This window comes from Equus przewalskii, chromosome 3, assembly GCF_037783145.1.
Source record: "Equus przewalskii isolate Varuska chromosome 3, EquPr2, whole genome shotgun sequence".
NCBI classification, from domain to species: Eukaryota; Metazoa; Chordata; class Mammalia; order Perissodactyla; family Equidae; genus Equus; species Equus przewalskii.
This window is the reverse complement of record NC_091833.1, coordinates 80,588,851-80,877,208: the sequence shown is the minus strand read 5'-3', so window position 1 is coordinate 80,877,208 and position 288,358 is coordinate 80,588,851. Positions and strand designations below refer to the sequence as shown.

At 39.8% G+C, this 288,358-nt stretch overlaps 4 protein-coding genes and 1 long non-coding RNA gene across 10 annotated transcripts; 1 reads left to right on the top strand and 4 right to left on the bottom strand.

The window, feature by feature from the left end:
- Window positions 1–4,823: 4,823 nt before the first annotated feature.
- On the bottom strand, window positions 4,824–36,817 carry CNGA1 (cyclic nucleotide gated channel subunit alpha 1). The gene is made up of 9 exons (XM_008535837.2): window positions 36,592–36,817; window positions 19,154–19,274; window positions 18,295–18,411; window positions 17,302–17,364; window positions 11,266–11,307; window positions 11,065–11,175; window positions 9,707–9,814; window positions 7,642–7,748; window positions 4,824–6,348 (listed from the first exon to the last, which is right to left on the bottom strand). The coding sequence occupies exons 2-9, from the start codon at window positions 19,258–19,260 to the stop codon at window positions 4,943–4,945; spliced, it is 2,061 nt and encodes a 686-aa protein (XP_008534059.2). The 5' UTR covers window positions 19,261–19,274; window positions 36,592–36,817; the 3' UTR covers window positions 4,824–4,942.
- Window positions 36,818–45,316: 8,499 nt separating this feature from the next.
- On the bottom strand, window positions 45,317–50,368 carry LOC139082591 (uncharacterized). The gene is made up of 2 exons (XR_011538759.1): window positions 49,936–50,368; window positions 45,317–49,789 (listed from the first exon to the last, which is right to left on the bottom strand). It is a non-coding gene; the product is annotated as an uncharacterized lncRNA (long non-coding RNA).
- NIPAL1 (NIPA like domain containing 1) lies at window positions 49,562–71,505 on the top strand. Its single transcript, XM_008535839.2, has 6 exons — window positions 49,562–49,718; window positions 57,944–58,210; window positions 61,881–61,937; window positions 64,936–65,026; window positions 67,104–67,264; window positions 67,795–71,505. Exons 1-6 carry the CDS (start codon window positions 49,673–49,675, stop codon window positions 68,400–68,402), a joined length of 1,230 nt encoding a protein of 409 aa, XP_008534061.2. The 5' UTR covers window positions 49,562–49,672; the 3' UTR covers window positions 68,403–71,505.
- A 14,998-nt stretch (window positions 71,506–86,503) lies between these two features.
- Window positions 86,504–153,235, bottom strand: TXK (TXK tyrosine kinase). 3 transcript variants are annotated; one of them, XM_070615015.1, is made up of 15 exons: window positions 153,040–153,235; window positions 137,064–137,118; window positions 135,918–136,020; window positions 134,782–134,987; window positions 132,231–132,296; window positions 127,230–127,284; window positions 118,908–118,987; window positions 117,835–117,962; window positions 112,649–112,723; window positions 109,981–110,152; window positions 98,141–98,357; window positions 95,463–95,527; window positions 93,428–93,546; window positions 90,303–90,460; window positions 86,504–87,869 (listed from the first exon to the last, which is right to left on the bottom strand). In XM_070615015.1, exons 1-15 carry the CDS (start codon window positions 153,125–153,127, stop codon window positions 87,801–87,803), a joined length of 1,656 nt encoding a protein of 551 aa, XP_070471116.1. In that variant the 5' UTR covers window positions 153,128–153,235; the 3' UTR covers window positions 86,504–87,800. The 3 variants fall into 3 exon arrangements, with proteins under 3 accessions (XP_070471116.1, XP_070471117.1, XP_070471119.1); XM_070615016.1 differs by lacking the exon at window positions 153,040–153,235 and adding an exon at window positions 147,771–147,962; XM_070615018.1 differs by lacking the exon at window positions 153,040–153,235 and having other exon boundaries at window positions 137,064–137,271.
- A 2,179-nt stretch (window positions 153,236–155,414) lies between these two features.
- TEC (tec protein tyrosine kinase) lies at window positions 155,415–278,725 on the bottom strand. Of its 4 annotated transcripts, XM_070615014.1 has the most exons (19): window positions 278,218–278,294; window positions 238,786–238,971; window positions 208,845–208,970; window positions 190,037–190,141; window positions 184,725–184,806; window positions 183,921–184,049; window positions 182,119–182,159; window positions 181,014–181,189; window positions 177,241–177,306; window positions 171,500–171,554; window positions 168,718–168,797; window positions 167,266–167,399; window positions 164,504–164,578; window positions 163,595–163,766; window positions 163,257–163,473; window positions 160,265–160,329; window positions 157,514–157,632; window positions 157,273–157,430; window positions 155,415–156,082 (listed from the first exon to the last, which is right to left on the bottom strand). In XM_070615014.1, exons 3-19 carry the CDS (start codon window positions 208,863–208,865, stop codon window positions 155,999–156,001), a joined length of 1,779 nt encoding a protein of 592 aa, XP_070471115.1. In that variant the 5' UTR covers window positions 208,866–208,970; window positions 238,786–238,971; window positions 278,218–278,294; the 3' UTR covers window positions 155,415–155,998. The 4 variants fall into 4 exon arrangements, with proteins under 4 accessions (XP_070471115.1, XP_008519833.1, XP_070471113.1 ...); XM_008521611.2 differs by lacking the exons at window positions 208,845–208,970; window positions 278,218–278,294 and adding an exon at window positions 278,479–278,725; XM_070615012.1 differs by lacking the exon at window positions 208,845–208,970 and having other exon boundaries at window positions 278,218–278,321.
- Window positions 278,726–288,358: the final 9,633 nt, after the last annotated feature.

Sequence of the window (288,358 nt, the reverse complement as noted above, 5' to 3'; positions counted from 1 at the left end):
TAATCAAAGCAAATGTCATGTTACCTTACTGATATGCTTCTTTGGGAGTTTTATATCTTTTGTGCTCTTTGAGCATTTTGAAATTATATCTGAAGGGAGCAATGGAAATACTTGTAATGTAGATTTATTAATTATCAGTATTTTTTTCAAACTAAGGAACTAAGAAGAGTGACTTATTACATTCAAAAATGAATGGAAAAAAATTACATTCCCATCCTAGAGGCCTCCTGATACTGGTAGGCAAGTGTTCATCCCTTGAGTGCCCCGGTGGCTCATCGGTTACTCTTTCTGCCGAGAGTAAGCAATGAGACCAACTGGGGGATATCAAGGAACACCATGGACTTTGGTGCCACCAGGATACCTATGCCCCTCAGCATCATGAATCTCTGTGACAACCCCAGGAAACAGGCTCCCTGCTCTCTGAAGAACTAATTCAAGTAGCTTCTTGGACCAAGTCCAACTGGCCAAAGCTCAGCCCAGATAACACAGAAATGAACCTAACCAAAAAGGAGAAACTGGCAATCTGACAAGAAATCCAATATCAACTCTTTTTAAAGGCCAACATTGTCAGCCCGATGAGTAATTTTGTGGTAAATTGCTATTTTCAGAATCCCAGAGGAATGCATTGGTGAAAAATGCATTCTTTCACCTCTAATTCATCAGGAAACCAAGAGCCAGACATGAGATGTAATTCTAGAAGGTATTGTCTCAAATTTACTCAATATGCGCTCTGACTGGCTTAAAGTGGAAACATACAGATAACAGGCATGTTCTCACCAAGGAGAACCCCATAAAGCACTCGACTTGGTCTGTGCAGATAGCAGTCAAGTACAACCTCATAGTGAAACAAACACTGAACCAGGGGTCAAAAGTTCAGGCTTTGCCACTAAACTAGCTGTGTGAATTCAGACTTAATTCCTCTACTCCTCTTTGTTTTTCTTCTTTGGAAATAGTTCAAATATACCAAAAATTATAGAAAGAAGGTATATACATAATTGTATATAAGTTTGTCAAATCTTAACATTTGGACTTATTTGCTTCAGATTGTTTTAAAAGATAGAAAACAGCACAGATAGTTGAAGTCCTATGAATTTCTCACCCTCTTTGCCATCCTATCCTCACCATCCCCCACAGAAGTAACCTCTGTTCTGGTTTCTGCTATGTGTCATTCCCATGCCTGTTATTAAACTGTTACATCACAGGTGCAGAGCCATCAACACTATCTAGTATTGGGTTGTATGTTTGTAAATTTTGTATGGATGATATTATAGGTACATAGGACAGTCAGCACAAATGGAAGGGTTAGGAGCAGGCACCTCTGGACCACATTGTCTGGGTTCAAATAGCGGTCGTTCCACTTCCTTCCTGTGGGCTTTGGGCAAATTACTTATACTCTCTGTGCCTCTCTTTCCTCATCTGTTAAACAGAGGACATGATGGAACCTTATAGGTTGTCATGAGGATTAAATGTATTGACATCTAGAAAGTACTTGGGGCAGTGCCTGGCATAAACCAAGCATTAGGTGTTGTCTGTTACTATTTAAACATTTTATAGAATTCCATTGTATGAATATATTCCAATTTATATATCTAGTCTCCTTTTGATGAACGTTTAGGCTGTTTCCAGTTTTTTACCATTATAAGCATTCTTCAACATGTCTCCTTGTGCATATGTGGCCGATTTTCTCTAGTGACTAATATCTAAGAATGAAATTGCTGGGTTTTAGGTCAGCCCAATGTTGGGCTCTAGCAGATATTAGCATATTGTTCTCAGATGTATGGTAAAATTCCCCAGTTTCACTCCAAGTCCCTGATACTCGACATCCTCAACAACTCATCATTTCTGTATTTGTAAAATGAGGAGGGTGAGCTAGGTGCTCTCCAGAGTGTTCTTGCATTTTCTATATTCTATGATTCTCTTTCCTTGAATTTCCTGCTTTCTCTCTTCCTCTAGAGGTAAACTAGTCCAGGGAATAGCAAACTATTTCTTCTTCTTGTAAGCCTGTTGTTCAGTATTTTATATTCTGAAAAGTCTAAAAACTAGGACATCCAATAGTACAATTTCAGTAATCATAAGGAAGAATATTACCTAAATCGACAGTGTCCTAGCCAGGCATGCTTTCAACACTGTTAAAACAGATCAGTAGTTTTCAAACTTTTTAAAGCAATGGATTTTTCTTTAATAAAAATATAAACTGAATTTCAATATAAATGCTGTTTTCTCCTTTTTTTCCCTTTTGCTTACCTCTACTATATATCTTACAAGTTAGCAAAAAGCTTCCTGTAATATAATTATCATTATCGCTTTGGTGAAATTAAGAAATATTGAAATGCTTCAATTTATCTTGTTACTTTATCCATTAAACTTGCATTTTAAATTTTATTTGACCATGTTTTCATCTTAGATTGGTTTACATTTGGCTATACTAAAATATTCTGGAAATATCCATGTTAGAAAAAAATTACCCGTTATTGCCAAAGAGCTCTGATTTTACTACCTATAATTTCTGTGGAGAAAAACAGCTTCAGACTTTGAAGTTATAATTGTAGACCAACATTGCCACCTAATGGTAAGAAGCTTAATCACATCATATTTCTAGTTGGAAAAACTGGTTTTAAAGAGAATATATACAAAATTTTGCAGTGATTTCTTCCGATGGGAACTTTACGTTATAATTGAGGTGGGAGGCAGGGTAAACACTTGTCAGATACGCCAGCAAGAGTGGGTGATGAGGTTTCTGCTTCCTCCCTGATCTGCCATCCATGAGTCCCAGACTTCTCTCTCCAATCTCCTCTCAGATGCAATTATTAAACATCTTTAAACTTCAGTCAGCCTTCCCTCGTCCTATGCCAAGCCTGTTCTAGCCTTGATGTGTTAAGATGCTAGTTCCAGAGAGCCACCTGGAGTCTGGAATGAGCCTGGAATACGGCTGGTGTCTGGACTGCTAAAAGGTGAGCTCATGCTTTGGCATCCACAAGTACCCAGGTCAGCACTCTTACCATGGATCACCCTCAAGCCACAGGTTTCCTGTCTTTTTAAAAAATCCCCTGATGAAGCTGGAAGCCAGCTGTAAACCTCTGCATTGCACCCCAGGTATCTAAACTGGAGCCCTCACTGCCACCTGTCCGAGTGTCTACCTGCAGGAGTCATGAGAAAGGAATTGGCTAAACCCTTCTTACCCCTGGCCTTTGAACCAAGAATCTGCCACCGTCCAATGTAAGCATCAGCAAGACTTGTAGAGCTTTGGGCCAGAGATCGTCAAATCAGAACCCTTGGATATGTCTCTAGCCCAGATCAGACTCAAAGTACCCACCCCCCTGGGTGCTGTGATGGGGGCTGCTTCTCCTCGGGAGCCAGCCCTGAGCCAGGTGTGTAACCCTCACTCCCTCCTATCTTACCAAATCTGCCTAATAGGAGTAGCCAGCAAGCCTCTTTACAGTGTCTTAGACATTTTTATAACAGGCAAGAAAGAGCACAAAGACAAAGAATAAAATGCAGGTGAAGGAGAAGGAATAAGAAGAATAAGAAAAAAAGAGAGGAAAAAGAGCATTTGTCTCAGGCAGAAACCGTGTTACATATAACTCACTGCCCACCCACTCCAGGACTAGCCACTTCCTCTGTAGTGAGGAAATACTTGCCTGCTGATATTAAAGAGATAGGCAAAATACAGAAAGGCAACATAGGATTGCAAAGACAATGTATAGTTCAATAGATATTCTATTCGAGGAGTAGAATAAATTGGCATACACTGATTGAGGTCTGTACAAATACCTGAAATGTCAAATTAATAAGAAGCCATATTAAGTCACGTTATTATAGGCAGGAATAGAAATCTTGTGTCAATTCTAGAAAGCCGTGTTGAGAAGAATTTTTGAACCATATCTGGGTTCAGCAGTAGAGAGTTGTATGATTGATGAGTCATGTCTTCCACAACCACGCTCCTGTCATATAGTTCCCTTTTCTAGAACCATCCTCCCATTATTTCCTTCCTGGTTCTCTAGATAGGTGCTTCTCAAGCTTTACTGTGGGTATGAATCACCTAGGGGTCTTGCTAAAATGCAGATTCAGAAACAGTAGGTAGGGCCTGAGACTCTGAATTTCTCAGAAGCTCCCAAGTGATACCCATGCAGGTCCACAGAACCCTCAGGTCTCCTTTTTTAACATTACACCAATTTCCTGTGTTAATCACTCATCAATATTATTACCTTTCTCTCTTTTTTTATTGCTGGCCAGTCAGAAAAGTAAATAGTAGCCACTGATGTCAGGTTTCAATAATCAGAGAATTTTAAAAATTTATTATAAAAGATTCCTACAACATATTTTCAATGTTATATATTTTATATATAACATATATGCATATACTTGTATAGTAAAGTCTGATTTGTCGCGCTTTTATCAATAAGAAGTTTCTCTCAAGCACCCTTCATAAGTCTTAGAGTACAAGGGTTAACGTCCTTAAAAAGACCCTGAAGCTCTCCAACTTCCTAAATCCCTACTAAATTATCAAATAAATAATATTCGCTATAGTTTTAGAATTTATTTTACTTTATTGCATTCTAATTCCTTTTAAATAGTACCCTGACCATGATGTACATGGTAATTCCCAGTCAGTGATGTAAATGATCTGAAAGTGAGGGATCCTTGTTCACTTTTATAAACATTATTCCATGAAGCGAGCATAGGTGAAAAAATCAGAGGATATAGATACTGACAAGTTAATCAGTTTATATCTTTGCACATTATCCATCATGGAAAGTCCTAACACACAATGATTCTTTAATCATAGTGCCCCACGAGTAAGTGTGTGGGCCTTATGCCCTGCACCAAAGCACATTTCCCTTATGGAAAAATTCCCCAGCAGAAGCTTCCTCTTCTTCCAACTTACAGTTGCCCTAATCACATCACCAAAAGGATCATGAGGCATGTCTTTATAGCCAGCTTTTCAGTCCTGCGTAGAGTCTGTGGGCCCACTTTCAGCTTCAATAGCTGAAAACTCTGTGTCAATAAGTGGTTTCAGAAATGTCTCAACCTTAGTTAGTCTTTGCTTCAGTTTTTGCTGCATTGACTCATACTCAGCCAGGATTCGAGCAAACCTTGTTTGCAGGAGGTCCACTGACCCCTCCATTCGCGTGACCTTCTCTTCAAGATCTTTAGGATCACTTCCAGCATTTGCAATATTTATATCAAGTAGACCATCTTTCATCAAGATTTGCTTCCCTTTCTCTTCTAGCATACCTTTGGCATCTGGGTACTCAGTTAGAGCCTCCATGAGGTCGTCTTTTGACAGACAGAACAGATCTGAGTAGCCAATGCTTTTAATATTGGCCGTTCTTCGATTGCCAGCTTTGCTGCCTTTAATGTTAAGGATGCTGATCTCACCAAAGTAGCTGCCATCACTCAATACCACAAACTGAGTGATTCCATCATCTGCCACCACAGCCAGTTTGCCTTCCTTAATGATATACATCTCTCGTCCAATATCCCCTTTCTTGCAAATGTAATCTCCAGGACTGTAGACTTGGGGTTGTAATTTCAAGACCAACTCCACCAACAGACCAGCTTCACAGTCAGCAAAAATGCGCACCTTTTTTAACGTGTCTAAGTGAACACTGATGGCAATCTCTGCTCTTAGTTTATCAGGTAGATACTTTAAGACTTCTCTCTCATCAACTGTTTTTTTGTTGGTCCACAGATAGTCGAACCATTTAATAACTCTCTTTTCCATATCTTTGCTTACATTTCGGAAATGCATATATTGCTTGATGGCATCAATTCTTGCTTGAAATTCTGCTCTGGCTGCATTCATGTTGGAAATCATGGAACCTATGTTACCAACAATGGTAGCAAAAATTAATACTCCAATTAAGAAATCAACCACCACAAAGACATACTCAGAATCCCTCACTGGAGGTGGTGTTTCACCAATGGTGGTCAAAGTCAGTGTAGACCAGTAAAGGCTGTATACATATTTTCTAGCCAAACGGCCAAATTCAGGATCATTAACGTCAGGATAGACCCATGTATCATTTCCAAATCCAATAGCTTTGGAAATAGAATAGTACACACATGCATTCCAGTGGATAATGATGATGATGTACATAACGAGGTTAGAAATCCTGAAGATGTTTGGGTAGTTTGTCCTTGTTTCTGTTCTCTGGAAGAACTCAAACATACGAGAGATCCTTAACAGTCTGTTTAACCTAATTTCTGGATAGTTCCACCCCAGCTTAAAATACAGCACATCAGTTGGTACCATTGATAGAACATCAAGTTTAAATTGCAAGTTTGATTTATATTTCTCTATGAGTTTAAGCTCTTCCTTCACCAGCAGTCCTTGTTCTAAATAACCTAAAATAGAAAAAGAAAAGTCAATTTAATGTTTTTCCTTTTTATGCCGTTGTGAATTTTTCTGAAGTAACTCTCAATGAACTTTGTTGAGTTGAAAACAAGAATTCACTTTCAATAAATATTCTTTTAGCAATGTAGTAAGATATGAGTACCAATCAACATATGGCTGTGGAAAATATTCTTTTGCAGGAATAAAAATCTTTATAGGTGCAAAAGTGAGAAATTATATGCAATGTATGTATACAAATCTCTCTAGAACCAGAATCCCTATCCAGGCAAAACCATTCCTTTTATGAACAGTGTTCTTGGAAAGTTTCCTGAACACCCTAGCACTGGGCCTAATGCCTCACACCACCCTCTTGTCAGAATCCCAGCCCCACCCTTGAAGCTTGGGTGCCTGCCTTGCTGTCTAACTATTATGCATATTCTTGCCTTGCCCCTTCAATGTGAAGCATAAGTGTTCATTGAGCCTGCATTTTCATCTCTCCTTCTTGACCCTTGGCTTCCTTAGACATCTGGGATCTTCTCTTCTCTTACACTGCTACCATAGGCCTTGTGCATTAAACCCAGAATTTCAGCACTCTGATACATTACACTAGGGAATTTGTTCCTCCTTCTATACTGGCTACCAGAGCTGCAAATAGGACAGAACAACTGGAGCATTTCTCCAGCGCACTGATATTTAGAGAATGTCCCTATTTTACATAATGATTCTTAAAAGCTATACTCCATGTACAATGGTTACATTTGCATGTGGAGGGCAGAGTAGAAACAATGAGCTTATTATACCTACTTAATAAGCATACTTCAAGTAGAAGCTATAAGATCCTGCTCCCTGGTCAATAATGCCTCACCATGGACCACAAAGTTCAGTTAAGGGTATGTTTCCTGTTTCTTATAAATGTTCTAGTACAGCTCTGCTGGGTACAATGACATTTTTCCCCATGCCTCTTCAAAGTATCTCTCTGTTAGGAAGCAATTACCCTTTCCCCACAGAGCTGGCAGACTATTTCTGCTCTCTCTATTCTTTTCACCTGGCATAAACTCAATGAACAGGATAAAGGAGAAAAGCTACCAATCCACATTCAAAAGGTTGCCTAGTAACGTCCTTCTGCATCAGGTGCAGTGGCCTAAGCCTGTGGGTGGGTATATGGTACTCTTGCTTTCAACTGTGCCTTTTCTTCTAAAACAGGATTTTGTGAGTTCATTTTGAAGAATACTTGAATTAGAAATTTTCAAATTATAGAGATAAAAGCCTGAAATTGCAAAATATCCAAAATTGAACATATTTACCTGTCCTTGTTCGTACAAACATATCGAGAAGATAAATAACATCTGATAAGTAATCAAAAATGAGCCAATATTCTAGGTAATCAGACTGAAGTTCATCAAAACATGCTCTGTAAAAGAAAAATTTGTTTAAATTAAATAAAGTGGGGGCCAATTTAGGTAAAAGTCCTCTTTCTATAATGTTTTTATTGACGTATGATTGACATATAATAGCCTATTAGTTTTAGGTATACAACACAGTAATTCAACATTTATATACATTATGAAATGGTCATCATGATAAGTCTAGTTACCATCTGTCATCATACAAAGTTATTATAATATGACTGACTATATTGCCTATGCTGTTCATTACATCCCTGTGACATTTATTTTATATCTAGAAGTTTGTACCCTCAATCTCCTTCACCTATTTCACCCAGCCCTCCAATACCTCCCCCTTTGGTATCCATGAGTTTGTTTCCTTTGTCTATGAATCTGTTTCTGTTTATTTTTGTATGTTCATTGATTTGTTTTTTAGATTCCACATATAAATGAAATCATACAGCATTTGTCTTTCTCTGTCTGACTTATTTCACTGAGCATTATACCTTCTAGGTCCATACATGTTGTTGCAAACAACAAGATTTCATTCTTTTTTATGAGTGAGTGATATTCCAGTATATGTGTGTGTGTGTGTACCACATTTTCTTTATACATTCATCTACCAGTGGACACTTAGGTTGCTTCCATATCTTGGCTATTGTAAATAATGTTACAATGAACATAGGTGTGCATACCTCTCTTGGTATTACTATTCTTAGCAATATTTTTTAGACCAGTTTCCTCAGGCAAGGACAACAAATGCAAAAATAAACAAAGGGAACTACATCAAACTAAAAAGCTCTTGCACAGTGAAAGAAACCATCAATAAAACGAAAAGGCAACCAACTGAATGGGAGAAGATACTGGAAATCATGCATCTGATAAGGAGTTAATATCCAAAATAAAAAGAACTTACACAACTTAATATCAAAAAAACCCAAACAACCCAATTAAAAAGGAGCAGAGGACTTGAATAGACATTTTTCCAAAGAAGACATTCAGATGGCCAATAGGCAAGTGAAAAGATGCTCAACATCACTAATTGCCAGGGAAATGCAAATCAAAACCACAATGAGATACCACTTCACACCTGTCAGAATGGCTATTATCAGAGAGACAGAAAATAAAAAATGTTGGCGAGAGTGGAGAAAAGGGAACTCTCGTACAGTGTTGCTGGGAATGTAAATTGGTGCAGCCGCTATGGAAAATAATATAAAGTTTCCTCAAGAAATTAAAAAGAGAACTTCCACATGATTCAGCAATTCTACTTCCGGGTATTTACCCAAAGAAAACAAAAACTCTTTGTTATCATGATGAGAAGTATAACATGCTAAGGTCCTTAGAGTCCATTTGATCAACCACGGCTTTCCCGAATCTTTCCAAGTGGTTCAATTTAGTTTTCTCACACTTCTGAATTCCAACATTATTTCCTTTATATTAGATGGCTTTCTTAAGAATAAATGGTCTCAAGCTAAGGTCAAAATATGTTGGATGTAACACATTAATAAACAGTTTCATATTGACTATCTGTAGCCAAAATGCCTCAGGAAATTGCATGTGGTCCTGGATGGCTGAGATGTTTACTGTCGAAAAGACAGGGAACTACAGTTCTATAGAAATCACTTGGGAAACACATCTTGCTCTCGAACCACCTAGATCCTTGATATTTTTCCACTCTTGGCAATATTTTTTTCTTGTAGGTCAAAGGAAATATAAAGGTTCTCCCAAAGTTCTAGTTAAATGATTGAGCAACCAAAAGTTTAAAAGTTTCCCTCCATCCCCCATCCCAGTACTAGATTCCCAAGTATACTGGGAACCAAGCACCTGCTCCTGATCTTAGGAAACCCACTGGAAATAATGTAGCCTCTCTTTACAACCTGTGGTGGAGAAAGGAGGGATGTCCTGAAGAGCTCTAGGTCAAACTATTTAGTCAGTTAACTTAGAAACTAGAAGTGGGCCAATATACACAAACATATATAAACACCTTGCAATAACCATAGTCCAGTTGTACATCACTGGTAAGGTGATGCAAAACAGCCAGTTATAATATGTGTTTCCCGCCGGATCAATAACCATGACTTCTTTCTTCTCCCTAACAGCAATTAGAAATAAAGAGAAAGGTTATCAAGAAACAAGAGCATTTTTATTTTACATAGCAAATATGGGTATGCCCATCACCCACAATTAACAAAATAGAAGTAAGCTGAAGAAGCCCACTCTACAGCGGGAAAAGCAGCTTGGCATAAGTGCACTCGTCATAAGTAACTAGTGAGGAATAGATGGATAGTTAAATTGCTTAGTCTTACACTAAACCATGTATTCAACTTTTATTAAAGCCTTTGTTTTACTGTGATGCTGGCGACACTTCTACCACTCCAGCTATAAAGAGAGAATCATGGCTTAGATCATGCCAAACCCTGGGTATCCCACAGCCCACTTAGGTAGGTTCTGGGTGGTGGGAGAATGGTGGCTTTGCCACTCCCCCACCAGGTAACAAAACAACTAGGAGGGGAGGGGAAATTCACGGATTCTTTCTCATCTGTGTGGAAAGAATATACCACAATCTAATAAAAAGTGCTTGTTCCTAAGCATGTATGAAGCATTAAGAGAGGCAACAGAAGGCAAGAGGGAGGGAGGAAGAAAATATATGGTCAAATGGAAATTTAAAAAAATTTTCGGGTGTTGAGACTATATTTCTAAAGACTTTTCCCTTGACACAAACTTCAACAACTTTCTAACAGGCACAAATAATTAAACCACTGTGTGGTAAAGAGTTTTCTTTAAGTAAGTTTAGAAAACAATTTTCCCTTTAATAAAATGTAAAAAGGTAGCTTTGCAAATATCACTCAGCCTTACCCTCGTGAAAGTCTAACTCTCAAATGTTTGTTTTAAAAAGGATATTTCAAATGACCGATGTCTGGAAAGCATTTGCACTGCTTTCAAAATTAGGCGTGGCTTTGGCAATGGGACTTGTTTACTTTGTAGTACTTATACAGTATTTATGACTCAAAAATGTTAATCACATTATTAAATTTCTATTTCAGTTAAAAAAATTGACGCTAAGATCTTAAGAACCCAATTCTCCTTGGAACCTAAATATCTGCCAGTGGTAAGTTTATCTTGACCAGTGCTTGGTGAGAGTGAAAATTCTTGATGGGAAAACTAAGAATAAGGCTACTGTTGCTCATTTTAAGAAAATTAGAAAAAAGTTTTAATTTACATTTGATAATTTATTTAGGCTTTACATAGGGCCTTTTTACTATAAAGTTTCAGGAAATTAACCCTGCATCCAAAACCTATCACAAATTCATTTCTCATTTTAATGCTAATAAAAATACTTACTCTTCTTTCTTTTCCTGGCCTTTCTCCTCTTTCTTTTTCTTCTCTTTGTCCTTTTCTTTCTTCTTTTTCTTCTCTGGGTCCTTTTTATTTTCATTCTTATCATCTAACTTGCTGAAAAAGTGAGAGATGTAGTTAGTAGCAAAATACAAAAATGTTGTGAGCAGGAAAATGTGGGATCATTCATACCAAAGTCTAACTTACCTCTTTTTTTCTTTTTTCTTTTTCTTTTTTTCTTTTGGTTCTCTAAAGAAGAAACAATATCTCTGTCACATAACCAAATTACATTCTGACTTCCATTCATATTTATTTTCCTCCCCATTGAGCAAGAATTCTCAAAGACCGCCCCTATGCTCAGAAACCAGAAATCCAGTCTCCTAATGGAGAGTTCTACAAAAAATGGACATGTGGGCCAGCCCAGTGGTGTAGCAGTTAAGTTTGCATGCTCCACTTAGCGGCCCGGGGTTCACTGGTTCAGATCCAGGGTGCAGACCTACACACCACTTATCAAGCCATGCTGTGGCAGGCATCCTGCATATAAAGTAGAGGAAGATGGGCATGGATGTTAGCTCAGGGCCAATCTTCCTCAGCAAAAGAGGAGGATTGGTGGCAGATGTTAGCTCGGGCCTAATCTTCCTCAAAAAAAAAAGAAAAATGTACGTGCACTCAGATAATAAAACAAACAAAAATTCCTGGATTAGTGCATGTGGAAAACTGAAGAAAATGGAGGTGGATAAAGGCATGAACCCAAGGAGAGAAATGTAAGAAACAAAAGCTCCTAAAAGAGTGCATTTTCAAACTCTCAACATATGCAAAAAAATAGTTTCTATAATATGTTTCCTGATGTTATTTATATCTATCCTTGAATAACAGCTTTGAGAATTTCAAGAAAATGTCATCAATTTTCTTTTTTTAATGGTCTTGCGTGGTTTTTTTTTTGGTGAAGAAGATTGGCTCTGAGCTAACATCTGTTGGTAATCCTCCTCTTTTTGCTTGACAACAATTGTCCCTGAGCTAACATCCGAGCCAATCTTCCTCTATTTTGTATGTGGGAGGGTGCCACAGCATGGCTTGATTGAGTGGTGTATAGGTCCGTGCCCAGGATCTGACCCCATGAACCCCAGGCCGCCGAAGCAGAGCATGTGAACTTAGCCACTATGACACTGGGCTGGCCCCCCCATCAGTTTTCTTTAGAGGAGTAATCTTGACTGAAGCAGTATTTTATGAGTAGTCAAAAAGCTCTGTGATGACACAGTGAAATCCTTACTCTTAGAATCATTCACTGGATTTGAGATCACCTTTTTCTCTATATAAATTTCTTCTTGAATGGAGATTATGTGATTAGAGGCTTCTTTCTATGACTGGCTTTCTCATCAGCAGAGAAATGGAGTCTGCAGTCAGACAGATCTAAGGTCATAGCAGACTGCCACTGTTGGCTCGGATGTCTTGGGAAAATTTACTATTCAGACTTGAAAGAACAGGCATCACTCTATCACTAGGATCGTCAGAGAAGGCTGTTAAAGGGAGACAGGTCTAAACTTAGGCCTCAAAGTATGGGTAAGAGTTGGAGTTGGAGAGGCAGAAAAGAAGAGAGAGGGTGTTAAAGGGAGAGAAATTTTTAGGTGCAAATGTACAAACGAATGACCCAGCAGAAGTGGAAAGCTGTTATTGAGGAGAAGCGGGAGATAGAATTGACAAGTGAGATAAGGTTGGGCATCTAAAGTTGTCATGTACAAATGGGAACAGAACACAGAGTTGGATAAGGGAGAATTTATTGCTATCAGAGCACATTCCTGTGATAGAGGATTTCACACCCTAGCATAGATCCTGGGAGATGGCGCTGACACACTGCTTGGATGGCTCTTGGACGTTCAGAAAAGATGACGGCCCACACTGAGTGAAATAGAAATTACAAAATGCCATGACAGATGGGAGAGGAAGGCATCAAAAAGACTCAGAGAAGTGGTATGCAAAAGTGGATATACTACACAAGGAAGATAGCTCTCCAACTGATTATGTTCCCCAAGAAGACTCAGGAGATGCAAAAGTGGTAAGGAATGTGCTGGTGAGAGGGGCAACAGCATAACTGGAAGTAGTGCTATCCTTGGTAGGCCAGGGCCAATGATGAGAAATACTGGTACAGAACTGGGTTCCCCAAGAGCAATAGGGATGACAGGATCTAGAATAACAGAGACGAGTGGCATGCTTACCCATCAGAAGAGAAATGGGTCCCATAATTGTAATTTGAAGTAAGGTAAGCATAGTAGTAGGGGTAGCGGGCTTAACCCATAGAAAGCTATGGAAGAGGTTAATAGAACATTGTATTTCTTCATAGATGGGTATCCAGGTGCCTTGTTAGTGTATTGTTTAACATATACAATCAAAACAAATCAGGACTGGATGATCTTACCCAATAAAAAGTCACAACCCCTTGAACAGTTTCTAAACCTGAGCAAGTTCTCAGAAATGAAACCATTGACTGGAAGAGAAGCCAAGCTCCCATAAAGAAGGACTCTGCAACACCATAATAAGCATATTCTGTAATAATTTCCCAGTCTTTCCCCACAACAAAACCTATGGTCATTTACTTGGGTAACTGTACCCTGAGGCAAAAAGAATACCCAGATACATTAAAGACTTTTTGGTACAGGACCCTAGCTGATATTTAGACTCTGGGATTGAAGCATCATCACACCCCCCTATTAAAGTGGGGGGCATATGATAGCCTGGAAATAATAGCCTGTATGATACATGACTTTTGGGACATCCACTGGGTCTACAGGCCCACCTTGATGTCATTTCCCCAGTTCCTCAAAGTAAAAGTGGAATGTATATATTTAGTCATTAGAAGAACCCTCATCCTCACCAGTTGCTTGGCTTGTGGAGCAAGAGTTATCATAGTAGGGAGAACCAAGCGAAAAGCCTAAAACTGCCTCTTACTTGCTGGCCAAAAACAATATTGGTCCTGGCCAGAAAAGAAAATGCAATCCTTAAAGACCTAACGCATGCAGGGGTGATGGTCCCCATCAATACCCCCATTTAACTCAATGTCTGGCCCCTATAAAAACTAGATGGATTTTGATGGCAGTAGATTACCGCAAAATCAGCCATGTAGCAGCCCCAATTGCAGCTGCTGTGCCAGATGTGGAAAACGATGCACTCACCGGATCTATACCATATACCTAAGGCTCTGGGTCAGTCATGGTGAATGTGTTATTTTTCCTCACTGTCAGGGAAGAGGATCAGAAACCATTTGTATTCACACTGGATGGAAAACAGTACACATTTACAGTCTTTTCAGGGCTAAGTTAATTCTCCTGCCCACTGTCATGACATAGTCTAGAGGAACCTGGACCATGTAGACATTCCTCAGAACATCACGTTGGTCCACCACATCTGTATCAATGACAGTACATTAATCAGGCCCTGAAAGAGGATTATCTAACCATGGGACAGAAAATGACTGCCTACTGTGAGCTGGATTCTGTCAGAACTACCAAGTCATAAGGTTAGACAGCAATCTATCATATGACGTAGTGTTGTATCTGGGCTTGAGCATGAACCAGAGGGCATTAGTAAGCTGCCTAAACAGGTGGCTCAGCACTCTCTCTCCATGTCATCTACCACTGCTGCATCAGCACCTATCCCTTAATTCCCACCTATGGCCATATGTGGGGTCTTTTAGGAACAACTGTTGGAGCATGGTCTACAGATGGGTCAGCTTGGCATCTGGATGCAAGCCAAAATGGGCTATGTTTACACCATAGCCATACTTAGAAGTGGCCTTCAAAGACAGGGGTGAGGTTAATCTTCCCAACGTCACAGCTTCAAGCAGTTCACGTCATCTACTTTATGTGGAAAAAGAAATGGCCGAAATTAAGAATATATAAGGACTTGTAGGTAGTCCCAAAACCCTGGCTGGTTTGTCAGGGACCTGGAGGAAAGAGACTGAAAGATCAGGAAAAATAGATCTGGAGAACAAGCAGACTGAGTGGACTTATGGGCATGAGCACAAAATTTGAAAATATTTGTATTCCATGTTAATGCTCATCCAATAGCATGCACCATGGAGAAGGCACAAAACAACCAAGTAGACAGAATGACTCAACCAGCTGACAGAGCCAGTTTCTGTCATCAGCATCCCTAATGCTTGCACAATGTAGGTATTAATGGAGCAACCATGGTGGCAGAGATGGAGGCTATAAATGCACCTAAGACATGGGTTCCCATTCACCAAGGTGATCTAGCTGCTGTTGCTGAATGTCGAGCCTACCAATTATAGAGACCAATGCTATGACTTCAATATAGCATCATTACTTGAGGAAAGCAGTCAGTCACTTGATGGCAAGTTAATTACATTGGATCCCTTCCACCATGGAAGAAGCATCAAATATCTTGATTTGAATCAATATATATTGTGGGTACTAATTTGCTATTTTTGCCACAGGGCTTTGACCAGTGCTACTATCCAGGAGCTTATATAGTGTGATGCACTAACACAGAAAACTGCACAACTTCGCTTTGGACCAAGGGACTCACTTTGCAGCCAAAGAGATGTGGCATTGGATACTGACTGCAGGATCCAATGGCCTTATCATATGCTGTACCACTCAGAAGCTGCTGACCTGATAGAGTTATGGAGTGACCTTTTGAAGGCACAGCTGAGGTGCTGTCTTGGATTTGATACCCAAGGAAGACGAGGTGCCATCCTCCAGGATACTGTATATATGCTAAATCAATGACCCTTTATGCTCTAGACCTATATAGAATGCATAGGCCTGGGAACCAAGGAGTCTAAGTAGGAGTGACCCACAGAGAGAATGTATGCGTCCCACGCCTGCAGCTTTAAGCTTTAAGCTTCCCATCTAGAGATCCTGGTTTCCAGAGGGGTCACACTTCTGCCAGGGAACATAGAGCCCAATTAAACATTAAGCTATGACCACTCCCCAGCCACTTTGAGCCCCTCATGCCACAAAACCAATCAGCAAGGAAGGCAGTCATCATAATGGCAAAAGTAATGGATGTAGATCATCAGAAGTAGATAGTGCCGCTGTTACACAATGCGGGGAAGGAAAATATATTTGGCACCCAGGTGACCCACTGTGGTGTCTTTTGGTATTCCCTAGCCCAGTTTTAGTAGTAAATAGTAAGTACAATAGCTATGATTCGAGAAGGGCATGGTAACCAGGGCCTCATATCCTTCAGGGATGAGGGTCTGTATCACTCATTCTACCAGGGAAGTCATCTAGACCAGCAGAAGTGCCAGCCAAGGGTGAGAGGACTCTAGAATGAGTAGGAAAGGAGGGGGTGAGGAATTTCAGTTGAAGCCTCAAGACTAGCTGCAGCTGTCAGGGACTTTAATTGATCCCGTTAACCTTCCTCTTATAAGCTTCCCCAGGAAAAAAGAACAAGCGTCCTGGAGGAGGGATTCCCAAATGGCGTGAATTTTCTATAGGAAGAAAGTGGATCTTAGCAGTGCAAGAGCTATGCTATATGGATGCAGTTGTGCACACGACTCAGGCACTCATTCCCCACCCGCCAAGAGTGTTGGTTGCTGACAGCTCACAGTTTCCATCTCCCTTGGCTGGCCTTGGCTGGAGGAAGCTACCGTGCTCAAAGTTATACTCCCCTTCCTAGGTGCAGCCCTCATCCAATGATGTGCATGGGCGCAGGCCCAGTCCTGTTGCCTAACTGTGGGACAACTCTGAAGGACCAACTCTGCTCCAGAGCTCCCCATGGCATCACATGGCATCCCAACCCTCTCTAGTCTCTGAAGTTCAACTTTTCCCTCTGCCCATTCCTGCTCCCCAACTCCCTTCTAGGTACTGTTCCTGAGAGCACTCCCAATAAACCTCTGCACACAAACCTCCATCTCAGGGACTGTCTCCTGGGAAACTTGACCTTAGACACATTGGTTCTGAATGGAAAGGATTAACAATGTTTCATTTATTTTTGTCAGCCACCCTATCCACAAGGAGGGGCAATTGCATGTACACCATAGACATGGATTTTCTACATGTATTCAAATATATGAATAAATAAATACTACTTTTAATATGGGTAGCTACATTTTTCAGAAATAAATAACCAAACAAAAAAATAATACAATATCATTGCCATTTTATTAGATAGAATTTATCTAATAAATATCTGCCCTATAACAGATTCAAATATGTTCCTACCTTTTCACTGGTTTTCTTTAAAAACAAAGCTATGGTTTTCTATTGTAAATATACTTACTGGTCCTTATTGCTGCTGTTGTTAACATTGAAAAGTGCAATGGCACCAGGCAGGTACTGCTCCCTGGGAAATGAAAAAGTACAGTGAAATCATAATAGTCACCATCTGTATAATGTCCATGGTAAGCAAATAGTCTTAAAGAACAAACTCTTTCCAGTTTCTACTCATTACTAATGATTGCCTAGACAACTTTTGAAAATATACAGCCTTCCTGAAACATGAGTTGCTGATTATCAGTGCCATGAACCAAAGGGATTAGTAAACCCCTATTGACCAACGTCCACACCAAGAATTCACATCCTTCTTGGCGCTGAGTGATCCAACTTGGATGCTACTAACTCTCAGCAAGAAACCTAAGATTTAGATTGTCAGGGAAGACAGGAAGGGAGAAAAAGACTAATAAAAACAATGGACAAGCTGGCGGTCAGTGAGAAGAGAAATAGGAGGAGAAAAAGTAAATTTTTCCATAGGATGGGAATCACTGATCCACACCAACACCACACAACTTCCACACCCTTAGAGTCCCATGTCTGAAGTTTCCGTGACTCTTTATTTCCTGCTAAGGATGTTTAGCTTTCCTCTTCTAGCTACTCACTCCAGTGCTCTACTTCCCTGAAAGTAGGGTCAGGTGGCATGGAGCATTTTAGAGAATGACAGCCCACTCCTCTCACATACAATTGCTTCAGGACCCTGGAAGAAGGATCAGAAAGGAGGAAAGCAGAGAGGACTGGGGCATGAGTTTCTTAAGGGACAGACAAGGGTCTCAGGGAAAATGTTCAGCAAGAGTGTTCATGACTTGGAGCCCCATGGCCATGAAGGAGCATCAGGCAGTGGCAATTTCCAACAGGTGTAGCAAGTTACTCCCAAGACCCTGCATAGTGGCCAGGTAGCAGGAGCAATTGCCAAGCCCACTAAATAGAGGAATAGAATACCTTTCTCTCATCTAAATAATAGTTTAAAAACAGATATGGAGGGATAGATCATACTGCTCACCTCTGTGATGGTTGTCCCCTACTGTGTGAATTCTTTCTAAAGGAATCCCCTGCAGGGGGGTTTTTGTTCTCTGATTCTTCAAACATAGAGGCACTGTCATCATCATCGGAAAAGGAGCTGTGGTCCAATAGGAGGGAGAGATGAATTAGATCAATGTTTGAAACTGTTGCAGAGGAACATTTCTCCTTAGGAGGACTGTTGCCTCATCTCTTCTGCTTCCCCCTCAAACTAACGCATGTAACAATTTTTAATTAGAGTGAAATGAGAACTGTACAGAATACACAGTATTAGATAGAGTATATGCATAATTCAGTAAAATGCATGTAATTAAGGAACTACTTTCTAGGTCTTCCATATTTCATTTGTTTGATACATTAGTTAATGTTAATATTTATCAAGCGGAAAGTATGCTATCTGTGCTTTAGGTCATATCGTACATTTGTATGAACTAACTTGTAATAACATAAAATAAGTTCAACCACATTTATACACATTCTATTCATTTATAGGGTAACCACTTTATACTTTTAAAACATGTCAACGTTTCACACTCTATTTTTTTTCCACATTTATCGACGGCAATGTTATCCCTTTAAGATTTGAAATGTCCCATGAGGAAAGGTCTTGCCAGCGACTAAGGAAGTGTTTGGCATAGGTGCTTCTAAATAATACCCACAATAATATTTATGTTCATTTTGTTAGATAAGTTATGCTGTTCCAAAGTATAAACAAATTCACTAAATTAAATAAATTACAAAGTTCAAAGCTACAAATTAAAAGTTAAACTGAAATTAAATCTAGTTAAATTTAAGAACTGTGGCTGGTATTAAAAAACAGATGAAAAAATCCATGGATTTACCTGCATGCTCCATTTTCCATCCTTCTTATTTCCTTTTCAATATCTGGTACAATCACATTGGGAATATTTACAAAAGAATGCTGTGTATTGATAATATTTTTCTTCATGGTTAGTTTAATATCTGGGCAAAAAGAAGTCTTATTAGTAGGAAGACTTTTTATATATTTACCTATATAACCAAAAGTTTTGCTCAACATTTATTCTAAGTTTTATTTCCAGTTATATGTAGGAATTATTCTTTAATACAATACAGACTTGATCTGAGCCCCTAATTACCACTAGTCAGTATTTTCCATACTTTTTTAAATTCAAGAATATACTAGAGGTGTAGAACTTTTTTTTTAATTTTGGATTTACCTCAGCTTTGAAATATTCAGGCAATGTAAGTGTAGAACAAAACTAGAGGGACCTCACACACACATCAAACAAGTAACAACAAAAACTGGTAAAATAAAATACTAAAATGGGTGTAATCGGCTGTGAATTTCTACAGGCATTTAGAAAAGAAAGGTCTTGAGTGGCAGTCAAACTTTGGAGTGAATAAGGATGCGACTGGTCCACATTTTTAGCAAGTCCCCCTAAATTATTCTGAACCATATAGTGCTCAGCTTCCGGTGCAACCAGCTTGGGAATCGAAGAACGAAGAGATCCTAAATTGCCTCAAATACGTCCGACCCGGAGGCGGGTTCAAGCCCAATTTCACGCTCTTTGAGTTCAAGGTGAATGGCGCGCTGCACACAGCTCTTCGCCTTCCTGCAGGAGGCTCAGCCCGTGCTGGTGATGACGCCGCTGCGCTCATGACCGACCCCAAGTTCATCACTTGGTCCCCAGTGTGCCGCATCAACATCATCGGGAACTTCGAGAAGTTCCTAGTGGGCCCGGACCGCGTGCCTGTGCGCAGATACAGCCGCCACTGTCTGACCTTCGACATGGAGCCCGACGTGGAAGTCCTGCTGTCCCAGGGGCCCAGCTGTGCCTAGGGTGCCCCCTCTGGGGATTTCATCCGTGACGCTGTTTCCTTTAAACCTGCATGGAGCAAATGCCTGAGGTCCAGGAAAATCCCCGGAGATGGGCACTGGGTGTCCATCCCAGGCTCCTCTCTCCCGGACCAAGGCTCCTCGCTAATAAAGTGCTGGATGTCAGCAGAAAAGACAAACAATAAACATAGGAGCTGGTCACGGGTGCCAAGAACATGCCACAGTTTACCAGCTCTTGTCTTGAAGGTTCCGTGCCATCCTGCTGGTGAAGACCCAAAGAAGACCAACATGCTGCGAGGATGACCTCAGGATGCTGGCCAACTTCAACACCTCCCATAACTCCACTTTGTCCTGGATGGCTGGTCATCTACCCATCCCTCCCCGTCCCCCACAACACCCACACCCAGCCTGCACTCCCCGGTTTTCATTATATGGCTTGGGGATTTTTCCTTTTGTTATTTTTCTACCACTAATTTCCGGGTTTGGGTGGGAAACTTGCCTTTCTTATTAAGAAAATAGAAAACCAAAAACCAAAAAAAGGAAGAAAAAGAGGAAATCATTTGGTGTGGGGAAATATGTAAAATACATTTCATTTCTTGTAGTAAAATAAAGAATGAGTTGCATTTCATAAAGTATTAAATCTTCGAGTGAAGATAGCAATAAATAATGCTCTTTGTTTCATCCTAGTATTCAAACAGCTAATGAAAATAACTAGCAGCCTGTAGTCGGTAAATAGTAAAGAGAGAATTTTTGTGATGTTTGTTAATGAATGTACATACATTTTACAATATTAAAGCAATTTCTACTAAGAAATAATAGCTTTTTAGGAAGAGAATTGCTTCATTGGCTCCTTTTTAGCATCAGAATGGATGTGACTATTCTGGTTGTATTTACAGCATGCCAACTTCCTATTGTCATCAACGAACACTCTCTCTGAGAGACATCGTGCCTTATACTAGGAAGGGAAGAATGTATGACTATTTCATCCATCACAACATAGAAAAAATTATGTGAGTAAAAGATTAAATAAAGACAGAAAATATTATCCAATATTTCAGAACAAACCAAGCCTAGCTTTCCTTGGACCTGAAGAAAAAGAGAATCACTTCCCTTCGCTTATAATTTCTTCTTGGACTAAGTGTTCTACATAGGAAAAAACTTCTTGTATTACACAATCACTTTTTTCATACATAATCACTCTAGGGAAAAAACAGAAAACATAAATAGAAAAATAAAGACACTCAAAATTTCACTCCAGATTTTGTAGTTATTTATCACCGTATTTTCCCCACTGCTTTTCTGGTTTCCTTTTTCACATTTAAATTTTCTTTTTTGTTTGTTTTTGGTGAGAAAGATTGGCCCTGAGCTAAGATCTGTTGCCAGTCTTCCTTTTTTTTCTCCCCAAAGCCCCAGTACATAGTTGTATATCCTAGTTGTAAGTCCTGATAGTTCTTCTATGTGGGATGCCGTCACAGCATGGCTTGATAAGTGGTGCATAGGTCTGCACCCAGGATCTGAACCGGTGAACCCTGGCCCACCAAAGCAGAGCATGCAAACTTAACCACAATGCCACCGGGCCAGCCGCTCACAATTAAATTTTAATCTACCTCAACTTTACTTTGGTGTAAGGTGTGAGGTAGGGATTTAACTGTATATTTTCTGAATGGCTAACCAATATTCTAAATAGCACTTAATCAATAATAAAAAGTGCACCTTTTCCCTACTGATTTAAAATGTCATCATCCTGAACCTGCCTTGTCAACTATGGAGATTTTGATAGAGTTTGCATTAAAATCATAGAATAAGTTGGGAGATTATTTTCGTTTATGTTTTTGAAAAAGTTGGTACATACAGTTCTTGCATTTTTACTAATTCCTAGATGTTTTGTATTTTGGTTTCCATTGTCATTAGGATAGTTTCCCTTGATATATTTTAAATCATTGCTTTTGCTATGTCACAAAATTATTTTTGTTTATTTTTAAGCCAGACACCTTAACTCGCCTTTACAAAAATTATTTTTAATAGTTTTTCTGTTAAATAATTTCTGTTTTCAGTAGTACACTCATATTACTTACACAAAATTATCTTCTTTCCTCTTTTTTGAGAAGTATTTAACTTTGATGTCTAATTACCTTAACTAAAAATTCCAGAATATAAGAAATACCAGTGGCGATATTCTGATATCAAAACTATCTTAGCAGATACCTAGTGTGGTTCTTGGCTTTATAAGAATGTTTTTAGAGTTTTACTGTTAAGCATAGTATTGACTGTTGGTTTGAAAGAGATGCTTGATTCATGTTAAGGACGTCTCCATTTATTCCTATTTTACCAATTTTTTAAGAATTAGACATTGGAATGAATGTTGATTTTTATTAAAAGCTCTCTTGTTTTACAGAAATAATAATATTTTTCCTTTAATTTTTCCTATTAAAATGATGACCTTTATTAATAAATTATTTCTATAGTTATGGAATAAATTTTTCTTGATTGTGGTAAGTTCTTGTTTTCATATGCTATCGGATCCTAGCTGCTAATATTTTACTTTGAATTTTTTACCTTAAAAATTTTTGCCTTGTATTAGAAGGTAAAATTAGTCTGTAGTTTGAGAAAGAGTTTTTAGTAGCAATTGTTTATTTTTTTCATATAATTTTCAACTCTTTTGGTATCATAGGATTGTTAACAAGACATTTGAAAAGAACCAAAAGAGTCTTCCTTTAGAGAATTCATTGCTTTGCTAGTTTTTCTAAACATGAATCTTTAAATCAAAATTTACGGATCAAAGAGAAACAATTGCTTTTAGAAAATAAGTTACAGCACTGATCACTTAAGTGAGGATAAAAAAACTTCCCAAACATAAAGCAAACCAAATGATTGAGAAACTCTTACAGATAATTCAGGCAAAATTATTTGTAACATGAACTATGAATGCCCAGGAAGCAGTCTATTCTATTGTTTGACATCAGGCTCTGACGTGGGTTCAAAATTTGGCTCTACCACTTACTAGCTGAACGAACTCAAGTGAGTTTTTTAACCTTACTGAACATCAGTTTTCACATCTGTAAAATCAGCATAATAATATCTATTTCATACCAAATAGCAGAAAAGAGATGCTGTGCACCACCCACACAAACCCACACATACAAACATAATTACCTATGTAGCAGTGGTTCTCTAAAGTTAGTATGAATGATAGCTGTGAAGGTTGTTTAACGTGCTGATTCCAGGGCACTGCTCTCAGAGTATGAATGAAGTATGATGTGGGGCACATTGATCTACAATCTTACCAAGCTCCACAAGTAATTCTGTTTCAAACAGTTCCTGAATCACACATAAAGAAACATTACTCTATGCTATTACTCAATCATGTCTGTATTTCTGAATATAGTAGTGGGAGAGATAAAATAATGCTCAGGAAAAGCTTCGAGGTTGCTGTTACCTCTCTGACATTTCAGATCTACATGTCTGAAAACTGTAGGATCAGTTCTCAAAGACAAAACACACAAACGGCTATTATAACAAAAAGTCAATTTGACAACTTAGGATGAGAAATATGATTTAAATTGAAAAACAATCAATGAAATTCACTATATTAATAGAAAAAAGGAGAAAAACCATATGATCACTTCAAAAGATGTAGAAAAAGCATTTGACAAAATTCAGCCCCTATTCATAATAAAAACTCATAGCAAACAAGGAATAGAACTCAACCTGATAAAGAACATGTACAAAAAACCTACAGCTAACATCATACTTAGTGATGAAAGACTGAACATGTTCTCCCTAAAGTCGAGAACAAGGCAAGGCGATTTTAGAGTACATTCAACATTTCAGCAGGGTACTGGAGGTCCCAGCCCTTGCAGTAAGCCAAATAGAAAGAAAGAAAAGGCATCCACATTGGAAAGAAGTGCATCTTTACTTGCAGATGACATGATAGCATATGTAGACAACACTAAAGAAGCTACAAAAAATATTAGGACAAATAAGTGAACTTAGCAAGTTCACAGGACAAAAAGGCAATGTAAAAATTAATTTTATTTCTGTATGTTAGCAAAGAATAATTGGAAAATGAAATGAAAATGAAAAATATGCATACCAAGTGATTAATGTCTACGTCAAACTCAGTAAAAAAATGCCACGTACAAAGTTCTCTTCCAGATGCTGTGAGAAAGAAGCCCAAATATGACTATGGCCCCAAAGAGGTTACAGCTAGTAGTAGGGAACAAGACAAGAGCACCACACTGAACAAATGGCTTGGGATTCATAAAGAGAACTAAAATAAGGACTTATAATTGTCAATCACCTCTTCAATTTCTGAGATTATCCTTTCTTTGTTTCAAAATTAGTGGACATTGTAATAGTGTTATATTATGAGAAAAATATGATAGCTGGAATAACAGATATTTTTAAAATTCTAGGGGATTTTTAAAAAAGAAAAGAAAAGAGGGGCCGGCCCCATGGCCTAGTGCTCAAGTTCGGCGTGCTTTGTTTTGGCAGCCTGGGTTCCATACTTGGAAGCAGACCTACACCACTCATTGGCAGTCATGCCCTGGCAGTAACCCAGAAACAAAATAGAGGAAAATTGGCAACAGGTGTTAGCTTAGGGCAAATCTTTCTCAGGAAAAAAAAAGGGAAAGGAAAGAAAAATGCTTTTCAGCTAGACAGTGAAGAGAGGTTCATAAGGAAGATGGCACAGTAGAGATGCATGATTTAAATTAGGGTTCAATCAAAAAAATGGCCAAATCAGATGGTTCAATAGAGAGAATTTAATACAGAGAATTAATAACAAAGGTGTTGGGAAAACCTAAAGAGGAAAAGTGAAAAAACTCAGAGATGAGCAATAACAGGGCGCTGTTCCCACCCCTAGCGGGGAGACATAGAGGGCAGAGGGAGCTTACTAGAGCCTAAGGCCAGGGCTGCAGGCTGGAAAATGGGGAAATGCTACCGGAAGCAAAGAATGAGTGGGAGAAATGGCTTCACCTCTTCTCTGCCCTCCATCTTCCTCTAGTGCCTCCCAGTGGCCCAACCCAAAACAAAGCAGTGGAGCCTGGGAATGATAGGTTTCAGGGAAGAGTGGGCAAGGATCTAACGGCAAATAGAAAATGCGTGGGTGGGACTTAACAAGCAGAAATGGGCTGGTGAAAAGACCTTTCTTTCTTAAAGGGAATTCATGAGAAAAGTCATGGAGGTGAGAGAGGAAGCCTGCCAGGAGAATAGAGATTCATCTGCTTCAACTGGAGGACACAGAGAAACGTGGAAAATAGGTGTGGGTAAGTAAGAGGATTTTATCAAAATAGGTGCTCACTCTTCGTTCCACAGGAAATAGTAATGGAAGATTTGAAGGCATGAGAATGATATTATCCCAATGTACTTTAGGAAGATTAATCTGGTAGCCAAGTACAGAATAAAGCGGATTACATGCATTATCAGTTCTTGCTATGGAATCTCAGCTTGGCCCTTAATATTGCTCATCAATCCTCTACTTATATCCACAGAAGCTATTTCAAGCCTCCTCCATTAGTCTAAAGCCCTATTTCCAACCCCACCCCCAAAAGACATCCCCTACTTTACTAAACTCTAGCCCATTCACTGATAAAAATTACTATAGGAATGAGCCATGTCTTAGCTACCAGCCAGCGCCCCATAGCACCTGGTGAAGAGGTCTGTACAGAACAGGCGCATAGAAAATGACCACTGAATTGACTTAGGAGTCTGGACGAAGAGTCAGAGGCTGTCAGAAAACTAAATTAAGACAAGAAAACTGCTTGGTGACTATAGTCCTTCCAACTTTTTGACCTTCCTTTTGTTTTCCCTTCCCTCCCACCACAAATATTTATTCAACACCTACTAGCAGCAGGAAATGTGCTAAGTGCTATGAATACAGAGATTAACAAAAATATATGATACGTGCCTTCAAGAAATGCATATTATAGTTAATAAAACAGATAAGATATTTAATAGATAAGTAACACCCTTGAAGGAGGTTATCTTTAGGGTCCCAACAGAAAACAAAGGCACACTCAAAATGGAGTAATTCCATAAGAGGTTTTTTTCCATGGACTATTTACAAAGGTGTTAGTGTAAGGGAACGACAAAGCATAGCATAGTAACCTGGGGATAGTAACGGCCAGTCAGTTTCCATCCCTAGGCTCCAAACACAAGCAGAGGGAGTGGTCACCAGCCCTGGGAGGAGAGGAAGTTATGCAGAGTAACAACCCATGAGGCAGTGACTTACCACTGAAGGACACAGCCAGCGCAAGGCAAGCCTACAGAAGGACACCACCAGAGCATTCACTACCCTAAACTCATGTCTCCCTACTGCCCCCCAATCTCCTACTGGAGCTCTACACTGGATGACCTCAGAGAGCATCTGGATGCTTCCATGAAGGACAGTTCTCCCCTCGAGAATACAGAATGGACAAGGGGTTTGTTATGGATTGAATCGTGTCCTCCAAAAATGGTATCTTGAAGTCCTAACCCCCAGTACCTTAGAAGCTGACCTTATTTGGAAGTTGAGTCTTTCTAGAAGTAATCAGGTTAAAATGAGGTGTTGAAGATGGACCCTAATCCTGTATGACTGATGTCCTTATAAAAAGGGAAATGTGGACACACACAGACACAGAGGAAAAACTATCTGGAGATAGAGAGAACACTATGTGAAGATGGAGGATTGGAGCGATGCATCTACAAGTCAATAAATGCCTGCAGCCACCAGAAGCTAGAAAAGAAGCACAGAACAGATTCTTCCCTAGCGCCTTCAGAGGGAGCATGGCCCTACCAATACCTTGATTCGGTACTTCTGGCTTCTAGAACTGAGACAATAAATTTCTGTTGTTTTAAGTCACCAAGTTTGGGTTAGTTTGTTTTAGCAGTCTAGGAAACTAATACGTGATGGAAAGGGATCCAGAGGGTCAAAACAGCCAATATCCAGCACATAGAGGTAGGTCAGGGCCAGGGGTGTTATGGGAGCCAAGAGGAGATGCACTCAATCCTCTGCAGGGGCCTTGAGATAAAGCTTCCTGGAAAGGCAAGGCTAGAGCAATCTTGGACAGAAAACAGACACCTGCCAAGCATATTATGATGTGAAACAGGATTCTGGGTAGAAGCAGCAGCAAGTACAGAGAAACAAACATGTGACAGAGCCCCATGCCTTTGGGTAACCACAGCAGACCAAATCGTGGAGAATAGGTTTATGTCAGTAACTGACAAGAAAAGAGGTAGAGAGGAGGGGAGGGGTCAATTCACAAGATGCATTGAATGCTCTGTTATCCTGATGAGGATGAGGAGTTACTGGAGGATTCTAAGTGGAGACACTCCCAGTTTTCCAAAGCGGGTGAGAATTTAGGGAGAGTGGAACAGGGATGCACTAGCCACTGCAGACAACAGGAGGGAGCTGGGGTAAGAATCTGAGGAAGGATTATAGGGTATCCATGGGGCCCCGATTGATGCAATAGTGCACACAGTGCTGTGATTTTTCTCTCACCTTGCCCAGTAGTTCAGGTGGAAAGAGCCAAAAAAGCAGATATCTAGAACTGCCCAAGGTTGAGGTCAGCAGCTGGGGTAGAAGAACAAGGGTGCAAAGGAGGTAAAGAGGTTGTGAGAAACTCATCTAAATGACAAACCACGTGTCTTAGGCTGAAAGGAGAAGAAGGAGATGCTGGGAAGGGAGGATATATTAGGAAATTGAAGGTCAAGGAGACAAATATCTCAATAAGGTTGAAGAACGGGTCCAATAGGAAAGAGAGTAAGAGCTGGAAGGAGAGGAGGCTACGGTCAGGAAATAAGACACCGTACTGAAGGTTACAATCGTGGAGGTGAAGCAGTTCAGAGTCAAGGACACAGGCGACCACAGTGGAGAGGAGGAAGAAGAGGTCGCCAGGATTGTGGAAGATAAGAACCTGTGAAGGTAGGGACTCAGAGGTCTTGGGTGCATCATATTTCATAGGCATGGAAGTTGCCCAGAATGACACTGAGACTCAGTAGGAAAGGGATAATCTGTACAGTAGGTGCCAAATTATTTGATGAATATGGGGAAGGAATAAGGAGGTCAGTGGATGGCCAAGACAAAGATTAGGAAGACAAGCTTCAATGGAAAAAGAGAAGGGTGGGGTGACATATTTAGAAGTGCAGTTGGGAGGCAGGAAAATGTCAGCCTCTTTCTAAATAGATCAGGTGATTCTAGTCTGTGCATCATCAGAATCTGTCCAAATGCTAAACAGTTCTTCAGACTTGAAGTGAAACATTTCTGATCGCTTCTGTGAGAATGCCTCTAGGAAGTGTTAATGACTCCTTCACACAGTGGTGTGATAGATTTAGGTGGTATGAGAACAGGCAAGTGAAAAAGAAATTCTCTATGTTGTCCATTCTCTGCATCAGTCGACCTCTTTCAGCCTCTGTTCTTTCTGAGCATAGAGACAAAGAGAAAGGAAAGAAACATTTATTGAGTGTCTGCTATAGGTCAGGCATCATGTTAGGTTAGCACCTTTTTTTTTTCTGGGAAAGATTCTCCCTGAGGTGAGATCTGTTGCCAATCTTCCTCTTTTTTTTTTCTCCCCAAAGCCCCAGTACCTAGTTGTATCTTTAGTTGTAAGTCTTTCTAGTTCTTCTATGTGAGTCATCACCACAGCAAGGCTACTGACAGATGAGTGGTGTAGGTCCGTGCCTAGGAACTGACCCTGGGCTGCTGAAGCAGAGTGTGCCAAACTTTAACCACTAGGCCATCAGGGCTGGCCCAGGTTAGCACATTTAATCCACACAAGAACCTGAGTCATGGCCTTGTGCTCTTCATTTCACAGGGGAGGAGATGAAGCTCAGAGAGGTTAAATGATTTGCTCAAGGTCATATGACTTATTGTGGAGCTAGTATACAAAAACAGGCTGCAAAGCTCAAGCTCTTTCCATGGGGCTTGGAAAAGGCATGATATGGGAACTCAGTCACCAATTGCCCCAAGTGACACTTGTCCCTGTTTCGTTCCTATCACCATGGTCTTCTCTGTGACAGTGTGCCTTTTGCTTTCAGCCAGTTATTTACAATGCAGTAACATAAATTCAAAAAGCACTTTCTCCCAATGCATAAAATCCTGGTGTAGCGAGTCAGGATGGTAATAACACTCAAATCTGATGATCCTGTGGTCATTAGAAAGGTGGCATGGATGTGGCACTTACCTTTTCAACAATCAATAATAAATTCTGGACTGCTGAAGCTTCTAAGAGCCAGAGCTCTGTGTCTCCAGCAATTTTTTTCTCTGTGTCCTGCTATCTGTAATAGTAGTACCACATATTTTATAGAAATTAGTCATTTGTATAGTGCCACATTCAGCATCCTGCACTGCTGAGGAACAGACGGGCTCCTGCTTTCACTCATTTTCTTCAATAAAGTTCAACCTTCACTTCTATGCACATATCTCCCCAATTGCACATATCCAGCCCTGACCACCTTCCTCAGCTCTATCCTACATTTCATTCATTAATTCATTCCAAACATTTTGAATTCTTCCTATTAGCCAAGCTTCTTTCATTGAATTTCTGAAGCATTCACTTGAGAGCCATTTGTCCAGTATGTCCAAAAATGTGTTTCCACTTCTTTCCCTCTGCAACCAGCTCTTCTTTGACTTTCTTACTTCTCTTCACAGAGTCGCTGTCCTTTCATTCACTTAAATTCATGTAGAACTTGGAGTTAGTTGTCTTTGACTCTTTCTTTCCCATCCAGTCACTCTGGCAAGTTTTCCATATTCTATTTTGCAATTGCTCTTGCCTCCACTCCCACCTTTTCATTCTAATTATCACTAGGATTTGTCAGGTGCTTGTTACCACTTGTCTTTGATTAAGTCTTTTAACTGATTTATTCATTGCTAGTCTCTCTCCTGCCAATTCATCCTGCAAAGTACTCCCAAATTAATCTTCTTAAAGAACATCTACTATCACATTTCTGTTCTAGAACCTTCAAGATTTCACCGCTGTCTACTGAATTATTACCCTTTTGTCTGCAGTAGAGGCTCAATTTTCCCTCCTCCCTCTCCCTTTTTGCCTACCCTTTAATTCCTTCCAAAAAGATGTCGCATAGTATGCAATACTAGGGAGTCATTAAAAAGAGCAAGGCACTTTTATATGGACAGATATTGGAAGTCCTCAAAGATATAGTATACTATCATGTGTAGGAAAAAAAGGCTATATATATTCATGTGTGTGTGTGTAGAGAGAGAGATTGAGATGCAACAAGAAAGTGATATCAGTGATTAGCTGATCTGAAGAAAGGGAACTATGGTTGAGACTGGGCAATAGGAGTGGAAGGGGGAATATTTTGTACTTTTTAAATTTTGTATCATGTAAATTAATTACTTAGGGGGTATGCATAGTGACCCCGTTTCAAAGCGCAATATAAAAATTATATTATTTGTATTTCTACCACCAGGAACTGACAATGTTAACTTTTGTCTTTTGTCAAATTTGCTTCCACATTTTTTAGGACGTGAAAAAAAACAAAACTTTACACCTATAGTTAAAGCCCTTTTAACAAACTGCCCCCCGCCCAACCCCCTCCCAGTCCCATTCTTGTCTTCTCCCTTCCCTCTCTCTCCAGAAGCAATCACTACTGTAAGTTTGCTGTGTATCCTTTCAGGCCATTCTCCATTCTTTTATATACCTACGTAAGTGTCTATAATCAATGTATAGTTTTTGAGATGTTTATTAAGTATATAAAGCAGTATCTTCCTCTATGTATAGTTCTGCAACTTGCTTTTTTCACTCAAAATTATGTTTTGAAAATTATCTAAGCTAATACACATAGAGCTATTTCATCTTATAATATTGTTTGTTAACATTGTGTCATATCTACATATATATCATCTTTTCTTCCTCTTTTCTATTTGTATTTCCTCTTTCTGTTAATGGAAAATTGGTGCTTTCCAGTTTTGGGCTACTATAAACAGTGTTGCAATAAAAGCCTTTGCAGCCTCCTTAGACACCTGTGCAAGAGTGGTTCTTATGCATACATCCAGAAGTGGAATTGCTAGCTCTAGTTTGAGTTTATTAGAACCAGCCAAATTGCTGCCCAACGTTGTATATCATTTTATATTCTGCTAGCCCTATATCGGCATACCATTTCCGAAAACTTGACCAACCAAAATCTAATATTATTAGATTTTAAAGTTTTTCCCTAATTTGATGAGTGAAAATTTTTATTTGCACTATGGTTTTTGATTTGCATTTACTAGTGAAGTTGGAAAAACTCTCATGTGTCTATTAGTCATTTGGATTTCTTCCTTGTGAATTAGATGTTTATATACTTGATCCACTTTACTCAGTTGTATTCTTTCATCCATTCAACATTTAACACATATTTGATAAATGCCTGCCAAGTGGCAGGCATTATTTTATCCCCCAGGTGAATATGCGCCCCTGGCCCTCTAGCTATTAGTTGCGTTTTAGGTTTACCTTTCTGAAATAAGCATAAAATTCTGCTATCTACTAATGTCATGTGTGTACTTTTACTAACCAGTAAATCCCTTAAATCACATAGCAACAAATATTTGTTTACCAGTATATGGTTTACAAAGCAATCTAGCTTCTATAATCTTACTTATCATCATAACTATGTCGTGATTCATAATAGGCTGTATTATGTCACCGAAGCAGTGAACTATTTCTGGATAAAATTGAAAGCTGAGTTGAGGAATTCAGTTTGTAAGACTGACAGAGTACACAGACTTTAAAGCATCGCCTCTGAACAAGGATAGTTACATATGACGCAGCTTGCAGTACCCACGCCACTTAATTAGTTGAAGATGACCAAAGAAGATTCAACATGTATGGGGATTCCTGTATGTTGGTGCTTCTGGAGTGGAATTCTGTGTGAATGTGCCAAAGATTGTTATAAATGATGTTATTTGTTACTTATACATTATTTGTTATATTGACACTAATAAGTAAAATATGTACCTTTTACAAATAAATGATGCTCTCTTTGCCATTAGTGCAAAGATTTTCTAAGGAAGATACTCAAATATGCCAATGCAACCAGCAAAATTCAGGCCTAATAAAAATGTGCAGAACGCTACACACTAAACTGTAAACAATAGTTACCTCTGGAGCATAGATCTCTGTATTGTTTGAATTTTATACAATGAACATACATTAATTTTATAATAAAAGGATAAATTTTGATTTTTTCCTCAAAAGCACATTATTTAACAACTTGTAGAAATGTTCACGATATAGTAGTAAGTGGAAAAAGCAGATTGTTAAGCAATATTTATAGGATCATCTCATTTTATTAAAAATTGTGTATATGCGTATAGAAAGGACAGATATTTTAATGTTAAACATGTTAAATTTTTAGTGGAGAGATCATCAGTATTTTTGCTTTCTTCTTTGTGTTCCTCTGTATTTTCTCCTAATTTATTTATTTATTTACTTATTTATTTTGTGTGTGTGAGGAGGATTGGCTCTGAACTGACATCCGTTGCTGATCTTCCTCTTTTTGCTTGAGGAAGATTGTCACTGAGCTAACATCTGTGCCAATCTTCCTCTGTTTTATGTGAGATGCCACCACAGCATGGCTTGATGAGTGGTGCTAGGTCCATGCCCAGGATCCAAACCTGAGAACCCCAGGCCACCGAAGTGGAATGTGCACAAACTTAACCACTTTACCCCTGGTCTGGCCCCTAATTTATTTTTTTAATGACAGAAAGGGTCATTTTTTGAAAATGTACTTTTAAATGGGATTTTGTTTAGCAGCAAAAATAATTTGTCATCACTTTTGCTTTAAAATAATATTTTCCAGTCCTTGCCCAATCTCAGAGCTAAGGTTGTTTCTTAATATTTAGTAACGCTCCCAGAGTTGTATAACCATCCAGAACAGGCTGTGCCGGCTCTGCAACAGAGGCAGCCAGTGCCTCAGCCCTCTGCTGGTTGGCCAAGACTTGGATTCTAGCCCCAGCTCTTCACCAAACTGCCAGTGAGACCTTGGCAGAGATCTTTCTGAGCTTCAGTTTCCTCTTCTATAAAGTAGAGATGATAATACTGGCCCTGCTGTTGTAATGATTCTCTACGGGGAGCTAATGCAAAATATATATAAAGCAACACTGAAGGCTGTGAAAAGTTGTACAAATGCAAGTTGATGATATTATGTGATCCCCAACCTCAGAGAGAGACAGCTATCAACTTTCTTATGAGACAAAGAGAGCTAAAATGATTAAAATAATCTCCCTGTCACCCCTCCCCACTCAAACTACCACTTTAAGGAGTCAAATTTGTCAAAGCAACTAAGAAAGAAAAATAATAATTATTTTGACAGGATCATAAGCAACTGTAATTCCCATGAAAAACCAAAACAGAGCTGACACAACACCGTCGCTGCGTTTGCCCGCAGCAAGCACAGGAACCTGTCAAACTTGTTAATTCTGTTGTTATCAACGTATGAAGAAAACACAACACCCTCTCAGGTAGAAACAACTTCACCAAGGAGGGCATTATTATCATAATCATTATCATCACCTTCACAAGCCACAAAAAATTTACAAAGCAGCCATCATAAAATAAAATCTCGATTAATCAAAAGCCAATTAAGAAAAATCATCAAATAACCAAATATATTTTACAGTACTTTTTTTAACCAAAACATTTTATAAGAAAACAAGGGGACATAGTAGTGGCTTAGAAACAGAAAATGTAAGCATCAGAAGAGCAAGAATTCTGTTTTCTTCACTACTACATTCCCAGTGACTAGAACTGGGAATGTTTGTCAAAAAATACTTGTTAAATCAACATAAAAGATTGATTATAACTATAAAGTCATATATATTAAGGCCCTGGAGCATTACAAGATCCTACATCATCAAAGAAAGTTTTCTTTATAATCAACATTTTAATAACTGCATTTAAATGACTATTTAAGTGATGATATGGACACTTGTTATTCCCAGTTACCTTTAGAATAATTTTATCAAGTTCCCCAGAAAACTCACAATGTGCTTTAAAAAGAGATTTTACTAAATTTATGGATTAATTTTGAGAGAATCAACATGCTTGACATATTATAAATTTTTAAATCACAGGACAAGGGTGTCACCTCATTTATTATGGGTTTTAAAAAACTACTTTGTAAGTCTGTAATTTTCATTAAATAAACTATACACATTTCTTATTAAATCTATTCTCTGTACTTAAATTTTTCATTTATAAATAAGATCTTTTTTTACTATATTGTCTAACTAGTTATTCTGGTTTGTAGGAAAGCTATTAATTTATGCATTTATTTTGTAGCCTGTCATCTTACTGAACTTCTCATTAGTTTTTATAGTTTTTAAATTGATCCATTTGAGTTTTCTAGGTACCCAATCATATTATCTACAGGTAATGATAATTTTATCTCTTCAAAATATATATCTTATTTCTTTTTCTTGTCTTATGGTGTTTGATAGAAGTTATAGTACAATTTTAACAATAGATATTATATCAGCACTTGTCCTGTTTCAGTCTCTAGAAGTTCTCCTACTTTTGCCCATTGGTTTGAGATAAATTTTCTTTATTGTGTTAAGGAAATTTTCTTTTATTACTAATTTCCTATTTTATCGAGAATAAATGTTGAATGGTGACATTTGAGAGCCGTTAAGTGTAGCTATAAGCACTTGTCGCAAACTATAGAGTATCTAACATTAGCTAGTTCAAAATCTTGGCACAATGATCGCCTACTGATGAAAAAGTACTTTATATTTCTCCTTTAGAGGATGTAGGAAAGTACCAGCTTTGGAAAGTTTGGTTAGTGCCGTAGCCAAAAGTTAAAATATGGCAGCCAATTCTCACACACTCTCACCCAAGGTGAAAAGCTCTGGCATTATGTGTATTTATTCCTTTGATCTATCGATGGGGACATGGTAGGGAGCAAAGCAAAGTTTCTGCCTAAGACAATACCTGGCATATAATAGGCACTAAAGAAATATCTGTTGAGTAAATTAATGAGTAAAAAATATTTAGAGTAGAGAGGCTTTTTTTGGAGATAGTTCTTGGACACATTTTCCAATTTTGGCCATAAAGTTTCATCAATTTAATGTTTACTTCTTAATTTGAATTAGACATTTGTTTTTGCAGAAAATCTGTTTTATCCAGACTCTTTAGTTTTTAGTGAACATTAACTTCACAGCTTAAAAAACTGCCTCCCTAACAAAAGAGAAAGATCTGAAATCGCCATTTTCCTGTTATCTTGAATTAAAGAACTATTTGACGTTTCTTTTCCTTCCTCCTTTTTTTTATCTCTAAGGGGTAGGGTCCTTAATTTAAATTTTGCTTATTAATTTCTAACTTTATTTGACTGTGGCCAGGGAATGTGACCTATATACATTTTGCCTTATTGAGATTATTTTTGTGATCAATATTTATAAATATTCCAAGAGTAGAGGAAAAAGGTGTATTCTCTACGTGATATAAAATGTAATAGATAACTACTAGGTCTTTTATTTACAGTTACATCCTGATATTTCACCTCCTCCCCTTCCTCTTTTGTTTTTCTGCTTGATTTCACGTGATTTAACGTGAGTGACATCAGTGAGCAATGTTTATGGATGTTAGCTAAGTAAAAGAATGAATATAGTAGAACAAACTGATTAAAGGATATATAGGCCAAAAAGGTCAAAAAAGATAAGACATATCTTTATTAATAGAAATATTTTAAAAGCCTTGTTTACTAATGTCTAACTTTCTAATATAGAATGAAATCACAAGTATTTAAATCTTGGCACAACAAAAAATAATAAATAGTACTTTTTAAATTTATAAAAATAAAACCATGACAATAATTAACAACAGTTTTTAAAGGTCTAAACTAAAATACACATGCCTGTTACAGAGAATGAAAAGAGCTAACGTGGTTTAAGTCCTGGCTCTATCACGTAATAGCAATATGTTGCCTTGAGTGAGCCACTTAATCTCTTCAGACCACTTATTCCTCTCTCAGAGGGGGTGTGCAGGATGTTATAATAATGCTTATAAAGTGCCTAACACTTAAGAAGTTCTCATTGAGTCAGAGCTCATATTTTCAGGAGTTAATTCTTCATTAAGATTTACATGAATTTGATGGTGTTCTATCTTTAAATATTTTAAAGAGAAAGAAAGCCTAGTATATGATATTTCCTTTGGGGAAAGACACATTTGCCAAAGTTATTGTTTTTGACTTCTAAAAATGAACTTGCAATTTGCAAAAAGTAGGTAGTATTTGCTATGTTTTAATATTCAGATTAGCAGAATCATATTGCCAGGTCTTTATTTATTGTTATTTCTTAAACTAAAATTGTATTTTAGTAGAATATTCGTTTATTTGTCAAAAATACTGAGAAAATAAAAATGCAATCATCAACTGTAACTAGAAAGCTTGTAACATTCAAAACAAAGCAAATGCTTGATACATTAATCAATCCAAACAGAGGTGTAAACAGATGTGAAAACACAACTGTAATTACCACTGGGTTCTTACCTTTGGTTGTTAATATATCTGTGTCTTCTATAAACGGAAGTCAGTGGTGTATCCGAAACACACAGGGATGTAATGTAAATCTTGACATTGTCCAGATCCAGGACGTAATTTTTTTAAGTGATAAATATGTTGATCTTTTTCTTTTTAAACATGCATAAATGGCTAGTTTTCTTAATCATTCCCGGGGAAAGAAACAGTTCCGTGGCATTGACAAAGGAGGATTCTCATGAGTCAGTATTGGATTTTCGGATTTATGTGCGGATGAAAATGACAGCAACCAAATCGCCATTATCCTTCACTTGAACCCAAGCTTATTAATATGTATGAGAGTGAGGGATAAAATGCAGTTTCTCAAAACCATACCTGAACAAACTCGAAAGTAAACTTAAGCAAAGGTAATATTGCCTGATGATTTTATTATTATACTATCAATTTCACTCAAGGTTACAATCAAAGAATTGTCTAGGTTTTTACAAAGTATGATATGATTAGAATTTTAAATATAGTGCCTTCATATTAAAAACTGTTAAAATATAAATAAAGTGTACTTGTTTATTCAGTGACCTGTTTATTGTGTGTTTTGTAGAAGAATTGCATATTTGAAACATATCTGGTCAAGAGATAAAGTAGGATGAGGCTGAACTTGCCTGAAAGAATAATTCATACTTTAGATTAAGAAATAACAGTAAATAAAGACCTGGCAATATGATTCTGCTAATCTGAATATTAAAACATAGTAAATACTACCTGCTTTTTGCAAATTGCAAGTTCATTTTTAGAAGTCAAAAACAATAACTTTGACAAATGTGTCTTTCCCCAAAGGAAATATCATATACTAGGCTTTCTTTCTCTTTAAAATATTTAAATACATACATACTTTGTGCAAAAAACATCAAGATATGCCAGTTAGTATCTAAATGTTACTCGAATGACCTAAAAGTAAATATGCCTGGTAATTTTTTATGAAACATTTGACAGTCTACCTACTCTACAGCACAAGACTGACTATCTACACACAAAAGTTTTGCTTATGGTTGAAAATCAGAATGAAATAAATACTGTCTCCATTTAGCAAAACTGCCTTCATTTCTATTCATCAGCTCCAAAAAAAATGCATCATTCTTTCTCCAGTACTTGCAGTATTTGTCCTGATAAATAATTAGCTATTGAACAACCCAGTAACATTTATTGCCTCCATTAAATGGCTCCAGCTCCCAGTGGAGCTTGGAGGCTCTCAAAGGCAGAGATTCCCCAAGATGCCTGGAAAGGAAAATTAGTGCAGTACTGAGTACTCTTGGAAAACTGGCTTTGGGTTTTAGAATTTTTTAAACAATATTTTATTTTTAATTATAAAATAAAACATGTTTCCTAAAATTTGGATATTACAGAAAGGAAGAAAATAAACCAAACAGATTCTTACCATTCTTGGATAATCAATATTAACATTTTGGTATATATATTTTTAATAAAATCATTCTGATTTTATTTAACGTTATATTATTATTTTTATATTACTATATAACTAAAGCATCCTTTTTAAGATTGCATAATAATCTAGCATATTCCATAATTTATTTATTGATTTCTCTGTCATTGGACATTTATCCTCTGGTCCAAAATATTTCAAAATGAATGTTGTGATTCTTAAATCATTATGTACACCTATGATTATTTTGTATTTTCTTAGAAATGAGATTATCATATTAAAGTGTATTACCATTTTTATTACTTTAAATTTGTATTGCCAATATAATTTCCAGAAAATCCGTGTTTACCTGTTTGACTTTATAAAGTTAAATAAATGACTATCATTTGTAATTTATTGACTTTCAATTTTTCACTGATCAATCAATATTTTGCAAATATACTATTTTGACTTACTTTGTTGCATCTTGTACTTAAACACATACCCTTTAAGGTGCTTATATGCATGTTTTTCATAAATCCATTCCTGTTATAAACTTCCCCCAAACCACCCAATATAGCCACTTATATCAATTTAATTTCTGCTCAAACGTTATTGTGTCAGTCTCTTTATATTATGCTCCTCTTTAAGTAGAATTACATAATCTACTTAGGAAAATAAGCCCCTTGCTTTGAATAACATGGCTATATCTTAAATCCTTCTCTATGAAATTAACTGTGAACGTTTCAAAAAGCATGAAATGGTAATAAATGTTAAAATCACAGGTATAAAGTAAAATAAGTAATGAATAGACAGAGAAATTCTCAAAATGGGAAGGAATTGAACTTCTCTTAGCACTAAATAAATCCTTTAAATTCTAAAACAATCTTGTGAAGTAAATACTGTATTGACTTCATTTAGAGAGGAGGAAATGAAGGCTGGGAGCTGGAGTAATTTGCCCAGCATCACAATGGTTAGTATTGTATCAGAGTTGCTGGGAGCCACACCCAGATAGGCTAGCTAGATTTAGCAAATAAAAATACAGTATAAGTATGTCCCAAATATTGCATAAGACAAATCTATACTAAAAAATTACTTGATGTTTATCCAAAATTCAAATTTAACCAGGTGTTCTTTGCTTCATCTGGCAGCCTATGTAGGCCTATCTGACTCCACACTGCCTTAGTTATCTGGAAGGAAGGAGCATGAAAAATCAGGTCAAGTCACCCATGTCAGCAGTGTGTCTCTAACAGCGACAGCAAAGAGACACAGAGACAGCGGGAAGACACTGTTGTTTTTCACCAACAGTGATACTGTTTCCTCAGCTAGAAGTTGGACCCACCTGTAAACCCCTGAGCACATTACCTGTACATAAGTGATCAGAAGTGAAAGTTGCTATTATTACTTTTTATATTATTATTATGTCCTTCATACCTAAGAAATTTTGTCCTTGAAATATTTTAAATATTTCTTAACCACCCAGTTTGGATCTATCATTTGTGAAAATACTCAGACCCTCCCTGGACCTCCTTAATGTTTTCAGCTCAATATTACTTCTTGGGAGTAAAGGTTTTCACAAGATTACTACTTGTTGTCTAATATGGAAGACTCTCCTGTTCTTAAATCCAGTGTTCACTTCACCTCTGCCTTTTGTTTTTATGTTGAGGAAGACTGGCCCTTAGCTAACATCTGTGCCCATCTTCCTCTACTTTATATGTGGGACGCCTATCACAGCATGGCTTGCCAAGCGGTGCCATGACCGCAACCAGGATCTGAACCGGCGAACCCTGGGCCACCGAAGCGGAAAGTGTGCACTTAACTGCTGCACCACTGGGCCAGCCCCTCACCTCTGCCTCTCTTATGCCAACTATTGTCACCCACTTTTCGGTGGGATTGGTTCTGTGACACCATGCCAGGTTTAAATGCAGAGGCTTTGGAGTCAAAGACCCAAGTTCAAATCTCAGCTCCATTGTTCACTGTTCACTGAGATATAGTAATCTGAAGAATTTATTACAGTTCCCAAAGCATAGTAAACTTTTCATAAGTGGCTATTATTATAATTTTTAGACAAATAACAGGATTAAGCTTCATTTTTACAATAATTAACTTATTGTCATAAATTTGCCTGGTTTCCCTTAAAAGTTGAAAACACACATTCTATTTAGGAAATGTACTAGAGTATATTTAGCTATATTGGGGTATATTTAGGTATAGTTAGAGCAATCTTTTTTTAGTCCTAACTCATATACAAAAGATGTTACTAAAACAAATATACCTAAAAATAAAACAAGATGACAAGATTGGGAATTTGCTCCCACATACAGCCACGGAATATTCATTTTCTAATGGTTTGCTTACTATTTGAAACTTTCTTAAATGATTTAATGAATTGAATAAAATAGTCAGAGCAATGATTCTAATAAATCTTTCTTCCTTCTGTCAGTTTAACTCCTGAATGACATTGTGAAACTTCATAGAACTTACTATAAAACAGCTCTTGCCCTGATGAATCATACACACAGACACACACACATACACACACACACACACACACGAAATTCTTTACCTCTTTAGAATGACTCGTGTGTTTTATCCCACACATACCTCCCTTCACCAGCTCTCACATGCCCCTCATGCACCTTTCCCCTTCCAAAACTATAATTAAGGATGAACTGAATATTATTGATTTTTGGGATAACGCGTATTAGTTGTGTAGTCTTGAGAAAATGACAACCTTTCTGAACCTCAATCTCCTTACCTGTAAAATGGAAATATAATACCTACCTCATTAGATATTTGTGAGGATAATTGGAGCAAGATTATAGCATATCACACACTGTTGGTATATAAGAGGACAGGTAATAAATGTGCCCTCTCTTCCTTTCCCTTTCCTCTGAGCTCTCGGACAGCCCCTAAACTGGAACTTTGCAACATGTTACTCAGGCTTCGCCTGTTGGCACTTTTGATAGCCAGGTACATGTGGCTATTAAATGACTAACTTATGTAAAGGTACAGAACCATTATTTATACCTTGTTTCTAAACAAGTTACTATATAATTCTACCAAAATGTGACCAAATGAAATAATTCATTTCCATTCTTAATGAAACCTGTTTTATGTGTATAGAGTGCTTAAAAATGCAAATAATCTGTCATAAAGGCATAGAATTCATTCAAGTGTTTGTTCCTTCATTCACTATATAGTTCCTGAGCACCTACACTGTGCCCGGCACAGCTCCAAGGTCTGGGAGCACATGCCAGCCCTTTCCTTAGAGATTGTACAGAGGAGGAAGACAGGTAAAAGAAGCCATGCTTACAATACAGTGTCATCAAAAGCTGAGGAAGCACGTACAAGAAGCCTTAAAATTTTGGAAGGAAGCTGACTGGAAGACTTCTGGGGAAAATTTGTCTCTTCGCTGAAATTAAAAGTAGGAATTTTGTTTTCATATATAAAACATACAACGTAGGACATTTTTCTGCTTTACCCAAGTTTAAAAGAGTAAGAGTGCATTTCATTTTGCTTTCTTTTCCCCTCCAAAAGTGTGATTAGCTTGACCCAGACTATCTATCAATGGATTTCTTTTCCTGGGACCTGCAGTAACCTTGACTGGTGGAAAGAACACAGCCACATTGGATTATCTGTTTAGTAGGCTACTTTTAGTCTGGTTCCCAGTCCTGCTTTGTCAGCTCCCTCTAAATCTTTATAATCCTATTTAAACTGCCTCTAACTATGGATGTTCATTTGCATGACATTGACTGTTTTGTATTTTCATTTCAAAAATTACATAATTTGAGGGATTCTGGCTTTTGGTCCTAAATTATTAAATATTTGATATTCTGTCTTCCAGCACACTAAGACCTTCAGCCAGAGAGGTCAATGATGTCTTCTCAGTATCTATAACCCTAATAACTGAATGTCATTTATATAATGTGTGCTTTCCTGAGATCATCCATGATTTCCATCAATTTACCTCCACAAAATCACTAACATGTATCAATATAGTCATTTAATATATATTTATTAAGTACCTATTAACTTTTCTTTGTTTGAGAACTCAAAGTCCAAAATATATAAAATGCGCAAAATGAGAAAATGCTATTGTTTTTATTCTGTTAAAAAAAATTGGATAGTATCACATGCTAGGCCCTGGGCTAGCGAGTGTCCATAAGATCACCCGCCATGACAGGCAGTTTAGCACACTAGTCAGAAATACCAGCTTTGGACGTTAGACACACTTTGGTTCAAATCCCAGGTCTTCTGCTTTCTAGCTGTGTTACCTAGGGTAAGTTAGATAATTTCTCTATTTCTTAGTTGAATGATATATCTGACGTGGTAAACTGTCTTCCACAAATGAGGTGCTCAATATATGGCTAGATTTCTGTTAAGATCAAACCACCTTTGATTATAATTTAGCTTCTCAGGTAGATTTCTTTATAGGGAGAAAATTCACTAATTACAGAACGTGCGCATCCAATTTGTAAAACCAGATCACTGAATGAATAAATAAAATAGAATTTTAGAGCCTACAGAGTGGCAATGCTACCCTGGGAGTGTGCACCTACCAGGGCACCATCATTCTACGACAACCAAAATTATGAGACGCCCTCATAAATGATTATGCAACTTAAAATAAATAAAATATTTATTATTATGCCTGAATTTAACCAACCTTGAAAACTGATGGAATTTTTATTAATCCTCTTACGTATCTAGGAGAAGCTGAGTAATATAATTTTAGTATCCAGTGTTAATAGCTGCTTGGAATATTGGAAATTCAATAGACTTTGGAGTCAGACTAACGTAGACTTGCATCCTGGCTCTCCAGTAACCAACAGCATTGTGGCCTTGGGCAAATTATATAACTTCCCTAAGTTTTTTTAATCAGTGTAATGGGAGGAATCCTTTTTATCAGCTTATGGTAAGTAGAGAGAATCTACATAAAACTCTTCCCACAGTGTCTGGCACAAATCAGGTCCCCAATTATTGTAACTATTAAGATTATTGTTGGGCCAGCCAGGTGGCACAGCAGTTAAGTGCGCATGTTCCGCTTCAGCAGCCTGAGGTTGGCCGGTTCGGATCCCAGGCGTGGACATGGCACCACTTGGCAAGCCATGTTGTGGCAGGCATCCCACATATAAAGTAGAGGAAGATGGGCACGGATATTAGCTCAGGGCCAGTCTTCCTCAGAAAAAGAGGAGGATTGGCAGTGGATGTTATCAGGGCTAATCTTCCTCAAAAAAAAAAAAAAAAGATTATTGTTATTTTACTGAGAGAGAGTTCCTAGAGCTCACTATTAATTAATTAATAATTGACTGTTACAATATCAAATTTCTGGTTAAACAACATAATTAAATACACAAGGGCTCAAAGGGATTAAGAATAGAGAAGGAATCTATCACAGAGGGGTGTATGGTTATACCTGGAGATTTTAAGTTTTTTAGGTAAATACGAAAACATTCCAAACCTTGTAACTTTAGGTTTAAATATTCTAGACTTTTTCGCATTCTACAGTGGAAATGTGGTTGCTTATTGCCTTTCCCCAAAACTGGTTTTGGATTCAGCTTTCTCAGATATGCCAAATCATCTGTATGATGCCTAGCTAGTTAAATTTTGTTGTTGCTCCCACTTTTCCCAGAGGCCCATCCCTAACATTAGCAGGACAGAGGCAAGAGAACAAACAGAGGCCTACATACCATACACCTAAATATTTAAAATCAAGCTGATGAACTGTTAAATAAGATGTTTTGTCCTCACCTCGAAAAATATACCTTCATGACAAAAAATTACCATCAAATCTATAAAATGATGGTTTTAACATGATTGAAACTTGGCAAAATGTCAAAGACAACTGGATTTAATTATTATTGCATGTGTCTGGATGAGTCTATTGATGGACCAAGGATGTTCATATTAGTAATAAAATCGAGATAAATATAAATAAGTCATTGCATATTCCATATAATTTATTTTTCTGCCTTCTCATAAAAATTACTAAGTGTATTGTAATAATCAAGAATTTACATTATTTGTATTCTATTGACAATAGTGCCAAGTTAGATAACACTTCTTTAGTCATCATAGAGTTTAGATCATTTTATGAATTTCTATGTGGGAAAACTTTGCACTGTTTGCTTGTCAATACAGCTAATAAAATGATACTTAGATTCAAAACTAAATCATGAATTTTTTTTTTAAATCATGAATTTCAAATATCACGTTCAAACAATGCATTAGGCTGCCACAAATCACCTGTTCATAGACTGAGCTTTTGCTCTTGAAAAAGTAGCTTGACTCCAAATTGGACAAACCATATGAAACAACTGTCTTCAAAATATTGGGCAACAGGCAGCATAGGAGTGTGATACTTGAGAGAAGGGGAGAAAATGAGTTGAGCCCTACCCAGAGGCAATTTCTGACCTGTGACATGAGAAAAAGGAAACCAAGCAGAACTCAACAGTCTTGCTTAGTTGAGGAGTCAGAAATATGATCTTGGAGGTCTAAGTGGCTAGAATTTGCAGAGCAGAGTACTAGAGAGGAGGAAGCTGTGCCAAAAAAGAGTTCCAGAAATCTCCAGAGGATCTTTTCAAGTCTTCAGTGAAATATTGCACGTGACCAGGCTGAAATCCCACAGGCTGGGCAAAAAATAGCTGCCAGGGAACTAAGTGTTAAATAATTTCCAGAGTTCACACAAAGCTTGGAGTCAGTCAAATTTCTACCTGTCAGAATGGAAAGATCTCATTGAAGACCCAGGTTAATAGAGTACCCAGAAAAACCACATTAGTAGGGCTAAACTAGGTCCATGGTAAAGGATATTCTCAGTCTACCATAACAAATTTCAAATAAGCTTGTAAAGGATCTGGCTTTCCCCAAGTGACTTACCTTCTTTTCTTCTTTCAGGGAGGCAACAAAATACAAAAGCTTCACAATGTAACCTCATAATGTCTGGCACTCACTCAGAAATTACTAGACACACAAAGAAGCATGAAAGTGTGATCTATAATCATGAAAAAAAGAATCAGTCAATAGTTGCACACCTAGAAATGACAGAGATGATGGAATTAGCAAATAAGGATCTTAAAATATCTATTATAAACATGCTCAAGAATTCAAAATAAAACATATACATAATGAATAAACAAACGTGAAAGACATGAAAAAAACAACAAACAGAACTTCTAGAAATTAAAAGTAAACTATCTGAAATGAAAAATTTACCAGATGTCTATTCAGTACAATAGACAATACAGAAAAGATAAGTGAACTTGAAGATTTAGCAATAGAAGCTGCCCAAACTGAAGCAAGAGATAAAACATCAGTACCTCAGTGATTCATGAAACTATATTAAGTGGCTCAACATATGTATAACTGGTGTCCTGGAAGGGAGGAGGTAAAAACAAATATTTGAAGAAATAATGCCAACAATTTTCTGAATTTGATGAAAAGAAAATCCATATATTCAAGAATATCAATAAACCCATGCAGAATAAACACAAAGAAAATCATATCAAGGCAAACAAAAAGCAAATTATTGAAAATTAGTGGTAAAAAAAATTTTTTTTAAACAGCCAGAGGTAGAAAATAGGCACATTACACACAGTGGGAAAAAACCAAAAGGATAGTCACAGATTTCTAATAGAAGCAAAACTAGATGACAATGGAACAGTATCTTTAAAAGTGCTGAAAGAAAAATACTGTCAACTTCTGTACCAAGGAAAAATAGCTTTAAAAACAAAGACAAAATAAAGACTTTTTTTCAGACAAACAAAAAGAGAAAGAACCTATTGCTAGCAAATCTACACTATAAGAAATGGTAAAAGAATTTTTTTAGTTTTTCACCTAACCACATCAATAATTACACAATGTACAATCATACTAAAAAGGCTATAGAAGCAGAGATTGTCAGCTCAGTTAAAAAAGTAAAATGCATCTACATGTCATTTACTAGAAATAAGTTTTAAAGATAAGTTAGCGGTAAAGGTGCAGAAAAAGGTATGACATGTAAACTCTAATAACAAAACAGCTGGCTTAGCTATATTAACATGACACAGAGTAAATTCAAGTCAAAAACTATTACTAGAAATAAACAGGGACAGGGGCCGGCCCAATGGCCGAGTGGTTAAGTTCACGCGTTCCGCTTCGGCAGCCCAGGGTTCGGATCCTGGGCGCGGACATGACACCACTCATTAGGCCATGTTGAGGAGGCGTCCCACATGCCACAACTAGAAGTACCCACAACTAAAATATATAACTGTTTACTGGGGGGGATTTGGGGAGAAAAAAGCAGGGGAAAAAAAAAAGAAATAAACAGGGACATTTAATAATGATAAAAGCGTCAATTCATTAAGAAGACATAATAATCCTACTTGTATATGCATCTAATGACAAAGCTTCAAAATTCATGAAGCAAAAATGTACAGCATTAAATTTATAGACAAACTCATAATTACAGGTGATTTTAAGTCTTCTCAGTAATCGATAGAACAAATTTAAAAATCAGTAATAAACTAGATTTTGAGCAACCAATTTAACCTAATTGACATTTATAAAACACTATACCCATAACTACATAATATACATTCTTTTCAATTTCATTTGGAACATTTACCAAGATAATACATATGCCAGGCCATAAACCAAACCTCAATAAATTTCAGAGGACTGTTATTATACTGAATATGTTCCGTGTCCAAAACAGAATTAAATTAGAACTCAATAACAGAAGGATATCTAGAAAATCCCCAAATATTTGGAAATCAAGCAACATATTCCTAAATAACCATGGATCAAAGAAGAAATCACAGGGAAAATTTTAAAATATTTTGAATTAAATGATAAAAATATGACATATCAAAATTTGTGGGATGTATCTAAAGCAGTATTTGGAAGTAAATGTTAGCTTTAAATGCTTGTATTAGAAGAAATAAAGATTTAAAACCAAAGATCTATGTTTCTACCTTAGAAACTAGAAGAGGAAAAGCAAATTAAACTCAACGTGAAGAGAAAGAAATCATAAAAATAACAGCAGAAGTCAACAAAATTTTAAAAATCGGTAAGAAAATCAATAAGAGTAAGAGTGGGTTCTTGGGGGCTGCCCTGTGGCTGAGTGGTTAAGTTGGCACAATCCGCTTGGGTGGCCCAGGGTTTCGCCAGTTGGGATCCTGGGGGGCGGACATGGCACCGCTCATCAAGCCATGCTGAGGCAGCATCCCACACAGCACAACCAGAGGTACTCACAGCTAGAATACACAATTATGTACTGGGGGGATTTGAGGAGAAAAAGCGAAAAAAAAAAAAAAAAGTTGGTTCTTGGAAAGACTAATAAAATTGATAGCCTCCTAGCTAGAATGATTGAGAAAAAAATAAGGAATCACGAATTCTCAACAGCAGACTTGGCACAGTGCTAAGCAGGACTGGAACATTCCTGCAAATAGTCTCAAGTCCCCTCCCCAACTACCATCCCTCCCACTTAGTCACCCATCCCCTGCTCCAGGAACCTCTCCACGATCTTCTCCATGATCCAGCAAAGGAGAGGTTAAAGCTTCACAATGGGGTCCCTCTCAGACCCCGTGCTGCTCAAAGAACTAGTGGCCTTGTGTCTTGAGGCCTTAAGGCTCTGTTGATTGTTCCTATTAAGACCATCACTGCTGGGTCTAGGTGGCCTCACACAAAGACCAATAAGACAGTAGCTGACATTTTAGAGGATCTCACATGCTAAGGTTTGAGTTAGAGAAGGAATTTTCCCGGAGTCATGGAGTGGGCTAGTTAGAGATTTTTGAATGCTCCTCTTTTGGTTAAATAAACACCATGTTTTCTTGGTGAATAAAAGTCTCCAAAATTAATGTCACTCATGACAGTCTATGGTGCTGTAACTACATAACATCCAAAGTCATCTAGAAATAGTCAGTGAAGGACTGCCTAGTAACGCCTTCATTACTATGATGTTCTGCTGGGCAACATTTAAACTGGGAAAACAGTGATCCTAAGTTTAAATACTTTTTCTGAGTGTTTTTATTTTCAGAACTGAAAAACAAGAATTGTAACAAAGTGCCTCCTACCTGAAATAGACCTTTACTAAGAAACTGGAATTTGATTTTTATAAAAAAAATCATCTCAAAGTTACATTTTTAGAGTTTTTTTTTTTTTAAATATCCAGTTAGCAAACGGGTTAAGAACACAGACTCTGAAGCCAGACTTCCTTAGTTAGCATCTCAGCTTCACCACTTACTAGCTATGTGTCCACAGGCAAGTTACTTAATCTCTACGTGCCTCCCCTTCCTCATTTGTAAAGTGGGGATTAATAATAGTATCTATCTATTATGATGAATTAAAAAGCAAATATTTACATAGTGTTTGCCCACATAAATGTTATCTAAGTGTCAAATAAGTCATAAATGAACAATATTTTAGATCACATTTGCCGTCATCACCAATCTTCAATAAAGGCAAAATTTTCAAGTCTGATGTCCAAACAAAACGTTTAAATAGAAATCTAAGTTTGAAGTCTTGTTATCCAAATTTGGCATAAATCTCTCTCCCTTCCAAGTTTCACCTATTCTCCTCCCCACGCTACTCCTTCTCCACCAAGCCAACCACATGTGAAAGTGTGTGCCTTGTATTGTTAACTGATTATTCTTAACTCTTCTCTTATCAGCCTAAGAACAAGCAAAGCAAGATTGAGGTCTCTGCTACGAAATTCTTAGGTAATAAAGTTAATAGCACTGTTTGTGACTACTGTAGCAAAGGTAAGGGAAGCAAACAAGAGTATTTTCTTCAGTGCCGAAATCCCAGAGCACAAAGGCATCCCATTCTGTGAGGGTTTTAGCAGGAATTGTATCCATTTTGTGTTGCATAATAACCTGCTGCCAAGCCTGCTACCGACTAGTTGGTTGAGTTACTTAACCTCGCTCTTTGTCTCTGATCCTTCATTTGTAACTAAGGGTTAATACACTATGTTGTGAGATATAGTGAGCTAATACATACAAAGTGCCTACATATGCATGGTAAAATAAGAATATCATAATTGTTAGCTACTATTATTTTGTAGGAATAAGTCTTTCCAGTTTGAACATTGCCTTTACTTTAAGGTTTATTGCAAATAACTATATGCCTTAGAAAAAGGGGGCCGGAGTTTGAAGTCGGGGAACCACGGGAGAAGCTAATAATAGCATAGAAGGGCAAAGTCTGTTAGAAAGCCCCCAGAATGAACTTTAGCAGGGTAATCAGAGCAGAATCCCACTGGCCAGCAACTTCCGTGCAAAGCCGCTAACGCCCGAAGCAGGGCCCTCAGAACTCAGGACAGGAGACACGTCGACTCCAGAGGAGCCATTATAGGGCCTCAGCACAGCCTTTACTCCACTGGATTCTCGGACAGCTGCCTGGGCGGCCTCCGGGCTCCGAGACACGTCTTTCCTCTGGGCTGTGCCTTCCTTCTCCGCTGCGCGGCTCCAGCAGCCCGCATTGCGCTCAGAATTAGCGCCCAATCTCCGCCCTCGGGGGCTTGGCTCGCGCGGAGGCCCCACCCAGCCATCCCCATTGGCTGATGATGTCCGGGGGCGGGGTCAGAGCACGCACCTGTCCGAGACTCCTCAGCTCCACCCCAAAGCGTATCCACCGGGAGGAGAAGCCCAGGCGGGTAAGGAGCGAGCGCTTGCGCCCGGGAAGCCCCGTCCGGGGGCCATGGGGGAACAGCTGAGGCTGCCGCCGGGAGAACCCTGCCGAGAAGGTGAGTGTCGGCCCCGAGCCGGGGCCCCTGGCGTCTGGGTAGCGATGAGACCGGGTGGACGGTCCCGGGTCCTGTGGAGAAGAGTAAGGGATACACCCACTCTTAGTGCATTCATTCATGCATTTATTCTGTCGGCCAGCCAGCCGATCAACAAGTATTTATTGGTGCCTACAGTATGCCAGGCTCGATGGGAAAGCCTGAGTCCAACAAGACATACCATGTGGCTCCTGCTCCGGTGCGGAAGGCAGACCCATGTAAATTACAGGGTGCTGAGTATCGTGACGGGGAAGTTCAGGGTGGTGTGGTAAGACTCCCAAGTCTCGTCTGAGAAAGACGTTTCCTCTGACTCAAGACTCATACCCAGAGTCCGCGGTCGACATCACCCAGTGAGCAGAGAGAGTGTCCGGAGACCAGGCAGGAGTCCTGTGTACTCCCTGCTCTGGCTCCGCGAGGGTCAGATTCCGTGGAATGTCAGGCGCCCTGGTCTTCGGGGGAGGGCGCTGGACCCGCCTGGGCCGCCCACATCTCTCGTCTTTCTTCGAGATGAAAATCTCTCTTACCCCATTAGCCTCGCGGATGACTCTCACTGTGCAGTCACTTCTTGGCTGCTTAAAGTGCGAGCCTGACGGAAGAGGAGCCGGGAACTGGGCGTAGTCATTTGTGAGTTTCTCACTACTTGCTGGACTGTTTTCAGCCCCCACCCACAAGCTGTAAAACCACTGGGCGCTGCCCCTTGCCCTCTGCCGCGAAGTTACAACGCTGGCAGGGTTTCTACATTCTCAATGCAGAAGGCAGGGGTGAGCCCGGATAAAATAGGGACCGGGGGAGAGGGGCAGGGGGGTATGCGGACAGGAAGGGTGTGTATCAACTGAAATGATGGTTTTCACGATGTCACGGGGAAAGTCGATTTCTAATTTATCTGGTAATGACGTAAGGAGGGAGGGGGCAACGAGGGGCGTGGCAAGAACTATGCTTTCCCAAAGTTGCTGGCAACTTCCCGGGTTTTCTATCCTCCTGGCTCTTCCAGCTTACAACTTGATGTGGAGAGTCAAAAAAAAAAAAAAAAAAAAAAATGCAATGAACTAGTCAAAACAATGCGGGGCACAGGGGGAAGAGGACACACAAAGAAAGAGAAAACCCTTGTATAATTCACAAACTATTCAAAAGCCGAGGTTTTGGAAGTGGTTACTAAGGCAGCTGGATCTAGAATTATTTCCTAGATAGTCTACTTTGTCTCAGTAATTCCAAAACCATTAAGTCAGTCTTTTACTGACCCATCCACCCTTATTTACTTGAGGATATTTAAGTAAGGAGGGTGTGTGAATTACACCAATTGTTTGAACTTCCGGATGTTTTCCCTGCTTTGCTCATGCATTTAGTTCCGAAAAGAACTATTCAAGCTCTCTGCTTAATACGTGTGACTAACTGTGGTAATTAATCATGTGGGAGGCTGGTGGGGAAGACAAGAGAAATCAGAATCTACTATTATGAGTAGTGATGGAAAGAGCTTAGTTTTTGGCAGCAGGTTTCATGGCATTTGCCCATCTTCTCAGCTATGATTTAGCCTCCTTGAGTCTTTCTTCCACTATAAGTTGGGAATAATTTCTACAGTTGACAGTTGTGAGGAATATAGAGGGATTGCATATGAAACACACACAGTTCAGAGCCTGACATGGAGTAAAGGCTCAATTTTTCATTTATTCATTCATTTGAATAGCAAGAGTCCCATGTGCCAGGCGTTGGCCTAGTGCTGGTATAGAGGGATTTGCAAGACAGTCTTGTTCTAGACTCTACGACCAGGTACCTACTCCCAAGCAGCTTACTGTCTAGACGGCAGATAGTATGCAAGAAACAAATGAATAAAAAAGAAATTACAAAAGTGGTGAGTGCATGGATAATGTATTGAGAGAACTGGGGTGTTCAGATTGTGTACTCAGGAAAGGCCCCATGCAGGAAGTGACATACAAGCTGGGACCCTTTCCTACATCCTCATTCTTTCACTTTTCTTAACTTCAAGAGGATTTTTTGGGTTTTTTTTGAGGATTTAGGGACTTTCGTAATATAGAGAGTGTGAAGTGTGGAAACGTGCAGTTTGTGTAGGAGATCTGATGGTTTCCAGTCCTCCTAGAGTACTCTGCTTCTAAACACACTGAGAGTAGGAAGATCTTGCTTAGAAATACAGGTTTTTAACTTTTTAAGAAATTGACAGTATCTCTTCAATTTTATTTTGGTTAATTGAAATAATGGGCTTTTTACCCAACTCTATTGGAGTGTATGTGTAGATGTGTCTCCTATGACTTGAATTCCAACTTTGTTTAAAATTATTTCTCATTCTTGTTCTGCTCCAAATTTGTGCTAAGTTATTTCTCATTCCTATCCTGCTCCCCTAAGTCCTGTTAATTCCCTCACTAGAACTGTCGGCTCCGTGACAACAGAGAACTGTTCGTCTGTCTTGTCGATCACTATCCCGCCAGTTCTTAGAACAGGGCCTGGCACCCAGGGAGTGCTCAATAAGAATTTGCTAAGTGTTGAACAAATGAGTACCTAACCTGGGGCCTTACATGGCAGGTGTTCAACAACTATTTTTTTGATAGAATAAATGAAATAGCTATATGGATATACAGTGCTGTTATAAAGCCGTAATTAATCTGTAACAGGAAGTTTGTTTGATTGGCAGTATTCAATAGGGGGATATGAAGAAAAGTGACTGAGAAGTTCCTTTAGATTGGGAAGGCAGATAAGATCTTTCTAAAGAGGTGACATTTTAAGTGAGAGTTTAGTGACTGGAAGGAGCTAGCTATGGCGGCCACTACTCAGGCTGAGCAAGGGCTACTTAAGGTTTGAGGTGAGAAGGAACCTAGCCTATCAAAGGAACAGAAACAAACAAACAAACAGACAATAGTAAGGAGCAAGGTTAGAGAGAGAGCCTGAGGCAGGCTTCTGTAGGCCCTTGTAGACTGCAGTGGGCATTTTGGATTTTTTCTGAATGAGAAGGGGAGCCATTGGAATTTTGGAAGGAGAGAGAAAATGGAAAGGAGCCTTATCTAAAGGCTCGGTTCACCTGATCTTGCCCCCTACTGCTCTTCAACACCACCACCCCCACCCCCACATCTCCTACCACCTCTCCCCCACCCCTACTCCCATCCCTTCACCCCTCACCCCCACCCCCATCGCCCAACCCCCTGCATCTCATACCGTCTCTCTTCTCTCTTCCCTCTCGCCAGTCAGCCTGGCTGGTCACGGTTCCTTCCCCCCCTCAAGCAAATTCCCACCTCAGGGTTTTTCTATTTACACTTAGCAAAGGGGTTTTTCCATTTAATGCTGTTTTTTAAAAAGGATTCCTTTATGCTGCTTTTACTGCTTTCCGTGGCACTCCACATTTTATGTAGTTGTTAATTCACTGGTTTATTTGATTTCCCCCCATTATAATGAATACTAGAGAGCAGGAATTTTCTTTTATTCACCATTGTATCCCCAGCTTCTAGAAAATGCCTGACAGTTAACAGATACTCAAAAAGTATTTGTTGACTCAATGAGTGAAAAGATGATGTCGATGAAAATAATCCATAACCAATCTATAAATGAAAATTTGGATGAGTTTATTCTGAGCTTAAATCTGAGGATTATAACCTGGGAGAGTCTTTCCACAAAGGAACAGAGCACTCCAAAGAAGTGGGGGTATACAGGGTGGTTATATACCCTCAAAGAGTATGTTTCACATATGATTGAAATGTCCCTTTTACAATAGTCACGAGGCTGCTCCATCAGCACAGCGATTGATGGAAACAGCAGATAGGTCTGCTGTCTCAGTGAACGCGGCAGGGTGGCAGGTCTCTTGCCTCGAGCTGGGCGGTCACAGATGAGCGCTGCAATCAGTTCCCAGCCTAAAGAAAGATGCTTAATCTTTAAGCAGATGCCAATGTTGGGAGGGGAAGGGAAGTTGCACCTTTATCTCAAAATATCTAAGCAGATATACAATGCATGCTCAATGGCCACAGTCAGGCCCTCTTGGAAAAACAAAGTCAGGCCGAATTAGGTTTATACCAAATGGCTTCCTCATATACTCCAATATATCCTATTGCTTGCCATTTTTATTTGTCAATGACTAGTGTTGTTTCAGAGAATGAGTGACAGGGAGAGAGAGAAATGCAATATAATGTCAGAAGTGTGCAAGCTTCATATCATGTAAAGCTTTTAAAAGAGTCCAGGATTAGGAGTTTAAATTTTGTTATAATTGCAGTGAGCAGGGGGAGTGGGGGATTAAGCAGGGGAGTAGCATATTCTCATTGACGCTGTCTGATATTATTTGGAGATTAAATTGTAGGGGACAGAAAGAGATTTCATTTGTTCTTTCCTTTGCTGCTATGAATGGGCAGGTGTGTCAGTCCTCTGTTGCCACATATCACACAATCCAAAACCCAATGGCTAAAAACAACACTCACATATTCTTGCTTATGTGTCTGTAGGTCAGCTAATGGTTGACTGCCCTAGACTAGGTTCACCTGGATTTAGATTCTTTATGTGGGATGAGCTCATATCTGCTCCATGAGTTTTCATTCTGGGGCCCAGGCTGAAGGGGCAGCAGCTCCTCAGGGAAGCTCTATTCCTGACAAATACAGAGATGCAAGAGAGTAAACCCAGACCTGTTAGTACATTTGGAGCCCCACTGGCCACCAACTCACTTCCAGCCCAATATCAGGGGATGAATACTCTGTCCACATTGTGAGAGGTAAGGGAATGAATATTTGCTGAATAATAATCCAGACTAATACAGAGCAGATCATGAGACAATTATTTCCACAAACTGGAAACATCTTGCCGTGATTAAAAATATAGTTTTATACAATCACTGACTTCTTAGAAATCAGATATCCTACTCCATGTAATAAACTGAACAATTTAAATCACTATTTTCTATAGGCAAAGTGTACTTGAAAAAATTATTCAAAGCATTTCATCTTGGTGTAAACATTAATAATAATTTTCAACTGGCTTTGTTTGTACTCTATGTTTTTACTTTTCTTAAATACAAAAAATACTGGCCTTGGAATTGGATTATGTGGCGCTGGCTTTGGAAATTACACGACTTCGGCAAGTCACTTAATATCTTGGCCACAGGTGCTTTCAAATGTCTTCCAACTACAAGTACCTGTGAGTTTAGAGCTAGTCCATCAGCAACATTTGTGAGCTGCCAGGATTGTAACTAAGTTACTCTGGGAACAAAGATAGCTTGTGATCGAGCCGCAGAATTATAGAAGGCATCTTCAGAATCATCAAGTCAAACTCCTTCATTTTAGAAATGAGGAAACTGAAGCCAAGAGTGATTATTCAACTTGCCCATGATTATAGATAGTTAGTAATGGAGCTTAAGATGGGGAAAGGCATATAACCCAATAGAAATTTGAACTTTGTTTTAAAATTTTTAAGTTGTATATGTAAGTAAACTTTCACACCTGTACATAGAAGATACAGTTGAACCATGTGAAACTGCTATATTTGTAGGTTCAGAAATTGTCAAATATCATCAATTACATATGGTTCAGCGTAATTGAGGACATTGGCAGTAACGTTTGTAAGAGCAAAAACACTGTAAATTACCCAAATGTCCACCAACTATAAAATAGAAAAATTGATGGTGAGATAGTCATACAGTGGAATTCTATAAACTAGTGGCCGGAAAAACAAACTCTGAAGTACAGCCACATGCATCTACATTGATAAATATCAAAAACAAGCAAGTCACCAAAGAATACATACCGTATGCTTCCATTTTTATATGTGCAAAAAGAGGCAAAACTAAACAATTTATTATTTGAAGAAATAATCATATAGGGGAAATAATTTTTTTTAAAGCAAAAGAATGTCAAGCAGAAAATCAGGACAGTCATTACCTCTGAGGGGCAATGTTTTATTTCTTAAACTGGATGGTTTATATATTGGTGTATATTGAATTATTTTTCTTTCTAATCGACACATATTTCCTAAATATTAATTACTCAATATGTGGAAAAGTAAATAATAACAACATCAAAGAAGTAATACATGATTCCTACTGGCAGGAGTATAAATTGGTAAAATTGCTTTAGAGGGCTATTCACAGTGTCTATTAAAATGAAAAATAATGAATGTAATAGATTTTCTCTTTCTTTGTTGAATAAATTCTAGGTTAAACTCCCTGAATAATTATTTTGCTTGCTCAAATCTTAGGAAGCCAGCTCTGATTTTGAGGTCCCTCTGATTCCTCTGAAACACTGCAGAGTCCCTGCCTCACCCACCCCTCCCCTCCTGCTCTTCCCCGCTCCAAACCCACCAACCCACCATCCACTTTCTTACTCCCTCACCCCCTCCTTCAATCACATCTGCCATAGTCTCTCTTCTTAATATGCTTCCAAACCATATAACAATTAAAGTTCTAAGGTCGGTGGCCCGACAAGATTTTTATTATTTTTCCTTCCATAAAATTGCAGCATTAATGTCTGCTGCTTACAATGGAAACTTACAAAATGCAACAAAGATTACTTGCTCTCTCTCCCTTATCACCCTTTGCCCCTATGGCCCATAAAATGTCGGAAACATTTTGCTATGTCAACAGCTGAGAAAGAATATTGTTTCACTGGAATGAGATCCACCCACACTATTTTCAGAGATAAAGTTTTGAAATGGTTATGTTAACTACGTAGTAAGGGACACTAATGCAGCCATGGAATTCACTGGAAAGTCAAGTCGGATGTTTTCTCAGGAATTAATGCAGCTGAAATTCTTACTATCAGAAATTGCTTTCCACTCTTGGGGTTTAGATGAGGTGAACAGTGCCCAGAACAAGGTTGCTAAGGGTGAACTTGTTTGAAATTTTGTAGCAATTCTTGTTAAAACAACCTGCCTGAAAATTCCTTGACCTTATAGAATATCCCTGAAGTAATACAATTCTCCTTGGAATATTTAGAAGTTTTGTCTTAGAAAACTTTTATCCTGTATCTCTGAATCGAAGTTGGTTCATTTTCAAGTTACAGAGATAAATGAAATTATGATCATGAAAAGCTTGAATTCAATTATTTTACCTTTTTCTAGAACTGAACCTTATGGTTGTTTTTTAAGTCTGTATGTAATAAAATTCAGATGACCTCATAAGGTTTTGCCAGGGAACCATAGATCCAATGTTTTGTTTCTAAGACATTATTTGGTCTTTTGTTGTTTTGTTTTGTCTTTGTTTTGTTATTTCTTCTTAAGATTTTTGAGATGGAAAACTGATTTTTGTCCTCAAATTCTAAAATTGTACTTGATTAATTTTTCTTTGCCCTTTTTTGTTTAGCATAATTCATAATGGGAAAATATGCCTTTTAAAAGGAAAAAAAAGTTGAAAATGCAATCAGAAAATCTAGCCACAATGTCACATTGTCGACAGCTTTTCAAGTGGAGAACAGATTGTACAAAGTTTCTTATATAGTGTAAAATATTTTCTTTTTTGTGTTTTAATTTTACCTCAAAATTCCCAAGTACTTATAATAATGGGTCTGGTTCAGTGTATTTACATACTCTTTTGAGTCCTATTTTTAAAAAAGCCTACTGATGTTTAATTCACTTTTCTCCTAGATTCCATTTTGTTTAGGAGAAAGTGAATTAATAGACCTGAAAATCACGCTCTTCAGGGACAGATAGTACAGAAAACTAAGCCCACTTAAAAATATGTTTTCTGAAATGCACGATTCATACTCCACCAAATGGGTTAGCTCAATTCCTCCAGCGTGGTGATTTCTAGACCAGTGAGTTTGTTGCGCCCTTTCCCTATGTCACAAACACTGCTTTCCAGGAGACAGGCTGATGATGTGAAGGAGTGAAGTGGATGTGGGGGGCTGTGATGAATTGCTGAGCCCAAGCCAGTTCTAAAAAGCTACACGCTGCTCCAGCAGGATGCTCTTTTGCTAGAACAAAGAACCAAGTATTGCCAGATTCTCCAATTTATAAGAGGAATCCAGACTTTCATGCGAAACCTCTCCTTTTAAATGATGACAACTAAATAATTTTTTAAACATTTTTGAGAACCTGTATGAGCCAAACTCAACGTGTCCACAGGCCTGTGGACCACCCACCAGGGACTTCCCTTCATTCAGCAAAAACAGTGTTTCAGTACCATCTACGCAACTTTCTATTTCCTGCAGAGAGGGAGTAAATAAACATTAATGCATCTCCCTTTCCTTTGCTGACATTTGTTTCTTTCCTTTTTCCAGGCTACGTGCTGTCTCTGGTCTGTCCTAACTCCTCCCAGGCTTGGTGTGAGATCACAAATGTGTCACAGCCGTTGGCTTCTCCTGTCCTCTACAGGGACCTGAATTCCAGCATAACCAACTTGAGCATTTCTGCAAATGTAGAAAACAAATACAATCTTTATGTGGGCCTGGTACTGGCAGTGAGTTCCAGTGTTTTTATTGGCTCCAGCTTCGTATTGAAAAAGAAGGGCCTCTTGCAACTGGCCAACAAGGGTGTTACTAGAGCTGGTAAGAAACGGATGCAACTAACGAATTTAAGTTTCTAACTGCAGAATTAATGCCATTGTAAGACCATAATGCTATAGTAATAATATTTTGCTCTCTCTGTATATCTTAGCCTCTGTCTTCCTTCTTAGCAATTCTCTTATCAGCAGTTTCCAGGATTGAGCCAGTTATATCTCCTTTAGAGCGAGACCAAAATTCTTGCTTCAAGAGGTTTCTGTGTGGTGTGGGTTCCTCTTTCATAGCTTAGACTGGAGCTGCAGTATTCAAAGTCAGATCATGCTGCTCCCTTTCTTAAAACATGTCAGTGACTTTTCTTTGCACTCAGAATAAAATCCAAGCATCTTTCCACAGCCTCAGACCTCCTGCATGAAATAGCCCGGCTACCTCTCCAGCTTCCTCTTCTGCTACCCTCCCAGTCACCGACTTTTCTCTGGTTCCTCCAGTATACCAAGTTCTTTGCCACCTCCAGGTCTTTTCCCTTTGCCTGGAGCTCTCGTCTCCTCCCCTTCATTTGGCTGATTCATCCTTCAGACTTCAGCTTACACATCACCACCCTAGAAAGGCCTTCCTCGACCCTCCTCTCAGGAGAGGTCCCCCTCACCACCACCCCTGTTACTCATGGCACTAATGCTTTCCTTCATCGTGCTGAGAATAAGTCGTCATGGTACATTTATTGTTTATTGACTTGTTGTCAACAGGTTTGCTTGTTTATTGATAGTAGGGTCACAGGAGCAAGAATCTTCCTACCATAGTGCTTGACACCCAGTAAATGTTTGTTAAATCAATAAACGGACAGCAGTAGAATTGGGTTTCTATTTATTTTAAGTCACACAAATTTTTTTATTTTATTTATTATTTTTTAATATTATTATTTAATTTTAATATTTTTATTATTAATTATATTATATATTATATATAATAATATATATTAACATTATATTAAATAATATTATTATTTAATTTTAAATTTTATTTTATTATTTTAAGTCACACTTCCCATGCTGGGTAGCTCTGCTTGACTATCCTTCATTAACTCTGACTTTTCCATCATTCTTATCAAGAATAATACCATAAAAGAGCTAAATAATATTCTAAAGTTCATTTGGAGAAATAAACAGCTATGAATTGTGCAAACAAGTTTCTAAAAGAGCACTATTGAGGGGAGATTTGCACTATCAGAAAATAAAACATACTATAATGCTATATTAATTAAAAGTTTGGTACTGGCATTAAAAAATAGACAAAATAGTAAAAAATAATTGAAAACTTATAAGAGGACCTAAGTACATATAACAATTTAATATATGATTTTTGAAAGTGGCGTTTCATTCTACTGGAGAAGGGATAGATTATTCAATCAAAGGTATGGAGAAAATTGGAAAAAATTAGAGGAGAAAAATCTGAGAGTTCTAATTCATGCCATTCAGCAAAATAAATTCCACATAGTTCCGAGTTGAATTTAAAATGAAATAATTTTTTAAAAACCTAAAAGAAGGCTTTTTTAAACATAAAGATAAAGGAAGAATCTATTCTATATAAAGGAAGAGATTATCTGGATTGACAAAAAAAATTCATATATGGAAACACTTTTAACTAAAACTGAAAAGGAAATGACATACAGGGAGAAATTTTCAAAATACATGAAAAAGGGTAGTTAAGATCCACAATATATAAAAAGTGACTATAGTCATTAAGAAAAAGATTAGTACTGTCAACGAAAATAATCCATAACCAATCTATAAATGAAAATTTGCATGAGTTTATTCTGAGCTAAAATGTGAGGACCATGGCCCGGGGCTTTCTTCCCGAAGGAAGAAAGGGCACCAAAGAAGTGGTGTGCACAGAGTGGTTATATACCCCCAAAGAGGATGTTTCACATATGATTGAAATGTCCCTTTTACAATAGTCTCGAGACTGCTCTGTCGGCACAGCGATTGATGGACACAGCAGGTAGGTCTGCTGTCTCAGTGGACACAGCAGGGTGGCAGGTCTGCTATCTCCAGCTGGGTGGTCACAGGTGAGCACAGCAATCAGTTCCTAGCCTAAGGAAAGATGCTTATCCTTAAGGAAATGCCAATGTGGGGGGAAGTTGCACCTTTATCTTAAGGCCATTTGTTCTTGTCATAGTAAATGTTTATAGCAGATATACAATGCATGCTCTATGGCCATGTCAGGCCCTTTTGGAAAAAACAAAGTCAGGCTGAATTAGGTTTACACCAAATGGCTTCCTCATATACTCCAATGTGTTCTATTGCTTGCCATTTCTATTTGCCAGTACTTTGACAAAAAATAGGCAAAGCACATAAATAAGAAACTCACAAAATAAGAAATGCAAGTGGCTGATAAACATAAATAAGTAAATGTTATTTCACTAGTACCCAACGAGATATCAACTGTGTAACAATGAGCTCCTAGGTTCTTGCCTACCATTTTAACAAGATTTTGTGGGGGTTTTTTTAAAGATAATGCCGTATGTTGGTAAGGGACTTTGGGAAATAAATAGCCCTCCCAAACATAGCTAGAGGCAGTATAAATGGGTACAAACTTCCCTGAGAGAATTTGAGAAATCTTAAAAATGTTAATGTCTTAAAACCAATCATTCCACTTTTGGGAATTTTTCTTAAGAAGTGAACAAGGATACCACCTAGATTTATATACCAGGATATTTATTTAAGGGTCTTATATAATGAGAACAAAACTAGAAAGAGTATATATATATACACATATATATATATATGTATATGTATATATATAATGGCATACAGGTCAAGTAAAGAATTATATGCCAGATTTGGGAATATTCAACCATTAATTAAGGACATGAGAAAATATTTGTGATATTAAGTTTTTAAAAGGATTATAAAATCATATTGTAATATGATTCCAATTTAGTCATTTGCAAGTTTTGTAAGGGGAAAATCCTAAATAAACATAGTTAACTACCTTGCAAGATAATCTTCACAGCTAATGTATCCTGTTTAGTTTAACTGTAACAAAATCAGATAGGCCAAATCCACAGGGTTAAGTGTGTTAAAATTGATGAGACAATTCGGTTTTCTATAGCAAACATAACAATGACCTAAGGTCACAGAGTACAGTAGTGGGAGGATAAGTCTTTGAATAGCTTAGGAAAGCTTTTTGTCCATTTCAGTAGACGAGGCGCAAATTGAGTTTCATGATGCCACAGTAGGCAATGAGCAGAGTCCAGCTGGCAAGTGCTCATTATCCTCTGTCTGACTATCCAAAACCTCTAAAGCTCTTATGTCAGTCATCATCTTCTCTTTAAGGTCCTCATTAGGTACCAATGTAACTTATGATTTACAGTTTGCTGTCTTGAATTTTAACTGTGACTGAAAAAAAAGTGTTTAAGGCCTATGATACTCTATCCACATTTCCGAATGGCATAAATATAGTAAACATGATAATGAAATAAAATTTTCCTGCAAATGGAAAATGTTACTTTCTGTAGAAATCAAAGGTGACGTAATAGGAAGTGTTAGAAGATCTTTGGAAATGACCAAGTAAATAATTTAAGCTAAAAGAATAGATATACTAACTTGGCCTTAAGTCTTGCCTTTTCCAACCATGTTCCAGTTACCTTTCCTAGAAGTCAATTCTTCGAAGCTTCTTCCTCCACTTTAAAACTTAATTTTTATTTTTATTGTTTTCCTAGGACAAGGTGGGCATTCTTACCTCAAAGAATGGCTCTGGTGGGCAGGATTACTCTCAAGTAAGTCCTTAATGCTGAGAATAGTGTTTGCTTGTAAAATGATAAATAAATTATATGGAATTGTTCAAAATTGATTAATTTACCTTCCTGGTAAGGACGGCGTTTAAGTCCAGAAATTTTTGTGCAGTTATAATATATAACTTATATATATAAATATTGTCTTATATATAAAATAAGTCATATGTAACAGACATTTCTCCAAAGAAGATATACGGATGGCCAATAGACACATGAAAAGGTGCTCGTCATCACTAATCATCAGGGAAATGCAAATCAAAACTACACTAAGATATCACCTTACACCTGTTAGAATGGCAAAAATATCCAAAACCAAGAGTGACAAATGTTGGAGAGGCTGTGGAGAAAAGGGAACCCTCATACACTGTTGGTGGGAATGCAAACTGGTGCAGCCACTGTGGAAAACAGTATGGAGATTCCTCAAAAAGTTAAGAACAGAAATACCTTATGACCCAGCCATCCCACTACTGGGTATATATCCTAAGAACCTGAAATCAGCAATTTCAGAAGCTCCGTGCACCCCTATCTTCATTGCAGCATTATTCACAATAGCCAAGTCATGGAACCAACCCAAAAGCCCAGCAACTGATGACTGGATAAAGAAGTTGTGGTATATATATACAATAGAATACTACTCAGCCATAAAAAAGGACAAAGTTGTCCCATTCACAACAACATGGATAGACCTTGAGAGTATTATGTTGAGTGAAATAAGCCAGACAGAGAAAGATGAACTCTGTATGACTCCACTCATAGGTGGTAGTTAACATATGGACAAAGAGAACTGATCGGTGGCTGCCAGGGGAAAGGGGGTGGGGGAAGGGCACTAGGGGTGAAGCGGTGTACCTACAACATGACTAATAATGATGTACAACTGTAATTTCACAAGGATGTTAGCTTTTATAACCTTAATAAAAAAAAATAAGTCATATGTATTTAGAACTGATTTTTACTCTTCCTTCCCCCCACCCCGACGTGCCCAATTCTGTCTTGGAATGCAAGGAAAAAAGTTAACATTTGAAATATTATATTGTGTTACAAACTTATCCTTCTCTTGTATTTTATTCCCCATAACAATTAAGGAAAATTCTTTCCTCCCACATTTTCCCAGCTCCAAATTCGAATTTGTGACTATTTTAGCGGCATGTATTGTAAGGAATGGGTCCATTTTCCTGGCCAGGACCAAACCTTGGGTAAATTAAAGTCCCCTCTGGCTGCTTGGTGCTGAACAAAAGGAGAAAAGATGAAGGTTGGCAGCACTCCCCTTGCTTCCAGACTGCCCTGAGGATTGAATGAGACTGCGGGCACCGAAGCCCTTTCTAAATGCTGCTGTGATGTCCGCAGAGAAGGCAGTGTTAGCTCCCTCAGGCACTTTGTCAGATTCCTATCTCCCTCTTAACTCCTCGGAACTTTGTTAAATCCCAAACCTAAAACTTCCAAAGAAAGAACCTCATAAACTGTTGTTTCATGCAGAAGCCTTAAAATTTCCATTTATTTTCCCATATAAAGTAACCCATTTCAGTATTTGTGAGATCCTGTGAAAACAAAGAATTGGAAAACTTTTCTTTAATAAATGGTGGAATCTAAAAGGGTGATGAATAAAAATAATTTATATTTGTATAACTCTTTCAGTTTTTAAAGTGTTCTCACATCTGTTTTTTTACTTCATGTGAAAAAAAGCTGACAAGGGCTGTACTGGGAAGATTCCAGAAAGATATTTGAAGAAGTCTTTCCCCTTTTCTCTCTCTCACTTACTTGCATGTCCTCACCCTCTACTCGCACAATAGAGTGAAAATATAGGTAGAATATTATATGGCTATATTTAAAGGGTTATTCTCATCATATACAAAGTTTATGCCAGTATTGAAGAGAGAAAAGCATAAGTCTTCAACATTAGAGATTTTATCTAGTAACAAACATATAGTACTATAATCATGAAATCAATATTTTCCTAGAAAGCTGTCAATAAAGATAAAAATGTAAATAATATGAAGTATTCAAGCAAAGCTTAATATTCTAAGGAAACTGCCATGGCTCTTCTTAAGAGAGCAACCTCCTAATTGTTCTGTAAGTTTCCGTTTGTTTTATGATGTTTTCTGGAAGCTAAGTCCTCCTGTAGATTTGGGGTTGGGAGGAAGCAGAATATAACAGCCAGAGGGAAAAAGTAAGAGTGTGCTGGTGTCTTTTGGGTGTTCCAGAAGCTCTTTCTACAATAAGTGTTTGCTTGGCGTAGTTTGCCAGCATGAAATACTAAATTCTGTGTGCAAGCTTCAGTTGTGACCTGTGAGAATAATTTGCCCCCAGTACAAGAGTCCAGCTCTTGGAGGGGTTTTCCCTCACTCTAGAAGTTATTTGTCTCACAGTATCTCATGGATGTCTAGAGTCCTCAGATAAGAAATAGATTGCAGGAGCACATTGTTATGCCTTTAAAGCAGCTGCTAGGATCTCCTTGCCCTACTAAGACGCTATTAGCTGCTTGCAGATCACCTGCAATTCAGCGATGCCTGTCCGCATGGGCCTCAGTGTTTCTGCCTGTCCCCAGCCCAGACATTAGATCTCTACAAAGCCTTCTAATCTTACAAGTTGTTTTATTGTTAATTTGCCTAAAAGTAGGTATTCTTGAGCAAACAGAATGATTCTCTACTTAATACAAAATTACAACTGCTAGATTTCATCAGAGTGACCAAATACGTTTTTGATCCTGAAGAAGCTAAAATCTCTATTGAAAGTCATTGAAAATGGGTATTCATGTGTCACCACTGTTTGCATTAGTTGAGTTGGTCTCATCAGGTAATTACAGGTTATCTGCATCCCTTCAAACCAATCATCTTCCCCCATAAAAAAAGTTGAATCGTTCCTTCTCGATGCATCCATCAGTGTCTTTGGGATAAGAGTCTCCTGCCTTGCATGCATCATTTGTTTTTCTCTTCTGATAAACAAGTCCATCTTTTTAATATTAATACTGCTGCTTGCTTTCCAGTGGGAGCAGGGGAGGCTGCGAATTTTGCAGCCTATGCTTTTGCACCTGCCACCTTGGTCACCCCACTAGGCGCTCTGAGCGTTCTCATAAGGTACGTGAGCGATCGGAGCCTGGCTTCTCCATGATGAACTTAAGTCACAGAAAATATATGGTTCAGCATATGTCAAAACAAAATTAAAAATCTCAAAAATAATTTGAGAAGACTACACAATAATTATCAGTGGAAATAGGAATTAAATAGATTGTCTTGTTTAGAAAACCTTTGTGAGAATGAGCCGGTTTCCTGCTAACATAAAGTAATTGCATGTTATTTTTGTGACGATTCGATCAAGCCTAGCAGATTTTTTCTCTCTCTCACCTGAACAAATTGCCACAGCCCTGTTAATCTTTTCTTTTGTCATAGTGGTTAATGACCATAGTTATTAGAAGACTTTAAAAAGCATAGCGTTTTTCTGTTGGTTTGGGGGGTTTTTTTGGCTTTTTATTGAAATATAGTTGACATACAACATTATGTTAGTTTCAGGTGTACGACATAGTGATTCGACGTTTATATTCATTATGAAATGATCGCCACAATAAGTTTAGTAACCATCTGAGTTTCACTTATATGTGGAATCTGAAAAACAAAACAAAACAGAAACAGTCTCATAGAAACAGAGGGGAGGAGCATAGAGGGTTACGTGAAATAGGTGAAGGGGATTAAGAGGTACAGACTTCGAGTTCTGTGAATGTCACGGGGATGTGACATAAAGCATAGGGAATATAGTCCATAATATCGTAAAAAGCGTAGTGTTTGTGTTAAATTTCAACTTTCACCAAAAGTCTTCCATTGTCTGCTAGTACTTCCGTTTAGAGACCTCTTAGTTTCTTTTAGTACTGGAAACAGGAATAATTTTCCTGTTCATAGAATGTGGATCTAATTTTTCTGAGCTGGTCTTTTTATGATCGCAAATGAATGTGTTCAATGAGCCCATGAAGTCTTTTATTTTGTAGCTTAGCAACTGTTTTGTTTGTTGTCTTTTTCTTTTCCTCTTATCTCCATTCATTATCAACCGCTAGTAGAAAGCTTATGAGTAGGCCTACCCCCTTATTTTCATCTTATTTGTAGAAGAAGTGTTGTGGGAATTAAATGAGTTAATACACATACATACACGTAAAGCAATGAATGATAGCTGTTACTAGCGTTTTCACCGAGGCTGCAGTCCTCACAAGTGGCCACACGAGGGCGACTCTAGGAAATCACCTCTAAGTGACCACAATCTTGGGGTCAAATGGGTACCGATAATGACCTGATGGGAGTGCCAGGGCATCAGGGGAAGGAGGTTGGTGCGCAGGAGCTGCTGCAGACCTACTGGTGGGGCAGTGGAAGGTCATACTTTGGTGTCCATGGTGGTGCCAATCTAGATCTTCCTGAAGCCAGGGCAAGTGAAGCAGTGGGGGCATTAGATGGTGAAAGTATCAGGACCGCAGCAGCTGGTAAGGAAATATTTCAGTGTTTTTGACAACCCATATTATTGTACTTGTGTGTATAGTCGTCCCTCGATATCCCTCGATATCCTTGATATCGGTGAGGAATTGGTTCCAGGCACCCACGGATACCAAACTCTGCGGATGTTCAAGCCCCTTAGTAGCCCCACTGTATCTACGGGTTCCGCATCCGCGATTCAAGCAACTGCGGATTGCAAGCATAGCGCATTATCTGCGGTTGGTGGAATCCACGGATATCAAGAGCCCACTCTTCTAGTTAAATATCAGCCCTGAGCAGAGTGATTCTTCTTTAGGCATGTATCTTTCTTTGAAGCATTCATGAGCAGACGTATTCTGAATGTATCATTCCAGTAAGATGGGAAAGATCTTCCATTTTGTTTGGCCTTAGAGGAGAAGATGGAAAAATTAAAAATGAATTGAGTAGGACCTGTTGGAAAGTCATGGGAAAATTACAGGGGTGTAAATTGTCTATGATAACTGTTTAGATATAAAAGCAATAAAGCAAATTTGATTGACCATCATTTCTGAGTTTTAAAATTATCAGGTTTTTCAGTGTCACATGGCACAATCAGATCAGTTAATGGGGACACAGAGTGGCATGTTCCACAGTGTGACTTCTAAGCTGCTATGGAATCAAAAGGTAATCGAACAAGAGTGATTTTTTTTTCTTCTCCCAACAGTGCAATATTGTCTTCCTATTTTTTAAATGAGCGCTTGAACATTCATGGAAAAATAGGCTGCATATTAAGTATATTGGGGTCAACTGTGATGGTTATCCACGCTCCGCAAGAAGAGGAAGTCACATCTTTGCACGAAATGGAAATGAAATTGAGAGACCCAGGTCTGTGATTCAACTGAAAGAAACACTCAAATTCTGCTCCACTTTCTCTCCTCATCAAATGATATTCGTAATAATATCTCACAGGCTCCCTACAAGACTAGTTATGGGTTGTGAGATATAGTGAGGTTTGATTGAGTATCACAAGTCTTCTGAAAAAGCGACACAACTTATTTTTGTGTTTGTGCTTCCCCTCTACAAAAGGAAAGGAAGAGATGGGGATATGAGAGGCAAAGGACTTATAGTCCAATCCAAACTTTGGCCAGTTTCTCCCTCTGAAAATAAAAAGTCAGTCAGACAATGTCTGTCATACCTCATAGTGGTATCTGTGAGATTCAAATAATATGTTTGTGAAAGTTCATTGTAACATATTGAGAGCCATGCAGGAAAATGTTATTGTCCTTGTCTTTTAATTTAATCTCTCTTTTCTTTCCAAAACACCTGTGCTCTTAAACTCATGACTGACAGGATTTCACAAAGGCATGATCCTATTAGCATTTTCTGAAGTCTTAATTCTTTTCTCTTCCTAACAGGATTTATTTCCTTTGCTGTGATCATAACTGTGATCTCTTTGGTGCTGATTTTGATCGTGGCTCCCAAGAAAGGACAGACCAATATATTGGTTTACATTTCAATCTGTTCATTGATTGGGGCATTTTCAGTTTCCTCTGTCAAGGGCCTGGGAATTGCCATTAAGGAACTATTGGAATGGAAGCCAGTTTACAAGCATCCCCTGGTCTTTGTTTTGCTGGCTGTACTTGTGCTTTCAGTGACAACACAGATTAACTATCTCAACAAGGCCCTGGACACCTTTAATACATCGCTTGTGACTCCCATTTATTATGTGTTCTTCACATCCATGGTAGTGACTTGCTCTGCCATCTTATTCCAAGAATGGTATGGTATGAAAGCTGGAGATGTCATTGGGACCTTGAGTGGGTTCTTCACCATTATCAATGGCATCTTCCTTCTACATGCTTTTAAAAACACTGACATTACCTGGAGTGAGCTGACATCCACTAAGAAAGAAGTCTTCTCTCTGAATGGCAGTGAAGACAAATATGTGTTACTAGAGAACAGAGAATGTTCAGCCCCAGAATACAGTGATGACATTACCTTGTTTAGCAGGACTGATGATTGAAGTATCTAGAAACCCTGAACTTTAATCAATATGAGGCACTTGGAGAGGAGAAAAATACCTGATTCTTGGATGAACTACTAAGAAAGCTGGCATTTTTAAGTTCTAACTAATAATTTGGATGTGAGGCCAAATAAAAACACCTTCATTTTTGGCCATCAGCTTTGAAGAGCAAGGTTTTGATCCTCCTCCAGAAGACTTCTGATGCTTTTCATTTCTGCAAACTTGAAATATTCCCTGTGCACGAAAGAAGTTAAAGAGTTAGATGAGTCTCAGATCATCTCTTTCTTCTGGTCACAATGTCTTTGGCTCTGCCAGACGGCTCTCCATTTCTTTGGCTGCTCTTCCTAGTCTCACAGTAATTCACAGGTGAACTTCACTGTGTGCTGAGAAGTCACCACTCTCTGATGAGTCATAGTTTCACATCGTTAAAACTGAGCTGCGAGATCACTGCTGCTCTTCCTCCCCCTCCACAACTTCCTTCTTCCTAAGCTAGATAGCTAAAGAGGAGAGCCTGAAAGGAAAAAAATAGGCCTTCCTTGGAAATCTGTTCCGTGGTGGGCTCGAATGTACAAGACAGAAGTACCGATGAAGGGCTTATGAACTGTAGTTTATTGACATATCATAGAATTTTATTACTAATTAAAAAGAGGAGAATGGAGGAGGGAGAAAAATGTTTTATATTTTAGATAAATGAAACACATCTCTTTTTTCTTTTCAGGAAAACAAAAAACAAACACAAATGATTATGTTTGTGGGGTTTTTTTAACTCAGACCTGGACAATATAAGACAAAGTTGAGTTTCTGGAGAAGTCCAAGCGAATTCAGCTTTCGAGTTACTTATCTTCATTTAGTTCCTTTCTTTTACTACTATACCAAAGGTCATTTGTTGTTGTTGTTGACGTAGAGACTTTTGTAAATAATTGCTACATTATTTTAGGATTATATGGTACACTTCCATTTTTCTCAAATGTTTAATCCCCAAAAGGTGGGTTTTCCATAGACTGTTTGGAAACAACTAGAAAAATCTTTGTGAAAAACCTGAATGGGTTGTCATAATTGTTCTCTTGAAATTTGGCACTTTCACTCTTATTAAGGAAATTATAATTAGCTGCCAACCGTTTTAAAAATGTATATATCCTACCACAATATGTGGTAGATTATCTTTTTCTGTTAAATTTCATCTTGATCATGTTTTCCATACATTTTTTTAGGTGTTTTGGGAGAATAGAAAGGGAAGTTAACTTCTTAGAAAACAGAATATTCAGACCTCAAGGATCACTACAGGAAAATACATTTTGCTTATTAAAACTTACATAAAATTTTTCTGTCTCCAAGGGCATGGCAGGAATAATATTTTTGGTGGTCTTTAATGTTTATGGACAGATTTCTCCTCATTAATTTAATGAAAAGACATTAGCTATCTGATTTCTAGACCAACCTTACTTCTCTCAAAATAAAACAGAAATCCTAATCAGAAAGTTGCATCATTTAAAAAAAAGGAAGAAAAACCCTTCAGGGTGACTGGATTTTCTGTTCAACATCAAACGTTATTAGTTTTGTTTGTAATCTAGCTCAAGTATATCCAGGGTAGAAATAATTGTAAATTCTATTATTCAGAATTCTGTCAAGCTGACCTCAGCATTTTTCCAGTTCTATTGAACTGTGCCTGATGTTCACAGTGATGGCCTGAGGTTACTGCATTATAATTTCTTCAGTGTAGGTTAGTGTTAAGTGCAATTTAGTGCATTCCAAATTTTTGAAAAGTGATAATCCCTGGAAGATACACGGGTTGATACCTCAGGTCAAATATGTGTTTACTCTGTCGATTGCTATTTCACTTGAATAGAATATCAGATATATAAGCTATGAACACAAGTTTGTAGGAAAAGTATTTTCTGGAAAGGTAGTGTTTGGAAATTGTAGAAATTCTTTTAAAGTTTTTCTTTTTTCTATTGAGAACTCTGTTGGTTTCTCTGGGACATCTTCTTGGGGAAGAAATTAATGGCATCCAACCTGAGGCTGTGGTAATAGTTCTGCACGCTAGTGAATTTTAGTGTCGGTTCTCAAATGTCACCTGTTACAAAGCTTTGCCTGCGGTATATTGCACCCAGGTGGAACATTCTTGGAATCCAAGAACCCATGTGTACTCTGGATTGAAAAATGAACTGGTGTTGACACATATGCCCAGGAGAAAGGCTGAGAAAGATTTAATGAGTTGAAACACATTGAGAAACAATGAAATATTTGAAAAACTCTGAAAATCTCTGGTGGGCATATGCATTGAAAAACCAAACTGTTATTGCAAATCTAAAACTAAGGATTAATTTTTCCCAAATATGAAGATGTTATTTAAGGAAGTATAAAATGCTGGATCCCTGTATTCAGATTAACTATGTTAGTCTTAACTGGTAGTTTTGTATATGTATATATTTTAATATTTATACTTTATTTGTGTCACATAGATATCTTCTTAAGATTTATTATGTAAATATCTGCACGTGTCATTAAGGATTACAAAGTTGTGCTCACACAGCCAAATTGAAAACTTTTCCTAATTCTGTAAACGTAATACTTTCATTTTATTTTTTGACTTATGATTTTATTCTTAGCTCAATGGTTAATGATTTTTTAGTTCAGATTGCAGAAAGTTCATAAAACCCTTTAGATTTAGCCGCATGAAATTAAATTAACACCTATGTTTTAAGAGTACTAAATTAAATACATGGAAAACACCATGTGTTATGCCTCATATATAATAGGCATTTAACAAAATTTAGTTCTCTTTGAATCAACAGTTTAATTCCTATGGAGTTATTACTGGATAGGTAAGGACCATTGATTGCCAGTTTTCATACATTCTTCATCTTTTCTCAATTTGTCTCACATTAGCTCATTTTAAATAATCCAAGTGAAAATGAATTCCATCATTATACCTATCGCAACATCAATACAAAATGATTCCAACAAAAATATTTTCTGTTTCTTACTTAAAACTGAACTAAATGTAATCTTCACATTCCAAGAAAACTTTGTGGAAAAGTAATTTATATGAATATATGTGAAATGTTCTCCAATATTTTGAATAAACTCTATGGTTGTGAAATTTTCTGTTTTTCAAATGTTTGTGAATACTGTTCATTTTAGAAAGTTTACAAATTTTAAATTAATGTTTCTGTATATTTTTCATTTGCAATAAAATAATGTGGTTTCATTATGCTTGGAGTTCAATTTTTAGTTTATGAAAGGTAAGCATACGTAATGGCAAAAAATATCCCCATTTAGTTTTGAGATTAAAGAGAAAGTTTTGAAGTTTAAAAAAAAACTCTGCACTTAGGTTTTGCTTTGTCATTTTTCTTGAAATTGAAATCTATTTTTCAGAAGAAAGCTATCCGCAAAACCATCTCCTGTATAACTGCTTTGACACCTGAAAGAAAGGTGGAAGAAACTCATTTCTTTCAATAATTTTATTGAACAAGATAGGAGCTCAAGTCAGTATAATGAAATCTCCCTCAGTTCAGAAATTTAAAAGAAGAAGGAGGAACAGAAGAAAGCGTTATAAAAATACTTGGTAGCATTGCATTACCTTAAATTTACGTTTACAAACAGCAAATTGAAGAAGAGGGAGAGGAGAAAGCATTAGAAAAATATTTGGTAGCATTGCGTTACGTCAAGATTTACGTTTACACACCCTCCGACTTTCCTTCTTAGCCCCTCGATTCGTGTATTGACCACGTCACCTTGATTGACTTCAGCAGTTTTCCCTGTTTCGATTTGAACTCGTGTTTAACTCTCTCCGTTGTTTCTGTGGAAATGAATTGTCTAGGGTAGAGAAGCCCTCTTTCTTACCTGTGTCTCACACCCCCCCTTTCCTGCCATTTTACAAATGAAGAAACAGAAATAACATGCAATTCCCTAAATCACAGAGTTACTTAGGGCCAGAAATGAGGACCAAAATCCAAGCCCCCCAACACCCCAAACTACTCAATCCACGGAATGGAGGCATCTCTAAGGAGGGCTTGTGGACTGGGCTATGCGTAGAAACAGCACATCTCAGCTGACTCAGAACAATCTGCGATCTTCTCCCGTAAGCTGTGTTTGTGTAGATCAAACGTTTCAGCACTCCGGCTGCAGTGTACAGGACGCCTCTAAGAGAAAAGCTCAGGTCACAAAGAGTCTTGAATTTGATTTATAACAATAAGCAACATTTTCCCCAACTCAAAGCTTTGATTGGTTGCAAATTGCAAAACAAAAAGGTTTTTGAGAGAGCTGACTACCTGAGCCACCCTTTTCCCTCTTCAGTTACAAATTGTGCAAAACCTTTCTTCTTGAGGGAAAGCTGAATCGCTATAAACATCATTAGTAGAGGAGAAAACCTTTGAGTGGAAGGCTGAGTTTTTATATGCAGAACCTCCCCTGTGGCTGTGGGGGAAGCGGGTCAGGGATCTCTGCCGGCCACGTTGTACCAGCCTCAGGAGCAGGTCCAGCCCTCAGGCGACAAGGCCTGGCACCAGCTTTCTCCACTAGGACATTCATAAGACCACGTGGACCTCATTCTCACCGGGCCATGGGTAGGCCCCAGCCACTACTTGACTCGGGGAAGCAGAAGGACAGACTTGGTAGTAGAAATAAAGAAGTCGTGCTCTGAGTACCCTGTTCCCAGAATCCCCTGCCACTTTCTGCCTCCTGTGATCCAGCCAGGAACTGCTGACTGCCAGTGACTAACACGCGACTCAACCTGGCCCAAAAAAAAGCTTGTGGACTGCTTTGTGAATGCCTTCTATAGTGGCTCACTGACCACAGAAACCAAATATAGGGCTCTGACGGTTTAGTCTCTATGGAGAAAGCTTCTAGATCTCCCCTAGAAGGGAAACTGGGTAATGATATGTGGCTCCTCCTTGAGTTAATTGTGCCTAACAAATTAACTCCAGAAGATAAACTCAAGGACGTTCCACAGTCTAAGCCCAATAAAACAGATGGTTTCATAGACCAGGAATGGGCAAAATAACCGTCTGTCTCAGGGTCTCCCTATCTCTCAATCAGCTTTTGCTTTGTTTTCACTGTTAAAATTTCATCCTATTACTAGAAGAGTTTTAAATAAAATATATTTGAATAAAAGAGCTCTCTCTTCTCCTTAACCCATGAAACAGTAAGGCTGGGTTATAATGGGCAAGCCTTGGAGGAAATAGACAGAAAATAAATTCCTATGGGTGGCCTTGGGCTTTATTACCCTTGTTCCTTGCTTGAACTTAATTCCTTCTGAGTAATCTTGCATGCACAGAAAACAGGTCAAGGCTTTCCACCAGTTTTGAGAGTCTGCTTACAGGATTGCAGGGTGTAAACGTCCACACTGCAGAGATTCAGTCCTTTCAGCAAGTCCTGAGACAGACACTCAGCACAGAGGCTGCTGGATTGAGTATATGTGGACAACAAGGAGGGCCAACATCAGCGGCATCGCGATGCTGTCTTACTGTGAAAACCAAACTGGTTTAGAATCTGACAGACTTAAGGAATTCAGTGCAATTCAGGTTACACACAACAGCTCCACTTCTTATAGGGAGGCGACTGCTGATTGCCTGTAGCAAAAGGAAAAATAAAAAGTGTGGAGGAACTGGTCCAGCAAGATCAAGTGTGGCATGATTCATTTTGCTGCACAGTGTGGACGAGCTGAGCCGGATGGAACAGGTCCCCACCACACGAGCACATGATCCACTTTCATAACATCAGAACAACTTCCAGTCCAACAAAGTGAAGATTAACCACTTCCACCACACACATTTGCGTGTCCAGTGTGTCTCAATGGCCATGCCTTCAGAATCCTGAATGAGACATAAAGGGTGAGATCTAAAATATGTAGCTAAGCAGAAACACTTCAACTTGGTTACCAAGCAGACAAGAAAATGAGGCTTACTTCAAGGTCAGAAGGAAGCTCACCTGATATTCATGTTCTCCAATCAACCAGCAGACTTCACAAACCAAAAAACCCCTTTTTAAAATATTTGAACCTCTGGCTCTTTCCTGAAGTTTCTTGGAGTTCTGTGTGTAGTATGGCCCCCTGCTGAAGTATACAGAGTAGAAACCTACCCTTTTCTGAGCACCTTTCATTATCTTCTCCAGAGACCTGCTAGTGCTGAAATCAAATGAGCAGGTCCCTGCTCTCGGTCTCTGGCTCTTTGGAAAAAGGCGTTGTATTTCCTCTGCTCACCTTTGCTTTGATCCATAGCCATTCTGATGGCTGACAGTGAAATGGCAGGCAGGCTAGCTAAGTCATGGGTTATGAATTAGCAAGGGACAAATAAAAATGGCAAGTAATAGGATATATTGGAGTATAGAGGAAGCCATTTTGTGTAAACCTAATTCAGCCTGACCTTGTCTTTCCAAAAGGGCCTAACAGAGGCCGTTGAGCATACATTGTATATCTGCTTTAGATATTCCCTATGGCAAGAGCAAAGGCCGTTGAAATAAAGGTGCAACTTCCCTCCCCCTCCCAACATTGGCATTCCCTTAAGGATTAAGCATCTTTCCTTAGGCTAGGAATTGATTGCTGAGCTCACCTGTGACCACCCAGCTCAAGACAATAGACTTGCCTCCTGCTACTCCCGCCAAGATAGCAGACCCACTACCTGCTGTGTCCATCAAGTGCTGTGCTGACAGGGCAATCTTGTGTCTATTGTGGGAGGGACATTTCAATCATATGTGAAACATCCTGTATGGGGGTATATAACCACTCTGTATACCTCACTTCTTTGGTGCCCTTTCTTCCTTCAGGAATAAAGACCCCGGGCCATGATCCTCAGATTTCAGCTCAGAATAAACTCACCCAAAGTTTCATTTATACATTGGTTATGGATTATTTTCATCAACACAAGGGACAGCCTGTTGAACACTGGCACCTAGTCATCAGGCATTGATGGAACATCTGTCTTGTTCTCCCTTTGTTCCGCCTTTTAATAAACTTCACAAGCAGCCTTGACCCATAGTAAACATATGGATAGGTACATAACGTATTTTATCTAATGCAATCATTTTTGGCCCTGGCTGTACATTACTTTCACCTGAGGAGGCTTGTTAAAATTACCATGCCTGGGCCCCACCAATTAAAAAGAACATCTTAGCATGGGGTAGGGGCAACAATATTTGTTAAAAGCTCCCCAGATGGTTTTAATATGCAGCCAGGGTTGAGAACCACAGATCTAATCAAAGACCCCACCTATTATAAGTCACATCCCAATTTCAAAGTTGTTTTAAAAGTGCTCAAACATAATATATACAAATTTTGTGGTTGTGGTTGTTCTCAGTTTCTTAGACAGATTTCAACCATCTCTGAAACAAGGTACAAAATCTGTACCTAAGCAGAAGTGTATAACACAATATACCAACAGAAGGGTCTGCAGAGATGTATCATTCAGGCATGAGCTTGGCTTCAGGTAATTGAACATCTGACTTAAGGAAATACTTAAAGAAATAAGGGTTCATTTGACTCCTGCAACAAGAAGTCTGGAAACGGGCAAATTCAGAGTTGGTGCAGTGGCTCAGCAACGCTAGCAGGGATCCAGGTTTCCTTCTGCTCTGTAGACAGGGTTGCCAGCTTTAACAACAACAACAAAAATACAAGACACCCAGTTAAATCTGAATTTCAGACAAACAACAAATAAATTTAATATAAGTATGCCCCCTGCAATCTTTGGAACATACTTCCTGTAATAAAGAGTCTGACTCCATCTTTGATGTTTGTTGACAGTTTTCAAGCCCTGTCAGGCCCCCCTTTCCCTTCTGCCCCACACTGAGCAAGCTGATAAGAGATGCTGGGAGCTCCCGCCCTTGGTACTGGCAGGAAGTTCAAACTTCCGGAGCCCAGCCCCTTCAGCCCCACCCCTCATCACCACAAAACCAATTGCCCTCTCTGAATCCTCTTCCCCTGCAGCAGGGGAGGGGTACAAATGTCCTCTGGGAAGAAGGATATGATCCAAGGACCTGCACCTTGGACCCCAGCTGGGAGCTCGTTAGAAATGCAGAATCTGAGGTCCCACCTCGGATCTACTGAGTCAGAACCTGCATTTTAACAAAATCCTCAGGCCATTGTAGGTACATCAAAGTTTGAGAAGAACTGGCCTAGAACACTGATTCTTGCATTTGGCTGCCATCGAAATAACCCAAGGAACTTTAAAAAATACTGCCCCAGAGATTCTGATTTAATTAGTCTAGAGTGCAGGAGTTTGGGAAGCTCTCCAGATGATTCTAATAAACAGTGAAGTTTGAGAACCACTGGCCAAGAACAGTGGCTCTGAACCCTGGGTAGGAATCACTGGGGGTACTTTGTGTTAAAAACCACCAACGCCTGGGTCTCCCTCAGAACAGTTAAATCAGAATGGGAAGAGGGGTGAAGAGGTGGGAACTATGTGCGCAACAGTATGTTTGAAAAGCTCTCAGATCATTCTATTATGTCATTGGAATGTGTAATTCTAATCATTTAAACCATGCCAGGAAGTGGAAGTGAAAATTTCACATCCTCTGGCCCAGTGGTTTGTGGGAAAAGGGAGAGCGGTAGAAGGGTTGAAGGTACCACTGAGGCAGGAGGGCCGGGTGGAGGGTACTGCCAGGGCAGGAGGGGCTTTTGCTCTGATTCCTGTTTCAGACTCCTGGAGGGGATTATCTCACCAACAGTCTCTGCCAAGTCTGGAAAGCAGCGATGGTGAGATAAACTGTGCAGCCCAGCGTGATTAAGCAGGCTGCGGACAGGGATGGGAGGAGAGTTGAGTTGTAGAGTTTTCACGTTCTGAGCTATTCTCAGTTCCCATGTGGTTGGGGTGGAACCCAGAAGTTCCCAGTGTGCTCAAGATGGGACTCAGGAAGCAGCTGACTTGAGAGCCAGGAGCACTGTCATGGCACCTGCTATTCAGGGGCAAGGTGACCTGCGGCCTCTGCTATGACACCAGCAGCCCAGGCTGAGGGGCAAATGTAGGGCATAGCACAGTCTAAGAGGGGCCTACAGTGCCAGTAAGAGCTGGGGTGAGGCCGAGTCAGCCAGCAAGGGCTTCTGTGCCCTAACCAAGTCAGGAGAGACCAGTCCACACAGCCACCAACTTGATCTGCAAATGCCAGCAGGGCGAGCAGCAACCAGGCTGATAAGAAATGTCGTTGGGACCGGAGGTGCCCAGGGACACTGTTCCAATCCAAACAATCCTCCCATTCACGTCACCACTTTGAGGTCACCTTGCCAGAGCTGATAGTCACAGTCTGCATGACAAGGGTTGGACTGATTATTGGCAGTCAGCATCCATTCTGATTGGTCTGGGCCTGTGCCAAATCAGTTGTTAAATATTTTGAATATCACCCCTAGATAAAGCCATCCCTCTCCCTTCTATATCCAGATGCTCCCTTGGCGGAAACAGAGGGAAAGGCAAGATCTGAGAGACCACCCACTTCACCTATGGAGAATATCTTCATTTTTGCACAAGACTAAAGTTACAGAATTAAGCTAAATTGAGTTTTCCCAGCACTGCTCAGCCCGTAGGGCCACATGAGGAAAATAGGATAGTTGTAGACAAAATGAAGTCACTAGAGGTGTCTGCACATCTGGCAGCAGCATGAGGAGATTTCCATCCTTGCCATAGACGTAAGGATAATCTACTTCCTCTGTTAAGTATGTATCTGTCTCTACGGATTTATGTTTCTCTGTAGATTTATTCAGGTATCTTTTTTCTATTAACCTGATGTCAATCTCTAACATAATGTATTTTTCTCTATGTAAATAGGGAAAGGGAGATATAGAAAATTATGTATAAGTCAAATTGTTCTGGGAAAAATAAGATTTCTACCAAAAAGAAGGACTGCTGACTCCCTGAGGTTGTACATTACAACCAGAAGGAAAAGTGGTTCTCCATTGTGTGCAAAAGCAGTGGAACAGCCCAGAATCCCAAGAGAAGAGCTGCTTTCCAGACTAGACCCCCATTCTGGGAGATGCAGCTTCTGGATTAATCCCACTACTTTCATTTCTTGGGGTCATTCTGTGAAAATTATTTAGTTTAACTCTGTGTCAGACCCTGTCCTGGTGATGAGGATTTTTAGGCTGGTTACTTTTAAAACTGCAGATGAGAAGCAGGCTCTGAGGAGCAGAGTTTGCTTGCCCTTTGTTGGGAAACATTTACATTTGTAAGGGACACCTCCATCTGTAAAGATGCCTCCCTCTCTGTGCCAGGAAGAAGGGAGATGACCTTATCTCTAGAAACTCTTAATGGGGAAGGCAAGGACTTAAGTTGGTTACTGTCTGGCAATCTCATGTAACTGACCCCCCAACCCCAACATCCTCCTTTGTCTTTAGCTGAGGATAGTATTTAGGGTGGTGGCTTCTGGCCTTTACTTAATCCAATTTGATTCTTATCTAAAAGTTGTGGGACCACCCAATGGCCAGACCCCACTTGCATTGATACCATTTTAACTTTTTTACATGTTCTTTCCTTTGTCATGTAAAGAGATGGCTCACATACCTATGCCTTAAATTTAGCCTTACTCTCCACCCATGTTTGCAGCAGCAGCGGTGGGCAGCAGCAGCAGCTCCCCATGCCAGCAACACCTCCTCCTACCTGTGGGCCCTGTCCCCATGCAGCAGCTCTGATTGCCCATAGGTCCTGTCCCCATGCTATTCCACACTATTCTCTAAATAAAAGAGCACTACTGCCAGATCTTGAGAGTCCAAGAAATCTTTCTTTCGACTCCTCGGCTCACCGACCCCGCATCACTGGGACCTGGGGAAACAGCAGTGAACAAAACAGACACAGTACCTGACCTCACACATGGTACCGTGCAGGGGAAGGGGGACAGACAATAGACCAAATAAGTAAGTAGAAATACGGGATTTGTTATGCCATGTTAAGAGCTATAGAGGAAAATTATACAGAAAAGGGAGACAGGGAATGTCCATGGTTGAGTTATAATTTTAAATAGGGTGATTACAGAAAACCTCACAGAGGGAGTGACATTTGAGCAACAAGCTGGAGAAGATGAGGAAGCAAGCCATGGAGATATCCAGGAGAAGTGCTCCCAGTAAATGGAACAGCAGGTACAGAGGCTCTGAGAGAAGAAGGTACCTGGGATGTGCAAGGGGCAGCATGGGCAAACGGGAGAGCAGCAGATGAGGTCAGTGAGGTATAGGTACAAGTGACAGAAGGACACAGAGCCCGCTGCTCCAATACCAGCAGCTTCTTCACCTGCACTTTCACTTTCCCAGACTGCTGAACACAGCGGAAGTCACCAAACCCGCCATGACTTGCACCAAAGGAAGGCGCCTGCATAGGATTTTCAGTTTTTTCTTAAGATCCTCATATATTGCGAAAGCTTTCTCTTTATGAGAAACCTTACCCCAGATCATTGCAAAATACTAAAGTGCCGGAGAAAACTGAACCTGGCCAACTAGCACTTAATATTGACAAAATTTCCCAATTTACCCATCCTGTTTGAGCTAATCTGCATTAAAGAAATATGGACCATAGCTGGTCGACTCCAATTTGTCACTAGAGAACATGGTGGACCACATGTTAAATGGCCAGAAAGCAAGAGAGTAATTGGGAAGAGAAGAACGGTGAACATTTGTTGATTATCATTCCAGCATCTATTACTCACCCCTCCCTTCCCCTCCCCAGAGCTCTCACTTTCTATCTCCAAGTGGTTGCAGGTAAATAGATTCCGTCCCTGACTCTTGTGGGAATGTGTGACCCAGGAGAAGCCAAGCAAAGCATTCCATGCCCCGAGCAGCAGAGATTTGTTCGAGGAGGCATGTGGATCAGATCCAGTCAGAGTGAATCTCAGGACTGGTGGAAATGCTGGGTTGAAGATGTTTTCTCCCTTTGGATGGTATGGCATGTCAAGCTGAGGTATGTGGCTACAGCAGCCACTTTTCATCAAGGCGTGAGGAGACGAGGAAGGAGAGGCAGCCTGAGGACCAAGAAATGGAGCCGGAACTATGATAACAAGGTGAATTTCTGCCTCCCTGGACTCCACAGTCATGTGGTCCCTATTCAATCTCAGTACTATTGACATTTTAAACTGGATAATTCTTTGTTGTGGGAGGTGTGCTGTGTGCTCTAGGACGCTTAGCAGCATCAATGGTCTCTATCCACTAGATGCCAGTAGCACCCTCCTACCAGTGGTGATGGTCAAAAATGCTAGTCCGAATTGGGTGTTCTCTGTCTTCTTGTTTTGGAAGCGTAATGGAGCCACCCTGGCCTCCGGAGAGGTTTGATTCACCCACTTTCTCTCCCTCCAACGATCCCGGTGTGACAGCTCTGGAGGAAAAGAAAGGCTGAAATGCTCGTCTGGAGCCAGACTCCTGGCAGATTGGAGGGGCTGAATGGCATCCAACCTCTCTCTGCTGCCAAACGTGGGAGCAACTGAGACTCTACTCATCACACCCAGGGTCCCACCACGGGGGCACAAGGCAGATGAAAAAGAGGACCTGCAAACCAGAACAGAGGACCAGCCTTAACAATGTATGGAAAGTGGGGAGGGAGATGGCTCTGAGATGAAAAGGGCCTGGACAGATATGCACAGTGGGGAATCAGCCCACAGGACTGGCCAAAATTAAATCTTCATGACACCTCTTTTAAGGCAGTGATAAGCAGCTGATCGGTTGTGTGTGGCCCAGCAGAGACCTTGCCAGATTCAGAAATTCTGTTTGATACAGAGGTTCTTAATTTTTTTATGCTACAAATCACTTTGGAAATCTGGGGAAGCGTTTACACCCCTTCTTGGAATGTTTTTAAATGCATAAAATAAAAATACATGGAACTAATAGGGTAGTCAATTATACTGCAAGAAAGTTATCAAAATATTTTAAAAACATTTGCCTTATTAATATGTCTTTTTTATTGAGTTAAATGAGATCCAGTGGCAATTCAAAAAGCTTTGTGACTTTGAAGTCGTGATGAATGCAAATTCTCTCTTAAGAAAACTGAAACAACTCCCACACGATATGAAAATAACAATTTTTCACATATGACAAAGTCAAAGGAACTGCTAATATAAGGTACTTTTGCCTACATTTAGAATTACAAGAAATGCTAAGTTTTAGTTAGAAGTTAGTAAAAATAAAGGTGTGAATCTTTTTTTTCCGTTCGGGTTAATGGATCTCTTTGATCCCAGGTCAAGAACATTCTGTAACTAGATCAGTGTGTCTTAACCAAGGGCGATTTTGCCCCTTATGGGACATTTGGCAATGTTCTAGAGACACTGTTGCTTGTCACCACTAGAGGGGATGGGCGTGCTACTGGCATCTAGTGAGTAGAGGCCAAGGATTCTGCTAAATATCCTACAAGGCACAGCACATCCCTCCACAACAAAGAATTATCCAGCCCAAAATGTCAATAGCACCAAGACTAAGAAGCCCTGAACTAGAGGAAGAACCCTTGGGTCTGGAAAAATGGGAGTCAGGATGAAAAATATTTTCTGAAGGGAGTTGGAAAGTCTGTCCCTTGCCCAAACCACACCCCTAGTCGTTAGGAAGCCTGATAAGCATATAGCCCCTTTACCCTGAATGCCGTTATGTTTGGAAGATAATTCCAAGGGAACATAGTTCAGGGCAGACACGAGGAAAGAGCAGAAGGACAATATTGACGGGCAAGGGTATAGGGTAAGTTATTAAAAGAAAAGCAATCAACTCGTGAAAAGGCCTTTGTGCTTTGATTTTGTTTTGGTTGGTTTTCTATAGGAACTTCATCGAGAAATCATAAAGTGTCTCCTTCTCCACTGTCATCCCAAAAGAAAGAGGCAGGACTGTGATTCTAAAGGTCTGTGCTCCTTAGGACACCTAAACTTCCAGGATGGAAATAAATAGCATTTGAGGTTTAGATTCAATGAGGGCAATTATGCTGGATGTCACAAAAAGAGAGAAGGTGGAGCCTGGCACTTAGAGAGGAAGTATAGAAATGGGCTGATCTGTGGGCGAGAGGCTGGCTTCCCTGAGACTGGCAGCTGGTGTGATGGGTAGTGACAGAGTCCCTCCTTGACGCAATCTTAGTCAGGTTCCTCTGAGCCCTCGTCTGATGGCTCAGCCTTTGGGCCTGTCCTTGGCCTGCCTTCAGCAAGAATTCCGTCAGGCCAGTTCAGCAAGGACCCTTCTACCCTTGATATCTCCTCTTAGTAGCTGTCCATCTACTGACCCACTCACTCTGGCTATACACCCCCAGCTATCTTTGCAGTTGAGTTCAGCCTCTCTCCTCTATTGCAATCATCTTGAATAAAGTGTCCCTTACCGTTTTAACAAGTGTCAAATAATTTTTCTCTAAAAGTCAAGGCTCAAGTTCTGCAGTGCTGAGGATGGGGAAATGGCCACAGGATATGCAGGGAGGCTGAGCACTAGTGGAAATGGCCTTGTAGAGAAGAGTGGTGAGGCTTTCTGTAGCTGAGCCCCCTGTCAGCAGGGAGGACTCCTGAGAGGGGAATCTCTGCGCCTGACAGAAGCAGAGGACCATGGCCAGCTGCATCCTAAAAGAGAAGGAGTCACAGAACACTTAGGGCCCAGGACAGCCCTCCCTCCACAGTCATCCCTCATCTCGATTTTCCATGGAGCACATAAGTCCAAGATTCTTATACCTCCTTGGGAATTTAGGCCTAGCATCTCCTCGCAAAAGGCATTTCTCACCAACCATAGAAAGGGAGAGACTCAGAACTCGATTTACTTTCATTCAGAAAAAGAATGTTATACTTCTTACACTGAGTGTTGGGCAGTGAATTTACACTTGCTGTGTGTGAGTGTGTATCTGTCTTATGTGGTTCTCTGGTTAATGTCCAATTCTTCTCTACAAAACAACTGAGAAACTCTTCTCCACTGTGGCTCGGGGAAGTGGCGCCAGCCTGGTCCTTGTCTATGCTTTTCTTATTTCATTGTATCGTTGGCTGATGCTTGTCTGTTACACATTCTCTTCTTCATCTCATACCATTTATGTTTGGATTAAACTCCTTGATTCTCCCGGTTATCCAGGTTGCTGGGAAGTTGAGTATCTGTAACCCAGATGTTAGCTGAGCTTCTTCCTAGCCTCAAAATCAAGTTAAATTGGCTGGAAAGACCTTCACCCCAACTTCAGTGTAGCAACTGCACAACTGATATACAACCAACGCTTTATCCAAGATTTAGACAAATTCTCAGGGGGCTTATGTGCTTAGAGCTTCTTCTGCTTCCCAGGCTTCTACACATTTCATATGGCTCTGCCCCATGCCATGTAGAACCAGAAGTGAAATACATACCGTCACTTCCCACACCCTATAAAACCCACTCAACCACGCATTCCTGAGTCTCACTGACCCTACTGAATAGCTGGGGGTAATGGGGATGGGATGGTTACATCATGGACAACATAAGATAACAGACATTTATGCTCCCCTGGGTCTTTTACTGAATCAGGCAATGTCGTCCCTCCAGCTCTTTTATCTGCTTCTCTCCCCCGCTGCCCTTCTCTGGTTTCTCTACAGGTCAAGCAGTGCATCTGTCTCCAGTGCCAACCCCCAAACTTGTTTTGCCAAACCTATAAAATTTCTCATCAAGTCATGGCCTTCTGATTAATAAGACCCCCCGTCCATGGAAAGAAATTAGAGATACAAATAGGAGGGGTGTGTGTGTGTGTGTGTGTGTGTGTGTGTGTGCATCTGTCCATCCCACAGATGACGGGAAACCCACATCTTTCATAATATCTCCAGATCCAAGTTCTTGTTTCTGTCAAATTCCCCCCTCTGCTCTGCATGACATCACTAATATTTTCCTTTTGTATCACCCCAATCATTCAGTCTTCTCAAATGCTATCTAATTTAGGTTGTGCGTGTAGCATACTGCTATGCTGACAACAGAGTGGGGGACAGAGATTATATGGTAGCACCAGCTCCACAAACAACTTAAAATCAAATACGAGACACCCTTGTCCATAAAAACTCTTTAGTCATTGTAACGGCCAAGACGATTCCAAACGTTGTTGAGGATGTGAAGCAACTGGAACACTCATACTCTGCTGCTCGTTGTGGCCTTCGTTATACCCACTTAGGAAAACTGTTCGGCACTACTTACAAACGCTAAACATACACATAATTTTTGGCCCCGCAATTCCACTCCTAAGCATACATGTAACAGAAATATATACATATTTTCGCCAAAAGATATGTAGAAAAATGTGCATGGCAGAGGCTAATAGGCAAAAATTGGTAACGACCCAAATATCCATCAAGAGTAGAAGAGATAAATAATCTGCGGTATAACTATACAGTGGAAGACCACACAGAAATGAGAAAGAATGCAACATAGCTACACACAACATGGATGGATCACACAAACATATCAAGTGAAAGAAGCAAGGCACAAAAGAGTACATACCATAGGATCCTATGTACGGAAAATTCAAAAGTAGCCCATACTAATTCATGGTGTTGGAAATAAGGATGTGGATTACTAATGGGTCAATGAGTTGAATAGGGAATGAGAATGGCTTTTGAAATTCTGAAATGTTCCATTTCTTGATCTGAGTGCTAGTTACACAGATATACTCACTTTGTGAAAATTAAGCTATGTACACATGATTTGTGTACTTCTATTTATGTATATGTGAGTAAAGGGTCAACAGCGGGCCTGTACTCTTTTTCTCTCAGACCTAGACCTGCCTTGGAGGGTTATAGTTTGCTTTCTCCCAGCACCAGTCCCTTGGATATATCCCAAGTTAAGCTAAATTCGGAATGTTGAGTACCAGGGCCAGACACATGTTTCGTATGCTTTGAAATCTCTGGTCTGTGAGACAGCACATGGGCTGGGAGACCTGTGAACTGTACGCCTACATAACTGATGGGGAACCAAGGGAAAAGCTTCTTTGCATCAAGATGAACCCCATACACTATGGCCTTATCGCCAGCAATCATACACACTCTCCAGGCAGATGAGGAGGGACTCAAGCATCTATGCACATGGAGAATTGGAAGTCTTCCATTGAGACTGAAGGGCTGTGCATGCTTTCTTTCCTGTCCTGTAACCTTACAAAAAGCTAAGCAAACTTAGTGCTGGATTAAATGCTGTTGTGTCTTGTGAGTTTGATTGCCAGCCAAACATGGTGCCAATGCAACGGTGGAACCATGTATTGTACTTCAGTAAAAAGTTTACTAAAGAAAAACAATTCCTTTGGTTGTTTTGCCTTAAATGTTATTTATACTTATTGTATCTTCCCCTTGGCCTCCAAATTCTTCCCTTTTTTCTGAGCTTCCTTTCTCTCCTTTGATCTCCTGTCTTCTCCTTTTTGAGGGCTCTCACCCACAACTAACCCCTAAACTTCGTATTTATTTCTTATGCAGAGCTATTTATTGCAATGCCTCACCCCAGAGTAGTTAAGCTACTCACGGAGAGGTCACATCAATAACTAACATTAAGACTGGTTGCAAAACGTAGTTTCCTTCCGTAAGTTGTGTGGCTACCTCTTAAAGAAATTTTTTCTTTTGTTAGATGAGAGTGTTGAACTGCTGTCCATAATCATTCCACATTCACACATTATCTGGAGTCTTAGTTACTTATATGATAGCTCCAGTTATTCCTGTTCCTAATTTGGTATCTCAAACTTTCTTACATGTTAAAAGGAATAGAGCTCGCCTGCCACTGCCAATATATGCTCTTAGAGTGCCAACTGCTGCCATATAACCCCCAGGAACGACTTACATCTGGTATCACTCTGTGCTCTGTATTCTGTCTCCCTGCATTGCATCTCTAGACATGGGAAATGCTCTATAGTCAGTCCTAGCTTTTCAGTGTTTGGGTTTTGCTTTTTTCTTTTTGGGGGAGAGTAGGGACTTCCAAGCCTAGTAAAACCTGAGAAGGACACCTTACTGCATATATTGGTATTATTTTATTTCCTATGTAATAACATTACCTTCCCTCCCTTTGCTTTTGCTGTTAAATAGTCTCATGCCCTCTTGAGCTAGATTTTCACACATTTTACTTGAACTAAGGTCTCAGTCATAGGATCTCCTGTCTCACCTCCCCATAGCAGGAGTCATGAGGAAAAGGGGTGTCATAGTCTCAGACACAGCACAGTATCTCATACAAACATTTCTGAGACCACCACTTGAATCAGCAAGGTTGATAACTCTTGTGCCTGATGCTCATTATTTTAATGCACATTTATTGAATACCATTGATATCCAAAGATATCATTCTTGGAGTGGGGAAATATGATTTAAAAGTTACAACCACTGATGGCCAGCAACTTAGAATTTAATGAGAATCATAAAACATGTTCCCCCAGGACCATGATGCAGAGTGGGACAATATACAAACAGTAGGCTCCCATTTGTTGTTAAACTCCATGGCGATGACGCTGGTGCTTTCTGCAGCACCCTTCCTCCTGTGGTACTTCTGAAGCACTCAGAATGATAAAGATCAATTTCCAATCATTCCTACAAACAGTGCATGAGAAATTAAGATTTAATTATGATTACTAGTTATTTCACCTTGAATTCAAAACCCTGGACTACGGAAATAACAGAGCTTTATGTAACATTTGGACATCTTGTTTTTGCTTCCTCTTGTTCTTGTGGAAAGACCAACTCATCCTCTAGAAATAAACAGGAGGTACTTTTTATGACAAAATAAGGTTTCTTAAATTGTCCAATTTCACGTGTACAAAGTGTGAAATCTCAGAATTGAGACTCAGGTTCTGAATTGTCCCTGACAATGGATATCACTAGAAATAGAAATGTCACCAGGACCTATTCAAAGAAGAACTTTGATTATGTCCTAAAACAGTGTTTAAAACTGGAATACAAGAAACTGTCTGCAAACTAATGAGATATGTACAAAAACAATTTCTTAAATAACATGGGGAAGACTGTAAAAGACAGTTCCAGAATGCTCACATTCATGTCGTTTGTTAAGGTGCATTTTCTGTAAAGATCTGTACAGCTCAAAGGCATGAAATTCTACAGAGGAGTCTCCTTTATTCCATGAGTTGGCAGAATTCCTTTTCATCTTCTGTGCATGGAACACTCCCCTTCAGGAAATGTCACTCAGAATGTCACTCCCCTTCAGGAAAGAAATGTCCTCAGCCCTGGAAAGGGTCAGGTTGTCGCATACCCTCAGGGGCTCTCAGGGCTATTCTCGTGAAGAGAGCCACTATGAAGACTGCTACAGAGCATTTTTTCCTTCTTCACATATGGGACATGAAGAATATCACAGAAAAATCAGAGTTCAGAAGTTCCTCTCAAATATACAGGTAGAAAAACTGTCAGAATATTCTTAAATTTTAAAAAGTTTGAAAAGCCTGTGATCTTTGCGCTGTTTCCAAGCGTCAGCAACTCTAAAGGAAGATAGTCACTATCGGTGACCCTACACAGGATTTCCTTTTGTGACAGTTTTGCAAGATGATCCTCTGGGGTGCCATTCCATTCAGGTCACCAGGTTTCTGCAATCTCTGTGAGAACCTGCAGCAGCTCAGTGAACGTAGGGCGGCCTTTGGGTTTCTGGAAAAGGGAAACAGGTGGTCAGCCCAGCTTAAGACTCACTCAGACACCAGCTCTGGGACCTGCTGGCAGGGACTGGATCTAGGCTGGTTCTCCACAAACAGAAGAGAAAGCTATCTTGGCTGACGCACAGGGCGTGATTGGCAGCTGGGCAAGGCACGAGTGTGAAAATGTAAGAGAAGAGAGCCCTGCGAAGTTAAAATGGCTAGAGCTGCAGACAGCCATATGTGGCTATTTAAATTTAAATTAGTTAAAATTAAATAAATGTTTAAATTCAGTTCTCTGTCACACCACCCACTTTTCAGGTCTTCAATGACCAGGTGTGGCTACCCAATTTGACGGCACAGACAAAGCACATTTCCATTCTCACAGAAAGTTCTATTGGACCTCACTGCCCTAGTGATTGACTTGGATGACTTGATATGTACGGGAAAAGGAAGAGCTGGGAGAGATGGAGCATCGAGAGTATCAGACTCCCGGGCTCAGTCCAGTTATTTACTCTACCTGATCCCCTGTGGGAAGAAGGATTTCAGCCAGAAAGCAAAATGCATGTTTTCATGAGGGACTTTGCAGGTCCTGGAGCACAGGCTGCTCTGTCCTAAGGCTCAGTCAACAAAAAATCTGGCCACGCAGCCAAGGACTGGAGCATTTTTCCTATTTCACTGTGGGATGTGGTTTGGCTTTGGCTCCATGAGGAAGAAGAGATGACCCTGTTGGCATCTTTGAAGTCCATGGGAAATAGAACTCCTCATGGGAGCCATAGTCTCATAAAGATCACTGGCAGCAGGGTTAGTGGGGAGACACCACACTTAGTGGCTTATCAACAAAGGACATCAATAAAAAGGACAGAACAGAAGAATTTGTGAGCACTCGTGAGAGTCCTTCCTGAGACCCCGAGGATCAGTTGTGGAGCTTTCTGCAGGGGCTAGGGTTCCGCAGGTAGCAGGGCCTGTGAAACGTGCGTGTCAATGCTAATATCACATTGAATCTAGAGATGCCTAAGCACTTGGGGCTTTTAGATTACATTAAAAAGTTGTAGGAAACATCAACTTTTGCAAACAAATAAATTAACATACCAAAACGTTTTAATCCACGTTCCCACTGCAGTTTGAGACTGACGTCATATATTTGGTCCTCTTGTCAGCATACTATTTACTCCTTTCTCTGTCTCCTCTTCACAGATATACAAAATCTCAATAGGTATTATATTATATGCACGTGCTTCATATACAATATGTATTCCTGAGCTATTTGTGTAATTATTGCAAAGATGCTCTTAAGACATCTATTTGCCACTGACCGCTTATTTAACCTTTTTTTATGTCTCAAGATTCCTTGCCGATTAGTTAACCATATGTAAAATATTTTCATACATTGGGGATATTTATAAAATTAATATTTGTCTGGAATATGAACAACCATATCGCTCTTAAAATATTGAATTTTCCAGTATTTGTGGGATGAGAATCAAGTGATTTCATTTTCAGCCAGGAGGAAACTGCTCCCCCAGCTGTGGCTTTTCTGGGCTAAAACTGTCAGCTGGAAAGAGAGAGGAGCCGTCAAAATCACAGGGGCAGCTGCAGAGCCGGCCAGGGGCGGAGCAGTTAAGTTTGTGCACTCCACTTGGGCGGCCCAGGGTTCACCGATTTGGATCCATGCACCACTTATCACGCAATGCTGTGGCAGGCGTCCCACATATAAAATAGAGGAAGATGGGCACAGATGTTAGCTCAGAGCTAATCTTCCTCAAAAAAAAATCACAGGGGAGTCTGCTACGAAGGGGAGGGCTGTGCTGAGTCAGGGCCCAAAAAAGACAGAGGTGGAAGGTGAACCCCTCTGGCTTGGTTTTTAAGCCTGGCATTTCTAGAAAAAGAGAAACGGGGCTCCCAAGAGATAATTTCCCAAGTAGAATTTCCTGGCACACTTTCTGCCTTCATTGCTATTCTGGTTTCATCTCTCTATCAGGAGTCTTGAGTGCCACAATAAAGATGAAACCCATTACTTTTAGACTTGGAAAAGCAAGACAAATTAGAGTGAAATAAACAAAAACAGCACCCTTCTCTTTCAGTGTGGAAGCTTAATAAACCTAACTCTACCCTTAGTTTCCTCCTACCAGTTCTTAAAAGGAGTAAACCATCTGATCGCTGAGGCTTTCACAACATCAAGAGTTTCTACAAGAACCAGAGAGATAAGACTTGGAAAATGCACTGAATTCCTCAGATGAAAGGCCATTGTTAGAAACAAAATGGATTAATGACTTTGTCATGGGAGTTTCAGACAGAAATGGTACTTCTGCTCGCTCTCAGGGATCATTACCAAAAAACAGACACGTTTTCCTGCCGTGATGGAGTCCTGGGGTAAGATTTGTGATAATCGGGTCTGTTCTCAGATGCTGGGACTACAAACCTTCACAGGAAAGTAAGGGACACTCACCTCATGCCAGCAGCTGTACATGACTTCGTATACGGACATTGGTGCCAGGCGAGGGCGGTATAGTCTGAAGCCATTAGAAATGGCTTCCACAACTTGCAAATTTGACTTATTTTCAAAAGGCATTTTTCCTTCTGTAAAAACTTCCCACATTAAGACTCCTGCAAATAAAATGCATGAAAACAAAAGGTTAGAGAGAAATAGTTACTTGGAACTGAAAGAACTATTTTAAAATACAAGGCATTATTTTCCTCTTCCAGCTTTTGAGTTATAACCATCCAGAATCACAGCAGTTCCATCTAAGAAGCAGACCATGTGCAGCTTAGTTTCTGAGCAGGCCTGTAAGCTGAAAAACTTTCGAGGGAAACAATGCCTTTCTTTTTCCATTGGTCTTGACTGTCGCCCTACTGGAATAAAGTGCTGGCAGCATTTTCATTTCTATGTATGCTCATGTCCCCACACCCTGAAATCAACAAACCCTTCTGCCATTCAATAGAGAATGACAGAGGCAAAGCAATCCTGAGGAAAAAAACAAAGCTCGAGGCATCACAATCTCTGACTTCAAAATAACTACAAAGCTATAGTAATCAAAACAGCATGGTACTGGCAGGAAAATCAGACACAGAGATCAATGGAACAGCATTGAGAGCCCAGAAATAAACCCACACATATATGGACAGCTAATTTTCGACAAAGGAGATAAAAACACACAACGGAGAAATAGTGTTGGGAAAACTGGACAGCCACATGCAAAAGAATGAAAGTAGACCATTATCTTACACCATACACAAAAATTAACTCAAAGTGGATTACAGATTTAAATGTAAGACTGGAAACCATAAAACTCCTATGTCTATAAAACATAGACAGTATGCTCTTTGACATCAGTTCTTGCAGAATCTTTTTGAATATCCTATCTCCTTAAGCAAGAGAAACAAAAGAAAACATAAACAAATGGGACTACATCAAACTTAAAATCTTCTGCAGGGCAAAGGAAACCATCAACAAAATTAAAAGACAACCTACCAACTGGGAGAAAATATTTGCAATTCATATATCCAATAAGGGGTTAATATCCAAAATATATAAACAACTCATACAATTCAACAACAAAAAAACAAACAACCCAATCAATAAATGGGCAGAGGATATGAACAGACATTTTTCCAAAGAAAATATACAGATGGCCAACAGGCACATGAAAAGATGTTCAACATCACTAATTGTTAGGGAAATGCAAATCAAAACCACAATGAGATATCGCCTCACATCCATCAGAATGGCTATTATTAAAAAAACATGAAATAACCAGTATTGGAGAGGATGTGGAGAAAAGGGAACTATCACACACTGATGGTAGGAATGAAAACTGGTGCAGCCACTGTGAAAAATAGTATGGAGATTCCTCAATAAATTAAAAATAGAAATACCATATGATCCAGCTATTTCACTTCTGGGTATTTATCCAAAGAACACTAATTCAAAAAGATATATGCACCCCTACGTTCATTGCAGCATTATTTACAATAGCCAACTCAAGTGCCCGTCACCAGAAGAATGGATAAAGAAGACGCAGTGTATATATAATGGAATACTACTCAGCCGTAAAAAAGATGAGACCTTGCCATTTGTGACAACACAAATGGACCTTGAGAGTATTACACTAAGTGAAAGAGGTCAGATGAAGAAAGACAATTACTATATGACTTCATTCATATGTGCAAGATAAACAAACATAGATATAGAGAGCAAAGTGGAGGTTACCAGAGAAGAAGGGGACAGAGGAGGGCGAAAGGAGTAAAGGGGCACATGTGTATGGTGACAGATGGCAACTAAACTTTTGGTGGTGAACACAATGCAGTCTATACAGAAGTAGAATTATAACGATTACACCCGAAATTCATATAATGTTATAAACCAATGTGACCTCAAGAAAATTTTTTAAAAAAAGGAAAACGGCAGAATTGTGTGAGCCTCTGCTGCTTGCCAAGGCCAAGAGTTTACCAGCCAGTAGATGGCATGTGTTCCCTTCCTCCCACTGAAAGATTAGACTGCCGAGTAGAGCCCCAGAATATCTAGCAGGGGCTCTCTACAGAAGTAGGTGTTCAATAATCATTGATTGATTGATTGATTGATGACTGAAACTCTTTCAAGGCTCCCAATTTGAGTTCCTTTAATTATTCACTTATTCTACAAATATGTATTAGGTATTGATTAGAGGCTGGGCCTATGCTAGAGCCAAAGGATCCTTAAGAATGAGACCAGTTCATGTGCTCAAGAAGCTCACTGTCTAGTGGGGAAGCAAGACAAGTGGTCAAGCCAAGCTCAAGGAGTTCTCATTGTTCTGCAACCACTTGATGAGGTTCTTGTGTTGCCATCCACTGGTCTCATAACTCAACAGCTCTCCGGTAGAGCTTAAGATGTCGCTTGCCTAGACTACCACATGTCAGTGGAGAGCTAATGAGGTCAATGATACAAGTTTAACTTTACGTGGACAATAAAATTCACACCCTTCTGAGGGGGCACAGCTGTCTCTCCAAACCCAAAAAGCCTTCCAGGAAGGTCTGGGTGAAAGAAAATAGATTATGACACATTTATTGCCACTTTTTGAAAATCAACTCAAAGAAAAAACCCCAGTGGACATGGGTCTATAGTGTCTCTGTCTCCAAGAAGAACATTACCCAATATAAATGCCAATTGATGGATGCCAAGGATGCCTATGTCTAAATTCCACAAAATTTGAAGGTAATGAAGTGAATGAGGTGGTGCTAGTAGTTAGACAATGAAGTTTATTAATTACACTCAAAATTCAAGATTGTCATGTAATCAGTTTTCCTTGGAAATCTCTGTGGCGTGGAAAAGTTGGCCGAGTTTGTTTTCTAGATCAGTAGGCTCTTTGTTATGGTTTTATAGCAAGTGCTCAATGAGAAAGGAAAAGATCCAAAGGCACAGTTCTGTAAGAAGGTGTTTGACATCAGTTACCAAAGACAGCCTGGATGTGTTTAGAATACCTAAGACAGAAGCACAGTTATAAGAAGACTTTTTTAAAATGCTACATCATATTAAGAATTCAAAGTTAAAAGAGAATGGCCTGTTTCATTAAATCAAGCTCCATCAAATTCACTCACCGAATGACCAGACATCAGATTTGCTGCTGTACTTGTTGAAATGGAAAACTTCAGGAGGGGACCACTTGACTGGGAACTTGGCTCCAGAAGAACAGATATATTCATCATCCAAAACATACCTACAGTCATCAGATTCAAAGCACATTGTGTTCATTACCTCCAAGTTTTGTTTACTTCAAATTCCTTTAGTTAACTCCAAGATCGAACAAATTATTTTGGGCCAGAAAGGTTCTGTACACCTTCTCTTCTTGTTATTAAAGTGGGAAAGTATCCATTATAGTGTTTCTTCCCTAAACCAACCTTCAATTGTGTTTATTTTATCTGGGTCTCAGAAAACCATAGCAATTCTTCAGTCGAAAACATACTCTACCGATTACATTAATTATGATAAATTTTGAATTCTGCAAAGAAACACGCTGAATGTTCTAACAACAAAAGTTATAAAAAGGAAATAAAAGAGAAATATATAATGGAAAAGAGTAAATTCAAAGTTGGATTCCTTATTTTTTTTCTTTATGCATATATTTTTCCGTGGGGCAGAGAGAGAGGGGAAATGAAAGTATTTGAACATAATACATTTTGATGTGAAAAATCTCCAATGCATTAGAATGGTCCTATATGGAAAGAAGTCAATAATAACCACCATCTCCTTTAAAAAATAATTTAAAAAATTAAACCCGCTCTCTTTTTTGAGAATTGTATGCAGGAACATCCAACTGTGGGAATCTGGAGAATAGAGATGATAGCCAACTTGTGCTATGTAGCCCCTTAAGGATGCAGTAGAGTATTTTTTAATTACTGATTAATGCTTCCCCACACTCCCACTTTTTTTTTTCACATGCCTTACCTTACCCCATCTTTAAGCCCTTTATTGAGCCAGAGGTCATTCTACTAGGGGAAAGAAGGAGTAATAGAAAACAAAAGGCTTTTCCTTTTCCTCTTTTAGCCATTTTTCATAGCTTTTGAGTTTCAAAAAGCTTTCCAGAGAAGGACTGAGTTATTAACAAAATATTTGGGAGAACAGATCATGAATAAGACTGAGATCTCCCCACCACCACCACTGTCCATCCCTCTGGAAGATCCCGTGAGTTGGGATTGGAGGAAAATTGAAGGGAAAAGGAAGGCATATTAGAAATCAGTGGGTAGCTGAGGTAGGGTCCTGTACCCTGCACCCTACAAGGGCTGCCCAGGCAGAAAGATTCCAGAGAACAAATAGCCTGTGGATGTGCCTAGGTAAACAGGGCCTCAGATAGCTCCACGGAGTTTTCTAATCATGGAGAGTGTCCGATATGAAGGAATCTTGCAGGCAGAAATTTAAGATAAGTCAGCGGCCACCTGTGTGGATGGCCAACCAAGGACAAAACAGGAAAAGGGTGGTTGCAAAGAAGCCAGTTTCAATGGATACCAACAAGGACCAGACAGGCCATCTCCCTACCAGTACCATGGCCCCATGATACACACGGAACTTAGATTTTGACCCTGAAGAGAGTCAGGGAGAAACCCCACATTCACTGGGATTAGATTTCTATCAACCTGAAGGAAAAGGGGCTCAAAACAGAAACTGCATCGAGTTCTAGAAAATAAGTTTAGATTTTCCACACTCTTGAGTTGTGGACTTAAAGTCAACCACTACACTTGATAATGGAAATGCATGACGATGACATAGAAAAGTCAGAACTAAGCAAACAAAGTTATACTTTTCTCTTTCAGAAATACACATATATCAGAAAAGCTTTTTTCTTAACCTTCCACATATGATGAATAGACTGAGAAATTCTTTTTAATTTTAAAATATGCCACGGTTTTCTTAATAATGGCCTGAGAGAAGACCAGAGGAAGAGCCCCCAGTACCCATTTACCACACTGCTGGAACTGGCGCATGTCCTAAAGTTCAAAGTGGGTGAGCAGGCCATGTAACCACATTAACACCTCCCCCAGAGGAAAGAAGAGAGCAACGCGCTTAACATTTCAGTTTGTCAGTAGACAAATGTAAGATTCCCTCTTAGGAGTAAACAACAACAAAAAAATCATGTACCTTGTCATTCCAAAGTCCGAAATTTTTACTACACTTGTAGAACTGACCAAACAATTCCTTGCTGCCTATAGAAAGAAGAGAAGAGCCCAAGTTTGAACACAGGATTTTCTTTCAAGAGTTTCTACTCTCCTTTTCCTTAGTGTGCTAGGGCTCCCGCACTACTTCTCCGTGTAGGCGGCCAGGCTATTTTTATGGTGATGCCTGTCAATGCTATCCACGATTCAACGTGTCTGCCCTCACATGATGGATTTTCATGATTCTTCAAAGAAATTTAAAAATATAAAGAAATTTTAACGTTTTTTCCTTTTCAAAATTTTTAATCTTTCTCAAGAAATATCCTTGATAAATATGAGGATTAACTCAATCTAAGAGAAGATAAACTATGAATCTTGACATAGAAAAATAATGTGTATTTTAAAATTTATCATCATAAATAAAAAGTGAAAAGCCCACTATGCATGGAAAAGGGATAGTCATTACATATCTTTGGGATTTATAATTGCTAATAAAAATTAAGAAATTATATTTAAAAACTTTAAAAACTATACATTTCATTGAATATAATTATTTACAATGACAATTTCACATTTCTTAAAATTACCACAGTGAACTAAATATGGTACTATACAATGCAGGGACAATCGATTTGATGCCAAAACAATCCATTTCCAGTCAGCTTAGTCAAGAGAATCATTGATTTGGGTACTTAACCTCACGTAGGTCAATGGTTTGATCAATTTTTCTCTTTTCAGCTAATTTATGGTTCAGTTAGTCCAGAAACAAAAGTAAGAAGCTTGAAGCAGTAAACCAAAGGAACCAGTTTGGAAGATGTTGACAAGCACCAGCAATGATCCCAAAGCCGAACCACAAGGCAAGCTCTTGACAAGGAAAAGACTCATTGTTAGCTGATATATTTTAAGTAGCATGTAGGTGCATAAAACAGAACACTAAAGAAAGTGATCAAGGAAGAAACCAAGGATAGGAGGTTCTTCAAGAAGCCACCTGGAGCAAATAGAATGACCCAAACCGTCACCCTGTTGAGTTTTTAATTCTAATCCTTATTAAAAAAGACAAACCTGCAGAGCGCAGGAAAGTGAGCTAGGTGGAACAGATGCCATATCCATCCATTCAAAAATTTACTCATAGCTCCTGTGTGCTAGACACTGGAGAATGTGCATGAGGGATGCCAAACAATGGTCTAGCTATGTAATAACAATAGTTAGCATTGCTGAGCTCTTCTACGTGCCAGGCACCGTTTTATGTGCTTACACATATTAATTCATGCAATCCTCCCGACAAGTCCATATGAGGGGGGTGCAATAATTAATACCACTTTACTAGTTAACTAGCTTGCCCAAAGTCACACAGTTAGTAAGAAACAGAGTCGAGATTTCAACCCAGGCTATCTAGCTCTAAAGTGGTTCTCAATCCTTTACTGCACACTGGGCTCACCCAGGGAGATTTAAAAAAATACTGGTGGCTAGATTCCACTCCCAGAGATTCTGATTTAATCGGTCTGGAGTACGGTCTGGGTATTGTGATATTTTAAAAGCTCCCAGGTGATTCTAATGTACAGCTAAGTTTGAGAACCATTGCTCTGTAACCTGTGTTCTCATCACACTGTGCTGCAGCTCAGAAGTCTGGGCCTTGATATCAAGGAGTTTAGCATCTAATAGTTATGTAAACAATGTAAACGATTAACTATTACAGGAAGTAGTAAATAACAAATGCCATGAGAACTCTAAGTCATGTGTAGGACAAGCAATGGTGTGTGTAATTACCAGGGGTCAATATAATTATCCTCCTTTCTCTCCCCAAAATATTCCAGCCTGAATCTTGAATAATATAGTCACCCTGGTTATGGGTGATGGAAGTACAGGATTATCTCTAGGTGACAGTCAGTATCAGGGACTTCTAATAGAATTCTCAAATCTCACTGGAGTTAATTTTTGGACTTAGACATAAGACATGGAAGGACATAGAAGGAATAGTATGAATATCAGAAATAAATGTGGAGTGAATAGAAAATGTTTTTCAAGGGGAGGTAGCGAGGCAAGAAAGCAGAGCGATTAGCATTTGGGGCAAGACAAGCTTCAATCTTTTTTTTTTTTTTTTTTTTTGGTAAGACTGTTGTGAGCGTTACAGAACAGAATGATTTAGGGTTTCTGATCCTTCTCAATACGGCAGTAATGCTGCTGTGATACTGTTAGAACCAAACCACCTTCACAGGGGGCAGTTTCACCCTTGGGAGAGAACAAGGGGAGCTTGTTCTTCACTATTGTATCTCCAGAGCCTGGCAGAATGGTTGGCATATACCAGGCACTCAATACATACACTGGGCACTTAATACATGTATGAGGTACTCAATACATATTTGATTATTGGGTGGAAGGAAGGAAAGAAGAGGAAAGAAGAGAGGGAAAGAAAATTAGTTCTAGTTAGTTGATTAGTGTGATGGTTAACTAGTTCAAGGCATATTTAGAGTAACACCTACTTGGCTACAGCGTCAATGGGCAATTAAAAATAAAGTTATATTTCACAACGAATTTCATGAATAGGAAAATGTTTAAAAATTAAGCCAAAGGATGCATTATTCAAAGTATGGAAAGTTCTAAATTTTCATTCTTTCTGAAAGTAAGTATAATACATAAAATAACAGGAATTTGCACCATACTTACTAAATCCCTGTGAATAAAGCAGTTTCTCTCCAGATACTCCATTCCTTCACATATATCCTGGCACACACTCAGTAGCATTTCCTTCCTAAGCTTGCCTTTTCTCTCTCTGAGGTAGTTAAGCAGGCAGCCATTTTCCATAAATTCTGTCACAATGTAAAGAGGCTTCTGCTGTGTACATACGCCATAAAGCTGAACTAGCCTTGAATGAGATAATTTCCTGGTGAAGAAAAACATACAACGGTAAGCAGTATCATTTCTTCATTTTAAAGCATTTGGACCCAACTGGTGATATTTACCATCTCTATGTAATTTTTATCATCCAGATATGATAAAAATTAACCCAACCACAGAGAAAGTAGAGAAGTTTCCTTTCCACTTTACGTGCTGAGAAAATGGGGTCAAGAGTTTAGGCAGTACTTCCTAAGTCGTTGTAGATACATGTCCCATGAGCTATTTTTTTCTGCTTCCCATTTGGAAGCCTTTTGCTTCCTCATTACTGCTACTCCTTGCCCAGGTCTTACAGAGTTTCTGTTCCTTGAATTTCAACCTTTCTAACTGCAGCCCCTCAGACAAAAAATTCTGTACAGACAGGAGCAAAGAAAGAGTGATTGATGCATATAAATAAGAAAATTAAATTCTAAAGAATAAAGGCATTTAAAAGGGAATTTTTGGATACAGTTGGAGGCTGAAAAACATTTACCAAAATGAAATCTCTGTATTTACTACACACACACACACACACACAGTTCCTTGAATGTTGCCTATTAAAACACACACAGAACTTCTTAGTCATCTAATTTATCATGTTTTATTGTTTCTTCCGGAATATACCATTCACTCCCTAAAGGCCTTTTATGCCAGCTAGATAATTTGAATATGGAAAAAAATTCAAATTAATGTTTGTGATTTTAGAAGATGTTTAACAAGCCAATTCTTTGTTAGTCGAAAGTATCTTGTAATGTTACCTCTTTTCATTCATAACGATAAAATAAAATCAATGACTCAGGGAAATTATTTACCTTAAAACAATGTGTATGAGGGGTTAATTGACACATTACCACACAATTAGCTTTCAAAAACACTCCACTTAGTGGGGAAGAGAGGCCTTCAGAGAATCTATACACGATTTTAATTTTTAGCTATATATTATATATATTTTTTTTGTCTAATTTGCCTTTCTAATTCATAAAGCATACTTTCAGTTAAGGGGTGTGGTTTAGATGTAAGTAGAATAATGGCAGGAAAGCAACTCCTGAAATGAAATATTAATTTGCCATGAGAAATCCACCAAGTCGATACCCACATGTAAGCATTTGAGAATTGGAACATTACACTGCATTTGCTTAGCAAGATCACTGGCAAAAATCTATCAGAAATAAGACAAAAACAAATAAATAAACCTTTATGTAAGTGGTTCACTCTAACAAACAAGACAAATATTTCCCAGGGGGATAGAAAGATGCAAACAGAAAACGTATCTTCTTGTTTGCTGTAACTTTACTACCTATTCATACAATTTTTTCTCAGTCTAGAAAAGTGTATATGACTCATCATAGGGTAAATGTCATATTTATTTAAATTTGTTATTTAAATATTGTCACACTCAGCAGGCTTCTCCTCTCCTCCTCTTCTAATTATTCTCTTTCCCTAAGTGATCCCATTGAGTCTTGGGGTTTTAAATGTCATCTCTGGTGACCATACTGACCTCTTTCCTGAACTCCAGATTCATATAATTACCTGACCTCTTGGTCACACTTGGCTATCTAAGAGGCTTCTCAAATTCAACATGCCCAAAGCAGAATTCTTGATTTTTCCTCCAAACCTGCTCCTCCACCAGTCTTCCTCCAGCTCAGTAAATGGTGCCACCCTCTGCCTAATAGTGCACGCCAAAACCCTGGTTTTGCACCTGTGTTTCCCTAGTTTTCTCCCATGAACTGCCACATCTACTGTATCAGCAAGTCCTGATGACACTGTCTCAAAAACGGATGCTGAAACTATTCTCTTCTCTCTCTCTCCACGCTCCTCCCCCCACCATCATCTTCTACCCAAACCATTGCAATAGTTTCCAACCTATCTGGCCACCCCCACTTTTGATTCCCAAAAATCATTCTCCACTTAGTGGCCAGCATGGCCTATTTAAAATATAAACCAGATCATTTTTCTGCTCAGAACACGTCAAATCTCCCTTGACCATCCAATCTAATTGAGGCTCCAACCCATCCTTGTGTCTCTATCACTTCATTCTGTTTTGTAGTCTTAGCCCTCACCTCTCTTTGAAATTATATTGTTCATGTATTTATTAGTTTGCTGTCTGTTTCCCTTCCCATCCTTCCACTAGAAAATATCCGTAACACAAGCCCTTTAAGAATAGGAACCTTACCTGTCTTACTTATCATCGTATTTCCAGTACTTAGAACACTGCTTGGCACATAGCAATAGATAAGTGTTGAACAAATGAATGAATGAATATAAGAAAACTGAATGATGCCATTGATTTTTAAACATATTTAATATTTGGAGAGCTCAATAATACTTCATTTATTATTAGAATATTAAATAAAAATCATTTAAATGAAATCATATTTAAATAATAAGGCCTAGGAATCCAACTAAAAACTTTTATTATCAATATTAATTACCCCTGGAGAAAGACACTTTGAGAGGTGGAGGCGAGATAGGAGCATTTTCCATTTTTACTTTATTCATTTTTGTGTAATATGAATTTATAATGTTAAAGCTTTTCTTTCAAAATCTAAGATATTTTGGCATGAAGACATGATGTAGAAATAATGAATGGGTGAATTCCAAGATGGCGCCGTGAGTAGTCCTCTTTGTCTCTCGCCCTTCGAGTCTACAATTATTTGGACACTTATCGCTTGACAAAGGATATCCAGACAGCATCTCAGGACGTCTGAGACACCCACGCGACTATACATCGGAAGGCGGACGGACTTTCCTCCGGGAGGATGTGGAAATAGGTGAAAACTCTCCGACCCCGACGGGCAGCCTAGTACCCGCAAGCGGCTTTCTTCCAACGGACGCCCCCAGAGGATCCACACACATCTAGGGCAGGAGCGAGAACACAACAGAGGAGCGACGGTGGAAACAGGTGACCAGAACCCTACCTAAACCCCCCGCAATTACTCCTAAACGCAGAGGGAAACTTTGGAGTTGCACACCTGAGCCCGCGGGGAGAGTCTCTCCCCGCCATTGGCGGGGAGACCCGGCCTGGTGCTCGGGGCGCCCGGAGGGTCCCAGAGAGAGACACGGAGGGCACGGAGGTCTCCCAGCTGCCGTTGCCCGCCCCGTGGGACTAGGGATTGCCGGAGATCTCGGAGAGGACCGGGGCGGGGGAACTTTCAAAGGCGGGTCCGGCGACCCGGTGGGGAAGCGCCGGAGCTCCGCCAGGCAGCAGACAAAACTCTCTGTCTGCCGGTAGCAGAGGGGCCACGCTGAGCACTCAGGGCTCCCGGCAGAGGCCCGGAGAGAAGCCCAGAGGGCGGGGCGACCCCCAGCTGCCGTTGCCCGCCCCGTGGGACTAGGGATTGCCGGAGATCTCGGAGAGGACCGGGGCGGGGGAACTTTCAAAGGCCGGATCGGCGACCCGGAGGGGAAGTGCCAGAGCTCCCCCAGGCAGCAGACAAAACTCTCTGTCTGCCGGTAGCAGAGGGGCCACGCTGAGCACTCAGGGCTCCCGGCAGAGGCCCGGAGAGAAGCCCAGAGGGCGGGGCGACCCCCAGCTGCCGTTGCCCGCCCCGTGGGACTAGGGATTGCCGGAGATCTCGGAGAGGACCGGGGTGGGGGAACTTTCAAAGGCGGGTCCGGCGACCCGGTGGAGAAGCGCCGGAGCTCCGCCCGGGCAGCAGACAAAACTCTCTGTCTGCCATTAGCAGAGGGGCCACGCCCAGCATTCAGGGCTCCCGGCAGAGGCTCGGACAGAAGCCCAGAGGGCGGGGCGTCCCCCAGCTGCCGTTGCCCGCCCCGTGGGACTAGGGATTGCCGGAGATCTCGGAGAGGACCGGGGCGGGGGAACTTTCAAAGGCGGGTCCGGCGACCCGGAGGGGAAGCGCCGGAGCTCCGCCAGGCAGCAGACAAAACTCTCTGTCTGCCGGTAGCAGAGGGGCCACGCTGAGCATTCAGAGCTCCCGGCAGAGGCCCGGAGAGAAGCCCAGAGGGTGGGGCGACCCCCAGCTGCCGTTGCCCACGCGGTGAGGCTAGGGATTGCCGGAGATCTCGGAGAGGACTGGGGCTGGAGAGAGTTCCAGAGACCCAGCTTAGTAGCCTAGGGGGAAACCCTACAGGCTCACAGAAGCCTTAGGGAAAGCCTCTGCACAGCACAAGTAGAAGGCACCCAGCCGCCAGCCACAAGGCTGGAAGACCCCAGGGCAAAAGCAGCATAGCTAGGTGTACTAACCACAGACTGTAGAAGATGCCAATAGCTCTCCTGCGACCCATAGAGGACAAGTGAGATTTGGTGGGTGCCGACAGCAACCGAGCGACAAATAAAAGTGATCCCACCCCTGGCCGCTGGAAAAGCCCATAACACCGTTGCAGACCCCAAGGAGAGAGCGCATCTAGGTGGGCAACAACAGTAGGCACCTGCAGCCTGAAGCCCCCCGTGACGGCCCCCACGGCAGAGGAGGGAATCCAAAGGGCCACTGTGGCTACGAAGAGGGGCCCAGGCCCAGTTAGCAACTACGGACAGGGTTCCTGGTTGGTGAAGTATAAACAGCTGCTCCCCCCACCGCAGCAGCTGAAACAAGTGAAAGGAGCAACTAAACTCTATCTCCATGCGGAGGCACAAATCAACATCATCAAGCAATATGAAAAAATACATTAAATCTCCAGAACAGAAAGAAAGTAACAAATACACAGAAAACAATCCCAAAGAAAATGAGATATATAACCTAAATGATGATGACTTCAAAACAGCCATCATTAAAATACTCACTGAGTTAAGAGAGAATTCTGACCGACAACTCAACGAGTTCAGGAGCTATGTCACAAAAGAGTTTGATACGATAAAGAAGAACCAAACAGAAATACTGGAAATGAAGAACACAATAGAGGAGATTAAGAAAAATCTAGATGCTCTGAACAGTAGGGCCGATAATATGGAGGAAAGAATTAGCAATTTGGAAGATGGCAATATAGAATTGTTGCAGGCAGAGGAGGAGAGAGAAGCAAGACTTAAAAGAAATGAAGAAACTCTCCGAGAATTATCAGACACAATTAGGAGATGCAACGTAAGGATTATAGGTATACCAGAGGGAGAAGAGAAGGAGAAAGGGGCAGAAAACCTATTCAAAGAAATAATGGCTGAGAACTTCCCAAATCTGGTGAGGGAGATGGATCTTCAGGTGACAGAAGCCAATAGATCTCCAAACTTTATCAATGCAAGAAGACCAACTCCACGGCATATAGTAGTGAAGCTAGCAAAAGTCAACGACAAGGAGAAAATATTAAGGACAGCCAGGCAAAAGAAACTAACCTACAAAGGAACCCCCATCAGGCTATCAGCAGATTTCTCAGCAGAAACTTTACAGGCTAGAAGAGAGTGGAATGATATATTCAAAAATCTGAAGGACAAAAACCTACAGCCGAGAATTCTCTACCCAGCGAAAATATCCTTCAAATACGATGGAGAAATAAAAACTTTCCCAGATAAACAAAAATTAAGGGAGTTCATTGCCACAAAACCTCCTCTTCAGGAAATCCTCAGGAAAACCCTCATTCCTGAAAAATCCAAAAAAGGAAAGGGGCTACAAAACCAAGAGCAGAGGAGATAAGTAGAAGGACAACAACAGAGAGTAGCAGCTCTACATCAGAACAGATTAAACCATGGGACGAGAAACAAAGGAAACTGAAGAAAACCAGAAAACAAGACACAATATGGTAGTGGTAGGCCCCCACGTCTCAATAATCACTCTAAATGTAAACGGATTGAACTCCCCAATCAAAAGACACAGAGTGGCAGGATGGATCAAAGAACAAGATCCAACAATATGCTGCCTCCAGGAAACACACCTCAGCCCCAAAGACAAACACAGACTCAGAGTGAAGGGATGGAGAACAATACTCCAAGCTAATAATGAACAAAAGAAAGCAGGTGTCGCTATACTAATATCAGACAAGGTAGATTTCAAAGCAAAACAGATAAAGAAAGACAAAGAGGGACAGTATATAATGATAAAAGGGACTCTCCACCAAGAAGACATAACACTTATAAATATATACGCACCCAACACAGGAGCACCAAAATTTGTAAAGCAACTCTTAATAGAACTAAAAGAAGACATCAACAACAATACAATAATAGTAGGGGACCTCAACACACCATTAACACCAATGGACAGAACATCCAGACAGAAAATCAACAAGGAAATAATAGAATTAAATGAAAAATTAGACCAGATGGACTTAATAGATATATATAGAACACTTCATCCAAAAACAGCAGGTTACACATTCTTCTCAAGTGCACATGGAACATTCTCAAGGATTGACCATATTTTGGGAACCAAAGCAAACATCAATAAATACAAGAGAGTTGAAATAATATCAAGCATCTTTTCTGATCATAACGCTATTAAACTAGAAATCAACTACAAGAAAAAAGCAGAGAAAGGTGCAAAAATGTGGAGACTAAACAACACGCTTCTCAACAAACAATGGATCATTGAAGAAATTAAAGAAGAAATCAAATATTATCTGGAGACAAATGAAAATGAGAACACGACATACCAAATCATTTGGGATGCAGCAAAAGCAGTCCTAAGAGGGAAATTCATCGCAATACAGGCTCACCTCACTAAACAAGAAAAAGCTCACGTAAGCAACCTCAAACGACACCTAACAGAACTAGAAAAAGAAGAACAAACAAGGCCCAGAGTCAGTAGAAGGAGGGAAATAATAAAAATAAGAGCAGAAATAAACGATATTGAAACAAAAAAGACAATAGAAAGGATCAATGAAACAAAGAGTTGGTTCTTCGAAAGAATTAACAAAATTGACAAACCCCTAGCCAGACTCACCAAGAAAAGAAGAGAGAAATCGCAAATTAATAAAATCAGGAATGACAGAGGAGAAATCACAACAGATACCAATGAAATACAAGAGATCATAAGAGAATACTATGAAAAACTATATGCCAACAAATTGAACAACCTGGAAGAAATGGACAAATTCCTAGACTCCTACAATCTCCCCAAACTGAATCAGGAAGAAATGGAGAATCTGAATAGACCAATCACAAGTAAGGAAATAGAAACGGTAATCAAAAACCTCCCCAAAAATAAGAGTCCAGGACCAGACGGCTTCTCTGGAGAATTCTACCAAACATTCAAAGAAGACTTAATACCTATTCTCCTCAAACTGTTCCAGAAAATTGAGAAAGATGGAGAACTCCCTAACACATTCTATGAAGCCAACATCACTCTGATCCCCAAACCTGACAAGGACAACACAAAGAAGGAGAACTACAGGCCGATATCACTGATGAACATAGATGCAAAAATCCTCAACAAAATTTTGGCAAACCGATTACAGCAATACATCAAAAAGATTATACACCATGATCAAGTGGGATTTATACCAGGGACACAGGGATGGTTCAACATCCGCAAGTCAATCAACGTGATACACTACATTAACAAAATGAAAACCAAAAACCACATGATCATCTCAATAGATGCAGAGAAAGCATTCGACAAGATCCAACACCCATTTATGATAAAAACCCTCAGTAAAATGGGTATAGATGGAAAGTACCTCAACATAATAAAGGCCATATATGATAGACCCACAGCCAACATCATACTCAATGGACAAAAGCTGAAAGCCATCCCTCTGAGGACAGGAACAAGACAAGGGTGCCCACTTTCACCACTCCTATTCAACATAGTTCTGGAGGTGCTGGCCAGAGCAATTCGGCAGGAAAAAGAAATAAAAGGAATCCAAATAGGTAACGAAGAAGTAAAACTCTCGTTGTTGGCAGACGACATGATCTTATACATAGAAAACCCCAAAGAATCCACAGAAAAACTATTAGAAATAATCAACAACTACAGCAAAGTAGCAGGGTATAAAATTAACGTGCATAAATCAGTAGCATTTCTATACACTAACAATAAACTAACAGAAAAAGAACTCAAGAACTCTATCCCATTCACAATCGCAACGAAAAGAATAAAATACCTTGGGATAAACTTAACCAAGGAAGTGAAGGATCTATACAATGAAAACTACAAGACTTTCTTGAAAGAAATAGGCGATGACATAAAGAGATGGAAAGACATCCCTTGCACATGGATTGGTAGAATAAACATAGTTAAAATGTCCATACTACCTAAAGCAATATACAGATTCAATGCTATCCCAATCAGAATCCCAAGAACATTTTTCACAGAAATTGAACAAACAATCCTAAAATTCATATGGGGCAACAAAAGACCGCGAATTGCTAAAGCAATCCTGAGCAAGAAAAACAAAGCCGGCGGAATCACAATCCCCGATTTCAAAACATACTACAAAGCTACAGTGATCAAAACAGCATGGTACTGGTACAAAAACAGGTCCACAGATCAATGGAACAGAATTGAAAGCCCAGAGATAAAACCACACATCTATGGACAGCTAATCTTCGACAAAGGAGCAGAGGGCCTACAATGGAGAAAAGAAAGTCTCTTCAACAAATGGTGCTGGGAAAACTGGACAGCCACATGCAAAAGATTGAAAATTGACCATTCTTTTTCACCACACACCAAAATAAACTCAAAATGGATCAAAGACCTAAAGATTAGGCCTGAGACAATAAGTCTTTTGGAAGAGAATATAGGCAGTACACTCTTTGACATCAGTTTCAAAAGAATCTTTTCGGACACTGCAACTCCTCAGTTGAGGGAAACAATAGAAAGAATAAACAAATGGGACTTCATCAGACTAAAGAGCTTCTTCAAGGCAAGGGAAAACAGGATTGAAACAAAAAAACAGCTCACTAATTGGGAAAAAATATTTACAAGCCACTTATCCGACAAAGGGTTAATCTCCATAATATACAAAGAACTCACACTGCTTAACAACAAAAAAACAAACAACCCGATCAAAAAATGGGCAGAGGACATGAACAGACATTTCTCAAAAGAAGATATGAATATGGCCAATAGACACATGAAAAGATGTTCATCATCGCTAATCATCAGGGAAATGCAAATCAAAACTACACTAAGATATCACCTTACCCCCGTTAGATTGGCAAAAATATCCAAAACCAAGAACGACAAATGTTGGAGAGGTTGTGGAGAAAGAGGAACCCTCATACACTGTTGGTGGGAATGCAAACTGGTACAGCCACTATGGAAAACAGTATGGAGATTTCTCAAAAAGTTAAAAATAGAAATACCCTATGACCCAGCCATCCCATTACTGGGTATCTATCCTAAGAACCTGATATCAGATATCTCAAGAGTCCGTTGCACCCCTATGTTCATTGCAGCATTATTTACAATAGCCAAGACGTGGAACCAGCCTACATGCCCAGAAACTAATGATTGGATAAAGAAGATGTGGTATATATACACAATGGAATACTACTCAGCCATAAAAAAAGACGAAATTGGCCCATTCACAACAATGTGGATGGACCTCGAGGGTATTATGTTAAGCGAAATAAGTCAGTCAGAGAAAGACGAACTCTATATGACTCCACTCATAGGTGGAAATTAGTATATTGAGAAGGAGATCTGATTGGTGGTTACCAGGGAAAAGGGGGGGTGGGGGGAGGGTACGGAGGGGGAAGTGGTGTACCCACAACATGACTAACAAAAATGTACAACTGAAATCTCACAAGGTTGTAATCTATCATAACATTAATTAAAAAAAAAAAAAAAAAAAGAAATAATGAATGAAATAAAATGAAATGAGATGCAAGTGAAAAGGTTCTTAGATAAATTAAAATTACTTACATATGTATATTTTTATAGTTATAAATATAATTACCTCACATAGCTCAGACATGCTCTGCTGCTAATAAGCTACATCCACGGACAAACTCATGATTCAACAATTACAATGAAGAATCCTTTAAAGGCAATGCAGTGTTGTAATACTTTAAAGAAAATGTGATACTCCTAGTCAAAAGAGCTGAATGCAAGTTTTTGTTTTATCTCCTATTGACTGCGTGACCAAGGGCAACTCATTCAAGATTTCTAAGCTTCAATCTTTTACATGTGAAATGGGGAGAATAGAACCTGTCCTTCTTCCTTCCAATGAACGTTAAATGAGATCATGTACGTGAACATACTACAAAAAGTATACACCAAAGTTAAGATAAAAGATACAATTTTAAAGTTTAGTAGGATTTTATGGGCTGAAGTTGTCTAAGAGGAAAAGACTGTTGCCATTTTTTTCCATTCTTCTAAACAACCTTTAGCAGATGTTCTGGAAACCCCATGAGTACAGGCCTCTAATTTAGGCGACACCCTTGAAATACGGTGATGAAGAGCACAGGAGAGATTTACAGTTGCTCCTCTACTGCACTGGGAACGCTACACAGAGTGACAACAATTTTGGTTAACAGTTACAGCCACTACTATAAGATCTGGCATATAATAGCTGCCCAAAAAATATGTGTTGATTATGGATGGACATATTACCTAAGACCATGGGCTTTGTGCCCAGACAGTTCACAGTTCTGATTTCCACTAGAAACTCTACCAATATTTTCTTGTGGGACTGTAGGCAAATTAGGTAAGTTTTCAACATTTCCTTTTTCTCCTCTATTAAATTGGGATCTTAATAGAACCTATCTCATAGAATTGTGGTGAGGATTCATTAACTCATTCAATAACCCACAAATACTTTTTGAACCCCAACCACATGCTAGTCATCATTTTAGACACTCACCAAGTTTTAAGAGAACAAAATAAGGCCCTATTATTATGTTCTAGTGGGAGAGGAACAAAACAAATACACATGAAGCTTTGGAGTAGTGACAAGGGCTTTGATGGAACTAATACAAAGTGATACATAGAAAGCAATTGGGTTAGGAGTGCCAATTAAACAGGGTAGTTGGGGAAGACCTCCTGGAGGAGGTGACATTTAAACTACACACTTACAAAAAAGAAGGTAATATATACCAAGCTGTATATGTTTGGTAGATAAAGCACAATGTGTGTCAGCTATTTAATTTTTTAAAGATAAATGTATTTGCAACTGGACATTAGAATGCAACTTTTCCTGCCTCACTTTCAAAAGATCAGGAAAAAATTGACTATGTTCAAACCCAAAAACATATTAAGTCCATCTGAATTGACTTAAAAATAAGCCCTTAGCCTCATGCCTGCCTCCATAAACTGCTAGGAACTCTCTCTTCCATTGTCCTCAAAATATTATCATCAGAGATCCTGACCCAAAATGCCCAATCAGGCTTGAACATTTCAAGAATCCCCTCATCATGATGGTAGACATGTCTAATTCTTTCTCGATAAGGATTCCAATACGACTTCAAATTCCCCTGAATCACGTCTCCCCTTCATTCTTTTCTTATTATGCCTATTTAATCCAACACCCAGGAATATAGATTTTATCTGGACATGAAAACATAGGAAATGAATATCACAGGAGATGAAGACATAGGAAAACCATGGTCTGATATAGGTAGTGTCAGGGAGCAAAGGCCACTAGGGTAACCTAAGGGAACAAAAAATGTTTTTGGGAAGTTGATGTCACTAGCTTGGGCAGAGTTGTGATACAAATCCAGGTGTAATGGACCCCCAAACCCAGGATCTTTCCAGGACATCAGTATATTGTATGATACTTATCTGGGTGTTCCTTACACTTACGTCATCACTTTGGCCTCTTCGATGAAATCCTCTTCAGACATGGAGCCTTCATTGATGGCCTTGATGGCTACCTGGATGTGTGATCGCCACTTGCCTAAATGCACCACCCCAAACTGACCACTTCCAATCTCCTCTACAAAAGCCAACTCAGATGGATCGATCTCCCACTTTTCTGCAAAAGTAAAACATCTGTGTTACAAGTAGGGAAAAGGATGTTAAAATTTTAGAGCAAGAAAAGATCTAGGAATTATCTGCACCTATCCTCTTGTTTTACAGAGAGGTTAAAAAATTTACAGATGAGTGGAGACGAGCTGTAACCATTTTTAATACTCTCACTGTGGCTTAAATGTGTAATTCCAGAATTCAAGTTTAAAAAGACAAACTTTACTTACTTGGAGAAGAATTATAGATATCAAAACATGCCTTCTTTTTCTAGAGAGACCGAGGATGAACCACAGTTCTGTACTTTTCTAAACTAAACCTACCAAACCTAGATCTGTGACCCAACATACTCATGTTTCCAGTTTGTTTATGTCCTGGTGAGTAACTTTGTGAGGCAGGTAAAATTTGGGCTGCCCGGCTCCATTTCAGATCCCTCTGCTGCTCCTACACCCACTCCCAGCACTAAAGGGCTTTTCTGCCCTGGTCTGCTTAGGGAAAAGTCTAATCAATGCGTCTAATGAGTCCAATGTCAGGATTCTAACCCTCATATATGTAATTGTATGTTTGAAGTGAACTTTGTGTTACTGTATATTTCTCATTCTATAGAATCAATCAGGAACAAAGAGCTCTTTTTAAAATAACCCTCTCGAAAACTCTCACTCAGATCTGTTTTTACTATCTCCTTTTATATAACAATACCGCCCTCTGCTGGAAGTTCAGAATAATGCATTCGAAAGAATTGTAAGGGCTGATGGCCCCTTGTACCAGCTTTGCAAAGTACTCCACCTCCCAATAGTAGGCGTCTTTTTAAAGCAGCATGGAAAATATATTCATGACCTTGGGATTGGCATAGATTTATTCAATAGAATATAACCATAAAGGAAAATATTGGTAAATTCATTAAAATCCTGCTCATCAAAAACACCTCATTAAGAGAGTGAAAAGGCAAGCACTGACTGGGAGAAGATATTTCTAAAACACAAAACCAACAAAGAATTCCTATTCAGAATATGAACAATTTAGAAAAAGGTAGATATCCGGTTTTTTAAGGGTTAAAAGAACTCAAATAGAGTATTCTCTCACAAAAGAGCATACCCAAATGGTCACTAAACCTATGAAAAGTTGACCAACGTAATTAGTCACCAGGGAAATGTGTATTTAATCCATAATGATATACCACTACACAATCACCAGATTGGCTAAAGTGGAAAAAAAAAACCCACACACATACCAAATTTGGCAAGGGCAACTGTATGGAGCAGCTGGAACACATATACACTGTTGATTGAAATGTAATTTGGTACAAGCTCTTCAGAAAAGTAACTAAATTTTGTTAACTCTTTGGAAAACTGACTAAATCTGCGTGTGTACATACCCCATGACCTGGCAATTTACTCTTCAGTATATAGCCAACATTGCTGGAGCATAGATATGTACTGAACTTCATTAAAAGACAGGCAAAAATATTCATAACAATATTATTTATAAGAGACAAAAATTGGTTACAACCCAAATGGTCATCTAAAGGATGGGTAAATCAATTGTAATACAGTCATGCAATGGAGCACTATGCCACAATGAAAATGAACCAACCACACCCAACCCCATGGGTTACTTCACACGTGGAATGATGAGAGAAAGAAGCCAGACACAAAAGACTGCACAGCATCCAATTCCATTTATATGAAGTACTCAAAACTAGGCAAAATTAATACAGCTATAGATTTTTGAAGTGTGCACTGTTCTGGATGCTAAAAAATGGAAAAGTTTATTTGTTTTTAATTAAAGAGGTCTGTGTTTAACGTAGGTAAATTGTTAAGGGTAGAACTTTTATTATATATAGTACTTATAGGAAAGAGGAATAAGTCAGTCACCCATGCCCTCCTGAAATCACCCTTCCATCCCGATTAACATAGAAACCCTGAGTCCTGGTTACTTATTACAAAATATAATTGTGTTATATATTTTTTCTTTTAGTATATTTTGAATCCCACTAATGAGAGAAATTTAAGGAAATAAATTGTTACCAAATCAGAAAACAGGATTCTTTGACTCTTATTTATTCTCACAGATTTGTAAATACCACATTTGCTGGAAAATAATTCAAATCAAACTCTGTACAAGTTCTATTTGAAAAAGGTGAAGAGGACACTTTTAGCAGCTCATCTGAGCTGGTTCTCGTGGGGAGCAATCATTTCCCAGTCACCCACGCAACGAGAGAGCAACAACCCAAACACTCAAATAGAAAGAATTGTCGTGTGTCAAAAGGGCTCCTAATAATGTATAATGAATTTAAAATAAAAGTGCAACATTTTCCCCCAAAGTTTAAATTGCCCCTATGAGATACATTTATTTAAATATCTCAGAAGGTGGATTTAAACTTTGAGAAGAAATATATCTAGATAGATATCTCAAAAGAGCTGAAAACTTGAGGAACGTTGAGGGAGGCTGAGGTAGATTCCTGAGAGGATCTGATATTCTACTTGAGCACACATGCATACTCTACCATAGCTGAAACCAGCCGTGGCTGGCAAACAATTGCCCATCAGCCCAACTGGGTAGCGGAGACGCGTCATGAGACCTAGGGAGAAAGAGAAATCAGCATTTCAATCCTAGTTACAATATAAAAGAAAAAAAACGAATATACTAGAAGATAGCACCATTCTTTAAATAAATTAGTCAAAAAAGTATGGTACAAAAACCAGTCAAAAAAGTATTCTGTTTGCTTATTCTTCCTATTTGAAAAACATTTTTCATTGAACACAAATTAAAGAATCCAGGGAAATATAAAGATGAAATAAAGGTCTCTCACAAAATCTTAGCATCCAGAGACATATTGTTATCATTTTTGTGAACACCTTTGCAAAAATCTCCATACGTGTATTTGAAAGCATGTATATATCCAATGTTTCACAAAAGCGTAAATATTTTGCTATAAGCTTTTTGCACTCAATATGTAATTGATATATGTCAATGATGATAAACAGATACTGAAGTTATTCCCAAGATTGCACTATTGTAAAATATACTGTATGCTCTTGAGCATACATTTGCATGCGCCTCTCAAATGATTGCCTCAGGATAAATTCCTTAAAATGTGATTTCCTGATCAAAGAATGTCTAGAAAGATTGCACTAATTCATTCAACCACCAACAGTTTTTAAGCATAGAAATTTTGACACTCTGTTCTTTGAGAGTAGTTTATTTAAAAAAAAAAAAAAAGCATGGTAGAGTAAATGATTTTTTTGTTTGTTTGGGTCAACATGTAGTATTCTACACAGTCAATTTCAGTTTGGTTCAACAAGCATTTATTATTCATTTCTTCAGATAATATTTATTGAGGCCCTGGTATGCGTCAAGCATTATATAGATGGTGGGAGATAGCAGTGACTAAGACAGTGATGGCACCTGCTCTCATGGAGCTTACATTCTAGTGGGGGAAGAGAAAATAAACAAGTACATGCACACACTGGAAAAAGCAGAAGATGATGAGTGCAAGGCAGAGTAGATGGAATATAGCTGCTCTAGAGTGGGTGCTCAGGGAAGGCCCTTCTGACAAGATGACAGCAATGCTGGCATTGATGGACAAGGAGCCACCTTACAAAGATCACAAGGAAGAGCATTCCAGGCAGATGGAAGAGCATGTGCAAAGGCTAGAAGACAGAAACAAGCTTGGCCAGTAAAAGAACAGAAAGAAGCATTACTAAGTGCCTATTGTATGCAAGACGCTCTTCTAGGTAGTTCCCAAAGATCCCAGAGGATCCAAATATGAGTAAATGAGGACTCTGCACACAGGACCTCCATCTCAGTGAAGGAAGAGGCAGAGAGAGGCAATTCCAATGTAAAAGGAATAAGTTCTGTGCTGGAGATACACAAGGTGCTCTGGGACACAGAGGAAGAGCACCTCACATATTGTTGGATTCAAAGAAGTTCTGGGAGGAAATGATACCTGAGATGAATCTGACCAATGGAGTTAACCCATGAGGAGAATCTATGAAGGACATTCTAGGCACAGGTAACGGCATGAGATGATACTTAGAGGTGTGAGGCAGGCAGGATGGGGGGTACTTAAGCAAAAAGCAAGAGGCAAGGAGGGGCAAGAAATTACTCTTGAGAGGTAGATAGTATTCTGGTTATGATGGGCCTTGTAAGCCATGCTAAGGAGTATTTTGTCTTCATGCAGGTGAAAAGGAGCCATTGAAAGCTCCCAAACAAGGGAGTGGCATGACCAGACTTACATTTTCAATAGATCGTTCTGGCATTAGCATAAAGGATGGATTAACAGGAAGTCAACATCAGAGACAAGATGAGTTAAGAGGCCATTGCAATTGTCAAAGTGAGCAATGATTAAGGCAGCAGTACTGGACAGGGAGAGGCAGGGACATATACAAGACACACTTAGGATATGAAATTAATTGCATTTGATAATTAATCAGAAGTTAGACATTAAGAAGAATGGAAGCATCTATTGTGACTCCTGTATTTCCAGCCCCTGTAATTGGCAGGATGATGATACCATTATCTGAGACAGGCAATAGGAAAAGGAGTCGGTGTGGAGGGAGAGCAATGGTATAAGATGAAGAGTTCCATTTTATCGTTGAAGTTCAGGGCCTGTGAGACTGCAAGTCCTGTGTCTACCAGGCAGAAGAATTATGCAAAGGGAAATGTCTCGGGGGAGAAGAGAAGTGATGATGGATGCCTGCAGAACACCAATGTTTAAAGGAAGAGTAGAAGTAGTACTCACTGGAAAGATCCATAAGGAAGGATCTGAGTTAGAGAAGAACAAGAAAGGGTGGTCTCAAAACATCTAGGGAGCAGGGAAGTTCAAGGCAACGCTATCAAATGTAGCAGAGTGGACTTGAAAATATGAGAACTAGAAAGCACCACCATATGGTGGTCACTTTGAAAAACAAATGGAAAGTGACCAAATGGAGACAGTGGATGTGGGCACATTTTTCCAAAAGTGTGATTTAAAAGAGCAATATCTAAAGGAAAGAAGGACCAAGGGAGGGTTTTGGTTTTGTTTTTCGAACGGGAAAGTCTTAAATGTGTTTACAGACTGAAGGGAGGCCAGAAGAAACGGAAAAGATACAAGAGAGAAAGGAGAGTGGATGGTGGGTGGTCCCAATGGGAGAGGAGTGGTGGGAACAGGAGCACAGGCTTGGCCTTACCACTCCCAGGGGGAATGAGGTGAGGATGAGAGCATGACAGTAGGAGGACAAGATTGAGGTAGCTCATGCCTGGTGGCTTCAATTTTCCTAATGTACAGACAGTGAGGTGATGTGCTGGGAGGGCAGTGGATAATGTTGGGGAAAAGAGGAGAAGGGTAAAAGTTTAAACAGAGAACAGGAAAGGACGTTTACCAGTAACTCTGAAGACCTAGTTGAGGTTAGAGCTCTCATCTAGTTGGGTCTCTACAACACATAATCCAAATAAAGAACAAAAAAAAGAATTTCCTTAAGACCCTAACACTTTCCTCTGACTTCAAAGTTTTTATTTGTCAAATACTTTTAGTCTATGAATTGCTACCAATGGTTTAGTGATTGAAGTGATTTAGCAAAAGAAGTCTGTCACTCTCTTTGCATTATCCTTACTTCTGGTAAGGAGACAGATTGTCATGGGCTAAATTAAGCAAAGGTCAAAAAATATACAGGATAGTCAAAGTTCCAATTCACTGTCTCTTCTAAAACTGTACGCTCCAAAATATCCTCCAGTGACATGATTTAACTCTTTCTGGAGGAGAAAGCAGTAGTTGAATACAAGTAGTTGAATACTAGACTCTGGTTCCAGTATGTTCAGCGGCTCCAATGGTTTCAAAGATTTCTGTGAGTTCAAATCTCAGTGCAGATATTTATTAACTGTGTAACCTTGAGCAAGTTACCTCAAAACTCATGCCTCAGTTTCCTCATTTGTACAATGGAGATATCAACAGCGCTTACCTCATAGGATTGCTCTGAAGATTAAACAAATAATATGCATAAAAGCACTCAGAACAGGTCTGGCCCAAAGTAAATCTACAACAAATATCAGCTATTTCTGGTCCCATGACTTTCCTCTTATCATCCTTCTTTCTTGTTGCCGTATTTCTTTTCTACTTTCTTTCCTCTCTAATAAATAGTAGCCATAGTTATAAATTTTCAACCCCTGTTTTTTATTTCATTTTATTTTTTATTTCTAAATTTTTATTTTTTATTTTTATTTATCTTATTTATACATTTATTGTTTGATCCAATTTTTTATTTTAAAACTTGTCTATATGGTATTTTATACATTATAAGAATAATTTATGTAAGATAAAAAAATCAAAGCTTAAAGCAATCTGTAAAGTGGAAAATAAAAGCTGCCCGTACCCCCAGTTGCATTCCCCACACGTAAACATTAGCAGTTTGTAGTCTGTTATAGTCTTATTAGTATTAAATCATTACCTAAAGTTTAACAGAGCTTTTCTATGCACACATATATGTGTGAATGTGTATTTTTTTTTTATGAAGTGGGACTATACTCTAAATATACTGCTTTGCACTTCTGGTTTTTTTTTTTTTACTAAACAACTTATCACTAACATCTTTTCATGTCAGCACATCCTGATCTACTTCGGTATTTTTTTTAACCTCACCATCATAACAACTCTGTTTCTTAGATTTTTTTTCTTTGAAGGAAGGGGAGAGAGGCGTGTGAAGGAGAAAACTCAGAACTCGTCTCCTGATTTGAAAGGTTTCTATCTCTGGCCACAAATTCATCCTGCCTGGCCCCACCTAGATGCATTGCCACTTTCTGTCTAACCAAACTCCCAGTGACCATCTGGAATATCCATGTGGACTCATTCCTTCAGTGGATAAAAATTTCCTTGGATTTATTTCTGATATTTAGAACCAACGTAATGGAAAAGTGGCCACTTTCCCAAAGGGATGTTTTATCAACACACTTTTCATGAGAGAAATCTAAAAAAGCACTGCCTGACAAGAAGTCAAAACAACTTGAGAAGTTACAATGGATTCCAAATTCTATAATGCTGAGGCAAGAAGATTCTCCCATGGGCTCAAAGTGGTCTGGCAGAGGTGGGGTGAGGGCTAAAGTCCAGAGCTGTGATTATAATTGTGGTGGAACTTTCTGGAATCCTACATCTTTCCATAGATGATAGGTTTGCAGAAATAGCAATTATTGCAAACCACTGCTGGGGAAGGGGGTTAAATATGCCTCTGGTATATTTTGGTCAAACTGTAATTGTGAAAGGCTGTGTCCTGTGTAACTTTTTCTCTTCTTCAAACAAGAAAGATCAGAGAATGAGAGATTTAAGAGTAATCTTCTATGGCAATTGTCTAAAGTAGGGAGCAAATTTATGGAGGCAAAGAGGAGGAAGCATCATTGTTTAGGGCATCTGAAGTCCTATTACATTTAGCCCTCTGTAAATCTCAAGAACAAATGCATAACGACTAAGTGGCCTCTTGCTTCCCTGTCATCTATCATTTTTCTAACCTGGCAGAAATGTAAAACGTCAACCTACTTCTTGCCCCCTGACTAGAAAAACAAAGAATCATCAACAAAGAGAATTGCTCAGACGACAGGTTTTATTTCAAGCTCGTAAACATTTCTACAGGGATATTTGCTCCTGTTAAGTATCTGAAACCAAAGATGCATTGCCTGTCTGAGGTCTGGCTCTCCAACTCTCCCAGCCTGAAGTTCCTGACTTACCGGCTGCATTGTGCTGGTGATACCAGATCAAATCAGGGATTGATTCAAAGAGGTGCCTTTCAGCCACGTACCACTGTCCAGAGTCATTCCTTTTAATCTGATAATGTTTGATGGTAGCCTCCATACTTCTACAATCAATAAAATGTGAATTCATAAACAAGTAAAAGATCACTTTGGAACTAAGCTAATTCATTAAACAAAAGGATCCCACCTCTAAAACTCTTATCCTAGCAACACGACATTCTGAAGAGTGGACTGGATTAAATTAAACAGATGCCTTACCATCCTGGGAAAATTCCTCAGCTACCTCACCAGGGCCTTAGTTTCAACCACAACTTCAGTCAAAGTTGTCTAGGTGACAAGTCCAGTGTCCAAAAAGTAGAGCTCATGATGGACACTTACAGGTATTTATTGAATATCAGGCATCATTGAATGAATGAACAAATGCACCATGAGGGGTGTGAGCAGATACGAGACAAAGGGAGGAAAACCAATATAAAGTGCATTGATGAGCAGGTTTGCCATGGGCGACTGGTTAATCCCGCTAGGAAGCTATGAGAAACTGTGGAACACACCTCAGAATTGTCTCACTACAGTGCAAAGGAGCTGAGGGACTTACCCTCCATTCCTCGTTAACAGAGGGTTGTGCCTAGGATACTAGCGCTGAGGCACTTCAGGTCTACCCATGGGGTACACGAGTTCCCACAGGGAGAGAACATCCCCAGGCAGAGAGATACCGGAAGGTTTCTGAGTGTGGGAGAACTCTGCAGGTAAACCCCAGGGTAAACCAAGGAATATGAGGAAAGCACCACTAGTATCTGCTATACCTAATCTAACCTCCTCACTTGATAGTTGAGAAAAGGAGATGAGAGACGTTAAGTAACTTATCCATTATCACACTCGGAGCTTGTTAGGGATACAGCTTGAACTGATTAGTTGCCCTAACTTCCAGGCTAGCAATCTGGCCTCTTACATTAGGCTCTTGCTTACATTTTCTACGTGATGGTGTCTCCATTAAAAAGACTGTCCCAGGGATTGTTATTTCTAAAGTGATCAAAACCACCATTGCTTACCTTCTAGCTCTTATAAACACAGAAATTGTGTAGGATCCCAAATGCCTTGAATCTCTGACAATGAATGCTCCTTCTTTAGCCTGCAAAATCATTCATTCATTGTATAAGTTTATTCCTTATTAGGGAGAAAGACAAACCTACAGCTCAGTTATGATCACAAAGCTATACTGACTTACTATAAAAGATGGGATTGTTTTTACACATACATACAATCTTCTCTCCCTTACAGGTTTAGAAGTCATACCTGTAAAATAAAATATAATTGGGACAAGAATTTGTAACGTATGAGTATTTTAAAACTTTGCCCTGATTCTTCTAAGAAAAATTCTGCATTTGACAACCTTGTACCCAACCATTTAGTTATTTTTGTTATGTTGATCAAGATAATAGATTAAAGTAGCTCACGAATAGGAAGAAATCTGAGACAGACTGAAAGGACTGTACTTTGGAAGGAAAGATGGGCCAGCTCCGTGGCCTAGTGGTTAAGTTTGCGCGCTCCGCTGCGGCAGCCCAGGGTTCGGATCCTGGGTACAGACATGGCACTGCTCGTCAGGCCACGTTGAGGTGGCATCCCCCATCCCACAACTAGAAGGACATGCAACTAAGATATACAACTGTGTACAGGGGGGGTTGGGGGGAGATAAAGCAGAAAAAAAAAAAAAGATTGGCAACAGTTGTTAGCCCAGGTGCCAATCTTTAAAAAAAAAAAAGAAAAGAAACAACATGGCAGGTGAGTGTGAGGGAGACAGGGAGAAATGCATCTAGAGAGGCTGGGAGTGGGAAAAGAGACCAGAGTTAGTGATAAAAATGGACAGAGAATAGATTTGGAGGAGTCTGGAGAGAAAAGCAAGACGAGACATTTTAGTTGCTGTAGGAGTACGGGAGAGAGGAAAAGAGAAATGGCAGGTAGAAGAATATTCTAAGCTGATGTTAGGTTATGAATTGGATCTTCATTGACATTCTTTGAGAAACTCCAATAAAGCTGTAAATTGCTTTCAAATAATCTTGAATGTTGGACTCTTTTATTTGGTTGGTTTATTCAATACTGCAAAAAGTTTCCGCTTGACTGAGTGTGCTTACACTTGTGAAGAGCCCAAGTGTAAATATCTCAGAATCTTCTCAAACCCATGAAAGTTTATGCTTAGGAATATCTGATGAGTTGCTTGAGAACTGCACAAGCAAAACAGTGTGGTCTGACCCTCAAGGCAAACAGGACACATTAAGCAAAGTCTTCTCCTGCTCCTTCTAGCTCACCAAGAGACAAGCTTCATTTTCTAGTTGAGTTTTTCAACCAAAGAATCTCTTATAGCCATCTAAAATGATAAAAATCTAGCTTTCATTGAATTCCTACTGTGTGCAAGGGTTGCGTTACATACCGCAGGAGACACAAGATGTAAAAAACAGAGATGTAAAAAGCAAAGAGGTATGTATGTAGTATATATGCATATACATATATATAATATGCATATAATTAAGTTGTATATGTAGTGATCTCTTCTAAAGCTTCAGAGTAGAATGAATATAAACAACATTCATGACCACAAGCAACAGAACTAAAAATTAATAACAAACTCCAAAGTAAAAAGCCCCAACAACCTATAAATTTTTAAATTCTCTTTTGTAAAACTCAAGTAAATTCAAGTAAAAGTGCAAAATATCTAGAAAATAATAAGGCAACACTACGTATCAGAAACTTTGCTATATAATTCAAGCAGTACTCAGAAGTAAATTCATAGTCTTATTACTTATCTCAATAAAGGAATACAAATAAGTGTATCCAACTCAAGAAGTTAGAATAAGAACTATAAAGTAAACTCAAGTAAAGGAGAAGAAATTAATAGAGACAAAAGCAGAAAATAATAAATCTTTTATAATAATTTACATATTTTAATATGTATTACTATATGTATAATACTTTAATATTTTATAATCATTTAAATATTATTTACATAAAATATAATATACTACAGTTAGTAATTAAACAAAATACAATACACCTTGTAATTCAAAATCTGTTTGTCTAGGGAAAAACAATAAAATAGATAAACTACTAATTAACCTAATCAATAAATAATGAGAAAAATCAATCAAAAATAAGTTACAGGATCCAGAAAAAAATTAAGAATCTTCTTGACTCTATACAATAAATTTTAAAGCTTCAATGAAATGCATAATTAACTAGCAAAACATAACACTTATCAAAATGGATTCCAGAAGAGCTAGAAATCTTAATGGATCTACTGAACTGAAAAGTTTTAAAACTGGATAGTTTTAAAACAGCTACAACATTAAAAAACATTACCGTACACGTTGTGATGTTGCCAAATCTTAAATTTAAGAAATGGTAGACAGGTTAACCAAGAGATCCAGAGCAAATGAAAAGAAGAAAAACTTCTAAATTTCATACAAAGTGAGCTTAAGATCAAGACCAACAATACAGCAAAGATCGTGGACAAAAGGGAAAACTAATAACCAGTCTTCAGTCATATCAATACAAAAATCCTAAATAAATATTAACAAACCACACCCAGTAGCACAATAAAGGAATAATGCACCTATCCCAAGAGGGATTGCACACATGAGGGCAAGAGTAATTCGATATTCGGGATTTCATTAATATAATGAATCGTATTAATAGATCTGAGGAGAAAAACTCCAAGAACAACTCCATAAATGTTGAAAAGGCATTTGACAAATTTTAACTTCTAGTATCAATGTTTAGAAATTCTTGATAACATACGAATATATATGTACTTCCTCAACACAATAGCGCTTATTTACTTTATTCCCAAGTCCAGCATCATGCGTTAGGTGAAAATCGTTCCAACTAAAATCAGAAATGCCCACTGCCAGCACTGGTATTTAACACTGTTCTGAGATAATAGCCAACGCAATTAAGTGAGAGGCAAAAACTAGAAATACTGTATTAAAATTATAAAAGAGTGGGGCTGGCCCCGTGGCGCAGCGGTTAAATTCACACGTTCCGCTTTTCCGAGGCCTGGGGTTTGCCGGTTCGCATCCCGGGTGCGGACATGGCACCACTTGGCACACCATGCTGTGGTGGGCGTTCCATGTATAAAGTAGAGGAAGATGGGCATGGATGTTACCTCAGGGCCAGTCTTCCTCAGCAAAAAGAGGAGGATTGGCAGTAGTTAGCTCAGGGCTAATCTTCCTCAAAAAAAAAAAATTATAAAAGAGGAGTTGAAATCATCACTATTTGCTGCTGATAAAATTATGTACTTGAAACCCAAGAGGCTCAACTGAAAAACTACTAAAAAAAAAAATTGGAATTCCCCAAAATTGTCAGTTACAAAATTAATTCACAGAAATCAAGAGCTTTCATAAGTATAAACAATAAGATCTACCCATTTATAATAGGAACAGAAAGGAAAAAATACCTTAAAATAAACTTTAATATAAATGTGCAAGAGCTGTATGAAGAAAAAATGCTGCTGAAGAATACAAAAGTGTTCGTTTTTCTCATTAGGCCTGTAATCCATCTAAAGTTTATTTTTACTTGAGATAGGGGTCTAATTTTAATTTTTTCTAGATGAATAATCAATATATGAGTCCCAAACAAATTAGTCCCAAACCCCACTGATTTGTGATGCCTGACAATTTTCCCTAAATCAATCGGTAAATTCAATGCAACCAACAGGAAGTTTTTTTAAACTAGGAGAAGTAATTCTGAAGTTCATATGGGCAAAACATATACCCAGAATATTTCTGAAACAGAAGCATGATGAGGAGGCTAGCCACACCAGACGAAGCGTCAGTATTTAAAGCGTCAGAATTTAACGGCAGCAGGTGAATGGACAAGCTGATCGATGAAACTAAGTAGAAAGTGCAGTATAGTTCAGACTATGAACAGTGTTTATGATGAGATTGGCATCTCAAATCAATACAGAAAAGACGGACACTTGGTAACCATCTAGAAAAGAACGAAGTCGGATCCATACTTCTCTCTTTACAGCTGGAAAAATTACAAATGCATCAAACATGCATATGTAAAAAATAAAAAATAAACTAAAGCAATCAAGAAACATAGGAGATTTTTTTTTATACCCTTGGAGTGAGCAAGGCAATTCTAACCTGATAAACCCTAAGGCCTCATTTTTGTCTGAAAAATTCAAATACATAACATTCAAATACTATTCATGGCAAAAAAAAAAAGTGTAAGATAATTAAAAAACTGGGAAAAGTATTGCCACATATCACAATGACTAATTTCCTTAATCTAGTTACATAGGTCCTAGAAATTGTGAGAAAAGCATCAAAAACCAAATAGTAAAACTTGCAAAGGATATGAACAGACAGCTCATGGAAAAGGAAACCAATATATAAAATTTAATATATAAAAAGATGCTTAACATTCCCAGAATAAGAGAATGCAAATTAAATCCACACTGAGATGGGATGTCAGACAGCAAAGTTCCAGATGTTTCATTAAAACAGTTGTGGGAAAATAGGCACTTTTTTACACTTCTAGTCGGTATATAAATGCACACAACTCTTAGAGGGCATTTTAACATCTATCAAAGTTAGAAATGTACATTCCCTTTGACCCAGAATTTCTACCTTTGGGGATTTATTCTACAAATGTACTCACATAAATAGGAAAAGAGGTGTGTGTAGGTCACCTACGGCAGCATTGTCTTAATGGCAAAAGAGTGTACACCACTTAACTGTCCATAATGAAAGATTGGTTAAACAAATCGTGACACATCCACACTAAGAAATACTATGCAGGTGTAAAACAAATGAGGACACTTTTTTTGTACTGATGTGAAAAGATTCCCAATATATATCAAGTGAAAAAACTACAGAAGAGTAATGTTACCATTTGTGCAAAAGCGACACGAGAAAATATATTTTACTGCTTGTGTATGTATTAAATATGTCTGAAAGGATGCAAAATAAACTAATAATAGTAGTTTGTCTCTAGAGAGAGGAATTGATGGCTTGGGGACAAGGGTGAAAGAAAACTTTTCAAAATCTTTTGATTTTTGAACCACGTGAACATACCAATTATTGAAATAGGCAATAAAAATTATAATATACTTCCATGAATAATTTATGCAATAAATTTGAAAATAATATAAAGTAGGCAATTCTCCAGGTAAATATAAATTATCAAACATCTCGAGAAAAAAAGAAAATTAAATCAGTAGTCGAATATCCATCTGTTTGAAAAAGCAGCAGGTCCAGACTATTTTACTAGAGATTTACCTAACCTTCAAAGAGCAAACAACTTCTAATATAAACTAGTCCAGAGATTGAAAAAAAGAGACAAAGCCCCACTCCTCGACTCATTTTATGATGCCTAGTATAACCTTTATAATAAAACCAGACAAAGAGGAGAGAACATTAGCAGCCAGGCTTATTTTGAACATAACAGGACAAATGTTAAATAAAATATTAGGAAACCCAAACCAGCAATATATATTTTTAATTCCTCATAACCAAGTAGGATTTAACCCAGGCATATTTTAAAAAATAAAAATTAGAAAATATGTAAATTATTTAAAAAACACTTTAAGATATACAGGAAAAATATGTATATTTTTAAAATAGACACACACTTCAGACAGATTAAAGATCAAAATGTGAAAAGCAAATCTTTAAGACATTTAAAGGAATATATAAAATCCCTTTATTACTTCAGGAGAGAGAAGAATTTCTTATAGTAAACAAACAAACAAAAAAATCGAGGTTATAAAGCAAAATATTGAGAAATTTGACATTAACATTTTAAAAAATTCTATATGAGGAAAGAAAATAGCAAGTTTTTTAAAAAGCCAGAAACCAGAAGAATGTAGTAGTAACACATAACTGACAAAAGATTGGTATTCAGAATATATATATATATATATATATATATTTTTTTTTTTTTTTTTTTTTTTGCTGAGGAAGATTCACTCTGAGCTAACATCTGCGCCAATCTTCCTCTATTTCGTATGTGAGTCGCCACCACAGCATGGGCACTGACAGGTGGTGCAGGTCCGTGCCTAGGAACTGAGCCCAGGACACCAAAGCAGAGAGTGCCAAACTTAACCATTAGGCTACAGAGTTGGCCTCCAGAATATATTTTTAAAATATGTAGTAGTTACAAAAGCAAACACACTACAGACAAATGTGCAAAGGATATTAACAGGTATATAACAGCAGAGGAAGCACAACCAGCCCATAGACATATGAAAAGTTACTCAATCAAACTGTTTATCAAGGAAATGCACATTTTAAAATACATATATAGGTGCCAGCCTGGTGGCGTAGTGGTTGGGTTTGCGTGCACGAGTTCAGATCCCAGGTGCAGACCTACACACTGCTCATCAAGCCATGCTGTGGCGGTGTCCCAATATAAAGTGGAGGAAGATTGGCATGCATGTACGCTCAGGGAGCATCTTCCTCAAGCAAAAAAAAAAAAAAAATGGGGGAGAAGATTGGCAACAGATGTTAGCTCAGGGCCAATCTTCCTCACACACACACACAAAAATATATGTATATATATAAATAAAATTTCTCACACAATGACTTGAAAAAAGGTGTGAAACTACCAACTGCTGGGAAGAATGCAGGGAACCAGTCTTCTTATTCCCTGTAAGAGTATAAACTAGAACAAATACTTTGAGTCATGATTTGAAAATATCTACTAATGTTAAATCTGCACATACTCTCTGACCACATCGTTCCATTTCTGGGTATAACCAAAAGAAACCCTTGCTCTTGTGGACAAGATGACATGTACAAGTTTTTAGTAGCACTGTTTGTAATAGTAATAAATTACAAACAATTTGAACGTTTATCAGTAGTGAAATGGGTATGTTTTGGTATACTCATATAATGAAATGTTATACAACAGTTAAAGGAATGTGTTTCATCTATATCTACCCATATGAATGAAATCAAAAATATAACGTTTAATTAAAAAATCAATACATATGATCTCCTTTATGTCAAAAACTAAAACACAAAGTAACACCATAGGTTGTTTATCCACATATATACCATAAAAATATAAACAAGGGGACAAAATGGGAACACACCCATCTCTTATTGTGCTTGCCTCTGGGGAGTGGGGGAGGACAAGAAAGATGAGGGGATGGGCTTCACCTGTAACTGTAATGTTTTATTTCCTGAAAAATGTTATGGCCAAATGTCACCATTTGTGCTATCTGGCTTGTGGGTGTGCGGCATTTGTTATGCAAGTCCCTGTTCTAATCTCCGTAGGGAGGTCAGACCCTCGTTCTGTTCTGGCTTCCTCTCAGACGCAGAACCTCTCATGCTGAAGCTCAGAGTCCAGTGATTCTGGCTATGCTACCTGTGACCAACTTGCTTCCTGTGGCCCTACTCCTGGACTTTTCTTCTCTGGTCCTGCCTGCCTGTCATAACGTCATCTTTGTCCATTCTGGACCAACTACTGTCACTTTACAGATGGCCACCTGCTGATATCATACCAAGCAGATATCACATTTGCTACCACGCTCCATTTCCTCATAGCCAGTGAAGCCAGGCCTGATCTCCAACCTCCATCCCCATGGCCACCTGAGGCTGGCTCTGTGTGCCTCATACTCTGCCCATCCCCAGCTATTAACTGGACCATCCCTGTGTCCTGAGCCATTCCTGGCATTGAGTTTTCAGTTACAGAACTGATTCTTTCTCACTCTTTTATTTCTAGATTTCCTCAACATCCGACAGCAGCGCATAATGACATACGTACCTCTTACCTAGTTTCTAGTTTTGACTCTGCGTTTACCCACAGTTAATGTTTACCGTCAGTTGGAAAATTAAACTATATGCAGTTTTGTTTTGTTTTAACCTAAATGAGCAGTTTTGATCTGAGTTCGATATTTTGGCTACCCTTCTCTTCCCTGTGTTCTCAAAGAACAAGGAAAGTGCAGCATTGTATATTTTTCTATATTTGTGTTTTTTAATGAGCCTAAGCTAAGCTTATGCGGATAGAGTATATAATTGATTGGCATTGATGCAAAGGTAGATGAGCCATTCAAATACAGACTCCACTGGCAGAAGGCGCTTTGGAGAGAATGAAGAAGTTTTAGTATGTTAGAGTTGAAATCATTTGAGAAGAAACACATTTCTGAAATTATAATGAAAGGCTATGGAAAACAGGATCTGATACAAATACACCTAGTTTATGACTTAGAAAATGTGTAGTAGAGATGAAACTGTAATAATATTTTAGAACTAAAAAGAACAGGAAATAACAAAACTTATTGGTTGTGTAAAACCTTTCTTTATAATATACGTCTCTCAGAAATTTTGAAAATATTCAGAGATTTATTCATGAATAAACTGAATTACCTCTTGTCTCAAAAGACGTTCTGCCTGATTTCTGGTAATGTTTCTATGGTACCACCTGCGAAAGCAATAAAAATAATTTTGAAATTTTATACTCCATTTTTTTCCAGAAAAAGCCTGCTCTACTTACTTCATTTTTAAGAACTTACTCCAGGACTGATCTTAGAAAATTGAATGTTTTTTAATTTAGCTAAACAATAATGTACTATTACATGTCAATTAATTTAGTTTAATAGCGTTTTATGAGTTGCAAGCCAATATCTAGTTTATTCTGTCATATCTCAATTCGACTTTCTGACGTACACTTAGTATATAATTTTAAACAATTTAACCTCCTGAAAATTTCCATGAAAGGTTTGTGGTTAAGAAGTCATCATCTTCAATAAACACTTTACTGAGATTTGGTAGACAAACTAAAAAATCCCCATTTCTTTGTCTCTTCTCAGGAACTTTCTATTGGCATACTTTTATAAGTGCTATGTTACCTTTCCAAAATCAAAACTCATTCTAACTTCTTTGACTCTCCAAAGTACATTAATGTGTAGTAAAGTCAGTAGTTTAGTAGAATAAATGGAACAACCAGCATGTAACCCCTGCTCCAGCAGCCCCTCCGGCCTCCTCTTTCTCCTCACTCTCTCCTCACTCACTAAGCTTCAGCCACACTGGGATTCCTTCCTTCCTCACATTCACCAAGCCCTTTTCTGCCTCCAATCTTGCTGTTACTTCTGCGAAATACATGGCATTACATGTCGTGAGACTATCAGAACTACACACAGTAAACATAATTAAATAATATTCTAATATAAACATATAGTTAGCCACGACACTGACCTAGTCAGTAAGCAGACGTTGCACAGGAAAGAGAAAGGAAACAATAGAACAAAGGAGAGAGAAAGAAAAATGGAAAAGCTTTCATTTCAAAACAAGATTTTAAAAAGGAGTTAATCTAATATTACCAGAAACACTATTTTTGTGGACAGTGGAAGGAAGAATGCGTATGTCGCCGGGCATTGAGTCACAGTGGGTGGGCCAGATGGTGGCTAAATGAAACCCATACCTGACTTTGAGGATGGAACCTATCTCACCACGTGGATTTCCCCTAATCTTCAGTAGCAGGAAGCTGCCACTAAATTAGAATGGTCAAGTATTAAAAATACTAATGCCTTCAAACTGAAAATGAGCTTTTAAAAAGATGAACCATAGAGAATAGGGAATGAGTACAGATGATTATAGACAAAGTAATATGTCTACTTATCACTAGTGGGAACGAGAGTAACTGCGATGCTAAACTGTGAATATCATTCAGTACTTTTTAATGAATATTCATCTTAGGGAAGGGATTTTCAAGATGAGTCTGAGACTTCTTGTAGAAAGAAGAAATTCTTTCAAAATAAATGAGGCAGAGTTAAAGACACAGGGGACCAGTTAAAGGGGCCCCACTGGCTAACTTGTCAAATGAGGTTACTGAAAGGAGAATAATGATTATGGCTCACTAAAATATGTTGAAACTATGAAAAGCCAAGACTGCATAATGATCCTTCAAAAAAAGAAGTGTTAACCTAAATTGCGTTTTTTCTAAATAATGTTTTTTACCTATCCTATGGGTGTTAATTTTGTTGCTTGGTACCTATTTATTATAGTGACAAATAATATAAGTAAATACATTATTTTCATTTAAATAGAAATTAAAAATCCATCCATGTGTAGATGTTATTAGAACGACTTCAAAGCAGTAACTGAAGAGCCAGATAAAGGAATACGATGAAGTTAGGATCATTCAAAATAATACAGAATTCCATCAGGCGGGAAAGAGAGTGGATGAATGCAATTTAGGGGAGGCTGAAGGCATAGGATTTCAGAATTTCATCTATTTAAGATGGTCAAAGTTAAAAGAGTTTAAAAAAAAAATAAGTAAGCCTGTAACTCTTATACCTAGACAACACTGATTATAAAAATAATACTTGATGATGTGGACACAGGACTTGGGGCAGGGCTTCTATTGACATTTTTTAAAAAGTCCAACATGTCCAGCTGTGGTTGAGTACAAACATCTTGTATGTAAGTAAGCCTTGGGGCCCAGGGCCCAGTCTTAGATTTCTGATCACTAAGTAACAATATTGTGGTCTTGAGTTTTCAACCTAGAAACCTGAGAAGATTAGATCTGAAAAGGTAAATCTGCTTCTTAGTAAGTGACTTTCTAACCCTGAGAAGATTAAGCATGCAGTGTAAAGATAATGAGATAATCAGACTCATACTTCTGTAAAGTTCACAATAAGCAATATGTTAGATATTTAAAATATCTATCATTTTATGAGAATCTGGCATATTAGATTTTTGCCTCTGATTTAAAATTTATAATTTTAAATTTTAAATTTATTATTTGAAGTTTAAGGGAATTTGACTGATTTTTAAATATTTGTATGGTTAAGGAAACTTGACTTACCACATTTATAAGTTTAATTTATTAGATTTCCAGGGTCTTGAAAGGACTTACAAAGGGCTATTTAAGTTGCAAATTTGCCCTGTCAGGCATGTGAAATACTTAAACAGCAAATTGAATTTATTCAGTTTACTAAGGCAAGTTAAATGTTTCAGGAAATTTAATTAACTGAGCTTATAAATAGGACAGATTGTTTAAGGAGACAGTATGCCAAGTTTGAATTAAGGTGATTGTTCTTATTATTTTAGATTTACAAATGGTATATGAAGATTTACAAGTTAAATTTGAAGGCTTACTGAAAAGTAAGTTTTTACGTTGTAATGTTGATAATTTGGATATTAATTTAAAAACTAAAGTAGCCATAAATATTTCTATGTTTAAAAGTTCCCCTGAGATGTCTCAAGCCCACACTGACATAGCCTTTCTTCCCCCATCCACCCCCTGACTACCTCCCACCACCATTAGGCCTCACGTCACTTCCTCAGAAAGTTCTTCTCCAGCTCAACACCCTCGTCCAAATTCTATCCCCATCCCTGTTGTTTTCTCCCAGTGTCTCATACTGTCCTTCATAACTCCACCATTTAAAATTATACATCTATTTGTGAATTTGGAGTTGTTTAATGTCTATTTTCCCGTGAAACTGTAACTTCCATTGAAGACGGGGGCTGCTTTTGTGTGTTCCACGTTGTGTCTCCAGTACCTAGAACAGCTAACATCTGTACATCGTAAGTGTGTAATAAATAAAGATTGAAAAAGGAAAGTGACTCAGGGGCTGAAGTCACCGTGGAATGTAGTAGACCTGTAACACTAGGTGAGGTGGGCCAGACCGTGAATGCCTTTCCTATTAGTTTCACAGTTCAAGGAAATTGCTAGAATTTACTATGTGCTGTATGAGACAGGTATTACTGTCCCCAGTTTTCAGATCATTCAGAGGTTTGGAGACATTAGTGACTTTGTCCAAAGCCAAAGCACTAGTCATTGGGGGTGCCAAGATTTGAACCTAGATTTCTCTGATTTCTAAGCCGACACTACAGTATTTCAACCTAGGGCAGTAATTTCTGTACAGTCATTAGAACAGGGTGTGGTACATAGTTAGAAGTCAATAAATTTTAGTGTTTATATTGATAATTATTATATTTATCTTTTAATAAACCTTTTTAAAAAAGAAACAGCAATAAAATTTAAAAACTAGCCACCAGACACTGTGTTAAATTCCTTTCCATATATCTGCTTTAATCTCTTGGAAAATACGATGTGGGAAATAAAGTCTTATTTTTCTAATTTTTCTAGCAGGAGATTTCCAAACCAAACTTCCTCTGACTTGGCCTTCAGAGAGATGTTTGTTTTGGGTGGCTTCAGCTGGGGATAGTGGTGGGCTACCCATGAGGCATGCTTGAGTCACTGTAGACAGTTGTGGATCTGTTTTCTAAGGAAGGAAGGTTCAGCCACCTCGGGACTTTGTTTTACTGAGGGAAGATTGGAATTTCGGGGCAGAGCTAAATTACCTGGGTCAAGACAAGCTGAGAGAAGGGGGAGAGAAGTGAGAAGAGACCCTGTGATGAAGCTGAGGAGAGTGACTTTAGAGAGAGAACAGAAATAGCTAATAGAGAAGTCTGGTAAAGTTCCATAGGTGTCATGAATCCTGTGGCCATCTCCTTCTCCCCTCCAATAAAGTCTGCATTATTCACCAATGCTTTTAGAATGGGAATTGTTTTAGGGGAGGGGTATGCCGAGTCTGGCCTCCAGGTGGGCTTAAATTAGTAGCAAGGCCGACCAAGGTGGGTGCTTTCATTCAATTTATATCTGCTTCCTGGTTCTCAGAGAAGCACTTGTCTTATTGCCTCAACTCTCATCACCTACCGCCACCTGCTGGAAGCCTATGCAAATTGCAAAACCAGGATCTAAGTAGGGGGAGGGCACTGAAGAGCTAAATAGCAAACCCAAATTTACAAAACACTAGGGCCACTCCCAGCTCTGCCACTATCTGTAAATTAATCCCTCGCCCTTAGTTTCTGATCTGCAGAACGTGGGGCTAAGAAAGCAATTGCTGAGATCTCCTCCATCTTCCAAATCTCTAATTGTAACAAGAATAGATTTCTAAGCAGAACTCTAGTGAACATGGCAAAAGTTCTTCCAAACTACAGCATTAGCCAACTTCTCATCTTCAGCTAGTTCTAAAACATTTCAAACCATGAGCCAAAATATAACAATGTGTCTATATTAAGTCCAATTTAGCACTCGTTGAAAGATTAACATCATATTTTTAAAAATTACTTTTCCGTTGAGAACATATAGTAAAACAAGTGCCAGATGAGTGTTCGGTTTCATGCTGTCGCTGTTAAGACAAAAGAAGTGGCCATACAAAACCAAACAAAAATAAGTTTAAGAAAAGGAAGTTTCTGAATCAATCATTATAAAGATCAAAGATCTCCTAAGCTAAAGCTGTCAAGTGTATTACTTTCTTTTCCTTTTAGAGACCAAAAACGGTATCAATACGTACTATCTGCGCAACTGTACCTGATTTTCATAGATTAACCACAGGGAATATTTTGGAGAACACTTACTCATATATTTCTAAATTGGTTAATTTGTTTTCAGTCACGTAGTTGCTTGGGATTAAGCCTTCATTCCTACAACAAAAGACAAAGCAAAATCAAAATGTTTGGCATGTTTGTGACCTTATCGTGGCAACAATCTTTTTAAAACCTCAAGGATGTTGGGAAAAATCAAATTCATTTTACAAAATAAATTATTAAAAGAAGAAAAAAGTTTTTTCATTTTGATGTTCAACTAACATCTCTAAACGATGAATACGAAGATTCTGACTTTTAATGTGAGTTGTTTAAGATGTTTCATGACATCAAAATCTTTGCAAAGAGGAAAAAGGGCAACTTAAATAATCATTGGGATGTCATAGTGACTATATTAAAAACACAGTAATTGCAAAGATAGCAACTTAATTCTTTTTAATTGCTGCAGAGTAGTCCATAGAACATTCTAGTTTACCCACGCCCCTATTGCAGCAACGCTGTAAAGAAATACTTGAACACGACTTCTTGTGCACAAGTAAGAGTATTTCTCTAAGACAGATACTAAGTAGGGAAATTGCTAGGTCGCCAAATATGTGCATCTTTCAGTAGATACAGCAAATTGCCATTGAAGGAAAATATACCAATTTACACACCCCTCAGTAGGGTAGGAGTTTTTCTTTTCCTCTACATTCACTAACAAAATTTGAAATTATGAAAAGATCTCTAAGACACATTATTGAGAAATACAAGCAAGTTGCAGAGCAATGCATAAAGTGTGGTAAGACTTAGGTAAATTAAATCTGCAAACAATACCATATATTTCAATATGTGTATGAAAGGTGCTTTGAAAATGATCTGGAATAGTACTCACTAAATGAATAATGATGCTTGCTTTTGGGAAAGACTGAGTTTGGAGGTGTGGCAAAGCAGAATTTTAGCATTATCATGTTTGCATATTATAAACAAGTATATTAACTTATTAATTCTGAAGTTAAAAATTAATTGGATTTTTTTTTAAGTTTGAGTCATGCCAATAGGCCACCTGCAGGAGTGGCTAATTACAGAGCCCCAAACCTAGTAACATCTCTTTTCCCACTGAAAAGTCTCCATTACATGATGAGTCTAAACAAGGACAGGTAGGAGAGCCAAATCATCAGGAAAATATAAAGAAAGAAGTATGTAATTTAGATACTTCTAATACTTAGATACTTATAATCTCCAAATCTTGACAAAGCTCAGAAATGCCAGCATTCTCTCCCAGGGAGCCAGATACTCCTTACAGCTTTCTCTACCCAGGACTCCAGTCAGGTATTAACGATCTATTGGCAACTGACGCCATGAAGTCTGTTTGCATCCCTTTTCTCTTTCCAATTTAATTCAGCAACTATTACAATGTTTACTTCCAAAACTAGTCCTTGTAGAAATACGAAAATGAGTAAGATACTATTTCTGTTCCTACCTTAGAGCTTAACTGGAAAAAAAAGTCAAAGTCCCAAAGAAAGTATAAATCAGAGTAAGAACCTATCTGGTAGGAATTATTATTCCCATTTTACAAATAAACAAATACTCGTTAAAAATAGAACTATCATATGATCCAGCAATTCTACTTCTGGGTATTTTTCCAAAGAAAACAAAAAAGATATATGCACCCCATGTTCATTGCAGCACTGTTTACAATAGCCAAGATATGGAAATAAGCTAAGTGTCCATTTATGGATGAAAGGATAAAGAAAATGTGGTATATATATATATATACAATGGAATATTATTCACTTATTAAAAAAGAAAATGAAATCTTGCCATTTTCAACAACATGGATGAAACTTGAGGGCATTATGCCAAGAGAAATAAGTCAGAGAAAGACAAATACACTTACATCTCACTTATATGTGAAACCTAAAAAATAAATATATCAAGTTAAACAAAAGAACAAGCTAACAGATACAGAGAATAGATTAGTGGTTGCCAGAGATGGGGTGGGGAGGAGGAATGGGTGAAAGGGCTCAAAAGACATAAACTTCCAGTTACAAAACAAATAAGTCATGGAGATGCAATGTACAGTGTAGGCACTATAGTTAATAATACTGTATTGCATATTTGAAAGTTGCTACGAGAGTAAACCTTAAAGTTCTCTCACAAAAAAAAGTTCTCATCACAAGTAACTATTTACGGTAATGAATGTTAACTACACACATTGTGGTGGTCATTTTGTAATATATACAAACACCGAATCATTATGTTGTACACCTGAAGCTAATATATTATATGTCAATTATATCTCAATTAAAAAAAAGAAAGAAATGAAAACTCAGAATTGGTAGGTGACTTGCCCAACGACACACAGTAAGTGGCAGCTTCGGGATGTGAAGTCACGTGCATCTAATTATGAGAGTCTATCTGAAATCACAGTGTTATGATGCTCTTTCATACGGATGAGGAGGTGTGGAGACAGGTGCTATTTCACGCAGAAGGGAGAGTTATAAACCTGGAGAAAATGAGCCACTAAGCAGTCTTCCTTATGCTTCAGACATCTTTAGAGGATAAAAGAGAAGGAAATTGATAAGGACCGGGCCACCAGTCTTACCCCAAACGGTCTCTTGCCTTCCACCAGTGAGGATTGTACTTCTCCAATATCAGGTATTCCTCTGCTCTCTTTAATGCTAAATCACAGGGCTCTCTGGGCAGAAAATCATACAGAGCTTTCACTTGGATCTTCTCTTCAGCAACCTCAGAGAGTGGGAGGGGAGGCAGCGGCTTGCGTTTTGACGGTTGCACGCGGCCCCTGTCGGACTGTGAAAACCAAGGAGTGAGCTGCTGTGCTATTGTTTCAGTAATCTGCACTAACAAAGAATAGGGATATAGCATATTTGCCCGCTGCCTCGCTTCTCCCGTCTAGCTGCACCAAAGCAGAAGCTAGGATGGGATAAACGTGGCAAACCACTAATTATAAAACAACTTTCAGATCCAGCAACATGCTCACCATTTTGTAAATTTTCAAGACCACAAATTCTCTTGCCAGTAACACATTGGATTTTTTTCACATCGCAATTCATTTTTTTTTAAATTTTTTTTTCCTTTTTCTCCCCAAAGCACCCCTGGTACACAGTTGTATATTTTCAGTTGTGGGTCCTTCTAGTTGTGGCATGTGGGATGCCGCCTCAGCATAGCTTGATGAGCGGTGCCATGTCCGCGCCCAGGATAGGAACCAGCGAAACCCTGGGCCGCCAAAGCAGAGCGCGAGAACTTAACCACTCGGCCACGGGGCCGGCCCCACACATCACAATTCTTAAAATTTGATTTCCTCCCCAACAGATTCACTTTAAGGATTTTTCTCTCTTGGAAAAAGAAAACCAGCCCTTCCCTTTCATGTGCTGTTAGCTTGTGCTTGGGTTTACCACACTTCCTAAGAACACTGTTTCTCACAACACAGCACTGAAAATTAATCCTGGCCTCAAAATGGCAGTAGCCAGAATAAATTTTTTTCCTATTCACTGTCCAGTTTCCAATTCTGCCAAAACATAGCAGAGCAGACTATTTTAACTGGTCTTTTTTTCTTTCCCTTTCTTCTAGAACATTCATTCACTATATGTTTATTGGGCACTTATGTGCAAGCACGATTCGAGGTTCTGGGCATGGCAGCAAACAGGACCTCATGGAGCATAGAACCTAAAAAGGCAAGCTTCTTCCACCCTCCTCCCCATCAAAATGATTGATACTCACTTGCTTCTTACTTGACAATTCGCTGAACCACGGCCTGCGACGCTGAGGACATTTTTCTGAAAGTTCTTCATCTTTACTTAGGCTTATTTGTGTTCTCACTTGCCTGACATTGAAAAACAATCATGTTATGAATGATTATTTGTATTCAGGTTATTTATAAATCCACCAGATTATCACAAAACTAGTAGAAAAATCCAGGTCTCTGCAAGTGCTTTTTTATTTAGAAGGCTTTCTAACTCCATTTCTTTGGGCAAGTTACTACCTCTCGGAACTTCATTTTTCTTATCTGGGAACTAGAGATGCTGGAACATATGGAGTTGTTATGAAATAAAATTGAGAAGACATATGTCACATGCCCAGTGTAGAGTCTGGTCCATATTAAGTGCATGAAATTATAATCAAGGTAATGAAAAACTCACTCTGTTCAGGCACAGTGTTTATCATTTCACACGCGTTACCTCATTTGCTGGTATCCATTGTTGTAAGTAGACATGGTATAGTATTAAGAACATGAGTTTGAATCCCATCTCTACCATTTCATGATGTGGCCTTGCATAAACAATGGAACCTCGCTAAGCCTCAATTTCCTCATCTGTAAAATGGGGATTATGAAAAACCAGAAGTGGCTTTGAGAGTTACTTGAGCTAATTAATGCAAACCTCTTAGCACAGTCTGACACATAGGACACTCCCATTAAATGTCAGCTCTTACAATCGTCATGGTGTCTTGGATTTTATTCTTATACAACTATTTGCTGGGCACCGAAGTGTAAGACACACTGATAGTTTTGGGGAAATATTCAAATAAATAAGACAGAATTCTTGCCCCTAAAGGATAAAAATTACAGAGTGAAACACAGACATACAAACAGCATATGTGAAATAAATATTAAAAAGAGAATCAAGCCGCATGCTGTAGGAACACAATGGAAGGAGCAATTAAAGCCAAGAAGATCCAGGAAGGCTCACAGAAGACCTGATATTTGACCTAGGCCTTTAAATGAATGGGCATTCAACAGGGAGACCATGGGAGAAGGGTTTCCCAGGCAAAGAGAACAGCAGATACAAAGAGACATGGAGACTCAATAGACAATAAAGAAATGGAATGAGTCAATTTCCGAGAAGTTACCCTCAGAAGTAGACTTACCGCTTCTGCACGGAACAGCAACAGCAGCAACAGAAAATTGACTGGATGGTATTATCTGAAAAGCAGATCATTCTCAACCATTAGAAAGCCATGAGACCATGATAGTGGATAGATGAGGCTGATGGTGCTATTCCAAAGGAGGAAATCCTCAAAGACAGGGGTGATGAGAATTATTATAAAGCATACGCAAAATCTTGACCATGCCCTCCTTCACTAGTGGAAGATAAAGAATGTCAGTAAAGCAAAAATAAGTTACTGGCACCCTGGCCAATGTGGTTTCCCTTCTCAGGCTCTTCTCCCCGGCTCTGGGTTACGCATTTCCTCCGTCTGCGATGATAAATGACCATTGTAGTCTACTCTATCTCGGGCAGGGCTAATGTCAGCTAACAAAATGTGCAAAAGAACATGATTCCAAAAAGAATGTTCTCCTAGGAAGTCTGTCAGCAGGGATTTTGAATTAGGTCCATCACATTTCTTTAAAAAACATATTTTTAATATATATATGTATATATTTATATAAAATTACATGTTATATTTAATATAATATATTGTATAGCAATATGATTTAATATATTTAGATATAAAATATTTTTCTATATTTATTTTATATGTAAATATATATATAATTTTTTGGTTCTCAATTTTTCTATGGATTAAGTCCAAATATAAGCTGCATGTTTAAAGAAAGAACTAGCTAGCTAGTAAATCTAGGTCATGCTTACCCTTTCATTGTCAAGCTTAATCTTTATTTGATTTAAGTTAGATAATTTGCCTTTTTTAAGACCATAAATAAATTTCAAACTTATCAGAAGGGTGTTTTGTGTTCATATAATTTGCATTTCACAGTCAGCTCTTTCTCATACTGACACCTGAAGATGGAGCAGTATTAAGGAAGCAAAGTACATTAGAGATGAGCATTCACTTTGAGGTTAGACAGACCTGAGTTTGAACGCTAGCTGTGGGACTGACTATATCTTGGATAAGTGCCTTTACTTCTCCAAGTCTTTGTTTTCTTATCTGTAAAATGAGATAATCATACCTACCCCCTTTGAAAAGCCTTATAGGGCAGAGGTTAGCCTCTAACTTTGTCACTTTGGGCAAGTTACTTAACTATTCTCTGCTTCAGTTTCCTCATCAGTAAAATGGGAATAATAGGATACTTAGCATGTAAGGTTATTGTGAGGATTAATTGAGTTGATTTATGTAAAGCACCTAGAACAACGTCAGGTAAACAGTAAGAGAGTAATCAAGAAGACATTATTATTATAGCATTGTTGAGCAGATTAAATTAGATACTATCTCTAAAGTCCTTGGAACATAGAAGAGGGGTGCAAACAGAAGACACTCAGTAAAGTCCAGCCCTCAGCATCCATTCCATGTCCCCAGAACGGGAGACACAACAGAATCCCATCAGCTACCATATTATCACAAGGTGATGTCAATTTGGTCATACTTCCCCCTGAAACCTAGTATATTAACCACAAGCAAGAATCTTTAAGTAAGGTAGAGAAAGAAATGAGGAGAAAAGAAGAGTAACATAAAATATGGGTGCTACAATGCCCACCTCTGTAGCTGTCCTGAGTCCTAAGTTGATGATCATAGATACTCTCTGTCACCATCCATTCCATGTTCCCCCCTGCCTCTGCCAACACTTTGGCTGAAGGAGGTGCCTTATCTGGTGGAATAACCCAAATGTTCATTCCTGTGGGATTTCGGTCTTTAGTAGGTCTTGTCTTTTAGGGTTACTACAGTTTTCCACTGACCAAGACTATCAAGAATATTAAGAAATAAAGCTAGCAAATTTCCTGAGTTTCAAACTCCTTTTTGTCCTCATTGTGAAGCACCAATCTACTTCCTTCCTGGTGATCAGGACACTCACTTCAGCCACATTGACCCCCTTCTGTGCCTATCAATTCAGTGATAGAAAGAATCCCAAAATGTATAGAAGGCAGTCTCAACTTCCAATATTCCTTAAGAAAAGAATTCTTCTTTGGGGCACTAGAATCTCAAAACCCATCAAACCCAAGGTCACAGGGAAAGAGAACAACAATATTCCAGTGGGTTGTTAGGTGAAATGGCCAGAGAGGCCACTCCAGTCTTCACTCCTCAGTTCCCAGACTCATGCCTCCTGGCTATGGGGAAACAACACCATATTTGATGCTGATTTAAGACATTTATTCCATTCTATAGAACACCATTCCAATTTTGCAAGATATTGTCTCCCAGATATCACAGTAGTTGAATCTTCAGCAGGCCATTCATCTGTTCTATCAAGCCAGATGCCTCTGAGTTATGGGACACGTGGTAAGAGTATTCAGAGAACCAGTGAGCAAACATCAGTGAAACTAAGAAAAGGCTACCTGACTCCAAAGAATGGATCATCTTATAGATCTCAGTTCTATCTTCCCATTCAGTCCCTTTCCAAGAGTTTCAACCACATTTTTTTCCTTGCCACAAATCTCCCAATTCTGTTCTTTCAATGTTCCCAACTAGCAGGCCAATTTTTTTTTCCATTGCCCATGAGTCCATGTAGATCAATGGCTCAGACTATCTCTCCCTAAGGAAGTGAATAACTGGCGTACTGCTTAAAGTTCTGGAAGGATTTTATTTTAATAGAGATTTCGAGACAAGGACTAACATGATCTGACCTAGGTTTTAAATTAATCACTCTGGCTGTTGTGCTGAGAATAAACCATAGGGAGTTAAGGGTAGAAGCAAGAAGTCAGGAGGCTGTTGGTATAATCCAGATGAGATGATGGTGGCTTAGACCAGGGCACTAGCAGAAGGGTGGGGGAAAAGCAATAAGATTCAGTGTGTGTGTGTGTGTATTTAAGTTGTGGTGAAATACACATAACATAAAATTTACCATTTTAACCACTTGTAAATGAACAGTCCCGGGGCATTAAGTACATTCACATCTTGTACAACCATCACTACTATCCATCTTCAGAACTTTCTCATATCCCAAACTGAAACACTTGGATGTATTTTTAAGGCAGAGTCAGCATGCTTTCCTGACAGATTGGACTGAGGTGTGAGAGAGAGGAGTCGAAGATGACTCCTGGATTATTGACCTGAGCAACTGGAAACATGGAATTGCTACTGACTAGATGGAGAAGGATGGGTAGAGCAAGACTGAGTAGGAAGGAAGAGAAGGAGTTCAGATTTCTTCATTTTAATTTGAGGTGTCCTCCAGATATCCAAGTGGAGAATTCAAGAATGCATTTGAGTATGCAAGTCTGAAATTCATTAGAACTGGGCTAAAGGTGTACATTTGGGTGTCATCAGCAGATAGATGGTTTTTAAGACACAGGAAGGAATGAGATAATCAAGGGAATGGATGAGACAGAGAAAAGAAGAGAAGAGATCAAAAGCTTTGGGGCAGTCTTACGTTAGACCCAGTCGAACAGGTTAGGGAGGTAGAGGAGAGAGCAGAAAAGATGACTGAGAGGAAGGAACACCAGGAGCATGTGGTGTCGAATGCTACTGAGAGGTCAAGTAAGAGGAGGATTTGGAATTGACTATTGGATATAGTGGTGCGTAAATCACTGGTGCCCCAACAAGAGCAGTTTTGGGGAAGTGGTAGGGACAAAAGCTTGATGGAATGAGTTAAGAGAAAATGGAAGGAGAAGAATTGGAGGCAGCAGGTAAAGACTACTCACTTCTAGATTTTACTTTAAATGGGGAACAAAGCTGATGGAGGAAATAAGATCAAGAGTAGTTTGTTTTGTTTTGTTTTTGATGGGTGAAGTAACAGCATATCTAAGTGCAGATGAAAATGATCCAGTAGAGAGGGAAAAAAAGGTGATGTAGGAGAGGGAGGAAGTGTTGCAAGAATTTTGAATTTGAAAACCTCTCCGTGGGGCTTTGGCACAGCATTTTGCCACAATCTGCACCATACTCTGCCCCGCTTCAGTAGTTTATGTAACCTACATTTGACTTTGCATCCCCTGGCCTGGATAGATACAGATCTATATGGGGCTCTAAAACAACACTGGAATAAATTGGTAAGCATGCAAATTAGGCCCACTCCTGCCAAAGTAGGCAGAGCCCTCAGTGCTAATGCACCCTCTTTCTGAGGAAGGTTTTTGGCAATTTGCTCACGTAGACACCACCAGATGAAAATTGACAGTCAGAAGCAGCTGAAATCCAAAAACCTAATAATACGTAATGTAGTGTAGATTTTTGGGACTCATAATTTATTTTATTTAAGTCTCAAGAAATCAACCTTGAGATGGTCCTTAGAAAATGTATGGTTTCTGGGTGCAGGCAAAGGAAGAGAGAAAATTATTAAATCAGGGGTGAGTGGTGAAACACCTGTGGGAGCAAAGATGAGTCCTTGCCTGCGGTGGGACTAGAACTATCTCCACGGTAGAAATAAGAAGTTTACCCTGGATCACCAATGCGTCGGTAGCCCGAAGATTGAGCAATGGTAATGTCCCAAATCAGAGAAAGGCAAGTAAATAGTGCAGGAATCTAGGTTCAGAAGGTCAACTTCTGTGAAAGGAAAGGGAACTAATATATATTGATTACTATGCCAGATAACTCTACTCCTCTCCACCCTATTCTGTTCTAGAAGGATGACCTGTAGGGATTAAATGTGATAGCCAGCCTCTAAGACGGTTTAGTGAGCCCAGCCTCTTGGTATTCATTCTTCTCTACCTTGTAGTCTGACCTGGAAAAGTAATCTGTATGGTTTGGTTCAACATGCTTCCAAACATCTGGCTTCTGGCTGGATTATACCCTTGGGGACCCTGGAAGTTGTGGAGAGGTTGCCTTGAGTGAGCATGTCCCTCAAAAGCAGATCATATCTCCCATCCAAGTAGTCTCTGCTCCACTCGACTCTCTCCCTTTCCTGGTCCTTGTGGACCTAGGGATGGTGACAGTTCCACTACTACTGGACTCAGGTTCCTGCACATCCTATGTGGTTCCCATACCCCATCTACACCTTTGTAATTCGTCCCTTTGTAAATAAAACTTGAAAAAAATTATTCTAATTTAAGTATGTTGTGTTTCCTGTTGGAACCCTGAGTGATACAGAAATTCGTATCAGAAATGGCTCTAGGAAACAGAGTCAAAATTAGATCTAGAATTTGTTTAGTCATATATTTAAGGGTCCATGGATAGCTTCATTGCTGGGAGAAATAACAATTATTACTTGAATTATCATTGATGGGAGCCTGGGATGAAGTGCAAAGGGAGGGCAAGATGCTGGCTGTATGGAGCTTCTGGAAAGTCCCAATATGAGAATCACAGCCTAAAGCCCCAGGAGTTTGGAGTATTGCCTTGACTCTGTGCTGATAACTATTTTCCATTTGAAAAGTAGGTCCTGGCTTGCTTTTGGTGAAGACTGAATGCTAGACCATGGATCACGAAATATTTATGTGATCCAAACTGCCTATCATGAGCTGAGCTATCTGATTCACTGAACCACAAAATTGGGAATGCATAGCAGTAATCCCTCATAATACGGTAGTGGTATATACGAAAGTGAGCCCCAGTAGATCCAGAAGGCTCAAGAAAACTTCATGAACAGATGACTCATATTCACGTAGTACCTATTCTTTCTGCTTCTCCTTCAACTTACACCAGAGGCCTTAAGGGGAGTTCCTCATCAGCTAATGGAGGAGGAAAGAGCTCAGGCTTGATTTACAGATAGATCTGAAACTTGAGCCCACACCAATGGGAAATAAACAGCCATTGTGCTACAGTCCCTTTCAGAGGTGGCCAGAAAGATAGTGTTAAATGGTTCCCCATTTCACTGAGAACTATAGCCAAATTTCTCACAATAGCCTATAAAAACCCCCCAGGATCTGGTCTCCTGTCGCCTCCCATCTTCTCTCCAATGCTTTTGCTCATTTCACCACAGCCACACTGCTCTCATGGCTGCTCCTGGAGCACACCAGGCCTGTTCTCACCATAGCTTCTTTGCTTTCGCTTTGCCTAGACAACTCTTCCCCCAGGTATCAACCTTCTTAACTCTCTCCACTCCTTCAAGTCTGCTGAAATCGCACCTTCTCAATGAAGAGCACCCCAATCGATTATCTTTGCCACCTGCGTCCCCTAATTTTTAGATTCCCTACTTTGCTCTACTTTTCTTTTCTTTTCTTCTTAATGGCATTTATCACCTTCTAGCATACTATGCAATTTATTTGTTTATCTTTTTTTTTTACTGTCTGTCTCCCTACTAGAATGTTAACAGGGATCTTTCTCTATTTTGTTCAGTTATTTCCCAAGAGGCTAGAACAGTTTTTGACACATAATACTTATTCAAACATTTGTTGAGTGAATGAATATATGAATCAATTGGTTTGAAGCAGCCTCAAATTATAACCATTTCAGAACACCCACCTGTCTTGACCCAGTCCTTACGGGAAATAAAAATTGTATTTGGGGACAGAATAAGCAGGTACAATAGGAAGCAGTGAACAATAAGAGTGGGGATGTAGGATTAGATCATGAAAGTCCTTGAATTAAGGGAAAACAGTACTTTGAGTGCTTATGTAGTAGGAAAATTACTATCAGATACTGAAGAAGAAGAACAATTTGGCCACAGGCCAAAACAGAGTAAACTCTGTACTCAGCCTAGAAACCTCTGTAAGTTGGCCCAGCAAGGTGAGCGATGACCATCTACGACCTCATGTTTTAATATAAACTAAAACCATTTAATACCATCAAGGCCAAGATACGTCTAATGGTCACATCACTCCTTGAACAGTCACTGGCATGTTATATTATTCTCTACATTTTTCCATATGCTTGAAATATTTCAAAACTAAAATTTGTAGATGAAAACATGAAATCCCCCAGAAAATCAGGTAGGCCTGTGGTTGGATAGTTAAGTGACTATTCTAGGATTGATAACTTTTTACACATATGTGATTTTTAGTGATAGATGCAAAAGGCTTTTATTTTTAACTCAGCCACTGTCTTATCTTTTATTCAACCAGAATTATCATCTTCCTTGCTAGCCCCAATAAGAAAACTATTCTATCAGTTCCCCTTTCCAATTTTCCCATGTCTGGGTATGAGTCCACCAAAGAAACCTTGGATTCTTCCTGAACTCCATCCTTTATATCCAATCTGCCATTAATCTGTTCAAATGGTTTGGTTTTTTACTTCTTATCTCCTCTGCTCCCAACCTAGTCCAAGCCCTCATCAGCCCACACCTGTATTTCTGCATTAATTCATTTAATCCTCACAATGACCCTATGAAGTAGGTGGCACTTTACAGCTGAGGAGTCTGAAACATACAGAGAATCCACCCTGCTGAGAGTCAAAGTGCTAGTGAGTGGACAGCCAGGGCTGGAAACCTGGCAGCTAACTCTAGAGACCCTGCTCTTAACCGTTGTGCAACCAGGGTTTATTCATGGACTGAATGAATTGGCCAAATGTCCTGCCTCTGAGTTCTCTCTCCTTCAATCCATTCTATCTATTCATTTCCCTAAAAGTCTGTCTCAACCAACTGCTCCACATCTTCAGCATCTAAAAAGACTCGACTACATATGATGTCAAAATTATATCTTGGGGGCCAGCTCCGTGGCCTAGTGGTTAAGTTCCACATGCTCCACTTCAGCAGCCCAGATTCAGTTCCCGAGTGCAGACCTACACCACTTGTTGGCAGCCATGTTTTGGTGGCGACCCACATGAAAACTAGAGGGAGATTGACACAGATGTTAGATCAGGGTGAATCTTCCTCAGCCAAAACAAAAAACAAAAAAAAATTATATTTTCCCAAGGCCTTTCATAATCTGGCCAACCTCCCTCCCCTCCCCCCCCAACTCTTAGTGTTCACCAGTTCCTTTTGCACTTGCTTCTTCCACTTGGTCTATCCTCACAGACACCTCACACACTTCTGCCTCTGGTCTGAAAAGGGCCTCTGTTGCAACCCACTCCCATCTAATCTTCTTTTGGGTTCCCAGAGCACATGTGAGCTGCCCTGCCCTGTGGTTCTTAATTCGGTACCACCTGAGATGGTCTTTTAAATTTTTGTGTGTAGGCTTCAGCATTCAGGGGGTTTCTCAGTTGCACCACTAGTGACATTTTAGATTGAACAATTCTTTGTTGTGAAGGGCTGTCTTGTATTGCAGCATGTTTAGCAGCATCCCTGGCCTCTATGCACTAGGTGCCAGCAGCCACACCCCCTCACCCTTCTAACACCCACCTTCCCCTCCCAGTTGTGAAACCAAAACGTTTTCAGGCATTGTCAGAAGTCCCCTGGGGGCAAAATCACCCCCTAGTTGAGAACCACTGAGCTAGATTGCAAACTTTTCATTTCCAGGGACTGCATCTTCTACTTTTTGTCTTGTCCGTAGTGTCCAGCATCAGTGCCTGGCACACAGCAAGAACTCAATAAGAAGCTGTTAAGGCCGCACCAGTATCACACCATCACATTACATCAGGGCTCTACTTTTCAGTAACTCCTTCTACCACAGCATCTCAGCTCGATGCTGGCCGCAGAGAAAGCTAGGTTGACCACGACCTTTTGACTAAGTGGAAGAGCAAAGCTGAAGAACGCTGAGCTTCCGGAGCTTCAGCTAGCACTTGTAGTGGGTCCTAAGTCTAAACCTTTTGTTCTAGATATATTAAAAAAAAAAACGCTTGTCCAAAATCAAGCATCAAACCACGAGATAACAAATGAGATGGCTAAAATCTCTCTCATTTTTTTCTGTATTAGGACAGCACATGAGTTGGGCAGGCTTTAGGGTCAGACTAACCAGAAGTCAAATCATGGCTCCACTTTCTTGTAGCAACAAGGAGGGGGATTCTGGGCAATTACATAGGAGCCTCATCTGGAAAATGTAGGAAATAAAAATCTATCTTCTAGGAAAGGCAGTTCCCCACTCCTACCAACACAGCCCTCGCCACACGCAGGCACTACACTACGATCTCACCATACTACACTAACTTACTCCCTACACATTGAAATAGGCCCTATCACTATCTCCATTTTACAGATACAGAAACTGAGTAACAGAGAGGATCGATAATTTGTCCAAAGCCACAGAACTAAAAAGTTGTTGAACCAGAATGCAAGCCCAGAGAGTTTGGCTCAGAGTCCATGAGCATAATAACAAGATTATTCTTCTGGATGAGAAGGTTAAATAAGATAGCAGAGGCGAAATGCCTAGAACACAGCAGTTATTCATTTAATTTCCAACCTTTTCCCTCACCCAGTTTCCTAGGAGTCATTCAGCAGTTATTGTTTGGGTACTCGCAGGCTATATTTACGGTAAACAGATAAAAGCAGATGTGGTTCTCCTTCCGAAGACAAAACAGGGGAAGAAGGCCAAGTAAGCCAAAGCTGATCTTCAGCCCCCAGCTCCTCTGTTTGAGCCCATTCTCTCTACCCCTGACTCAAAGGCAAATATTCCCTTCATTCAGGACTCTAATGGGCTCTCTGTCCACTATCAAAACAGCTTTCAGAAGAGGCTCTGAAAGTTATTCTTGGCAAGGTGTCAATGAAACAGTAAACAGAATAGTAAGCCTGTATTGCAGTGCTTCTTTTAAAGGCATTTTCATGTTTGTAAGCATGACACTTGTATTAGGGTGAACAGAGAGATTTATTTTTAAGGAACTGGCTCACACAATTGTGGGGACTGGCAAATCCAAACTTTGAGGGGGTGGGCTGGCAGGGTGGAGACTCAGGGAAGAGCTGCAGTTGGAGTCCAAAGGCACTCTATTAGCAGAATTCCTTCTTGCTCAGGGGAAGTCGGTCCTTGGTCTATGAAGACCTTCAACTGATCAGATAAGGCCCACCCACATATTGGAAAGTAATCTGTTTTAACTCAAAGTCCACCAAGTTAAACGTCAATCTTATCCTAAAAAACGCCTTCATAGAGGGGCTGGCCCCGTGGCTGTGTGGTTAAGTTCGCGCGCTCCACTGCAGGCAACCCAGTGTTTTGTTGGTTCAAATCCTGGGCACAGACATGGCATTGCTCATCAAACCACGCTGAGGCAGCGTCCCACATGCCACAACTAGAAGGACCCACAACGAAGAATATACAACTATGTACCGGGGGGATTTGGGGAGAAAAAGGAAAAAAATAAAATCTTTAAAAAAAGAAAAAAAAAAAAAACGCCTTCATAGAAACATCCAGATAATGTTTAATCAAATATCTGGGCATCAAGGCCCAGTCAAGTTGAACCGTAAAATTAACCACCATAGTATCTTAAATTTAAATACACAGAACTTTCTAAGAGAAATTGCTGGTATCAGTCAGCAGGCAGTGATGATATTTGGGGACTAGGAAATGGCCTTCCCCTGTTCACGGAACTCACAATACAAGACTACACACCAGTAGAGTGGATTTTGAACCCAACGACATTTCCTTCATTACCTTTGCTCTCTTCCGCAGCCTGGAATTTAGGAGAAAGCCTTTTCAAAAGTACACATTTTTCCTGATTCAATAGCAAAGATAATTGCCTCCAAAAAAAGTATACAGATCTATGCCACCACTGCTTTAATTACAGTCAGTTTTTGTTCTCTCTCCCCTGAAGGCGAAGAGCAGCTAGGAGCAGGAAAGCCAACTTCTGCCTTGTTTACGGTTCTACCCCTTCTGGCCAGCACAGTTGCTGCCTAATAAATCATTGTTAAGTGAGTGAAAGTAAATCGTGAAAGCTGAACAGCTCCCTGGTGTTCCTTTGTTTGGCATGACTTTCCAAGACACTAGGCATCATTAGTGGTAGACTGAAGAATGCACTTACTCCAAAGCAGGTAGCAATGATCATTAGATTCATGGTCACTTTCCATTCACAGCATCACACGTCTTCCAGGTGAGTGAATAAACGGAGAGCCACTTCCACAGGCATCCTGTCATTACAGAAAACATTCTTGGAATTGTTTTGCTGATTAATCTGCAGAGAGAAAGCTGTTCTGCACCTTCGGAAAATTCCCAGTTCAGGCAGAAACTCATATCAAGGGCCTTTGCCAGAAAAGACTAAAATGCCCCAGAGATGGCCAGTGACTATTTGCCCGCTGGAAGGATGCATTCAGGGTTGAGGATCATCACAGGAAGGAGCCAGAGCTTCCTCTCCCAAGTTCACATCTGCGCTGTTCTTTTCATCTGCTTATTCCCCAGCAAATATCTTTAATTATGTGTCATGTACCAACAAATCAGGAAAAGGGCATCGCATCCCGTCGTAATCTCTGTGACCTTTGGGAAGTCGTACGTCTCTCATTGGTTAGCGGTCGAACATCTCATTGTATTTGGTATTCAGGTTCTTCTGGGAAGGCTTGCCCCCCTTCTCTCACGGGTGCGAGACTCCTGTTAGCATTCCTTCCACCTCCGGACGTGTGTGGGCGGCCACAGCCGCGGGGCGTCTGGGAAAGGGTTTCCACCAGGGGGCACTGGAAGGGAGCGAATGTGAGAAGCGCCACTTCTGAGAACAGCTTCCAAGGCCAGCTTTCAGCACAACAAATAAACGTCAGATGAAAAGCTGGTGGCCGCTGCTGTCTGGAAAGCAAAACTGATGGCGTTCCTTCCGCTTCTAATGTTTTGAGGTTTACATCAGCGTAACCCCGCGTTCATCCCCTGGCATTTCCGATGTCAGAGTTTCGTTCTGAATCAGTGCCTCAAGTGAAATTCATTCCTACTGAATTTGGTCATAATAACTGGCAGATGGCTGGTGATTTTTATTTGAAAACATGAATAACTGGCTCAGTTTCAGGAGCTGCCCTGAACCAAAGACCCGGTTAGTCGCTCAACCCACGCGTTCCAGGTCGTGGGGTTAAGACAGGAATTCTGGGGCCAGCGGCGTTTGCAGCTGAAGGGCGGGGAGAGTGGGACACCCTTGAAAACCTGTGGCTTTGGAAAAATGGCTCTGGGTGATTAGAGCTGAGCCTCTAAGTTCACCACAAGATATGCCTTATTTTTTTTTCCAGAAATTTACAGAAAGGCCAAACTGCCTCATTACTGTCATGAATTCCCACCATTAGATCTGTTTCTTAAGGGCTTTTTGGAAACAGACACATTTTAAAGGACTTACCCCATGTTATCTAGGAGGTGTGACACATAGCTAGCTTTTCTTTAGCATGGATTTTTACCTCTGAAGAGGCATCAGAAAAGGCTTTCCAGATGCCAAAGTAGGAACTCACACCAATAAGGGAAAAGAAAGAGAGAAAACAAGAAGGAAAGAGAGAAAGGCGCTGAGTTTTTCATAGAAATTTTTTCAATTTAGAAAGCTATCTTTCATTCTGAGTTTAGGCTCTTTATATATTTGAGGGGTTAAACTATCCTTGTTTTCTGTGTGTGCCTCCTTTTGATATTAACTGGACACTCATAACAGGAATGCTAAAAGAACACTCCTGTGTATGTTTCCTTTTGATATTAAAATGTACATTCTTCTAAGAAATGATAGTCACCAGAGATGTTATCTTTTTTAATGTATCGACAAAATAAGTTAACAACCCTATGTTAGATCCCAAACTGGTTTTTTGACCTTCTCCTTGTCTGTGAAACCTTAAAGTAAGAGGAATACCTACACTGGGGTATTCATTGGTTACTCACAGACAAGAGACACCTAGCTCAGGGGACAGTAAACTAATAGCTTTCGGTAGAAGATAAGAATGGTGCTTGGCCTGAAGAGGCGCTGTGTGTGGGGAAGGGGTGAGGAGATTGGAAGCCTGGATGGGGCACGGGGCACCAGGGGAGATGGTGTTTCAGGGAGTAAAGGGTGCTGAAAGGCAGTCTCCCTAAAGACTGCTCAGTCTGTTCACAGCTTCAGCCAGAGCAAACCCCAAGACACCAAGCATTCCACAGGCAGTCTTTAAGATGGCCCCCCATGATGCCCTTGTCTACACTATGCAGGAATTTTTATTTCTTCCCAGTAACCAGCTGATGTGAGGTGGACTTTGCAGTTATCTTGCACACAATTCCTCTCGGCTCCAAGGCCTCAGAGCAGCGTTTCCTAGAAGATCGTTCTCTGTGAGCTCAGTTCGTGACAAGCTCACAGGGAGCACACCTAAGACATCTGGCCAGCTTGTGATGTAAAGAAGTGTGTGGCCACAAGACCCACTGTTACAGCTGGCACTGTGTCAGAAGCTGTGCTGCCTGACCCTCAGTGGGCAGAAGGTGGACAGACGATTCTGACCAGGTGGGTTTCACCAAGGAGCAAGAGGGGAACCTGCAGGTTAGCACATGAGAAGGCATGGAAGCCTTATAGACGTAGTTCGAAATGGTTATCATTATTGCTACAGACTTCCGGCAGTTGCAGGGGGATGAAAGTGTACTAATTTGGAAACAAAAGACACATGTACTAGTGTCCACTCAGTTAACACTGAGCCTATTTTTAAGAAAGGAGACCAACTCCCGCCTGAGGCAAAATGGTGGTGATAGCGGCCAAGTTTGTTTCGGGCCCATGGCTCTCCCTGCTTTTGCCACTGAATTAGTTATCTATTGTTGGAAACAAATTATCTCCAAACTTATAGGCTTTAAACATTTATCATCTCACAGTTGGTGTGGGCCAGGAGTCCAGGCACAGCTTAGCCGTGTGCCTCTGGCTCAAGGTTGGGAAGTTCACGAAGCTTACGAACTTATAGTTAAGCGGAGTTGGACTGAGCTGGAGAATTCACTTCCGAGTTCTCTCACACAGCTGTCGGCTGGCCTTGGTGCTGGCTTCCCCCTGATGGGGATTCTCCATAGGCTGCCTGAGACCCCTCACAGCATGGCAGCCGGTTATCCAAGAGACAGCGAGCCCAGGAGCTCTAAGACAGAAGCTCCAGTTTTTTTACAACCTAATGTCTGAGGTAACACTCCATCCTCCTTACCAGAGTCTTGTCACAAGAAGTGAGTTACTAGGTCCAGCTCCTACTCAAGGAGAGGGATTGCACACGGGTGTGAATACCAAGAGGCGGACACCATGGGGGCCATCTTAGAGACTGCCTGTGCAGCTCCCCTCCTTATCTCCACATGCAGAATAATAATGGAAGGTAGAACTTAGTGGGGGTGGGTGTGGGAATCGAATACAATAAGGAATGAGAGGGCTTTGAAAACAGAGGCCCTAGAAAGGCAGTATGATCAAGGGGTCCTTACCTCACTCTCAGATCGAATTCTGGAGATGAGTCCAGAAACCTGCATCTTCACAGCGTCCCAGGCATGCTTCCGGCACACCAAGACTTAAGAACCGCTCATATAAATTATTATTAGTTTTCCTTCTACTTTATAAATTGGGATGAAAAGAAGGGCAGAGAAATTAAATGAAAATGAGGTGGAGGGGAGGTAAGAGGTGAGCTTTTCAAACCTCCAGCTCTTCTTCCTGGGCCCCGTCCTCTAAATGACTCTCCTGGGCTGGGTCTGTTCTCAGGGCAACAGTGAGTTGGTAGAATGCTGGCAATACCAGTTACATTTCACCAACTGAACCTCACTGGGGCAGGGCCCTGATTCCTCACTCAGGCTCTCCCCATCCTTCAGAATGATTAATAGGTCAGCCTCCACAGTGATCTCCTCCTGCCCCACAGCAGCCTAGGAGGCCAGACTTCTACAACAGCTCTTCAAATGACAAATGTATTTGGCAAATGACTCTGGCCTGGCAAATACATACAAACATTTTTTGCTTAGCAGTAATACACCTTGAGGCCTCTCTCGACTTTCTCTTGTCAACAGTAAGCACTCACGGTTTTACCCACAAGAAAATGGTGCCACCTCGAGATACGGTTTATGGGAGAAATAAACAGGTGATTCTTACCATCAAGTCAAATGATTAGAAGCTGGAAGGGACAGTGAGAGGTTTGTCAAATCCACGCCTCTCCAGGCCAGACAGAATGATCCTCAAAGTATCTCCACCAATAGGTAGTCTCTTATTTAATCCCGTAGGCAATCTAATCCTTGTCTCAACTCTCACCACTATTTATTTTATATATAACGTAATCTTTCCTGTTATAATTTATAGCCTTTTCTCTAGTTCTGACCTCAGGAGAAATGAAGAACAGATGCTCACATAGCTTTTAATAAAAAAGTTCTTATTAAGTCACTACTCATCTTTGTCCTCCATTGTGGGAGGTGGGGACACAGGTTGCTGCTTCTTTGCTCTTTCTGCTTTGCTCTGCTTGGCCTGTATTTCTGATAACAGGTAGCCCCGTTTTTATCTACCAGTGGATCAAGACTGTACGTTACATTCAGGTCAGTACAACTGGAATAGCCTAGTTTATTTTTTACAGATTCTACCGACAAGCGTTAGGTCCTAAGATGTGATTCGGCTTAAAAAGATGACATTTAAAAAGTGCAATCAGCTTCTCCTATTGACAGTTAAAAGTCAGAGATGTAAAAACTTTCTTAGCTGGCCTTTGATTGCTTTTATCTGATATGACTGAGTTCGTTACAGCTGGGTTCCGTAATCAACCAGAATTAAAATCAGATAGTGTTTTTCTTCTTTATTTTTTAATGACTTGCATGGTACGGCCTTTTGAGTGATAGAGCTAAATTATTAAGTACTTCCAAAAAATTGCACATGGGACTGACCAGTCTTCCAGAGCAACTCCAAAATTAAGTTCATGAAGGACCCGTCATTTTTATTTATTGTTTCTTTATGATATCTTGTTGGGAGGTGGGCAAAAAGAGAGTCCCATTTTACAGATGGGGACCTGATATAAAGAAGTTGCCCCCCCCCACCCCCGCCAAGGCTGCAGCAAATCCAGAACTAGAACTTGGTCTCCTAGCCTTCAGCCCGGAGTTCTTTACACTAAATATTATTCTAAAAAACAAACACTTTCCAAACTGCATTTCTACTCACACATACAGCTTTAAGGACACCATTTTCGTTTTGTTTTCTTTTGCATTCTCAATGCTGACATTTACTAAAATTACATCATCACAATGGTTATTTAAATAACAAACAAAACCCTGTCACGATATCTGGGGAAATCATCCTCATAATTTCACAGGCCCCACGCCTTAGAGGAAACTTCCTCTCGTGTTCAAGAATAAGTAACATGTCCCAAAGAAGCCCTGAGGAGAAATGACAAAGCCATCTTACTTACAGGTGGAAAGAATCATGGCTACACCTCTGCAGGGAGTGTACAAAACAGTCCTGAGTTCTTCAGCGGTGCACCCGTCACAAAAACACATCTTTCAACTGAAATCATAGCTCACCCAATGCGTTTCTCACGGGCAAAGTTAACCCCACCTATTTTCCTGTTCTGAAAACCTCAGAGAAGTGTGTGAATGACAACCCAATGGCCTATCTAAGAAAGTTCAATAATCTGCATCCAGATCTCTGAGGGTGGTTGCTGTTAGTTCCTCATTCCCAACTGTGTAGGTGACTCCAGCAAACAACATTTTCAAGAAATCACAAGATTTTGGTAAAAGGAACCTTAAAAGTCACTAATTCAAACGACCTCTCTGGACAGAGAAGGAAATGGTGGCACAGATAGGATAAGGGACACAGTTAGTGGTAGAAACAGAATTAGATTCTAGGTTTTGGAGTACCAAGCCTAGAATGTTCTGTCTTCCCACTCTAATGACACTTCAGGGATCATTTGAGGAAACTTTATTTTTTGTTTGGGCGGGGGAGTCCATCCAATAACACACCTAAAAGGTGACTGGGGCGTGGCCAAGAAATACAAACACAACATCAACAATCAAAAATACACCTAGGAAAACATAACCAAAAATTCAAACTAAAAGGAACAACTCTAATGAAGACAGCATACTTGTGTTGCCCTTCCTATTTCCTGCCTTATAGATTAAGATCTCTTTGAGCATTCTGGGTGGATTCTTCTCATTTTACTTCACCTTTTGCCTTAGTTTTACATAAAAACTTTTTTTAAGTTTCAGTGAAATATTTAAAGATTTTTGAAGAAAATGTTTCCCAATGTTGCCAAGTATTATCCATCTCGTTTTCCACATCAACAGTATACGGAACCCTTAGTGAAAGGACTATACTTTCTCCTCACTCTCTTCATTGCCATCTGGCACTTTGAATATAGCTCCTTAAGGTGAAAAGGGAAGGATGGGATGGGACAGGGAGGCAGAAGGAGTCAAGGTGAGGGAGGAAGGAAGGAGAAAAGGTGTAGCTCGAGTATGACCAACGCCTTGAACACACTATAATTCAGTTAAAAGGTTTGTACATTTTTGTGATGGGGGTACAGTTAAACAGGAAGATGAGGAGGAAGATGACAAACAGACTATGACCAGACTTAGGATAAGTATTTTATTTTTTCCAGTATAAGGAGGATAAGGAAGAATAAGAGACAGCCTTCAGTGGATGGATGGACCAGAGGGAAAGAGATGATTCTCCAGGGTCACACTGAAGGTGCTGCTCAGAGCAGCTAACAATGCTGTGTGTTCACACAACGCTCTCACGTACAGCGGACACCACAGCAGTCCCAGAGCAGATGAACTCCTGAAGAAAGGCCTCGTGTCTTTCTCTGATTTCTACCCCCAATACCAAGAGCAGTGTGTGGGGCGATACACGGCCTCTGTTATCGATGATGGAGACTGTTTCTGTTCCCTGGGCTCATGAGGAAAAAGGAAGGCTCTAACTCAGCTAATGTCTTAGTCAGAGACTGTAAGGGGTAGAAACCCACTCAAACAAACTTGATCGTGAGGTCTACTGTGAGGCTGTAATAGATAATCTTGCTGATCCAAGAACCCAAGTCCAACCAGGCCTCCTGAAAACCATCTGGGAGACAGCTCAATACACCATGCTCTCCCTATTTCCTGGTCTCTCTGCCAGAACTTGAGCTCGCTCATGAGTCTTGCCGTTGTAGTGAACGTCACCTGATCCTTCTGCTGCAGAGCCTGGCACCTCCACTTACAGCATCTACGTCCTGGAGCATATTCTTAAGACATGGAAAACGACTGATTCCCCCTTGTTCAATTTTCCACCTAACTCTAATTAGCTGTGGATACCATGTGGGCAGGATCACTTAGCCCAAACACAGGCCCTGTCGGGGCTTAAGCTGGACAGACGCCCTCAAACAAGTCTACCCAAATGAGGAGGGGGCATTAGCGATAGAAGGGTCCAGCCTTTTCTCTCTTCAGTAAGGAATATTTGATCCCCAGGGGAAAAGGAGTTGACAGCTGTAAGGCACAGTCCCTAGTCGGAAGAAGGTTAGCTTCTATATTATAGAATTAAAAGTTTCGGGGGCTGGCGCCGTGGCCCAGTGGTTAAGTTCGCGCGCTCCGCTGCAGGCGGCCCAGTGTTTCGTTGGTTCGAATCCTGGGCGCGGACATGGCACTGCTCATGAAACCACACTGAGGCAGCATCCCACATGCCACAACTAGAAGGACCCACAACGAAGAATATACAACTATGTACCAGGGAGCTTTGGGGAGAAAAAGGAAAAAATAAAAAATCTTAAAAAAAAAAAAAAACTAAAAAAAAAAAGTTTCAGTTAAAACACAATTCATGTTTCTTATAAAATATATAATTTTATATATTATATATATGTATAATATATACAGCATACAAATATTTTTAATGTAATACTAATGGCAGTCTTGAAAACAGATGTTTTCAAAACAGAAGATAGGTAGTTCTCCAAGGTGGATTCCTGATTCATCCAGAACCCACATTCTAGACAATACTCCAGGCCCAGAATTCTGTAGAAGTCAAAAGGAAGAGGGTGGTTGTTGGAACCTGGCCCTAATACCCTTCCCTTCCCAAATTCCCTGGCCTTCCACTGGCAACTAACATGGCCCTGTGTGCACCCTGAAAATGGGCAAACTCTGGGGCCTGGGCACAGTGCCTGGCACATAGTGGGTACTCAAGTACTTGTGTGAGTACTTTTAATAACCATCTCCAAGGCAACATTTCCATAATCCAGAAGATTCAGTCACAGAGCTAATGCTGGTCTAGAAGCAAACCCTTTAGGTGTTTCCTCTTTATAAGTAAAACAATCTACACGTCCAAGTGCTAAATAAATTAAAAGTTAGCACCAAGTGCCATTTCTTCCTCGTGCTTTGGAATGTGGAAGCCACTGGTCACAACACCACTTATCTTCCAAAAGTTTCTTCACTCTCGACTAGTTCATCTATCGTGCGAAGCAAATCTTCAAAGGAAGGCCTTCCCTCTGGTTTCTACAATTCAAAATCAAAGAGAAGCGGTGGGTTCCAGAATCCATTCCAAACATAATTTCTCACTGCTCAAAGTCAGATAACAGCGCGTACTAGTGCAAGGTGCTCATTGCTTTCGGACGGGAAAATGCAGGCGTCTCAAATGGCTCAGACCTTTCCTGCAGGCACTGCTGCCAGACTAACCTTTCTGCCACACTGCTTTCGTGTCCCTGTTTGAGACCCTAACAGAGCTCCTTACCGCCTGCAACATCCAGTTCTGCTAATCTGCAGTGCCCTCTATGACCTGCCCCCGCCCCGCTACCCAATTTCATTTCCCACAAAACCCTCACATGGCCTCTCTGCTCAATCAAACCAATCTCCAGCCTCACGTACACACACCATGGTCATTACCACCTCCTTACCCTTGCTCACGCTATGCTCTCTCCCCCAGCACCACTTCCTGACCAGAAGGCTCTGCCCATCCCAATGACTGCTCTTGGGAAGCGTTATAGCAAGTGACCGAGAGTATGGGCTTTCGAGTCAGACAGGACTCTGCTTCTCTGTAGCTACATGGCCTTGGGCAAGTATCAACTTCATGAGCCTTGGTACTCTCCTCCAAAGAGGGATCATAGTAAAAGTATCCACACCTCAAAGGGTTATTTTGAGAACTAAATCTAAAGCGCTTAGTATAATGCCAGGCACACAATACACGTTAACTAACATTATTATAATCTTTCAAAAATCATCTTGGTGTCTAATTGCTTCTACGAAGTGACATCTTAATACATAGGGAAGGAAAACTTCCAAAGGCTGTGAGTAAAGAGACCTGAGGAAGTTGAGGTTTGGAGATAAAAACCCTCTTTGGGGAAAGAGTAACACTTCAATAACACAAGAGCTCCACTGAGAGAAGAGCTACTTCTCCGGGTTTATTCCCTGAGTCCCTAACTCAGGCAACTGTGGCAGGATTCCCACTTGGGAGTGGGGTGGCAGCCTGAATTTATTATCTTAATTATCAGCATTTTCCACTTCTTCACATTCTTCTTCCCATTATTCAGAACTGAGTAGAGAGGGTTGGCTCCCCACCTAGAGTTTGAAATCATATAAACCATGCACCGACTCATTAGCCTATAAAGACTACACATTATTAATCTACCAAGCCCAGATTTCTAAGTGTTTTAGATGATTCAAAAAGAAAGCACAAAAAAATTTTATACCTCCTGCCAACATCTCAGCATCAACTCATACACATATTTGCATGCCAATTTCGGCCGGTAGAGTCGGTGGCCACGAGTAACCATGGTTACCACTTCATAGTTGGTGTTTTTCTCAAAGGGCATTCTGCCTTCAGTGAATACTTCCCACATTAACACACCTGGAAAAGGATAAGGATTAGCAAATGATGTATTCGCTTCCTCTTCAGAGCAGATTTGAGGAGAAATGGACCACGGGTCTTACCAAATGACCAGACATCTGATTTGCTGCTAAAGCGGCTGTAATTAAACACCTCAGGCGGACACCACTTCACAGGAAATTTAGCACCGGAAGAACTTGTGTATTGATCATCCAGAACGTACCTAGAGCAAGACACACCATAGGTTTACACCTCTGCGTTACAATCTGTATTTTGTACACGTTGTTTCTCTTTTTTTTCCCCTCAGAATCAAAAACACAGTTGACTGAAGTCCAACAAGCTTCCGGTTGAAGGTACATGTTTGCCTCAGTGGCCACGCCTGGTGATTTCCCATCTTCCTCTCAGCCTCATTTAAGTGCTGGAGATGGATGCATTGTAACATTAGTATCTGCACTTTGATTTTTCTGATTGTTTTTCTCCTTTATAAGGCAACAGAGGCAGAATAGAATAAAATAGTTGGCAAACTTTTTTTGAAAGCAATTTGTTCTTTAAACAAAATCTTACCCGAAAGCCCCACAAATAAAACATCTAAAGCAGAGCTGCTCTAAAGGAAGTGGTGCAAACTGTTTGGAGACACATGTGCTTTTAGCTCCCACAATTCCTCAGAGCACAATTTTAAACTACAGAAAATGAAAAAAGCAAATTGCAAAATGACATACATAAATGGTAGAGTATAAATTTATATGCCATGACATCCCTTCCCCCCACACACACACTCAAACCATATTATATAATTTTTCTATGGGCGCATACTTACTTCCTTCTAGAAGGACACACACAAACTGGTAACACTGGCTACCTCTGGGGAGGATCTTCAATGGGGCTGGTAAATATGGAGACTTCAGCCCTTTCTGTAATGTGTTCAGTGTGTATTTACAACAGGAATGTGTTTATGTATTATATGAACAAAAAAAGTTAATTTCTAAAAGCTGCATGAGAAAATATTCAAAGAACTGCACAAACTTCCTTTGCTGTATAGACAAAGATGGTGACAATACCACCATGGGCTGGGATCAACTTGTTTGTCAGTCAGGGGAGTCTGAATTTAGTGAATGATGAGTATTTTAGAGGGGTGGATGCAAAAGGACAGATTTTTCTGAAAGCCAAACGTGAAATGAGAGGACTGCCTGCCAGATACCAACATTTTCACATAAAGCAAATACGGAGCAGCGGGTAATTAATGTCCGCACAGTCAGCTTTCTGACAGTAACAGCTCTCTAACCTCCCTGGGCCTGAGTTTCCTTAGGACCTAAACTTAGCCTGTACGACCTGGTCCTCACCTTCCTTTATAACTGTTCCTCGCACTGGCCATGGGCCAGCCACCCTGGCCCTCTTTCCATTCCTTGAACAGGCCAAGCTTGTCCCCGATTTCAAGTTTTTATACATGCCGTTCTTTCTACTTGGAATATTTTATCCTCAGATTTTCACCTACCTGGCTACTTCCTGCCTTTTTCATCTCTGTTCAAATATCCCAGTCTCAAAGGTCCTTCCAGAGCATCAGGTTTAAAGTAGCCACCATCACGCCGCCCCACACCATCACTCAACTCCCCCACAACCCACCTCAAGCTATCTCTATCATAGGGGTGGGCAAACTTTGTTCGTAAAGGGCCAGATAATGAATATTTTAGATTTTCAGGCCAGACTGTCTCTGTCACAAGGACTCAACTCAGTCTTTGTCATGTGAAAACAGCCACAGACAACACATAAGTGAATGAGCAAGGCTATGTCCCAATAATACTTTAAGAATGAATGTCTGGATGAAGGAACAAACAGACAGAAGAAGGAAAAGAACAAACTTAATAGTTTTTAAAGGTCTAACACTCTACTAAAACTACAAAAATTAAGAGAATAAAAACACTACAGGGCACCCGCCAGGTGGCGCAGTGGTTAAGTTCACACGTTCCGCTTCGGCAGCCTGGGGTTCGCCAGTTCGGATCCTGGGTGCGGACATGGCACTGCTTGGCAAATGCCATGCTGTGGCAGGCATCCCACATATAAAGGCGAGGAAGATGGGCACAGATGTTAGCTCAGGGCCAGTCTTCCTCAGCAAAAAGAGGAGAATTGGCAGCAGATGTTAGCTCAGGGCTAATCTTCCTCAAAAACAAAAAGCAAAAAATAAACAAAAAAAACCACTATAGATTTGGGTATTCTAACAACTTTACCCCCAAACACATTGCTGTGAAAACAAAAGATTCTAGAAACCTAATCCACAGCCGGGGAAAAAAGAAAGCAGCGTATTTAACAGGCTATACTACCACCTAGTGGAGAGAATTATTAACAGTAATTAACACAATGCATACTTGGTTATTTTAACCAATTTATTTATCTCAGAACAGCTAACAACATTCCCTTTTTGCTTCATCAGTGCAGATTGTTCCCATGCTTATTAATTCTACAAACTAATGTGCATATCACCGAAAGCTATATAATAAAGCATTAAGCAATCATAATTTCTCAACAGTTTACCTGAGAAAAAGCCAAAACTAATGGTAAAAAGACAAACTCACAAAGAAATCTTTCAAAATATAAATAATCTAATTTCTTTATGACCTTTTACCAAAAACACTAAGAAGAAGAAAAATCAATTTGTTCCCCTATAAAAATGATGGGTACTACAAATATTTGCTAAAGGAACAAAAGATGTTTCAAAACAGCTCTTAAATAGGCTTCAGAGGAAGAAGTTGACAAACTGCAAAGAAAAAGTCAGGCTTTCTCTACTGTCCATGTAAAGGTCACGGTCTTACATTAATTTAATCCAAAATTTATAGAAAATGTTCACATATACTCAGCCTTACCTGGCCATTCCAAAATCAGATACTTTCACAATTCCTGCCTCATTTACGAGACAATTTCTGGCAGCCTGGAAAACATTATAATGGCATATTAGCTACAAAGTTCCACAATAAAAACAGAAAAATCTAAGTTCCTTTTATATTAAATTTAGTGTAACCCAGTCAACACTTGCAGAGGTGTCTCTACAAATTTTTTTTACCCTCTATGGAAATGTCTTCAACATATTATTTGAAAGAACAGAGAGAAAGATAGGTGGAAAGTCATATGTGCCATAAGACATTGTTACATAATCTTCACCAACTGCCATAGCTAAATGAGGACTTACAGAAGGGGCAATCAGCTTTTTTCCCTCCCATTTCTATTCTTATTAAACTATCTGATTTTCTTATTGATAGTGACAACATCTCTTGAAGTCCTTAATCCAGGTACTTAGTAGTGAGCTTAGCAACAACCAGCAAAGTGACGGGTGAACAATCTTTTACCCAGTGGCTTTGCTCAGTGATTGTTCGTCCCGATCCCAAGCAGTGACGGCAGCAGCCATGGTAACATAGTCTGCTTTGTCGTTTATCATGTTTCCAGTATATTATAACACGATATACTAAATTGCTCAAATACGATTCTGGATTATTTCATTTACATTTTCTTTCCCATTCCTTAAGGTTACAAGGTTCAAGAAAACAGTTTGGTAAAAAGACATAGTATTTCTCAGAAAGCTGACATGATAATAATCTTTTTAACACCATAACCCATGGACTAAGAAGTATTTTTCTTCCTGACATTTCAGAATTTTATTTTCTGTATGCGGCAATTCCACTGACAGGATGTTATTTCCTACTGAATGCATTTTAAGAGTCTCTTCTAAAATGACAGTTAATATCCATTCCCTGAAATGCCTCCATCTTTCTATGAAGATACCCTACAATGCTTTCACTTGATGGTCACCAGAATTCTTTGCCCAGGACACAGGAGCATCAGAATCTTCCCTTAAGGGGTGACACAAACCTACCAAAATAATGTCAACATCATGGGCACAAACATATCAAAATTGCTTTCACCAAGATATGGTCTGTATGGACAGGGGTAGTCTCCCATATTGATGTAGATATTCCATTTTCATCAGTTTTAAAAGTACAAAAAGAGGAAGGTGCTTAGTTCACAAGTTTCAACACGACAAAGAGATGTTCTTTGTTATCACCGAGCATAACAACAACTGAAGTTATACATAACACATCTTCTATTTTACAAAGTCCTTTGCCCCAATCATATAATGCGAACTTTAAAACGGTCTTATGAAAAAAAAAGCCCAGGACCACATGGCTTCACTGGTGAATTCTACCAAACATTTAAAGAATTAACACCAAACCTGAGATCTCAAACTCTTCCTAAAAATAAAAGGAGGGAACACACTCAATCTCATTTTATTAGGTCAAAATTACCCTGACACCAAAGCCAGACAAGCACACTAACAAGAAAAGAAAATTATAGGCCAATATTCCTGAGGAACATAGATGCAAAAATCCTCAACAAAATATTAGCAAACAGAATTCAACAGCATATTAAAAGGATCAGGGGCTGGCCCCATGGCCAAGCAGTTAAGCTCCTTTGCCCCGCTTTGGCAGCCCAGGGTTTCACTGGTTTGGATCCTGGGTGCAGACATGGCACCACTCATCAAGCCATGCTGAGGCAGTGTCCCACACAGTATAACCAGAGGCACTCACAACTAGAATATATAACAATGTACTGGGGGGCTTTGGGGAGAAGAAGAAGAAGAAGAAGAAGGGGTAAAAAAAGAAGATTGGGAACAGATTTTAGCTCAGGTGCCAGTCTTTAAAAAAAAAAGATCATACACCATGATCCAGTCAGATTTATTCCCAGGATGCAAGGATGGTTAAACATATGCAAATCAATCAATGTGATACATCACTTTAACACAATGAAGGATAAAAATCATAAGATCATCTCAAAAGATGCAGAGAAAGCATTTGACAAAATTCAACATCCTTTCATGATTAAATACTCTCAATAAGTTAGGTACAGAAGGAATGTACCTCAACATGATAACAGTCATGTAGGACAAGCCCACAGCCAACATCATACTCAATGATGAAAAGCTAAAAGCTTTTACTCTAAGATCATGATAAGAAAGTTAAAATGAAAATATGGAAGAGTCCCAGGTGAGAATCACATTCTTTTTGGTGAAAGAAACATCTTCGAGGTTTAACAGGGACTGATGGTTCTGCAAAAGCTGAAAGTAGACACATTTGGAAAGAACAGGCAGAGAAGAAAATGAGAAAGAAAAGAAGAATGGAGAGAGGGAGAAAAATAGAGTAAAAGAGAGGGAAAATTAAGAAGTGTCTCCATCATAATAATTTAGAACCAATAATAAAAGATTACTTTTTTCTATTTTCAGGAGTTAACAGGGGCCTCCATCTTTTCCCAGTGATTTGAGAGTAAAGAAAATGACCCAAAGGATTTCTGTTCTAGTTTCCGCTTACAGTGTATAAGGTAGAAAAGAGATTAGGATTTAGTCAAAGGATGAATCAACCCTTAACTTTCCCGTTTATCACCAAATGCAAGTCATTTCACTTCTCTGGAGCTAATGTTCTTATCTGTAAAACAATGATGGTCAGAAAAATCTGTTATGACCAGCTATCTCATGGGATTCTTATGGAGATCACACTTAATCTTAGCCAAAAGGCCGAGAAGCAATCTCTTATGGAGATCAAATAATTAATGCACGAAAACTTACTTGGAAATATCACCTATGTAATTATGTATTATTTATGCAGTTGCCTATATAATTATGTATTGATTGTATGCATAAAGATCTTTCTGTTAAAATTATGGGGCAAGTTAATCTTACCAAGTTTGAAAGTAATGGTGAAATATAGTTGAGAACAAAAATTGAGTATGAATATATCATTGCTCATTTGCTGACCCAATGTTACAAAGGAATTCAGCCAATGAATGGGAATATGCGTAGTTTATCATTACCAGATCTCTGTGGATGAAGCTGTTTCTCTCCAGGTATTCCATCCCTTCACACACATCTTGACACATGCTCAGCAGCACATCTCTACTAAAATGACCTTGTCTCTGTCGGAGGAAATTCAGAAGACAGCCCCTTTCCATGAACTCAGTAACAATGTAAATTGGTTTCTGCTGGGTGCATACACCATAAAGCTGCACTAATTTCGGGTGTGTCAGTTTCCTGGGAGGGAAGTCAAGCATACACATAGTCACTAAAGGAAAAGAAACCACGGCAGGTATTAGCTGGGGAGGGGCCACTTTTTAATACAAAAAGAGGAACCAGAAAGAACACAGTAACTTACATCATCACTTTAGCTTCTTCTATAAAGTCCTCCTCACACATGGCGCCTTCCCTAATGGCTTTGATTGCTACTTTGTACTGAGCTCGCCACTTGCCAAGCCTCACCACTCCGAACAGTCCGCTCCCCAATTCCCTCATAAAGGTCAGCTCTGAAGGGTTAATCTCCCATTTTTCTGCAAGACAGAGGGGGAGAGTGATAAAATTTAATCAGGCAAACGCAGCATGAACCAGTGGGAAACAAAGAAACTATAACCAAGGTCAATCTCAAAGTTACAGTTTCCGCTAAGACACAGAGCAGACTTGCACCCTGCATCTAACCTGAAAAATGCAGCTTCCCACCCTCTGGGAAGGATGCACTCCTTCTAAGCTGTCACAGTACAAGCAAAGTGAACTGAAGAAGGCAAGAAGATGCTGCCTAATAGGCTAATAATAGTATAGCTTGAAAGTTAAAGGTATTTTTAAAAAAATTCCTCCTTTACCACTCTTGGCCCTTGGGGTTTTGTTGGATTTTTTCAACTCCATCCACTTGGAAGGAATTTAACCTACTATTTAAAAGGCTTTTGCCGGAAGCAACAAAGACAATCAATTGGATGCCTTCTTGGTTACTCCATCCTTGTTTTCCTGGGAGTAACCAACAAAGCCGGTGAGAACCAGGAACGGCTTTGATTTATTTTAGATGTAATGTGGTAGTGCTTATTTTTCACTGACGGACAGATTTCTGCTGAATTATGAATAATGACGAGAACAGAAAAACCATGGGTTACTACAGCTGTAAGTATAATTATTTAAAAACCCATACTACAGTTATAAAAACAATTCCACTATGTGCAATTCTACACATCCAAATTGGTCTTGTGATAATGGATTCTTTTCAAGGAAAACTAGCCAATGTAACTACAAAATGAGTTACCGTAGCTGAATCCTGCAGTGGTTGGTGCATTCTTCTCCTTCGCACTAACTGGGTACCGCAGCCTTGTCACAAGTCCTAGAAATCAAAGTATTGCAGTCAAATTCATCCTTAATCACTCTGAATGGTGAAGCGCTAAACTAGAAACTCACTTATAAAATTCACTCATTTATTCACTTCACGCTCATCCTCTGTGTGGACATGCAGGACAGTGCTATATGCTTGCAAAAATAAAAAGAGAGGAAGGCAGGAAGGAAGAAGATGCCCCCACTCTGAGTTGACAATTTCATATTTTTATGAAACATGAAAAATTAAAATATATAAAAGCTTTTATTCATTCTACATTTTCTCTTAAATACTACAGTGTTTATCAGGCATCATGCTGGCATATTCTCTTCTCAAACATTTTAAAGGATGTTATAAGGTTTCTAACAGTTACTATCAATCATTATTTCACATTCTTTTCCAATGAGAAAAGTATGAAAGGGAATTACAGGAGTCTACTAAAAATTAAAATGATTCACCAGACACAACTCAGGTTTGTTATGAGTTATAACTCATAGCAATGTTAGTATAAAAATCGGGCTTTAAAATATCAACAACTGGGAATACCAACTATTGGAAATCAGTGAGGTATGCTAAATCTTTTAATCTAAGTTGCTTACAGTACTAAATAGAAAGAAATGGCTGGTATTTCCTCTATAAACACCCACAGCACTCTGTACTTCTTCTATCTCATAGTAACTTAATATTGTTATATTTCTCTGTCTTTCCCGCCAAATGGTAAGATCTGAGAGAGACAAGATCACTGACTGTCTAGTCTACCACAGTCTCCCTAGAACCTGGCACAGTTCCTGGCACGCAGTAGGCACTTAGCACATGTTTGTTAAATGAATGAATTGAAATAATGGTGAAGAAGAAAATTTATACAAGAACATCAAAGAAAGAAACAGGGGAATGTGAACAGTGAAAAAGAAGATAGACTAAGAGATAAGTAAAAGTTCTTTGGGGGTAAATCAATACGAAATTAGTTCCTCCAATGTTAAACAGAGAGTTACCAGATGACCCAGGAAAACCATTCCCAGGTTAGTAACAAGGAAAAATGAAACATGTTTCCATGCAAAAACTCGTACACAAATACTCATAGCAGCATTATTCATAATAGCCAGAATGTGGAAACAACCCAAATGTCCATCAACTGATGAATGATAACTAAATGGATAAACAAATCCAGACAGTGGATTATTATTCATCAATAAAAAGGAATGGAGTACTTATACATGCTACAACGTGGACGGATGTCAAAAACATTATGCTAAGTTAAAGGATTTAGTCACAACAGACCACATATTGTATGATTCCTTTTATATGAACTGTCCAAGAATAGGCAAATCTGTAGAGACAGAAAGTAGATTAGTGGTTGCCTAGGGCTGGGCTGGCAAAGGGGGTATGTGTGGCATGACTGCTAATGGGTACGAGATTTTTTCTGAGATGATGAAAATGTTCTTAGATTATGGTAACAGTTGGCACAACTCTAAATATACTAATAACCACTGAATTGTACGCTTTAAATGGGTGAACTTTATGGTATGAAAATTATATGTAACTGTTCCTATCATTATCTGAGAACAGTGAACAGAGTCACAAATAACAACAGACTTTGCAAAACCTTTGATAAAACTTGAAAAATTAATTGTCATTAATTGGGTTAGACACAGCTATCTTCTGCTCAGTGACATCTTTAAGTAAAAAGCTAGAAATCTTTCTGTCTCACCCTGTGGAGTCTCAGTGGGCATAAATGTGGTTTCTGTTTTTGTTTTTGGTGTTTGGTTTGTTCCCCCTCTGCTGGTAAGTGTAGCAGAGACTCAGGAAGACGGAAAATTTGTCTAGGACATCATTATGCTAGTCTTTGCAAGTCTACAGGCCTAAACCCTGAGCTCATCTGACAGCTTCTGTGATAACTCTGACATTGACAAACATCTTGGCTTTTAATTTAGTATTGTTAAGGGAAAAAAATATGCAATGACACTTTTAAAGATGGCATGGCAGACTATTTATTTAGGCCCATTGTGGTAGGTTTAGGGACCACTGTGATAGGATTCTAGAGTAGGGAAGAGAGATTGGGCTCAAGTCCGCAGACAGCGTGGGCAAGTGGGAATTTACAGCCAAAGAGCAGGATGGGGGTCAGTGGAAGGAAAACTACGAAGGAAACATTAGGGATAATGTAGAGGTGGGTTCTAGCTAAACCAATCTAACAGGATTCTTGCTGAAGATAATTCAGGGTGACCAGACATCAGCTGGGGGATGGTGGAGGATGAGCAAGTTGATCAGATATGGAGGGTGATCAGGTATCAGATTCTGAGGGTAGCAGGTTCTGGTTAAACTGATAGCAGGGTTCTTGCTAAAACTGGATTTTACAAGAAAGTATACAGATGGGTCTAGGAGATAGTTCAGGAGCCTGACTAAAGTTTGGTCAAGCAAAGAATCTTTGTCAATGCCAAAGATATAAACCACAGAAATGTCAACATTTACTACATATGATAAGAAGAACTCACGTCCCAAGGTCAAGACAGAGTTTTTTATGAAACTTGGTATTACTTCTGATTTTTTGTGTATACATCACTTCCTTAACGTACAATAATTTTAAATCAATCACATTCTATAATTACCTTCAAAATAAAACTGCTCAAGGAAGAATTTATTACAATGTCTGATGATTTTAATCACTGCCTTATATTTGAAACAGGTTTCAACAGCTCACTTACCTGCCGCATTGTGCTTATGATATTCAATAATCTCAGGAATTGAACCAAATGCATGTTTTTCTGCCAGATAATATTTCTTTGGGGATGTTGTTGTTTCTTTTATATGATAATGCCTGAAACCTGATGAGCCTTCTCTAAAACAAAAATCGAAATGTGTTAGAACCAAGTTGGAACAATGTAACTTTACTCTTAAGATATTTTCTACCAGCTAACCACAGGGTCCCTACATATGGCCCCTTCGATTATCTGCACAAATTTCATTTTTCCCCCAAGTTCTTCTTAGCTTCGCCTTTCACATTAACAGGTGGAGTTTTTAAAGTGGCCGCTGATAACATACTTGGTCCCTTGCAGGAGATAACGAGAGAGAACATTTACAACTCCATTTACCAACAGTTAAGTCTAAAAATAGCTATGAGCTGCCTACTGCTTTGTGCCCCTGCTGTTGGTGTTAACCTGCAAATGTCTAGAGGACTCACATCTCTAAAATAAATGAAGAAACTAGACTTATGAAAAATGTACAAATTATATTTTAGCTATCTTTCTACAATACAGATCTTTTCAAATCATCTCTTGCTAAAAATCCTTTCACGAGCACTCCCGCAGCTCTTAAAATAAAGCTCAGACTCCTTGGCACTGACATAACCTGACCTCCACTTTCATCTCACAGGCCTCTCTCTCCTCCCTTCACCTCCCATTCTAAAATCCAGCTACAATACACTTTTGTCAGTTGCTCAAAATCACCACATCCTCCCTCATTTCTGAGTCCAGGCAGTTTCCTGGATCAGAAACACTCTTTCTCCTCCATACAACTTCCGCCAGTCTCACCTGTCAGATCTCAGCTTAGATGTCACTAGACAACATTAACGAGTAACCCAGATGTGTCTGGGCTGCGTACCCCGCCTCTCCCACACACACTGCCCTCCGAGCATAGCACTTATTCATATACCACCCTAACTGCCCGTCTGCTTGTCTGAAGCCGTCCCTAAGCTATCGGAGGGCAGGGTCTGTGTCTACTCTGCTCTCTGTGGTATGTTTAGGGCTTAGCGCACTGAGCAGTAATGATCTGTTGAATGTAGCTAAAGCTTCTATAGCCATTCTCAACAAAGATATATATATGGAGAACTATGAGAAAAATCACTGAAATGTAAATATGAAAAATATTATAAGAATAACTAGCAGAACTTCCAACTAAAATATACAACTACGTACTGGGGCTTTGGGGAGAAAAAAAAGGAAGACTGGCAACAAATGTTAGCTCAGGGCCACTCTTCCTCACCAAAAAGCATACCTTAAAAAAAACGTATTGACTTTAGAAATCAAGTTCAGGGTTTCTTTTCTAATGCTGAAATGCAGCACATTTTTTGAAAATTAGGAATCCATACAAACTATACAGGAACTTTATTTAAAAAATTTAAATAAATTGGAGAAAAAAGAGAGAGTGGGATTACTTACCCTCCAAACTTTGTATACAGGGAGACTGTGTACATGCCCGGTTGACTGGAATCCCGTACCATAAAACCACCTTCTTTATCCTAAAATCCAAATTAAGAACATTTTTTCAGTCCGATAACAAATATCAATGCCATGGAAATGATTCAAGAACGCAGTCTTACAATTTTACGATTATTATGCTTTGCCTAGAGAAGGCTTTGGAGAAGCACAACTTAGCAACGGGGTGCATCCACATGACTTTCCACTTCATGTTACTGGGCAGTGAGATGAGTTAAAGAAAATACACTCACACTGCCTCACAATCACAAATCTTCACACACACCAGCAGGAGACATTTCAACAAAATAATCTCTCAGGGCCCTTCCGGAACGAACGAACAAGATTTTGCAATTCCTTTAAGTGCGGGACACATGGGGAAACAGTTACTGAAAAACTATTTCTTAATGACTGGGTTTCATTTTATACATTTCTCATATTTGCTATAAGCTTTAAATCCTGACTCAATATCATCTTCTATCCACACAGCACTTTTCCTGTAAATATCTCAGTGCTCTTTATAAGAATCCTTTTGAAAAAAAAATCCTTAATTCCCCTGGAAATTGATGTTAAATATCATCTTTTACAGAAGGAGAGATGGAGGCACAAGTAACTTCAGCAGAGAAAGCCAAAAGGCAGAAACAACGCTGAATGACTAAGGGATAAATCCTTATTAGTTTCCAAAACAGAGAGCAAGAAACAGAAGCTAGAGACCACGTCTCCACCAGTAACACCACAATCAGCCTCCAGCACTGAAACTGCTGTAAGACGAAAGTGTTTTTCACAGTTGAAAAATAAAATAAATTTTATTCTTATTCATAGGAAAGACAATGGAATTAAATACAGCCCCCCAAATAAATCTGATAAGAACAGTTAGGGACAATATTATAATAGTTAATCAATCAGTAAAAAGTGTAATAGCTATGTTTATTGAGAACTTATTCTGTTTTAATATCTTCTAATACGTGGTTTACTTAATCCTCAAAACGGTGTTATCCCCACTTTACTTCACAGGTAAGGAAATGGGGCACAGAATGGTTGAATAACTTGCCCTAGGTCACAGAGCTAGTAAGGAGCAGAGCCAGAATTTGGACCCCAGGCCTTCTGGCCACCCACTCCCCAAGAGCTGCCTCTCACTCTGGGGTCACCAAGGAGGCATTTGAGAATCCTGTGGCAGAAGAGGCATGGTTACCTATTACTTGAATCACACAAAGTCACCTGCTAGTCTCCTAAACCACAGAAACAAGTGCCCAAGGAAACCTTGACTGGGGTTAATAAGCAGGAGATAAAGTGAGAAAGCAAGGGTTTCAAAGATTGGGAGCGATTACTAAATCGAATAACTAGGTCAAAAATGCAGAGAATTGTAGCAATTATCTTCTGATCCAACCTCTTTATCTTACAGATGCGAAAAACACACTAGAAAAGTCACAGCTGGACTTGGGTCTCCTTACTCAGTCCACTGTAGTTTCCTCTGTACAGTCATGCACCGCTTAACGACGGGGCTACGTCTGAGAGATGCAGCCTTGGGCGATTTTGTTGTGCGAACATCACAGCGATAGCGTATACTCACACAAACCTTGACGGTACAGCCTACTACACACCTAGATTATATGGTACTAATCTTATGGGACCACCATCATATACGTGGTCTGTCGTTGACCAAAATGTCATTATACAGCACACAACAGGACTACATTTTATCCTGTTATTTCTTTCTAAAGTGTAAGAATTTTAGCACATTTATTTCTAAGGCAACTGAATATTTTATTAAAACTTCATTTATAAAAGATGTCACATATTGGGGGCTGGCCCTATGGCTGAGTGGTTAAAGTTCTGTGTGTTCTGCTTTGGTGGCCCATGTTCATGGGTTCAGATCCTGGGCAGGGACCTACTCCACTCATCAGCCATGCTGTGGAGGCATCCCACATACAAAATAGAGGGAGACTGGCAAAGATGTTAGCTCAGGGCTAATCTTACTCAAGCAAAAAAATAATAAAAAGAGGAAGGTTGGCAACAGATATTAGCTCAGGGCAAATCTTCCTCACTGAAAAAAAAAGATATCACATATTGATATACATTACTTTAAAACAAATAACTTCAAGCAAAAAGGAAAAACACATTTAAGTACTAAGAAGGTAACAAATGATAAATCCGTAAGAAAAAGAGTAAAGAAACTGTTACCCATGTATAGCTATTACCTATTGTTCTGGGTCTAATTCTTCCCCTCAAAAAAAATATGCTGGAGTCCCAACCCCCAGTGCTTCCAAGGTGACCTTCATTGGAGATTTACAGAAGGAACCAAGTTATAATGTGGTAACTAAGGCAGGCCCTAACCCAATATGAATGGAGTCCTTAAAAATAGGAAATTTGGACACAGAGACAGACATGCACAGAGGGAAGAAACCCAGGGAGAAATGGAGGGAGGCTGGGAAGAGATCCTTCTCTACAGCCCTCAGAAGGAGCAAGCCTGCTGGCATCTTGATTGCAGACTTCTGACCTCTAGAACCATAAAACAATACATTTCTGCTGTTTAAGCCACTCAGTTTGTGGTCCTTTGTTACAGCAGCCCCAAGAAACTAATACACCAGCGTTCACTTTTAAATGACTTAAAAAAACCCAAAACCCGTACTTACATCATAGTATTTTTTAGGTTTTAGAAACAAAGGTACATGGAATTACTTATTAGGGATTCATTACAATTAATTGGTGCTGAAACCAAATCCATGAAACAAGTGCAAACACTTACTTCACTTCTGAGGAGTTGCTCTGCTTTGCTTCTGTTCATATTTCTGCAATACCATCTGAACAGAAAAAGATACTTTTAAGGCAGTTTTAAAAATTATTTTTTATTCTTTTTAAGAAAGTAATACTGGGGCCAGCCCCGTGGCATGGAGGTTAAGTTCAGTGTGCTCCACTTCAGCGCCCCAGGTTCACGGGTTCAGATCCCAGGTGTGGACCTACATCACGCGTCAGCCATGCTGTGGCAGCAACCCACATATAAAGTAGAGGAATACTGGCACAGATGTTGGCTCAGGGCTAATCTTCCTCAAGCAAAACAAGAGGAAGATTGGCAACAGATGTTAGCTCAGGGCAAATCTTCCTCAGCACACAAAAAAAGAGGGGGTGATATTGCTATCAGTAACAAATACAATAAATATCACTCATAATTTCAATAATCAATAAGAGATCACTGATAATCTCAATAATATAGACAACCACTGGTAACATGTGGGTGTACATACTTTCATACTTTTTCTACTGATATTTTTATGAAAACATATATATATGAATTCTTATTTTTTATTAAAGTGGAATAAAACTATACTTGCTATATCATAACCTGAATTTTTCATATAACAGTATATGATAGACATCTTTGCAAAGCAATATAGGCCTATGCATGATGGTATGGATGTGCCATAATTTACTCAAGTGATTCTTCATTATTCAACATAAAGCTCATTTCTAGTTTTTCACTGTTATAATAACAGCAAGAATGAATTTTACTCCACAGACTCAAACATGCAGGAAATGTCACTTTATATTATTGTCTTAATTAAAATTAAATCTTATCCCAAGCCCCCATCTGACCAATAGGCAGTAGATTCCATCTCAAGTCATTACAGAGGCTCCCACATTGAATTTCACGAAGGTCCCAAGAGTCAAAAGAAACAGCAAAACAGAAGAGCAGGCCCCTGGGTCTTCCAGACTTACCAGTTCTAGCGCAGCCCCAAGCCCTGGTGGTCACCGAGGCTCTACTATAGGAATCCCACCGTGGCCAGGCAGCAGTGCCCACCTCCCCATCAGGTCCCACCACCACTCTGTGCCACATCCCCAGCCCCTGCAGATCTGTGCCCCTTCTTTCCCAAGGAAAGATGGATCCTGCCATCTCCCGCCTCATCCTCAGAGGTAGTCCCCTCTCCCTGCTTCCCCTAGCCCAGTCTCTCGAGAGATTATAAACCTGTTCAGCCTGTTTTCTTGGCCATCAGTTTTAACCTTGGGTGTTTTTTTTTGGTTTTTGTTTGTTTGTTTTAGATGCCCTTTAGTGGGTAGAGAGTCCTCCACCACAGTCATCTTTCCTGAGGCTTCCAATAGTATGAAACTAGCTTCGCCCGTCTGGACATCTGAATTTTCCACCCCTAGCTCAGCCTCTTATAAAAAAAACCATCACCTGCTTTTGGCCCAGCAAACACCCTGAGACAGACGAACACAAAGGCCTTCTCTGACTGAGGAAGGGAAAAATACAAAGAACAAACTACAATGTAAGATCTTTTTTTGTCTGGATTCTTCCATGCAGTTGTAGTGGCCAAACACCAATTACAATCTCAATACAAGCTGATGAGTGTTATTTTATTTGTGGCCTGAGGTGATTAACCAGGCCTCAGAATTACGGGTACTAAGGTCTCATTGCTGTGGACCTCACTTCCTGAACTGAGACCAAGTCCAACAAAATTGCAGTTCTGATCTGAATCCAATTGAGAAATACAATAAACAAGAAGAACAGAATGGATTCTGTCTCAAAAGGGTTTCCAGTGATACAAGAAACATTTGGCAGGATGCCAAAAACAGTTATAAAAATTAATTAAGGAAAGGTAACTGGAGTTCTCATTATGCATTATAAACCAGCAGGATCTGAAAGATTAAAAAAATTCTCTTTGGGGCCAGCCTAGCGGCACAGTGGTTAAGTCTGCACATTCCTTCAGTGGCCTAGGGTTCACGGGTTCAGATCCCAGGCGCGGACCTACACACCGCTCATCCAGCCATGCTGTGGTGGCATCCCACATACAAAAAAATAGAGGAAGACTGGCAACAGATGTTAGCTCAGGGCCAATCTTCCTCACACACACACAAAAATTCTCTTTATTAATAACAGAAGATCCAACCCCACATCTTCACAGTAAGAGTAAGCAACAGAGGTTTAGTCTCACGTTCAGATGCAAGAAATCAGTAGAGCTAAACTGTAGCTCTCAAGAGGAAATTAGGTATGAGATACTCAGAGAAAGAAAGAGGTCTTTTAGTCACCTGGTATACACAAGCTCCCTTGGAAGGGATAAAGGAAATAAGGAAAGAAAAGGAATCCACTGCACAAAGGGCAGGCTCTTCAAAATCCTGTTCCCAGGGGTCATTTTTATGGCATTTGCAGATTCTCCAGACAGAATGTTTTCCCTCCTTAGTATATAAACTCAGACCTTTCAGAGTATGTTGAAGGAGGAAAGGAGGAAGGAGTGATGAACAAATAAACCGATGAATCAACTCGTGGTGAGTATTTCCTAACAGTTCTTTGTGGCTTCTGTCCCTCTTCTATGATGCCCAGCACCAGGCGAGAAGGGAAAGACAGTAGTGGCTCTGCTGAGTTCATCCCGTCGGGAAGGACCACACACATGGGTAAAATGTGAAGGAGCCCACGTGGTGGGCAGGGGAGCACCGCCACACAGATGCCAGCCCACGGACATCTCTCACAGCCCGTCACAGAAATGTTCTGTTAGAGGCTGGTTAGCTCCTCTGGATGAAGGAACTACCTATCTAGGAAGAATGCCCAGGATGTGTGAGTAACTTGTCATTCCATTCTTAGATATCAAAACTCTAATGTGAATGAGGTTTTCAGATTGGCTAGTCACTTCAAAACACTCCAGAGGAATAGGACTTCACAGTGGTGTCTGAACAGAGGGTAAAAAAGATTTGGGGACACACAGTCCTGTCTGGAAAGGTTGGATCCTGGCCAAGTTTCCTGGGGAGTGTGGGTTGGACAAATCATAAAAAGAAGACAAGGGGTAAAAATGAAGGAAAAATAGAAACCAACCAACCAAGCAACCAGCTATAAGTCTTTTCAATTCTCTAATTTGGCCCTCGCCTCCTATGCCACCCACTCAAAGCCTTATGCTAGACTTTTTCTGCTCTAAACACCCTTTCATTTCTGTCACCTTCTTCCTTTAACATCTTTCCAGCAAGAACATCTTATTGACCATCACAATGAACCCTTTTCTTTCCTGCAGCACTTCCTCTGATCCTCTCCTCCCCAAACTGTTACGTGGGTGCAGAGGTCAGAACTAGGTTACTGATAGCCCCCGGAGCTGCGGGCCTGGCAACCCTGTGTCCAGCCCAGTGCGCCGTCTGTTGCCTGGGACGACTCCTAGGCCCAAACAAACAGAAGAGCTCTTGATTCAACAAAAGGCTTTTTAACTCTTGGGATACTTAAGATGTGTCACAGGATGAGCTGTAGCAAACAACAGCACACACCACGGAGTGGGAAGACAGCAGGAGACGAGGGGCACTCTGACTGTCCACCCTGAGAACAGGTTTCCCCTTTCTCACCTAGCACAATGCCATCGGGAATCCCTGACCGCTGGGCAGATGGCTGAGGAGACTCCCGGACCGGAGACTGTACACAGCAGGTGAATTCACTTAGTCACGCAGAGGAGGAGAAAAAATTTCACCTATCCAAAAAACTCATGGCAATGAATCATAAACTTCTTAAGATTCTTATCTGTAATCCCATGAGTCTTAAGGGGAGTTCTCACATTCAGATAAGGATTATCTGGTTTCCAAGCACATCCCTCCCCAAATTATCAGCTAGTTCTCAGATCACTTTAAAATCAGGTCCAACTTTTCACCTTTTAGTATCTTCCCTAATTCTAAGGATTTTGCTATATTTTCCTAAAATTTATTTAAGAACAGAAATACTATTTTATTTACATATTTTTTATACCATCACCTACTTCTAAAACAACTTTGAGGGATCACACCACTGAGTGCTGTGACTTTTGAACCTATTAATCCTTTTCTAGATTTGAAGGTATACTCACATTACAGGGACTGACATGGACAGTTTTTTGGTGTTTTTTTTGGCTAGTGGTGGTGGTGGTCTTTTGAAAGAAGTGAATGAAGTATCAACACACCACCTCCGAAGGACTACAAAAGAGTATTTGGTATATATGAGCCTCTCATTAAAACTTGGCCTTGTACTGCTAGTGGGCATATAAATAGTATGCCCATTATGTTCTCTGGAAAGCAATGTGATGGCATGCATTAGGAGTCTTAACAAGTTCATTCCTAGTCTTTAGCCCAGCAGATTCTTAGAGATATAGTATAACCACAGGCTCTCTAGGACCAGTTCAACTGACCCCATCTTTTATCAACAGAGTGATTAAGAATTGTCTTTCAGAAAATGTGCAAAGTCTCGTAGCCAGAGCATGCGCAGAGAAAGAAGTCTTGACCTGAAATGACTGCAGAACCAAAGATCTGGAACCAAAGACAAGGACACGACTGGAATTTAAAAGTAGGACTCTTCTCAGAAGCAAGGGGTCCCTCATTCAGGAAGACTCGGTGTTAAAATTCCTTCCCCACCTCATTGAAAATGTTTAGAACCCTATCATAAAAGTTGAGAACCTCATCATAAGTGTTTAGAACCCTGTCATAAATATTTTAAACTTTACCATAAAGGCTTGAAGCCCACCAATCAAAACCTGTCCCGCCAGCGTTTCCACATGCCAGCCTGTTCTCCCTAACCTCTTAAATTTCACCCCAAATCCTGAATCGGGGAGGCAGACCTGAGGGCATGTGCCCCCTGTCTCCCTGTAGGTCAATCTCACAGAGTAAAGCTGATCTCTTTTCCCACAGGCTGATGCCGTAATTAACGGGCCACTTATGCACATCAGGCAAGAGAACCCCAATTTTGTGCAGTAACACTAGTTTAAGACTAGATAAAGCAGGAAGAAGTCCCAGTTATTTTTACATAGCAAAGCTGCCTAAACAACATAACGCCACACAAGTAAGTAAATGATTATATAAATTATTGCACATCCATGTGCCATATGCCTGGTTATACAGTTCCTGATACATGCTAAGACCTCGGTAAATATTTGATGAATTTATGACTGAATGAAATATAATGCACTTATGAAAATGTTTTCAAAGAATACACAATGGTATAAAGAAATACACTTGTAGTACTGTTAAGTGGAACAAATAGGATATAAAACAGCATATACAGCATGACCTTATTTTTTTAAAAAAAGAGTAAAAAGATTGAAAGAAAATATACTAATGTTGACAGAGGCCAACTCTAGTTGACTCATGAGTAATTTTTCTTATTAACATTTTTCATACTTTCAAACAATTTTAAAACAATAATCATATATTATTATAATTAAAAAAAATAAATGTTTTTCTAAAGGCCACACTGGGAAACTGAATTCTGATTTGTTGAATAAATGAACAGTGATCGATATTTCAAAGTCAGCTAAGATGTGATTTGTTTTAAATCAATTGCTTGTGTATCTCCATATATAGTACCCTCGGGTAAAGTGTATTACAGAAACTAATTCTCACAACGTCGTTTACCACCCTAGACAACTGAGTTAAGACTGTGTCAGTGCCACCTTCTAAAGATAATGAAAGCTATCCACTAATCTCCAAAATGCCTTACATAATTAGGAAAATGAAAACATTTTCTCATTTTTCAAATTCACAAAATAACCATTTACTTACTCATACTGATCTAAGTTGTTTGATTTCTTTCCCGTTACATAATTACTTGGGATATATCCTTCACTCCTAGAAATAAGAGAAATACTTTAGGTAAGCTGAAATTATCTTAGTGAGAGGTTATTAAAAGAAAAATTATTGCCTTTCTCAAATAATTAGAGCATAATATTTCCTAAATCTTATAAGAAAGACTAGGTGACCCCCAATAATTCAATGTATCTATAGCATTTGATGCTTTACAAAATACTTCCTCATTTGATCTTCACAAAAATTCTGAGGTAGACAGGCATTACTGTACTGACCTTCTTGTGAGGAAACCAAGGCTTAGAAAGATTAACAGACTTTCTCAAGGTCCCAAAGCTAGCCAGCAACAGGGCCAGAAGTGGAACTCTGAACTGGTGACTAGGTTCAGAGCGTTCCTGATACCCCAAGATGCTTCTCTTAAATTCACAATTTCTTGGGATGCTTTAAGGAAACCACTACTTCAGAAAAGTTAAAGTATTGGATAAAAACACCCGTCACTCCAATACCTCATCTAGAGGCTTGTTTCACAGAGGGTAGTCCCTGACGTCTACATCAGTAGCATCTGGGTCGCTTGTTAAAAAGGCAAATTCTTGCATCATATCCCAAAAGACTTGAATTGAGAAGGTCTCTTTGGGGCCAAGCAATCTTCAGTTTTACCCCAGATGACTCTTAGGTACACTGCAGTTTAAGAAGCACTCAGAGCAGGCAGAATTTGGTAGGAGCCAAGATTTTCAGCATAAGATAAAAGAGATACACGTATAAAATTTAAAAATTGAGTTAAAACCTTGTAATCTTAAGTTTGAACTTGAACTATGAGTAAGAACTCACAAAACACAACACACACACGAGTGTATATAGGTAGCTGTGTTGAACTGAGAAGGGCCTAGAAGCAATGACAATCCGGTAACAATTAGAATCCTAGCACCCTAACTGTTGTCTCTAAATACTATTTGTGACTAAAAGGAGCCAGCACATCTTGGAAAAATGGCAAATTGAAGGTTTGTCCAGGAAAAACACAAGATGAACTTAAGCCATTTTATTTTACCCAGAAAGCAAGGAAGCTAAGACTAAAGGGGTCCCCAACCAAAACAGCTACCACTGACCTAAGATGGGACAATTCAAGCCAAATGAATAATGACTGCAATGATTAAAACCAAATATATAAGCACCCATAATAACACTAAAAAAATTATTGGTTACCATTGCTATCACTAGAGGAAGCTCAGTCATCAACTTATTATTCTGAAAATTGGTAAAAGGAAAAAATCAAAAATTTATCTGGCCTTTCCTGCATGAACTGGTTGATGAGGCAGTTCTTCATTAGAAAATTAATAAATTAAAAAATTAATAAATGCAGATGGAATGACAGAATTAGAAAATCATTTGGCAATCCCTAATGAAATAATGAATGTAAGCAATAATCATTAATGATGCCAAAATCATTAGGTGAAACACTGATGAAGAACTTTATGATGGAGAAACAAGGTTGACACCTGAACCACTGAGCAATCTTCATATCATTAGAAGTGGGAAAACCAGGGATCAACTTCCAAATGTGATCAAGCCTCTTGATTACAGTTGACAGGAAATATAGGACATAAAGACATATTAAATGACGCCACTTGTAAGCAATTAGCTTAACCTAGAGTGTGGCTCATTTCATAGGGTAAATTATCTGGTTTCATCAGTAAGTCAAAAATGAAAAAAAGGATGGAGACTGCTGTGGAATAAAAGAGAGACATAAGACACATATCAGCCAAAAGACAATATGTGGACCTTGTTTTAATCTTGATAAAACTGTAAAAATACATATTAGAGCTAATCAGAGGACACTCAAATTACATACAGTCATGGATCGCTTAACAACAGGGATACATTCTGAGAAATGCATCATTGGATGATTTCATCATTGTGCGAACATGATAGTGTCCTTACACAAACCTAGACGGTGTAGCCTACTATCCACTTAGGCTATATGGTACTAATCTTATGGGACCACCATCGTATATGTGGTCCATAACTGAACAAAACATCAGTATGCAGCACATGACCGTAACTGGCACATCCTTAGACCTGTGCCAGAGGGACACCTGCTCTGCCCTCACACTTTCAAGAGCATGCCATGTTCCCTCAGCCCTCTTCTAGACCACCATCTGGGTAACTAGGACCCCAGAATTCTCTGCCAATTGCCAAGGCCTACATGAGCCTTTCCAGTGGGTTCGTCCTCTGAAAAGCCAAGTATGCTACTCATATGTACCTCCTTCCACCCCAGGTCCAAGAGGTGGTCATGTTGGGGGGTAGCTGTTGCAAGCAATCTAGACAGGGCTTGGATGACAGCTGTGAGATGAAGTGTGGGACAGAACGGAAGAGAGAAGGGAGGCACCCTGGGAGGTAGCCCTCTGTGCGCTGTCACATTCTGGCACAGAACCCTCAAGCTCGGCCTTGTCATTTTGAAGGTATGTTTGTCAAGTTAGAGGATAAGTTATATTTTATTTACCAGTTTGTTAGCTTGACTTATAACTACTAAATACTAAGATATGTGCTATCTGGGCTTCATTCATACTCTTCTTCCAGTCCCAAAAATGGTAGGGAAAAGTCTATAGTTAACTGTTAAATATGACAATGACACAGAAGTTGTTTTAAAAAAATCTTTAGCAGTTAGACTTTGGCGTGAAATGATATGATAATTTAAGTTTACTTTTAAATATTGTAGGAAAAAACAATTGGGAGGATTGGTAAATCAAGACATTAACTATTGGTAATTTTTGAAGTCAAGTTACAAGAGGCTCCATTATACTATTATGTACTTTTATGGATGTTTGAAGATTTCTAAATAAAAAAATAAAAGTCAATCTTCTACAGTGTTTGGCAAAGAAAAGCAGTGACAACCTCCTTGTAAACATAGAACAAAAGGTTAGGAGCTCTCAAGAAGGTAAAAAGGCACAGCAAACCAGCACTCAGGAGATGTACCGTTGCTGAGAAATGAGCAGACGAGAAGGACCTGCCTAACCCAGGGGCTTCCAGTGCTTCTCCCGAAGTGGACTGAGGAATGGAGAATTGGAATTGGGGGTGGGGCAGGGAGGCGAGAAAGCAGACTTGCAGGGAGGGTGTGCTCTGGACAGGACAAAAAGTCCTCCTCTTCTTATCCATGGGAACTCAGAATATCAACAGGGTTATATTTCAGAGGCAAGCAGAGGATACAGGATTTCTTAATGAAGTCTAAAAGATACTCATCCCCTAAGTTTATCCCTATTTACCCATTTTTTTATCGATAATAAGGGTTGAAAGGACTGTTCCCTTTAAATCCTTAATTATCTTCTATAAATCATGCTTGTTTTTAAATTTCTTGCTTGTACGTGTACACACATACACCTATGTACATACATATAGACATACATGTATTCTCCCTCTCTCTCTCTCTTAGAAAAATCTAAGATTATTTACTTACCTCAGGGAGGAAAAAAATAAAATCTAATTTCCCCCAAACTCAAAATAATCCAATTAAACATATGATGGACCAGAAAGAGACCAGTGTAATGTATTCTAATTTCTAGAAAGAGGTAGTTGATCCATTTACATTTATTGAATCACCACTAAGAATACATTGTGTTACTGCAAATAATAATGTGCACTTTCACTTATGGCTGGCTGAACTAGTCTCATAACATGATAGTTGGAGATTATCCTCTTCTCACTCAGCACTTAACTCCCACGTACCCACTGTGTGTCATGCACAGACTGGGAATACTTACCCGTATTTATCTCTCGCTCTCCACCAATGAACATCATTCTTCTCTAATATGATATACTCTTGGCCTCTCTCTAATCTGAGGTCATGTGCTTCTGTCGCTTGGAAATCATACATAGCTACAACTATTTCTTCACTATTATCTTCTTCTTCAATTGGAATTGGTGGGGGAGGCCTTCGCTAAGAAAAGAGCATGACACATGAAAGTTTAGTCTTCTGCTTCAAAACTGGATGTGAAGTACAACACTAAATGATTCACACATCACCACAGAATAAAGCAGAAATCTCAAGTCTACCCAATACAATCTGGTGAAGCTTCCCAGGAGTTTGATGATGTTGATGCTATCGGACCTCTCATGGGTTTCAGAATACAGGACATGAGCAAAAGTTGTCTCTAAACATCAGAAGGCTGCTGCTCAGTGTCAGGGCGAGCTTTCCAGGGAGAGGTAAGAGTAATACGTGAGGAGCAGCCAGGAGGACTAAAGGTGGACCCACTGTTCAAATGCCCTGCAATGGGGAAAAAGCACACTACGGAGTGGAGTCTTCTATCAGGTCTCTTCCCACTCAAAGGAATCTGCACTTCTTTGTGCCTACTATGTGCAAGGCTCCTTGGCACCTAACACAGTTTTTCTCTTAATACTGATCCCATGAAGTAGAGTATATAATTCCCATTTTACAATTGAGAAAACAATGATTTAAGTAACCCACCAAAGGTCACTCATATCAGATTCACGTTGGATCAATACCTGTCTGGGTCCAAACTACATGTTTTCCACCATAGCCTACTCTTCAAAGGCATATCATTAAATCACTGAAGTCAGTCACAACACTATGGTCTTAAGACTGAAATATTCCTTTGAAGTCCCACACCTCTTATATAATTCTTGAAGCCAAAATACAGGCAAAATGCCAGATGATAAAAGGGCCCCCAATTATATATCATACCATTAAATTAAAATTATTTGACACCAAGATAAACAACCAAATAAGACATAGCATTTCTGTTTCTGATATGACCTTGGGGGTAGGGGTGGGGAACAGCATCACATGAATGAATGCAAACATACTCAATAAACTGAAAATGCTCCCAAAAGTTGAAGACCACCTACCTTCTTTGTTTCTGGTGCTGGAGGTAGTGCTTTTCTTATACCTGAAAATGACAACAACAAAAATAGGTCAAAACCCCATCTACCAACGATTGATAGTTTTAAGGAAAAGTGAAAATGAACACATAAACAAGAAGCCCACTCTGACTCTCGCTCTGGTGCATGGTGCTTGTATCACTATTTAAGAACAGAATTTTAAAATGCTATTAAAGCTGGTTTGTATTTCTGCCTTCCTGAACAGACTGTAAATGTCATAGGGGTTGGGGCCATGTCTCGTTCTTTATAAACAAGTGGAAATACATCAAACTAAAAAGCTTCTGCTCAGCAAAGGAAATCATCAACAAAATGAAAAGGCAGCCTACAGAAGGGGAGAAAATATTTGCAAACTACATATCTGATAAGGAGTTAATACCCAAAATATACAAGGAACTCATACAACTCAATAGCAAAAAAATCAAATAACTCCACTAAAAATGAGCAGAGGATCTGAGTAGACATTTTTCCAAAGAAGACATACAAATGGCCAGCAGGTAAATAAAAGGGTGCTCAACATCACTAATCATTAGAGAAATGCAAATCAAAACCACAATGAGATATCACCTCACACCTGTCAGGATGGCTGTTATCAAAAACACAAGAGATAAATGCTGGCGAGGATGTGGAGAAAAGGGAAGCCTTGTACACTGTTGGTGGGGATGCAAATTGTGCAGCCACTATGGAAAACAGTTAGAGGTTCCTCAAGAAATTAAAAATAGAACTACCATATTGACCCAGCAATCCTCCTTCTGGGTATATACACAAAGGAAACGAAATCAGTACCTCAAAGAGATATCTGCACGCCTACGTTCACTGCAGCATTATTCACAATAGCCAAGACATGGAAACAACCCCAGTGTCCATCAACAGATGCATGGATAAGAAAATATGGTGTGTGTATATATATCATGGAATATTATTCAGTCTTAAAAAAAGGAAGAAAATCCTACCATTTGCAACAACATGGGTGAACTTGGAAGACATTACACTAAATGAAATAGGTCAGACAGAGAAAGACAAATACCTCATGGTATCATTTATATGTGGAATCTTAAAAAAAAAAAAGTCAAACTTATAGAAACAGAAAGTAGAAAAGTGGTTGCCAGCGGCTGGGGAGTGGAGTAGGTGAAATACAGATGTTGCTAAAAGGGGACAACTTTCAGTTATAAGATGAATGAGGTCTGAGGATCTGAAGTCTAACATGGTGACTATAGTTGGTAACACTGTACTGTATAATTAAAATTTACTAAGAGTATAGAACTTAAATGTTCTCATACACACACACACACACACACACACACACACACACACACACAAAGGTAAACACATGAGGTGATGGATGTGTTAATTAACTCAGTGGGAGGAATCCTTGCACAATGCACAAGTATATCAAACTATCACGTTGTACACTTAAATATCTTACAATTTTATTTGTCAATTATATCTCAATAAAGCTGAGAAAAAAAGCAAAGAAAAGCTGCTGATGGTACCACATTAGGATCACACTTTTAATAGAGTTATTTTTAGCAGGCTTCCATATTGTGATAAAAGCTCCCCAAAATAGACCTTTTGGTTCCAATGGATAGTCCCACTGCTAACTAAATATAATTATTCTCACAAAATATACCTACCCCACATTTACACTGTACTAGCAAATGTGAAGGCCGTACTTAACCAACATCAAAATCAAAATCATGTCACTTTCTTGCTAGACTAATAATATGTACATCCTGGGCACAATATAATCACAGAATAAAATGAATACTTACTACTCTCAAAAAGATTATATTTTTCACAACCAGGTGCTAGTTTTTCAGTTTGTCTGCAACACTGATAACTTCCATCTGTCCAAAATTTAGGATGATATTTAATCATAATATTATTGTTGTTCTTTATTTCTGTAATTCATAGATACATGAAATGATTAGTGAAATAAAACAAACATAACAAAATGTTTCATAAGTAACACTGTCAATCATTGTTTATTTCTTGGATACCATGTTCATTGTGAGAACACCCTCATAACATCATACAACTCAGAATTCAGAAAATCCATATGGTTCTCTTTCATCTCCTTTTTTGGTGAAGCACCCTTGTTAACAGAAGTGACCTTTGCTACTCCGTGATGGATAAACACCAAAGTCAGCCCACCACCATTTTGTTCCGCAGAAGAAGCAATGAGAATTGTGCAAGACAAATGCCCCATTTAAACACTTTATGCACAAGTCAATTCATTCACACCAAATGTTGACTACATAGGAAATTTCTTAGAAAATACCAAATCTTATTATGATAAAAGCCCAGCGCTCTATCATCTTCAAATGTATTACACATTAAATGAAAGCATGCTTTTCTCAGAAACTATGTATATGCTACTAGAAGGAATCAGATTTAAAAAAAGGAAATTATCTTCAGTATGTATCACTAACAGTAACAGAATGTCCTTGGAGAAACATTTTTTGTAGATTAAAAGATTATAAATGCAAGATATATTACTGTATTTCTGTTTTAGTGATAACAATGTTATATCCTAAAATTATGCACAGATTAATATTTCAATACATGGGTTTTACCTTCTTTTAACTTCTTCACCCACCGGTCTCTGCTTTGTGCACTAGGTGCAAAAACGTAAAGTGTGTTAGCATCATGAACAACCTAAAACATAACAAAAGATGCAAGAGGTGAGAAATACTTAGACACAGCACTTCTGTCTAGCACAGAGCTCTCGGTACCACCGACACCAATAAATGATTCTGAAATGACTGAAAAAAGTCAATTACTTCAGATCCAAAGAACCTAGATTCCTTTCTTATAAAAGCACATCTATTTTTTCCTGTCTACATTGAGTGGAACACACTTCTTACAAAGGACAGTGTCTTCGTAGAAAAAAAATATATACAGAGGCCAGGATGCTTCACTTATCTTGTCATTTCTTGCAATCTAAGTAACTAAAGTTCCTCAGGTAAACTTGGTGTAATAGGGATTATTCTAATCTAGCATTTTTCTGAATAATATTTTAGATGAACGGACTCATCTTTCGGCATCATTCCTATAGCTTCCTTTTGAGACTTTAAATAATTGCAGTAGCTAACTTTATTAAGCACCAAGTACTCCAACTCTATGCTGTGCGCTTTACAGACATTAACTCAATTAATCCTACCATCAAGGTTTTAGTAATTCCATTTCACAGAGGAAGAGACTCAGGTCTATCCACTGCCCCGCCACTCCCGTATAACTCCAGGAGGCACCATTCACATACAATGCACTGCAAATGGCGCTCGCTAATGGCATGCTTCTCAACCTGCCCATCACCATTTGGTTGGTAACCCAGAAAGCCAGGATCCTGACTCCAGAGCCCAAACTTTTAACCACAAACTCACTAACTCCCAAGGAGTAATTTAACAGTCTTATTCTTAATATCTTTAATATTAATAATAAAATTAAGCCTGGGAAACTAATCCAAGAATTTTGTCTTTGATCTATCACTTTCCCTTAATGGTCGGTCGCAAAGCAGAAACACTTTAATTGGCTAAAAAGAAATATATGGCTAGAAACTTCCCTTTACCATGTCAACAGCCACTGGATTGAACACAAATAGCTCTTTCATTGATAAACGGCTGTTCCTGACCATATTCAATAGGTAATTCCTTTCCATTCATCATATAAATGCAGTCTAACAGCAATGTGCACGCCATAGAACAAATGATGTTATATTCCATTCAGTGATTAATTCATTCAACTAGCACTTTGCTGGGACTACATAAGATACAAAAATAAATCAAACATGAAGCCTATTTCCAAGACATGTATAGCAATTTCTTATTACAAAACAGAAAGTAAGGCATGATAGAGAGGTAAAGATAAGTGCTAAGAGACTTGGGGATATACGCTGCCCCATTTGGTTCATAATTTTCACATTTGTAATACTGTGATTTTGTACTAAGAAATATATATTTGTTCTTCATCCCAGTTCCAGACACAGAGCTCCTAAAACCCTTGGAATTTCCTGCGCTGAGACTGATAAAGATATATTTTGTTATGCTAATGAGATGGCTTTTGGAAAACACCTACAGATGAGGACTGGCCAGTGAAGCCAACCATGTGATTAGAGGGTTGGAACTTTCAGTTCCACTCACCCACTTCCGGGAGGGGCGAGGGGTTAGAGATTGAGCTCAATCACCCATGGCCAATGATGTAATCAATCATGCCTATGTAATGAAGCTGCCATTAAAACTCAAAAAGGAGAGGGGTCAGAGAGCTTCCAGGTTGGTGAACACATGGAGATCTGGGGAGGGCATGGAAGCTTTGTGTCATTTCCCCATACCTTCTCCTGTGCAGCTCTTCCATCTGGCTATTCCTGAGTTACATCCTTTTATAGCAAACCAGTGATGTAGTAAGTAAAATGTTTCTCTGAGTTCTGTGAGCTGCTCTAGCAAATTAATGGAACCTGAGGCAGCGATTGTGGGAAACTCCGATCTATAGCCAGTAAGTTAGAAGCACAGTCGACAACCTGGACTGGCAATTGGCACTGGAAGTCGGGGCAGTCTTGTGGGGCTGAGCCCTTAATCTGTGGAATCTGATGCTATCTCTGGGTAGAACAGTGTTGGAACTGAGTTGAATTGTAGGACACCAAGCTGGTCAGAGAATTGCTTGGTGGTGTGTTAAAAAAACAAACACATTGGAATTGAGAGTCAGAATCTTAACACCTCACCCAGGTTAGTCCATGCAATCAACTCCATACGGAAGAATTAGGTTAAAATGCACCATAAAACCATCATTCTGAATTGACACGGAGGTATCCAGAAAGAACTGCCAGGGCTTGGAACTTTCCGGAAACCTAGGTGTCTCATAATAAGTTATTACAATAGTTTACTTTACTGAGTCTTTACGTTGGGCTAAGCACTTTACACACACGGCCTAGTTTAATCCATCTAGCAGCCCATGTCTCTATTAGCATTAGGATCCTCATTTTCCAAATGAGAAAACCAAAGTGGGTGAGGTGAAGTCATCTGAGCAGGATCTGTTTGATCTCCTAAGGCTCTTCTTATTCATGTTTCCTCTGAACAGCTTCATGGCCCCTTGACTGTTCCCTTCCTAGAATCCGCCTCTTCAGGCTCCAAACAGTCTAACTGCTCCGCGAAACTCCCTCACGTCAGCACTGTGAGCTTGTAATTTTGTTAAAGCTTGTTAAAGACCAGCTAATCAGAAGAAAATTAATCCAAATTCAGAGTTTTGATAACCAAGACTAGATATATTACTGAGCTAACTCAGGGCATTTGTATTTCTATAAGAAATTTTTAGAAATAGCAACGTAAGCTCAAATAATAAACGTCTACATCTGGCATCTCAGGTAGTTTGGCAGGCTGCCAGGTGAGACATCTGGGGTCCAGGATCCTTCCCTCAGCAAGTCCCGATGGCACCTGTAGGCCACCTCCCATGTCTTCCATACGGACAGCTGACAGTGACAGAGAGAATCTGGGGAGCCTTGTTTCTTGTGTGTCTCGCATCTTCTGTGAGTCAGCCTTTCACAGGAGAGGCTGTCAGGGAAGGAAGAGCTCTGCAGACCTTGAGGCACAGAAGCCATTTCAACAAGGTGGAAATATACTCTCCTTTGGTAACACTGCCAACTTACTAGTTACCCGCCCTGCTATTTATATCTTCATTCACTCATTCATTTATCCAACAGACTTTTAATAACAGTGTGCTGTAGGAAAAACAGCACAGATGTTATATAGACACACAGATCTGGGTTCAAAACCCAAGAAAGAAACGCCGGCTTCTGGGGAACTCCTGGCTGCCACCAGAAACGATTCATCCAAGAAAGCAGTGAAGTGGTACCTCACCAGGCAGCCAGTCCCTCCCTATGCTCTCTGTCCCTTCCTAGGGCTAGAACATGCTGGAAGAGGAAGCAACCTTCTTTTTTCTTTTGGTGTCTTCTGAAAATGTCTTCTACTTTTTTTTTTTGACCCTGCATCTGAAGGTGATGCAGACTTTCACCGTGAAAGTGTGACTAGAATCTAGACTTTCTTAAGTTATGGTTAAGTTATAATAAGAGAGGATATTTTTCATCTTTCAAATCTTGCTGGTTTAAATTACGTAGTTAAAGCTCAAGTTTACCTCTTCTTAACTTTTAAGATTGCTTTTTAACAAACGTCCTCAACCAGAGCAGGGAGTGGCTAGGTGCAGCGAGGGGTCATGTGCTAGCTGCTGCAAGCTCTGGGATGGCGGGGGCCAGCTCTGCACTCCTGAGTCCTCAAGGCTTGTGTGCAGGATGCCACACCTCCCACCGTGGGAGTGACAGGAGCTGAGGACGTGTTCTAGGGAGGCTTTTCATTCACAAAATGACCTTGCACAAGTTGTTTAACATCTGTGAGCCTCAATTTCCCCAGTCATAGATGAGAATAGTATGGTATTCATCTCCCTAGTCTAACACGATCATTGCAAGGAAAAAAATGGAATAAGGTAACCTTTTAAAAAAGTATGGCTTTGGGGCCGGCCTGGTGGCACAGGAGTTAAGTTCACATGTTGCACATCGGTGGCCCAGGGTTCCCCAGTTCGGATCCCAGGTGCGGACATGGCACCGCTTGGCAAGCCATGCTGTGGCAGGCATCCCATATATAAAATAGAGGAAGATGGGCACAGATGTTAGCTCAGGGCCAGTCTTCCTCAGCAAAAAAGAGGAGGATTGGCAGCAGATGTTAGCTCAGGGCTCATCTTCCTCAAAAGAAAAAAAAGTACGGCTTTATATATAATGCTAATATATTCTGCATCACAAGCAGCCTTTTAATCTCATTTCTGCTCAAGGAGCTCACTCCTGCCCTTTCTCAGTTTCTCAAGTTCACAGAGAACACCTCATCCCACTTTTTTCAGTCTCAATCCCCACTCCTTATCCTGACTTTTCTGTGATAAATCTGAGTAATAGCAAATTAGGTCTGGGGTTTACATACTCTGGGTGTTGGCAGAATCTAACAGACCACAGAAAGAAGAAGCTAATGTTTCCACCAACACTTAAACTGTTCATGAAGAAAAGTAATTATTATTAAAGTACAAATGAACCTAAAAATCAACTACCGCATGATCCAGCAGTCCCATTTCTGGGTCTCTATCCACAGGAAATGAAATCTGGATCTTGAAGAGATATCTGCCTGCCCCTGTTCCGTTCAGCATTATTTGCAATAGCCCAGATATGGAAACAACCTAAATGTTCATCAACAGATGAATGGATAAAGACAATGAGGTGTGTATATATACAATGGAATATTATTCATCTTTAAAAAAAAACCAGAAATCTTGCCATTCACAATAACATGGATGAACTCAGAGGACATTATGCTAAGTGAAATAAACCAGACACAGAAAGAGAAATACTGCATTATCTCACTTACATGTGGAATTTAAAATAGCCAAACTCATAGAAGCAGAAAGTAGAATGATGGTTGCCAGGGGCAGACAGGAGGAAGAAATGGGTGAGATGCTGGTCAAAGGGTACAAAGTTTCAGTTATACAAGATAAATGGGTTCTGGAGATCTGACGTACAGCAAGGTGACTGCAGCCAACAATACTGTACTGTATACTGGAAATCTGCTAAGAAGGTAGACCTTCTTAAGTGTTCTCACCACAAAAATAAAAATGGAAGAAAACGGTAACCAGGTGAAGTGATGGATATGTTAACTTGATTGTGGTGATCATTTCACAATGTATACATAGATCAAACCATCAGCTTGTACACCTTAAATATATACAATTCCTGTGTCAATTATACCTCAAGAAAGACGAAAAAAAATTTTAAATCAAACAACAAAGCAATGACAAGAAACTATGATGTCAAATAGTAAGCATGACTAAAAACCCACAGTTATACTGCTGCAAAAATATGCCAGCTCACCTGAAATGGATATTTATTTTGACAGGGAATGACACCGTCATCATTCTTCACTATTTCCACACACTTGATTTTTGAAACATCAATAAATCCCTTTCTGTATTTTTTCTGTTAAAAGAAAAAAGTGGGGGGAGGGAGAACCATTACAATCACAAGATATTAAAAAAATGTTATTAATAGTAATATTTGTTAATGAAATCCCCGATTCAAAATATTACTATTTCCGTAATAATTATCTAAATCATGGCTCCCTCTACTGTTAAAACTGTTCAAAATACTAACACTGTGAAGACAGTAATCAAACTAATTAAGTCCTTTAATTTCTAAAGATGTTCTGTTCCTTCCCCAAAAAACCTCTAGAACAGCAATGGATTCTCTTTTATTGTCACCTTCCCCATCACACATACGCCTTACCTTCTTCAACTTCTTGATGACAACCCCCCTGAAGAAAACATCAAAGTCCAAACCAAGCAAACTTCCACGTACTCCATCACAGCCACACACTCCAGCCGGTTACATCTTCCCCTCCAGCACACAGAACTCACGGCGTTCATACTGAAGCCTCCATTCACTCTCTCTTATCGAATGCTCTACTTTTCCTCCCTGTCGCCCTCCCTCCCTGCTCTCTGCAAATTCCCCTGCAGGAAGTAACCAATGACACATGAAGACACCCCTCCCCAAATCAGCCACACCCTCCAGCACAGTAATCTTACCTCTGAGAATTTCTCCCAGGGAAAAATCCAAAAGAATGCAAAGCAGTATGTGCAAAGATAATTTGATACACCATATCCATTAAAAAGTATTACAAACACAATGTAGAAATAAAAATGTTTACTGAATAATAGTAACTGATGCGTTCCACTCAAAAAGCTGTATAAAGGCTAAGGTTACATTTTTGAGGTGGGGTAGATATTTATATGATAAAGAGCAGAAGAGAAAGTAGAGAAATGAAGAATGTTCTAGTATTTGGGGTGACTCAGCCATTTCCTGGCCCTGGTCATTCAAAATTGCTTCATCTAATACTTTGAAATTCCCTTCTGGCCACAACCTTTGGGACCCCTACGCTGCTCCCAGGAACCTGCTCTGCATCTTCACTGTCACCATAAGACTTTCAGACCTGCCGACTCTCCCAGGCCGTCAGCTCCCACCTGATACCTGACTAGACTACTCTGGCTGTCATTTCACCAGTGCATCCTCTCTCTCTTCCACACACACTCACACACACACACACACACACACACACATCCCATACTCCCTTGACATGTTTGTGAGTCCCCAGTTCTATCCATACCTTCCCCTATTCCTGCACACCTGGCTGCAGAAGGTCACGAAACAATCCTGTCTATCTTCTCTGTGCTCAGCTAGGCCTTCACTGCTGCTCTCCTTCCTTCTGTGCTTTCATGGAGACCACCAGTCTCATCAGCTCTACAGTCCCTTCCCATTCCCCTGGTCCAGTGGACAAGGTCCTTCACTACTTTATGGAGAAGCAGCAGCCATCTCATGAACACACTCCCAACTTCTTCCTTCTGCAGGTCAAAAGCACCCTAAGTTTTACCCTTTTTCCTTCTCTTTCATCTTGTGTTGAAGAGAAAGTTAAAAGGACACAACAGTTAAGACATGGTAGCTGGCACTTAACAGACGTTATTTCATTTTATGCTCACAAAAGTCTCCCCACTTTACAGATGAGGCACTGCAGCCCAGACAAGTTAAATAATCTCCCCAAGGACCCCAACTGACCCCAAAGCCCACCAGACCCCGGGATGCCTCAGCTGCAAACAGGTGACAGAATTATTGAAGCCAAGTCCCCAAGGGGGCAACAAGGATTCTGAGCATGGACTGAGCTTCAGCCAGGACAGGAAAGGGGACATTCTCCGTAGTGGTGCTCTTCCAAGGCATTTACTTCTCTGCCTGTAGACACATTCAGGCCCCTCCCACCCAAACCAAGAACCCTTCTTGTGGCCCCGCGACTGCCCTAACTCTTCTCTTCCCTTCCTGAAAACGATTACACCTTCAGCCTTCATTTCCTTTCCACCCACTCCTTCTTAACCACTTGCAATCTGCCTCCCACCTCACCACAGCCTGCTAACGCCACTCTCAAAAACATCATCAGTGACCAAACCTGGTGGTCTTTGCTCAGTTTCCACCCGCTCAAACCTTTATGAGGCATTTGAGAGTGCCGACACTCTCTTTTCCCTTAGTGGTCTTGATTTTGGGTCATTCTGGTTTTCCTTGTCTCCCTTCCCCTCAGTTTCCCACTGGACAATACCTATAGTTTCACACAGGACTATATTCCTGAGCATACGGTCCAAATATTGTGCCATTTAATCTTCACAGCCACTCTGTGAGAGAAGTAGTATTAGACACATCTTCCACAAGGAAGAAACTAAAATTAAGTACCTTGCCCAAGTTTACCTGTGGGCGAGACATACACAGTAATTATTTATTATACAATGTAGTAAGTACTGTAATATAAAAAGATAGTAAGAGAACATAGAGGAACTAAGGCTTAAATGACAATTTCAGAAAAGAAATTCTGATATATGATAGGAAATGAACAGCACATGCAAAGAAAAACCTATTCCAGAATGACCTCAGTTGCCTCATCTGTAAACTGGGAATAATTATAGTATCTACTTCATAGATACTATTACCTAGTTATGAGAATTAAAATGAGAGTATTTGCAAAGTGCTTAGAAGAGTATCTGGCCTGTAGCATGATATCTCTGAGTGTTTGCTACATAAATAAATAAGTAACAAAAAAAGATCAGTGTGGCTGAAGCACAAAGTACATGAGGCAGGATGGAAAGACCAGCAGGGACCAGCTTGTGAAGAACCTGGTGCAAAGTGTTAAGAGGTCTGGTTAGACAGGGCCACCCACCCTGGTCCTGGAGCCTGCACCCTTAATGGGCAGACGAAATTGCCAGAGCATCATCCTCCTGTTAACAAGCCACACATGTTCCTTATAGAAACCTTATAAAATACTAACAGCACAAGGAGAATGAAATAACCCTTACTCCCCCAACCCTGAAGAAAATCACTGTTGACCTCACGGAGTTTTCAGACATTGCTCTCAGGGGTCATTTATCACCAGCCAGCTCACTTGGTCCTCAAGCAGCAAGTTATAGTCTGCTTCCAAGATGCCCACCACCTGCCCCTGCTATTAAAAGCAGCTGTTAGATCTGCATCAATCTATACAGGAAAATTCGGGATGACTTGTGTACTGGGTTGGCTTATGTCCCCTAAATTCATGTTCTGTATTATAGTCTATATTCATGTACTGTACTAATATTTGGGCTTATTAATCCAAATATCTTGCTCTGAAGTTTGCAAATAAAGGTTCAAATTGAAGTTGCTCATTCATTATTCTATCTATCCCATCACGGAACACTGATCAAACACCAAGCACAGAGCTACGTGCTAGAGCTTCAAAGTCACAGAAGGGGGTTGACGGTCTCCTCAAGAGGAGTTCCTAACACCAGGGTGGGGAAGGGGAAGAGGGGAATGATTCATAATCAAATAATGACGAAGTCAGTGAGCTCAAGGTGTGCTACAGAGTGGGGCAGTGGTTGGGCCAGGAGTCGGGCAAGTTTCAGGGAAGGTGACATTTTGATTGGGTTTTTACAACATAAGTAGGAATTCTTCTGTAGTGAAAGTGGAGATGAGAGTTCCAGGCAGCAAAAACAACAAAGCTCTGATTTAGGGAACAGAAAGAAATTCACTATGGCCAAAGCTCAGGGTGGTTCAGAGGAAGTGAAGGAAATGACTCAAAAGGTTATTTGAAACCGAATCAAGAAGATGCTTATATGCCAGACTTAGGAGTTTGGATTTATCCTGAGTGGTTTTAAGTGGGGAATGAGGAGGGCTGGGTTGAGGTGTGTTTTTGAAAAAACGATTATTGGGGCCGGCCCGGTGGTGCAGTGGTTAAGTGCGCACGTTCTGCTTCTCGGTGGCCCGGGGTTCGCCAGTTCAGATCCCGGGTGTGGACATGGCACCGCTTGGCAAGCCATGCTGTGGTAGGCGTCCCACGTATAAAGTAGAGGAAGATGGGCATGGATGTTAGCTCAGGGCCAGTCTTCCTCAGCAAAAAGAGGAGGATTGGCAGTAGTTAGCTCAGGGCTAATCTTCCTCAAAAAATAATAATTATTATTAATGGCAGTGTAACAAATGGGTGGAGACAGAGAGGCTGGCTGGGAGACTGCTGCAGCATTCAGGCGAGGGCTAATGGGGTTGTGAACCCAGTCAATGGCAGTAAGCAGGTGAGGAAAGCAGGGAGGTCAGAGTCTTAGGAGGCAGAGGCCACACAACTTTGGGAGCAGTGAGAAGTGGGGATTAAGAGAGGAGTCAGGGAGCCTGAGGCATTCTGAGTTAGAGCAACCGGTAGACACGGATACCATGAACAATAATAAACACAGAAGAGAATCAGGTTGGAGAAGGCAAGGTTGGGAACTGTTGTTTGAGTTGACCGTTGGACAACCAGGTGAAAATGTATGAAAAGAATTGAAAATATGGGGCTCAAACTCAGAAATGCTTAGCATTTTCTTTATAGATAAAGAGAATCCTTCTTTTCAAGACACATATATGGTATATTCAGTAGAGTCTTTTTCTAGCCACACCTGGGGGTAACCCTGGGAGGCAAAGCAGGGACAAGGAAGAAGAGGTTTGCAATGAGTGAGAGACTCATCAGAGGGAATCCAGAGAGTCACCGGAAGCACCAGATGCCCTCTTAACACCTGGTCTCTCAACACCTGGTCTGCACACTTTGCTTGTTTTTTCTCCATTTAGACTATTTAGAATTTCTTCAATAAGGAAATTACTTCGTGATTACTGAAGTATGCTATATATTATTGTCAATATTGTGGCCCAAGGAGAAATATCTAAAGTCATTACTTTTTTCATGCAAAGTTTCCCTTCTATTTCTATAGCCTTCGCCCTGCCCACTAGACTGAAAAATCACGATTAAGCTGAGACCTCCTCTTACTCATCTTTGAATCCTCCAGGTGCAGAAGACTGCCTGGCACTTAGTAGATGTTTATTAAAAAGTGTGCTGAGCCAGTCTGAAAAGAAGGATGAGTGACACTGTGTGTGTGCATGTGTAGGATATATACTTCTCTTCTCTTTCACATCCTCTGTATATTTCACAAAGCTTGAAAATGAGGTAATCCTGGCCACTTTACACATTTGTAAACCAGCATAAATGGGGAAACTAGACAGAGGGATGAAATAAAACTTGCTTAAAACCACACATCAACTGAGTGGAGAACTGGGAGTTAGACATAAGAGATCCTGTCCCACCTGCAACTAGGATATACAACTATCCACTGAGGGGGCTTCGGGGAGAAGAAGAAAACAAAAAAAAGAGATCCCGTCCCTCGGCAAGTCTTACAAGGTATGCTGTTTTTCTTTCATTGCCAGAATACTCAGTATTTTTAAAATATCAATATCAATCCTAATTTAATAAAATTAATTTTTTTAATGTATATAAATAACCAGGGTTGGCCCCATGTGAATCTGGGACATTTATCTTCAGGACACCCTCATATCCTCCTTCCACACCGTCCTCCCTAGGCATCCTGAGTCTCCATTACGCACAGTGAGAGACCTAAAAGAACTTCCCGCCAATATTCCAAACGGTCCCTCCCTTTCCCCCATCACAACTTTTGTGTGATGTGGCTATTCCCAGCTGCCTGCCTCAGAAGAATTTCACTGCAATGGGACCTCCGGTAGGTAGCACAAGCCTTGGAGACAGGCAGATCCTGATTCCAGCCTCTGTTTTGCCACTTAGAAGTCGGATGGCCTAGGGTAAGCTCTGTCTCCACTTAGTTCCCTTGTCTGTAGGAACAGGATACCACTACTCACTTTGCTAAGCTTTTAGCAGGAATAAAGATAATGTACATAGGTGCTTAGTACAGTGTCTGGCACATGGAAGTCACTCCCTAAATGGCAGCATTTACTATTAATTAGCTTTCACAGTAATCCTGGGAAGTTGTTAGGAAACTAAGCATCTGAGAAGGTATGAGATTGTCAGAGGCTGGGCCAGAACTGAACCCAGATCTCTCAAAAGATGAAAGCTTTTATCTGACACCAGGCCTCTCAAGCTTGAAATTTCTGACTCTTATTATAGAAAAGAAAATTATCTTACGTCAAAATCTAACAGTTATAGAGCACTCACGATGAGCCAGGCACTATGTTAACCTCTTCAATGGATAACTCAATGAATCCTCACAGCATTATAAAAACTGTCGTCACCCCATTTAACAGATGAAGACATCAAGACTTGGAGAGTATAATTAACCTGCCAAAAGTCACATAACAAAACAGGATTTGAACTCTGTCTGTCTAATTCCAATCCTGAGTGCCACATACACTTGAATAACTTGATATCATTTAACTAAGTACAAACAAACTAGGTGGAAATCTCTGCTCATAGCTGTTAACAACTATAAGACCAAAGCAGCTCACAAATTAGATCCAAATAAAGTTAGACAACAAATGAGATTTAAATTAACAACATTACTTGACTGTGATGGATGGGGCGTTTGCTGGAACAGAATCCCTCTCCCGAAGCCAGTTGTTTCTATATCCACATGCTCGCATTACTGTGTGCCACGTGACTCCGTCTTCCACCTCTTCTCTCACTTTCAACTATGGGCACCTCTGTTGGCACACACACTGCCATCCTATCATCAGCCTCCATTTGGCACCACTAAATTGTCTAGTGTTCACTCAGCCTCTGTTCTTTCTCAAGAGGCCACAACAATTAAAACAGATCATAAATACAAACCCAAAGATGGGCTCCTGGCATGACATGCTTAACGACAAGAGACCATGCAGAGAATACAGACAAAAAGCAAATATTTTATATGTATACATACAGACACACACATACCCTATATTGCTGGGGGGGGGGGGGGACGGTGCTATGAAATAGTGTCATCAAAGTAAGAACCCAGAATTTACAATTCTTAGAACTTGCAGTCTTCGGCAGACAGACAGCACCAAAACTTGCTGTTAACATTCAGTGTTCACTGCGTTCCATCATAACAATTCCTTCATTCAGCCTCATCTGTCAAATGTTGATTCCCGCTTCCTTCCACCATCGACAAGGCACAGACACCGAAGGGCCATGATGGAGATTAGAAAGCACACAATTTCTTGCCCTTAAGGAACTTAAAACCAGACATTTGCTAAAGGTTAGGAGGAACAATAATGTTTTGTTTTGTTTTGTTTTTAAAGATTGGCACCTGGGCTAACAACTGTTGCCAATCTTCCTTTTTTTTTCCCAAAGATTGGCACTTGTGCTAACAACTGTTGCCAATTTTTTTTTTTCTGCTTTATCTCCCCAAACACCTCCTGTACACAGTTGTATATCTTGGTTGCACATCCTTCTAGTTGTGGGATGTGGGACGCCGCCTCAACGTGGCCTGACGAGCGGTGCCACGTCCGTGCCCAGGATCCGAACCCCGGGCCGCCGCAGCAGAGCGCGCAAACTTAACCACTGGGCCACGGAGCCAGCCCCAACAATAATGTTTACAATGAAAGTTCAGATGGGTCAAAACTGAAAGGCTAAAGAGTTCCAGTCAACTCTCGAAAATGAAAGAAAGAAAATGACACAATTCTACTAAAAATCTCAAACGAGCCAAAAGGCCTATTCTATACACAGGAGCAGCTCTTTTCACCTTCAACTCAGAACAGAGTTAAAAGAATGGGCCTCAAGTGCTGTAGGACATGTTAATCAGGAGAAATAAGGAAACCTCAGGACTGATCTGGCATTTTTCTTGTGGCTACTGGGAATAATTTTGATGTAGATTTTTCTGGCATCAGGAGAAGCAGAATAAACAAAATTTAAAGTCATTTCCAACTTGGTGATTCTATGATAAAATGTTCCCTCTTTACTAAGGACTAAATTCTAGTGAAAAATTAAAGAAAAAAAAAAGAAAAACTTGACATGCTAATATTTTTTTCCTCCCTTTTAACCAGCTCATAATAATAACTGACATAGGTGCTGTACATTTTGTAAAGTGCTTTTACACTAAAAAAAAAAGCACTTTTAAATCAAGAAGCTAGTAGTTACATACATAAGCATGGTTTAATTCTGAAGATTATAGTGTTTAACATAATATCCAGGAAAAAAACAGAATGTTGAAAAAAATCTCTATAAATTATAAGGAATCTGAAAGCAGAAAATTCCAGTCCTGAAATCACAGAATAATTTTCACATAAGATTGTGCTGATGTAGGCAATTACAACGTTTCCGGAGATATTTTTTCACTATATTTAAAGCTAAAGATTTTTTTTCCTGAGTGGGCATTTCCCCTTTTTCTATGCTTCTATATTTTCCCAGCTCCCTTTTGTGGCCCAAGGGCACATCTAGAAACTATTACCAGGTGAATTTTATTACAGTTGAAAGCAAAACTTACTATAACACATGTGCTTTGAAATAAGTCTAAAAGTGATTTACCTAGTTTAACTCAAAATCAGTAAAAATTGGAATGACTTGTATAGAAATAAATGTATAGGGATCCTTTCATAAATTTTACGTAACAGACTTCTGAATTCAAGGAATTTTAGAATTAACAAATTTAATCCAAAGGTTATAAATCCCTTGGAGCAGAGACAATACCAGTGACCATGGATTGCCACATCTTCCTCCTCTTCCTGGGTGCCCAGCTGCACTGCATTTCCCATCTCCATGCATTTAGGTGAGGCCACATGACTGAGCTCTAGTCAAGGGAGTGCATGTGGAAGTGATGTAACACCACTTCCTGTCCTCCAAAACATGGACCAAAAGACAATGGACTGCTAACGGGTACAAGATTTTTTTGGGGGAGGTGATGAATATGCTCTAAAATTGACTGCAGTGATGGCTGCACAACTCTGTGAACATACTAAAAACCAGTGACTTGCACAATTTAAATGGATGAATTGTATGGTATGGGAATTAGATCTCAATAAAGCTGTTTTTAAAAACCAATAAACAAACATAAAAGACAATGAAGCTATTAGATGGAAGGAGCCTGGATCCCTGAGTCACCATGTGGACAGTAGTTATACATAATATGAGCAGGAAATAAACTTCCTATTGTGTTCAGGCATTGGGTTTTCGGGGACTTTATGTTAAAGCAGTTAGCTACCTTGAGTAATACATTCTTGAACAAGAAGACCCCCCATCTTAGCTACTCAATACTTCAGATTCCTTATATATAAAGGGCACACACTGAACTAAATCAGTATTTCCCAAATTATGCTACAGTGGTATCTGAGGTGGTTTTAGGGGGAACTCGGACAAACATTTGTTTTTATTGTATTTAGTTTTATAGTTACCTTGTAGTAATGGTTTTCTATTTACTGATACAGTTTCCTTTCAACATAAGTGTATTTAAGGGAAAAAATGTGAAGTTAAGGGAAAGCACAGTACTTTACAGATGGTACATATATGTGTCACGATCATGTAAGCAGTATACAGAATGGCCAAAGGGTGGACAAGACTGGGTTATATTCTCTCTGTTTATTTCAAATTCTAACACTCCTTGATTTTTGTTATTGTGTACCTGTCACTGTATTCCCCCACCACCTGGCCTGCCTGGCACAGCTCCCACTACGTGAGTCAGGTGTACAGCGGGGTTATTGACTTGTGTGTGTGACAAGATTCCATGCACAGGTATGCATGCAGCTAAAGCCCCATGAATGTGACCCATGAGGATTCTCAGCCACCTCTCCTCAGAGACCAGCATTCCTGCACAAATTCCACAAGCCTACTTGTTCCCACCCCAACGAAGTTTCCGATTCCTTACTGATAAGAAGACACAGAAAATGCAGAAACAGAGAATGGATTTTTGTGGCAACATTTGGCTTCTGGGGCACAGCTTCCACCTGGACATATTTCCTGCCTAGACTGATACACAGGGAAACATTTTACTTGGAAACAAGAGCTTATATAAAACTCCGGGTTGGGCTTGAGCTCTGAATCTGCAGCATAGGTACAAAACGATTAGATTCCCTGGGGTGAACTTAAATATATTAAATCAGAGTGTCTGAGTTAACCCGTATTTGAATAATAAACATAATACGCAACCTTAATTGGCACTGTGTGCCAGGTACTACCTCATGGAGTTACACAAATTAGCTCATTTAAGCATTCCTATAACCACCCCACCTCTGCAAAAATGCCAAGAGCAAAAACACCTGTGGGAAATCACGGACTGGGTCACAGTGGCAGAGAAGGCTCCCACATGGCAGATCTGTGAGGGAGGACAGCCCCTGACCAGTATCTAGTATGCAAAACGCCCACCATATGCTTACACACTGAGCTAGACATCATGGAAAGTCAGGGTGCTTACCACCATGACATACTTTAATATTTAGGTCTGCAAGCACGACACCATGGAAATACTTCATTCTCTTAGTAACTTCCTGTGATTAAAGTATATATGCAAATATCTGGAGCCTTGTTTCATATGGTCTGAAACGTAGGTGAGTGTTTCATAACCACGAATTGTCCAGTTTTTAAAACATAATTCTGTTAATTGCTACACCGAAACACTAAGCTGTCATGAAGCCAACTTTTAAAGAAATAGAAGCCCACAAAGATGCCTTGTACACTAGATTCTGACTAATTTGTCACCCTCAGATTTAAAAAGCCCACATACTTCCAAATGTTTGTAAAATGTTCTCCCCAGGTTCATGTGGAATCTTACTGAGAGAGAAATTCCTCTGTAACTCCAGGATTTCAGGCTAGTGGGATGTCAGAAGCCTCTTTAGCAAGAACTAAAAAAATAAGGGATATACCCTCCTACCTGCAAAGACCTTATAATCTAGGTGGGACATAAGACATGCACATCATTTTGATGCCTTAACAGGCCTAATGAGGTTTCCCAGCCAAGAGTTATTTAAAATTGCAGGCAAGAAATAGAAGAGAAATCACAGACAAAGCATTATCTGTGGGTCTGCTGGATCTGCAGAGGGCCAAACAGCCACAAGTCCAAGAGACAACGGGGTGGTTCCATTGGTAAAGAAAAAAGGGACTGGACATTTCTGTCTACCTGCGAACTCTCCCTGACAGGTGACTGGAAACAGAGTGGCCAATGCAAGCGATGGGAAGAGGACAAAAGTTTGCTTTAAATATAAAGTCAGGGGTTATTAGGAAAGCAACTTGTCAAGTTGATTAACTTTTAGGGAAATCTGTGTGAATAATGTACAGAGCAATTGGCGATACTGCTAGAATCTCTTTGCCTACATGGACTTTTTTTTAAACTTATTGAACATGCCACAGTTATTCTGAGTATTGTTTCAATGTTTGAACATAGCAGAGTCAATGTGTCCTAATGGTTGAGAGAACAGCTTCAGTGTCAGGCAGACCTGCGTTTAAATGCCAACTCTGTGGCCCCATGCAAATTAATTAACCTCTGTTGGTCTCTATTTCCTCCCTCATCTGTAAAATGGGGATATGAAAATAACCTATGCCCTAGATTATTAAGAGGATTAATTGTCATACAATCATAGAGTACTCAGTACATATCTGGCCCATTGGAATCACTAATATAAGTTTTTTAGTGTAACTGTCTTTCTCTTTAAATTTAAGATTTCTAAAATTTTTCAGCATTTAAACTCTTTTTTTCCCATAAATAGATCCTTAATTTTTTTCCACACTATATCCTCCAACTTTGTTACAGAATTCAACAAGAAAAAGGATTTAACAGAGAGATCTTTTAACTATTTTACTGGCTTTTACACTGTTTCTTTAGGTAACAAACCAGTATTTCCTTACTTTCTCCTTAGAGGAATTCAGTAAATACTCCGGGAACTCAAAAAATACAGGAGTAGGCAATTAAGCTTGACTTTAGTGCACAAAATATCATAGAACAAACTAGAGAAAAAGGACAATAGCAGAACCACTCTCTCTTGAAACAAAATAATATTTTCAAGACCTATTTTTAAAAGTAATTTAGTCTTATCTATCAATTACCATAGAAGCAGAGGAAAAGGACCGCAACTTCTTAGGACAATATTTCCTGTGCATCTACTATATGCTAGATAATGTGCTAAGCATAAAAAATGTGAAGATTAAAAAATATGGCCACTGTATTTACCCAAGAGAAATAAAGGCACCTGACCACACAAAGACTTGTACAAGAATTTCCATTGCAGCTTTATCTGTAATAGCTAAAAACGGGAAACAACCCAAATGTCTATCAACAGGTGAACGTTTAAACAAATTGTGGTATATCCATACAATGAATACTTCACAGTAATAAAAAGAAAGGCAATATTGATAGAACAAAATGGATGTATTTCAAAATAATATGTTCGATGAAAGAAGCTAGTCTAAAACGAGAACATGCTGCATGAGTTTGTTTTTTCTAGAATTCTAATACACACAAACTAATTTCTAACATCAAAAATCATATCAGTGATTACCTAGGGATGGTGGGAATGAAAGGGGAGGTTATGAATCACAAAAGGGAAGGAGGAAATTTAGGGGGTGACGAATATGTTCATTATTTTTATGGTAGTGATGGTTCACAGCTGTCAAAACTCATCAAATAATAAAATTTAAATATATGCAATTTATTGTGCATTGCTTATACCTCAATAAAGCTGAAAAAAAAATATGGCCCCAGGCATGAGGGATCTTGAAGTTTGAGAACACTTGGAAACCAGGAAATTCTTTGCTAATTATTTAGTGTTCTAAATCACAGACTTAAAAAAAGAAAAACCAACAAAAGAGAAAAATAGGTACAAAGATTAAGCAAAATAAGTTCAGTTTTATACTAGGCCAGTTTATAGTAGATAGTCAGTCAACTCTCATTTAAATGAAGGCTCTGCCTTAGTACTTATTCCAGTTTAGAAAGAACTCGTCCATCCATCTAATTCATCAGTACTAAATGAATTTCTAGTTAAGAAATAAATAAATTGAACACCTTCCCCCCAAACGGGTGCCTGGTCCTACCCTCCTCTTTCTTCCCCTCTCCTCACCCGCTTCTTTGACGCAGGCTGATGAAGGTCACCAACTGGAAGCTCAGTGAAGACATTCACACTGCCCCCCCAGCACCTGCAACAGTGCCTGGCATGTGAGAGCCTGGCATCTGGCAGGTGCCCAGTGCCTTGGTTGAATAGGTCAGTGAATGAGCAAGGACATGAATGAATAGGAGGGGCTCCAGCTTAGTGGAGTGGAGGCCCTTCTCAGGTTTAATTTCACAATATCCAGTGAGAGCCACCACTGGACTATACTGTTTCAGAGAAGAGTTTCAGCTGTTTTTATTTTTGCCGCTGCTCTCTCAGACGTTTCCCATACCAGGGGGGCACAGGCGTGCCAAGAATCACCAGGACTTAAGAGGCCCTGCCTCTCTGCCCCCCGGTCTATGGAAGTGCACTGCTGCATGTGTGGTACCCAGTTAACAGGGTAACCATCCTGCTATAATCCTTAAAGATGCTCATCACTCCTGTCAAGGGACGCCCTCCTCAACGCCTGCCTCAAGAGGGGGCAATCACGGGATATGTCGCTGCGAATCTCTTTGCTTTTTTTTAAGCAGTAAAAGAGAAGGAAGGCCCTTTAACCCAGGTTGCAGTTCTGGGGTTTCTATGGTTAACACTGACTAGTAGCACTTTGCTTCTGCACCAGGGATTCTGTGTGCCTGTGTGTATGGGGGTGGGGGTGCGGTGTGTGTGTTCTGAGGCTCTCCAGAGGACACTTCATGGGTTCCTGGTGTGTTTTTTTTAATGACACTTCATATCTTTATGAACGTGGAAATACCTAGAATCACATGAACACGATGTCTTATCAAGAGGAACTTGGGGGAGGTAAGTCTTCTGAGTTTTGGGTGTGTGAGGGTTACAGACAGCAAACAGGGCAAGACAGAAAATGCAATTTCCGGGATAGGAGGTGGGTAGCAGTGGCTACCAGTAAGGCAAACGCACAAGGGCACACTCTGTGGCTTTTGCATGTGGTATGAACCTGCAACCACAGCACAAGTAGGGGCACAATTCCCACCCCCACCCTCAATATCCCCACCATGGCCGAATGGATTGATGAAGTGATAATCCAGAGAAGTGACAGCCCTGGGAGTGGTAAGCCGCTATGGCAACCACCCCACAGCCTCACCCCATGAGGCTGACTGGTGAGTTACAGGCAGGACTGGGTTTCTGGACAGGCGAAAAGTGGGGAGGCTCCTTACTTCCACACTGCCCACACCAGACCAGTGCCTCCACTAAGAAAGACCACTGTCTCCGCTAATCTGATGTTCATGGAGGGCAAAGATGCAGGCATAAAGTATGAGCTGGAGCCATGGTTGACTTGAAATTGAACCAAACTTTGCTAGGGGACTGCAAAAGCAGAGCATTAACCTGGTCTCTAAATAAGCCTCTCCTGGACCATTTATAATATCGCTCTAGTTCTCCCCAGTGTTAAAGAAATCACACCGCAGTTTGTTTTCTAAATACCTTTAAAATATTAAACTGCATATGCTGGCAGCTTCCCTATACTGCTTGCTGCCCCTGAGAGAGCAACATCCCCTCCTTTTTTTTTTCAATAAAGATAATCAGCTGTACTGGGAAAAGTTCCTCCCTTTTTCTTCCAGGGGGGCCAAGAGGGCAGGAGGTGGAGTGAGAGTGAGGGGGAGAGGGCGGAGGTGGACATGGGGAGAAGGAATCCCTATGAGAACACTGGCAAGAGAGAGAAAATGCGTATCTCAGATCCAGGTCTCTAGTAAAGGAGATGACTACCCATCAATTCTCCTCCCAGTAAGATATTCACAGAGAAATATACAGACTTGCCCAGTTCCGTAAGTTTCTGTGGGCCTCATGGGTGTCAATCACCGCTTTTACTATGGTTTCTATATGAATATTCACTGTGTGTTACAATTAATCAATTGACAGAAAACTTTTGTAGCACAACTTCTCAATTGAGAACATTCTATACATAAAATCATTTTTAAAACAATTTCTTCCCCTGGCTGGGTATGCTTGACGACATCAAGGAAGTTCTGCTGACATATTTTGAGGTGTGCTGACAGCAGTAAGGTTCTACTTAAGATGGAGGGACTCCTTGCCTTTTGGAGGTGGACAGTGAAGCATCTGTGGAAGAAATGACGTGACTTCTACAAGATAACGGGAGTGAGGGATTTGCTACAAGTAATGGAGGGGGAGGGAATTGTGACTCAGGGTTATTTGGCTGGGTGCTGGGTGTATGGGGGTCACTGAACTACTCTGTCTACTCTTGAGTATGTCTGAAACTTTCCATAATAAGAGTCTAAAAAATACCTCTGTCCATTACATTTTTTAAAATCCTGATGAAAGTCATAGTTGGATCTACTTACAAAAATTTTTTGTGAGAATATAGAAAGGGTCCATTATAAACTGGTAAAAAGTAGAGATGGGCACATTACTTAATTGCTGCTGATGAAGCATCAGCTATCCTTGTGGTAACATACACTGGATTCAGAAGAGGAAACAACAATTCCTGATATTTACACAATCCTTCTTGGAGCTCATGTTTCCACAGCTCCTTGCATCCATCAATCTCAAAGTGCCTGGTAATTCATTACAGAACTACTGACACTGCTGAAGTAATGAGCTACTTAGCATCTGCGTTTTACAGTTAGGTAAACAGGGCACTAAGGTTAAACAAATGGACCACGGGCAAATGAAGAGGACACAGAACTCTGGGCTACATTGCTCTGCTCTTTATTGGCCATCACAGCGAGGGCCATATTTAAACTAGTCAGCCCCTCTTAGTTTGCTATTGGTATTTAATTAACTCTCAAATACTCTAGGAAAACTTAATCCAAGTTGCAGAATATATGGACAATCCAAGAGACGCCCCCAATGCAAAATACAAGACCCCCACGGCCCAACAGCCAGGCCACTCATTGTGAGCCCACCAGCACCCGCGATGGGGGCATTATTTGTTTGATTTTCTATTCCTTACCCCGTCACCTCCCTTCCTGGGGTGCAGAGGTACCACGTCACACCACCTTGACAGCAACCAGCCTCGGAAGACTTTCGAGGAACTTGTAGAAGTTACTGTGGTAACTCCAGTGAGTATATCTGAAACCTCCATACTACCAAGCACGGGCTTTTAAGTGGATTCAGAAAGAGAAGTCGCCTTTCTCCTCAATTCTCTAAGGTAATATTAGGTCAAACTATAACAAATTGCCATTTTCGTAAATCAAAGATGATCAAATATTGATAATTTCAGATGGCTCAATTTAGTACATTTAGGGTATTTGGTCCTAGTCACACACTTCACATTCGGAATCAGAAGCAGCCTTTTTTCTAACTTCTACAAATCATAAATGCAGTTGTTACTTGCAAGACTCCTGTTGGACAGCTGACGCCCATAGTGGACGGAACGACTCACCATCAGTACCCAGCACAGTCAGAACTCAATCGAGATTTGGTGTGGACAAGCCAGGAAAATGCTGGAATCTGAATTAAATTTAACTTAGCCAAATTAAAACGTCAGACAGTTAACCCAGAATAATAGCAATTATTTTAAATCATACACTATCTCAGTTGCCGAATTAATAGTCGTTTCACTGTGGCATGTTTCGTGGATATCATGATTGTGAACTTCAGAATTTGTAAACTTTCCATTCCTACTTAGGAAAGGGCGCAGGTCACACTGAATAGTTCATGCCCCCAAATTAAAAAGCCTTACACCCCACAGACAGGATAGTAAACGACATCAGCAGTTAACTCAAATGCCCTCACACCTTTCTCTTATCTCTCCTACTCAGCTCTTCAGTCACAATGTATGGAGCATCTGCTCTTGTCCTCAGGAATTTGCAACTGACTGGGAAGAGGTGATTACCCATAAGGTAGGATGGAAAGTTCTTTATTGAACAGAATCCAGTGAGACACAAAGGAAGAGGAGGTTATTTCTTCCAGAAGAGTCAAAGAAGGCTACACCAAGGAGGTGCCTCTGAGCTGAGCCTTGAATCACGAATGAGGGATTTCCCAGCAAAGCACAGGGAAAAGAGTATTACAAAGTGACAAATAAAAATGGCAAGTAATAGGATATATTGGAATATATGAGGAAGCCATTTGGTGTAAACCTAATTTGGCCTGACCTTGTCTTTCCAAAAGGGCCTGACCGTGGCCGTTGAGCATGCATTGTATATCTGCTTTAGAGATTCCCTATGGTAAGAGCAAAAGGGCCTTGAGATAAAGGTGCAACTTCCCTCCCCCTCCCAACGTTGGCATCTCCTTAAGGATTAAGTATCTTTCCTTAGGCTAGAAACCGATTGCTGCGACACCTGTGACCACCCAGCCTGAGACAATAGACTTGCCTCCTGCTACGCCCACCAAGATAGCAGACCCACTACCTGCTGTGTCCATCAAGTGCTGTGCAGACAGGGCAATCTTGTGACTATTGCGGGAGGGACATTTCAATCATATGTGAAACACCCTCTTTGAGGGTATATAACCACCCTGTGTACCCTCACTTCTTTGGAGTGCTCTGTTCCTTTGTGGAAAGACTCTCCCGGGTTATAATCCTAAGATTTAAGCTCAGAATAAACTCACCCAAATTTTCATTTATAGATTGGTTGTGGATTATTTTCATCGACAAAAGAAAACATCACAAGCAAAGGGCGGCAGAGACAAAAAGCACGGCAAGTCTGGGGACTGCAAGCATGTCAGCGAGCCGGCATGTAGAGAGGCATTCAGATGAACAGATGGAAGAGGCAGGAGAGGAGAACGGGAGGGAGGAAGGACGAGATTACGAAGGGCTCTGCATGTAGTGCTAAGGGGTTGCACCTACTCTTCAAGGCAATGAGGAACCATGGCCTTAAATGATTATATTTTGGCATGCAAGGGCCCAGGCCCTCCTTCTTTGGAGGAAGAAAAAATGGGTAGCTTTTGAAAAATAAAAATAAAAGGACAAACCACTTTATTTTGCTTTACATATCTTATATCTCATTAGACTAAGACCCAGCTGGACTCTAACAAGAGCTTACTGCTGCTTGCTTGCTGTGTCTCCTTGGACAAGTTATTTAACCTCTCTGTGCTTCAGTTTCTTTAGCTACACAACGGGATGAATAATAGCAGCACAGCTTCATAAGTCTGTCGTAAGAATTAAGAGAGTGAATTCCCGTTAAGCTCTCAGAACAAAGCTGACAAACGCTAAGTGCTTGATAAATTTAGCTATTAGTATGATTTCTCAAATAGTATTAGCCCTTAGGGAAAATAAAAGCAAAAGCCACTAGCTCTGTTTAAGGAAAATCCCTCACACCCACCTTCCAGACTCCAAGAAAGATCTGAGAAGTGAGGTCAAATGTGACTGTGTCTTATTAAATAAAATGGCATAAATGAGATTCTTCCCTGGGCCACGACAAATAACCAGTTCCCTAAAATTACGATAGGACATAATAGAAATGACCAGTGTCTACCAATAGCCACACATTTCGGCCAAAAAAGAGATTAACCTTTACTTCATGGGTCTTGCAATTCTTTTTTTAAAAAGGACAGTTGATGCTTCATATGACCGTCCTATTTTTACCCTTTAAGGCTGTTATTTTAGCTGTCTTACAGTATGAAACCAATACTGAATCAGCAAGCGATATATTAGCACTTCCTTTTTACGTTAGAAACAGTTGATCTCTGGAAATTCACAGCCTTAAAACACGATAGCAGAGAGCACCTTTCGTCAAAAATTTCTCTTCCTTCAAAGTATAACAGTGATATGACAAAGATACACTTTTACCAGTTTGTTAGGCTTTCTTGAGGGCTAATGCATGTTCTGGTGAACATAAACATAAGTCTGATCCTTATGTAAATACACAATTTAGCCAGCCAAAAAGTATCACGAAATTACCCAGAAGCAGTGCAGTGTCATGGTTCAGAGGTCGAGAATCACACAGCGCAGGCTGGCTTCCTGGCGCTGCCACGCAGGATAACCTCAGGCGAGGGACTCAACCTCTCTGGCCTCTGGTTTCCGTATCTGTAAAATGGGAATGATAACCACACCTACCTTATAAAGTTAAGAAGATTAAAGTTAATACTTACAAAGCACATAGACCATGCATAACACAGGGTAGCACTACAGAGTATTTGGTAAATTAAAAAATAAATAAAAGCCTACAGAATGCTCCAAAACCCTTCTGTTCCCAAGCCCAGGAGACCCTCTCGATTTTCACTGGGCAAAAGGATGTGTATTCAGGATGACCAGGAAATGATAAAAAGAACAGTCTCTGTCTTTAAAGTAGAAAAATCTCCCTTCTTAAAGTGTTTTTTGAACCAACAGACAGAAGAGTTTGTAATATTCTTTCTGCATACAAATGGCCTTACTGGGTAGGTATTTTCTCCACTTACAGAGAAAGAAACTGAGGCTCAGAGAGTTCTATCAACTGCCCAATGTCGCAGCTGGTAGACGACAGATCCAGGATTCAGGGCAGGTCTGTCTGGCTCCAAAGCCCACTGCATGCCCCTTCCTTTTAGGATAAACAGCACTAAATGGACAAGATCTGGTGATTTCAAATTTACTTCTCTAATCCCAACTTCTCATATGTGCCTGATTGTATCTCTGACTACCTAGCAAGACATCACTCCTTACGTCTTTCATTTACATCTCTTGAACATGATTCAAAATAAATCCATCCTATCCATCCTTGAACCTGGAGCCTGCTCAATCATTCAACAACCATCTATTATTTCCCACAGGTCAAGTGCTGTGCTAAGCACTGCCTTCAACTTGTGAAGCTTACAGATGAGGGAGGGAGAGAGAGACTGAAAAAATAATTGTACAAACAATTTATTAAACAGAGATAGGTGGCACAAAGTAAAAGCACAAGATGCTATGATACAGGGAAAACTAATGTATCCTGGAAGATCAGAGAGGCTGTACTGAGGGACAACCTGAAACCTGAAGGAGGAGAAGCATGCCGGTCAAGCGAGGGGAGACAGGGATTCCAGACAGAGGATATAGCTAAAGTACATGCTCCAAGGTGGAAAGGAGCTGGCGGCCTTCAAAGAACAGAAAGACTGGTGAGCTGGAAGGGTGGAAGCGAGGAAGAGAAGGCAGTGCAAATCAATGCAAACAGGTGGGCAGGCTGCTGGACCACAGGCTATGTTGAGGACTCTTGAGATCTAAACTGGGGATAATGGGAAGCTCTTGAAGGGTTTTAAGCAGGGGAGGGACATGATCATATTGATGTTTTTAAAAGATCACTGTGGCCATTGTGTGCAACAGACAGGAGAGGACAAGAGTGGAAAGAGGAGCCTATTCAGATGTGACAGAGATCCCTAGTTGTCTACCCACAATATCCACTCCTCATCAGTAACGGAACTCTGACTTTTAGTTGGGTACATTGATACTTAGAATAAGAGTCAATTTCTCAATACCTTTGCAGCTAAGTATGGCCATGCACTAAGTTCTAGTCAATGAGATCTAGGCAGAAACCTCATGTGGAACATAAGGGAAGGCTGTTGACTAGAGCGACCCAGGTGGGAGATGTCCTTTCTTGCTTTTCTGTCTTTCTTCCTTCTTCCAGCCTGCAATTCAGACAAGATGGCTGGAGCTCCAGCAGCCATCTTGGGCCAATATAAAAGATAAAAGCTAGCATGATGGAAGGGAAAGACAGGATCCAGGATCCAGGATCCCTGAGTTGGATCCACCATACTAGTTCAGATCAGCCTGACTCCAGCCTTTTTTTTGCCTCATGAAAGGAGAAAAAATAATCTTATTTTGTTTAAGCTACTATCAATTAGGAGTTTTCTATGATACACAACCCAACTCAACCCTAACTGATACAGAGGCTATTATATCCACCCAGAAAGAGGCACAGGTGGCTTGGTGGTTGAGACAGAGAAAAGTGGCAGGACTGAGATATATTTAGAAGGCAGAATCAACAAGATCTATTGAGAGTCCAGATGTGAGAGAGGAGAGGGGTAAGTTTAGACCAACTCCCAAGTTTCTGGCACAAGCAACTGGGTAGACCGTGGTACAATTACTGAGCTACAGATAGTAGAGACATTTTGAGTTTCTTTTCAGACATTTCGAATTTGAGATGCCTCTAGAAACCCAGATCTCAGAACAGATAGCAGGCTGGGAAATAAAGATTGGAAAGTCATCAGCACATAGATGCTAACCCAAAGCCACCGGAATGGATGCCTCCTAAGGCGAGTGCAGAGTGAGAAAAGAGGCTCTACAACAGAACGTTGAGAAACACCAATTCTTTATTTTATTTTATTTTACTGAGGTCATATTGACTTATAACACTGTATAAATTTCAAGTGTACATTATTATATTTCAGATTCTGTATAGACTGCATCATGGTCATCATGAATAGTGTAGTTTTTATCCATCACCACCCATATGTGCCCCTTATCTCCCCTGCACCCTCTCCCCATTCCCTTCTTCTCTGGTAACCACTAATCTGTTCTCCTTATCTATGGAAACCCCGTTTCTTGAGGGAGACCAGAAGGAGCACCAGAAAGGAAGCCGGGAAACCATGGAGTTCACATTAGGAGATAAATACGTGAACAAGAAGGACTAGGGGCCATCCAAGAGGCCATCCAAGAGGCAGGGAGATTGCTGCCAGCTGGTGCTGGAAGAACAAGGAGGCAGGATCTAAGAGACACAGATGGCAGGAGGAGGAGGAAGAAAGAGGAGAGAGGAACGGGGAACAGGGCAGGCAGAATGTTCTGAGAGTCTGGCACGGTGGGAGGAGGCTCTGAGACTTGGGGGAGACTTTAGGGGCCTACAATCCAGCGGAGGGGGAGGAGAAATCATCCCCCCCTCACCCCAGGAAACCAACAGCCCAGTCAGTGGCTTCTCAGCTCACAAAGTCAGAGAGAGTCACAGGTGGAGCCGCAGGCACATGGTGGCTTATTTTAAGGTGGACAGGCTTTCATCAACACACTGGAACTTCTTTCAAACAATTATCTTAAATTTTCCATTGTCAATTAAATAAACTTTTAAAGGAGTGCAAGGTAGAGGGTAAGGATTTTTATTTAATCAAATCAGCATGAGCAGTCAAAAAGAAAGAGCAGAGTTTTCTATACCAAGGATTAACAATAACGGCAATATTACTAACGTTTCTTCAAGGCTCCCTATATGGCAGATGTTGCTTTAAATTCATTTAGTGCATGTTTTAGATGCATTATCTCAACTTATTCCCACAACAACCCTACAAGGCAGTAACTATTTACTGTCCCCGTTCCACAGATGAGTAAACTGAGGCACAAAGTGGTTAAGTTCACTTGTCCAGCATCATATAAGCTAGTGAGTGACAAAGCCTGGGATTTGAACACTGGCCATCTGACATCAGAACCAACAATACTTATCTGAGTCAGAAAATTTGCTTTTCTTGACTCTGAAAAAGAACATTTCCAGCCATTACATGAAAGTAATTGGTAGAAAAATAATTATGCAAAGCCATAAGCAGGAAAATAATTTCTACTTCCCAAGAGAACTGAGAGAACTGGCGAAAGAGAAGGTACATTGTTTTTCTTTTCTTTAAGTGGTCTGTCTGGTAACTCAGAATAAAAAGAACCCGGTTTTAGTCAGTTCGTGGTAGCCTGGTCGGCTCGTTCCCAGAACTGTTTTCTACGGCAGAGGCCCCTTGAATGTGCTGTGACAACTCGATGCAGCGCAGACACGGTCAGCCTCTGCCCACGAGAACAAAGGAAGGTGTGACCCCAACATGTGACCCAGACACGGAGGAGGCCAGGTGGAGGAAGCTGTTCCTCTTTCAGTCAAAGCTCACCAAGGTAAAAGTGAGTCTGAGGCAGTGTGTCTGGGGCACTGGAACAAAAGAACCAATATTTCCACTGGAGACACAAATAGCAGACGTCAGTGTTTCAAATGAAGGCTTTTCAAGAGAGAAAAGACACTAAGAATTCAGAGCCGGGGTTGCAAAGCTACACGGAGAGACGCCTGGGCTAAGTAGTTATAATGCACCATGATCTGGAGGTTCCGGGTTAACCCAGAGAACCTTTCTAGCAAAGAGGCTTTAGAAGCGGCACAGACACGCACAGGAGCTGAGGATCAGCAAGCATCCGCACAACTCAGGGAGCCATTATTAGCAACCCACCATGTATCAAGCTCTCTGCAGGCACTGGGAGGGGAAGGGAGATATGAGGATAAGCAGACATGATCTCTGCCCATTCTCAATTTTCTTTCCTATTTTTGCCTTTGGTGAGTGTGCAGAAAACAGTTAACCCAGCAGGCTCAAGACTGCTCTTCTCAGAAACGCCTACTTGTGGGGCTGGCCCAGTGGTGTAGTGGTTAAGTTCGTGCGCTCCACTTCAGCAGTCTGGGGTTCGCAGGCTGGGATCCTGGGCGCGGACCTAGCACCGCTTGTCAGGCCACATAGTGGTGGCGTCCCACATAAAATAGAGGAAGACTGGCACAGAAGTTAGCTCAGGGACAACCTTCCTCACACAAAAAAGAAAAGAAAAGAAAAGAAAGGCCTATTTGCCTCTCTTCCATTGGCCCTTGGCTGGCATCTGGGAACTCGGACTTTGGGAAGTTCCCACCATACCCAGCACTGGTATGAATAGCTCATTGTGCCTAAACTGTTTGTACAAACAATACGGTTTATGCTGAACACCTGCATTCCTTCTGGAGCCTGGAATTTGGGTACATGCAAGGCAGGAGGTGAATATATAGCCAACGAGTCCCCAATAAAAAACGGTGGGCACTGAGTCTCTATGAACTTCCCATTTTTGGTTGTTAGTGCTGTTGAGTTGATCTGGACTCCTAGCAACCCTGTGTAGAGCGGAGCAGAACCCTGCCTGGTCTTTTGCATCATCCTCTCATCTTCCAGTGCTATAACAGACAATGATCTGCTGCTACTCATAGGGTTTTCATGGTCAATTTTTTCACAAGTGGGTGTGCAGGTCCTTCTCCCTAGTCTGTCTTAGTCTGGAAGCTCTGCTCAAACCTGTCCACCACGGGTGACCCGGCTGGTATTTGAAATACCGGCGGTTTAACTTTCAGCAACACGCAACCACAACAGGATGACCACTGACAGACAGGTAGTGTGGTTCCCTGACTGGGAAATGAACCCAGTGCAGTGAAAGCACCAAATCATAACCACCAGACCATCAGCCCAGGCTAACGAGCTTCCCAATAGGCAATATTTCACAGGTGCTGCCACAACTCATTGCTGGAGTTGTTTTAAGCACGTCCTATGTAACTTCACTAAGAAAGGACTCTTGCAAGCTTGTGCCTGGTTTCCTCCAGACTTCGCCCCATGTGCCTTTTCCCTTTGCTGATTTTGCTTTGTATCCTTTTGCTGTAATAGATGATAGTCATAATTATAACAACATGCTGAGTCCTGTGAGTACCCCCAGCAATTAACTGAACCTGGAGGTGGTCTTGGAGAGCCCTTCATCCCTCCTAAACAGTTGGTAAACTGGAATGAGCTTCCGAGTAAGAAAGACCTTATTAAAATCCCAACTTTGACATTTATTAACTGTGAATCACTGAATAAGTTCCCTAAGCCTTGGATTTCTCTGAAAGTAAGTCAGTAAAACCTGCCTCAGAATGTTGTGGTGAAGATTAAATATGTGGTAGACACTCAATAGATATTATATCCTTTTCCCTTTAGACTAACATGCGAATGGCACCCCTACGGTTGTGCAGTGCCCAGCCTGCACAATACCAGGCAGCCCTAATGAGGCTCACTTCACCCCTGCCTCCTTTCCACTGATGTGTTGGTCAGCTCGTGCCAGTTCATGTAAGCCTATTGTGAGCATCATTTCCCTGCTCCACTCTCAATGTCATCTTGGTGGCCAGCAATCTGCCATGGTGAGAGTACTTACACCATGGAAATTGGCAAATGCTAAAAATCAGAGCTTCTTCGCGACTCCCACGTACTAAACATTTGCTAGCACACCATCATAAGTTCCCACGATAAAAAAATCAAACAAAGATGAAGCTCCTGCCAGACAGGTTTTATTGCCTAACCAAAGACAGCTATCATATATGCATTTTACAAAGAAACAGGCTACATGAAAAGATGCTCAACATTATTGGTCATAAGGGAAATGCTAAGCAAAACCACAATGAGATACCACTTCACACCAGCTAGGATGGCTAGTCTCAGCCCCTTTGGAAACAGTCTAGCAGTTCCTGAAAATGTTAAACATAGTTACTCAATGACCCAGCAAGAGAAACGAAAACATATGTCCACACATAAACTTGTATATGAATATTCATGGCAACTCTATTCACAATAGCCAAAAAGTGGTCCACACATAAACTTGTATATGAATATTCATGGCAACTCTATTCACAATAGCCAAAAAGTGGAAACCACCCAAATATCCATCAACGGATGAGTGAATAAACAAAATGTAGTATACCACATTTGTTGTAAGCACTGTCAAGTCGATTCCGACTCCTAGCAACGCTGCGTGCAGCAGAGCAGAGCCCTGCCCAGTCTTTTCGCACCGTCTTCTCACCTTCAGGTGCCGTATCAGACAGTGCTCTGCAGCTATTTATAGGCCAATTTTTTCAGAAGTAGGTGGCCAGGTCTCCTTCCTAGTCTGTCTTAGTCTGGAAGACATAGATTTTTGTATCTATATAATGGAATATTATTTAGTTATAAAAAGGAATGAGGTACTGACACATGCTACAACATGAATGAACCTTGAAAACATTACGTGAAGTGAAAGAAGCCTGACACAAAAAGTAACATATTGTATGATTCTCTTTATATGAAATATTCCGAACAGGCAAATCCATAGAAACAGGACGCAGATGAGTGATTGGGAGGAAGCGGGAACAGGGACTGACTACTTAATGAGTATGAGGTTTCTTTTCTCTTTTTCCCTAAAGATCCATTGCTTTCCTTTCTTGGTTTTCCTCGTACCAGCCCTTAGGACTCTATGACGTTTAGTCTATTCCTTTACACTGGCAGCCCTTCCCTTTGAACGCTTCAGTGACCCTTCTTGATAGTTTCCAGCTGCTTTATTTTTTGGCTTGAGGAATGAGCAAAGCTAGATGTAGTTTTTCAGGTGTTAATAATATAATTTTGTGCCACCTGGATTTATATGATCTAATATTTTCTGACTTTTCAGATGATTTATAGATAATGGCAATCAAATCAGCATTAAGTGATAATGATTAATTTTTTTAAATGCAAAATGTGTTTTCATTACGATTTTTTAATTAGATTTTCACAACTGTGTGAAATAGGTGAGGAAGATGCTATTCTCCCCTTTTTATGCACAAGATTATTGAAGTTCAGAGTAATTATGTGACTCTCTGGTCCCAGAGAACAAACAAGCACTAGATGTCCCATTCTTTTTTTTTTTAAAGATTTTATTTTTTCCTTTTTCTCCCCAAAGCCCCCTGGTACATAGTTGCATATTCTTCACTGTGGGTCCTTCTAGTTGTGGCATGTGGGACGCTGCCTCAGCGTGGTTTGATGAGCAATGCCATGTCCGCACCCAGGATTCGAACCGACGAAACACTGGGCCGCCTGCAGCGGAGCACGCGAACTTAACCACTCGGCCACGGGGCCAGCCCCTAGATGTCCCATTCTTATATTTGATAGTCTTAGAAACTATCAAAAGATAGAGGTACAAGCACAGGATGTTAAATGTGGAGGTTAGTAATTTAAATTCATGGACTACAAACTATTATTAGCATAGAATCTAATTAAACTTCTTTCTAAATAAAAATAAACAAAACAAAAAATATTTCTAGTGGTGTGCCAGTGTCCCTATGGAGGAAATGAAAGCTACATGTTGACATGCTAAGTAAGCTTCATTTAGGTTTCTTTTGTGTAGTATTTGTGACTCTTAGTGCTGAGAAAATTTTATTGCAATTTAGGAATCAACCGATTACCTCAGAATGTATGGAAAAGCAGCTCACTTTTCCTTTCAAAAGACACTTTAATGAATTTCTTTATGTAAAATAAAGGAAACTATGAATTCTAAGTTTTATCGTGATTTCTTTTTTCTTTGCCCCTATCACTTTTTAAATTTATTTTTTACTTTTTTGAATATCTAATACCCCCTTCACCCATTTCTCCCACCCCTCCCCAACCCCCACCTCTGGCGACCACCAATCTGTTCTCCACATCTATAAGCTTGGTTTATTTATTTTTTTAAGATTCCACATATAAAAGAGATCACATGGTATTTGTCTTTCTCTGACTGACATTTCACTTTAGCATAATGCCCTCAGGATCATCCATGTTGTCAAAAATGGCAAGATTTTATTCCTTTTTACAGCTGAATAATATTCCATTCCATATACATATTCCACAATTCTCTATCCATTCATCCATTGATGGACTCACAGGTTGTTTCCATATCTTGGCTATTGTAAATAACACTGCAATGAACACAGGGGTGCATATATCTTTTTGAGTTAGTATTTTTGTTTCCTTCAGATAAAAACCCAGAAGTAAAACTGCTGGATTAGGGGCCGGCCCCGTGGCAAAATGGTTAAGTTTGCGTGCTCTGCTTCGGCGGCCCAGGTTTTCCCCGGTTCGGATCCTGGGCCCGGACATGGCACCACTCATCAGGCCATGCTGAGGCGGCATCCCACATGCCACAACTAGGACTCACAATTAAAAATATACAACTATCTACCAGGGGACTTTGGGGAGAAAAAGGAAAAAAAATAAAATCTTAAAAAAAAAGAAACTGCTGGATTATATAGTAGTTCTATTTCTAATTTTTTGATAAACTGCTATACAGTTTTCCATAATAGTGGCATCAATTTACATTCCCACCAGCAGCATACAAGGGTTCCCTTTTTGCCACATCCTTGCCAATACGTGTTATTTCTTGTTTTTTTAATAAAAGCCATTCTAACAGGTAAGAAGTGATATCTTATTGTGGTTTTGATTTGCATTTCCCTGATGATTAGCGATGTTGAGCAGCTTTTCATGTACCTGTTGGCCATGTGTATGTCTTCTTTGGAAAAATGTCTACTGGGATCTTCTGCCCATTTTTTTTCTCCCCAAAGACCCCCAGTACATAGCTGTATATCCTAGTTGCAGGTTCTTCTAGTTCTATGTGGGACAGCGCCTCAGCATGGCTTGACAAGCGGTGCCAGGTCCACACCCAGGACCCGAACCAGCGAACCCCAGAACCGCCGAAGCAGAGCGTGCAAACCTAACCACTCAGCCATGGGGACTGCCCCACCTTTTTTAATTGGACTGTTTGGTTTTGGGCTGTTGAGTTGAATGCATTCTTTACATATTTTTGATATTAACTCCTTATCAGATATATGATGTACAAATGTTTTCTCACACTCAGTTTGTTGCCTTTTCGTTTTGTTGATGGTTTCCTTGGCTGTGCACAAGATTTTTAGTTTGATGGAGTCCCACTTGTTTATTTTTGCTTTTACTATCTTTACTTTGGGTGTCAGATTCAAAAAGTCATCACCAAGACCCATGTCAAGGAGCTTACTGCCTATGTTTTCTTCTAGAGGTGTTATGTTTTCAGGTCTCACATTCAAGTTTTTAATCCATTTTGAGTTAATTTTTAAGTATGGTGTAAGACAGTGGTCCAGTTTCATTCTTTTGCGTGTGGCTGTCTAGTTTAACCAACCCCATTTACTGAAGAGAATGTCCTTGCCCCATTGTATATTCTTGGCTTTGTCATAAATTAATCAACCACTACATGCGTAGGTTTATGTCTGGGCTCTCTATTCTGTTCCATTGATCTATGTGTCTGTTTTTATGTCAGTACCACACTGTTTTAATTACTATAGCTTTGTAATATAGTTTGAAATCAGGAAGCATGATGCCTCCAGCTTTGTTCTTCTTTCTCAAGAATGCTTTGGCTATTCGGGTTCTTTCATGGTTCCATTCAAATTTTAGGACTGTTTGTTCTAGTTCTGTGAAGAGTACCATTGGAATTTTGATAGAGATTACACTGAATCTGTAAATTGTTTTGGATAGTATGGACGTTTTAACAATATTAATTCTTCCAATCTGAGAGCACAGAATATCTTTCCATTTCTTTGTGTCTGCTTTCATTTCTTTCATTAATGTCCTGTAGTTTTCAGTAAACAGGGCTTCCACTTCCTTGGTTAAATTTACTTCTAGATATTTTACTCTTTTTGATGCAATTGTAAATAGGATTGTTTTCTTAATTTCTCTTTCTGATAGTGCATTATTAATGCATACAAACACAACAGATCTTTGTGTACTAATTTTGTATCCTGTAACTTTACTGAGTTTATTACTTCTAACAGTTTTTTGATAGGGTCTTTAGGGTTTTCTATATATAATATCATGTTCTTTGCAAATAGTGACAGTTTTACTTCTTCCTTTCCAATTTGGATGCCCTTTACTTCTTTTTCTTGCCTAATTGCTCTGGCTAGGACTTCCAATACTATGTTGAATACCAGTGGCAAGAATGGACATCCTTATCTTGTTCCTGATCTTAAAGGAAAAGCTTTCAGTTTTTACCATTGAGTATGATGTTAGCTGTGGGCTTGTCACATATGGTCTTTATTATGTTGAGGTACATTCCCTTTATACCCACTTCGTTGAGAGTTTTTACCATAAAAGGATGCTGAATTTTGTCAAATATTTTTTTCTGCATCTATTAATATGATCATACAATTTTTATCCTTCATTTTGTTAAGACGGTGTATCACACTGACTGATTTGCAGATGTTGATCCGTCCCTGGAATAAATCCCACTTGATCATGGCAGATGATTTTTTAATGTATTGTTGAATCCAATTTGCTAATATTTTGTTGAGAATTTTTGCATCTATGTTCATCAATCCCTGATGGCCTGTAATTTTCTTTTCTTTTGGCATCTTTGGTTTTGGTATCAGGGTAATGCTTGTTTCATAAAATGAGTTTGGAAGAGTTCTTTCCTCTTCTTTTTTTAGAATCATTTGAGAAGGATTAGTACTAATTCTTGTTTGAATGTTTGGTAGAATTCCCCAGTCAAGCCATCTGGTTCTGCACTTTTGTTTGTTGGGAGGTTTTTGGTTAATGATTCAATCTCCTTACTAGTAATCAGTCTGGTCATATGTTGTATTTTTTCATGATTCAGTCTTGGTAGGCTGTATGTTTCTAGAAATGTATCCATTTCTTCTAGGTTGTCCAATTTGTTGGCATATAATTGTTCATAGTAGTCTCTTGGATCCTTGTATTTCTGTGGTATCAGTTTTAACATCTCTTCTTTTATTTCTGATTTTATTTGAGTCCTCTTTCTTGTTTTCTTGGTAAGTCTAGCTAAAGGTTTCATCAATTATTAATTATGTTCTCAAAAATCAGCTCTTAATTTCATTGATCTTTTCTATTGTCTTCTTAGTCTCTATTTCCTTTATTTCTGCTCTAATCACTTTTATTTCCTTTCTTCTACTAACTTTGGGCTCATTTGTTCTTTTTCTAGTTCCTTGAGGTATAAAGCTAGGTTGTTTATTTCAGACTTTTATTGTTTCTTCAGACAGGCATTTATTGCTATGCACTTCTCTCTTAGAACTGCTTTTGCTGTACCCCACAAAATTTGGTATATTATATTTCCATTTTGTTTGTCTCAAGGTATTTTTCCTCCTAGGTATTTTTTTCTCTTTTTATTTTTTCTTTGAACCATTTGTTGTTCAGTAGCATGCTGTTTAATCTCCATATATTTGTGAATTTTCCAGTTCTCTTCATGTAACTGATTTCTAGTTTCATACCACTATAATAGGAAAAGATGCTTGATATGATTTAAATCCTCATAAATTTATGAAAGGTTGTTTTGTGGCCTAACATATGATCTATCCCAGAAAAGAGCTTATCCCAGAAAATACCTTATACGTTCATCTGGGGCCTAGAGTTTTGTGACTGCCATCCAAGGACACCTCCAGATTGCTTGGCTCTGGTAGCTAACAGGGCTTATACTTGCAGTCCCATACGACTATCTACATTTACATACTTTTTAAAGCTGCTGCCTGTGGGTTTGGCTTCCAATCAGAGTGAATCTAGGTGCTGACATCCTCCCTTTTGGGACACGGACAGGTCCTGGAACATCCTCAACTACTGCGAGCTATTAAAAATGTAACAGGCTACTTGGACAAGCACAAAGTTTAAGAGACAACCAGGAGCTGGGGCAAGATTGAATGACAAGTACCTCTAACACAAGGCCTCTCCTTCAAGACTGGGAGAGGTGGTTATTTCATCTACTGCATAGAAACCATCAGAGAGAATCAAGAAAAATGAAGAAACAGAGAATATGTTACAAATGAATGAACAAGATAAAACCTCAAAAAAGAAAAAACTTTAATGAAATGGAGACAAGTAATTTACCTGATAAAGAGTTCAAAGTAATGGTCATAAAGATGCTCACCAAACTGGGGAGAAGAATGGAAGCACGCCATGAGAACTTCAACAAAGAGACGGAAGATATAAGAAAATACCAAACAGAAGTCACAGAGGTGAGGAATACAACAACTGAACTAAAAGAATACTCTAGAGAAGTTCAAAAACAGACTAGATGAAGCAGAAGAAAGGATCAGTGAACTCGAAGACAAGGCAGTAGAACTCACATAATTAGAGCAGCGGAAAGAAAACAGAATGAAAAAAAGTAAAGATAGCTTGAAGGAATTATGGGACAATATCAAATGAACTAACATTCACATTATAGGGCTCCCAGAAGCAGAAAAAAGAGAGAAAGGGGCAGAAACCTTGCTTGAAGAAACAATAACTGACACTTCCATAACCTGGAGAAGGAAACAGACATCCAGATCCAGTAAACTCAGAGAGGACCAAATAAGATGAATGAAAAAGACCTCCACCAAGATACATTATAATTAAAATGTCAAAAGTTGAAGACAAAGAAAAAAATCTTAAAAGCAGCAAGAGAAAAATAACTTGTTACATACAAGGGAACCCCCATGAGACTATCAGCAGATTTTTCAGCAGAAATTTCACAGGCCAGAAGGGAGTGGCAGGATATATTCAAAGTGCTGAAAGAAAAAACTTCCAACCAAGAATATTCTACTTAGCAAAACTATCATTCAGAATTGAAGAAGCGATGAAGAGTTTTCCAGACAGGCAAAAGCTAAAGAAGTTCATCACCACTAAACTGGCCTTACAAGAAATGTTAAAGGGACTTCTTTAAGCTGAAAAGAAAGGTTGCCAATTAGCAACAAGAAAACATATGAAAGAATAAATCTCTATAAAAGTAAACATATAGCAAAGATAGTGGATTAATCACTTATAAAGCTAGTATGAAGATTAAAAGACAAAAGTAGTAAAAATAACAATAATTAAAATTATTAGTTAAGGGATACACAAGATAAAAAGATGCAAAAAGTGACATAAAAAAACATTAAGCATGGGGGGCAGCAAAAATCTTCAGCTTTATAATGTTATCAAACTTAAGTTATCGACTTAAATTAGACTGCTATAGATTTAAGTTGTTAGCTGTATGCCTCATGATAACCACAAAGCAAAAATCTATGGTAAATACATAAAAGATAAAGTAATATAAGCATACCACTAAAGAAAGTCATCAAATCACAAAGGAGGAGAGCAAGAAAGGAAGAAAGGAGTAGAGTAGACAGGAATTACAGAAACAGCCAGAAAACAATTAACAAATGGCAGTAAGTATCAATAATTACTTTAAATGTAAATGGACTAAATTCTCCAATCAAAAAACATAGAGCGGCCGAATGAATAAAAAAACAAGACTCATCTATATGCTGCCTATAAGAGACTCACTTTAGATGTAAGGACAAACACAGACTAAAAGTGAAGAGACAGAAAAAAATATTCCACATAAACGGAAACCAAAAGAAAGCTGGGGTAGCTACACTTATATCAGACAAAATGGACTTTAAAACAAAGACTGTAGTAAGAGACAAAGACAAGTGTTACATAATGAGAAAGGGGTCAATCCAACAAGAGGATATAACATTTATAAGTATTTATGCACCCAATAGGAGCACCTAAATATATAAAGCAAATATTAACAGAAGAACTAGCAATACACTCGTAGTAAGGGACTTTAATACCGCCTTTACATCAATGGATAGATCATCCAGACAGAAAATCAGTAAGGAAACATCAGCCTTAAATGACACATAAGACAAGATGGACTTAACAGATATATACAGAAATTCCATCCAAAAGCAACAGAATACATATTCTTCTTAAAAGCACATGGAACATCATTGAGGTTTCTGTTGGGAGTGATGAAAAAGTTCTGGAACTGGACAGTGGTGATTGCTGCACAATATTATGAATGTACTTAATGCCACCGAACAATACACTTTAAAATGGTTACAACAGTAAATTTTATATTACGTGTATTTTACCACAATAAGAGAAAAGATATCATTAAGAAAGTTAAAAGACAAGCCACAAAGTATAAACAAGTATTTACAAAGTATATATGGATAGTGGGTTTGATTCAAGATACATATTTTAGGACTGGCCCAGTGACATAGGGGTTAAGTTCGCACGCTCCACTTTAGCGGCCTGGGGTTCGTGGGTTCGGATCCCAGGCACAGACTTACACCCTGCTCGTCAAACCATGCTGTGGTGGCAGCCCACATACAAAATAGAGGAAGACTGGGAAAGATGTGAGCTCAGGGACAATCTTCCTCAAGCAAAAAGGAGGAAGATTGGCAACAGATGTTAGCTCAGCGCCAATCTTCCTTACCCCCCCCCAAAAAAAAAGTAGCTCTCAAAATACATATTTTATATCTTTTAAAAATAAATAAGGGGGCCAGCCCCATGGCCGAGTGGTTAAGTTCGCACACTCTGCTTCAGTGGCCCAGGGTTTTGCTGGTTCAGATCCTGGGCACGGACATGGCACCACTCATCAGGCCATGCTGAGGTGGCATCCCACATAGCACAACCAGAAGGACCTACAACTAGAATACACAACTATGTACTGGGAGGCTTTGCGGAGAAGAAGAAGGAAAAAAAAAAGCAGCTAGGCAACAGATGTTAGCTCAGGTGCCAATCTTTAAAAAAATTTTTTAAATAATAAATAAATAAGAAAAGGCAGAAAACTGAATAGAAAAAAGAGGAAAAATACGTAAATGGGCACTTCAATAGAGAGTAAATGCCAACAGACACGAAAATATGCAGACTTGCTCGCCCTCTTTAGTATTCAGAGAAATGCAGGCTGAAAAGACAGTGAAACACCACTACACAGACACCAGACACCAGAACTTGGCCACCCAGAGGCAGGGGTGAGAGAGGGGTGAGGCTCAGGGCTAAGAACAGGGAAGGTCCAAGTCTGAGCAGAGGGTGGGGAGGGCCAAGTCTCCTCTTCTATCCCACATAGCCACAACCACTGCCAATATATGTGAGTGTTTAATAACTACTTTATGATCTGAGAGTCACATTTGGCCATGAAAGGGATTCTTGTGATCACATAATCCAATTTCCTCATTTTGGGGTGGAAACTGAGGCACTGACTGCATAAATGACCTCCCCAAGGTCACACTGGCTAACAGAGCCATAACTAAACCTCAGACCTTCTAACCGCTGTGGAAATTAATAAACAGAAACCTCATTCAATTGGAGACAGGAGGCCAAAAAGGGGAGCTCCCATGTCCTATGGTCTTAGCGGACCCCAACAGGAAGAAGAGGGACTTCCTCTTCTTGACTGGCAAGAAGCTCAGCCAATGAGAGACTGTCACAACTCAGCCAATGAAAAGCCACTACACCTCAAACTCTTTGTTTACAATAGCTCTCCCAACTTCCTTTTCCTCTCCATAAAAGAGTTTCTCTTCCCCTTGTTACTCAGGACTTGCACATGGTTCACCATTGTTGCAGACCCACCCCAAATTGCAATTCTTTGCTGATTCCAAATAAACCCAATTTTGCTGGAGAAATAACTGGCTGGCTGTTTAAGGTCAACACTGCCAATTCATGGTCCACTGTGCCCCAGTGTCTTGATGTGCAGGAATATAAGGGCCAAACTTCGTCAGTCCCCACTCATAACCCTCCCAAACCTTCCTTTCACATTATAAAAGAAAAAATCCAGTGTCTGTTCCATGGCCCACAAAGCCATCCATGCATGACCTTGCTCAGGTCTCCACCTCCTCACCTACGACGCCCCACCCATTCCACTTCAGCCCCTTGGCCTCTCCGCGCTGTTCCTTGATCAAAGAAACACCTCCTGCCTCCCTCGGGCCTTGCATTCCTGGCTTCCCCTGCTGGAGTGCCCTCTCCCAGGCTTCCACTTGGCCTGCCTTGCTCTTTTAAGGTCTCCGTTACCTGACCACCTAGAAACGCAAAACACAAGCACACCAGGCCCCAGCCCTCCCATCCTGCTTCACTTTCTCCACAGCAGGTGGCTATTTACTGGTGTATCTGTATGCTGTCTGTCTTTCTCCTCGAGAAGGTAAAGTCCATGGAAGCAGGACATTTGCTTTATATACTCGTGTCCCCAGAGCCTAGAACAGTATCTGCCACAAAGTAGGCACTTAAAATATTCTTGTTAAATTAAGTGATAAAGTAAAAAAGAATTTTGGGGGCCAGGAAATTAGGGTAGAGATGTCTGAGGGAGCCTTCCAAGTCACATGGCCTGGGTTTGAATCTTATTATTCCACCAATTGGTAGGGGTTATGAATTATAAATCTAGGTTTCTCTACTTCTAAATTTTATATTTAAGTTGATTCAGAAAGTTTAATGTTATGGTTATGTACGGTCTTCCACCATCCCCCATCAACACCTCAGTACACATAGTCTATAACTTTCTCAGCAAAAAAAACATTTAATCCCACTCTTTCAGGTTTTCCTGTTTAGGATTTTAAATGCTTTTATTTTCCTTAATATTTTTAAAAAATTGTTTTCTGCTCATAATTTGAATTAAATTTAATAGAAAATAACTCTTTTATAGCAAAATTGGTGACAGAAAACTATAGCTCTTTCTAAAATTTAGAAATAGCATAGTATAGTGGTTGGTTACAATATAGATTTATAAAAATCAGGAGCTTGATTACCTAACAGCAATATCTAATTACAATAAACGTATCGTGAAAAGTAACCTATTCACAAAAATAATTACAACCATAAAATATTCAGGAAGACATTTAACAAGAAAAGCATGGGCCTTTAAAACACAACTCTGACGCTATTAAAGGGAAATAAATTTAATGGATTAAAGCAGACATATACCACTTTGTTCCTGAAAGGAAGACTTTTAAGAATATACACCAAGTATAAATGTGCTTGTTTTTAGCTGTTTTACAGCAGAGATGCTTGGGGGCATTTCACTGGCAGAATCTGTAGATACTGTCAGAGATTAGAACAAATGAAGTCTTCCGGGCTCTGCAGATGCAGACCCAGGTTTTGAGTGACCTGAAGCTTACACACTTTTGGGAGAAGCTTCTCTTTTCTTGAGTGCAAAATTATGAATCCGAAACTGCTAGGGCCCTTCCAGGGGCCTCAGAAAGGGCTAGGGAATTGAAAAGCTTTAACGTTTATTCTTTAACTTCACAATAGATCCACATCTTGTGTTACGAAATGTAAAACTGAAGCAACGCCACATTTATCACAACCGGCAGCCCGTCTTGTGCCCCACGGACAAACATCCAGACAAAAACATCCAAAGCAGACAGCTCCCAACCTGGCAACCAAAGTTCCACCAACGCAGGCTCAGGGATGCTGAGAATTCCAAACAGCCCTACCCTGAGGCACGCATTTCCACCAGTTACCAGAACTCCACAAAGTAACCAGACTCAAGCGACAGAGAGCAATTTAAAGAGTGAACCACCTGTGACTAGTGACTTAATGAAACCAGTAATGCTTATTGCAAAAATGTCTCTATCTGGGAAAAGCCAGATCCAAGAGCAGAAGCTGAAATACATTATACAAAAAAAGACAAAAGTGGGTGACGATGCAATCTACCTATAACAATAACAGCTGCTGATACTTACAATGGCACTTACTATATGCCAGGAACCATCCTAACTATTTCATACATAGTGATTCATTCGCTCCTCACAAAAACCTATGAGGGAAATACTATTATTTGCCCCAGTTTAGAGATGAGGAAAATGAGGCACAGAGAGATTAAGTAAATTGTCCAAGGTCATACCACTAACAAGTAACAAATTTAGGAAGTGCAACCAGGTGATCTGGCTCCAGAGTCCACAGTCCACTCTCTAACGCACAGAACTTCTAAGTCAGAGATGGACCTCAGGTCACAACTGAAGTTTCCTATAAAAGGAGAAGGAACAGAAAACTGCTGATAAACTGGTTCTAGAACCTCAAGAAACACATTATCTCATCCAGTGGATGTTGGTCTCGTTTCCTACAGATACTGTAGTCCTAACATCCATCGTTAAGACGTGACGGTGTGACATCTGAAAATAAAGGAATGATCCTGTTCAGAAAAAAAATCTGAATTTCATATTTGATCTTTAGCATCTAGGTACTCATCTTTTTCCAACAAAATTCAAATTTCAACCATTTATTTTGATATTGTACTATCATCAATCCTAGTCAAGACTGAATTAACCTAAAAATCAGCTTACTTTATTATTCAAAAAAGTGTTAAACTAACTTACTAATATATTGCAGTAGATTTATAGGGGTCCTTTTCAACTGTGACATTGGTCTCTACTGCTGGGATAGACTATGAACATGAATAAATTTGCCTTTGTTACTCACGAGTTTTCTCTGTGAAGAATCATTTAAAGTAATTATGAAATCAATTATTTAAGCAAACCCACTTTAAAGTCCTTAAGGGTTACAACCTGATTATAACCCCTTTGAGCTTCTTTCATATAAGCGTTCACAGAAACGTTTTCTTTCTGTGGGACTCTTTTCTGCATAACTAATTTACTGAAATGCATAGGGTTCCCACCACCTCAGAGGGGTGCAGCGAGGAAAAAACAAACAAGGATCAACAACTGTTAAAAGAACACCCTTGTGAAAGTCTGACATATAAAGTCAAAGGGGAAGGAAGAAGGAAATGTATGTATAAGGGTGGTCAGTGAAGTTACTGTTTAAAGAAGTGCCCCTTTGTAGGAAGTAGCACAATGTGGTTTAACAGACAGCACACCAGCCAGAAAGATAAGACATCTTGGTCCACCTAGTTAAATGGAATGTCCCTTCAGAGAAGGTGCCTAGCTTAACTGTCCCCCAGTTTCTTCATTTGTAAATTGAGGGTGGAAAAATGTGTTGGTTATCTACATACACGCTCTTTGCAGATGCTAATGAGAACAGAGCATTGCAAGTATGCATGCAAAACCCCTGTACTTTTGTGAAATCTATGCTATGTAAAATTCAAGAACAGCAGAAAACCTTGAAATCCTGTAGATGCAAGTGCCGCATATTACACTTGGAAACCCAAGGGCCAGTGAAGTTGAGAGTCCCAGGTAATCCAGAAATGCATGGGAAAGTGTAAATAGCATTGGCACACAAGGGTAAGAACACCAGGTCTCAAGAGGCCCCCTTCACAACAGAGTGGATGCAGCATAAGGAAGCCTGCCATTACGAACCCATAGAAGTAGAACCATAGCTTTCTCAGACCGTCAGCGCGGCAAAGCCAGAATCACTCATCTTTTAATTCCTCCATCCCCAGCATATTGTATATACTCGCTAAATCTTTGCAGTACAGATGATAAAGAAACTAAAACAAATGAGCTGAGTCCCATATAACAGATAAAATTGTGTGGACTCTCTTTAGCCAGGAAATATAAACATATAGATTTATATATAGATATACATATATATAAACATATATTAATATATAAAATATAACATTCCTCTAAAAGGAGCGAAATTCACATACAATCTCATGAGTAGGGAATGACACCTATCCATGCTGCTTTTTGCAGTGGCAAATAAAATGAAGAAACAGCTATACCTATGTGATTACTTGGAATACAGACAGAACTTTTTCCAAAAGTTTTCTTATACAATTAGGAAAAGGGCGGAGGGTGCTTTTCCCACACTCTATTAAAAACCACTAGAGATTTCATTTAAGTGTCTTACTCATTTAATTTTCTTTAACAATTATATTGCACATATTTTGTGCAATTTTTCATTTCAGGTGTTTACCAATGTGGAATCATGCAAATATTATATCCAGTTGTCTAACATTAAAAATAAAAAAGGTAAATGAAGAGCTTTGGTAAGAAGACTGTAACAACGTTCTTAATTATCTGAAGTAACAATCATCACACTTTAATACCATATTCAAAAACCCAAAGGCTAATAATGTCAGGACTTCTAAAACAGTCATAGAATTAACTGCCGAATCACAGAGGGGTTTCTACACGCCCTTCTGCAGATACTCCTCCACATGCACCTGACCAGCAGCCACAACCAGTGGCTAAGAGCACGTCCTAAATAGTTCTAGAACAACTCAAAATGTAGTTTCACTTTCTCAAATTTGCAGTGTGATTTCTTCTGGCAGTTCATACTCTCCTGTTTCTAATAATGCCCACACTTTAGTATGGGGGAGAGACTGATACTAATAAATACTAAATAAAAACTTAGTTTTGTTTCTAAATTTAAATAATGCATCTCCTCAAAAAAACAAAATGGAACAAAATTGCATGGGAAACAACTATCACAATATCTCTAAAGATCTTTTTGCTTACTTGAAATACTAACTAATCATCACCATTGTAATTATTACCAACAAAGACTTCTTTGAGGGCCTAATGGGTGCAAGATATTGCATAATGTTTAAATTATGGGACAACAACTTCTGCCCTCAAAAAGATTATTATTTAGTTGGTAAGAAAAAAAGTAATAATAATAATAATAACATATAAATGTAACAGTAATTAAGAAAGGGCAAGGTATTTACAACCAGATGGGGGTGGACAAGGTCTCCCGCTTAAGAGGACTTGAGATGGGACTCAGATAAATAGAAGGAGAACTGTTAGGCACAGCAAGAGCAAAGTTTCAAACACAGAAAAGTGACAAGTGTTTTTAAACAAAGGGGTCTGAACAGTCACTAGATGGTCTCCATTCTGTGGACAACCATATTATTTAAGCTGTATAAGTACCCTCACCTACCTGGACAACCCAGACACATCCTTTCCAAAACTAAGGCAGTGAAATCAGAGGCTGATCCAGGAACACTCAGATCTGAGTTTTGGTCCAGGGTTATAAGGTGGCCTCAAACAAATCATCTCCTTATCCTCAGTTTCCACAAGCGAAAAATCTGGAGGCCTTCTTTTAAGTTCCTTCAAGCTCTAAAATTATATGATTCTTCTTTATTACTAACAAATCAATTATCCCCCTGTATGGGTAATTATCAATTATACAAATCTAGATAGGTCTAGAGCAGAACAGTTCCAGAAACACACCAAGCTTACCCCTCACCCCAGGACCTTTGCCCATGACATTCCCTCTGTATGGAATGGGCTCTCTGCTCAACATTGCTCAAACTCCAACCCTTGGCCAAACAGAAGCCTTCCCCAATCCCTCCGCAACCTCTACCCCACCCCCAAAAAAGCTATAGTCTATATATATATATAGTCTATATTTTTGCCACCAAATCTTCCTCTACTCATATAATGTGGTCTCTTTTTTAACTCTCCCTCAGGATAAGTGTGATCATACCTATCCCCATCAACAAACATGTAACAGAAACTACTAATTACAGAAGTAGCTTCAAAGATTTCTAAGAATCCCCAGCCCAGTAGTTCATGATGCAACAGAGAAGTAAAACTCAGGTTAGAAAAATCAATATGTCAAATGTAGTTCTTTTTTTAAAAATTGCAACAAGTTACTCACATTTTTGATTAAGGCAAGTTTCTTTCAAGATAGGCAGGTGGGAAAAGAGGGGTGTGGAGAAATACTATGTTTATTTCGACTATAATGCCATTTCCCAAACATTCTGGGAGCTGTTCTTGTCATAATTGCCTTCAGTGCCTACAGCACAGTCTTTTGAATATATTCAGTGGAAAAATAGCTAAATAAAACTTTGATGGAAATTTGACTTTTTGATATCGCTGAAAATTTCTGAGAGCTAAGTCTTATGAATAAAATAAACTAGGTAATACCATTTCTGAACAAAAACACCGATTTTTCTTTCAGCCTTTTGTCTCTCTCATCATAATACAAATAATCAATGAATAAATCACAACTACCATAGTCTATCCAAGAGGGTTTTTCAAGATCTAGGAACATTTTATTATTTCTACTTTTGGGAGGGGGGGCGGGGTTTGAAAAGATTGGCCCTGAACCAACATCTGTTGCCAATCTTCCTCTTTTTTGTTTTGAGAAAGATTGTCCCTGAGCTAAGATCTGTGCCAATTTTCCTCTGTTTTGTATGTAGGACACTGCCACAGCATGGCTTGACGAGCAGTGTGTAGGTCCACACCCAGGATCCCAGGCCACTGAAGCAGAGTGCACAAACTCAACCACTACATAGCACAAGGACCAAACCTTTGATTAAATTCCCTCTTCATTTACTAGTAATTACTAATCCTGTACTCTTCTCCATAAAATACTTTACATGCCTAACAACTGTTTAACACAGAATAAAAAGTTAAAACTAAAGGGGGGAGAGAGAGATGAAAACACGTGTAATGATTTTTTATTCATCCTAGTAGACCAGGCTAAAATAATTTCTTTAGGAACAAGGGGGTCTTCAGCTCCTAATGATGACCATGAGTATGAGAGTAGAAGAAAAGACTATGATGATTTTTAAGTCCAATTTCATGTTTGCGGACTCTCATATACAACCACTGAGTATTCATGAAATAGTTGGCATCTTATAGTATGTAACAATGGACAGCATTTCTCCTCTACATTTCTCACCATGAACATTTAACAACTTTACATCTTGACCAACTAAATGCAATGTGTGATCAGAGATTAGATCCTGGACTTGGGCAAGCGGAGGAGGTTGAGAAATAGCTATGAAGACATGAGTGGAATGATTCATGAGATTTGACTGTAGATTCTGAATTCGATAATAGTCATGTCAGTGTTAAATGTCCTGATTTTGATCATCGTACTGTGGTTCTAAAAGAGAATGTTCTTGTTCCTAGACAATACACAACAACCTATTTAGTGGTAAAAAGGGCAATGTCTACAACTTACTCTCAAATGGTTCATAAAATAACGTGCATATAAACAGAAAGAGAGAGAGACCAAGAGAATGATAGAGCAAACGGGGCAAAACCATAGGCAATTTGTGAATCTGAGTAAAGGTTATTCGAGAGTTCCTTGTACTATTCTTACAACTCTTCTGTAAGCTTGAAACTAAAACAAAATAAGAAGTTACCAAAAATTTTTAAGAGTGTGGATGGAGGAAATGGTATTCTCCTCCTGTTCCATCTTACATAGGTTTCAGTTTCCTAGAGAAAAAAAAGTAAGAATTATTAAATGAAAATAGATAATTTGGCAAAGTAATGGGGTGAGTCAGACTCTAGGACTTCAGACTGGCATCTTGGCACTTTGAAGCGATTAATGACGAGAAAGTTCAGATCCAGGAGAGCAGAATAAGACGACAGACATGAATCACAAGTAGGAGGAGAGACATAAGAAAGGAAAGTGAGACACAAGACAGGAAGTTGTTGATACTGCCTCACTTCAGAAACAAGGAAACTCAACTGTCAATGAGAAAATGAGTTGTCACGAGATAATATAGTTGAGAATTTTCAGAGCCAACAAAACCCCCTAATACTAATCACTGTACTGTCTATGGAGTATTTGGAGCTGTACCACATTTTACAAGCTGGTGAACTATCTGGGAATCTCTAAAGTCAGATGCAAATGCTTCCAATTACCGTGTAGTAAAAGAAACTATTTTTTCTACCCCACAATCCTAGAATTGTGGCTTCTAGGCTTCCCGCCGAGGTTCCATCGTCTACGGGTACAACCAAGAGAGAAACATCAGACCATCTCAGAACTTTAATAGGTGTTTCTCCCCATATCACTAAGAGTCTCCAGGTTCCCAGGGCTGGTCAAGAAAACAACCCTCTACGATCCAGAAGACCCTATAGAAATACGAGCACTTGTCCAGGCTGTTTAAGAGACTCATGTCATCATACTTGTAACTGGTTGCCTCAACCATCCTGTCAGATAACCTGGGTAAAAGATTAAAATTTCAAGCATCTCATTACAAAGAATGTTCGATTTCAATATAATCGGAGAAAATGATAAGGGAGGCACCTGTGGCATTATGGGAAGAGCACTGAACTTAGAGTCAGACTATGAAGGTTCAAATGCTGATGTCTACTTATTAGCAGTGTGAAACCTTTCTGCTTGTCATGGTTCACGATGTAAATTTAAGATAAACCTGCCCTGCCTGCTTCTAAGGATTGAGGTCTCCTCATCTCTCCTTCAACCCATCTAGCCATCCAATGTGCACCATGTACCCCTCTACACTGGGACCTTGGAAATACAAAGATGGATAAGCTGTAAACACTGCCCTCAAAGAGCTTAACGTCCAATGGGGGACACAGATACGTAAATAAAGTCAGGCAATCAAGATGCCATGATAAAAATATGTACGAGGCACAGAGGGCTGAGGTGGGGTAGGGATTCGACATTTGGAAGAATGGTAGGAAGGATGAATGGTGGGAAGGATGCAGGAAAGGCTTCAGAGAAGGTGGGGATCGAGCTGAGTCAGAGAAGATGAGTGTTCAGGAGGCACTCAACAAGTTTTTGATGAATAAAAGGTAGTGGATGGATAGACAGATCCTGGCAGGAATGGAGAAAAGTACATCACTCCAAGAAGACTAAACAACATTATTAGCAAAGGCACGCTGTGAAAGAGCAACTGCAGGAAGAAGACATGGCCGGGGATGGAGGAAGGAGGGGTAGAAGATAAGGAAATTACATCAAATACCTTGTAGTCCAAGCTAAGGAGTTTTAATTTGATCCTAGAGAAGATCTGAAGCTACAGGCTTTTAATATCCCTCTGGTGGCTCTAGAGATGAAAGGGCAGTAACGCACCTAAGAGAATGGGCCTGGGAGCTGCAATAAGATTGTACCGAGGGAAGGAGAATTCACAGGACTTGGTAATAGATCAGATGTGTGCTGGTGATGAAACAGTGATGACAAAGGAGGAGTTAAGAGGGTAAAGGGACAGACAATGTAAGTGAAAGTAATTTTTAAACTATATACAAAGTGAAGAACACCAACTAGACAGTGGCAGAGCCAGGAGAAAAACCTTGTCTCGAGTTAATTTTCTTCTACCACAAAGAAAAATCATAACTGAAAGTACTAAATAAAAATATCCTCAGAAGCTTTAAAATAAAACTTTATTGTACTATAGAGAAATTTAATAGATTTTTTTTCTAATTTTCTGTGGAGTATCAAGGTTGTTTCAAAGATGGGCTTTGAAGAAATAACCCTACAATTCATTAGATGTATGATTTTGTGCAAGTTTTTAAACTTTCTAAGCCTCATGTCACTGATGTTTGAAATGGACAGTAACACTTAATATAGCACTGTTTTGAGCAATAAAAGAAATAATGCATGGAAAGCACAGTGCCTGGCATGTATTTGGTGCTCAACAATTTGTATCATTATTACTACTAATGTGTGGAAAAGAGTTAACATAGCAGGCCTTTGAGACCACTCTCCCGGGAAAGGCCTGCCTACAAGGTTGGCCCTTGGCTGGCATCTGGGAACTCAGACTTTGGGAAAATCCCACCATTCCCAGCACTGATAAGAATAGCTCATTGTTCCTAAATCATTTGTGCGAACAATATGGTTTATGCTGAACACCTTCTTTCCTTCTGGAGTCTGGAATTGGGGCATATGTTAGACAGTGGGTGTTTATGTGACCAGCCTCCAACAAAAACCTTGAGCACTGAGTCTCTAAGGAGCTTCCCTGGTAGACAACATTTCACAATTGTCACAATTCAATGCTGGAGGAATTATACGCACCCTTTGTGACTCCACTGAGAAAGGACTCTTGCAAGCTTGTGCCCGGGCTCCTCCAGAGTGGCCCTATGCACCTTGTCTCTTTGCTAATTTTGCTTTGTCTCCTTTCATGTAATAAATCACAGCTGTGAGTATCACTATATGCTGAGTCCTGTGAGGCCTTAGTGGATCAGTGAGCCTGGGGGTGGCCTTGGGGATCCCTGACACAACTAGTCTCCCTACTCCTCGACTTCATAAACCATTTCCCACTTTCCACACTGCAGCAGTATTACAGACAACAAACCAGCCACCTTGGTCATACCAAAATCCAATTGTAAAAGGTTCCTGATTTCTTAGTTAAGGATAGTTGCAGATTTACCTATTACTTGAAATTTTTTTTATTCAACATCTCAACATACAGGAATCTCTCCACTCCCTGTTTTCTCACCATTATTTAATAAGCCTTTTTCCTGACTAAACTTCAGGCCTGCTCTTCCCTGGATTCCATCTTAAATACCAGATGGGTCCTCCACTGAACTATCAGGTAGTCTAACCCATGTGTCCTTGTGCTCCCTGACCAGAAAGCAAGACCACTTACAAAACCCCCAGTGTCCTTTGCTCTGTATTATTATAGGTAAGAGCAAATAATATAAATTGCCAGGAAGACTCTTTACCAGTTGACTAGAACATGCAGAAACATGAGTTAATTTTGACACATGAGTAATACATGAGTTAATTGTGAGCCATAAGAGCAAGGTGGACAAACCAAAGAACGGCCCACGGTGGAAAGTGAAACACAAGTTTTCCCATATCAGACTTGGAAGAAAGGCTTAACTGAATTTCTCGTCAACTAGAAGAGAATTCCTCAGCATACTTCGAAAAATGTAATAAACTGTACTTAATAGGAAGAATTTCAATAAAAGCTTGTTGCCGTCATGTTGAAGGAGCTGGGGTCCCAAGAACCAGGAGAGGATGGATGTCTGTCTCACATTATGATTAACTGAGAGTTTTCATAAAGCATCAGTGGCAATTAATTGTTAAGAACAAACTAGGGGGGCCAGCCTGGGGGCACAGCGGTTAAGTGTGCACGTTCCGCTTTGGTGGCCCAGGGTTCGCCGATTCAGATCCCAGGTGTGGACATGGCACTGCTTGGAAAGCCATGCTGTGGTAGGCGTCCCCCATATAAAACAGAGGAGGATGGGCACGGATTTTAGCTCAGGGCCAGTCTTCCTCAGCAAAAAGAGGAGGATTGGCAGCAGTTAGTTCAGGGCTAATCTTTCTCAAAAAAAAAAAAGAAACTAGGAATCAGAGCTGCTAGATCAATCAATAGCCTACTCATTGTTTTTCTTTTAAAAACAGAACTGTGAACAACTAAAATAAGTATCTCCAGGACTATTTATTTTAACCCCTGAAGGGCCCCCATGGTTCTTCTAATCCACCTCTAGTGACTGATATTTTTAAAATATTTTTTAAATACCTGTTGATTCTCATGGGTTGCCCACATCACAGCCCTTCTTAGATCTCAGCCTCCAGGGCTAGGGAGATGAAAACCAGAACATTCATCCACGGAAAACAAAGTACTGAGCATAGTACCCAAACAGGGAAGAGATACACAGTGAGGTGCTACTGGGCTTACCCAGAAGGTAGGCAGAGAGTTGTCACACAAGAATTCAGCCCAGTATTTTCAGAACTTGGGTTTTTCAAGAATTCAGATTCTTATCTTAGAATTCCTAACTTTTTAACATTGACAACTGTTTATTCTTAACTGTGAGAGACAAACAAATCTGTGATTCAAGCTGAAGGTCATAAGTATGCTAATAACTGTCAGAAACCAGGAGGGATCAAAATGCCCAGCACATCAGAGGAGTGGGGGTGAAGGCAGGAATTAAGCTAATAGGACTATGCTCCCTGGGCCGGCCATCAGTGGCCAGGAAGGAGACAGATTCTGATGTTAAGTATCAGAGGCTGTGTTTTTACATGTTGTAACAACCTCCTCATTCTGTCCTTTCTGGTTCTCACAGCGACTGAGGCTGCTCCCAAGCAAGACAGCAGGCCAGATTCTGAAATGACAGGTTCCACTATTCTCTTTATTCTGTTTAAGCTAAAGCAATTAGGGCTCATTAACTTTGTGCACTTAGTATCTTCAAAGTAACTTAATTCCAACATATTTCAGTTGTATCAGTTCATATTTCAAAGCAGATAATGCAGGTTTCTGAGGGTTTTTTGGTTAGTAAAACCACATTTTACCACTTTCAGTGTTATATTTCTATTCTTTTCTTAGACTTACTATATTAAATTCAAATTATAACATAACATTACCAAACAGCAAAAATTTATTAATGTTTCCCCTTACAATCTATTTTAGGTTTTAAAATAATTCTTATTTCTGGTCCTATCTGAAACCCTTTTGGAACTCTGAATTTTTCAGATTTAACAAATGAAATATGGCACATATACCATATATTACATACCACTCCCAGCACGGCCTGGGGTAGCCCCACATAATTAAACACATTGATATTTATGCATATATATACACAAAAGATTCATACTGAGTAGGATAAACAAAGACTAAACATAGCCTCATCTCCAGTCCAGTTTTGCAACTAAAAGATCTTCTGAAGTTTTGGTCTTCAGCATTTTGGGGATTTAGGAAGGTGGATAAAGGACTATAGTCGTAAATTACATGAACCTGCAGAATTCCACAGGTTGCAATGACAAGCTACAGCAGAAATTAACAGAGTTGAGGACCACCAGTGAGAAGCAATGCCGTTCTGTCTGAATTGGGGGAACCAAAACACAGAGAAATCAGTGGGAGTAAAAAAAAAACAAAATGAAAACAAGTAAATCAATTTCTGAGGAACGCACTCTAGGAAAAATGTAGAATTAAATTAAGTAAAACCAAACATCAAGATTACCAACAACCTGGGGGCCAGCCCTGTAGCTGAGTGGTTAAGTCTACTGGCTCCGCTTCGGCAGCCCAGGGCTTCACTGGTCAGGATCCTGGCCACGGACCTAGTACCACTCATCAAGCCATGCTGAGGCAGCATCCCACATAGCTCAACCAGAAGGACCTAGAACTAGAATATACAACTATGTACTGGGGGGCTTTGGGGAGGAGAAGAAAAAAAAGATTGGCAACCTATTAGCTCAGGTGACAATCTTTAAAAAAAAAAAATTACCGACAACCCACTGTAACCAACAAGACAATAATAGCATGGGGTCAACAAGAACAAATTAGTCTCCAGCCACTGCCTGGAACCCAAGAATATTTCTCATACGGAGGAGCATAGCTGGACCTGCAGTACCAGACAATGCATTCCCACCATGCCAGGAGAAAAAAGGTGGGCCAGAGGTGATGACACATTTATGCACCTCATCTAGTGGTAGAACGAGAGGCTAAAGCAATTGGAGAATCAGGAGGAGCTCGCTGACAACACGCTTTCCCTGTGCAACATGCTCACTGACCAGGTTTTTAGCGAGCTGCTTTTCCCTGCTCCCATCAAAGGAACTTTGCAGTAGCTGTTGACCACAAAAAAGGTAAACAGTTCTGCCTTGGGTAAACTTGAGTAATGTGTTAGGTCCACTAAATCACTAACCTGTTTTAAGTAACTTTCACTTAATAATGAAGACATATTCGTATAAAGCAATGGGCATAGACACAGTTTCTACGTGTTAAAGAAAACTTCCACATAATATGATAGTTTATGGGAAGGAACCATGTATACAATATACTTAATGAATTCCATAAGAATCTAAAACTGATGTAGGAATCTGTTTTCTCTAACAATTTAATTCAGTAAACCCATATAAAATGTACACTCATAGTTACTAAACCCATAATTAACAGACTTGTGAATAATTTCTATCCATACTCAAAACTTATCTTTCAAATCCAAATGATAACAAATCAATACCTTAATTTCATTAACCTAAAGCTTACTCCATAAGATTTGGGGGAGGAGGGTTATTATAAAATAGTATCAACACAGAAAGCAGCAAAGTAAATTTTGATTGTCTCCTACCTCTGCTCGACCCTCATAGTAGGTTAACATGGACTTTGTTAGTACAAAAAGTCTCTCTTTGTAGTTTAAGGGCGATGTCTTCTTTTTCTGCTGTGACCTTTTAATAAGAATCTCTTCTAGAATAGTGTTAAAATTCATCTCGGTCTTCTGATCACTCCTTCTCCTGCCATTGAAGATCCCAGTATTCTAAAGTGAGAAAATAAACAGTTGACATAAAATGTGACAATTTAGTTTTCCAAAGATGTTGTCATTTCAAATTACCAAAATAGACTTCACCCTCCCCGCCGCTGGAGTCAATGAATGTTACTCGCTGCGCCTGGATTGAGAACGCCAGAGCACAAAAGCTCAGCCTCCCTCCTTCCCCAGTCTCCATCTTGCTCCTCATATCCCAGCATTTCACAAGAAAAGCTAAGTAAGGCTTGCCGTGACGATGGTTCCCTCCTTTGTCCTCCCCAGCATCCTTCAGCTTTCTGGCATGCTCTTCTGCTATTTGATTTCAGGGAAACAAATATCTTAGATGGAAAAGTATATTTCATCACCTGCATGGCTGGTTTGGGCTGGGATTGAAGTTGCCTCAGAATCTTGGTACACAAAATGGATGAGCACGTAGACATGGTAGACTTACGAACAAGTGAATCACCACAGTGGTAGATATAATTCAGTCTCCAGCTCTGATAAGGATGTGATCCTGATCAAGTGTCCTAGTCACCCGGGCCATGAGGATGTTCTCTGCTATCTACACTACCCCGGCTCCACAGTTCCCTTCCCTATGGCTTCTATCTCAATGACAAGAGAAAAGGAAACCCACTCAGTCACAGTTAACCCTACTCAGCTAACTTACCCTACACAGCTAACCCTCAGCCAACCCTGTATCACCCTGCCTACTCAGGGCAGATCTCGGCTGTATAAGGTCCTCAGCCCTATATTTGGAGCCCCCAAATCCAGACCATCCATACCTAGACCAAGCCTTCCAAAATTCAACAAAATTTAACTATCCAAAAACCCAAAGATACTCAGAAGATTCTTATTTGAGACAAATTAATTGACAACAGCCTCTTCTCTTCCATTCGCCACACGCTTATGAGAAGTCATTGTAAATCAAACCATAGAGGCAACAGGAGTCATGTGAAGAGCATAAGTGGTTATCTGAGAACATAGCCAGAAACTTGACACTGAGTTTGCTACTGAGGAAATTCTACCATCTTCATACCTAAGCTGATACCTCAGAAGCACCCTTGCAACTCCCTACTGCTGATCTGTCGTCATCTAATCAGGCCCCTCCATTTTCTGTAAGGTTACTTTCCAACAGCTTAACCTCTGAACAGCAGTTCGTTCATTTATAAAATATGGAGGTAAATACCACAAGGTTATTGTAAGGTTTAATGAGATGTGAGAAAGAACTTACTTATGAAAACACTATACAAATGTTTATCATCATTATTTTTTAAATTCTATTGCTATTTTCCTAGCTCAGAGCATTATGATCTGGACCATGATAGTAGCTTTCAAACCAGTCTTCCTTTCCCCAAGCTTTTGCTTCATTTTATTCAAACTACATACCCCTCATTCCCATTGGATCAATCTTCAAAGAGACCACTTTCATGGAGCCATTTCATTCATCAGAAAGCCCCAATAATGCCTCCTCAAAGCCTCCTCACCATCTGCGGGATAAAGTCGAAACTCCTCAATTTGACCCTGGAGATGGTCCACAATCTGGCTGCAACCTAACATCCAATCTGTACTCCCACCGCTCCCCAAACACTCCACACCCCAGTGAAAATAGCCGGCATTCATTTCCTGACCTAGAGTCCCCTCTCTCCAGCTATGAAAACTCTACTAGCTCAACACTCACTCCTTGATGAAGCCTTTCCTGATTATTCCAGTTAGTTAAAAACCTTTCAATTCCTGAATCCAAGATCTCTGTATCACCCATCATAGAGCTCATCATTGTCTTTCATGTTCTATAGCAATTGATGTAAATATTCTAACTTCTCTACCTAATTTTAAACTCCTAAAAGAAACAGTTTGCAACCTTAAGTGCACCTTAGAATCACGTAGGGAGATTCTTTTTTAATACAATGTCCAGAACCCGCACCCAGATACTTTGATTCAATTGGTCTGAGGTACGGCCAGGGCATCATGATTTAATGTGCAGGTAGAATTGAGAGCCACTATCTTAAAGGAGGAGATTGGGCTCTTAGACTAACTCTTTATACCACTCTTATTTACCATAGCCTCTCAATAAGCAAGTGGATAACAAACCCAATTAACCCATTAGCTATCCTAAGCTGGTAAATCAGAGAAAAGCTCTTGTTCCTTTGCATCTTAATTTGTCCTCCTTATTCTAAATCAAAATTTCCCAAGAAACTGTCGATGTGTAAATACCACTTATTTGGAAGTCATCTTTTCATGTTTGTGCAACATATTTTCAATGCAAGGTAAAAATGATGACTTACAAGAATGATGTATAAGGGGAAAAAAGTAAGCTTCATCCTGGAAACAGGCCATAGGCAAATGTGTAGTTTCCAACCCACTGAGCAATACCTTAGTTACCAAATGGAAGGTAGACTTTTGGAAGGCCCAGGAGGGTAAGTGGGGTGTGGCTCACTTGCAGTTCTAGAAGCAAAAGGTCTCAACATCAGGGATGGGAAAATATTTCATGCTGAATGCATTGAAAAGAATAATAACCTTATCTAATTTACATGAGATTAATAGTCTTATAAAGAATCATACCATTTGAGTGGAAAGGAATCCTAGTCATTACCTAATCTATCTCATCCATTTCACAAATTAACAAGCTGAGGGTTAGAAAGTTTAGCGACTTGCCCATGGTCCAGGAAAAAAAGCCTCCTGGTTCCAAGCGAAGGGGTCTCTCCACCATTCTGTACCATACAGTAGAAAGTTCACTGTTGTTTTAAGAATTCATTGGTCAAGGGAAATCTTGGCCAAAGAAATCAGTTAAAGTTCACGGAGATAAAAAGGAAGGAAAATTCTCCTCATACAGACTTCCAGCGAAAGGTGGAGGGTTGAATGCACACATTAGCAATGGCTCCCCTCTGAAATCCTATTAAAATCAGTTCTTTCCTTTTATTGCTGTTGCCATTATTAAGGAATTAACTCTCAAAGAAATAGAAAACAGGACAGGAGATAACAACAAACTTTTGGAAACTGGAAAGCAAATAAACGTGGTGGGTTCAGCTGGGAGGAAGTCTTGAAACGACCCAATTTATGCTGCAAAACCTCCAAATAGCTCAAGGATCAGGAGAACCTGTTATGTCTAAGAGAGGTGGTAAAGAACGACTTACTGCAAAAGAATTGTGTGCAGGTCTGTTTAAGAAATAGACTCCCTTAATCCCCTCTCCTATGCTATATAGCTAGATGACTAACCCTCCCCAACCTTGGCAGAGAAAAAGAAGTTTATTTTCTAAAGGCTATAAAACAGAGCGTCTCTCTACTAGGTGAGACTATCAACAGCTGAGGCTCGAGTACCATACTGCAAACAGAGGCTTAAGTGAACCCGTACAAGGGGATATACTCAATGTTGACATCACTCAGCTCTCTTCTCCCACCTGGTTCCAGGACACTGGATAAGAGGAAAGATCTAAACATACAGACACAAGAAAGTTTTCAAACAGAAATGGCCCAGCCAGATCACCCTATAACGTTCACAGTCAGCAAGATCCACCCACAAGCACAAAGCTTGCAATTGACTTTGTGGAGCCTCTCTCTTATAAATGAGAGAAAGCCAAGGATCACCAGACAACTAAGGGAAGATTCTAACATGAATTCCAGGTCAGACAACAAGTGGAGAAGAAAGCAACTTGGACGAAACAAATCCTATGCAGAGAAAAGAAAATGCTTAAAAAAAGAAGACTCGATAAAATCAAAGAGTTAAGAGAAGACACTGTAACGCATGAAACAAGGTCAGGATGTAGCCAAAATAAAAAACACAGAACCAAAAAAGAGACGCATTGGAAAAAATAAGATAGCAGAAATGAAAAACTCAACAGAAGAGTTAGAATATAAAGGTAGGAAATCTCTCAAGAAATAAAACCAAAAGTAAAAACAAAAAACAAAAATTGGAGTGGAAATATAACAAAATGAGAGGACCCACCCAGAAAGTTCAGCATCTCAAAAATAGGAGTTCTAAAAGGAGAAGCAAAGAAGACAGTGAGAAAAAAATCAAAGAAGCGATTTAGGAAAATTTCCTCAAACTGAAGGTTATTTCCAACTTGAAACAGAACCAAATCAAGGCTCATCTCGTAAAATTTCAAAACTATGGGGACAAGCAGAAGATTCAGCAAGCTTAAAAGGAGGTTTCATAGAAAAGATCAAAATTCAGAGTGGCAATCATCAATATCAATAGTGGAAGCTAGATTCCAAAGGAAATTGATTTCTAATCTAAAATTTTACACTCAGCCCAATTATCAATGAGTACAGTGCCAGGAGAATAAAGATATTTTTCAAATATGCAAGGCTTTAGAAATTTTACCTCCTACTCACCCTTCTCAAAAAGCTACTTGAGGATGTACTCTACCAAAATAAAGCAGTAGACCACAAAATACATGGAATCCAAGAAACAAGAGTTCCAACACAAAAGAGAGGTAAAGAGAATATCCCTGATGACGGTGAAGGGAAATCCTAAGATGACATTGAGTAGTGGGCCAAGAGAGCAATGGGGCCAAATTAGATCTAGTTAGAAGGTTCTTGGGAAGAATTCTTCCAGGAGATGAAATTGAAGGTACTGGGAGGAGATCTACAATAAACTAGTAAAACTGAGCCAAATTAAAAAAATAAATCAATCAATTCCAGGGAAAACAAAAAATGACGCAGGAAAAATAATCACAGTATACTACAGAGTTCAGCCAAAAATAAGATCTACAACATTATAATAAGGTAAACAATAAATAATAATATTACTACTAACGTAAATAGATTGGGGGCGAGTGCAGGAAATGTGCTTGTGTGTGGGTGGGAAGTGTGTTGAGAAAGAGAACTACCTCCTCCGCAGTGGTAGTGGGAAGTCAGTAGATCAGACCTAAAATCAAAAAAGCAAGAAGTGGCAACATAAGCGTGTTACTTAGAGATTGACCATACCACAATGGTTTAGAAAAATAAAAGTAGTTGCCTCTGAGAGTCAGAAAATTCTTGGAAGATGGCAGTGTAAAGGTGTGTGTTCTCTACTCTCCTCCCCTAAAACTCTACTAAATCAACAGAACATGAAAACCAGAGGAAGATAACCCCATCTTCAATGAAACAAAAAGATGACCTTCAACCCCAAACTACAAACTATGAAACACATACATCTGCCAAATATTGTCAAAACTGCAGCAACATAGAGGAGGAGGCTGAGAGCAGATTGCCCTAAAAGCAAACATCATCATCCTGAAAGGTCATACCAACGAGCTTCTGACAAGACCAACGAAATCCAGAGGTATAATCCAGAGGTATAGACCATATGAGAACCAGGGAAGATCCCTATAGAATTATTATTTATACAGAAAAATAATAAAAATTATAATTAGCATTATCAAGCTTTTACTATTTTGCTATATGTTAGCACTGTTCTAAGCACTGAGCACTTCAGATATAGCAAATAACTTAATTCAACAAACCATCTGAAGTAGGTACTATTACTGTCTATATTTTACAAGTCACACAGTAAGAATAAGAGCCAGGTGTGAATACAGGCAGTCTAACCACAGAGCCTACGCTATTAACCACTATGCTACACAGACTGTCTCGGGGAAGGAACGGGAGATCTGAAGGGAAAGCATAAAGACAGGCCACTTTCAGCCTCTTAATTTAAGGAGACTGCTAAAAGCAAGTGGATTCAATCTCCAGATTTCAACAGAGATCATCTATGACTTCCAAGGCATCACGAAGAGCCATACCAACCTCTCACTACAAAAAACTGAAGGGAGATGCTCTCTTGGAATGAAGGAAATAATAGGCTTGATGTTCTAAAGTAGAAAACAAAGATGCACAACATTTTAGAGTATCCCAGCTTATCCTCCCTGCCATTCTCCACGCTACATATGGCTGACCCATTCAGAAAGAAGAATCACAAAGAAACCAACTCTGGGTTACAAATTTCTTCTTTAAATAAAACTCAAAGCTGCAGTTTAATTCCCTTTTCTCCATGCCTCAGTGGAGTCGAACATAAGCACACTATTCTCTTTACTCTGGCTGCTAATTGTTACAACTTGGGAAAATAACGCATTAGTCTCTGAACACTCATATTCTGAAGTAGATCACAGAAACTGTCACTGTTTCACCCATGAGAAATCCAAACCACCACCAAGTCATATTCTCTGTCCACTGTTAGAAGTCTGAGTAGCAGACCAATGGTTCTCGGTTTCATGGTCTGGCAATGTTAGCCAAAAGATGTCAGAACCTTTTTCATCATGAAAGGTTCTGCCTGGGGAAAAAAAAAAATTTTTGTAAGTGGCTACCAGGGCTGTCCATCCTAGTCTATACAACCTTTCACAACATTTTTAATCAAGGGAACAGAGGGGCTAACCAGGAAATGCAGTCAGAGACAGATGAAAACAAGGCAACTGTGAGCTCCCCAATGATATGCTGGTGAGAGATGTAGTAAATAAGAAACAAACAGCCCAGTTATCAGGGGACAGAATGAATGAGCTCCTTAGGGGAAGGAGCAAAGTGTGATTTGAGGTTGCTGAAATTCTCATCTCAACTAGGTTAAGCTATATGAAATTGCTGATATCCAACAATATTTAACTACAAAATCAGTAATATTGTATAATTCAATCTAATGCTTGGTAATGCCCTTAAGATTAGTAGAGTTAAGTTAAAGCCCTTGGTTTCAGAACTTCTATATCAGAACACATTGCCTGTTACACATCTTATAGGTTTATGACAAAGTTAGTGTCTGTTTGCAATTTTAAGAAATCTAGCATGGATAAACATTAGACTGACATTTATCTGAGAAATCAAACACTGTGTGCCTGTCAAAAGTATCTGTAGGTTATATTTCAATTCAAAAGTTCTTAAAACTGGTGGCTATCGTATAAGAACAAATCTCACCATGCTCTCTTCCGCAATGAACACTCCCAGCTTAAGCCCTAATTTCCTTTTGTAAAAGGGGAATTAAGTAGCAGACATAGAAGCAAAAGAAAAATTGCTAGGCTGACTTCTCAGAATAAAGGACACATTCTAGGCTTCCCGTTTAACATCATGATTGGAGCTATTCCAGGATTAGGCAACATTTTAGCTCTCAGAAGAAAGTAACACTGTACCCCTCTATCTTCCTCATCTATTAAACAGTGATAATCTCTAGTTTCTCTTTTTTTTTTTTTAAAGATTTTATTTTCCTTTTTCTCCCAAAGCCTCCCGGTACATAGTTGTGTGTTTTTAGTTGTGGGTCTTTCCAGTTGTGGCATGTGGGATGCCGCCTCAGCATGGCCTGATGAGCAGTGCCATGTCCACGCCCATGATTCAAACTGGCGAAACCCTGGGCCACCGCAGCGGAGGGCTCGAATTTAAACACTTGGTCACGGGGCCAGCCCCCAATAATCTCTAGTTTCTTAAAGTCTTAACTATTCCTTCTTTCAGCCAGTTGCTACGTAGTAGGTACAAAGTTTAGAGTACTTGTCTGATGACCTACTGAAGCTGGACTGGTGAGGAATCAAGCATCAAGATATCTTACCATTGAGTACCAACATCATCTAAACAGAAAATAGAAGACTTGTGGAACAAAAGGTAAAAGTTATAGAGGCCAGCTGACTCATCTCATCTCTCCTGAGAATGTACCCCCACCTCAGCCCACTGCCATACGGTGAGCGATTGGGTTGGGAGGCTAGTGAACCTGGAAACAGACTGGCCAGTGTTGCGCTAAAGACACTTGTTTCTTATGGTCCATATAATACAGGTCTATGCATTGATTTAACAAGTACTCTTTAAGACAGTTTTAGGTCTCACACTGCAGGTCTCCCCTCTGTGGTCTTTGGCTGCAATTGGGGTTGGGGCCAACCCAGTGGTAAAAAGGAAGGAAAAAAAAAGAAAAAAAAAGAGTGATAGAGAAAGAAGTTTTAGAAAAGAAACCACATGTAATACTTCCAAGAATCAACAAACATATTTACCATACAGGAGATTCATAGTTAAGTGGTTCTAGAGAGAAGCAAAATTTGTCATAACATAAAAATATTCATTAATCAACTGACCACGGAGACCCCAGTCAAACATCCCTTCCACATTCCTAGGTTCTGCTTCTCTGCTGGTTATTCCCTCTCACTGAATGAGGGAATGCGATAGTCAATGCGATAGAAAATGAAATACCAAATATTCGAAAGATGAGAGTTTTCAAGAAGTCAAAGAGTGATGTTGGAGAATTGCTCCAGTCACACTCAATGCTACTGGTAAATAAGGATCTTGTAGTTAGTTAGCTAGTAAAAATAAATAAAATAAAATAACACAATAGAAGTGTCAAAACAGAATATAGATTTACAATTAAAATATTAAGATACACTGTGGCAGACTGCTTTTTGCTCCCTTCTCCAACCATCCCCTCTTCCCACACCAATCCATTCCACCCTTCTTCCTGGACACATGGGCTAGAGATGATATTTCCCAGCCTTCTTTGCAGTTAGGTGTGGCCATCTAAGTTAAAGCCAAAGGGATGTGTGCAGAAGCGTATGTGGGCCATCTTCAACTTAAAGACAAGCTACTTTCCCTGGATTTAGGGCATTTTCCACCTTCCCACCAGCTGGAAAATGCACATGGCAGAGTCAACTCTCCTTATGCATTCAAGGAATCACCCTAGGGAATGAGGAGGAACAAGGCAGAACTAGAACCTGGTCCTTGAATGACTTCATGGAGTAGAGCTGCCCCACCAGCCTACACTGGCTAATCTACTTTGTGGGAGAGAAATACACTTCTATCTTATTTTAGAAATTACATACAAAATGGTTTCTTTGCTATAGTGGCTTAACCTTTATTCTACCTAATAGTTATACCCTTGCAAAAACTGGTAAAGCTTTCTGATGCTTTTGGAAAAAATGGTCCTCTTTAGAACTGTGCTGACAAATTCAAATGTAAAGTGAAGCCAAATTTTTTATCATGTATTTTCATCAGAAAAATTATCTCAAGAAAACAATTAATACTTGATTCACTCTTTGTTCTAAGAGTTAGCTATTATAATCTAAATGGTGCCAAATATGAGATAAATTTAACATCTTCACTTTAGTTTTCAGGATAAAGTCTGAATCATATCGCATTGTTTTTTTTTTCTTTTACTACTTACTATGAAATTTACGTCTATTCACTTTGTGACAATATTCTGGCACTACTCCTCAGATGAGGGAATTTCTGATATAAAACAAATATTTCTCTTTCTGCTTCTTGCCACTTCAGAAGAAACAATCACCAGTGAAAGCAAGGCACGAATAACAACTTTCTCAAGTGGATAAAATGATTTTCAGCACCTTTTAATAGGAGAAAACATGAGAATAAAGAAAAGTAATTTGGAAATTATATATAAAATAATCAAATATCAATATGCATTCCTTGGCTACAGTAGTCTAAATTATTTTTAGTGAGAAACATTCATCTATGGCAATATATTCTTCTCTTGTTTTTAAAGTAGGAATAAAGAATCCAAGTCATTGTTACATTCAATTCTTTTACAGAAGGAGAAACTCTAACAAAAATTTCAAGAACAAAAATGGAAAGAGATTGAAGAGGATCCAATCGATTTTAAGTCTTAAGAGACATCTCACCCCATTGAAATGGACGAGACAACTGTGACAACTAGATAACGATGATATTACGTCTGTTGATAAGATTCGTTTGATGATATTAAGAGACTGTTAAGTTGTTTTGGAGTTTTTTGGGGTGTGATAATGGAATTTTGACTGTATTTTTAAGAGTTCTTATCTTTTAGATATACACACTGAAAAACTTACAGATAAAATAATGTCTGTGATTTGCTTCATAATCTGGTAAGGGGTATGTGGGAGTACAGATGAAATAAAATTGTTCTTGAGTTGATAACTATTGAAATTGAGTAATGGATACAAGGGGTTCACTATTCTATCCTATTTTTGTTTATGTTTGAAATTTTCCATAATAAAAAGTTTTTAAAATATGTTTAAAGTGACGAGCATGGTTTTCCATGTCCCTGTCATCTGAACCTTTTGGAACTGGTAAGAAAGAGACTAGAAAAAGGTGAAAGAAGGAAGAGAAGGGAGGAGGGGTGAGGAAGAGCCAAGGCAAACAAATAAAAGTAGAAAAAAGTGAGTGGACTCTCTTCCTCTTATTACAACCCTACCTAGCTCTTCACGAAAGCTCTTCCAGTGACACGAAGGATTCCTGAGTCAGCTGAGCTTCACGATAATGCACTGTAGCCTCATGATAATGTAACGTGACACTATCTCTTCTCTGACAAACAGGAATATGTGGTTTCTAGCAGCCAAAAATAAAACCGCAGTCTAGGCAACATCTGTCCTCGTTATAACTCCCCTCTTCCCTCTATTTCCTTTCCTTTCCCCTATTCAAATGTTATGGAAACAGAAGCTTGCTGTCAAGTCTACAGCATAATAAAAGGAAAATTCTGTACAAATTAACAAATCACCAAAGCACAGTAGGTAGTCACGCAAAGGGCATATATATTCAAATTGCAGGGGTTTTTTTTTTATTTTCCTTTCCTTCCCCCCAAAGCCCCAGTACACAGTTGTATATCCTAGTTGTAAGTCATTCTAGTTCTATATAGGACGCCACCACAGCATGGCTTGATAAACAGTGTGTAGGTCCGTGCCCAGGGTACCAACCAGTGAACCCTGGGCTGCCAAAGCAGAGTGCACAAACCTAACCGCTACACCACTGGGCCGGCCCCTGCAGTTTTTCAATAAAAGAATCATAAAAAGATCACCAAAGTTGGACATCACAACTGAAACTACAGGGCATACTAAAACAAGAAGGCAAATTTGACTAGAAAACTGGTTACCCTTAATTCTAAGGTTTGTGGGGCTCAGTTAATGAAGAATTTACAAAACTGAAATGCCAGCTGTATATACCCGATCTCTAAGAGGAAAAAAGTAAACTGATAAAAGTACTAATTCCTTAGAAAACATTTTCATATATCACTTGTAACAAATAAAAATTATCAACTACATTCAAAAAGTATCATAGGTATAAGCTGTTCAGAAAATGTCCAGTGACCTTTTTCACATGTCCTATCTCTAACGAAGTAATTGATAATATACTTTCCTGTTCTTTGCTCTACCCATCAGTGTCATTATCTGACATAGTTATGATATGTAATACTGCTGTTTTTAAAAATAGATGCAAATTTATTGACACTCCTCCCATTAAGAGTCAAGGTCTACATCTCGTTCTCTTGAATTTGAGTGGGCTTTTTACTCCTTCGACTAATACTGTACAGCCGAAGGGATACTATGTAATCTCTAAGGCTAGGCCAGAAAAGGTTAAGTAGCTCCTGCCTGGTTCTTTTAGACTTCTCAACTCTTTGCACAGTCCCTCTTGGAACCTAGCCACCATACTGAGAGAAGCTCCCATGGAGAAGCCACATATAGATGTTCTAGAACAGAATTCCAGCAGAGCCCGGACTTCAAATCATCCCAGCCCAGGAGCCAGACATACGTGTGAGAGAACTTTCAGATGATTCCAGCCTCAAGTCATCCGAGTCACTCCCACTTGATAACTTAATAAGTTTTCCAAGAAAAGAGCAAGTTTCCAAGAAATGAGCAACAACACTGTAGAGTAGACATAAGACATTCCCACTGTGCTGTCCAATTCTTGACCTACGCAATCCATGAGTGTGATAAAACGGTAGTTGTTGTGTGCCTTTAAGCTTTGGGTGGTTTGTTACATAGCAATAGAGAGCTGAGACAAATAATATATTATCACATTCTTGACCACTCCATTCTCATTTCATTCATCTCTAATCCTTCTCAACTTTCTTCCTTCCCTTAAATGTTTCCTCCTCTTTACTCATCCATCTTTTCAGCATTATCAGTTCATGAGCCAATTTGTCCACAGGAATAGTTCCAGGCATTCATGTAATCATTCATTCTGATGTTTATTGCATAGCCATGATGTATAAAGAACTATGCATGAGGCACTGAGGTGGTTACAAAACGAACAAGACGTCGTCTTTGCTCTAGGGAGGCATGGGAAAAAATGACTTAAAAACAAAGAGCTACAATACAATCTGTTAGGAGCTATAAAAGTGGTATGGGCCAAGTGTTTTGGAACATGAATAGCCCCTAGAAATCACTAATATGTAATCACTAAAGAGGAAACAATTCATACTCTTTAAAGTATTGTGGACCACTTCAAGGAGAAAATGACATATGACAGAATTTTGAGAGATGACTAGAGATACATCAACATATGCATAAAAGTAGATGTTAATGTTCTGGTCTTTACAATCACTTCCTCACATAATGCACATGAAAATTCTTTCTCAAAAGTTGTCTGATTTTAATCAGAATTGTAAACAGGAAATAAAAGTAAAAAATGGCATGTGTACATTATGTCATTTTCTAAAGTTTTACACTGGCTCTCCACCAGGAGTTTTAATTTTGAGTGTTTTGTTAGTATAAAACAGAAGTTAGGGGCCAGCCCCATGGCCGAGTGGTTAAGTTCGCACGCTCCCCTTCAGTGGCCCAGGGTTTCACTGGTTTGAATCCTGGGCACGGACATGGCACCACTCATCGGGCCATGCTGAAGCAGCGTCCCACATGCCACAACTAGGGGACCCAGAACTAAAAATACACAACTATGTACCGGGCGGCTTTGGAGAGAAAAAGGAAAAATAAAATCTTTTAAAAAATAAAGAAGTTAAACTGAAAAGCAACAACCTTAGTTATAGAAGAATGACTTTTTTAATTACCCATATTCTTCACTTTACAGACCAGATGCAATCCAAGTGTATGGCGGAAATTAAAATAAATTTTAACTAGAATGATTTTTCCATTTGGGTTAAATTATAGAATCAAAACTATATTCCCACAGAGAAAAACATTATTCAGTGCACATGGTACAAAACTTTAGAAAGAAACAAGTAAACGATATTGGGATACAGGCCATCTGAATTGAGGAATGGTTTCACAGAACTTCCAGAATTTTTCAAAAGTTTGAACAAAAATCTAGTATTTTACAAAACTCTCCCTTCATCATCGCTCTACTGCCTTTTAGTACCTTCTCCAAAACACACCCCCTGACCCTCCAAAGATCTTCAAACTAGACGCTTCTCTTTTTGAGGTGACACCTGAGCATTCACCCTCAATATCAAGTTTTGCCAACAGATGATCACATATTTCAGTAAGCCCGAAAATTCCATGATTTGAGAAATCATATTCTATAAAATAAATCAATGCCTAATTTTTTCAGTGCTGTGTGAAATTCTAAAAATCAAATCTACTTATATAAATGATACTGATATTTAGATAACCACAAAAGAAAAATTAGTTAATATGTGTGTGTGTGTGTGTAGGTGTGCGTACACATACATTATACATACATATAAATCTCCATTCTGTTTCATAGCAATTTCTCAAAAGCGTATTTCCGAATATTTCTTTTCCCTCTGAATACTCCACCTTACACAAATCAAGCAAAAGAAAGTATAATATTTGGTGTGCTCTAACAACCAGTACACTGTCTGAAACACAAGAGGTATTCAATAAGTAGTATTGGGTGACTTCATGATTTCACTTTACTTAAGCCTTGATGGCATTTACCTCACAAACTAGACCTCAAGGGTAACAGAAGCATCTACTTCAGATCCTTTACCATTTTTAGTTTCTCTCATTGTCACTGGACAGACTTGAAAAAAAAAGTCCTATTTCAAAAGTATCTGCATATGAAATCAGCAGGGTCTTAGAATCATTAACAAACAACTAACAGGATCCCTTTTTCCTCTGAGATGCTCCTGAAGATGAATCTTGTCCTATGCAAGAGATTCTTATTTCCGAAAGGGCTGGCAGCTCAGGGTTTACTCATCCCAGAGGCCCAGGCCAGAGTTTCACACATCTCTTGATGTGTGAAATGAAGGTGTTTCCACCACTCTCCTACTCTCATCTCTTTAATGTGACAGGTCTTTGTCCACCAGGATTCTGAATCCCCTGCTGACATACCCAAGTGAGCCTCATGGTGCAGAGGAAGCTTCTCTGCCCTTAACTGACAACGCAACTGAGAGCAGAACTCACAAACTCTGAGGGCCCTGTGATGACATCTCTAAGATTCATGAACCAAAGCTGATGTCTCCAATGTAGTCTTCAGCCCTAAAATCCTACATAGCTTGACATTCTAGAAACCCACTTGTTCCCCATATTACTACTGTCTTAAACATAGAAAATTCAACCATCTAGAACACAGGCCTGTACCTTTTGATATATTAGAATACCCAAAATTTTAATTTGTCTCCTGACAGCGCGGGAGAAGATATAAACAATGGTTCTTTAAACATTATCCTACAGATTTCTTTCCCTATGTCACCCTCCATTGTCTTATTTCATCAATTATTTACACTGGAACTTCTGGCTAAGCAGCATGCTTTGGGGGAAGGAGTCTGAACTTTGGAGTCTAATTGACTTGGCTCTAAATCTCAGCTTTGCCATTTATTAGCTGTATTTATGCATGTTACTTAACCCCTTTAAGATTATTCCCTTATCCACAAAATAAGGATAATGATATCAACCTTAAAAGAGTATCAAGAGGTATAAACCAGAAAATGCACATCAAGCTTCTTACACACAGCAAACAGGAAAGCAACTGGTCAGGTGGTTGTTGCCACACCTTTGTTCTGAAGTGACAGACATTTACATATTCAACAACGTTCATGGAGCATCTGCTAAGTGCCAGGTATGTTATCAGGCTCTGGGACACGAAATAAAGCACAAGACACAGCCAATAAGGTGCCCACAGCCTGGGAGAGCAGACAGATATAACAGAGGCTAACAATTTCATCACTACGTGGTAAGTGCTATATCATAGATGGATACAAGCTTCAACTCTGGAGCCTGGAGGTGGAAAATGGCAAGATAATTAGAGAAAATGATATCTGAGCTGGGCTAAAGGCTGAGTTAGTTGTCACCCATGGAAGACGATAGAGCAGGGGCACATCTCAGACCAAGGGTTCAGCATCACAAAAGGGGGGTGTGAAGAAAAACAAACACTAAAAACAGCTTCCATTAATTTAAATATAGCCTGTTTCAATAATCCTTCCCTTCCCCCACTGTCACCCAAATACACACACAAACTCCCAAAGGAGAAAATGCTATTTCCACTATTAAAAAGAAATCAAAACTGAAAATGATTCATTTCCAGCCTTCTGTTTATTTGTTCCTTCATTTTTCAACCAAACAATATTTAAAATCTACTCTACATCAGGCACTGTGACACGATACAACAGTGCCACGGAAAACACAGGCTCTGCCTTCATGGAGCCTACACTCCAGCAGGGTTTTGACCTGATGCCTTAAAGAGTCTTCTCCTGCAACATCCCTCTTCTCAACTGCCACACAGAGGACAGGGAGAGATTGTACCCAGAATATTACATTTAATTACAGAAAATGAGAGACAGACACTCTAATAATTAGAGATCACTGGGTCCAAATCTCTCAATTGAGAGATGAAAAAATTCAAGTCCAAAAAAGCTGAGTTGACAAATACTACCTCCTCCTCTTTCTTCATTAATGCCATTATTAACACCTTAATTTTTGAAAATTACTCACCATAGCTATTTTTTGAGAACTCTAGGTTAAAACTATGGGAGTTTTTTCAAATGTCTCTCAAAAGGTAAGGTTTCACACACACATGCAATCACACAATCCTTTAACTTTTTTTTTCAAGGAAGATTATCCGTGAGCTAACATCTGCTGCCAATCCTCCTCTTTTTGCTGAGGCAGACCGGCCCTGAGCTAACATCCGTGCCCATCCTCCTCTACTCTATATGTGGGACGCCTGCCACAGCATGGCTTGATAAGTGGTATGTAGGTCCATGCCCAGGATCTGAACCAGCGAACCCCAGGCCGTCGAAGCTGAGCATGTGAACTTAACTACTGCACCACTGGGCCGGCCTCAGTCCTTTAAGATTTAAAACTTCACCCCACTTAGTATTTAATTTCATTAAATAAGTTAATACACATAAAACATTCAGAACAGTACCTGCACATAAGTGCCATGTAAGTGTTTGCTATCAGCATTGTCATTTTAATTTAATTTTCATAGTGTTACTATTAATCACTAAGAAATTAAAATGTGCAGGAGTATATGGTACCTTGGCAGGTGTCATTTTATAAATAAATAAATAAAAGCAAAGAGAATGTAACAGAAATAGTAATAGTTTTGAGACTAGAAATCTAATTTGCGTCCTTACTCCCAGACTTCTAGAGTAAAAGTCTGGCTGCATTAAATAGCTGAAGAGCTATATTAAACACATTTATTTTTTATTGATTTATAATTTATCCCATGTGTACATCCAGATAGAAATTGAGAAACCTAAAAATAAAAATATGTGAACAAATTTAACCAAGAAAGTGCAAGACTTATGCAGTGAAAACTACAAAATGTTGTTGAAAGAAATTAATGAAGACCTAAACAAATGGAAAGATATCTGTATTCATGGACTCAAAGACTTAATAGTTCCAAAACAGCAATACTTTCCAAACGGATCTACAGATTCAAAGCAATCTCTATCAAAGTTCCAACTGCCTTTATTTTTTTTTTACAAAAATGGACAAGCTGATCCTTAAATTCATACAGTCATGCTGAATAGCCAAATCAATCTCGAAAAATAGGAACAAAGTCAGAGGATTCACACTCCCAATTTCAAAACTTACTACAATATTATAGTAACCTAAACAGTGTAGCACTACATAAGGACAGGTATATAGACAACGATAAAGAATTAAGAGTCCAGAAATAAATCCATACATCCATGGTGAGTTGATTTTTGATGGGGCTGCCAAGATCACTCAAAGAGGAAAAATAGCCTTTTCAACAAATGGTGCTAGGACAGCTATATACGAATGAATTTGGACCCCTACTTCACATCATACACAAAAATGACCTCAAATGGATCAAAGGCTTATTAATCTAAGAACTGAAACTATAAAACTCTTAGAAGGAAACAAAGCTGTAAATTTTTGTGACTTTAGATTAGTCAATAGCTTCTTAAAAATGACGCCAAGAGCATAAGCAACAAAAATAAATGTATAAATTGGACTTTATCAACTTAAAAATTTTTGTATGTCAAGACACTACCAAAAGAATGAAACGACAATCCACAGAAAGGGAGAAAATATTTGCAGAAGATATATCTGATAAGTGTCTAGTATCTGGAATATATAAAGAACATTTACCATTGAACAATAAAAGAAAAACAATCTAAAAATGGGTAAAGGACTTAAACGGACATTTCTCCAAAGAACATGTACAAATGGCCAATAAACACATGAAAAGATTCTCGACATCATTAGTCATAAGGAAAATGTAAATCAAAACCACAGTGACATACTACTTCACACGCACTAGAATAGCTATAATGCAAAAAAAATTGAAAAATAAGAAGTATGGGCAAGAATGTGGAGAAATCAGAACCCTCACATATTGCCGGTAGGAATGTAAAATGGTGTGGCCACTGTGAAAAACAGTTTGGTAGTTCCTCAAAAGTTAAACATAGAGTTATCATATGATTCAGCATTTCCACTCCTGAGTATATACCCAACAGAACTGAAAACATAAAAACTTGTACACAAATGCTCATAGTGGTATTACTCATAATAGCCAAAAAGTAGAAACAACCCAAATGTCCATCAACTGATGAATGGATATGTATATCCATACAACGGAATGTTACTCCACCATAATAGGGACTGAAGTATGGATAGATGGTACAACATGGATGAACTTTGAAACCATTATGCTAAGAAAAGAAGCTAGACACAAAAGGCCACATGTCCTGTTGATTCCATTTATACGAAATGTCCGGTAGAGGCAAATCCACACAGATAGAAAGTAGAATTCTATTTGGATGGGAAGAGGGAAGAACTGAGGGGTATGGGTTTCTCTTTGGAGGGACAGAAATCTTTTGGAATTAGATAGTGGTGATGGTTGCACAACATTGTAAATATATTAAAAACCACTGGATTGTACTCTTAACACGGTTCAAATGATGAATTTTATGTTATCTGAATTTATTCTCAATAAAAGAAATTTAAGAAATATACATATTAAAGAATACATGTACAATAGGCAAATAATACACAGATGAAAATTAAAAATAAAAGGAGAAATCAGAAACCAAAAGGCAGAAAAAATTAGGGTGAAACCAAAGCTTATTTAGGGCTTGGTTCTCATGTCAGCACATATGGCAAAAATGGAATATAGTCAAAATCAGCCTTCAATATTCCACAGAAACACAGCCACAGTGGAGACTGACATACTGTCTCTGGGTGAGTCCAACACACATCAGCAGAAACGTCCACTAGTGCTGAAACATATATGTTAGCATTTGATGAAAACAACAACAACCAAAAAACTCCACCCCATAATTAGGAGCATAAAACAATATAAATGTATTCTTTCTCAGGATTCCATAGATTGGGTGGGCAATTCTGGTCTCGATGTCTAGGATGGCCTTACTCACATTTCTGGCACTTGCAGGCTATCGGCCAAGGCACCTCAGTTCCCTCCCATGTGGCCTCCTCAGCAGCACAACTTGGTTTTATGCATATAGTTCTCAGGGCTCCAAGAGCAGCAAGAGAGAGCAAGCCCCAATACATAACACATTCACGTCTTTGAATACTTTACCTTGCTATTGTCTCACAGGCCAAACCAAGTCACATGGCCAGGTCAGTATGGGAGGTGACTACTCAAGGTGGAGTAAATATGTGGAGGTGAATGAGGAGGCCTTTTTGCAAACAACCTAGCACAGAAAAAAAAATCGATTTTTGGTATTTTGGCATAGCCTTAGATAAAGTAATTGGCCTGGACTTAGAGGACAGTTGTGTGAAAAAGTACTTATTTTTAACCACTAAAATCATATTCAGCACTGAGATGCTCATGCAAAAACCTTTGCAAACTAAGACAGATGAGGGAGCAGCAGGTTCCCACATGCCCCAGCCCTCCCCCTGCTCTGGGGCATATGCTCATCGAATGGAATGGAGAATAGAATCACCCACGCTCTTTAAAACTGTTGTTTCTTTTTCTCTTTTCTTTGTTGACCCATAGAGAACTCTGAGACGTTTATTGCCATTGTGCAATAAATTTGGAGCTTCTCAAAATCCAGGGAACAAAGGAAACATAAAGCCTCATAGAATAATAATTTTTTATGATACACACCAATTTACCAAAAGAAAAACTTTGCCTGTCATTAAATTCTAAGGAGAAACTAGTTTATGGGGTCATAAAGGATAATGAAAGAGAGTAGATGATACATCTTCAATAGAAGTTTAGGCAGAAATTATACAAATAATCCTCATCTGGCTGCTTCTCATATTAACACTCGATAATGGCTTAGTAAATAAAGCCTTGGGAAAAGCATTTCTATGTGGTTACATTCTTATTAACTCAAGAAATAGGAATAAAGTATAGAAATAGTTAGGTAATATGATCCTTGGTCTATATCTGTTAAATATTATCTTAAGATCATTTTTGGCAAAAGTTGAACAAAATTCAGTTTAAGATTTACTCTTCAGTATGTGACACAAATGTAAATATTATACTAATATAATATAAACAACATATTTGTTGTAAAAAACTTTTAAAGGCTAATATGATAGGCCAAGCATTTTCAGCTGTACCCTCCTGAATGACCCAATGCATCAGAGAACCAACAGTCACAGAGATCTACAGCGTCACACCAGAAGCATTTACATTTTGAGATTCCGACTTCATCTGACTTAAGCCCTGCTTCTTGACTTGGTGTTATTTCTGCTATCACTGAGCTAACATTCCTCAGATTGCTGTAGAGAAGAATAACTAAGACCCTGGCAGGTGTCCTTTTCAGTATTATTTCTGCCAAACGAGAAAGCTCTAAAAGGCAGAGTGGCGACAGGTGTGGTTCTCAGTTTACGGCATGAATTACACAAGTAGACACAATAATATTTTAAATGAGTGAAACAGCAAAGCAAATTCAAAGCACTTAACAAAAATCCTCCAAGGCTGTTAGGACACTCCTAGATAGGGTACTGCATCTTTTCACACCACCACCCTCTCTCACACACAGAGAACATACCGCAAGAGGGCTGATGAAAATAGATGCTTAAATACCACCAAATGTATACTTGAACTTAAACAAAATACATTTTAAATCACCATTTATTTAATACATTTGCATTACATTACACTTTAAAATTGGAGTTACACTCCTTAAAAAGCATACGAAGCAAAACTTCTATCGCTCAGCTGGAATTCCAGAATGTGTGCCTTGTCTAGGATCTACTGCACTAGGCAATCACCCTAAAGTCTGCTAGTCTATGCATACATGGTAATACCTGCATGCTGGGTGCAACTGGTTCTTTATATTGATCAAAACATCAAGTCAAACTGGTATAAGAACCTGGACTAGGAAGTAGCACATTCATTCACATTCCCTTCTTAGTTCTGCCCAGGACCTGCCCAACTAGTTACCCATATCAAAATCTAAGAAATTGCATGTATCAGTTTCATTATAAGAAACACCGAGCACCACCTACCAAGACAGAATAATTCCAAAGAGGTCTCTCCTCTACAACAGTAGAGTGAGCCTAATACTCAGGGATTCCACCTGCGCAGTGTGACAAGAGAACTCATATATACTTTCCTATTCCGGATGATGGCTGAAACTGTTCCAATAGCGGATATACCCTTTCATTCCAAAATTAGAAAGAAAATGTAGAACCCAAATACCCCTGAAGAAAGTAATTCACAATGACTAAAGTTTATTCTGAATACTCAATCCCATCCTCTCTTGCTATCGCAAACGTTTCTGGCCTGCAGTTTCCCCCTCTCTTTGGGGCACTGTACCCTCTCTACTGGATCATTCCCTTTGGCACAGTAGCATCACTTACATTCCCAAACATAAACCATTCCCTTTACCCACATTCACCTCCAACTACCAGGTCACTTCTGAGTCCCTTTAGAAGGGATTAAGGTTACTGTCCCTCTTTCTCACCTCATGTGCTTTCCTCAAACCACTCCAGCTGGGCTTCCAACATTCTCCTAAGACTGCATTTGTCAAGGTCACCAAGGACCTCTTTGTTGCCGAACCCAGTGGTCACTTATCTTACTTGACCTCCCAGCAATGTTCAACACAGCTGACCATTCTCTCCTTGAAATGGTTAGTTTCTCTTGGTTCTCTGTGACACCAAAGTTTCCTGGATTTTTCTCCAATCTTAGATATTGCATCTTCTCAGTCTCCTTTGCTGGCTTCTATTTTTCTGCTTCACCTCTAAACACTGGTGTGCGCCAGGGCTCTGTCCTGGGCTTGCTTTGCTTCTTCATCTATATATTCTCCTCAGAGGTGGCCTCACCCAGTTCCATGGCTTGAAATACCATCGATATGTTGATAACTCCGAAATCTATATCTTCAGCCCTGTCCCCAAGAACCTCAGATTTATATATCCAGTTGCAAACCTAACATCTTAGATATTTGAATATCTAACAGGTATCTCAAATATAACACAGCTAAAACAGAACTCTAGATATCTCCTAAAACTTGCTCTTTGCCTAGTCTTTGCCATCTGAGCCTCATCATCTCCCCAGATGCTCAGCCAAAAATGTAAGAGTTATCTTTGATTCATTCCTCTCTCTCATACCACAAATCTAATCCATCAGCATGCTCTTTGGACTATACTTACAAAATATTCTAAACCTGAATATTCAAGTCTCTACTTCACTCTTCTCCCATTAGTGCAACTGATTGCCCTAATGGCCCTGATTTTTCAAACCTCCCTGTATCTTTTCACACCTCTCTGTGTCCCTGCCCTTTGGTGATGCCCTCCCACACTAAGTGTAGATGTACCCATGTAACCTTGACCCTTGCCCTGACCAAGTGGGACAGTAGCAAAATGACACAATCTAAAGCTTAAAAATCTGCTTGCTTGTTTCTTCTTCTCTCTTGCTTCTTTGCAATCACCATGAGAATATGACTGGGCTAGCCTGAGAATAAGTCCAGGCTAACAGAGAGATGGAACATAAACACAGAGGAGAGCAGAGCTGTCCCAGCCATCTCCTCTGAGGCCATCCTAGACAGCTGACAGTCAGCTGGCCCTCCCAAACACATCAGAGAACCCAGGCAACATCGCAGAGCTGCCTACCTGACCCGCAGCTGATCACAGACACATGGACAAGCCTAGCCAAGATCAGCTGAGCCTGGCGCTAATCAGCAGAACTACCCAATCATGCCATCACCTCATGAGCAAAAATAAATCCTTATTCTCGTATGCCACTGAGTTTATGGGGATGTTTGTTACATGGCATTACTGCAGCAATAACTGATAGAGCCGCCATCATCCCTTGTCAGGACTATTGCAATATCTTCCTAATAGGTCTCCTACTTGCTTATCTTCTTATAATTCTTTCTCCATTCATCGATCAACAAAAACTTTTAAAAACATAAAGCAGTTCATGTCCTCAGTTCTGCTTAAACTCTCCAATGGCTTCCCTGCACTTAGACTAAAACCCAGTCTCCTTAACCTAGCATACCACCTACTTGCCCAACCACATCTAGTATCACTCTCCCCCCGGCCGACTTTGAGTCAACCACACCAGCCTTCTTCCTGTTCTTCAAACACAGCAAACTCATGGCATAGCGGGCTCTTTGCACATGATGTTCCCTCCACCTAGAAAATCATCCCACCTGCTCTCCCTCGCTCGCTCTCTAGCCAACAACTTCTTGTAACTCAAATCTCAGCTTAAATGTCACTTTGGCAAAAGGCCTTCCCTTGACTACTCAATCTAAAGTAGACAACCAGTCACTCTCAGATCCCTATTTTAATTCTTAGCACGATACTTATCACTACATGACATTTTTCTTTATTATTTTTGTATGTGTGTGTTCTCCCCACTGACTGCAAGTTTCACACAAGCAGGAACCTAATCTGTATATTCACCGCTGGATCCTCGGCTCCTAAAACAGTCCCTTCACATAGTAGGTTCTCATTTTGATGACTGCTACCTGCCTTACGGAATAAAGGAATGATCAGATCCTTTCTGAGATGAGGTTTTTACAAAGAATGAGGAGCTAAGCAAGTAATTCCATTCCAGAGCACAAACAGGAATATCTAAACATGTTAACTCAAGGCTTCCCAAACTGCATTTCTCAGAACACTAGGACCTGTCAGATCACACCAGACCATAATCTCATAAGGGCAGGGACATCAGCTAATTTTATTCTCTACTGTAGACCAGCACAGTGCCCAAAACACACTCTCATAGTATGTGCTTACTGCATGCTTGTTGAATGAGTGAATGAACAAACATATTTGGGAAAAGCTGGGTTAAATAACATCAAACTGGCTTCTTGTATGGATTTCTCAGAGCCTTTAATACGTGAACAGGCTCTATGAATCATATAGAATGCAATGTTTCCTAACCTTATTTGATCAGAGAACTCATTCCATTTCCCTTGAACCATCATGACATTTCCCAGTTGCAGTAGCCTATAAAATAGCTTGAGAAAAGTCTTAAGCTTATATAATTTAAGTCATTTTTACCATCATGAAATAAGTTACCTTATACATAAAGTAATTAAAAGACCAACTAATTCGATTCATATCTAGTATGCAGCTGTTTCCTCCCAAAGCCTACATCTTCAATCTCCCATCACCAGGCAGGGCCTCGATCGCGCCTACCTCCGAAGCAGCAGGCATCTTTCTTGGTTTCTCTGCTGCTCATAACCAATCTGCTCTGCAAATCCCTCCATCTTTTCTTCCACTATCCCTTCTCTCTACATCCCTAGTCTTACTATGAACTTTCTTAAACTGCTCTAATTATTCCTCTTCTCCTTTAACAATCAACCCAATCAAGTTTCAATCCTGTAATTTATTATATCATCCCACCTCTGAAAACTTTTCAAAGTTCAGTAGTTGCCCCTTATCTGTGGGAGATACATTCCAAGACCCCCCAGTGGGTGCCTGAAAACACAAATAGTATGGAACCCCATATATACTACATTTTCTTCTTATACATATATATCCATTATAAAGTTTAATTTCTAAATTAGGCACAGTAAGAGATTAACAACAATAACTAACAATAAAATAAAACAATTATAGTAATATGCTGCAATGAAAGTTACTGTAGATTTAGCAACCTCAGCATATAATTTTTTTCTTTCCTTGTTAAGTCGAGAACTTTCACCTTTTCACTTAAAAGAAGCACTTTACGGCCTCTCTTTGGCATATATGAATTGCCAGTATCACTACTCTTGCACTTTGGGGCCATTATTAAGTAAAAATAAGGGTTACTTGAACACGAGCACTGTGATACTGTAACAGTCCATCTAATAACCTAGATGGCTACTAAGTGACTAACGGATGGGTAGCGCATACAGCGTGGGTACACTGGACAAAGGGATGATTCATGATGCGGGGTCGGTGAGCCGAGGAGTCAAAAGAAAGATTTCTTGGACTCTCAAGATCTGGCAGTAGTGCTCTTTTATTTAGAGAATAGTGTGGAATAGCATGGGGACAGGACCCATGGGCAGGCAGAGCTGCTGCGTGGGGACAGGGCCCACGGGCAGGAGGAGCTGCTGCTGCTGCCAACATGGGTGGAGAGTAGGGCTAAATTTAAGGCATAGGTATGTGAGTTATTTCTTTACAAGACAAAGGAGAGAATATGTAAAAAGAGTTGTTAAAATGGTATCAGTGCCAGTAGGGTCTGGTTATTGGGTGGTCCTATAACTTTTAGATAAGAATCAAACCAGACTGAGTAAATGGCAGAAGTCACCCGTTTAAATATTATCTTCAGCTAAAGACAAAGGAGGATTTTTTGGGGGGGGGGGGGGGCGTCAGTTACATGAAGTTGCCAGACAGTAAACAACTTAAGTTCTTGCCTTTGGCATTGATTAAGAGTTTCTAGAGACAAGGTCATCCCCCTTCTTCCTGGCACAGAGAGGAGGCATCTTTACAGATGGAGGTTTCCCTTACAAATGTAAATGTTTCCCAACAAAGGGCAAGCAAACTCCACTCCTCAGAGTTGCTTTTATTAAAGGTAACCAGCCCCCTCCTCATCTGCAGTTTTAAAAGTAACCAGCCTAAAATAATCCTCATCAATTCACATCCCAGATGGGATGGAGCAAGACTGCGCAAGATTTTTACCACGCTACTCAGAATGGCACACAATTTAAAACTCATGAATTATTTATTTCTGGAATTTTCCATTTAATATTTTCAGACCATGGTTGACCAAGGGTAACTGAACCCACGCAACGCAAAACCAAGGACAAGGAGGAACTACTATACTTCTTCTCCCTTTTATAATAAAGGCTGTTCCTTCTCATGCATTCTCCAAATTGGACCTCGTTAGAGTCATTCCTTAATCTTAACTAAATACAATCATGTCAAATCCAACCTGGGTTCCCTGTTCACTTACTACCACTTTTTTCCAAGGGCTCAAGTGGGTAAATACACCGGGCCTTTTCATATCCCCATGCCCTGCTTCTGTTGTTCTCTCTACCTGGAAGAGCACTTGTTGAAATCCTACTCATTTTTTAAGGTCCTGATCACAGGTAACCCCTTTTATGAAGTCTCCCTTATTTTCCACTCCTGCCACAATTAACTACTAACTTTATCTATGCCAAGGCAATCGCACAACTTATATAGACATACAAAGTTAGTTGCACATAGGAATGTAGAGATGGCAGAGCTGGGAGAGAAGACCGTGAACCAGATGAGTCTATCAGGGAGAATGACGGAGAGGTTGGTGACAAAAGGAGAGACCAGGAGGGCATTTGCATGAAAGGCTTGAACTCTAAAGGAGAAAGGGTTTCAGCATGACCTGGAAACCAGAATGTTACAGCAGAGAGAGCTGCAGAGTAGGGAGTGTTCGCATTCTCTGAGGTGGCTGGGGTGTGGGAGAGTTGATTCACAATGGAACAATGCCCTCAGAGGGCCGGAAAGATTTGGAAGGAAGCCAGCAGAAGGATGGAAGTTCAGAATCACCGGGGAACTGAGAGTACATAAGAAGACAGCTGATCAGAGAGGCTGGGAGCCAAGGAAACTGGGAATAAGAGGCAAAGCCTTGGCCTAAGCTGGCTGAGATCCCAGATGGGGTCAGAGGCCAGAGGAGTTAAGTGTTGACAGTCTTTGATCAGCATTCAAAAGTAAGTTGATGAGTAATTTTTCTAATGTCTATGAAGAACAGACTTCTCTAATGCTCCACTCCAGAGACAATCCTCATCCCTGCGTGTGGGCTGTGCCATGGGGGTAGAGGGTGAGGGCAGCGGTGAGGAGGGATTGGGTGTGGCATCTCCTTTCACTGGGGCAGGGGTCATGGACCTAAATGGGATGAAGCAGACTTACCATATACAGAGTCTACAGGGATCAAAAGCCTCCAGGCAAAGAGCAGGCAACAGTAGGCACCAAGGCCCAAGAGATCATCAGCTCATCCAAAGGGTACACAGACAATGGCAATGGGAAATCCAAGACAAAAATATTCATCTTGTGAAAAGTCTGCATATCAGGCAGGGCTCGTTTGATTGCAAATAACTAGATTTAAGCAAACAACAACAAAGGGAATATGTCTGCTCACATAACCAAGAAGTCCTGGGACGCTGGCACATCTGAATCCTGGGGTTCAAATGACACTATCTGTGTTCTCACCACCTCTCAGTGCTACCTCACATGGCATGCCAGCCTTGTTCATTCTCTCCTACTTCAAACAGCTTCCCCCACGTAGCAGGGAAAGATGGCCCCCAGGAGCTCCAAGTTACATCACTCTAGCAGCAAAAACTCCCAGAGGAAAAGAATGCCTCCTGCCTTAAACTGGAGCAGAAAAGCAGCCTGATTGGGCAAGCCTGGGTCATGTGGTAACCTCTGAACCAATCACTAGGTCAGGTGGAGGCACTTCTCAGATTGGCCAAAGCTAAGTTACATGACCACACCCCCACCCCGGAGTTAGTGTCCACCCCACCCAAACCACATGAATTGGAGACAGAGAAGTTCCCCAAAGGGGAACTTGGGAAGGAACAAAGGAAGGAAATCTGGGCAGACAAATAATAAGTCCACTACAGTGTGGTCACTTGTCAGTTAGGCCCCAGGTTCCAAAAGAGAAGCCCAGTCCTGCTACTTAGGGCACAGAAAGGCTTTGAAGTCAGACAGAACTGGTTTTAAATTTCAGCTTTGACACTTACGAACTGTGTGACCTTAATTTCTCAGTGCCTCAGTTTCCTCATTATAAAATGGGAATAATAATAGTACCCACCTCCTAGAGATGTCTGGAAAGATTACATGAAATAATGCACACAAACTGCTAAGCACAATGCTTGACACAAAGTGATCAATAAACGGTAGCTGTTATTAGTAATAATAACAATCATGACAATTATTAGTTAGAACAAGGATACCACACGAAGGCTGAGCTGTGACTGGGTGAAAGAGAGAGCCAAGTCAGTGCTCGGATAAATCAGCCCTGGGTCAAGTTTTGCGTTTTTTTTTTTTTTTTGAGCAAGATTAACCCTGAGCTAACTACTGCCAATCCTCCTCTTTTTGCTGAGGAAGACTGGCCCTGAGCTAACATCCTTGCCCACCTTCTTCTACTTTATATGTGGGACGCCTACCACAGCATGGTGTGCCAAGCGGTGTCATGTCCGCACCCGGGATCCGAACTGGCGAACCCCGGGCTGCTGAGAAGCAGAACGTGCGAACTTAACTGCTGCGCCACCGGGCCGGCTCCTCAAGTTTCATCAAAGGCAACTTAGGACACAGTACAGAGGCCCCAGTGAACATTAAGATAACAATTCAAATCAATAAATGTGTTAAATACCTACTGTGTGCCAGACACTGGGACTACAATTACAAATAAGACACACGGCTCCCAGGTAAACTACCATGAAAAGTGACTATGGCTTCGTGACAATATTTTTGGAGGAGGAGAGGTTGTCTGAAGCTGCTTTGTTACTTCCAGCCACAGGCTGTGGACACTGGGAAAGTACCGGGCATACAAGAGAACAATGCCTGGGCCCAAATGTTGTAACGCTAGGAAGGAACAGAATGGCTATAATCACCTCCCAAAAAAATGAGTTGGCATGAATAAGGAAAAAATGTCTCCTCCTTTAAAAACTTTACTTCCATCTTCCAAAAAACTGTCACAGTAAATAAACAAATCTACCAGATCTACAATGTGAATGACATCCCAGAGTTTTGCAGTGTATAACCTGTACAGCTGTACATGGCAGCCTTGAGCATAGGCAGGGAAGATGAGCTGGGGGCTGAGAGGGTTCAGGAGATAGGGGTGGGGATGGGGAATCTGGGAGTCCCTGGGTCTTTGGAGACAGAGAATAACTTTTGCTACAGAGCTGGACTGATCAATATGGTAGCCACTCACCACAAATAGCTCCTGAGCCCTTGAAATGTGGCTAGTGCAAATGAGGAACTAAATGTTTTATTTTTATTTAATTTTAATTCATTTTAAAATTTAGAACTAAAGCAGTATAAATATGTTTCCATTAATCACAACTTTCCTGTTTGGTCAGACTACTTTTCACTCTATCCACTGCACTGCGTAAGACATTGTGTTGCATTGCATTGTACTACATGGCTCATATCAAGCTCCTCAGCTTTTTCTGGTTCCTCATTAATAATTTTTACATGATAATATGGTGAAATTGTAATATTTTTATATCCTGGGTTACACAAACTATATTATTACAATTAATTTCACCTGTTGCATTTTGCTTTTTTCAATGTGGCTCCTAGAAACTTTTAAATTACATATCTGGCTCACAGAATATTTCTATTGGACCGTGCTGCTATGAAGACGTTTTAGGATCTACAGGGTCAAGGGGCGTGGAGTGATACCCAGAGGAACTGATTGCTTCCGTTCTGTTTGAAGCAGACCTTTATGTTTTCTTCTAGGTGTCCTCTGTTTACCAGGAGGTAAATTAAGAGAGGGGGAGGGAAGGAGGATACCCCAGTGCATATAGGTCAGTAGAGCTCGGACGGCTTGCTCTGGAGTCAGACTGTTCTGTTCTGAACTCTGGCTCCACCACTTCAGCAAATCTCCCTGAATCTCCCTGATCTTCAGGCTCTTCATCAGGAAAATGTTGAAAATAATCTTGCCATACTTCACAGAGCTGTTGGGAGGATCACATGAGATAATCTATGCAAAGAGTTTAGCATGGAGCCTGGCACATCTTACGCACCCAATACACATTAACTACTGGGAGCAGGCAGGCATTATTTGAGAATAAAGAAGGTGCGGATGAATGGTCTCCGGGTGTCACTGAGCTCGGTTTGACGTGGCACAAGACGGCGCACCCTGTCCGCGTGTCTCCTCAGGAAAGACCAAGCAACTGGTCTTTCTAGACCAAAGAGTTGGATGGGAGTATTTCATTCAATCTTCTATGCCACTGATAAATATATTTGCTTTTCTCTAAGTCCATTATGTCTAAGTACATTGACAAAACTCAGATGCTGAAGCACCATGAAAACGAGTAAGATAGCATTTATGAATTATCTGTAACAACAGCTAAGATTTACTTAGCTTTTTCGTTCCAAGTCATATACTTAGTGAATGTCTTAAGAGTTTACAATAATATCTGAATCTCTTTCTTGAGTAAAAAACTAGAATGTCCATCTGCATGTACAGATAGATTCACTTTACCTAAATGCACTCTTTACCACTCCCCTGCCAATGTGCAGAGACTTGAGACCAACAGTTTGGCTTTTTAGTGTCCCAGCAGTTTGTTGACTGTAAACTTGGAGTTTCCGCTGTGTACTCCCTGTTCTACATCGTCTATTTCAAAAAATAATAATGAGACTAATTTACTCCCATTTGTATCCTGAGAAATGTCCACCTACGTCTAAGCTTTGTTGTGTCTTTCCCCCCTGTTCCTGATTTGTAAAAACGTTTCTCCCAGCCTCCCACTGACTCAATTGATTTAATTGCCTTTGTGCAGTCTTTTCAAAATCACTTCGAAAATCACAGTTTATCCCTAGCTTCCACAATTATTTAATGCTCTTTAAGAACTCTAGTGAACTTGCCAAACATGATTCCCCCTTACAAAGAAGAAGCCTATCCCCCTGAAAGGTTCTATTTGCTTAAAAACTGGAAAATCCACTTTCCTGACACATACACACTCATGCAGAATTTATTTTAGATTCCACTTGTTCCACAAAGTCCAAGAAAAACTCCACAGGTACTACATTAAATTTACCCTTGGATTCTCAGCAAGCCACTACGCTCCATGAGGCTCACTTTTCTCATCTATAAAATGGGCATAATATAGACGCCCTTTGCCAAAGAGAGTGAGCCAACCCATTATTCATGAATGTGCATAAAACACTCTGAGTATAAAACACTTAAAGTCCTTTACAAGCATTAGGCCATGAATCTTTCTGAAGTGGACTGTTAATTATGCATCATTATGCTTTGTTTAATAGATGGAAAACCTGAGGCGGGGTAACATAATACCAGTTAATAGCTAACTTAGAAATCCAGCCCAGGCTTTAAACATTAGACAGAAAGGTGTCAGGGGGAAAATCTGAATAGGAATTCACTCTGCTCTGGTTCTTTATCAAGAAACTACATCAACGCGCAAACTCCCTAACGTTGCTGGCTGTCCTGCCACCTACTTCCTCATGCAGTCCAGGAATGGGAAAGTGGGTGGGAAGGTTGGAGCTCCCTATGCAAGAATTTATAATGCCTTCCTCTGCTTACTGGAAGGTTTGTGAACCCTAGACCAGGTACTGAGGTCAAATGTAGTTTCACAGGTGTCATAACAACCTCTGCACCTTTTGTTACTGATCCCTGGGAACTCTTCCTACCAGACATCCACCAAATGAAATGAGGCTATAGACATTACCAACAAAAGCACGGCCTCTGCAAATGGAGAACCCTCTGTCAGGTTACTCTGGCTTTATTATCTGACCTACAACTGAGTACATAACATGCCTCAATAGCTCCAGCTAAACCTTGGTCTTCACACAAAGGTGATAACAGTTGATCTGAAAGGTCAAGAAAGAAGATAATGGAAACTTTGTATAACTTTATGCAGCTAGTGAGCTTTTTCAAATTATTATTTTATGTCCTTCTGACAATGATTAACAGAAGTTAGAAATCCTTAATCCCAGAGTGATATTTTGAGAAATAGTCCCCAAGGAAATAATCTCCAAAAGGGAAAAAGTATACCAACACTACTTAAAAATAAATAACATAACCCCAAATGTTCAGCAATTGGGGAGTGTTTCAAAATAGCATTGCATAGTAACAAGACAGACTATCACCCAGCTGTTAAAAATGATAATCAGGGGCTGGCCCGGTGGCCCAGCGGTTAAGTGCACACATTCCGCTTCGGTGGCCCGAGGTTTGCCGTTTTGGATCCCGGGTGTGGATATGGCACGACTTGGCACACCATGCTGTGGCAGGCGTCCCACATATAACGTAGAGGAAGATGGACACAGATGTTAGCTCAGGGCCAGTCTTCCTCAGCAAAAAGAGGAGGATTGGCAGCAGACGTTAGCTCAGGGCTAATCTTCCTCCAAAAAATATAAATAAATAAAAAACTTTTTAAAAAAATGATAATCATTCCTACAAGAAAATGCCTATACGAAATAATGTTACCCAAAGAACATTATGTCTAAACTAATTATAACCTTATAAAGTAATTACATATATATATATATATATATATATCAACATTATAGAATTTTGAGTTACATAAACAGTTGCACGCAATGCTCCTTAGGTTAATTACTACATAGACAGTTGCTAAAGACTTTTAAAAAGTCAAATGATGACAGAGATGACTGAGAGGGAGTTCACCAAGATTCTCTCAGGAATGGTTTTGGCATCATTTTTAATTTCTTCTTTGTAAGCTTCAGTATTGTTTACATTTTTTATCAATGAATATATAAAACAACAATTTTCTTTTTTCTTAATGACGGCAGGGAGAATCCAAAGAGCACACTGAGAATCGGAGAATCTCAGTGGCATCTCGAGATCTACCATTGTCTGGGGGAGGCGGGAGGTTGCACCACCAGCTCTGAGTCCAAAAAACCTCTTTCAGCTACAACTCCAGAACCTACGAACAAGAATTCTTTCAGGCAATGCTTCTATATCTGGTTTAAATATGTAACAAATAAGTTGACAATCCTTAAAAAAAATTTTTAGTATTCATACCTAAATTTACATATCTAACAGCATTCATTACTCAGTTAAATTGTATTTCTGTTTCAATGCATGGTTAAAGGATCAAGCACTTTTATCACTCAAAGCAGGAAAATAAAAAAGAAAACCTACTGCCTTCTATGAAACAAAAATAACCCCAATGGTAAAAACTAACTTCGCTGCATGCTTAAATTATATTTGCAGAAAAATAAACCTTAAAATCACTCCTTTGTAGGGGGAAAAAAAAAAAGCCACAGCTTCATTTTCAGGGCAGTCACGTGGAGATCTCACAAGTTGTGGCTGAAACATAATATTGGGGAATCCATGAGGATGTGAGAGTTTCTAAGGAAAGAGTAACAAAAAGACAGTGGGGGAACGCTATTAGAGACAAAGAGAAGACGTTAAAATGTTCTCTTGTTAAATTAGGCTAGAACTTCACAAAAATCAAAGATAAAGGGAGTAGGATATTTGACAAGGAGTTCTACATTATAAGTATCTCATACAGTATACAACAGTTTAAAGTCTGTCGCTTTGATACACTGTAGCTAAACTTCTCAAGAGCTTTTAACCTTAAAAAATAAATGACGTTTTGTTACAAAAGGACAAATATGTATATTGCTGAAATCCAAAGAGGTCTTCCTCCTCCAGAAACATAAAACTCAGAGAACTGGACAACCTCATCAGCACATACTTCCCTCCCTCCTCCAAAGCCACTCTTCTTAGCCACAAAATCCAAGACAATCACAACGCTATGCTAAGAAAAAAACATATGGATGGAAAATAATAATAATAAATAATATGAGAAATAACACACTTAGGAAAACTTACATTGAATGCCCTAAGCTTCAGTCTATATAGCCAAAGTGAAGCTAAACTTTAATCAAGAATTTAATAACTTTAGGCTATTAGGTACAACTTAGATAATTATGATCAAGTATCTTTTTTTTCCTTAACTGTCAAGTAGCCACAAATATGTGGAAAGTTCATTTGGTACATTGATCAAGTATTTATTAGGCGCTGTGCTCTTCCCTAGGAGAGTTTACAACCCAGCTGAGAAGACAAAAAGGACTTATGTAAAGCACTCAGTACATTAGAGAAACACTATACTGCATGGAAACAGAGGCTGCGACGGCTTCAAAGGTTCTATTTAGAAAAGGGAAGGATGCCTGTGGAAGGAAGCACAGAGGGAGAGACGAACCCTGCAGGGATTCCCATTTGCCAAGCTTTCGTTCATAGTGGAACCCAGTAAGTTCCAGCTGAGTAAGTGTTTTCTAACCATCTTATCCTTCGCTGTCATCCTCCAGAAAGCAAGTCACTACTGCACACGCTCCACTATAGCAATTGCCACCACCGATGTTTTCTGGATTTCCAATACATAGCCAACATCCCGGCAGTATAGAGCTTTGCATTTTCTGCGCAGATAAGAGGGTTTGGGAACAATGCTCTTCCTACTTCAGTGGAAGCTGACTCTTGTGGTCATGACTCTGTATGTAAGCATAAATTCATGTTGATGTTATCAAGCTACTGCGATAGAATGCTGGAAGGTTACACTGCATTAAGGGAGCCTAAGGAATGACTCAACTGGTTAAAACAGGGTTGGGAAAATTGTGATCATCCATGAGGAGCAGGATAGGTCAGTCATCTCTGCTCAGCCCAGCCAGAAACAGGAACTTGGTGCATTCCAAGAAGGGCATGAGTTTTGAAACAGGAAGAGAGGAAGCTGCTGCTGGTAAGGCAATCGTGTGATAAACTGGCCTCCAGAAGGAAATAATGATAACCTCATTGAGACCACATGGCCACCAATGACACCAGACCCACCTTTCAGATTAAAATATTAGACTTACAGAAGCTGAGCTTCACTGAAGGGTAAGACAGTCAGAGGCCAAGGGGACAGAATGAGTCCTCCAAGACAAAGTGAATTTGAGAAATAGAAACAAGGGCTCTACAAGCAACAAGCTATACACTACCCAAGCTAGGGCTAGAGAGAGGTTTTGCCTCCTATGACAACTGTGACCAATTGGTAGTGGATGCTTAGAGTGGTATAAGGAACCTGAGGTCCAAACTGGGCTCAGTGAAAGAATATGCCCAGACTGGTCAGAAAATGTTTACTGCTGGTAAAGGTAGGGGAAATGGCAGCACCGTGCCAGGGCTGAACCATGCTAGTCTCTCAGTCGAGGTTGGTTAAGAAATCTATATTCCAGGGGCCAGCCCAGTGGTGCAGTGGTTAAGTTCACATGCTCCACTTTGGCAGCCTGGGGTTCGCAGGTTCAGATCCCAGGTGCAGACCTACACACAGCTCATCAAGCCATGCTGTGGCGGCAGCCCACATACAAAATAAAGGAAGATTGGCACAGATGCTAGCTCAGTGACAATCTTCCTCAAACAAAAAGAGGAAGATTGGCAATAGATATTAGCTCAGGGCCAATCCTCCTCACAAAATAAGAAAGAATGAAAGAAATCTATATTCCAGGCACCAATGGCAGATTGAATGAAACCCTCTACTTTCTCTCCCTCCTGAAAGTCCAATAAAGGAATTTTTTTTTCTTTAATGTATAAATCCACAAGGATGGGGAGAATGAGAGAAGAGACAACAGTAAAAACATTTTGGTGGGTGAGGTGAAGCCAAGAAACAACCTGATCTATACCACAGAATCTCCAAAATGCTCAATAATCAAAGGCATTGGGACCCTCTACAGGGAGAGGGGTAGGCTAAAATAAAGTGGATTGAAAGCCTCTTTAAAAAGCAGCTGGACCTCCCAGATCCCTTCAGCCACTCTGAGCAGATAGCTGATTGCCCCCTACCTACCCCAGCAAGAACCCCTGGAGTTTCTTCCCCACCTTCTCCCCGAGAGAGGGTAAAAAAGAGAGGGTTTCTGGATTGGGATACATCAGGCACAGCTCTGGTGTTTTCCTGGGAACACCGTGGAGGGGAATATGAAGATGCGGGAGCTAAGACTTCCAGCCCTCTTCTCCACCTCATTGCCATCACTGGCAGCCAGCTTCTCCCCTGCCGTCCAGGAAATGACTGGAAGAGCCTTTCAAGGGCTCTCACCAGCTCAAGATGGAATGACATCAGAGGTTCCCCAAATAAAGACAGCCAGGTCACCCTAAAGCCCAGTTCCCAGTCGACAAGCACATCATCTCTTCAGCTTTTGAATCGCCCACTCAAGCATGGGCAGACAACCAAGGTATTAGAAAAATGAGAAAAGCCTCTAACATGAAAGGTAGAGACCTAAACAATTGAACAGACAGAGGCAACCTGGGGAAGCTGAGTCTGTGCAGGAAGGAACAAACTTCCATACAGAAAATCATTAAGCTCTGCAGGGAGATAAGAGCAGACACTGAAAACATAAAACAAAAGCAAGAAAGAAATAGATGCACACACACCACACACACTGATACATGTGAATAAAAAAAGGAGCTTTTGACTTAAAATACTAAGTCATGAAAAACTCAGTGGAAGGATGATAAAATTGAGAAAATCTCCCCCAAAAGTAGAACCAAGAAATAAAAAGATAGATATTAGGAAAGAAAAGTTAAGAAAATTAGAGGCTCAGTCAAAAATACTTAATATCTGAACAATAAGAGTTTCTGAAAGAGACGTCACAGAAAATAAAGGAGGAAATTACCAGTGAGATAATTTAAGAAAATTTCCCAAACTGGAGGATGTAAGTTTCTGGATTCAAAGAGCCTAGCACAATGGATGAAAGCAGACCCATACCAAGACACGGCATCAGGAAATTTCAGGATTTTTGTAACCTATACATTTGTTACAGGCAAAAATTGAGGAATCAGAACAGTTCTGAACTTCTCACGGGTTGGGAGAAGTTTAACAGCCACAAGCTAGGAGGTGATGGAACAATGCTTTCAAAATTTCCATCCTAGAGTCTAAACTATCAATTTTCAGTGGAAAAAAGATAGTTTCAGGCATTTATTGTCTCAAAAAATAGACATCCCTTGCATCTTCGCCAGGGAGCTCCTTGAGAATGTGCTCTACCAAAACAAAGGAGCCCACCAAGATGGAGGAAGATGGGCCACAGGCAACAGAGATCAAACACAGAAGACAGATGATGGGGATCCTCAGGATGATGCCGAAGGGAAGTCCTCAGGGTGACAACTGTGCCCCATGTGTAGAGGGCAACCAGGCCAGATTAGAGCAAGCCAGTAGGCTCAGGGACAGGTTCTTCTCGAAAATGAAACTGATAGACTATCCGATGCATCTGAGGGAAGATTTAGAAAACCAGCCAAGAGTTTAGGATTGAATTAATGATGAGAACATAAAAAACTAAGCAAATGAACAAAGCAAGCAATTATTAAGTCCAAGGAAAACAAAACATTGTACTTGGCTTAGCTACGAATATTGATCTAACCAAAACTACTGTTTAACTAACGCAAGGATGGGAAAAGAAGGAAGCTGTGGTTGTGTTGTGGGTTAGAGGAAAAAAGAGAGCCAACTCATCATCTTCCACAATGGGAAGTCAACAGGTAACGCTTCAAACGGAAACACTCAACCACAAGCAATAAGTATCAAAATGACCAGCTCAAAGAATCATGAGTGGCTGTTGCTGGAGAGGGAGAAATGTAACTTGGATAAAAGTTTAAAACTAAAAATTAAAACAAAACACTGGCTTCAACCCACACACACACACATTTTCCCATTATTTGCTTTTTCTTTGTTTTCCTAATAACAATTTGTTTGGAAAAATTCCACCCTTGTTTAGCCTAAACAAAAGAAAATGTAATTTTCTACATGCAGACCACAGTAGCTGTGGTCATCTGAGCTCTGAGCAGTCAAACGTGGTGGGAAAGTTAACAGAATCCAGTCCAAGGAAGGACTAGTTGAGCTAAGGCAGAGAATAAAAGCAAGCCCAGGTGGAGGCGAGCTGGGAGGTGCAGGTGAGCTGGGAGGTGGAGGCAACTACTAAGGCCCTCTCCTCTGGGGATCTTTTCAACAAAGCTATTCTCATGGCATAATCACAAGGTGCAGGGTAATTTTACAATTGCCAGTGACCATGGGCCAATTTCACTCCTTTCTAACAGGTTCCCATGCCCAGTTTATGACCCTAATCCAACCAAGGCAGCTGGCCCCAAAGCAGTTGATCTGGGTTCAACCTCAGTCACTCCACTTTGCCTGTGTAGCCTGGATAAGAGAGCACAGTATCTGAAACAGATGATACTGTCATCAACAGATATTTGATGATACTGAGCATCCAATGCTGAGATACTGAGCATCCACGGGGAACCCAGCACTAGGCTGAGGGTCCACACCCCTGTCAACTATGTGGACCAAGTCTCCCTGCCCTAAACAATAATTCTCCCTAGGGATGGGAATCCAGAGAGAGGTGGAGTAGGGTGGAGGCTAAGGAGCTGGAAAAGCTGGGAAGGGGATGGGAGGCACCAGCCTGATCAACCTGGAGGAACCTGTAGGCAGAGGTGTGCTTGGAGGCCCAAGGCCCAGGCTCCCAAAACTCCAGACACCCAGAGGAAGACAAGGAGACCAACAATTCTTCCCCAAGCAGAAAAGTGGCCAGACACTGCCCACAACCCTTCCAACCACCCCGTCAAGGGTCAACCTCAGGGAGCAAAGGTCTCCATTCTCTGACCTTTACCATGATTTGATAAAACATAGTCGCTGCCCTTGAGCAACAAGCTGCTGAGAAAACATGATGACTATCTTGATCTCAATACAGAATAAGTACATAAACAGGTTGAAAGTGACAGAGCAGACATTAATATTCTAGATTCCTTCCTATTTGGGAATATGTGAAAATTTTAGTTCACGGAACTATGTGGAGCAAAGGTATTGACAACTAGAGCACAGCACTGATTTGCATGATTTACGTTACAACACTTGCCCTATACAGTTCCCCAAGCCAAAATGTACACATCCTTGTGGGAAGGATCAAGATCGTTAACATAAACATGCTGAAGGAAGCAAGATGAGTTGGCAAGAGTAGTAACATATTGATCAGATGAATTGGGCTATGGGGAAATTATAGGTCTTTCCTAAACACTGAAAATGTAACTACACCCCAAAATACTTTCAAAGATATATTGAGAAAATTACACACTTTTCTCCATATAAATCATGACATTCTATAACACGTGACTCTTGCCAACTAAGGAGCTACCAGTGTCACAAACCAACCTGTTAAATCCTAAGCTTATTTGGGAAACCCATTGGTTTGTTGGGGTTGTTTTTTTTCTCCCCACCTCCTTAGGGCAGAATCATGCAAAAGAGAGTAAATGCTCAGAATTTCCTAAGAGGAAAATGGGCACTCACTGGAAAAATACACAGTATATGCTCAAAACGCTTAACTATTTTGGATAACCTTCAAACCACTTAGCCACCAGCCATCCTGTTGTTCCAAGTTAACACTGAGATCAACCCTTCTAATCAAATATTCCAGTTTCCAAAGAACGGCAACAGATGAGCCTGTTTCCGTACCCGGTGCACAGCAACATGTTATTCTTCCATGAAAAGTAAAAATCAAATCAAAAGGACACTTAGGAACCGAGGAAAAGTGCACACTCCCGGGTCAAGGCTCTAGTTTTTGCAATACATGCATTCAGCAAATCGCTGTTTTCAAGATTCAAACACAATTTCCCAGATTAAAAAAAAAAAATGTGAGGTTGGTGGGGTGAGGCGCTCGGACACGCGCAATTGTGGAATGTTTCCGTCCACTTTGCCAACTTGCAATCAAGACTGCGCTACTGCCCAAGCAAAGAGGAGGAATCAACCTTGCCTCGCAGCTGGAAAGTGAACCCAACGCTGAACTTGCCGCAGGGCGGCCTCGGCCCAGGGACCCAAGGGGAAAAGAGGCGGGTTCCTCGGCAGAGCCCAGCGCCGGAGCCCGGGAGGCGGAGAGCCAGCGGCCGCCCGGAAGGCACGGCTCCGCTGGGACGCGCACCTGTCTGTTCTTCCCGGACCGAAGGGGACGGGATCCCTCAACTGGCGCGACGCCCCGCGCTCACGGTGATGCGAAGAGTAAAAAATCCTTCCTCGTTCCACGAGGGTCAGTTTGTGAGCTTGCGGGACGCACGTCTGGCCGTGCGCATCCCAGTCCTGACCCTTCCCCGCCCGGATCCCGCCGTCTCGAGGCCGCCCCTGCCGGCCCACGGCGTCCTTACCTGGCTGGAGCACGCCGGCTGCGCGGAGCCCGGGACAGTGTGCCCCGCCGCCGGCGCCGCGGAGTCCCGAGCCTGACGCCCGCCGGCCCCGCCCCCTCTCGCTCCGGCCCGCCCCCGCAGGTCCCGCCCCCGCTCGCCCCGCCCCGCCCCGCCGCGGCCCCGCTCGCCCTGCCCCGCCCCGACCGGTTCCCACTGCCCTGGCCCGGGCTCAGAGACCAGAAGCCGGGCGGTGGGCGGTGCGTCCCCGCTCCCGCGACCCACCCGGAGTTTCTGGGAAGTCGCAGGAGTGTCCCTTGTATTCCAGGACGTGGCGCTGGACCTCCCTAGGCTCGGCCTTCCTACGCCAGGAGCACCGCCCCTCGAGGGCTCGGACGTCCCGGCCGCCGCAGAACCCCGAGCAGTGCCGCCTGTGGGTGACTGGGGACTTTGTCGGAATTAGGGGCCGCACCTCCCCTTCCGCTAAGTGGTGGCAGGCCAGGCAGGTGACGCGGTGCCATGGAGCGAAGCAGTGAGTTTTACCAAAAGAATAAGTGTTTACTGTCCAACCTGAGGCAGTGGAGCAAATCGGATACACTTATAGGGTCACGTGTCCTCACTCTTAATATAGTAACGCCTGCTTATTCATTGAAGAACTGAAAACTGCACTTATATAAGTCTATGTGCCAGGCACTGTTCTAGGAACTTGATATGTGTTAACATTTCTATGAGGTATATGTTATCACAATCCCCCATTTTATATGTGGTGAAAGTGAGCCATGGAGAAGTTAAATAACCTGCCTAATGTCACCTAACCAGTAGGTTGAAAGACTAGGGTTCAAATCCAGGTAGTCCTCTTCCAGAACCTGGGCTCTAAACCACTGCTATCTTGACTTACCAAAATTTGGGAGTCCGTCATGTCCCATGAACTGCTGCAGGCCTGGGGAATACAAGACTAGGACTCTGCCCTCAACAGCTTTTAGTCTAGTCGGGGGAGAAGGACAATAAGTAATCAGTAGGAAAGTAAAAAGTGAAGCCATGCGTGCGGCCGGCCAGGTGGCCCAGCGGTTAAGTTCGCATGTTCTGCTTCGGTGGTGGCCGGGGGTTTGCCGGTTGGGATCCCCGGTGTGGACATGGCACGCTTGGAAAGCCATGCTGTGGTAGGCATCCCACGATTGGCATCGGATGTTAGCTCAGGGCTAATCTCAAAAAAAAAAAAAATGAAGCCATGCACGTGTGAGAAGTGTCTTGACTGAAATAAAGCAGAGTGATGGAATTGGGAGTGATGGGGAGGGAGAGGCCATTTTAGATGTAGTGGTTCTGGAGGCTTCTCTGAGAAAGTGATGGTGGAGCTGAAGGCTGAAGAATAGCAGAGGCAGTCAAGCTGAAGATGAAGCTGAAGGAATGGCAAGTGCATTAATAATTATCATGCTTCATGCTTCTTTAGGACTTAAAAATATGCCTTTCTATATTGTCTGTCCTTTGATCATGCAATAACACTGAGAAGAAGCTGGACAAGAGTCCATTTTACAGGGAAAAAAAAAATCTAATGATCATAATGGTTTACTGACTTGCCTAAAGTCATACAATTAACTAGGAAAAGGGCACGTGGTGGGGATGGGAAGAAGGCATGGATTTGAGTCAAGATGAATGAATCTAGTAAAATTTCTCTTTTGTGACCTACTGTCCCCTCCCAGCTCCACTCTCTTCTGTCTGTTATCCAGTTCAGATCCTTGTGTGGACTAATTAACATAGTTTCCCCCAGGGCAGGTGTTTTTGAGGGAGCAGAGGCCAGGAAACTTCTGAAATTCTATGCCAAAAGAAAATGTGTGTGAAGGAGAGGGAGAGTTGTAGTTATGGAATTATGGTAAACAAATAAAAAAGTTGGTTTTCTCCCCAAAAAAATGCTCAAGTATGTATACATGTAAGTGAGAGGACTTGAAATCTTCATCAAATGGACTGATCCCAAAAAAGTAAGAGCCTCTGTCCTAGGGGATTAAGTGATATTGTGGTGATTAAAAGAAATGGTTTCCAACTCCCTCGGTCTGTTCCAGCTGGGTGACTCTGGTGGCTCATATTTCTGACTTAGCGGAAAGGAGGCTCTCAAAGTTTATGAAGTTTGATTGAAAGGGCAGCAAACCCACACCCTCTCTAATCCCTTCACAAAGTTTAAGGTTAAAAGAGAGGAAAATGGTCTCAAGAAAACCAGAGGACTGACCTGTAAACAGAACAGCTAGATCAATAGAAGTCCTTATCATTGATAATGGGGGTGGTTTCCATAACATTATACTACTTCCTGAAGAAAGCTTGTATTATATTATCACATAGGTTAAGTAGGTGGTGCCCACAGGTGTGTCATCCCAAAGCATGATAAATTGATAATTGTTTTCATGAGGGTGTTGAGAAGAGAGAAAGAGAGTGAGACTATCAGAGAACTTCAACTACATCAATGAAAAAGTGTCAAACTGAACTCAGGATGTGGTAGGCTAAAAAAAAAGTTAAATCTCATTATTTCTTTTTTTTTTTTAAAGATTGGCACCTGAGCTAACAACTGTTGCCAATTTTTTTTTCTGCTTTTTCTCCCCAAATCCCCCCAGTACATAGTTGTATATTTTAGTTGTGGGTCCTTGTAGTTGTGGCATGTGGGATGCCGCCTCAGCATGGCTTGATGAGCGGTGCCATGTCCGTGCCCAGGATCCGAACCAGCAAAACCCTGGGCCGCTGAAGTGGAGCACGCGAACTTAACCACTGGGCCACGGGGCCAGCCCCTCATTATTATTATTTTTTTTTTTTTTTGAGGAAGATTAGCCCTGAGTTAATTGCTGCCAATCCTCCTCTTTTTGCTGAGGAAGACTGGCCCTGAGCTAACGTCTGTGCCCATCTTCCTCTACTTTATACATGGGACGCCTACCACAGAATGGCTTGCCAAGCTGTGCCACGTCTGCACCCAGGATCCGAACTGGCAAACCCTGGGCCACCGAAGTGGATTGTGGGCACTTAACCACTGCACCACCAGGCCAGCCCCCCCCCCTCATTATTTCTTATGTGAAAAGTTCAAAAGCTTTAATAGAAAAGAGCATACAAAGTTTAGGCCTATATAACTCAAAACTTTTACATTGAGCCCTCATCAAAAAAAGGAATCTGTTGGTGGACTTAGAAAGATTTCTCCTGGGACCAGCCAGGTGGCGCAGCAGTTAAGTGTGCACCTTCTGCTTTGGCAGGCTGGGGTTCCCTGGTTCAGACCGCAGGTGCAGACATGGCACCGCTTGGCAAGCCGTGCTGTGGTAGGCATCCCACATACAAAGTAGAGGAAGATGGGCACAGATGTTAGCTCAGGGCCAGTCTTCCTCAGCAAAAAGAGGAGAATTGGCAGTAGATGTTAGCTCAGGGCTAATCTTCCTCAAAAAAAAAAAAAGAAAAAAAAAGATTTCTCCCTTCAGCTCTAAGGAGAAGATTCAAACAATACGATGACTGCCTTCATTATTTTAATAAAATTGAGGTACAGAATAAAAGGCATTTATATATTCTTCTTGGGAACATGGACTCCCTTCTTACAAGATATCCCCATGGCTTCTATAAAATTGGTGTGTTTAGATGAGCAATATCAGATTGACATAATTTTAGTTCCTTGAGAGAAGAAACTGCCTCTCTCTTTTTTTTTTATTTTTGAGGAAGATTAGCCCTGAGCTAACATCCACTGCCAATCGTCCTCTTTTTGCTGAGGAATATTGGCCCTGAGCTAAGATCTATGCCCATCTTCCTCTATTTTATATGTGGGACGCCTGCCACAGCATGGCTTGATGAGCGGTGCGTAGGTCCACACCCAGATCTGAACCGGCAGGGTGCCAAAGTGGAGCAGGCAAACTTAGCCACTATGCCACCAGCCGGCCGGCCCCATGCCTCTTTTTAACTTGCATACAGATTCCACATTGTGCATAAGAAGACACACAGGATCAATCTGAAAGGTTTGTAAATAAAGTGGTGTTTGTATTTGGAGCTTCTCACACTCTAGGGGACCTAGCCCATTATAGGTGAATAATACATGTTTGTTGAATGAATGAATGATGACAACAATGATGATAATAACGCAGACCTTGTCAGTCTTGTATCAAGAGTCTGTTCCTATGTGAAGATGACATCATCGTGATGGTGTAATGTCTGCCTCTCTTTCCATCATGTACTGAAGGTAGTTACTTCTTTGGAACTATATAGAAGGAAGGAGAGAGTTTTAATTGTTGGACACAAAATCAAAAATTACACTCCCGGGAACAGTTGCTGAATGAATAACTCAAAAGAAAGAAAAAGCACCATATGCAAAGTATGTTTATAAGATTATCACTTAGAATAATAAAATAATTAAATGTCCAATAATAGAGAAATGTTTAAGTAAGATATCTCAGTAGCATGGAATGTTAGTCTATCATTAAAAATGCTATCTATGTTAATAAAATAGAAATGTGGAGGAAAGCTTATGACCATTAAATGAAAAAAGTAGAACACTTTCGTTTTTTAATGCATCCTATGATTACAACTAAATAAAAATTATGTGGGAAAAAAATATTGGATTGAAAATTAGAACTATGATGAACAGTTATTGAGGGGGTGGGTTCCTAGGTGCCAGGCTCTGTTTTAAGTGGATTAGATTAATTCGTCTAATTCTCACAATAACTGCATGAAGTAGGTACAGTTGTTATCTTTCTTTTACAGATGAAGAAACTGAGGCAGAGCAGGTCTAAGCAATCTGCCCAAAGTCGCACAGTTAGTGAGTGGCAGAGCCAGGATGTGAACATACAGACATACAGTCCAGAGTTTACAATCTTAACCGTGTAAAGCTGCCAGAGAAAATAACATTTGAATCGTGGATCATGGTTTTTTAAAAATATTTCCTTGTATAATATTTTTATGTTGATTTGATAGTAAGCAAAAACTTTTTAAATTACAGAGTCAGAGAAGGTATCATAGAGGTGAAACCAGATTATGCTCCGAAGAAGAAACAGATTCAAAGGTAAGGATGAGAAAGACGTTGAGGGAAATCATCTGGGTCTGGCCAATTTATGTTTTGGATTGGGATCTAAATAGTGTTTCGAATGGGTCCATTATATAAGTGACTTGATAGTTCATGAAGATTGAAATAAAATGAGCTATGTTACAATAAAATGATATATTCAGTATTATGAGTATGACTAAAATTTGTGTTCTGGCCTGATGGCTTGCACTTGCTCTTTCTTCTGCCTAGAATGCTTTACCCCCAGATCTTTTTGAATCTGCCTTCTTCTCCGCAGTGGCAGTTATGAAAATGTGACCATCACTGCATTAGCAGGAAGCTGAGAAAACACTGGTGAGCGATCACAACAAAACTCTCTGCTGGGGAGGCCGGCTCCATGGCCAGTGGTTAAGTTCGCACACTCTACTTCGGTGGCCGGGGTTTCATCAGTTCAAATCCTGGGCACGGACATGGCACTGCTCATCAAGTCATACTGAGGTGGCATCCCACATGCCACAACTAGAAGGACCCACAACTAAGATATACAACTATGTACCCGGGGGGCTTTGGGGAGAAAAAGGAAAAAAAACCTCTCTGCTGGGGCCAGTCCCGTGGCCAAGTGGTTAAGTTCGCACGCTCCATTTCAGCAGCCCGGGGTTTTGCAGGTTTGCATCCTGGGTGCAGACATGGCACCGCTCGTCAGGCCGCACTGAGGCGGCGTCCCACAAAGCACAACTGGAAGGACCTACAACTAGAATGTACAACTATGTACTGGGGGGTTTGGGGAGAAAAAGAAAAAGAAAACTCTCTGCTATGGTGGAACTTGCATTCTGGCAAGATTGTTAGTCATTTAAAATTTGATTTAGCTGTGAGTAAGGAACATGCCCTTGGGGGACGCTAAATAAAGGCCCGTCAAACATATCCACATCTTAAATCCCCAGAAGTCATGAAGATGTTGACTTACCTGGCAAAAGGGACTTTGTAGATGTGAGTAAGTGGAGGATCTTGATATGGGGAGACTACCGTGCATTATCCAGGTGAGCCAATGTCATCACAAGGGTCTTATGAGAGGGAGGCAGGAAGGTCAGAGTCAGAGTCTGTCCTCATCAGATGTGATGAGAGAAGCAGAGGACAGACAGAGAGCAAGAGGGAGATTTGAAGAAACACACTGCTGGCTTTGAAGTTGAAGGAAGGGACAACAAGTCAAGGAATGCAGGCAGCTTCTAGAAGGTGACAATAGCAAGAAAACAAATTCTTCCCTAGAGCCTCCAGTGGGAGCCAGCTCTGCCAACATCTGGGTCTCAGCCCAGTGAAACTGCTTTTGGACTCCTGACATCCAGAACTGTAAGAGAACACATTTGTGTTGTTGGAAGCCAACAAGTTTGTGGTAATATGTTACTGCAGCCATTGGAAAATAATGGAGTCCTTAATAGGAGTTTATTTTCCTCTGATGTGGAGGCAGTCAGTGTCAGGCTGGCATGATGTTCCCTAGCGTGAGGGCCCCAGCTTCTGTCTATCTTTTCATGTAGGTGAGAGAACCTAGAGGGAAGCATGAATATCTCCAGGGACTCACTATATAGCATCAAGCCATGTAGTCACCCATGTCAGTGTTTCTCAAACTTGAGTAAAGAATGAAGCCCTTTTAAACAGAACATTTTTATCATAATTCACTTAAATATATATAAATACAAAACTAGTTATGCATTATTTGTGTTTAGGGCATTTCTATTTAAAACCAAAATAAATTTACAAAATAAATTCAAACAGGACTACACAACCAATTACTGAGGCCACACACATCCCCACCCCATGGTGTTACTGGAGGCCATGTGGGGAGTTGGAACTCCCAACCCCACCCAGCAGTAACAAGGAGCATCTCCCCTTGATTGTCAATGGAGGAAGAGTGGGAAACCTGACTTTCCAACCCTAACTGGTAGTAGATTGTGGAGACAGTGTCCCCCTCCTTCCTGAGCCAAAGCAGCATCACAAGAAGGCCTTTAAAACAAATGGCTTAGGGGCCAGGCCCGTGGCCGCATGGTTAAGTTCGTGTACTCTGCTTCGGTGGCCCAGGGTTTCGCTGGTCCAGATCCTGGCAGACATGGCACTGCTTGTCAGGCCATGCTGAGGCGGCATCACGCATGCCACAACTAGAAGGACCCACAACTAAAAACAATATACAACTATATACTAGAGGAATTTGGAGAGTAAAAGCAGGAAAAAAAATTAGCAACAGTTATTAGCTCAGGTGCCAATCTTTAAAACAAATGGCTTAAATAAAATCCAGAATTTCATAACATAATACCCCAAAAGTCCTGGTTTTAACTGAAAATAATTCACTACACCAAGAAACAAGAAGGTCTCAAACTGAATGAAAAAAAATCAATAGATGCCAACACCAAGATGACAAAGATGTTAGAATTAGGTGACAAAGATTTTAAAGTAGCATCATAAGCAATTACAAACACGTTTGAAACAAATTTTTTTAAAAATAGGAAGTCTCAGCCAAAAAATAAAAAGTCTCAGTAAAGTAATGGAAGATATAAAAATGAACCAAATGGAAATTCTAGACCTGAAAATGCAATAGCCAAGTTTTTAAAACTCCATGGATAGGCTTCAGGAGAATAGATAGGGTAGAGGAAAGAATCAGTGAACTGGGTAGAGCACTAGAAGTTACTCAACTTGAACAACAGAAACAAAAGCAAAACAAAAAAATAGTTACAGTTATAAGACTATAATAAAAGATCTACTATTTATGTCACTAGAGTCTCAGGAGAGGAGAAAGAGGGAAGGACCAAAAAAATACTCAGAGAAATAATAGCTAAAAATTGTCCATATTTGGCAAAATCTGTAAACCTACAGATCAAGAAGTTAAGCAAACTTCATAGGATAAAGGCAAAGAAATCCATGCTAAGATCCATCATAGTCAAACTTCGTAAAACTAAAGACAAAAAAAATCTTAAAAGCAGCAAAAGACTGATGACACCTTACCTATAGGGAGGAAAGCAATTCGAATGACAGCAGATTTCTCATCAGAAACCAGGCAGAAGACAGTAGAATGACAGTCTTTGAGTGCTGAAATAAAAAGAACTGTCAGCCAGCTCACAAGCCTATACCCAGCAAAAATATCCTTCAAAAATGAGGGGGAAATCAAGACATTCTTAGATAAAGGAAAATTAAGATAATTTTATCCACCAACCTACTCTAAGAGAATGGCTAAAGGAAATTCGCTAAATAGAAAGGAATCAGTAAAACAAAGAATCTTGGAAGATCAGGAAAGAAGAAAGAACACAGTAAACAAAAATATTAGTAAAGACAGACTTTCCTTCTCTTCTTGCTTCTTCTAAATTATGATGGATTGTTGAAGCAAAGATTATAACACCGTCCAAGTGGTTCTAAAAGTATATGAAGGGAATATTTAGGACAATTATAAATGGGGAGGGTAAAAGTATGTAAAGGAAGCTAAAGTTTCTACGCTTCCCTGAAACTGGTAAAATGATGACACCAGTAGAAGTTATATATACATAATTTAAAACCTAGAGCACCCACTAAAAAAGCTATCCAAAGAGATATACTCGAAAACAGTAGAGGCCGGCCCGGTGGCACAGCAGTTAAGTTCACATGTTCTGCTTCTTGGTGGCCCAGGGTTTGCTGGTTCAGATCCTGGGTGTGGACATGGCACCGCTTGGCATGCCATGCTGTGGTAGGCATCCCACATATAAAGTGGAGGAAGATGGGCACGGATGTTAGCTCAGGGCCAGTCTTCCTCAGCAAAAAGAGGAGGGTTGGCAGCAGGGCTAATCTTCCTCGGAAAAAAAAAAAGTTAAAAAAAAAGGACATTTAAATTGAAACGGAATTCTAAAAATAACTCTCTCAACAGTTGATAGAACAAGCAGACAGAAGACTATAAGAATATAGAAGAGCCCAACAGCATCATCAACCCACAGGATGTAATTGACACTTGCAGAACACGCCACTCAATAGCTGAATACACGTTCTTTTCAAGTGTCCACAGAACACATATCAAGATAGACTCTATTCTGGGCCATGAAACAAACCACAACAAATTTAAAATAACTGAAATCATGCAGAGAATGTTTTCTAATCAAAATGAAATCAAGCCAGTAATCAGTAACAGAAAGATACCAGGAAAGTCATCAAACAAACACTTGGAAACTAAACAAGTTACTTGTAAATAATCCACGGATCAAAGAGGAAGTCATAAGGGAAAACAAAAATGTAATATGAATGGAATAAAAATGAAAATACGACATATCAAAATTTGTGGGGCACAGCTAACTAGTGCTGAGAGAGAAATTTATAGCAGTAAATGCATATGCATACACCAGAAAAGAGAAAAAGTCTCAAATCAATAATCTAAGCTCCTACTGCAGGAACCTAGAAAAAGAAAAGCAACATAAATCCAAAGCAAACAGAAAGAAGGAAATAATAAAGATAAAAGCAGAAATCAATGCAATTGAAAGCAGAAAAACGATAGAGAAAATCAGTGAAAGAGCTAGTTACTTGAAAAGATCAATAAGACAGACAAATACCTAGCAAGATTGTCAAAGACAAAAGGAAGACCCAAGTTATTAATATCAGGAATAAAACAGTGGAGCATCATTATAGACCGCTGGGACATCAAAAATATAATTAAGGCATACCGCAAACAACTCTGCATACATAAACTTGACAATTTAGATGAAATAGACCAATTCACCAAAAAGTACAAATTACCACAATGCAACCAATATGAAATAATTAAGTGGAAAATCCCTATAACTATTAAGGAATTAAAGATGTAATTTAAAAAGTCCTCAAATAGAAATCTTCAGACTCGGATGGTTTCACTGGGGAATTCTAACAAATGTTTAAAGAAGAATTAACACTATTTCTTCACAATCTCTACCAGAAAATGGAAGAGGAAGGGACCCTTCCCAATTTATTTTACAAAGCTAGTGTTACCCTGATGCCAAAACCAGAAAAAGATAGTACCAAAAAAAGAGAATTACAGACCAATATCCCTCATGAATATAGACACAAAAATCCTTTATGAAATATTAACAAACAGACCTTGGTAATAGATAAAAAGAATTATACACTATGGCCAAGTGGAGGTTATTCCAGGAATGCAAGACTGGTTCAATATTTGAAAAACAAAAGCTGTTGCACTGTAGAAAACAG

Excerpts from the sequence above, each read along its gene's own strand:
- NIPAL1 (XM_008535839.2), top strand. The coding sequence starts at position 49,673 with ATGGGGGAACAGCTGAGGCTGCCGCCGGGAGAACCCTGCCGAGAAG. Across the intron at positions 61,938-64,935 it reads GTGGGCAGGATTACTCTCAA|TGGGAGCAGGGGAGGCTGCG; the intron begins GTAAGTCCTTAA and ends CTTGCTTTCCAG. Across the intron at positions 67,265-67,794 it reads AATGAAATTGAGAGACCCAG|GATTTATTTCCTTTGCTGTG; the intron begins GTCTGTGATTCA and ends TCTTCCTAACAG.
- TXK (XM_070615015.1), bottom strand. The coding sequence starts at position 153,127 with ATGTGTTTTTGTGACGGGTGCACCGCTGAAGAACTCAGGACTGTTTTG. Across the intron at positions 134,988-135,917 it reads AATTGTCAAGTAAGAAGCAA|TCCGACAGGGGCCGCGTGCA; the intron begins GTGAGTATCAAT and ends TGGTTTTCACAG. Across the intron at positions 98,358-109,980 it reads GAAGAGGCCAAAGTGATGAC|GAAATTATCTCATTCAAGGC; the intron begins GTAAGTGTAAGG and ends TTTCTTCACCAG.
- TEC (XM_008521611.2), bottom strand. The coding sequence starts at position 238,923 with ATGAATTTTAACACTATTCTAGAAGAGATTCTTATTAAAAGGTCACAG. Across the intron at positions 182,160-183,920 it reads ATATAATCTTTTTGAGAGTA|GTATAAGAAAAGCACTACCT; the intron begins GTAAGTATTCAT and ends TGTCATTTTCAG. Across the intron at positions 157,633-160,264 it reads TCTGATTTTGGAATGGCCAG|GTACGTTCTGGATGATCAAT; the intron begins GTAAGGCTGAGT and ends GTCTTGCTCTAG.
- CNGA1 (XM_008535837.2), bottom strand. The coding sequence starts at position 19,260 with ATGAAGAAAAATATTATCAATACACAGCATTCTTTTGTAAATATTCCC. Across the intron at positions 17,365-18,294 it reads AGGGGACAACCATCACAGAG|GGAGCAGTACCTGCCTGGTG; the intron begins GTGAGCAGTATG and ends TTCATTTCCCAG. Across the intron at positions 6,349-7,641 it reads GTTTGTACGAACAAGGACAG|GTTATTTAGAACAAGGACTG; the intron begins GTAAATATGTTC and ends TTTCTATTTTAG.